This window comes from Tachyglossus aculeatus, chromosome 8, assembly GCF_015852505.1.
Source record: "Tachyglossus aculeatus isolate mTacAcu1 chromosome 8, mTacAcu1.pri, whole genome shotgun sequence".
NCBI classification, from domain to species: domain Eukaryota; kingdom Metazoa; phylum Chordata; class Mammalia; order Monotremata; family Tachyglossidae; genus Tachyglossus; species Tachyglossus aculeatus.
Window position 1 is genome coordinate 8,458,366 of NC_052073.1, and position 284,403 is coordinate 8,742,768.

Consider the following 284,403-nt stretch of genomic DNA (forward strand, 5'->3'; position numbering starts at 1 on the left):
CTTTCCATTAAGCCACGCTGCTTCAGTACTAATCCACGCTGTTTCAGTGACATGTAGAAAGAGCTTAACAAATGCAATAATGGTAATAATAATTATAATAAAAAACCTCTGAGTCAACTCACTTCTACTGGGTCCTTAGTATCATCAGTAATTCATAGTATAATCTGTTGTTGGTGGCGTATTCCTTCATGTTCCTGGAGGCAGGGGCCTGGCCCAAATGACCTTTTTAAGATCCTCCTCCACCAAACAGGTGATAAGTACGTGGAATTTGCTACCACCAGAAATTGTTCAGGCAGAAAATATCAATAGGTTCAAGAGGATTTGGGATGAATTCATGCACGGCAGGTTTATAGTGGGTCGAAGGTTCAGGAAGGGTTTAAATAAAGCCACGGATGAGAGGTCTATGATTTGTTTTTAGAAATGAGTAGTTGAGGATATTAGAAGATAATTCCTTAGCCATGATGAGGGATATTAAGTTGGCTTGTTCTTCAGTGGCTTTTCTGAATCTTCTGCACTGGGATGTGGCAAAGAGCACACGTCTGGGAGTCTATCTCAGCTCCCCCATTGGTCTCCGGGGCGACCTGGGCAAGTCACTTCATTTCTCTGTGCCTCAATTCCCTCATATGCAGAATTCCCTCATGTGCTCCCTCTTACTTAGAATGTGAGCCCCATGTGGGACCTGATTATCTTTTATCCACCCCAGCACTTAGTACTGTGCTTGGCACGTAGTAAGCACTTGACAAATACCACAATTCTTATTAGTAGCAGTATTAAGCCCGCTGTCGGCAGGGATTGTCTCTCTTTATTGCTGTATTGTACTTTCCAAGCTCTTAGTACAGTGCTCTGCGTACAGTAAGCGCTCAATAAATACAACTGAAGGAATGAATGATTATTGTGGTATTTGCTTTTTGTTGTTTGTTTTATTTTTGATGGTATTTGTTAAGCGCTTACTATGTGCAAAGCACTGTTCTAAGCACTGGGGGAATACAAGGTGCTCAGGTTGTCCCACATGGGGCTCACAGTCTTCATCCCCATTTTACAGATGAGGGAACTGAGGCACAGAGAAGCGAAGTGACTTACCCAAAGTCACACAGCTGACAATTGGCGGAGCCAGGATTTGAACCCCTGACCTCTGACTCCAAAGCCCGGGCTCTTTCCACTGAGCCATGCTTAAGCGCTTACTATGTGCCAAGCACTGTTCTAAGCACTGGGGTAGATACAAGGTAATGACTTTGTCCCACATGGAGCTCACAGTCTTAATCCCCATTTTACAGATGAGGTAACTGAAGCACAGAGAAGTTAAGTGGCTTGCCCAAGGTCACACAGCAGATAAGTGGAGGATCTGGATTAGAACTCACATCCTCTCACTCTCTTTCCACTAAGCCACACTGCTTTTCATATGAACGAATAGTAGGCTCAGACAATAGCGCATCCTGGCCTAAAACTAGAAGCAATTTGCTGAGGATAGCCCTCCCGGTGCATTGCCAGGAAGAAAGGAGTGGTTCTCTTCAAGCAGCGTGGCTCAATGGAAAGAGCCTGGGCTTTGGAGTCAGAGGTCATGGGTTCAAATCCCAGCTCTGCCAACTGTCAGCTGTGTGACTTTGGGCGAGTCACTTCACTTCTCTGGGCCTCAGGCACCTCATCTGTAAAATGGGGATTAAAACTGTGAGCCCCCCGTGGGACAACCTGAACACCTTGTAACCTCCCCAGTGCTTAGAACAGTGCTTTGCACATAGTAAGCGCTTAACAAATACCATTATTATTATTATTATTATTCAAGCAAAATCTTCTTTTAGAGTGAGAGACAAAAAGCCCAAACAGAAGACAGAGTCAGGCACTGCAAACATTAAACATAACGACACAACGGACAGTCTTTTTGGGTGCACGGTGTAACTGGGACTGTGCTTTCTACATTGGCCTTTCCAGCTACACACATCCTCAGAGAGGAACTTCATCCTCAGTGGTATCTTCTAATGTGAATACTATATATTGATAATAATAATAATAATGAGAATAATAATAGGATTTGCTAAGCTCTTACTTTGTGTCAAGTGCTGTCCTAAGCGCAAGGCTAGACAAAAGATAATCAGGTCTGACACAATCCCCGTCCCACACAAGGTTCACAGACTAAGTGGGAGGGAGAAAAGGTATTGAATCCCCATTTTGCAGATGAGGTAACTGAGGCCCAGAGAAGTTAGGCAACTTGCCCAAAAGGTGCCACAGCAGGCACATGGAGGAATCCAGATTAGAACCCAGGTCCTCTGACCTCCCATGCCTGTGCTCTTTCCACTAGGCTATGCTGCTATTCACCCCAACCCCACCGTGCTTATGTAAATATTCTTCTGTGCTGTTATTTCCTTTATTCTTTATTGATTTTAATAGCTTAATGGGAAGCAGCGTGGCTGCTTGAGAGTCAGAGGTCATGGGTTCTAATCCCGGCTCCGCCACTTACCAGCTGTGTGACTTTGGGCAAGTCACTTAACTTCTCTGTGCCTCAGTTCCCTCATCTGCAAAATGGGGATTAAGCCTGTGAGCCCCCACGTGGGACAACCTGATTACCTTGTATCTCCCCCAGCACTTAGAACAGTGCTTGGCACATAGTAAGTGCTTAATAAACACAATTATTATAAACATAATTGATTCACAGTATTAGTAGTAGTATTTACCAAAAACCTACTGAGTACACTGCGTTGTATTAGACACTTGGGATAGTTCAGGAGAAGCAAAACACACCTTTCCTGTCCACAAGGAGAGTACAGTCTAACGGGGGAGATACACAGGAGTATTTACAGAGAATCAGGAGGAAGAAGAAGGAATGATAGGTAATAGAGCAAATAAATCAGAACTAATAACAAGTAGATGATGGAAAAAAACATGTGGGCTGAGCTGGATATAAATACCAAAGTGGTGGGGTAGATGTAGGTGGCTAGAACTCGGGGTGCTGGGAATTTATTGGGAAAGACTGCCCGGAATCTTTATTTCTGAGTTTCCTCTCTCCGATTCTACAGAGGAACCTTCCCTCGCTCTTCTATTTCTTCAGAGACCCAGGTCCAAAAGGAATCAGATAAATGAGGCTATTTCTTGGCTGAGAGCTGGAGGAAAGCTACACTGATTAAGGACCCAGAGTGACAGAGGATCAGTCACTGCTTCTTTTGATTAAGTGTCGCACTAATCCAGGTCCCGGGATAATGACTACCTTGGGGAAGAGCGTCTGATTGCTGCTACCTCCTGATTTGCATTAGGCAAATCAGGACCAGCAAGAGACCTGTCAGTCCCATTAGGCTGCTGCAGCAGAATTCATCCATTCATTCAATCGTATTTATTGAGCGCTTACTGTGTGCAAGGCACTGGACTAAGCCCTTGGGAGAGTTCACGACAATAAACAGCTACATTTCCTGCCCACAATGGGTTTACAGCCTAGAGGGGGAGCTTACCCAGACACAAGGCAGTCCACCCTCCATGTGAAGCAGTGTGGCCTAATGGTTGGAGCATGGGCCTGGGATTCAGAAGGAACCGGTATCTAATCCTGGCTCTGACATGTCTGACTCTACCAGACAGTTCTTCCTTCTATCATCATCGTCATCATCATCAATCGTATTTATTGAGTGCTTACTGTGTGCAGAACACTGTACTAAGCGCTTGGGAAGTACAAGTTGGCAACATATAGAGACAGTCCCTACCCAACAGTGGGCTCACAGTCTAAAAGGGGGAGACAGAGAACAAAACCAAACATACTAACAAAATAAAATAAATAGAATAGATATGTACAAGTAAAATAAATAAATAAATAAATAGAGTAATAAATATGTACAAACATACATACACATATACAGGTGCTGTGGGGAAGGGAAGGAGGTAAGATGGGGGGATGGAGAGAGGGACGAGGGGGAGAGGAAGGAAGGGGCTCAGTCTGGGAAGGCATCCTGGAGGAGGTGAGCTCTCAGTAGGGCCTTGAAGGGAGGAAGGGAGCTAGCTATCTAACCTAAATAATAATTTTACTATTTGCTAAACTCTTGCTTCCTAAGCGCTATGTGTTAAAGTGCTAGGGTGCATGCAACGTAATCAGATTGGACAAATTATCTGTCCTCATGAGGGATACAGGTATTTTTTCCCATTTCACAAAGGAGGGAACAGACCCGGCAAAGTTAAGTGACCTGCCCAAGGCCAATCAGCAGGAAAGTGGTGGAGCTGGGATTAGAATCCACGTCCCCTGTGCTCATTCCATGATGCCACACAATCTTCCTCAAACCTCACAATCCCTCCTGATACTGTTGAAGTCCATTTCCCCTCATTCTCTCCCTCTTGAAGATGGAGGACAGAGAAGTTCGTGTGAAACTGAGCCTGGGGAATCTGGAGTGAAGGAAGCCAGCGTGGCAGCCGATCATTTAGTCTGATTTTTCTGTTCTCGAGAGCCCTTCCAACATGGCAAGGAAATGGAATTTTGTTGGGTTGTTCTTTTTTTTTTTTTTTGGTCTTGTCATATTTCACTTGATGAACAAGTAGATATCCAAAGCTCCACTGCTACCGAACGATAACTCATTGTTACAGAAATAATGGCAATAGCTTCTGTGAGTGGCACCCTGAATCCATTGTTTTGAAAACCTCTCTGGAGTGATGACTGGGACTTCAGGGGAAGGACCCGTGATTCAACATGGTGGCAACGAGTTGCTAACGCAGGCCCCCCGGGAGCTAGGATGCTGGGACAATCCGGACAACTTCCAGTAAAATGCGCCATTGCTCATCACCTGTGCTACATTGTTCAAACAAAATGGGTTCTTCCCCAGCTGCTTCTGTGTCTCCAGAGGGAAAGCAGGGCACACAATAACCTCAGATACAGACTATCTGTAATTTATTTCCATCTGTATTTTTTCTATCCATAATTTATTTATTTATATTAATGTTTGTCTCCCTCTCTAGACTGTAAGCTTGTTTATTGTTATGTTTTACTCTCCCAAGTTTAGTTCTGTGCTCTGCACACAGTAAGCGCTCAATCATCATCATCATCAATCGTATTTATTGAGTGCTTACTGTGTGCAGAGCACTGTACTAAGCGCTTGGGAAGTACAAATTGGCAACATATAGAGACGGTCCCTACCCAACAGTGGGCTCACAGTCTAAAAGGGGGCTCAATAAATATGATTGAATGAATGAATGAATGAACTAAACCAAGGGTTCTCTGGTTTGACTGGATTGGCTGGATCAGCCCCCCCACCCCCACCCCGTCCTAAATCGAGAAGCAGTGTGGCTCAGTGGAAAGAGCACGGGCTTGGGAATCAGAGGATGTGGGTTTTAATCCCAGCTCCGCCACTTGTCAGCTGTGTGACTTTGGGCAAGTCACAACTTCTCTGTGCCTCGATTACCTCATCTGGAAAATGGGGATTAAGACTGTGAGTCCCAAGTGGCACAATCTGATTGCCTTGTATCTACCCCAGTGTTTGGAACAACGCTTGGCACATAGTAAGTGCTTAACAAATGCCATAATTATTATTATTAATAATAATAAATCCCAAGTTTTGATTCTTGAAAACATCCTTCTAATAAATTTCTTTAAAATGTTTGGGGTTTTTTTTATTCCTACTGGCTCTTCATTGAGCCCTCTGCTTCTTTCTCACTCCTCTGCCAAAAAGACAAAGCCCCATAGAGCATGAGCCTTATGGTAAGACTGCAAGAAGAAAAGTTTGGCCCAGGATACCTTGGGTATACTGACTGAATGTAATAATAATAATAGCAATAATAATAATTGTGGTATTTGTCAAGTGCTTACTATGTGCCAGGCATTGTACTAAGCACTGGGGATGGATATAAGTAAATCAGGTTGGACACAGCCCCCGCCCCACTTGGAGTTCACAGTCTTAACCCCCATTTAATAACCCCTCTCCATCCCCCCCATCTTACCTCCTTCTCTTCCCCACAGCACCTGTATATATGTATATATGTTTGTACATATTTATTACTCTATTTATTCATTTTACTTGTACATATCTATTCTATTTATTTTATTTTGTTAGTATGTTTGGTTTTGTTCTCTGTCTCCCCCTTTTAGACTGTGAGCCCACTGTTGGGTAGGGACTGTCTCTATATGTTGCCAACTTGTACTTCCCAAGCGCTTAGTACAGTGCTCTGCACACAGTAAGCGCTCAATAAATACGATTGATTGATTGATTTCACAGGTGAGATAAATGAGGTACAGGGGAACTGAAATGACTTGCCCAAGGTCACACAGCAAACAATAATAATAATATTTCTATATGCCAAGCACTGCTCTAAGCGCTGGGGTAGATAGAGTGTAATCAGGTTATCCCATGAGGGGCTCACAGTTTTAATCCCCATTAACTGAGGCACAGAGAAGGTATGCGGCTTGCCCAAGATCACACAGCAGACAAGTGGCAGAGCCCGTATTGGAACCCAGGTCCTTCTGACTCCCAGATTTGTGCTTTCTCCATTAGGCCATGCTGCAGAGTCCTCCTCTAAGGCAGTGGGTCCAGACTTCCAAGACCCCAAGAATGCACTTTAGGAGCCCCCAGATACCCAGTGTCTGTGCCAGCACTGAAGCCGTGCCAAGGTGGGCACGGGGGCACAGGGACCGGCTGGACTGCGGTAAATCTTGCAAGGAGCCGGCAGGAGGGTGACGGGTTATTTTCATCCTGAAGTGGCAGCTGACTTCCCTCATCCTCTCACCCTCAGTCTCCACACTTGTCCCCAGGCCCAATTTAGAAAATTGGCACCCATAGCTGGCTTTCCTCTAAACACTTGCCTACTGTGTGACTTTGGGCAAGATGCTTAAACTTCTCTCAGCCTCAGTTTCCTCCTCTATAAAATAGGGGCAAAATACCTGTTCACCCTCCTTAAGACTGTGAGCCCCGTGTGAGCCAGGGATTGGGTTTGATCTGATTGTATTTTATCTACACAGCTCTTAGCACAATGCATGTGCATAATAAGCACTTAACAAATACTACTAGCAGCGTGGCTCAGTGGAAAGAGCACGGGCTTTGGAGTCAGAGGTTAGGGGTTCAAATCCCAGCTCTGCCAATTGTCAGCTGTGTGACTTTGGGCAAATCACTTAACTTCTCTGTGCCTCAGTTCCCTCATCTGTAAAAAAAAAATGGGGATTAAGACTGTGAGCCCCACATGGGGCAACCTGATCACCTTGTATCCCCCCAGTGCTTAGAACAGTGCTTTGCACATAGTAAGTGCTTAACAAATACCATAACCATTACTATTTTTAGTAGTCATCATCATTACTATTATATGACACAATCACTGCCTTGAAGGCCCCTGATTTGGGAATAATAATAATAATTGTGGCATTTGTTAAGCACTTACTCTGTGCCATACTCTGGGGTAGATAAAATATTATCGGGTCAGATACAGTCCCAGTCCTACAGTGGGCTTACAATCTAAGTAGGCGGTAGAACATATACTGAAACCCCATTTTGCAAATGAGGAAAAAGGCTCAGAGAAGTGAAACGACTTGCCCACGGTCACACAGCTGACAAGTGGAGGAACTGGGATTAGAATCCAGATCCTTCTGACTCCCAAGGCCATGCTCCATCCTCTAGGCCACACTGCTCCTCACGCTGCTGGCCACATAGTTAAGTGCTTTAAGGGCAGAGCACTGTACTAAGCGCCTGGGAGAGGACAATGCAATAAGAGTTGGTAGACGGGATCCCTGCCCATAAGGAGCCAGTCAGTCAATCGTATTTATTGAGTGCTTACTGGGTGCAAAGAAGTCTGCTAAGCGCTTGGGAGAGGACAAGGTAACAATAAAGGAGCTTGCAGTCTAGAGGGGCAGGCTGACATCAGGTGGCAGATGGGCTGCAGCCCTGAAGGCAGGCTTTGCTTCTTATAGCCCTCTAGACAGTAGGCCAGTAAACTCGCTGTGAGCAGGGAACGTGTCTGTTAAATTGTTCATTCATTCATTCATTCAATCGTATTTATTGAGCGCTTACCGTGTGCAGGGCACTGTACTAAGCGCTTGGGAAGTACAGATCAGCAACATCTAGAGACGGTCCCTCCCCAACAACGGGCTCACAGTCTCGAAGGGGGAGACAGACGACAACACAAAACACGTAGACAGGTGTCAAAACCGTCAGAATAAATAGAATTATAGCTACATACACATCATTAATAAAATTAATAGAGTAATAAACATGTACAACTATACACAAGTGCTGTGGGGAGGAGGAGCAGAGGAAAGGGGGGGTGGTCAGTGGATGTGCGGAGGGAGGGCATTCCAGGCCAGGGGAAGGATGTGGGCCAGGGGTGGACAGCGGGACAGGCGAGAAGGAGGCCCAGTGAGGTGGTGAGCAGAGGAGTGGAGGGTGTGGGCTGGGCTGGACAGGAGAGAAGGGCAGTGGTGATACTATACTCCCTCAAGGGCTTAGTAAGGTGCTGAGCACACAGTAAGCGCTCAGTAAATATAATTGACTAAGAACTGCACACTGCCCTCTCCTGTTTCCAGACAGGCAGCCGGAGCCCTCAATGCCCTCTCTCTCCGCTGGCACTGACCTCCTTTTTCCCCTTGGCACAGGGTGCGGGCAGAGAGTGGGAGCCCGGCAGAGCTGGCAAACTCACCAGTGCTTTCCGTCCCATAAAGCGGGAGCAAAGAGAGACTATTTATCTCTGGAGCGACCGGGCCAAATTAGCTCCATTGAGTTGGAAACACGGAGCACACAGAAGCTCTCAGAGAAGCTCTCTTCAGAGCTCCTGCTGGGATCTGGCTCTCTCTCCCCCACCCCTGGCTCCCTCTTACAACTCCCCCCATCCTCCTCTTCCGTCTTGCAGACTCAGTTCAGTGTGGGAGGGTGAGGGGGGTCTGTCCTGCTGGGCTGGGGGTCCCTCCTCCTCACTGCCCCCCTCAGGGCCATGAGGATGCTCAGAAGAAGAGTTCCTGAGCACCCTCTTGGTACCCAAGAGATGTCACACACAAGGTCAATCTCACACTACAACAAGATGGTGTCAGGGCTGCCATTACCAATTTTGTGGAGCCAATTCCAGGCTATCCTAGAGGGCCCCTCTCACTGAGTCTCTCCACCCCCAACTTGGAGAAGCAGCAAGGCCTAGTGGATAGAGCACACGCCTGGGAGTCAGAAGGTCATGGGTTTTAATACCGGGCTCCATGACTTGTCTGGTGTGTGACCTTGGGGAAGTCAGTTCACTTCTCTGGGCCTCGGTTACCTCATCTGTAAAATGGGGATTGAGACTGTGAGCCCCATCTGGGACAGGGACTGTGTCCAACCTGATTTTTTTGTATCCACCCCAGTGCTTAGCCCATAGTAAGCACTTAAAAAACCACAATTATTATTATTATTATATTGTATCTACCCCAGCACTTAGCACAGTGCCTGGCAGATAGTAAGTGTTAACAGAAACCATGAAAAGAAAAAAACCTCTGCACACAGTAAGTGTTCAATAAGTACCACTGATTGATTAAATAGTAGTAGCACTATGATAGTAGTAGCAGTTGTAGCAGAAGTAGTAGCAGCAGTTGTAACAGAAGCAATATAGCAGCAATAGTGCTAACAGTAGTAATAGAAATGATAGTAGTAGGTATTTATTGAGCACTCACTGAGCACTCACTGTAGTAAGCACTTGCAAAGGACAAGAAAAAACCATGATATGTTCCCTGCCCACAAGTAGCTCAGTGGGAGACAAGCATAGAAACATTTACAAACAAGCTCACTAATGATGTAAGCTCAGTATGAGAGAGATTTCAGTATTCAAATGTTCACCATTCAGAATCTGGAATTACCACACAATATCCAAATTACCACACAATATCCCCTTCTTCAGGAGATCAAGTGAAAGTTCTCAGTCTTCCCTGGTCTCTGTGCACACACCCCAGACATGGAATGCGCCCCATTCTAGCAGATGTAAAACTGAGGGGAACTAGGCGTGTGAACTTCAGGGGAATTAAAATGGAAAGAAATCGCTGTTGTGAATAGGTCCATTAATTTCAGGGGAACCACCAAGGTTCTAGAAGAGTGAGCCCTTCTTTGGAAACGGCCCCCGTGGTTTTTCACTGGAGTTGGAGGTCACATCTGCCTTTACTTTACCACGCTACAGACTATTGCTAAAGAAATTAATCATCCTGTCCTCTTTGTGGGGAGAAGGGGCAGGATGTGTTTGTGACACACGCTTTAAAGTCTAGTCCTCAACACCAGAGAGAAGAAGAATGGAGTTTGAAGAACTGCAAAATCAACTAAAGTGACTTGCAATTTCTAGACTGCAAGCTCGGTGTGGGCAGGGAATCTGTTTATTCACTCATTCATTCAATTGTATTTCTTGAGCTCTTACTGTGTGCAGAGCACAGTACTAAGCACTTGGAAAAATACAACAATAAACAGTGACAGTTCCTGCTCACAACGAGCTCACAGTTTAGAGTTGGGGAGACAGATATCAATACAAAAGCTACTATTGTACTCTCCCAAGCGCTTAGTACAGTGTTCCACACACAGTAAGTGCTCAATAAACATGAATGAAGGAATGAATCCCCACCCCGCTTAAGCGGCATCCCCGGCTAAGGGGGGCAGTTCTCCTCAGGGCTGGCTTCCTCACAAATGGCCATTGTGAAATTACGGGATTTTATAATAATAACAACTGTGGTGTTTGTATCAATGGAAAGAGCACGGACTTTGGAGTCAGAGGTCATGGGTTCAAATCCCGGCTTCGCCACTTGTCAGCTGTGTGACTTTGGGCAAGTCACTTCACTTCTCTGGGCCTCAGTTACCTCATCTGTAAAATGGGGATTAAGACTGTGAGCCCCCTTGGGACAACCTGATCACCTTGTAACCTCCCCAGTGCTTAGAACAGTGCCTTGCACAGAGTAAGAGCTTAATAAATGCCATGATTATTATTATTATTATTATTATTATTATTATTATTATTATTATTATAGCACTGAGGTGGATACAAGATAATCAGGTTGGACACAGTCCCTGTCCCAGTCTCAATCCCCAGTTTACAGATGAGGTAACTGAGGCACAGAGAATGGTGGTATTAAGTGCTTACTATGTGCCAAACACTGTTCTAACTGCTGGGGTAGATACACGGTAATGAGGTTGTCCCACATGGGGCTCACAGTCTTCATCCCCATTTTACAGATGAGGTAACTGAGGCACAGAGAAGTTAAGTGACCTGCCCAAAGTCACACAGCTGATAAGTGGCAGAGCCAGGATTAGAATCCACGACCTCTGACTCCCAAGCCCGTGTTCTTTCCACTAAGGCATGCTGCTTCACAACCGGAGAGGCCTGAACCCTCCAAATAATAATAATAAAAATAATGATAATAATAATAATAATGACATTTATTAAGTGCTTACTCTGTGCAAGGCACTGTTAGAAGCGCTGTGGAGGTTACAAGGTGATCAGGTGGTCCCATGTTAATCCCCATTTTCCAGATGAGGTAACTGAGGCCCAGAGAAGTTAAGTGACTTACCCAAAGTCACACAGCTGGCTAGTGGCGGAGCCGGAATTTGAACCTCTGATTTCAAAGCCCGTACTCTTTCAACTGAGCCACACCGCTTCTCACATGAACCCTGTCAGCCAAACAATTCCCTGCAAGGGTCTGAAGGGACTGCACACCACTCCGCCCCCACCCCATTCCATTTCCTCTTCCTACTTTGCGGGTTCCCCAGCAGGCCTGTTGTCAGTCATGCCATCCCCCCGGCCCCCCTCTAAATCCCCTCAGCTCCCCCAAGTTCCAAGAGCCTGGGATTCCTGGGGAGAAAATTGCCATTCTCTCCCCCACCTGGGCGATGAGCTCCACGGGCTTTTGATTGCATAAAGTAGTGCTTGGCACACAGTAAGCGCTTAACAAACACCATCATCATATACCCCTGAGTTTAGCAGAGTGTTTGCCATGTAGCACAAGCTTCGCAAATACCACTATCATTTGGAAGTAGCGTGGCCTCGTGGAAAGAGCACGGGCACAGGGGTCAGAAGACCTAGGTTCAAATCCCCGTTCTGCCCATTGCCTGCTGTGTGAGCTTGGGCAATTCACTTCATTTCTCAGCTTTCTCATCCGTAAAATGGGGATTCAATGCCTGTTCTCCTCTTTACATAGAGATAAGAGACAGGGACTGTGTCCAACTTGATAATAATAATAATGATGATGGCATTTATGAAGCGCTTACTATGTGCAAAGCACTGTTCTAAGCGCTGGGGGGTTACAAGGTGATCAGGTTGTCCCATGGGGGGCTCACAGTCAACCCCCATTTTACAGATGAGGGAACTGAGGCCCAAGGTCACACAGCTGACAATTGGCAGAGCTGGGATTTGAACCCACGACCACTGACTCCAAAGCCCGGGCTCTTTCCACTGAGCCACGCTGCTTCTCTCAAGAGATCATCTCTTGATGATCTCATATCTGCCCTTGCATTTAATTCAGTGCTTGGCATATAGTAAGCGCTTAACAGATACCATAAGCAGTCTTATTACTCCTCCCTGGAATCTCTCCCCGGAGCCCAAAAGGCAGGGCTCAGAGCCTAGGGAGTCTAGAAAATGAGCTGTTTCTTGGTGGTTTAGGATGGATGTTCTGGCCTCCCTTTCCCCGCCGCCCTCTGCCAGCCTCTCCGAAGGGCAGAGACGACCGTTCTGAGATCATCCGACTTCCAAGGCTCCGCGTGATTCTCCTCTGCGTAATGATGGAAGCGTCATCGGGGCCATGTGGGGCGGCACATCCTGGATGTGGGAGAACCTCTAATCAGAAACAGCAGCGGGGCGAGGGTACACACGTTTGGCCATAGACGCTGCACTAATCGCCTCAATATGGCAAGTGAGGGCACTGCCAGGAAAACGAGGAGACGTCTATTCTTAATAGTCAGTCGCAAATCCCGGACTTGATGGAACAGGGAGACCAGCTACTATGGCTCGTTGCGGGCAAGGAATGCTTGGATTGGAGCACAAAAAGAAATTCGGGTCTAGATTTCTCTCTGAAAAAGAAGTTCTAAGGCAACTGAGAGGCGGATCAACTAGCGACCAGAGTGGACACGTCCATCGCAGTACAAAATAAGTGCTCAATAAATTCTATTGATTGACTCTGGAGACAACGTTGGGGTGGGGTAAGGCCTTCCAATATGGATGATAAAAATAATAATAATGACAATAACAGTATTTGTGAAGTGCTTGCCAGGGGCCAAACATTGTACTAAGTACTAGGTTAGATGAGTTAGAAACATATCAGATACAGACCTTGCTCCACATGGGGCTCACAATCTAAGTGGAAAGGAGAAAAGGTATTTTTTAATGGTATTTGTTACACACTATGTGCCAGGTGCTGAACTAAGCACTAGGTAGATACAAGCTTAACAGTTTGGACACAGTCCATGCCCCACGTGGACCTCACAATCTTGATCCCCGTTTTACAGATTTGGAAACTGAGGCACTGAGAAGTGACGTGACTTGCCCAAGGTCTGCTCAGGCAAGTGGCAGAGCTGGAATTAGACCCCAAATCCCTCTAGACTGTCAGCTCTTTGTAAGTCTACAAACTCTGTTCTATTGTTACATTATATTCTCTCAAGTGCTTAGTACAGTGCTCTGCACGCAGCAGCATGGCGTAGTAGATAGAGCACAGATCTGACATCAGAAAGTCGTGGGTTCTAATCCCTTCTCCGCTACTTGTCTGATGTGTGGCCTTGGGCAAACCACTTCACTTCCCTGTGCCTCAGTTACCTCATCCATAAAATGGGAATTGAGACTTGTGAGCCCCATGTGGGACAGAGACTGTGTCCATCCTGATTATCTTATATCTACCCCAGCGCTTAGTGCTTAGCACATAGTAAGCGCTTAACAAATGCCACGATTATTATTATAGGAGAAATAAAAGGCTTAGTCTGGCAGAGATGATTTCCAGGAGGCCTTTCCTCTTATATTTAGAAGGTGGTGCTCATAACAATAATAATAATAATAATAATGGCATTTAAGTGCTTACTATGTGCAAAGCACTGTTCTAAGCGCTGAGGGGGGGATACAAGGTGATCAGGTTATCCCACGTGGGGCTCACAGTCTTAATCCCCATTTTACAGATGAGGTAACTGAGGCTCAGAGAAGTTAAGTGACTTGCCCATGGTCACAACAGACACGTGGTGGAGCTAGGATTAGAATAATAATAATAATGATGGTATTTGTTAAGTGCTTACTATATGCAAAGCACTGTTCTAAGCGCTGGGGGGCAGGGGTTACAAGGTGATCAGGTTGTCCCATGTGGGGCTCACAGTCTTAATCCCCATTTTCCAGATGAGGTCACTGAGGTCCAGGGAAGTGAAGTGACTTGCCCAAAGTAACACAGCTGACAATTGGCGGAGCTGAGATATGAATCAATCAATCAATCAATCAATCGTATTTATTGAGCACTTACTGTGTGCAGATCACTGTACTAAGCGCTTGGGAAGTACAAGTCGGCTTGACTTGTGAACCCAAGACCTTCTAATTCCCAGGCCTGTGCTCTATCTACTATGCTATGCTGCTGTCCCAAGCGCTTAGGACAGTGTTCTGCACACAGTAAGCGCTCAATAAATATGATTGACAGACTGAAGCAACAGCAAGAAGGGACCCAAAGCAGATGATGGACACCCTGGTTCTTGCACCCACAGCACCATCTAGGGTATCGGATTAGCTTATATCTCCTCCCCCTACTTAGTGGAATTTGTTAAGCACTTACTATGTGCCAGGCACTGTACTAAGCACTACTAGGGTAGATACAAGTTACTCAGGCTGGACACAGTCCATGTCTCCCATGGGGCTCACAGTCTTCATCCCCATTTTTCAGATGAAGCAGCGTGGCTCAGTGGAAAGAGCCCAGGCTTTGGAGTCAGAGGTCATGGGTTCAAATTCCAGCTCGGCCAATTGTCAGCTGTGTGACTTTGGGCAAGTCACTTCACTTCTCTGGGCCTCAGCTCCCTCATCTGTAAAATGGGGGTGAAGACTGTGAGCCCCCCGTGGGACAACCTGATCACCTTGTAACCTCCCCAGCGCTTAGAACAGTGCTTTGCACATGGTAAGCGCTTAATAAATGCTATCATTATTATTATTATGGGGTTACCGAAGCACAGCAAAGTGAAGTGACTTGCCCAAGGTCACCCAGGAAACAAGCAACAGACCTGGGATTAGAGAAGCAGCATGGCTTAGTGGGAAAAGCATGGGCCTGGGACTCAGAGGATCTGGGTTCTAATCCCGGCTCGGCCACTTCTCTGCTGGGTGACCTTGGGCAAGTCACTTCACTTCTCTGTGCTTCAGTTCCCTCATCTGTGAAGTGGGGGTTAAGACTGTGAGCCCCACGCGGGACAACCACATTACCTTGTATCTACTCCAGCACTTAGAACAGTGCTTGGCACACAGTAAGCGCTTAACCAATACCATACTTATTATAATCATTATTATTACTAGAACTCAGGTCCTTCTGACTCCCAGGGCCGTTCCCCATCCACTATCTTTGTAGTCTTTCCCAGTACTTAATATATAATTATACTTTTACTGCTATTCTTCATATTTAGCCTACTACTGTCATCACCAATCGTATTTATTGAGCGCTTACTGTGTGCAGAGCACTGTACTAAGCGCTTGGGAAGTACAAGTTGGCAACATATAGAGACAGTCCCTACCCAACAGTGGGCTCACAGTCTAAAAGGGGGAGACAGAGAACAAAACCAAACATACTAACAAAATAAAATAAATAAAATAGATATGTACAAGTAAAATAAATAGAGTAACAAATATGTACAAACAAATATACATATATACAGGTGCAGTGGGGAAGGGAAGGAGGTAAGATGGGGTGGATGGAGAGGGGGACGAGGGGGAGAGGAAGGAAGGGGCTCAGTCTGGGAAGGCCTCCTGGAGGAGGTGAGCTCTCAGTAGGGCCTTGAAGGGAGGAAGAGAGTTAGCTTGGCGGATGGGCAGAGGGAGGGCATTCCAGGCCCGGGGGAGGACATGGGCCGGGGGTCAATGGCGGGACGGGCGAGAACGAGGCCTAACGGTGAGGAGATTAGCGGCAGAGGAGCGGAGGGTGCGGGGTGGGCTGGAGAAGGAGAGAAGGGAGGTGAGGTAGAAGGGGATGAGGTGATGAAGAGCCTTGAAGCCCAGGGTGAGGAGTTTCTGCCTGATGCGCAGATTGATTGGTAGCCACTGGAGATTTGTCTTTCTCGAGACTCAAGATTTGAAGTTTCTCCTCAGTTTCTTCTTCTTTGTATCTCTGGAGGAGTCCCATAGAGGGACTCCCAGGGCCATTTCCTATCCACTATCTTTGTAGTCTTTACCAGTACCTAGTATATAATTATACTTTTACTGCTATTCTTCATATATAGCCTACTACTGTCGTTCTCGAGCCTCAAGATTTGAAGTTTCTCCTCAGTTTCTTCTTCTTTGGATTGCTGGAGGAGTACCATAGAGGGGACTGTAGGAAAGCGCTTAGTACAGTGCTCTGCACATAGTAAGCACTTAATACAATTGAATAATAATAATGGCATTTGTTAAGCGCTTACTATGTGCCAAGCACTGTTCTAAGTGCTGGGGGGTTACAAGGGAATCAGGTTGTCCCAGGTGGGACTCACAGCCTTAATCCTCATTTTCCAGATTAGGGAACTGAGGCTCAGAGAAGCTGTGTGGCACAGTGGAAAGAGCAAGGCTTGGGAGTCAGAGGTCATGGGTTCAAATCCCGCCTCTGCCACTTGTCAGCTGGGTGACTTTGGGCAAGTCACTTAACGTGTCTGTACCTTAGTTATCTCATCTGTCAAATGGGGATGAAGACTGTGAGCCCCACGTGGGACAACCTGATCACCTCGGATCCACCCCGGCACTTAGAACAGTGCTTTGCACATGATAAGTGCTTAACAAATGCCATTATTATCATTATTATTATTATTATTAATAATAACTATTGTTATTAATTATTAATTATTAATTATTAATTATTATTATTATTATTATTATTATTATTATTATTATTATGTGACTTGCCCAAAGTCACACAGCAGAGAAGTGGCAGAGCTGGAATTAGAACCCATGACCTCTGACTCCCAAGCCCGTGCTCTTTCCTCTGAGCCACGCTGAAAGGAGTGGATTTAAAAAGTAGCTCTAAACCCTCTAAAGGGATTGGATGCGGGAATTCTTGGGGCTTCACCAAACGGGAATATGAGCTATGGAAAGGGATGAGCGCCACCTTCTGAATAGAAGAGAAAAGGCCTCCTGGAAATCATCTTTGCCAATCAATCAATCAATCGTATTTATTGAGCGCTTACTGTGTGCAGAGCACTGTACTAAGCGCTTGGGAAGCACAAGTTGGCAACATATAGAGACAGTCCCTACCCAACAGTGCCCTTCATTTCTCTTATAATAGTATTTGTTGAGCACTTACTATGTGCCAAGCACTGTTCTAAGCGCTGGGGTGGATAGAGACTGTGAGCCCACTGTTGGGTAGGGACTGTCTCTATATGTTGCCAATTTGTACTTCCCAAGCACTTAGTACAGTGCTCTGCACATAGTAAGCGCTCAATAAATACGATTGATGATGATGATGATACAAGGCTGTCAAGTTGGACAAAGTCCCTGTCCGGCCTGGGGCTCACAGTCTTAATCCCCATTTTCCAGGTGAGGTAACTGAGGCCCGGAGAAGTGAAGTGACTTGCTCAAGGTCACAGAGCAGACAAGTGGCAGAGCCGGGATTAGAACCCAGATCCTTTTGACTCCCACATCTGTGCTCTATCCACTAGGCCATGCTGCTTCCCTTCCCCATAAATAATGAGCACTTCCAAGATGCCAGACAAGAAGTCAAATTTCTAATAAACAAATGATGCCCTGATAAACCACTCGGTCTCACAGCCTTCATTTTAACTTACCAAAACAGCCCCCTTGTGTGAACCGACAGCTGTGCCCACGTCCTGCCTCTGGCCTGGAAATCCTCCTTCCCCTTCACATAAGACAGACCATCACTCTCCCCTCCTTCAGAGTCTTATTAAAATCACATCTCCTCCAAGAGCCCTTCCTCGACTAAGCTCTCCATTCCCCTACTCCCTCTCTCTTCTGCAACACCCTGGCACTTGGATATGTACCCTTTATTTGGCACCCCGGCACTTATGTACATATTCGTTACTTATTTTATGTCTGTCTCCCTGTCTAGACTGTAAACTCCTGGTGGGCAGGGAAGTTGTCTACCAACTCTGTTCTATTGCACTCTCCCAAGCTTCTAAGTGCTCAATACACATGACTGATTAATTGATCCTGGGCACTTAGTACAGTGCCCTGCACCCATTATGCTATTCATTATATGAATTATATACCCATTATGCTATGCTATTATGCTATTCTATTTATTTTATTTTGTTATTATGTTTGGTTTTGTTCTCTGTCTCCCCCCTTCTAGACTGTGAGCCCACTGTTGGGTAGGGACTGTCTCTATATGTTGCCAACTTGTACTTCCCAAGCGCTTAGTACAGTGCTCTGCACACAGTAAGCGCTCAATAAATACGACTGATTGATTGATTATGCACTTATCAATACCACTGATTGACTGATTGATCCTTGCCACAAGGGATCTATAAATTGCAGCAACACCATCTCTATGACTCTTTAAGGTGTGCCCAGTTGGTCAGAAGAGTAAGTGAAAGAGCTGATACAGATCAAAGTTTGGGTCATATCTACCAACCGTATCGTACTCTCCCAATAATAACAGTAGCTGTGATAGCTTCTCAGTACTTGCTGTGTACCAAGCACTGTTCTAAGCACTGGGGTAGGCTCAATATAATCAGGTTGGACATGGTCCAAATGGGGATTGAGATTGTGAGCCCCACATAGGACGGTGACTGTGTCCAACATGATTTGCTTGTAACCACCCCATTCATTCATTCAATCGTATTTATTGAGCACTTACTGTGTGCAGAGCACTGTACTAAGCACTTGGGAAGTACAAGTCGGCAACATATAGAGACGGTCCCTAGTGCCCGGCACATAGTTAAGCACTTAACAAAAACCATAATTATTATTATTATTATATGACCCTCCCTGTTACTTCATCTCCCCCTGGGGCCACCGAAATCCATGAATAAGACTGGAAAGAGCTTGGGGAGAGCGAGCCCTGAAAGTAAGAGAGATACAATCACGTCCTCAGGCCTCGTCATATAAACCGACTTTTAATAAAAAAATCTATCGTGAACTGAATGAGAATAATCTGTACATGTACAGTGCCCAATGCGACCATCCTCCAATCAGGTTCTCCGCTTTTCCCACAGTCCAGGCGGGATTTCTTATTCTCAGTACAAATGCGTCTTCACGTCTCTTGGCTGCTTTAGCCACCTCTGACCCGGCGGCTTCCAAATTCTGCCAGGCTCTGACTGCAGGAGCAAGCCCGGGAGGCTCAGACGCTCCACAGGGATGGCTAGCTTTGCCTGTGATCGGAAAAATCAGAAAACGCGGCTTAAGATGCAAAACTGCCCGCAATGATAAAGTAGGACTTCAAAAAAATAATGCCTCTTCCAGCCATGGTGCTCACTGGGGCTTCTGAGTAAGATACCCCTCCCCGACCACCCCCAGGGAGGATTTGAAGGGGACACGGGGAGGAATGACAAATGAGAGGATGGTGAATCCACTGCCCGCTTTGGAACACGCCCTTGGTAGTGTGCTTGGAGGGGCAGAGGGCTAAGACAGAACTGGAGGTGGTTAATGCCCTGTTCACAACCTGAAAATAAATAGAAACAAAACCGTCGGCCTCCTCAACTCACTTTCCTCACGTTCACGTCGCGGGCTGGCAGGCTTAGAAGAGGCTAGAAAGTCACCTGTTGCTAAAGCTCGCAAACCAAGCACGATTCGATCCCAGTCCGGACTGGGATCACGGTTTCATCTAGCAACTTAAACTATTCGTTCTAATACTTAGGCCGAACTATTCGTTATAGACAAAACCCATATTAACCACTCAATTCTTTGACCCTCCGCATATCTACTGATGAGAAAAAAGAGCAGATAACCTTGGAATAATCAATAATTTAGGGGCTTTTAGTAAAAAACAGGAATAGCTGGGAATACGTTGGTCCCATGTTAAACAATATACCTTTTTAAATTTAAATCTCATATATATAATCCTGTGATCCAAAAACAGACATTTCACGCCACATAAATAAATTCGGCATAGTTCCTTCTGCCTTCACTGGGGAAAGCGGCAAAGCTCACGTAAATAACGATCGTGTCAACTCCTTCCCGCTAAACGTCTCTGTATTTCCAGAATACGTACAACGGCATTAGTTTTAAAAAAACTGTTAATCCCAAACGTGAAAGCTAAATCGAAAGAAAACAGTAATGACCAGTTACTGAGGAATGTATTCTTGGCTTGGCAGCATTTAGAGTGTTGGTTTCTGATACGGTTTCAGGGCTCCAGAATAAATACTCGTTCTCCTATTCGAAGGAAACCAGACATTTGTGCTATTCACGGTTCCAAAAGTGCAGGTCAACAGACTCAAAGAGTGGTGTTGGCGAAAGGAATCTGGCTCCTCCGAGCCACTGACGAAATGATCTGGACGGCTAAATGCAGACCAGGTGTGCGGCTGTCGGCAAAATCGTGCTTGGGCGCTTATGGCCTTCGTGGCTTCGCGGCCCAGGATCCAAAACAACAAGCCAGCGCGACAACCTGGCTGCTGTTCCTCGATGGGCAGTCGCTCCATCCGTTCCCTCCGGCCAGACGGGCGGTTGGATTCCAGTTTCAGAAGCCCTCCCAGCTAGCCGGCGCAGCCCCAGACGAGTCACGGCTTCTGGTGGCCGGGGTGATTCCGGGGATGCGGGCTGGGCTGGCTTCCACGCGGTTCCTTCCGGCTACCAGCCCCAGGGTTGGGCTTGGGCTCCGCCTAAGGAGTTAGTTCTCGGGGGATCTTGTTGGGACAGGGCGGGGCGGATTCTCTGCCGAACATGAGGCAAGGATCTCCCTGGGATATTTACAAGTCTCCGTCCACAGGTGGCTGGCACAGCTTATATATTCTGAGGAAGGGAACACAGAGAGGGAGGGGTCAGTGGGGAATCAACTGGGATTTGGGCTCCGTGCCCAAGGGTGGGAGCTGGATGAACAAAGTCTGGAAGCACCTGGGAACTCTGCCGCTCTGTTTCTCTCCGGGGTACAGTGGTAGGGGCTCTACGCAATAAACTTATAATAATAATGGCATTTATTAAGTGCAGAGCACTGTTCTAAGCGCTGGGGAATTTACAATCAATCAATCAATCGTATTTATTGAGCGCTTACTGTGTGCAGAGCACTGTACTAAGTGCTTGGGAAGTACAAGTACAAGGTGATCAGGTTGTCCCATGTGGGGCTCACAGTCTTCATCCCCATTTTACAGATGAGGTAACTGAGGCCCAGAGGAGTTAAGTGACTTGCCCAAAGTCACACGGCTGACGAGTGGTGGAGCCGGGATTTGAGCCCATGACCTCTGTCTCCAAAGCCCGGGCTCTTTCCACTGAGTCACGCTGCTTCTCTGTTAGCAACAGAAGTTGCTAACTTCTGTTAGCAATGGGAACGCTGAAGCATTACTTTGCCGATATTCATCATCATCAATCGTATTTATTGAGCGCTTACTATGTGCAGAGCACTGTACTAAGCGCTTGGGAAGTACAAATTGGCAACATCTAGAGACAGTCCCTACCCAACAGTGGGCTCACAGTCTAAAAGGGGAGAAAGAGAACAAAACCAAACATACTAACAAAATAAAATAAATAGAATAGATATGTACAAGTAAAATAACTAAATAACTAAATAGAGTAATAAATATGTACAAACATATATACATATATACAGGATATACATATATACAGGGATATTGGGGAGAGGGGGAGAGCGCTGGGTTTACTAAGGCAACTCCAGCTTTATTTCCACCGCTGCTGCCATCTCTTAATCCCACCCAACCTTGGGATGCCCTCTGATGCCCCAAGCCAACGAAAAACAGGAGCTGAGAGAGGAGATGGGCAGGGAGGGCAGTCGAACACCGGCAAATGGTTCTTCCCAAAGTTCCACCATCTTAAATGGGTCGAGAACACGTCTGCTATAATGTACTCTCCCAAGCTCTCAGTACAGTGCTCTGCACACAGTAAGAGCTCAATAAATACGATTGGCCGATTGATCAAATCTATCCTTTCCTTAAATGGGGATCCAGAATCCCAGCCCAACTTTCCCTCCCAATTCTCCCGGCCCTGAGTCCTCTTGGCATGTTCACAATCAGCTTGGGCAGCTCAAATAGGAAATTCAGGGAGAGGGTCTGGTCAAACTGCATGTTCCTGTTGTATTAGACTCTCCCAGGTGCTTAGTGTTCTGTACATAGTAAATGCTCAGTAAATAGCACTGACTGATTGATTGATGCACTCCTGGGGATCTAATTCTAGATCCCCTAAGAAAAGAGCGCAGGGAAGTTTCAGCTCTCTGGCGACCTGGGGAAAGATGCCAATATCCTCTCGGGTCCCAAAATGACAGAGCAGGGACTGTGAAAAATTGTTTTCCCAAACCGGGCTACAGCAGAGGAGAGGCGACTCACCGTGGGGCATTCTGAGGCATCTGATCCATGACTTTGAGATTTTTTGCCAAGATTTCCACTCTGGGCCCCTGGGGAGACAGAGAAGTCAGGGAGGGGAAAAGCCGGATTCGCCAAGGGAGGAGGGAAAGGGAAGCTCGGTCCAGGAATGGGAATCAACTCCCAGGCTTCATCACACCCCACGGCACGGGACACGGGGACTCACGCTCACCTGCTTCCTCATGATGTCAGTGGCCTGCATGATGCACTTGGGAAGTAGCCCGTGACTCCGGGACAAGATGGCAGCTTGCTCCAGAGACACGCTCAGGGTGCTCCTGGAGAAGGGACAGGGAGAACTAATAAACAGGAAGCTCTTTGCAGGACCAATCCTACCCACGGATCCAGATTGATACCTTTTATCTCCCTTTCCTATAGTAACACTGGTCACTGTCCTCCTGGCTTTGTGTGGTCACTTCTACTGCATCCAATTAATCAATCAATTGTATTTATTGAGTGCTTACTGTGTATAGAGCACTGTACTAAGAGCTTGGGAAGTCCAAGTTGGCAACATATAGAGACGGTCTCTACCCAACAGTGGGCTCACAGTCTAGAAGGGGGAGACAGTTGGCAAGGCACAGCCCAAAAGGGAGTAACAATAATAATAATAATGTTGGTATTTGTTAAGCGCTTACTATGTGCCAAGCACGGAGTACCCATCATGTTCGCCCCTCACCGCTCACTGGCTGGGATGCTGGCAGAATCCTAAGCCACCCGCCCAATCAGGACTTTCAGCTCATCTCATGGGGTTTAACCCAGGTTTTCCTCCCAAGTGGAGCAGTTTAGACTCAATTAATTCAATTAAACTTCCCAGGGAGGGACCTAGACATCTCAGGTCTCAAATTCCCAGCACCTAATTCCCTTCGACTTAGACTGTGAGTCCCATGTGGGACAGGGACTGTGCCCAACCTAATAAACTTGTATCTGCCCCCGTGCTTAGAATAGTGCTTGGCAGATAGTAAGCACTTAACGAATACCTTAAAAAAATCAACATCAAAGGTCCTTTTGTTCCCTCGATCTTCAAAAATACATTCTGCCACCAGAGACAGGGTCTCTGTCTTTGTCCCAATCACCGACAGAATCAAACACCTCCTAAGTCCTCACACCGGACGGGGGAGGCCACAAGCTAGTCAGTCAGTTAGTCAATCGTATTTATTGAGCTCTTACTGTGTGCAGAGTAATGTACTAAGCACTTGGGAGAGGACAATATAATAAACAGACATATTCCCTGCCCACAATGAGCTTACGGTCTACAGGGGGAGACAGACATTAATGTAAATAAATTACAGAGATAGACATAAGTGCTGTGGGGCTGGGAAGGCGGATGAATAAAGGGAGCAAATCAGGGTGACACTGAAGGGAGTGGGAGAAGAGAAAAGGAGGGCTTAGTCAGGAAGGCCTCTTGGAGGAGATGGGCCTTAAACAGGGCTTTGAAGGCAGGGAGAGTAATTGTCCAATATGAGGAGGGAGGGCATTCCAGTCCAGAGGCAGGATGTAGCTAGCAGCCATGAGCTAATGAGAAGCAGATTAGAGATTCCCCTGCTTAACTGTAAGCTTACTGTGGGCAGGAAATGTGACAACCAATTCTCCCTCTAGCCCTAAGCTCTCTCTATACTATCGGCTTATTGTGGGCAGGGAACGTGTCTACTAACTGTTTTATTGTGTTCTGCGCAGAGTAAAACACACAATATGGTTTATTGTTGCATTGTACAGTGCTAAGCTCTTAGTACAATGCTCTTCACACAGTATGCGCTCAATACATACCACCTCAATAAATACCATCGATACAAATGACTGATTATAAGTAGTAAATGATGCCCACGTCATCCCCTGGGCCTGGAATGCCCTCCCTCTGCCCATCCGCCAAGCTAGCTGTCTTCCTCCCTTCAAGGCCCTGATGAGAGCTCACCTCCTCCAGGAGGCCTTCCCAGACTGAGACCCTTCCTTCCTCTCCCCCTCGTCCCCCTCTCCATCCCCCCCGTCTTACCTCCTTCCCTTCCCCACAGCACCTGTATATATGTATATATGGTTCTACATATTTATTACTCTATTTATTTATTTATTTTACTTGTACATATCTATCCTATTTATTTTATTTTGTTAGTATGTTTGGTTTTGTTCTCTGTCTCCCCCTTTTAGACTGTGAGCCCACTGTTGGGTAGGGACTGTTTCTATATGTTGCCAATGTGTACTTCCCAAACGCTTAGTACAGTGCTCTGCACATAGTAAGCGCTCAATAAATACGATTGATGATGATGATGATAGTAAATACATCTCAACAGATATATCATCAATAAATTCCATCAATACAACTGATGGATTTTAAGTTCCGTGAGGGCAGGGAGTGCATCTGCTAACTCTAGCGAGCTACTCCGTGTGTTCGGTTTAGTGCTCTGCACAGAGTGGAAGCTAGTAGTCAGTCGACCCCCTAGCGTTTTTGTGGCTCTGAGCCCAGGGCCCAACAGAACTGACCGTGCGGGCCAGCGCGGGAGGACAGGCTGGGGAGGTTCTCACCTCTGCATGCCCGTGCCACACATGGTGAGCTGGCAGGCGCCCAGTCGGTAGCAGAGTTCCGAAGAAATGGGCAGCAGCCCCGCCCCGGGCCCGCTGGAGCCGCTGGAGCAGCTTGCCGCGCCGCTGGGCTTGCTGTGGATGAAGGACTTCATCAGCCGACATAGCTCGTCCAGGGCGTTGATGGGGCGGATCAGCTGTGGGGGTAAAAAGACAACAACACACACGCGTGTGCATACACACACACACTTTAGCTCTCCAGCCTTCTCCAAACCTTTATTAAGCAGGGCCAGACAACGTCTAGACTGTGAGCCCGCTGTTGGGTAGGGACCGTCTCTACATGTTGCCAACTTGTACTTACCAAGCGCTTAGTACGGTGCTCTGCACACAGTAAGTGCTCAATAAATATGATTGAATGAATGAATGATGATGGCAATTATTAAGCGCTTACTATGTGCAAAGCACTGTTCGAAGCGCTGGGGAGGATACAAGGTGATCAGGTTGTCCCACGTGGGGCTCACAGTCTTCATCCCCGTTTTCCAGATGAGGTAACTGAGGCCCAGAGAAGTTAAGTGACTTGCCCAAAGTCACCCAGCTGACAATTGGCAGGGCTGGGATTTGAACCCATGACCTCTGACTCCAAAGCCCGTGCTCTTTTCCACTGAGCCAAGCTGCTTCTCTAGGAATGAATGAACTCCTAGAGCAACAGACTGAGATATTGCTGACCTCTGATGCTGCCTGTCTTTAGAGAAGCATCACGGCGAGGAGAGAGAGCCCAGGCCTGGGATTCAGAGCACCTGGGTTCTAGTCCCAGCCCCGCCACTTGCTCGGCATGCAATAAGCACTCAGTAAATACTACGGATTGAATGACTGATCGATTGCCTGCTGCGTGATCTTGGACAAGTCATTTAATTTCTCTGGGCCTCCATTTCCTCTTCTGTAAAATGGGGATTAAACACATGATCTCTCTCCTATTTAGATTATGAGTCCCTTGTGTCTGTGTCGGAAGCAATAGGGCTCTAACACGGCCTGCACGGTGTCTTTATTGCACTTTCTGAGAAGAGCAGACGGGGAGCTGGTAATGAAGGGAAGGAGGAAAGGAGGGAAGAAGGGAAAAAAGGAGGGAGGGAGGAAGACGGGAAATTTTTCACTCTTTTCTGCAAGGACAGAGTAGCAGCACTGGACAATAATAATACTGATGGTATTTGTTAAGCATTTACTATGTGCCAGGCACTGTACTAAGCGCTGGGGTGGATACAAACAAATTGGGCACGGTCGCTGTCCCACAGTCTCAATCCCCATTTTACGGTTGAGGTAACTGAGGCCCAGAGAACAATAATAATAACAATAATAATGGCATTTATTACGTGCTTACTATGTGCAAAGCACTGTTCTGAGCACTGGGGAGGTTACAAGGTGATCAGGTTGTCCCACAGTCTTAACTCCCCATTTTACAGATGAGGTAACTGAGGCCCAGAGAAGTGACTTGCCCAAAGTCACACAACTGACAATTAGCGGAGCCGGGACTTGAACCCCTGACCCCTGACTCCAAAGCCTGCGCTCTTTCCTCTGAGCCACGCTGCTTCTCTTCACAGAGAAGTGAAGTGACTTGCCCAAGGTCACACAGCGGACAAGTGCTGGAGCTGGGAGTAGAACCCGCGACCTTACGGCTCCCAGGGCTGCGCTCTAGCCACTACGCCATGCTGCTTCTCACACTCTCCTTCCCACTCCGCGAGTGTCCCGCCTCCCTCTGACCTCCGGAAAGGAGGAGGGGGCCGTGCCTGACTTCCAGAAAGGAGACGGGGGCTGTACCTGGTCAATCTTCACGGCGGTCGTGTTGGAATCAGTGGACCTCTCCAGGTAGAACGTCCTGCAAAAGAGCCAGGGCAGTGTCCATTCCTGAGGGATGCAGCATTACCTCGACCCCCAGGCCCCGCTTAAGGTGGGTTTCCCCGCTGGAGGAGCGAGCTCGTGCCACAGGGTGAGCCGACCCCCAGCACCACTCGGCCCCAGTCTCCGGCTGGGCCTCAGAGCTTCCAGTCAGGGCTGGACAGGCCCAAAATGGTGGCTCCCTGAAGCCCGGCCCCTTCCTGACCCTCCCTCCTCAGCCACCAATCAATCAATCGTATTTATTGAGCGCTTACTGTGTGCAGAGCACTGGACTAAGCGCTTGGGAAGTACAAGTTGGCAACATATATAGTCCCTACCCAACAGTGGGCTCACAGTCTAAAAGGGGGAGAGAGAGAACAAAACCAAACATACTAACAAAATAAAATAAATAGAATAGATATGTACAAGTAAAATAAATAAATAGAGTAATAAATATGTACAAACATATATACATATATACAGGTGCTGTGGGGAAGGGAAGGAGGTAAGATGGGGGAATTCCACTAAGAGGAATGCCCCGTTTCCACCCTCCGAGGGGCCGCACGCTGCTGCCGGACATATTGGTGAAACCTCCGGACTATCTCTGAAAAACTTGCACTGGAGAACGTGGCCTGCCTAACTCTGTGAGAAAGGGTCCTCTGTGAAAAAGAGTCCTCTCCTCTCTCCTCAGTTCTCTCCCCCAGCCTCAAACGAGGGGCCGATCCGCGCGAGAAGCAGCTCGGCGTGGGCGGCTAGGGACGGAAGGTGGGCTCGGGGCGGGCAGGTGGGTGGAAGCTAGGGTGGTGGTGGGGCTCTCACCTGAGCTTGCGATAATACTGCTGCACCTTCTCCAGGGACTGGGCGTTGATTTCCTGCTGGAGTTCCTCCAAGGAAGAACCCCCCAAGTGCGGTTGGGCGTCCAGGTTTTCCAAGGCTGGGGAGAAATCGCCAACCGGCCCGTGAGCCACAGACCGCCAGTTTGGGTCTCCGATGCCGCGCAACACCCCCTCGGTCCGCCCGTACCTTTGGTGAACAACACCGAGTGCAGCTTCAAACTGCCCCCGTTTTCCAGCCGCAGGGGCAGCTTGGAGAAGTGGTAGCTATCCAGGTAAAAGATTATCTTCAGGGCCTGCCGGCTGCCTTCTATGTGATAGAAGATGTGAGTGTCTGGAGGGTAAGAGAGAGGAGGAAATGGAGAGCGGATTCTGGCCGGGCAGAGCCTGACGAGGGGCTCAGCTGAGAGACCTTCCAGTGGCAACCAGGTGGCTTCAGCTGCCCCGTGATCCTGGCATGGGTCACAGCAGTGGGTACTGAGGGTACTTTTTGCCTGGAGGAAAGGCACCGTTTGGGGTCCAGGAGCTCCATCCTCTAGGGTCTGTGCCCAGTCGGTGTTCAGTACCTAGTGACCCTCTGCCTGACCCCAGTTGAAACTGCCTTGTTACGATTGCTTCCCCAGTCCTGAATGCAGGTTAGACACCGGGGCCATCGTCACAGCTGTAAGACATCAGGCCAGACTCCTGAAGGAGTTTGGGCCTTCTTCTTTCCTGGAGATATTAAGAAGAGTACAGAGCCCCATTGACCTGGGTGGTCTCGGGTCAGCATCGCCTGGAGGCAAGGGAAAAGCTGGGCTGACCTTCCCTTACCCTGTGCCAACAAACCAACCCTCGCCAAGTCCCCACGGGTCTCCCTGCCGGCCAGACACAGATCCTCGAATAAGGAAAACGGCCGTTGGGGAAAACTTACTGGCTACAAAGTTCTCGTCCATCTGCTTAAAGTTGATGGTGACGTTGTCCAGGTCCGATAACGTGACCTGGATATCCTCCAGCCTCGTGAGCTCCTCTTTCTGCACATGGAGATGAAAAAGGGGGTGAGGTCTCGGGATGAGGTGGGATGAGCTGGGTAAGATTTCTTTAAATCCTCCACCTTAGACTCTCTCCAGTAAGCAGCGTGGCTCAGTGAAAAGAGCCCGGGCTTGGGAGTCAGAGGTCGTGGGTTCTAATCCCGCATCCACCACTTGTCTGCTGTGTGACTTTGGGCAAGTCACTGAACTTCACTGTGCCTCAGTTGCCTCATCTGTAAAATGGGGATTAAGACTGTGAGCCCCATGTGGGACCACCTGATTACCTTGTATCTACCCCAGCGCTTAGAACACTGCTTGACACATAGTAAGCGCTTAACAAATACCATTACTACTATTATTATTAAATACAATTAGATATTTATATCTAAATACTTCGCTCAGCCCAAGTCAGAGCAGTGACTGACCAGCAGAGGGCAGGGAAGGCCCATTTTAAGCCCCACCAAAGAAGCCTTTGCCAGTAACAGCTGCTCTCATCATCTTGATGATGATGATGATGGTATTTGTTAAGCACTTACTATGTGTAAAGCACTGTTCTAAGCGTTGGGGGATATGAGGTGATCAGGTTGTCCCACGTGGGGCTCACAATCTCAATCCCCATTTTACAGATGAGGTAACTGAGGCACAGAGAAGTGAAGTGACTTGCCCAAAGTCACACAGCCGACACCTCCTCCCATCTCCGGCATTTAAGTACATAGCCATATTTTTTAAAAAAAATATTAACGCATGTTTCAGCATGGTGTAGTGGATAGAGCACGGGTCTGGGAATCAGAAGGTCATGGGTTCTAATCCCAGCTCCGCCACCTGTCTGCGGTGTGACCACTTCACTTCTCTGGGCCTCAATTACCTCATCTGTAAAATGGGGATCAAGACTGTGAGCCCCATGTGGGACTGGGGACTGTGTTCAACCTGATTTGCCTGTATCCATCCCAGCGCTTAGTACAGTGCCTGGCACATAGTAAGCACTTAACAAAACTATTATTATTATTATTTTTATTCCCTTCTTGACTGTAAGCTCCTCGTGGGTAGGGCACGTGTCTACAACATACAGTATTCTCCCAAGTGCTTAGTGCAGTGATCTGCACATAGTGTGGGCTCAATAAATACCATAGATTGATTGATTAACTGATAGCTAGATGACACAATCTGGGCCCTAGCCTGGGCAGGCAGCACAAGGGAAGGAGAGGGGGCCGGTTTGAGGGAAGGAGGGAGGAAAGGATGGCCAGACAGAGGGACAGAAGGTCTAGCTGGTGAGTATCAACGGAGAAGCCTGTTGTTACTCCCTCCTACCTGCTCCTAAAATCCCCTCACTGAGTTCTCTTGGGATCTTGTTCTCTGTCCTCTTTTCTTCCAGGGGAGTGAAGGAAACTGCAATGGGCTCTCATTTGGCCTGAGGTTGCTCTTGGGGTTCCTATCTATCAATCACTCTATCAGCGGTACTTATTGAGCATTTACTGTGGGCAGAGCACATACTACACGCTTGGGAGAGTACAATACAACAATATCACAGACCCATTCCCTGCCCACTTTGAGCTTACAGTCTAGAGCTTACTCTCCTACCAGAACCCAGCCCGCAAGCTTCATTCCTTATTCCATTCCATTCCTTCATTCCAGCGCTTAGAACAGTGCTTTGCACATAGTAAGCGCTTAATAAATGTCATTATTATTATTATTATTATTATTATATTCCTCTAATGCTAACCTTCTCACTGTACCTCCATCTCGTCTACTTCACTGTTGACCTCTCACCCACATCCTACCTCTGGCCTGGAACACCCTCCCTCCTCAAATCAGACAGATAATTGCTCTCCTCCACTTTAAAGCCTTATTGAAGGTACATCTCCTCCAAGAAGCCTTCCCTGACTAAGGCTTCCTCTCCTCTCCTCCCACTTCCTTCAGTGCCGCTCTTACTTGCTCTTTCATTCATCCTCCTTCCCATCCCCACAGCGCATTTTTTTTTTTTATATTATGTCTGTCTCCCCCTCTAGAGTGTGAGTTCGCTGTGGGCAGGAATGTGTCTGTTTATTGTTACACTGTACTCTCCCAAGCGTTCAGTATAGTGCTCCGCGCACAGTAAGTGCTCAGTAAATACGACTGAATGAATGGAGGGGAGGACAGACATTAACAGAAATAAATTACCAGTAGGTACAACGGTGCTGTGGAAATCTCCCTCTTACTTGCTCAGAAATCTTACCTGCTACTAGATGCTCTTGGGCAGCCCTCCCCAGGGGTGGCTGGGATGGAGGGAAGGATGGGAACTCGGCAAGGCCCTGACCCTTGACCCCACCCCTTCATGGGATCAAGCTCTGTTCCTCCAATGAACCGGGCCTCCTCCCTCCCAGTTCCTCAGTCTTACCACCCCGGGGCACAGCAGCGACTGGAAGTGGAGCAGGACCCCGGTGGCGGCGATCTGTTCCAGCCACTTGCGGCTGGCATCCCTGCTGCTCTCCTCGTACTCGCCGTTGTTGTTGTAGCGGTAGTTGAGGGCGGCCAGCAGCTGCTCGGAGAGGGTGCAGATGGCCGCCACCAGGGACTGGCAGAAGATGGCATCCCGCCGCAGCTGCAGCTCCGTGTCTGCCCGGGGCGAGAGGGTCCGGGGGAAGCCGGGCTCAGGCCCAGTTCTCTCCGACCGGACTCGAGCCCCGGCTTCCCCGGGTGGCGGGGCCCGGACCCAGCCGTCAGGCCGGGCCCTCGGACAGGATGGACGGAGCGGGAGGCCTGCGTCTGTCCATGTGGAAAGAGGCTGGGGGCTGGGCTTTCAGACTGTGAGCCCACTGTTGGGTAGGGACTATATGTTGTCTCTATATGTTGCCAACTTGTACTTCCCAAGCGCTTAGTACAGTGCTCTGCACACAGTAAGCGCTCAATAAATACGATTGACTGATTGATTGGGCTGGGAGAGGCCTGCTCCAGGTTTTGGGGCAGAAAGATGCTCCTCGAGGCAGCTCTAGAAGGCTCCCCAAGAGAGCAGAATCCAGCCCCTTCCCAGCAATCTCCAACTCTTAAAAGCACCGCGCTGGGATTGAGAGAAGCCACATGTGTGGGGAAGCAGGGCTAAGGCCCTCACGACCACCGGAAATCCGGACCACAGCGGGAAAGCCATCAGCTGCAAGGGAGCTGGGAGAAGCAGGGGGGAGCAGGGAAGTTGAAGGAGGTGGGATTTCCGCATTCTCCAGTGCAAGGAAACTGAGGACAACAGCTTGACCTAGTGGGTAGAGAGCACAGTCCTGGGAATCAGAAGGACCTGGGTTCTAATCCCGGCTCCGCCACTTGTCTGCTGCGGGAACTTGGGCAAGTCACTTCACTTCTCAGTTCCTCAGCTCCCTCATCTGTTAAATGGGGATTAAGCCTGTGAGCTCTATGTGGTCTGCGTCCAACCTGATTAGCTTGTATCTACCCCAGCGCTTAGTACAGTGCCTGGCACTTAGGAAGTGTTTAACAGATGCCATAAAAAAAATACTGAGTCCATGAGGACTCTGCCCATTTCTTCTTCAGACAACGCCAGAGACAGGATGCTGCTCTCTACATCAGGCCTTCAACGGCAGAGAAAGATGGGCCACCTCCTAGGCACAGGATTTGAAACACACATGCTCTCAGGGGCAGGCTTTCATGTTCCAGGACTTCTGGGGGCATGTAAACATTTGGACACTAAGAGACCATTACACCAACACTCCTTACCTGTGCATCTCAGCAGAGCCAGAAGGAGCTGGTTCTTCCCATCTGGGAGAGAAGAAAAACAATAAGAACCACAGTGGTATGTGTTGAACACGTACAGTATGTCCTCCCTGCTACTAAGATTGTGAGCCCCACATAGGACAGGGACTGTGTCCAGTGTGATTAACCTGGATCTACCCTAGTATTTAGAACAAATGCTCCTGGAAAAAAAGGAGTAATAATAATTGTGGCATTTGTTAAGCACTTACTATGTGCCAGGCACTGTACTAAGCTCTGGGGTGGATACAAGGTAGTCGGGTTGGACACAATTCATGTCCCACCTAGAGCTTACAGTCTCAGTCCCCATTTTATAGATGAGGTAACTGAGGCACTGAGAAGTGTCAAGGTCACACAGCAGAGAAGTGGCGGAACCAGGATTAGAACCCATGACCTTCTGATTCCCGGGCCTGTGTTCTATCCACTACACCATACTGCTTCTCCCTAGGAAGCAAGATGGCCTTCATTACTCCTCCCACTGCCCTTGGTAGTCCAATCATGGTCTTGAAGCAGGAAACTTGGCAGATGCTTGCCAAGAAGACACTAGGCCGGGCCCTAGGAGAAATCTAAGATTGCAACGTGGATCCCATCCCTTCTGGCCCACATTGAACTCTCCACCCAGTTGTGCGATAGCAGGCGTCACTGACCGTCCACGTATTTCTGGATGCTTTCCACCAAGGTTTTGATGGTGTTGGGAAGGTTCCAGGGGTCCTCCTGGATTCTCATCTGAATCATGTGTCGGCAATGACTCGTCCACTCCTCCTTCTGCTTAAATTCTGCAAGAAAAGGTAGCGAGTGGGCCAGAGCGGTGGTCTGGATGAGAGAGGCTCCCTGGTGGTCTTGGGAGACAGAAGAGTGGCTAACCCTGCTCGAGGGGAGCCGCTCGGAAGAGGATGCCGTGGTCAGTCTCCGAGACCCCTCTCAGGACCACTGCGCTACACGGTAGCCTGAGTGTAGTTTCACAGAGGGCTGAACGGAGAGGGCAAAGGGGAGAGCTTTGCTTAAGATCAACCCTCCTCTTCATCTACTCTTCTAGTAGCAGGAACACACCCAACTCTGTGATCAGGGAAGCCCCCAAATGAAAAACAGGATCATTATCCAGTCAAGAGGAGGACTGCAAAGCACGGAGAGGAATCCCCCGCTGGCCACAGATTCTCCTTTGCCACTTGGGGACATCTGGAAACAAGATGCCCGCTGAGCAACAGCCTCTGGCTTCTCTTTCCTCATGAATGGAGAGTCCAAGTGAGGTTTCCCTGCGAAGGCCCCTCGAGCTAAAATGAAGCCACAAGAGGCCCCCAGAAGTGAGTCTGTTTGTGATATAACTCCCCAGACAGGCACAAAGCCGTAACACCCAATCCAACTGTGTTTGTGGATAAACAGGGAGAGCACAAGAGTCATCACGTGCACCGCGGAGTGTCCGCATTGGGGGAGGATGCGTGCATGTAGCCAGGAGTTCATATTTTCTGAGAATAAGTGAAGAGAGGGGTTTGGCAGTGTTGTACTTTCTCTGGAGTTCACGCATGCTCCCTGCTCAACGCCGTCACCACCTCCGCCTCTACCATCACCATCTCCAACACATCACCACCCCATCACAGTCACCAGCCTCTCCACCTCCTCCATCATCAACACCATCACCACCAGAACAACGCTCGGCACACAGTAAGCACTTAACAAATACCATCATTATCACCACCACGATCACTATAACCACCAGTCGCCCCCCGCATCTCCATAATCACCACCACCACAAATGCCAAAGCCTCCACCGTATCACAATCCACCACTTCCACAGTCCCATTTACCATCATAACCGTCACCCCCTCCACCTCCTCCGTCATCATCATAATCACCAACACCATCACCCACAACTCCATCCTATCACAATTACCACCTCCATCACAATCACCACCCCCTCCACCTCCTCCATTACCACCAGCACACTGTCACCTCTTTCCCTTCCACGGGCTCAGTCTTGGAATGTACAGGGGCAGGGCGTGAACTGGAAAGTTACACAAAGAGCGCCCAGGCCCAGACTTCTCCCACCGTGTGTGGACTGGTGTTGGAGTCATTACCTGAATCCAAACTAAAAGGCATGGATGTGTGAGGGCTGACTATGTCCCCATTTCTAAGCCTTTGATAAGAATTTGCCTTTTCCTTCATGGAGGACAATGGTGTAACAAATGAAATTCTTGGCTACAGACCCATTTCAAGGGAAAGAAAAAGATCAGTGTGTCCATGTGTGTATGAGCACGCGCCTCTTTCACACTTCCCCCGCTGGTTGTTCCTCTCTCTACAAACCCAGGCAGCGTTGCTGGTGTTTTTAGAACTTTCCAAGGAAAGACGTTTCAGCCCAGTTCCCCTCCACAGCCTGATGCCAGTCCCACGAGCCCTCTGGAGAAGGAAGAAAGACTCGTCTCATTTGGACTGTGTTTCATAACTGAGTAGGACAACCCGGGAGGGAGGAAGCGGCTGCCGAGAACCTCTGTCATGTGAGGAAAATCTGACTTTGGCAGCCGCCCATCTCCAGAAGGGATGATTTGTGCTAGGGGGATTCCTTCGGCAACCCGTCAGAGTGACCAGTAAGCTCAGTCCCCGTCCCAACTTCCCCCTGCAGAAACAGGATGTTCCTGCTCCGTGTTGCCCTTTGGAAAAGTCGTCCCCACCTCTAAGCCCCAGGGTTTCCCACTAGGATCTCTTGGCTCACGTTGAGGTGAAGGAATGTGTGTCTGTTTACCTTGCAAACTGTGGTCCATGGGAAAATGCTTGGTTTCCTCAAAGGCTTTGCTCATGACTGCACCCTTGAGAAGGGTATTGATGGCGTCCACCTAGACCGAAAGGGACGGTTGGTTAGAGAGGGCCCTTGGGGAACGTTAAGCTCGGGACTTCTCAGAAATCAGACGGTGGCCAAATAAGAATTCGAATCGAAATTTAAAATACAGCCCGGAACACTAGAACTAGACTTCCTCCAAGTTAGTAGTGCATCAGATGTAGCCCGCTAGACTGTAAGCTCTTTGAAGGCAGGGATCATGTCTACCCACCCTGTTGTCCTCGCCCCAGCTTTTAGCAGTGCTTCGCCCAGAGCGGGCGCTCAGTAACAATTAGCGATGATGATTCTGCCCTTGTCTCTTTCTCTAGACTGTAAGCCCATTGTGGGAAGGGAACATGTCTACCAACTCCGTTATATTCTACTCTGCATACAGCAGGCGCTCAATAAACGCCGTCAATTGATCGATTCAATTCCGCAGGGCGTTACAGGAAGTGAAGCAAGCCACGATACCTGGTTGAACAGATGTTCCAGACAGCCATGGAGCTTGTCTTGCTTGTCAGATGGGATTCGCATGTCACATGGTAGCTCATCACCTATCAGAGAGAGGATATTGAGCTCCTAGGGAAAAAGGGCCGACCCTTCCTTAAGGAACCACTGACGGCAATCAATCCTGCAGGAGGGAGGGAGGCAGTTGCTAAAGGGCAGAGAGATTAAGAGTAGCTGACTCCAGGTCAACAGAGGGTGAATACGAAGACTGACCCCAGAACTGAAGACCCCTAATGCCCACCCCTCCGCTTTTCAAATCGCCCTGTCTCGTTCCTGCAAACTAAGCAGTGGGAAGACATATTCCGACTATCTGGGAAGCAGCATGGCTTAATGCAAAGAGCACAGGCCTGGGAGTTGGAGAACCTGGATTCTAATCCCAGCTCTGCTACTTGTCTGCTTTGTGACCTAGGGCAATCCGCTTAACTTCTCTGTACCTCAGTTACCCCATATATAAAATGGAGATTAAATCTCCTTCCCTTCTACTTGGATCATGAGCACAGGGACAGGGACTGTGTTCAACCTGATTTCCTAGTTTCTCCCCCAGGGCTTAGATGGTGCTTGACACATAATAAGCACTTAACAAACACCATATTAATAATTAATAATAGCCATCCCTCCCACCAACCTCATAATGACCCCAAAAGCTTGTGGCCTTCCTGGAGTCCCTGTCAGCAGATGCACAAAAATCATCCAAAAAGGCCCATCCAAATCAGAGTTTCTCCATCTCCGTCAAGTTCAGTGTTTTCCCCAATTTCCCAGTCTGCCCTTCCCTCCCGGATCCCGTCTGTCCAGATCAAGGGGAGGACAGTCAGCATCCACTCACCGGACCCCATCTCATCGCTGCCCAGGTAGGAGCTGTTACTCCGCACGCTGGTATAGGACAGCACTGAGTCCCGGTTGCTGTTGCACTCACTGGAAAGGCAGAAAAAAAGGAGGCGGTGAGAGATACAAAGAGGTTGTCGTGTTTTGCTCCTCCATTGAAGCAGAAGACTCTGGGAAAGATGAAGATCGATGATGTACCTTTCAGCTGTTGGGTGCCTTTCAGGAGGTTCACAGGGGTTGGGCCAGAGGCAGGAGGATTAGTGGAAGGTGGGCTAAGGAAACGGCCATCGGAAGGAGCACGGTCTGGGAGCAGAAAGTGCTGGGTTCTGATCCTGGCTCCACCCACTTGTCTGCTGTGTGATCTTGGGCATATCACTTCACTTCTCTGTGCCTCAGGTTGCTCAACTGCAAAATGGGGATTCAATATCTGTTCTCCCTCCTGTTTAGACTGGGAGCCCCAAGGGGGCAGGGACTGTCACCCAGCAGTTAGAACCCAGATCCCCTGATTCCCAGGCCCAGGCTCTTTCCGCAGGACCACGCTGCATCTTGTCATTCATTCAATCGTATTTATTGAGCGCTTACTGTGTGCAGAGCACTGTACTCGTCAAGCTGGTTCAAATCACTGTGAAAAACTTGCAGTACTAATCCCAGTTGGGTACCTTGACAGTTCAGTTTCATTCATCCCCCAAAGCTTGCAAAGATCAAAACTAGCTGTGACCCCTGGAGTTCAGAGAACTAGCTGTCTATTGGCAGATCCTTGGCTACCAATTGAGAGAGAAGTAACACCACTTCATCTTACTGAAGTCAGCTTCTGAAACTCCTTTGTTCAGAAAGCCGGCGGTTCAAACATCGCTAGTCCTGGGAGCGGCAGAATGCTACCCTAAAAGTGTTAAGTCAATTCCGTCTCCCAAAACTTGATTTCTAGACACCTGAATAAATATTTGTCCTTTCAGAGACCCAGGGAGCACAGAAGGCCACAGTCCCCCTAAGCTCTAGGCTTCTGGGAAAATTGTTCCCAGGCTTCAGTGGAAAATCGCTCCCCCACGTTCTACAATAGCTGCTATTATGAGATCAAGAGAGATGGCTCTGTCTTGGTGTTTCCGCACACAGGACAGCGGAGGAGGCTTCACACGAATTTAGGCCACGGGATTCCCTCGAGGACGTCCCAGCTGGCGGTCTGCACACACACGGCTACTTCCAAGCCTGCCTCAGCTCTTGCCCACATTCTCATATCTCTATATTCCCCCATCATTGCCATCTTTCACCCAGCCAGCCTTAATAATAATAATAATAATAATAATATTATTATTATTTGTTAAGTGCTTATTATATGCCAAACACTGTACTAAGCACTGGGGTAGACAGAACATAAATCAGGTTGGGCACAATCCCTGTTCCCTATAAGGGTCATGGTCTTAATCCCCATTTTACAGATGAGGAAACTGAGACCCAGAGAAATTAAGTGACTTGCCCAAGTTCACACAGCAGACAAGTGGCAGACCTGGGATTAGACCCCAGGTCCTCAGTCTCCCAGGCCTTCAAGGACTTCTGCTGCCACCAATTCCTCTGGAAGCCTGACTTCTTCTGCCGCTTATCATCTCTAATAATAATAACAAGGGTATTTGTTCCATGCTTGCTCTGTGCCAAGCCCTGGGCTCAATGCTGGGGTTGTTAGAGTCAGTTTGGGTCACTGTCTCTGTCCCAGATGGGACTCCCAGCCGAAAGAGGAGGAGGAAAAGTTCTGGAATCCCCATTTTACAAATGAGGAGATTTGGAAAGGAAGCATACTTGTGCACATTAAGGATCTTTCAGCTGTAGCCCTTCCAGGAAACTCTTCCCTGCTCCTTACCTGGGAAAACGACAGCCATGGGAGAGAGCTACTACTGAAAGAATTAACGGGGAAGGGGCAGGGTTGATGAAAATGTTGTGGGCTGATTAAATTTGGGTGGTCTCTTCAGATAAAATTTATCTACAAGGTTTTATTAAAATATCTACTTGATTGGCAGGAAGGAGTCTGCTCCGGGCAGGACACTCAGGTGGGTGTGAAGGAACTGGGGACAGTTGAGCCGACCCCCTTTGTCTGCCACTTTGAAAATCTGAACCAAAGTCCCAGAATGAACCTACGATCCGGGAAACAGAAGGCTAGAAAAAGGAATGATAAAGCAACAGACGATAGACTGCAAGCTCTTTGTGGGCAGGGAACAGCAGGTAATATTTCTGTTTGCACTGTACTCTCCCAAGTGCTTAGAAGAGTGCTCTGCACACAGTAAGCAGTAATAAACACCATAGATAATAATAGTAATAATAATAATAATAATGATAGCATTTATTAAGCGCTATGTGCCAAGCACTGTTCTAAGCACTGGAGAAGTTACAAAGTGATCAGGTTGTCCCACGGGGGGCTCACAGTCTTAATCCCCATTTTACAGATGAGGTAACTGAGGCCCAGAGAAGTTAAGTGACTTGCCCAAAGTCACACAGCTGGCAATTGGCAGAGCTGGGATTTGAACCCATGACCTCTGACTCCAAAACCTGTGCTCTTTCCACTGAGCCATGCTGCTTCTGCTGATAGGCTTCTTTCCCCAATTTATTTCGATTTTCCTCACGCATTCGTTCATTCAAATGTACTTACTGAGCGCTTACTGGGTGCACAGCATTCTACTAAGCGCTTAGAAGAGTACAACAGAACAATAAACAGGTGCATTCCCTGCCCACAACGAGCTTACAGTCCAGAGGGGGCCTGCAGCAGCAAGGCAGAAAGCAGGCCCCAGTCTACCCGCACAACCAGTGCAGGGTTAGTAATACAGCGTGGCGGGGAGACTGACCTGTAGGAATCCCGGTAGCTCATCGTGTCATGACCCGAGTCTTCCTGATCCTCCTCGGACACTTTGAAGCACACTTTCTTGGTGCCGCCATGCTCCGCCTTGTCCATCTCGCTCTCCTCGCTTCCCAGGGCGGAGTGGGGTGCCTCCTCCACAGAGAGGGGCTCAGAGGCTCTGTTCCCAGTGGGCTCTGTGATCGTGGACAGCAGTCTGCAAAAGTGAAGACATGGCAACCTTAGAACCAAGGACCCCCCCCGAGGGGCCTGGACCACTCTCTGGGCCCAAACCGATGGCGGTATCTGACCCTTCGATCATTGGTGATGGACCCAGGGAATTGCCAGAATCAGCCCATAATCTCAATCTCTCTCTCCCACGCTCACACGCTCTCTCTCTCTCCTAGGACGCCACTGTCGTGTCCAGGGAGGTGTGAAAAGGAGAGAAGAAGCAGCGTGGCCTAGTGGGTACGGGGTCTGGGCCACTTGTAATAATAATGACGATGGTGGTATCTGTTAAGTGCTTACTATGTGCCAAGCACTGTTCTAAGTGCTGGGGTATCATCATCATCATCATCAATCATATTTATTGAGCGCTTACTGTGTGCAGAGCACTGTACTAAGCGCTTGGGAAGTACAAGTTGGCAACATATAGAGACAGTCCCTACCCAACAGTGGGCTCACAGTCTAAAAGGGGGAGACAGAGAACAAAACCAAACATCCTAACAAAACAGAATAGATATGTACAAGTAAAATAAATAAATAAATAAATAGAGTAATAAATATGTACAACCATATATACATATATACAGGTGCTGTGGGGAAGGGAAGGAGGTAAGATGGGGGGATGGAGAGGGGGACGAGGGGGAGAGGAAGGAAGGGGCTCAGTCTGGGAAGGCCTCTTGGAGGAGGTGAGCTCTCAGTAGGGTCTTGAAGGGGTAGATACAGGGTAATCAGGTTGTCCCATGCGGGGCTCACAGTCTTAATCCCCATTTTACAGATGAGGTCACTGAGGCACAAAGAAGTTAAATGACTTGCCCAAAGTCACCCAGCTGATAAGTAGAGGAGCCGGGATTAGAACCCACAACGTCTGACTCCCAAGATCTTGCTCTTTCCACCACGCCACGCTGCTAAGTCAGCTGTGTGTGACCTTGGGCAAATCACTTCACTTTTCTGTGCCTCAGTGACCTCATCTGTAAAATGGGGATTAAGAGTGTGAGCCCAGTGCGGGACAAAGACTGGGTCCAAACTGACAACCTCATATCTAACCCGGAGTTTAGTACAGTGCCTGGCACATAGTAAGCACTTAACAAATACCATCAAAAAAGGAGAAAAAAAAGAGAGACGAGATTAGGAGGAAGGGCTGGATGGGGCAGTCCTGGAGACTTTCCAAATCTACGATCCTCGGCTCCTCCCATCCTCACTTGTTTATCTGCGTGACATATTGCTTCATCTCCTTGACGGCCACGTCCAGCTTGTTGAACAACTGCAGGAAGGCGTCCTGGATCTCCCGGTCCTCCCGCTTCAGCAGGAAGCTGAGGCCCCGGTCCTCGGGGTTGGACCCCCCGTTCTGTTGGCCCAAGCTGCAGTCTGTCACGCTCCCCTGGGGCGGTTTCCCTCCATTCCCCTGTGGGAGGCACTTCCAGGACGGGGCCGCCATGGTGGTGATGCAGTGGTGGGCGTAGGACATTGGGTTTATGGCACCTATTGGACGAGGAAGACATTTGTTATCCGCTGAAGGCCACCTGGGCAGAGCTCCCCATGGGGAGGCCAGGTAAACCCCATGGGTGATGGGTCACCTCTCTCCCAAGCAGTGCTTAGTAAGTGCTCAATAAAAACAACTGATTGATCAATCAATCGTATTTATTGAGCGCTTACTGTGTGCAGAGCACTGTACTAAGCACTTGGGAAGCACAAGTTGGCAACATATAGAGACGGTCCCTACCCAACAGTGGGCTCACAGTCTAGAAGGGGATTGATGAAGATGATCATGAGTGAGTTGTGGGCAAGGAGCATATCTACCAACTCCATTGAGCGGTACTCTCCCAAGCGCTTAGTACATTCATTCACTCATTCAATCGTATTTATTGAGCACTTACTGTGTGCAAAGCACTGTACTAAGCGCTTGGGAAGTGTGTGCTCTGCACACAGTAAGCACACAATAAATATCCCTGATGATGCTGGTGGTGATGATGAACAGCTCTTTGTAGGCAAGGAATGTGTCTACCAACTCTACTGTACTGTACTCTCCTAAGTGCTTAGTACAGTGCACTGTACATAATAAGTGCTCAATCAATTCATTCATTCAATCGTATTTACTGAGTGTTTACCATATGCAGAGCACTGTATGAAGCACTTGGAGAGTACAATTCGGCAAGAAATCAAGACCATTGTTGACAATGATGATGACGTCACAGAATTTATCCAGTGGCTGCCATTTTTCGCTGGTAACATCCCATCCCCATAAAACCCCTCCCCCCTCCCTAAAAGCCTCAACCCTCTCCAAGGTCAACACAGGATCAACTCGGAACTGAGATCTCACCTTCGCTAAGGGCAGTCACATCTGGCCCTCGCCCCACCTTGCATTTCACCCACGAGACCCAAGCCTTCCCCTCCTCCAACCCCACAAAGGGCAGCATGGTGCAGTTGGTAGAAGGCAGGATGGGGAGTCAGAAGGTCATGGGTTTTAATCCCGGCTCCGCCACTTGTCTGCTGCGGGACCTCGGTCGAATCACTTCGCTGGGCCTCAGTTCCCTCATCCGCTAAATGGGGATTGAGACCGTGAGCCCCTTCTGGGACAGGGACTGGGTCCCACCCGATTTGCTCGTATCCACCCCAGCGCTTAGTTCAGTGCCTGGCACAGAGTAAGCGCTTAACGAACACCACAGTTATGCCGCCACAGACGCTGAATGCCGGAGGGCTGCTAGACACCTTGTTCCGGGTCGAGGCCGATCAGAGAGGGCTTCCGTCCAAACCGGATGCTGAAGGAGCGCCCGACCGACGCGGTGCTCTTGGGGTACGACACCTCCATGAGGTTGATGTAGCAGTTGGTGGGGTAGAAGTCCGTGCTGCTGAGGAGGTGAGGCTCCAGCGGCGTCTGCTTGAAGGGGGGACTCACCTTGGCCTTCAGTTGCTCTGCAAACTGGAAACGGACAAGGATTCCCGATTCCCTCCGCCACTGAGAAGCAAAGCGTGGCGGGACCCGGGTCCTGCACCGGGTTGGAAAGTCTCATCCCGTTCCCAGTTTGGGAAACTCCTCTCTCCCTGGAGAAGCGGAGGGCCTATCCAAACCGCTGACCACCGACAGGGAAAGCGTATGCTAATTTCTCTTGTTCTGTACTCTCCCAAGGGCTTAGAATAGTACTCTGCACATAATAGGTACTCAAAAAATACCACTGATTGATTCACTTGTACTTCTCAGGCACTTAAAACACTGCATGTACTCCTAAAGGCCCTCAAAAAATACAATCGCTACTACTATTTCATCGCTCATGAGCTCTTCTCACAGAAGCTGAAAATGATTAGCCAACTCAAACCAGCCAATTTCACTACTTCTGAGCAGTTCTGCCTGGAGGGCTGAGTTCGAATGCTGCTTTCGCCACTAACTGGCTGTCCTTGATTATTTCCGGGCCTCGGAGGTTCCACCTGCTTCCTCGCTGACCAGTCGGTTAGCCCGGTAACAGACTAATCTCCCTCTAGACTGTAAGATCGTTGTGGGCAAGGAACACGTCTGCTTATTGCTATTTTGTATTCTCCCAAGCACTTAATACAGTGCTTTGCACACAGTAAGCACTCAATAAATAAGACCGAATGACTGAACGTGTCTGTTTATCGTTATATTGTACTCTCCCAAGCGTTTAGTTTAGTGCTTTGCCCACAGTAGACGCTCAAAAAATATGACTGAATTGAAAATCGGGGCCTCCTGCCAGCTCTATTTGCTCTGCCCCAGACCCAACGCAAAGCCTTCTGCAAAGAACAGAGAGGGCCGGCCTGGGACTTGGGCATGTGCTGGGCACCAGTACCTTCTTATAGCTGCAAATTCTACGGTCGGTTCTCTCCAGCTTGGTATCGCAGATGTTCCAAAACTCAAACTGGGGCATCGTCACCACGGCGTTGCCCAGCGTCAGAAGCCGCTGGCAGTTCTCAACAAAGAGTCTGTCCTCCGCGGCGAAGGCCTCCAAAATCTGGAAGAAAACGGTGGCGTCACATTCATTCATTGATCCAATCGTATTTATTGAGCTCTTACTGCACGCAAAGCACTGTACTTAGCACTTGGGAGAGTCCAAAATAACAATAAATGGACACATTTCCTGCCCACAAGATTAAAGTTTAGAGTCAATTCAATTCAATCGTATTTATTGAGCTCTTCCTGTGGGCAAAGCACCATACTAAGAGCTTGGGAGAGTCCGATACAACAATGAACGGTCACATTTTCTGCCCACAGTGAACTTACAAGTCTAGAGTCTAGAGTCTGATTGAGTCCAAAGCTTAAGTGTTTTCCTGGGGCTCCCTCCCCAGGGGCCAGGACCTCCCCCCTGCTCTTCCTTCCCATTTCATAGATAGAGGCCACTAAAATGCTGAGAACATGATCTTCATAGCCTGTTTTCCCCCTTTGCAGGTGAAGAGGAGAAAAGGACTGAAAAGGAGGGTCCTCAAATCTGAATACCCAGCACGGCTCTCCCTTGGAAGAGCCAAAGGGTGTAACGCTAAGCAGTATGGCCTGCATGAGTCCTTGCAGTTTCCTGAAGTGTCTTCCCATTCTAGCATTCTAGGTATTTAAGTCCCTGGGCATGGAGCTCATTGCCATCTCCAGGCAGACCAGGAGAAATGGGAATGGGGTGGGGGGGACTTGGGAGGGAACATGGTTCAGCTGTCTGTTTTGTTTTATTTTTTAATGGTGCTTGCTAAGTGCTTGCTATGTGCCCAGCACTGTTCTAAGCACTAGGGAAGATATATGTTAATCAGGTTGGATGCAGTCACTGTCCCACATGGAGCTCACAGCCTAAGCAGGAGGGAGTAGGATTTAATCCCATTTTACAGAAGGGGCAACTGAAGCCCAGAGACTTGCCCCAAGTCACACAGCATGCACGTGGCAGAGCTGGAATTAGAACCCAGATCTTCTGACTCCCAGGCCCGGGCTCATAATAATAATAATGGCATTTATTAAGTGCTTACTACGTGCAAAGCACTGTTCTAAGTGCTGGGGAGGTTACAAGGTGATCAGGTTGTCCCACGTGGGGCTCACAGTCTTAATCCCCATTTTACAGATGAGGTAACAGGCACAGAGAAGTGAAGTGACTTGCCCAAAGTCACACAACTGACGATTGGTGGAGCCAGGATTTGAACCCATGACCTCTGACTCCAAAGCCCGGGCTCTTCCCACCAGGCCACGCTGCTTCCTCCGGAAAACCGAGGAAGGGGGCGAGAAACCGCGTGACCCTGTAGGCGTGATCGGCTCCACCTCCCACCGAACTCAAACCCCTTCCCCGGGGCGGGGGAGAACGGGTGTTTGAGGCATCTGCCAATTTGGTCAAGGATGAAGCACTCCAGAACCCCAGTGGGAAGACACTGTGGCACCTGCAGACATGGAATGGACAGAGAGGGGAGGAGCGCTGGGTCTCTCCCAGGACCTAAGCACTTAGTACAGTGCTTTGCACAGAGTAAGCACTCAATAAATACAACTGAATGGAAGGGCATGTCACTCCCAGGGCGAGCATGGCCTCACGGGAGACCTTGTACCTTGGCGGTCAGGCCAAAACAGCCTTTGGGCTCCACGATCTTCTCCAGCACGTAGCACCTGATCCCCGCGGTGCTCACGTATTCGTACACCACCCCGTGCTCCAGATGGATGTTGTCCACCGTCAGGCTGACCAGTTGGGTGTCCTCACCGATGGTCAGCTGGGACCCCGCGGACCGCGCGGGAAAGTCTGGATGGGAAGATAAAGCTATTACAACCACTGGGACCCAAAAAGCCCAAACGCACTATGCCCCGCAACTTCTCCCCGCTGTAATTACCCCTATTCAATGCATTTTCTCTTTCTTTCATCCTCTAATGACTATCACTGTGGTATTTCTTGAGTGCTTACTAGGTGCCAAGTGCTGGAGTTAGAGACAAGATCAGATCCCACAGGGGGCTCACAGTCTAAGTAGGAAGAGAACAGGTATTGAATCCCCATTTTGCAGATGAGGGAACTGAGGCACAGAGAAGTTAAATGATTTGCCCAAGGTCACACGTCTCAACCCCATTTCACGGGTGGAGCTGGAATTTTCAGGGACTTGGCCCAAGTCAAACACACCCACTAGAAGCCAAGTCCGAACACTTCCTCCTCCATTAGGCTTAGATGTAACCATTCGGTATGGGAGGCTGAAGCAGTGTGGCTTATGGGAAAGAGCACAGGCCTGGGGAGTCAAAGGACAATGGGTCTGCTGTGTGACCTTGGGCAAGCCACTTCACTTCTCTGTGCCTCAGTTACCTCATCTGTAAAATGGGGATTAAGACTGTGATCCCCATGTGGGGCAACTTGATTATCTTGTATCTACCCCAGCACTTAGAACATTCCTTGGCACATAGTAAGCACTTAACAAATACCATTATTATCATTATTGAGCGTGAGTCACCTGCAAGCTGAAGAAGCCATTTAGAAAATTGATTTCATTCACTTTGGGTGGACAAATTGGAATGACCAAAGAGAAGGAGTACAGGCCTGAAAGTCAGAGGATCTAGGCTCTAATCCAGGCTCTGCCACCAGCGTCGGACCCTTCGAGCCTCACCTCTCAAAAGGCCCCAGTTGTGCTCTTTCTGAGAAATAACCTTCCATCTCAGGGAAAGGGAGACTTCCCCACCCAAGGTGGGGAGAACTTTCTATTTTCCAGAATGCTCTGGGATCTGGTCCAGCCCTTGACAAGCAAAGGCCCACAGCAACCCTGAGCTGAGGGACAGGATAGAGAGGTCTGTGCCACACGAGGTGCTTGCTTGCTCAGCGTGTGGGTGGTCTACATTTGCTGCCCTATCCCACTTGGTAATGAATCGTTAGCTTGGAGAGAAAGACAAATTGCTGCCTGTTTGGGCAGTGGCACCGATATATGTCAAATGGGGTCCAGATGTTCTCACAGCAGACACATCACCCTGGCTCCGGCATCCCCTCATTTACACATCGCTTTGGCCCATCCTGTGATTTGGGGCCTCTGGTCACGGGTGGAGGCTCCCCGGGACAGTACGAGGTCTTAATTTCCAGTCCCGCAAGGACCCAGCTCACCTCTCTCATTGGAGAAGACAGGGGAGGGCACACAGGGCAAGGAAGTCAGAGAGAAGAGGAGACGGCTCTAAGCCAAGCGGTGGTTTCAGAAGGACGCCATTACCGACCAACAGGATGATTCCACTGGTCTGTGGTTCTAACCAGAGCCCCAAGTCCTTTGGGGGTGAATGGTTCCCACGGGGTTTGTCCACAAAACCCCCAAGTACCCCAACCTGGTTCTGACCCAGGACTGGAGAATCGATGAGTCACTGGTGGAAAGGAGCTGGAGTTAGCATGTTGGGAAAATAGGGGCGTCCTTTCAAGTCTCTCCACACCCTTCAGGTTTAAATGGGCCTTTGAACCCTGACCTCCTTCCGACACCTCCACAGTAGTGTTCCCTGTGAAGGCCCTTCTACTTTGGGAGGAGCAGTTCCAGAAGGACTGACACAGGGCTAAAGAATCCTCCTGCATTTCTCCCCTCTTCACATGGCAGGGTGCCCCCCAACTTCTCAGAAGTTGGCAGAGCCTCCGTCTCCAAGGCCCGGATCGGGTTTGGCCCGGTACGGGAACCATGAAGCAAGCCCTATCAACCAAATTCCCTCCCACCAACACCCTCTGCATCACCTGTGTCACACTGACCTTCCTCCATTGCTCCCAATCCAAGATGGTCACCTCCTGCAAACTCGTCACCGGTGGTCTCAGAGAGACTGCCATTGAGGCACATGTCAGGGCCCAAACGGCATGCCCCCTCCTCCTCCGCATCTTCTTGGGTGCTGTAGATCCACTGGTACAGGCCCTGGTGAGAGAATGAGGACCCACGCAGTTGGGAGATTCCCTAGGAGATCTCTTCCTACTACACTTGGTGGGGACTTCATAATACTAATAACTAAAAAAAATAAGTTTAGCCTTTGTTAAGCACTTACTATGTGTCAGGCACTGTACTAAGCTCTGAGAGTGGGTACAAGCAAACTGAATTGGACGCAGTTCCTGTTCCACATGGGGTTCACAGTTTTAATCCCCACTTACAGATGAGGTGACTGAGGCACAAAGAAATAACTTGCCCAAGGTCACACGGCAGACAAGTGGCAGAGCCGAGATTAGAACCTAGGTCCTTCTGAATCCCAGGCCCGTGCTCTATCCACTGGCCTTGCCGCTTCATGGAAGTACTGAGGTAAAAATCTCTCCTTGGCAGGTGTAGGTGTGGCCTGTTATTCTCTCTGTCAGAATCTTATAATTGCTCAGCCACAGCTGCTACCTTATGGACTGAACCCTACTGGCTGAAACTATCAACCTTGCTCAATATTATTCTGTACAGAGCACTTGAATAATAATACTAATAATTGTGGTATTTGTTTAGCACTTTCTATGTGCCAGGCACTGTACTAAGCACTGTGGTGGATACAAGCAAATCAGATTGGACATAGTCGTTGCCCCAAGTGGGGCTCATGAACAGAGATGAGACACAGGGGGACAAGGAGAACATTTATTGAGCAGCCACTTGGTGCAATGCACTATACTGTGCTCTTGGGAAGTACAAAATAATGGAATGCCACAGTCCCTGAAGGGCTTGGGAGTTGGAGGACATGGGTTCTAATCCCAGCTCCACCAATTTTTTTTAATGGCATTTATTAAGTGCTCACTATGTGCAAAGCACTGTTCTAAGCGCTAGGAGGTTACAAGGTGATCGGGTTGTCCCATGTGGGGCTCATAGTTTTAATCCCCATTTTACAGATGAGGTAACTGAGGTACAGAAAAGGTGGGTGACAAGAGTCAGCTGTGTGACCTTGGGCAAGTCACTTAACTTCTCTGTGCCCAGTTCCCTCATCTGTAAAATGGGGATTAAGACCGTGAGCCCCCTGTGGGACAACCTGATAACCTTGTGTCTACCCCCGTGCTTAGAACAGTGCTTGGTACATAGTAAGCGCTTAACAAATGCCATCATTATTATTATCATTATTATTAAGGAGCTTCCACTCTAAAGAATATTAGTCAGAACCTCACCAGTGCTTCTTGTTGCTTGCTCCGGAATGCCAGGAAGTTCTCCAGAACCTCCACGTAGCTGTCGTTCATCACGTTGTTGCCATTGACTTTCAGAATGCACTGACCGGACTGGAGCCCCGCTGCAGCCGCCTCAGAGCCTGTGGGGAGACAGAGACACAGATAGAAAGCGAGTCTGTGGCCAGGAAAGCCGTGCACCAGCTCAGGAGAACCACAAGGCAGGGGAAAAGGGGAAAGGGGAAGGGGTGGATCTTAATTAATCGACAAGGAAGAGACCCTTTAAAAGCAAAGACCTCTGGGAAGTTCTGCCCCACCTCATAAAATTATTTTAATTATATTTGTTAAGCGCTTATTATGTGCCCAGCTCTGTATTGAGCACTAAGGTAGAGGACTGGACAGAGTGTATGTCAATCAATCAATCAATCAATCAATCGTATTTATTGAGCGCTTACTGTGTGCAGAGCACTGTACTAAGCGCTTGGGAAGTACAAGTTAGCAACATATAGAGACAGTCCCTACCCAACAGTGGGCTCACAGGCTAAAAGATAATAATGGTATTTGTTAAGCGCTTACTATGTGCAAGGCACTGCTCTAAGCGCTGGGGTAGATACAGGGTGATCAGGTTGCCCCATGTGGGGCTCACAATCTTAACCCCCATTTTACAGATGAGGGAACTGAGGCCCAGAGAAGTGAAGTGACTTGCCCAAAGTCACACAGCTGACAAGTGGCGGAGGCGGAATTTGAACCCACAACCTCTGGCTCCAAAGCCTGGGCTCCTTCCACTGAGCCACGTCCAAAGCCTGTCCCACATGGAGCCCGTTTTACAGATGAGGGAGCTGAGGCCAAAGAATAATAATAATAATTGTGGTATTTGTTAAGCACTTCCTTCGTGCCAGGCACTGTAGTAAACAGTGCAGTGACACACCCAAGGTCACACAACAGACAAGTGGTGGAGCCGGGACTAGAACCGGTGGAGTGGTATCCACTAAGCCATTCTGCTTCTCGTTTTCCTTCACACTGCATTTTGCTGGAAAAAATTCCTCTCCGGAAACGTCTCTTCCGGGGTACGGATGAGTAGGGACTACTGCTCTCCCACTGTGCTCACCCCTCAGCACTCCAAAACTCAAGGGGCCGCCAGGAGCCCAGAGCTGTGATGATTGTGGTATTTGTTAAGCATTTAATATGGGCCAGACACTATACTAAGAGCCACAGTAGGTAGGAGGTAATGGGGTTGGACACAATCCCTGTTCCAAATGGGGGTCCCAGTCTTAATCCCTTGTCTGGCTCCTTGCTGCTTCTAGTCCCAGCTCACCTCTCCCCACGGCACGGACGTAGGGTGGTGCTTCTCCTCGGATCTGGAAGCAGAGCAGATTGGGCCGGTCTGGGACTTTAATAATCCTAGGAAAAGGACAGAGGGAGAAATTAACTCGAAGAGGAGCACTTCCCCATGCTTGAGAATGACACTCCTTAGAGGGACATGTTAACAGATGGTGCGCCTCCCCTTTGTAAACTGTCATAAAACCACAATCTCTCCTGGAAGCTCAATCGATAGTATTTACTGAGCAGCCGCTATCTGCATAACACTGTACTGATCACCTGGGAACACACAGTAGAGTTAGTAAGCATGATCCCTGCCCTCAAGAAGGTCACTAAATAGCAGGGATGACTTGAAAGCAAATTACAATCCATCAGTGGTATTATACAATGCAGAGCATTGTACGAAGCGCTCAGCACTGTACTACAGAGAGGAGGAGGAAGAAGGAAAAGAAGGTGGGATATGCACAGGGTTTGGTGTGTTTAAGCCTTCCAGTAGGTAAGGTGTGTGCAGAAGTGGTACAGGAGGTTGCGAGTACTTGAGTGATCATGCAACACAGAGATGAAGCGGCAGTTAGCGGGAATAGAAGGTGGGGGAAATGAGAGATTAATCAGGGAAGGCCTCTTGGAGAAGTGATTTCAAAAGGGCTTTGAAAATGGGGAGAGCTGTGTGATCTGTCTGATGTGAAAGGGGAAGGAGGTCCAGGTGGGGGGAGGATCATCATCATCAGTCGTATTTATTGAGCGCTTACTATGTGCAGAGCACTGTACTAAGCGCTTGGGAAGTACAAATTGGCAACATATAGAGACAGTCCCTACCCAACAGTGGGCTCACAGTCTAAAAGGGGGAGACAGAGAACAAAACCAAACATACTAACAAAATAAAATAAATAGAATAGATATGTACAAGTAGAATAAATAAACAAATAAATACAGTAATAAATATGTACAAACATATATACATATATACAGGTGCTGTGGGGAAGGGAAGGAGGTAAGATGGGGGGATGGAGAGGGGGACGAGGGGGAGAGGAAGGAAGGGGCTCAGTCTGGGAAGGCCTCCTGGAGGAGGTGAGCTCTCAGCAGGGCCTTGAAGGGAGGAAGAGAGCTAGCTTGGCGGATGGGCAGAGGGAGGGCATTCCAGGCCCGGGGGATGACGTGGGCCGGGGGTCGATGGCGGGACAGGCGAGAACGAGGTACGGTGAGGAGAACGAGGTAGGGTGAGGAGAACGAGGTACAGTGAGGAGAACGAGGTACGGTGAGCAAGAGGTCTGTGGAGGGAGATGAGAACGAGGCAAAGTGAACACGTTAGTTGGAGAAGAACAAAGAGGACGAGGTGGAGGGTGGTGGGAGAAGAGAGTGGCTGAGCATGAGGGAGAGAGCCGATCTAGTGCCTCAAAGCTGAAGGTTAGGACAACATCCAGGACAAGCAGAGTGAGTGGGGATGGACCCAAATCATTGCCATGTGTCATGGGCAACAGTTCCCAGAATCCAACAGGCCCCTTCCCAGCTATCCCTGGATACTTACTCTTTCGCTTTGGTGGCTACCAGGAGCCGGAGGGGCCTCCGCGAGCAGAAGGACTGATTCAAAAGGGTCTCCACCTCTGAGAAGGGGCGCAGGAACACCAGGTCCTCATTAATGGAGTAGATCTTCCTTCCCACCTGCAGGCCTGCCATCTGTAAACCACACACAGAATCCACCCGGGATGCATTACGGGGAAATAGCGGGGTAAGGGGGAAATAGCGGGGTAAGGATAGTTGTCCGAGAGGAAAAGTGGAGAGCGTTCGGCTCCTTCCAGACCAACCGGGTACGAGAGAAGAAACTATTCAGAAATCAGGGGAATCACTGTTTGCCTGGAAATAGTCTCCTCTGGTTTCTGGCCTTCCAGTGACCCTTAGGGCATGGAAACCAAGAGGCTTGTAGCTACCAGGTTGGTAGTTTCTAGTTGGGAGAGTTTTTATGAAGTACTTTCTGCATGCCAAGTACTGTGCTAAGCCCTGAGACAGATCCAAGGTAGACAGATTAGACCCAGTCCCCGTCTCACCAGTGGCTCATGACCGAAGAGGTAGGGAGAACAGGTGGCTTATTCCCATACTGCAGGTGAGGGAACTGAGGCCCAGCGAGGTTAAGTAACTTACCCATTATCGCACATTAGGTCAGTGACAGAGCTCCCGGGTCTCCGGCTTCCAATCCTGCTAGACTGTGCTACCATTACTCATCCATCAATTATACTTAATGAGTGCTTACTTTATGCAGAGCACTGTACTAAGCACTTGGGAAAGGACAACATAATAGAGTTGGTAGGCACAATCCCTGCCCACAAGGAGCTTATAGTCTAGAGGGGGAGACAGATATTAAAATTAATTACAGATAGGATAAGCAGCGAAGTATAAGGATAAGTGCTTATTACAGAGCTCTGCACATAGTAAGCGCTCAATAAACACAATCGAATGAATACTCACATAAGTGTCGACCAACTCTGTTGTATTGTACTCTCCCATGCACATGGCACAGTGTTTTTCACATAGTCACCACTCAATAAATATGACTGACTGGCAAGTGCTCCGGGGCTGGGGTAAGTGTCAAAGTGCTGAAGCATCCTTCTTCATACTCTGAGCTTCCACAGATCCCAGCCCTTTTGGATCCCCAAATAAGTTTTGGATCCCTTAAACGTTAAATATCCTTAACATATCCTTAAATATCCTTAACAGATGAGCTTTAAATAACTTTTGCAAAGCAAAACTAAGATCACAGTTTAGATAAAAGAAAGACTTAACCGTGGTCTCTGTAAATGCACCCCACGCCTGAGCTTCTCCCCAGATAATAACAATGATCATTACTATTATTATTATTATTTTAAGCGCTCACTACATGCCAAGCCCTGTACTGAGAACTCGGGTAGATACAAGATAATAGGGTTGGATCTAGTCCCTGTTCCATATGGGACTCACAGTCTAAGTAGGAGGGGAAACAGGTTTTACTGATGAGAAACCTCACTCAACTGTGTGACCTTAGGCAAGTCACTTCACTGGGCCTCAGTGACCTCATTTGTCAAGTGGGGATAGAGAATGTAAGCCCCACATGGGACAGGGACTATCCAACTCAATTTGCTTGTATCCACCCCAGCTCTTAGTACAGTGCCTGGCACATAGTAAGCTCTTAACAAATGCTTGTTAAGAGAAGCAGCGTGGCTCAGTGGAAAGAGCCTGGGCTTTGGAGTCAGAGGTCATGGGTTCAAATCCCGGCTCTGCCAATTGTCAGCTGTGTGACTTTGGGCAAGTCACTTCACTTCTCTGTGCCTCAGTTCCCTCATCTGTAAAATGGGGATTAAGACTGTGAGCCCCCTGAGGGACAACCTGATCACCTTGTAACTTCCCCAGTGCTTAGAACAGTGCTTTGCACATAGTAAGCGCTTAATAAATGCCATCAAAAAAAAATGCCATCATCATCATCCTCTTTATTCTCATCACTAGAAAGGGACAGAAAGGTAAATTTCAGAAGCCGCTTTCCTTGGCCTGGCTCCCAGACATCCAGAGGTTCTTATGCGAGAGGAATAACTCACCTCAGCGAGAGACCCTCTCTGGACAGACTTCACCACGATTGCCTTGTTTTTTTCTTCAATGTCGAAGCCATAGTCCTCTTCCTGAGGTGAAATCTGAAAACCAAACCAGAAGAAGTTACCCACCTCGGGCTCCCATTCACTTCTCTCCGCATGGGCTCTTCCCATAGTCTCTTTCTTCCCTCAGGTGGGGAAAAACTCAACAGCTGGTTGGTCGTGGAAGGAATTACGGACTCCTCTTGGCAAAGCGCTGGCTGGGAATTCTGGGAGGTGGAACGTTTTGATGGATTGGTAGATGTTGGGGACTTATCTCGACGGGACAGACCGATAGCTAACTCAATGAGGGTGGAAGAATTCTCAACCTCAACTTGAAAATGTTGCCTGCATCTTCCACCTGCCCAGGCCTGAAGTCTAAGGGAGGTTGAACTGGCAAGAGACCAGTAGGCCCCATGCAGGAGAGAGCTCAATTCCTAGTCCTTCCCAAAAGAGGACCAAAACAAGACCTCTTCCCCAGCCCAGATACCAAAGTAGGAATCTCCACTGCCAATTACCTCCCTGAGTCAATAATTACATCATTTGTCGAACGTTTGCGATGTTGTACTTCTACTGTATCACACTTTCCCAAATGCTCAGTACAGTGCTTGGGAAAGTTCAAAGCACTGGGGAAGCTATATGACTATCAGATTGGGCACAGTCCCTGTCCCACACAGGGCTCGCCTTCAAATTTATCTCCATCCTACAGGGGAGGGAAATGAGATCTAGAGAATTTAAGTGACTTACCTAAGGTCAAATAATAGTTCAGTGGGAGAGCTGGCACTAGGATCTGGATCAGTCTTTTTCTTGATCCCCTGCTCTTTCCACAGAACCGCACTGGCTCCCCAGTTCAACAAACTGAGAAACAGCATGGCGTAGTGGATGGAGCATAGAACTGGGAGTCAGAAGGACTTGGGTTCTAATCCTGACTCTGCCAACTTGTCCGCTGTGCAACCTTGGGCAAGTCACTTCTCTGTGCCTCAGTTACCTCATCTGTAAAATGGGGATTAAAACTGTAAACCCCATGTGGGACATGGATTGGGGCAGCTTGTATCTGCCCCATTGCTTAGTACAAGCCTGGCACATAGTAAGCACTTAACAGATACCATAAAAAAATAAATGCGGTAAAACACTCCCCTCCCCAAGATAGAATCCCAGGGATTAAGGTGTAGTGGCTTGGAATGACATCACAGTGAGAAGATTGTTAGGGTCTTAAGGAGGAATGTCAGGTGGGTAAGGGGGAAGGGAGAGGCAAGGAGGAAGAAGGGAGTTGGGGAGGGGTACACTGCTCCTACCAGCAGGCTCTTGGCTATGATGTTTTCAACCAGCTTGAAGTCATTGCGGAGTTGCTTGTTCCTCGAACTCGTCCCCTCCATCTCTTCATCAGCGTGGAAGCGGAAATATTGGGATTCATCTTTGAACTCACTCTTCTCCAGGACTGAAAAGCAGAGGAAACACAACACACAGGGAATCCGCATTTAGACACGGCCCGATCCCAGTCTGACATAAAGTGGGAAACATAAAGCTCGGGAGAAACGGAGAAGGAAGTTACTCAGCGATGAACCTCAGCTCTGAGGAGAATCAGAGATCAACGTCATTGGCCTGCTTGCTTTCCAGAGATACTCTTTTGGTCTGTGAGTCCCATGTGGGATGGGTTTGTGCCTAATCTTCTTATAGTTTATGTAGAACAGGGTCTGTGTCTAATTCATTCAATCATATTTATTGAGTGCTTACTGTGTACAGAGCACTGTCTAATCTAATTACAGTTTGCCTAACTCACTGTTTGGAACCGGGCTCTGACCAAATTATTAATTATGACTCTGTCTAGGAATACCTTATGTCTCTCCGGTGGTCAGTTTCCAGGGAATCACAAATGATCTCTGAGGGAGAAAAGCTGCCCTAATCTCCCTCCAGTGTCCCACACTGGCTCCCACCCCAAGACAATCATGAGAGAACACTTGAGAAAATGTGAGAACTCCAAGTAGTGGAGCTATCAAAAGCCTTGCTGGGACATAACCAAAAGTGCGAGATAATAATTCTGATGATGAGTCAGAGGTTGTGGGTTCTAATCCCGATTCCGCCACTTCATTAGTGCTAAGATAGATAATAGATAATCAGGTTGGACACAGCACCTGTCCCATATGGGGCTCACAGTCTAAGTCGAAAGGAGAACAGGGAATGAATCCCCATTTTGCAGATGAGGAAACTGAGGCACAGAGAAGTGGCTTCCCCAAGGCCACACAGCAGACAAGTGGCAAGATTGGGATTAAAATGATTCCCAGGCCCATGCTCTTTCCACTAGGCCACACTGTGTTTTATGTGAGGAAATTGAGGACCACAGAGGTTAAGAAATCTTTCCTGAAGTCTCACAACACACCGGTGACAGAGTTGGATTAGAACTTGTGCTTTACGATGCCTCAGTGAAGCTGCCCTTCCACTGAATCAGAGGCAGAGTTGGCTTTCCTAGATGACCCTCCTGTCCTTTAAAAGCTATGGTGCCCAAAAGGAAACACGATGGAACTCCTGACCCCTAAGTGATGTCAAACGGATAGTCCATTACCCTCTTGTCCTCCTGGTGATCCGGGTCTGCAGGACCCATTGCTCCCATTATTCCGGCACCATCTGGTTGGCAGGGGCACCACTTCAGAAGGACCTCTACCGCTGCCAACCCCAAGATTCAGTTAGGCCCTGGACATATTCCCAAGGCCTCCTGGCAGCCTCTCTCCTGTTTTACATCCTTTATAAAGAAGCGGCATGGCCCTGTGGATAAAGCATGGACCAGAAGGACCAGGGTTCTAAAACTAGCTCTGCCACTTGTCTGCTCTGTGACCTTGGGCAAATCACTTTTCTGTGCCACAGTTACCTTATCTGTAAAATGGGGATTAAGACTGGGAGCCCTATGTGGGATATGGGCTGTATCAAACTCCATTAGCTTGTGTCTACCCCAGTTCTTAATATCTTTTATCTTAATATCTCCTTTTAAAAAAGGAGAGAGAAGGGCTCGCTGGACTTTGTGAAGACCTCTCCCTTCTTCCTGCAGCCTGGGTTGCTGAGTCCTGACTAAAACAAATTTCCCAACAAGAATCTGGGTTGGGTATGGGTGTTTTTTACTCTCCCAAGCGCTTAGTACAATGCTCTGCATACAGTAAGTGTTCACTGATTTCTGCCGGAGGGCAGAAAATCCCTCAGAGAATCAGAGGCGGTATGAAGAAAAGGAAGAAACACAAACCCAAAAGTAGCTGGGGAAACGCCAGAGAGAAACAACTCAGCCCCAAATTGCGAATCCCTTGAGCAATCTTGCTTGAGTAGTCAGTGCTTCTCTTTCCTTCTGAGTATTATAAGCCCTTCCCCTTCCTCTCTCACAAGTGCACCCTGGGGACGCAACAAGATTACTGAGGTGAAAGAAAGCCCTTTGGAAATACTAAAGCACATTATAATTTCAAGGTACATTACTATTACTGTTCTTATGATCAAGGTACTGCGTTATTATCATCATGTTTTCTTCCACTCCTCCCCACGGCCAATAATATATCTTCTCCCCATGTTATTGTTGTCATTTGGTGGCAACGAGCTACAGCCCAGGAACCAAAAGATATGATGCAGGCCTGGTCTGGGATGCTCTCGACATGCTCATAGCACTGTCTGGGAGGAGACGGGATGCCCAGAGTGAAGAAATGACTTCTCCTCTAGATGCATCAGAGCCACCAGTATTGTTAGAGTATGTAGCAAATGCTTGCTCTGTGAGAAAGCACTGAGATGAGTAGGGAATGAGCCGTTCAATAAAAACCAACAGGAAATCAGTCACGTGATTTCAGCTTTTCTTCTGGGGGTCTGCAGAGCCCAGAAGCCCAGCATCTAAGATGGTAAAAGGGGTCCATGACACTCCAGGCTTACCCAGACTACCCATGGGACCTGACAATGATCTCATATCTATACTATGCTTTTCTTATGCCAACCTATCCACTGTGCCTCAATTTCATCTACCCAGTCACCACCCCTTCACCCACATCCTGCCTCTGGCCCGGAACACACTCCCTCTTCATATCCGACAGATTACATCTCCCCTCCCCACCTTCAAATTCTCATTAAAATCCCATCTCCTCCAAGAGGCCTTCCCCGACTAAGCCCTCGTTCTTCCTACTCCTTCTCCATTCTGCAAAGCCCTTGCACTTAGATTTGTTTGCTTTTTCACCCCACCCCCATAACACTTATGTCCAGATCTGTAATTTATTCATTTATATTAATGTCTGTCTCCCCCTCTAGACTGTAAGCTCGGTGTGGGCAGGGAATGTGTCTGCTTACTGTTATACTGTACTCTCTCAAGCACTTAGTACAGTGATCTGCACACAGTAAGCGCTCAATAAATATGACTGAATGAACGATTGAATTAATTAATTAATGTAAATCCTTCTGGACTGGGAATAAGTCTACTAACTCTATTATATTGTACTCTCCCAAGCTCTTAGTACAGTGTCAAAGCACACAGCAAGCACTCAAAGAATAACACTGATTAGCCCAGCACTTGGCGAAAACTCTTGGTTCATAGTAAGTGCTTAACAAATTCCATCATTGTTTTTATTGTATTTATTTCACTTCTCTGTGCCTCCCTTGTGTCATCTGTAAAATGGGGGTTGAGCCCCACATGGGACAGGGACTGTGTCCAATCTGTTTAGCTTGCATGTACCCTTAGTATTCATTCATTCATTCATTCAATGGTGTTTATTGAGCGCTTACTGTGTGCAGTGCACTGTACTAAGTGCTTGGGAAGTACAAGTTGGCAACATAAAGAGACGGTCCCTATCCAACAACGGGCTCACAGTCTAGAATGGGGAGACAGACAACAAAACAAAACATATTAACAAAATAAAATAAATAGAATAGAAAATATGTACATGTAAAATAGAGTAATAAATACGTACAAACATACATACAGGTGCTGTAGAGAGGAGAAGGAGGTAAGGCAGGGGAGGGGGAGGAGGGGGAGAGGAAGGAGGTATAATAATAGTAATGATATCCGTTAAGTGCTTACAATGTGCAAAGCACCGCTCCAAGCGCTGGGGAGGAAACAAGGTGACCAGATCGTCCCACGCAGGGCCCACAGCCCCCGTCCCCACCCCACAGATGAGGCAACCGAGGCCCAGAGAAGCGAAGTGACCTGCCCAAAGTCACACAGCTAACTGGCAGAGCCGGGATTTGAACCCATGACCTCCGACTCCCAAGCCCGTGATCTTTCCACTGAGCCACGCTGCGCCTCTAACGCTGCGCCTTATTATTACTAGGTGCCAAGCACTGTTCTAAGCGCTGGGGTAGATTCAAGCTAATCAGGTTATCTCACGTGGGTCTCACAGTACAGTGCCTGGCATATAGTAAGCCCTTAACAAATACCATTATTATCCCCTCCTCGAGACTTTAAGCTTGTGGTGGCAGGGACTGTGTCTGTTTATTGTTTTATTGTACCCTCCCAAGGGTTTAGTACAGTGTTCTGCACAAAGTAAATGCTCAATAAATATGACTGAATTAATTATTGGAAAGGGTGAGGGCTGCCCTGAAGCCAAGACTTCAGTCAACGGGCAAAGCGATGTTCTGTAATGTCATCTCAAGGCACTGTTCTGGGTGCAGAAATTCCTGGCCAGTAGGTCCCAGAATCATCCTCCCCTCTCAGCCATGATTCTAGTCGGCTATACCCACAATCCAGTCCCTCACGCCCAAGGTCAGCCCAGCTTTGCTTGTGAGGGAAGATAATTAGGATACCGCCCTGAACTGCTATTTCTGGGTTTCATTTCTGTGGAGTGAATTTCGGTGAGGTTTTCCCCCCTCAGGCCACATCCTGATTACACTGAAGCAGGGGGAGAAATTGCAGGACACGGACTCGTGCAAGGGCCTTGCCTCACTATGCTCTGGGTCCACGTTCACTGATACCACCGGCACCAAAACAGTCTAAAATGGGAAAGATGAATCAAAGAGCAGGGTCAACCACAAAACACAGGGTGGAACTGACCTCCCAGAAGCCTCCTCTGACAACGGGGCCGCTGGCGCTTGGCTCTTGGGCCTTGTAACGAGGTTTCTGGGGGAGGAGGGAGGCCTGGGGAAGGCTTGCCTCGGTCTTTGGGAAAAGTCCTGCTATAGGTGAGGATCTGGAACCAGTTAAGAGAAGTCGATTTCACATTCCACAGAGGGTAAGTACAGTAACATCTGGTCCTGAGGAGAAGGGAAACCGAGCAGGTAGCCCACGGCCCCGAGCTTGGGTTTGGGGAGGAAGGGGCCTGTTTTCTGTCCCTACGCCATATCCCCTTCCCAGAAGGCCCCATCCACCGACCTATATCATGACCTTCCCTTCCTTCACAACCCAAATGAAAAACAAAGCTTAATGCCCTGGTCACCACTTGTAAACAGCTAATAGATTTATACATATACATTTCACGAGGAGCAGTGTGGTCCCGTGGAGACGGCACAGGCCTGTGAGTCAGAGGACTTGGGTTCTAATCCCAGCTCTGCCAGTTGCCTGCTGTGTGACCTCGGCCAAGTCGCTTCACTTCTCTGGGCCTCAGTTTCCTCATTCGTGAAATGGGGATTCAATGCCTGTAATCCCCATGTGGGACAGTGCCCAACCTGATTAACTTGTACCTATTGCAGTGCTTAGAATGGTGCTCGGCACATAGTAAGTGCTTAATATGATAATAATAATAATATTGCCAATTTTTCTCTTCCCCTTCCCTTTCCAGTTCTTAGAATACTAGGCCCACAGGGGCAGGGTCCTCATTTCATATTAAATTACATTCATTCATTCAATCATATTTATTGAGTGCTCACTGTGTGCAGAGCACTGTACTAAGTGCTCGGGAAAGTACAATACAGCAATAGAGACAGTCTCTGCCCACTACATAATTCATTAAGAACTCACTCTGCCAAGCACTGTACTAAACTCTGAAATAAGTAAAAAATCATCAAATGAAACTCAGCCCCTGTTCCACATGGGACTCACAATCTATGAGGTGGGGAGAATATTATTATTATTTTTATCTTTATTATTACTATGATTATTGTATTTGTTAAGCACTTACTATGTGTCAAGCACCGTTCTAAGCACTGAGGAAGATACAAGTTAACCAGGTTGGACAAAGTCCCTGCCCGCCATGGGGCTCACAGTCTCAGAAAGAGGGAGGAGGACTGAATCCCCATTTTACAGATGAGGAAACTGAGGCACAGAGAAGTGAAGTCACTTGCCAAGGTCCCACAGCAGATGAGCCGGGATTAGAATCCAGGTCCTCTGACTTCCAGGCTTGTGCTCTTTCCACTAGGCCATGCTGATTCTCCATATGTATCTTATCCTCGATTTAATAGAAGAGGAAAGTGAGACCCAGAGAGGTTGAATGACCTAACACAAGCAGTCCAGGGGCAAAGCGGGGAATTAGATCTCCTGAGATAGAGCCCCAGGTCACGCACACTCTCTCTCTCTCTCTTGAGAAATTGCCGGCTTGCTCACTCAAAGTTATTAAGCAACTATTATTTCTATTACTGCTGTTGCTGGGCCTGAAGTCAAGAGTGTGGGGGTTTTATTGGTTTCCCACTCCATGACTACTCTGGGGAATAAAAGGGAACTGATACATTTAACTGCACTAATCTGGGAGAGGAATGAACAGCACAGACAGCAAGTCAGAAGTAGTATGGCGTAGTGGAAAGAGCCCTGGCCTGGGAATCAGGGAACTTGGATTCTAACCCCAGTTCTGCCCCGTCAGCTGTGTGTGACCTCGGGACAGCTATTTCCCCGTGCCTCAGTTCCCTTATCTGAAAAATGGGGATAGAATACCTGTTCTCCACCTGGTTAGACCTACAAGTCCCAAGTTGGACAAGGGCTGTGTCTGACCGGATTATTGTGTGGGTTCCCATTGTTCAATACAGTGCTTGGCACAGAGTAAGTGCATAACAATGCCACAGCCATTATTACGGCTATTAGGGAGCTATGTCAGATAGGACCAGCTGAACGGTAGGTACGCAGGTGTGAGTATCTGTGAGGGGGAGGTGAACCGACCTCCTGGGGCCAACAGAGGGATGGAATTACCGTGGTGCATGAAGCCATTGTTGCAGAGCCCGACGCCCAGCGCCACAGCCTCCTCTCGGGTCTGGCAGTCTCCCTGGCAACCAAAAGACAACGTTAGTCACCTCGGAAAACTACCCTCCCCTAAACAAAATCTCATCACCCCTCTCCATGGCTCCTCGGGCAGGGCTGGAAGTAGCAGGTGCTCTCTGGAGGACAATAGCAGCGAGGAAAGTGGGGTGCTCCTTCTCTCCAGCTCCCATTCAACTCTATATGAAGCGTCCAATTCCTCCCACCCTCCCGAGGGGCCAGGGAGACGAAAGGAGGCGGCTTAGGGAAGCCATGTGGCCTAGTGGAAAGACCACAGGCCTGGGGGTCAGAGAACCTTCAACTGTATTTATTGAGCACTTACTATGTGCAAAGCACTGTACTAAGCTCTTGGGAGAGTATGATGTAGCAATAAACAAACTCATTCCCTGCCCACAACGAGCTTCCAGTCTAATCCCAGCTCCGCCACTTCTCTGCTGTGTGACTTTGGGCAAGGCACTTCATTTCTCTGTGCCTCAGTTCCCTCATCCGCAAAATGGGGATTCAATGCCCGTTCGCTCTCCTACGTACCTGTGAACCTCTTGTGGGACCTGGTTATCTTGTATCTACCCCAGTGCTTGGCACATAGTAAGTGCTTAACAAATACCATACTTATTATCATTCAAAATAGCCAGGAACCACTTTGCAACACTCACACTCACATGTAGAAATGCCCATCTTTCTCCGCATCTAGGGCAAATGGATTCAATCCCTACTCTAGATGATTCTGGCACAATTCCCAGAACATCCTCCTATCTCTCTCTCTCTCAAAAATCAATCAGTCGTACTTAGTGAGCACTTACTGTGTGCAGAGACATGAAAAACATCATAGCCTGTCATTTCCAAAGGTCTAGTTAATTTAGTTTCTACACTGTGCTCTTGTTTTTCATAAGCACCAGAGATACCAACGGGGCCACTGATTCTTTTATTCTCTAAGGGGCCATCCATCTATAATCAATCACTATATTAAGCTCTCACTCTGTGCAGAGCTCTGTACTAAGCATTTAAGGGTTACAATAGTTTTAGTAGATACAATCCCTGCTCACAGGGAGCTTACAATCCAGTGGGTTCTTTACTGAGTGTGGTCTACACTGAGTGTCTACTGTACTAAGAGCCTGGGGAAACTACAACACAATTAGAACACATGATCCCTGCCCTCAAGGCGCATACAGATAAGTGGGGAAGACAGGCCCTAAAATTGTAGATGGGAGAAGAAGGGAAAGAGGACACGTATTTGAGTTAACGCTTAAGTAATAGGCTATATAAAATATGTCAAAAGTGAAAGCTCATTGTAGGCAAGGATTGTGTCCACCAGCTCTGCTATATTTTACTCTCCCAAGATCTTAGTAAGGTGCTCTGCATACAGTAAGTGCTCAATGAATACAACTGATTGATTGATGGACTGATTGATTGAAAGGCAAGGAGACCCAGGGAGATTTGAGATCTGGGAACCAATGGGTGACATGAGTATGATCCCTTCCAGCTCTAACGTTTAAAATTTTCACCCTGCCACACCACTGATGATTTCTTGACTTCGCCAAGCTGCTTACACCTGCCCACCCCCCACCTCAAAAAGTCCAGTTTGTCTCCCTCTCAGCCTGGCAGAAGATCTTGTGTGTCTTCATAATCAAGTCACTTCACTTCTCTGTGTCTCAATTCCCTCATCTGTAAAATGGGGATTATTAAGATTGAGAGCCTCATGTGGGACAGGGTCTGTGGGCAACCTGATTTGCTTATATCTTTGACAGCATGGCACATAGTAAGTTCTTAACAATTACTATTACTATCGTTATTATTATTATTATTATTAATAGCAGAGAAGCAGCATGGCTTAATGGAAAGAGAGTGGCTTGGCATGGCTTGGGAGTCAGAGGTCATCATCATCATCATCAATCGTATTTATTGAGCGCTTACTGTGAGCAGAGCACTGTACTAAGTGCTTGGGAAGTACAAATTGGCAACATATAGAGACAGTCCCTACCCAACAGTGGGCTCACAGTCTAAAAGAATAATAATAATTGGCATTTGTTAAGTGCTTACTATGTGCAAAGCACTGTTCTAAGTGCTGGGGAGGATACAGGGTGATCAGGTTGTCCCACGTGGGGCTCACAGCCTTAATCCCTATTTTACAGATGAGGGAATTGAGGCCCAGAGAAGTTAAGTGACTAGCCCAAGATCACACAGCAGACATGTGGCGGAGTCAGGATTCGAACCCATGACCTCTGACTCCAAAGCCCAGGGTCTTTCCACTGAGCCACGCTGCTTCTCTGGCTCCACCACTTGCATCCTGTGTGACCTTCGGCAAGTCACTTAACTTCTCTGTGCCTCAGTTCCCTCATCTGTAAAATGGGGATTAAGACTGTGAGCCCCATGTGGGACAACCCGATTATCCTGTATTTACCCCAGCACTTAGAACAGTGCTTGGCACATAGTAAGCATTTACAAATACCATTATTATTATCATTATTATTATTATTCGATAATGAGACGGGGTGAATGCTCACCATGGGAGGGTGGTAAAGTACTGACAGCAGAAGCAGTAGCAAAGTCACTGCAGGTGATGGAAAGAGGAGAAGGAGGAAAAGGAGGAGGACGAATTGAAGGAGGAAGAGGAGCAGAGTGGGACAGTGGAAGAGTCGAGGAGGCAAGAAGGGTCAGAGAGTCATTTCAGTGATTATTTCCTTTCCACAGAGAGGGAGGGTACCTGCAGAAGCCAGAATCTTCCTCCTGCTTATCTCTTACAGCCTCAAGCCCACGGATTTCCATGGTAACAGCTCCTCCGGAGAGCTCAAGGAGCAGCTCTCTAAGAGTCAAGTGACCCATAGTGGGAAATGCTTTCAAAGCTCTTGGAGGAAACTAGTTCTGGATGGCCGGCCCTCTCTCTGCTCAGGCAAAAGGAGGCTCAGCCCATCTGCTCTGTTGCTGGTGGGCTTGACAACCGCCAACCCCCACCCTCTCTCCACCTGCCCCTCTCCCAACACAACACACACACACATACACACACTTCAAATTTAGGAGCAGTTGTGCTGAGCTCATCCAGGGAAGGAAGAGTGGTGGTGGAGGATGATGAGGGGAGATGGGACAAGTGGAGAAGGCGTGGAAAGTGGGGGAAATCAATCGATGGTATTTATTGAAAGCTTACAGCGTGCAGTGCACTGTACTAAGCACTTGGGAGTGTACAATATAACGGAGTTCGTAGACACGTTCCCGGCCCAGGCGATGAAGGGAAGCAAATACTGAGAAGCAGCATGACCTAGTGGATAGAGCACGGGCCTGGAGTCAGAAGATCATGGGTTTTAATCCAAATCCACCACTTGGCTGTGTGTGACCTTGGGCAAGTCACTTTACTTCTCTGGGCCTCAGTACCCTCATCTGTAAAATGGGGATTGAGACTGTGAGCCTCACGTGGGAAAGGGATTGTGTCAAGCCCGATTTGTTCGTATCGACCCCAGCGCATAATACAGTGCCTGGCACATAGTAAGTGTTTTACAAATGCCATAATTATTATTATTATTATTACTGAAAGAGATATGGCAGGAACCCAGAAGACCACCAGTCCCGCAACTCATTAAAGTAATGGCTTATATGGGAAAATGAGAACAGGCCTTTAAAACTCCAATCGTCATACTGATGCGGCTACATACCTGGACAGCAGTCACACTCTGACAGACCCAGCCTACACCCAACCAGAGAGCATCATCGCCTAGCGGATAGAGACAGGCCTGCGATTCAGAAGGTTATGGGTTCCAATCCCTGCTCCCCCACTTGCCGGCTGCGTGACCTTGGCCAAGTCACTTCACTTCTCTGGGCCTCAGCTCCCCCATCTTTAAAATGTGAGGATTTTACATCTGTAAATGGAGGACTGTGAGCCCCGTGTGGGGCAGGGACTGTGTCCAACCTGATTATCTTGTATCTACCCCAATGCTTAGTACAGTGCCAGGAACATAGTAAGCACTTAAATACCAGGAACAATATAGGGTGCAGTTGCAGCTGGCTGAGATCCCCACCACAGCAGAGGGGAGATGGCCCAGGCAGCACTGCACCATGACACACGGACATAGCTCGAACAGCAAACGACAGCAGGACTAGAAAAGTCCCTCATGTGAACCTGACACATTCTTGTCCCTCCCCTGAGCCAAGAGTTTTTCTTAATCCTAACTGCCTACTCTGCAGAGAAAAGAATGTTTGCCTCGCCACAGCAGAGCTCAGACACTTGCCTGCTGTGACTTTAGCCAAGTCATTTAACTCCTCCATTACACTGTAAGCTTGCTAACTTGGTAGCTGCCTGAGGGCTTACCAACTCCGTGGTATCAAGCTCTCCCAAGTGCTGGTTCAGTGCTCTGCACACAGTTAAGCGTGCAGTGAATATCACTGACTGATTGATTCTCTGTGTTTCAATTTCCTCAGCGTGAAATGAGGATCCACTACGAACTTGTTCTTCTTTCACCTTTGTCTGTGAGCCCCATGTGGGACAGGGACTGTGTCCGGACTGATTATCCTCTATTTAGTAGTAATAACAATCAATCAATGGCATTTATTGAGCATTTCCTATGTACAGACCACTGTTCTAAGTGCTTGGGAGAGTACGATACAACAGAATTGGCAGACAAGTTCCCTGCCCATAATGAGCTTACAATCAATCAATCAATCGTATTTATTGAGCGCTTACTGTGTGCAGAGCACTGTACTAGGCGCTTGGGAAGTACAAGTTGGCAACATATAGAGACAGTCCCTAACCAACAGTGGGCTCACAGTCTAAAAGGGGGAGACAGAGAACAAAACCAAACATACTAACAAAATAAAACAGAATAGATACGTACAAGTAAAATAAATAGAGTAATAAATATGTACAAACATATATACATATATACAGATGCTGTGGAGAAGGGAAGGAGGTAAGATGGGAGGGATGGAGAGGGGGACGAGGGGGAGAGGAAGGAAGGGGCTCAGTCTGGGAAGGCCTCTTGGAGGAGGTGAGCTCTCAGTAGGGCCTTGAAGGGAGGAAGGGAGCTAGCTTGGCAGATGGGCAGAGGGAGGGCATTCCAGGCCCGGGGGATGACGTGGGCCTGGGGTCGACGGCGGGACAGGCGAGAACGAGGCACGGTCGGGGGCGGGGACAGATATTAATATGAATATGTAATGTATAATTAATTATTTAAATATATGTGGTAGTGGTATTACTGGTAGCAGAAGTATTACATAGATCCAGAAAGTTGTGAGCTGAGTTGTATCTGCAGCAACTCCTGCCCTGTTGGGGAAGCCCACGCCTAGGCGATGTTTAGAGTGACTGAGGAAATATTTTGGGTTTTTTTTTTTTCCTATTTCTTTGGCCTTGTCAGCTAAACAAATATTTCTGGAGAATCAACATGGGAGAAATGCCTTTTAATTAAACAAACTTACTGGAATGTTTGTAGGTTTTTCCGTCTTGGCTTTCCTGCTCCAAGACTGTTTTTACACAGAGATGACAAAACCCAACTGCTCCAACCTCTGAAAAGGCAGCAAAAGCATGAAGTCTGTTTGAGACTCACTCAGATGCTGCAGGCGGATAAATGCCCAGGGGGTACTCCAACACTCCCAACACTTCTCCCAACCTTCACCGCAACTGGCCTCCTCATTTCCAGCTGCCTGGAAAGTGGCCACTCAGTCAGTCAACTGTATTAATTGAACACTTCTTGTGTGCAGCGCACTATACTAAGCGCTTGGGAGAGTACAATCTAACAGACACATTCCCTGCACACAATGAACTTACAGTCTAGAGGGGAAGACAGACATTAATAGAAATAAATTACAGATATGAACATAAATTCTGTGGGGCTGGGAGGGGGAATGGATAAAGGGAGCAAGTCAGGGTGACACAGAATGGGGTGAGAGAAAAGGAAAGGAGGGCTTAGTCAGTAAGGCCTCTTGGAGCTGTGCCTTCAATAAGGCTTTGAACGTGGGGAGACATTGTCTGTCGGATATGAGGAGGGAAGGCCAGAGGCAGGCTGTGGGTGAGAGGTTGGTGGTGAGATAGAGGAGATCAAAACTCAGTCTGCTGGCTTGGCTCCAATTAAAAGCCGGAATCCCCTTGTCCAGGACCTATGGGAGCGGGGAAGACCCCAATTCAACTATCTCTCTTGCTAATTGGCACCTTGCCGCGAGGTAAGGGCATCTGGACTGTGTTCCGGCAATAAGCTGGCAACTCCGATTCAGCCAGGGCCCTTCCTGAAAGCTCAAGCCGCCCCTTTGGAACAACGGAGGCAAGAGCTGGGCTGGTGCATCAGCCGAAAGAGCTACTCAACAGAAGTCGAGGCTAGCACCTGACTTGTGAACACCTCTGAGGGACAGAGACCGTGAATTGTCTCCCAGTCCTTAGTACAGTGGCTGTAAACTGTAAGTGCCATGTCTAACTCCTCAAGAACCTCCAGTGGTTGCCCCTCCACCTCCGCATCAAACAAAAACTCCTTACCATTGGCTTTAAAGCCTCGAATCACCTTGCCTCCTCCTACCTCACCTCTCTAAACTCCTATTACAACCCAGCCTTCACACTTTGCTCCTCCAATGCTAACTTTCTCACTGTACCTCAGTCTTGTCTATCTCACTGCTGACCTCTCACCCATGTCCTGCCATCCCTCTTCGCATCCAACAATGACTCTCCCCAACTTCAAAGCCTTACTGAAGGCACAATTCCTCCAAGAGGCCTTCCACGACTAAACCCTCTTTTCCTCTTCTTCCACTCCCTTCTGCATCACCCTGATTTGCTCCCTTTACTCATCCCCCACTCCCAGCCCCACAGTACTTATGTACTATCTGTTATTTTATTTATTTCTATTAATGTCTGCCTCCCCCTCTTGACTGTAAGCTTATTATGGGCAGGGAATGTGTCTGTTATATTGTACTCTCTCAAGTGCTTAGAACTGTGCCCTGCACAGAATAAGTGCTCAAGAAATATGGTTGACTAATTTCCACCCATATATTCTCTCCCAGGGCTTAGTACAGTGGCTACACACAATAGGCACTTAATACTATTACTACTAGACACCAGCCCCTCAAATTTCCCATTTGCCAATGCTCATTTTTGAAGACAGATTTCTTCCCCCATGCCCTTTTCTCTTTCCAACAAGCCTCAGTTGCTGAAGACACATGGTGTTTAACTTGAGCAACACATGCTGCCTTTGATGAGCCCGGAGAGAAGCAGGTGTGCTTCGATTCAAGACCATCTGAAAGTGCACTCAAGTGAAGCAGCGGGTGGCTGGCAGTGGATGGGAGGTGAAATTGGTCGAAAATGTTCTTCTCTAAAAATAAATCACTCAAAAAAAAAAATGTGCCACAGCAGCTGTACCCTAGGATAGTGTTTGGAACTGACCGGATGGTGTTTGGATGGGATGTCACTATCACCGCTCACTAATAACAATAATAATTACGGTATTTGTTAAGTATTTAGGATGTACCAAGCCCCATTCTGAGTGCTGGAGTAGATACAAGGTTATCAGTTGGGACACAGTCTCTGTCCCGCATAGGGCTCGCAGTCTAGGTAAGAGAGAATAAGATTTAATCTTTATTTTTCAAATGAGGTAACTGAGGCACAGAGCAGTGAAGTGACTTGCTCACCCAAGGTCAAACAGCAGAGCCGAGGTCCTCTGACTCCGAGGCCCGTGCTCTTTTCACAAGTCACCCTGCTTCTCTACTACAGGGTTGGAATGTGAACCAGCGAGAAGACCCAGCCCTTGGATCAAACACTTCCAGAGTAGCGAGAAAAATCAGTCGTTTGTCAGGTCAGACCCACCTGAGCGATCAGCCAGTCGACCAGTTTGTTTCCAGGAATCACCGACTTGTATGTCTTCAAGTGGTAGTCTCGGTCTCTGTGTTAAGGAATGAATAAAAAAAATAAAAAGGATGTTGGCTGTAGCATGTGGGACAGGAAAAGCCAAAGAAGTACCATTAATGGCATTTATCCAGTGTCCACTAGTTGTGATGGACTGTAATAGGCACTTGGGAAGGACAGAATGAAGAAGACACGCTCCCTACCCACGTATGTCCATAACCCTCTAGACTGTAAGCTCACTGTGGGTAAGGAATGTGTCTATTGTTATAGTGTACTCTCCCAAGTGCTTAGTACAGTATTCTGCACCCAATAAGCGCTCAATAAATACAACTGACTGACCAATGCTTACTCTGGTTGGTTACATAGAGATAAACCACTAATCTCCACTACTACAGATGAGGTAACTGAGGTCCAGAGGAGTGAAGTGACTTCCCCAAGGTCACATAGAAGACAAGTGACAAAGCTGGGATTGGAACCCAGGTCCTACTGACCCCCCGGCCTGGCTCTATCCACTAAGCCATGCTGTTTCTCATGTCTTCTAGTTTTGTTGTGTCGTGCTCTCCCAAGCGCTTATTACGTGCCAGGCACTCTTCTAAGCGTTAGGGTAGATACTAGTTAATCCGGTTGGACACAGTCCCTGTCCCACACGGGGCTCCCAGTCTTAATCCCCATTTTACAGATGAGGGAACTGAGGCACAGGGAAGTGAAGTGACTTAGCCAAGGTCACACAGCAGACAAGTGGCAAAGCCCTGATTAGGACTCAGGTCCTTCTGACTCCCAGGCATATGCTCTATCCACTAGGCCACACTGCTTCTCATTCATTCAGATCTCATGAATAATAACAATAACCACTGTGGAATTTGTTGAGAGCTTACTATGTACCAAGCAGTGTACTAACCAATGGGGCCACAAGGAGCATATATCCTAGAGGGGGAAACGGACATTAAAATAAATTTGGATATATATAAATGCCGTGGAGCTGAGAGTGGGGTGAATAAAGGGTTCAACTCCAAGTGTAAGTGCAACCCAGAAGGGAGACAGAGTTGTACTTTACTCTCCCAAGCACGGAGAATGTTCTGCATGGAGTCATCACTTAATAAATAGCACTGAATGATTAAGTGACTTGTTCAAGGTCACCCAGCAGGCGTGGCTCAGGGGAAAGAGCATGGGCTTTGGAGTCAGAGGTCATGGGTTCAAATCCCGCCTCCACCACTTGTCAGCTGTGTGACTTTGGGCAAGTCATTTAACTTCTCTGGGACTTAGTTACCTCATCTGGAAAATGGGGATTAAGACTGTGAGCCCCCTTGGGACAACCTGATCACCTTGTAACCACCCCAGCGCTTAGAACAGTGCTTTGCACATAGTAGGCACTTAATAAATGCCATTATTATTATTATTATGGGTTCGACTCCCAATCAGCCATATGCCTGCTGTGTGACCTTGGGCAAGTCACTTAACTTCTCTCAGGCTCAGTTACCTCATCTGTAAAATGGGGATTAAGACTGTGAGCCCCACGTGGGACAATTTGATCACCTTGTAACCCCCCCCAGCGCTTAGAACAGTGCTTTGCACATAGTAAGTGCTTAACAAATGCCATCATCATCATTATTATTATTATTAAGTGGCAGAGTCAGGATTAAAACGCTGGTTCCCTGGCTCCCAGGCCCAGGGTTTTTCCTCTAGGCCAAGTTGCTTCCTACATTAAGCTCTTACAACATGTAAATCCTATTTTATAAATTAAGTTGCCATATCTCCTTAGGGGCTAAAGTTTCTGAGCAGGATCGCCAGGGGAAGAAGAGATGGAGACGGCTTTGCGAAGCCCCACCCCTGATGCTCCCCAGAGGCCGTTTTCTACTGCCCCCCGCCCAGATGTACAGGGATCCTCCCTGTACCCGCCTAGCTGAGTACGGACCTAACTCCGAGCTACACAAGGGCTTTGAACTCAGCTGCCCATGAAGCCCCCAGCTCAGCTGCAGGGGGGCTCCCCAGCTAGAAAACAGGTATCAGAACTAGAAAGATTTTTCTGTTTGCCCACAGGGAACTAGAGACCTTTCCACTCTCCCTCTGGGCCACTCATTCATCCAGGGCCTGTGTCTTTCCTGAAGCAGGGGTTTTCTCACCTGCGGCTTGGTCAAGGCAGGCTCTGCTGTCCTGGGGGTGGGGGTAGGGGAGAGAGAGAAAGAAAAAGCGAGGAGAGGAGAGAGAGGGAAAAGAGAAGAGAAGATTGGAGAGAGGAGAGACAAAAGAGAGAAGAGAGAGAGGAGAGGGAAAGAAAGAGAAGGGGGAAGGAGAGGGAGAGAGAGGAGAAGGGAGAGAGAGAGAGAAGAGAGGAGAGAGTCTGCAAGGGAGAGAAGAGAGAGAATTTGAGGTCCCGGGTGCTCAGAAAAGAAGGCAGAGGAGGAAGGGAGCTGAGCAGGGCTTGGCCGTTCTAGCTCTGCCACTGGGGAGGGGATTGGGGGTAGGAGCTTATGTTCTTCCTGACCCAAAACCTGGTCAGAATGCAGAATGCATTATTGCAGAGTCAGTGAGGGACCGGAGTCTTTATCATCTCCGCTGCTCAGAGGAATCCCGCTAGCCTCAGGTTGGGTCCTGCTCAACACACCTGACTGATTTCGTATTTAAAAATAGCACCTACATAGTGAATGAAATCTGGCCATTTGAAAAACCCAAACTAAAAGAGGGTGCAGGATATGGTTTTTTAAATCAAGATGCATCTCTTACATAACAGCATCTCAGATATACACAAATGGAATCCTGGTGTCCTAGTCCACCCACATTTGTGTTCCCTTTCCCGGTTGCTGTTGAGATATTTATCCCCAACCAGATGGCCACGACAAATGGGAGGGCAGCCCATCGGCTTTCCAAGCTCCTATGAGCAGTGGGTGGCAGGGGGGCAGTGAGATAGATACACAGCATTCGGGATCCCCAGGGCAGTGGGAACTGCTCTCAAAGTTGAGAGCAGAATTTCTGCCAAAGTCCTGACCCAAGTCCCTTGAGAAGCAGCATGACCTGGGTGGATACAGCACAGACCTGGAAGTCTAATCCCGGCTCTGCCACTTATCTGCTGTGTGACCTTGGGCAAGTCACTTCATTTCTCTGTGAGGTTACCTCATCTGTAAAACGGGGAATTAAGACTGTGAGTCCTGTGTGGGATATGGACTGTGTCCAATTTGATTAGCTTGCACCTACCCCAGGGCTTAACAGAGTACCTGACACATAGTAAACACTTAACAAATAGCATAAAAAGGTCTTATCTGTCTGTCTTCAAGCCTGTAGAGAGCAAAGGAACTAGTGATTGGTATTCTTTTCTGGGTAGGAGTCCCCAAATGAAATGATTTCAGCGCGGGAGATACAGTCAATTGTAGTTGAACATGGATTATTCGTTTAATCATTCATATTTATTGAGGGCTTACTGTGTGCAGAGCACTGTATTAAGCATTTGGGAGAGTATGATACAATAATAGACACATTGCCTGCCCACAGCAAGCTTCCAGTATAGACTAGACTTCAGGAATGACTTCCTGACTGTCACAAGTGGAGAAGTCACTGGAACACCTTGAGGAAGTCTGAGGAAGTCTCCTTTCCTGTTGTACATATATAACTGAGGCCCAGAGAAGTGACGTGATTTGCCCAAGGTCACACAGCAGACAAATGGCGGAGCTGGGATTTGAACCCAGGTCCTTCTGACTCCCAAGCCTGTGCCATTTTCACTAGGGAACACTGCTTTTGAATCCTATGGGGTGAGTTGATTCCCAGAACAACCTGAACTTAATCCTGTCACAGAAGGACACTAATAATAATAATAATGGCATTTTTTTAAGCCCTTACTATGTGTCAAGCACTGTTCTAAATGCTGAGGCCATACAGAAGACAAACTGCGGAGCCGGGATTAGAACCCAGGTCCTTCTGGCTCCCTGACTTGTCCTCTACCCACTAGACCACACTGCTTCTCAACCTTTACAGAGCATCCAAAGGTCCCTCATGCCCAAGGAGCTGGCCCTTGGACTCCAGACAGGGGAGGGATCCCCCAAAGGAGGATAAATTCAGCAGTACTAACCACACTGACCACATACATTTAAGGAGAAAAGAGCAGAGGTCAAGGAGAAGGGTACCCTCTCGGCCCAGAAAACCATCAGAGTCAAGCCCGACTTACTTGATGACTGGAGTGAAAAGGCTGTGCAGCCGGCAGTAAAGTCTCACACCCTAAGGAGAGAGAGAAACAAAAAGGGGCTTTGACAAAGCTGTGGCTATAGATCAACCAGTGATGCTTATTGAGTGCTTGCTGTGTGCAGAGCATTGTAGTAAATGCTTGGGAGAATACAACCGAGTTGGTAGACACAGTCCTTGCTCACTACAATCTAGAGAGTCGGTTGATCAATGGCATTTATTGAGCACTTAATGTGTGCAGAGCACTGTACTAAATGTTTGGGAGAGTACAATACAACAGAGTTGATAGACTCGACCCCTGCCTACAAGGAGCTTGCAATCTAATAGGGGAGACAGATATAAAAATAAATAACAGGTGGGGGAAGCCGCAGAATATAAGGACATGGACATAAGATTCATGGCCCTGAATCACCCATGGACCTGGATTCCAGCTGTCTGGAATTGTTCCGATGAACACTTTTTCCCCCATGGATAAATACTTTGGAATAAAATTTACAAAAGAAGTGAACCGGCACCATTCAGTTCATGCTCCCTTTATGGCTGAACAGTGCTCCCTGGACTGGAATGAACAGTGTTTTGTGAGTGACCTCTCAACTGAACATCTTAAACAGTCCCAGCTGTTTGGCCATTGGAGAAATGGAGATTGAGAAGTTAGAATCTGGACACTCTGTATGAGAGGTGATGATGCTGATGATGACTGTGGCATTCATTAAGTGCTTACTACATGCCAGGCACTGTACTAAGCGCTGGGGTGGATACAAGGTAACTGGGTTGGACACAGTCCCTGTCTCACATGGGACTCACAGCCTTAATCTTCATTTTCCAGATGAGGTAAATGAGGCCTGGAGAAATGAAGTGACTTTCCCAAGGTCACACAGCAGACAAGTGGCAGAGCCAGGATTAGAACCCAGGTCCTTCTGACTCCTGGGCCCGTGCTCTATCCACTAAGCCACGCTGCTTCTCAAGGAGTGGATAGCCCAGCCCAGTCAATGCTGCCACTCTGAAATCTGGCCAGCAACTATTCTATTTCTGCAGCCCCAGAGACTCATGAGCCATTGCCCGCCATGATCTGTTGGGTTTTTTTCCTTGTTTGTTGTTTTTTTTTTTAACAGTATTCACTAAGCACTTACTACATGCCAGATACCATACTAAGCACTGGGGTAAATACAAGCTAATCAGTTTGGACACCGCCCCTGTCCCACTTGGAATAATAACAATAATACTACTAATAATAATGTTATTTGTTAGTCGTTTATATGTGCCAAGCACTGTTCTAAGCACTGAGGTAGATAGAAGCTAATCAGAGTTACCCACGTGGGGCTCACAGTCTTAATCTCCATTTTAGAGATGAGATAACTGAGGCCCAGAAAAGTGAAGTGACTTGCCCAAAGTCACACAGCTGATAAGTATAAGAGCCGGGATTACAACCCACGACCTCTGACTCACAGCCTTAATGCCCATTTTACAAATGAGGCACAGAGAAGTTAAATGACTTGCCCAAGGTCTCACAGCAGACAGATGGGGGAGCCGGGAATAGATCCAGGTCTTTCCGACTCTAAGGCCCGGGCTCCATCCACTAGACACTCTGCTTCCTATGCGTTTCCACATGATCCTCTGAAAGAGCACTGCCAGAGACACCCCACAAACTGCTCGGGAACTGGGATCTCTGAGGAAAGACTCAAAACACGGACACCCAGAGACACCCCCACAAACTACCTGGGGATCGCCATGGATCTTGGTACTCTCCCAAGCTCTTGGTACAGTGCTCTGCACACAGTAAATGCTCAATAAATATGACTGAATGAATGAATGATCTCAGATAGGTCCAGTTAAGGAAACCTGCTGGGGAAAGTTTAATAGACAGAGCACTTCTGTTTTAACAGCAGAGCAATAAACAGTGTGTCCTGGACTGGGGCTGGTCACTCCAGGGGTAACTTAGAAGAAGCCACTTGGGATCATCTTGTGGAAGCATCCCCCAGCTCCCTATCAGCCCATCACAAAGGGAGGGGGTGGGAAAAGTCCGGTCAGTAGAGAAGATACGATACCTTGGACATGATGTCCTCCAGCTCACTGCGTGGTTTGTATGTCCCATCATCATATCGGAACCTGTACATCACTTGCTCGTTCTTAAACTGGTGTTTATCTGAAACTGGAACGCGGAGAACACAAATGATCAGAGAAGCAGTGTGGCTCAGTGGAAAGAGCCCGGGCTTTGGAGTCAGAGGTCATGGGTTCGAATCCCGGCTCCGCCACATGTCTGCTGTGTGACCTTGGGCAAGTCACTTCACTTCTCTGTGCCTCAGTTCCCTCATCTGTAAAATGGGGATTAAGACTGTGAGTCCCCCCCCGTGGGACAACCTGATCACCTTGTAACCTCCCCAGCGCTTAGAACAGTGCTTTGCACATAGTAAGCGCTTAATAAATGCCATTATTATTATTATTATTATTAAATGATTCCGAAACAGCATGAATACAGCCCGGGCCTGGGGCTCAGCAGAACCTGGGTTCTAATCCTGGCTCCACCACTTGTCTGCTGTGTGACCTTGGGGAAGTCACTTCACATCTTTGGGCCTCAGTTCCCTATGACTGGCTTTAAACAGCTGGCTTTAACATTGGCTTTAAAGCAGTCAATCATCTTGGCCCCTTCTACCTCACTACTCTCCTATATAACCCAGCCAACACATTTTGCTCCTCTAATGCTAACCTTTTCACAGTACCCAATCTCATCTATCTCGCCACCGAACTCTCGTCCACATCTGACCTCTAGCCTGGAATGCTCTGCCTCCTCATATCCAACAGACAATGACTCTCCCCGACTTCCAAGCCTTACTGAGGGCACATCTCCTGCAAGAGGCCTTCCCTGACTAGGCCCTCTTTTCCTCTTCTCCCACTCCCTTCTGCTTCACCATTCTTGCTCCCTTTATTCTTCCCCCCTCCCAGTCCCTGATTACTTCTGTCCATATCTGTAATTTATTTATTTATATTAATGTCTGTTTCCCCTTCTAGACTGTAAGGTTGTTGTGGGCAGGGAATGTGTCTGTTCTATTTTACTTTCCTAAGTGCTTAGTACAGTGCTCTGCACACAGTAAGTGCTCAATAAATACGACTGATTGACTAAAAAGGCACGGCACATGAAACCTCTCTGTGATGAGAAGGCCCAGTCCTTTTCCTGGAGGTTGGAAATACCTGAAAGGCTAGGGCCTGAGTCTTCAAGGGGCTAGTCACAGATATAATCCCACTAAGACGCTTTGGCCCTCAAATGCCCCAATCTTCCTCAACCATTTCTCTGCCTCCAGATCACTCTTCCTTCAAAACTGATAGGACAGTTACCAAAGTCAACGAAGTTCTTCATCAAGCCCTAATTTGACTTTGTCCCCCATCTCTGATTGGTCACTTAACTACTCAATGGCTGGACAAAGAAAATAACTCGAGATTCAGGGGACTGGGATCTGTGAGGAAAGACTCAAAACACTGACACCCAGATGACAATTCTCTTTAAGGCAAATTGATAGAAAAGGGGATTATAAACAGGGTGTTAACAAGCTACTCTCCCTCTCACCAAAGACAGAACATGTGACAGGCTTAAGGATTTAGTTAACTATAAGGGAACATCTTGACAGTAAAAAATGTTAAAGCAAAGAACAGGAGACAGGAGGTGGGGGGGGGGAGGGGGGAGAATCTCCCTCTCTGGAGATCATTAAAACCTGGGTTGACCCCATGGGCCTGGGATGATTTAAATGCAGCCCAGAATTGTCAGCTCTCTGAGGGCAGGGATCATGCCTATGAACTCTGATGTGCTCAATCAGCTAATGGTATTTATTGAGCACTAACTGTGCATACTCTCCCAAATGCTTAGTACAGCACATAATCTGCTGCAGGAGTTGAGAGAGAGAGAGAGAGAGAGAGAGAGAGAGAGAGAGAGAGAGTCTTTCTCTTTCTCTCTCTCTCTTCTCTCCTCCCCCCACCCCCACCCCCACCCACCCAACCCGACCCTTCTGCAGTCCCAACTTGACCTCATGGCTGATAACCAGAAGCCAAAGCTTCTTGGAAGAAAAAGAAATTCCACAGACAAGCACAAATCAAGAAATTTGGAAGCTTCCCGCCTCTGCATTCCATCTGACACCAATACGTTTCTGCATCCTACGGAGGCTGACATCAGACAAGTTAAGAAATCAGCACTTTTCTCCCCCTGCCAGTAACCTTATCCAAAGGCAAGCAAAGATAAGCTGAGTTGCCTCAAGTCAGTCTCCATTAAGGCTTTTTCTTTCTTGCCAGATAAGGATGCAGACATTCCTCTTCTTCCCTGAACAAAGAACTCGTTGGAAGATCCATCACCACTTCTTCAAAAGGGCTCTTCTCACCTAATACAACTGCTTCACACCATTTCAGTCCTCAATGTCTTCAGTCCCAAGTCCTACTGAAGTTCAGTCCCTCTCTGTCTACATCACCCAGGTATTTATTGAGCGCTTACTATGTGCAGACCACTGTACTAAGTGCTTGGGAGAGTACAATACAACAGAATGAGTACTTTTCCTACCCATGATGGGCTAATCCCTGTTGTCTGTCTGCTGACAGGTCACCCGAGAGTGTATATAACTGCTGCCACTCTTGGAGAAATCTGCCAATCAGTCAATCAATAGAGAAGCCAGCATGGCTTAATGGATAGAGCCCAGCTTGGGAGACAGAAGGACCTGGGTCCTAATCCTGGCTCTGCCCCTTGTCCGCTGTGTGACCTTCAACAAGTCACTTAAATTCTCTGTGCCTCAGTTACCTCCTCTGTAAAACAGGGATTAAGACTGTTAGCCCCACGGGGGACAGGGACTGTTTCCAACCTGATAAGCTTGTATCTAACCCAGCACTTAGAACCGTGCCTGGCACATAGCAAGTGCTTAACAAATACCATAAGTAAATTTTTAAAATCAAACAATTGAGCACTTTCTGTGTGCAGAGCACTTTACGAAGTGTGGGGAGAGTAATAATAATAATAATAATGGTATTTGTTAAGCGCTTACTATGTGCTAAGCACTGTTCTAAGCGCTGGGGGGATTCAAGGTGAGCAGGTTGTCCCATGTGGGGCTCACAGTCTTAATCACCATTTTACAGATGAGGGAACTGAGGCACAGAGAAGTTAAGTGACTTGCCAAAAGTCACACAGCAGACAATTGGCGGAGCCTGGATTTGAACCCATGACCTGACTCCAAAACCCATACTCTTTCTGCTGAGCCATGCTGCTTCTCTACAATACAGAGTACAATATAACAGAATTGGTAGGCGCGTTCCCTGCTCCCGCTGACTTTTTAATAAGCCCCAGAGGCAACATGAATGCACAGAAGAAAATACCCAGATGGAAGGCTGTGCACAAAGACAGGGCCAGCACGTGGATGCTCCTATGTGGAAACCTACATGTCCTGGGGTAAAGACGGAGGAAGTGCGTGACAGCGTGGGCCTGGGACAGATGAAAGCTTCTGGCAGAGTTTTGCTGCTGACATCCACACTCCACTCAGAAGGGTTATCCTGTGCTTTAATGAACACAAGATAAAGGGTTTCCATTTCCTAATGCTGTTATAATCATCTGGCAACAGCACTTGTAAGCCCTAACAGTGAAAGGCAGTGCTAATGTAATCAAATAACTCCCCCTTGAAATTGGATTCGTGGAGAGAGATTGCCGGGCGAGGCCGGCAAACCAGTGCCAGTTTAGATTCCGCTTAATGGACGGGGAACTTGGCCTGGTTTCTTTGTTGTCGGTTTCCAGTCACCACCACCTGGTGTCTAGGAAATGGGGCACCTGCTGGGGATACACCAGGAAACTTGGGAACTGGGTCTGCTTCCTCCCGGTGGGTAGACGTGGGCAAACGCAGGAGGAGGATAGGCCCTGGGTTAATCCCGGCCAGCTCAACTCCAGGCCCTACCCCCTGCTCGTATTATTCCAGGCGGGAGGCCTCTAGGAGAATCAAATGGAAAGCTGGAGCATGAGCACGTAGCTAAAGACAGACCCATCCCTTATTTAATTTCATTTTGGGGTATTTGTTAAGTGCTTACTGTGTGTCAAGCACTTTTCAAAGTGCTGGGGTAGATGCAAAGTAATCATGTTGAAAGTAATCAGGCTGAACACCATCCCTGTCCCATATGGGGCTCACAGTCTTAATCCCCATTTTACAGATGAGCTAACTGAGGCACAGAGTAGTGAGGTGACTTTTTTGAAGCAGACAAGTGGCAGAGCCGGGATTAGAACCCAGGTTCTTCTGAATCCCAGGCCTGTGCTCTAATAACTAGACTACGCAGCTTTTCATTACATACTATTATAAACCTCTAGGCCACACTGCTTCTCAAGATATAACATTACAGTCTCTTCTCTTCTAGATGGTGAGCCTGCTGTTGGGTAGGGACCGTCTCTATATGTTGCCAACTTGTACTTCCCAAGCGCTTAGTACAGTGCTCTGCACGCAGTAAGCGCTCAATAAATACGATTGAATGAATGAATGAATTAATGATATAATTATTAGAAACCACTAAGCCACACTGCTTCTCATTATATATTATTATTAGAAACCACAAGACCACACTGCTTCTCATGATATATTATTATTATTAGAAACCACTAAGCCCCGCTGTTTCTCATTATATATTATTATTAGAAACCACTAGGCCACACTGCTTCTCATACTATATTACTCTATTTATTTTACTTGTACATATTTAATATTCTGTTCATTTTGTTAATGATGTGCCTATAGCTTTAATTCTATTTGTTCTGACCATTTTGACATATTTTGTTTCATTGTCTGTCTCCCCCCTTCTAGACTGTGAGCCCGTTGTTGGGTAGGGACTGTCTCTATATGTTGCCGACTTGTACTTCCCAAGCGCTTAGTACAGTGCTCTGCACACAGTAAGTGCTCAATAAAGACGATTGAGTGACTATTATAATCAATGCGTGAGCAGAGCAATCCATAGCTGCCTCACTGGGACAAACACAGCAGCGACACAGGGCAGCTGGGGAATACCGCACAGTGACCGTGTGAGCCCACTGTTGGGTAGGGACCGTCTCTATATGTTGCCAACTTGTACTTCCCAAGCATTTAGTACAGTGCTCTGCACACAGTAAGCGCTCAATAAATTTGATTGAATGAATGGAGCGGCAGCCCAGATGGTGGAGGAGGAAGTCTGGTGCCAACAGTTGGCAGTGCTGGTCTCGAGTGCAGTCGCAATATGGCTTGTTGCCAGTGAAGAGGAAGTGGCTGAGCCAGTGGGGAGCTGGAGCGGCCGCAGCAGGGAAACCTGATCCTGACTGGAGCAGGAGGAGCAGGGGAGAGGAAGGGAGACTGGCAGACCCTAGGCTAAGACGGTCTGTGGATATGAGACCAGTCAGTCAGTCAATCGTGAGTGCTTACTGTGTGTGGAGCACTGTACTAAGCACTTGGGAAAGTACTGGACAGAGAGGCTCTGTCGGGCTGGGGGCCATTGCCCTCAATGGGGTGCTCAGAGATACCATTCTGAAAAAAAAAAACCCTCCAGAGATGCACGGGAAGTCACACATCACAGAGGTGTGAGGAGTGACATGATGCGGTCTTGCAGATTAATTTGGCGGAAGTCTGCCCTGTTCTCGTCAAATCCGCTCAGATCTGTGGTGGGCGACGTTCGGGTTACCCTGGCTCCCTACTTCCTCCACATCCACCGCATCCCAGATCCCTCTGACCACAAACCCTGCTGCCAAACCGTGGAACTCAGCAGTAAGAGTGGTGGCGACTGGGCACTTAAAATGAAAAGGCCAGCTCTAAAAATGCCAAATCCATACCAGACCTGGGACAGACCAGCTGAACCCCAGATGACTGGTCACCCTTATCGCTGGCTCTGCTGTTTCCTCTCTTTGTCCCCGGCTCCTGGGGGTGTGGGAAGGCAGATCAGTCAAACAATCAACTGAATTTATTGGGTGTTTACTGTGTTCAGAGAACTGTACTAAGTCCTTGGGAGAGTACAATAAGAACAGAGTTGATAGACATGTATCCTGCCCACAACAAGCTTAAAGTCTGGAGGGGCTCATAGATTTAAGGGTTCAGAGCGGGAAAATGAAAATTGACTCATAAGCGAGAACTCACCATGGTGGATGATCCCATTTTCCAGCAGGGCTTGTCCCAAGTTGACCCCTTCCTCTGTTTTGCTGATCTCCCCAATCTCTATGAGCCAGGCTACAAACTCACTGTGGGAGGGAATCGGAGAAACCAGGAATCAATCAATCAAACAATCAACCAATGGTACTTATTGAGCACTTGCTATGTGTGGAGCACCATCCTAAGCACCTCAAAGAGTGCAATATAATAGAGTTGGTAGACTTGATCCCTGCCTACGAGGAGCTTACAATTCAAGCCGCTTCCAAGGCAACAGACCAAAAGCACCTGCAACCTGTAAGAGGGTTCTGTCCCCACAGCATTTTTTCTGAGCACTGGTCCTGGTTAACTGACTAAAGAGCAACAACTTCCGCCTGGCAGCCATAACCATGAGAAGCAGCGTGGCTCAGTGGAAAGAGCCCGGGCTTGGGAGTCATAGGTCATGGGTTCGAATCCTGGCTCCATCACACGTCTGCTGCGTGACCTTGGGCAAGTCCCTTAACTTCTCTTAGCCTCAGTTACCTCATCTGTAAAATAGGGATTAAGACTGTGAGCCCCACGTGGGACAACGTGATCACCTTGTATCCCCCGGCGCTTAGAACAGTGCTTTGCACAAAGTAAGTGCTTAACAAATGCCATTATTATTATTATTATGTGTTAGGAATGCGCTATGAGGACTTGAGACCTTTGTTGAGAAAAGAATGTGACTGAGGTTTGGGTTTTTTGCTCCTTTCTGTCATTCCTCCTCCTCATCATCATTACCACAAATAACCTCAACAGTATTTATGAAACATCTACCACGTGAAGAACACTGAATTAGGCAGTTGGGAAGCAGCCTGGCCTAGTGGACAGAGCACAGGTCTGAGAATCAGAAGGACCTGGGTTCTAATCCCAACTCTGCCACCTATCTGCTGTGTGACTTTGGGGAAGTCACTTAACTTTTCTGTCTCTTACCTCCTCTGTAAAATGGGGATTGAGATGGTGAGGCCCACGTGGGACATGGAATGTGACCAACCTGTTTAGCTTGTATCTACCCCACAGCATAGTAAAGTGCCTGGCCCGTAGTAAGCATTTAACACCAGACAAAAAAAAAAGGGCAGCTAGGGGAAATCCATATAATCAAGTTAAAAGATGCAATACTCGCCCCTGCATCTTTACTGAAACACAGGGAATAAAAATTGATGATTCCCAGAAATGAGTTACATGCCCTCTGTCTGCTCTTTTTTTGCAGGGGACGTGTCACTTCGATTTTCCATACCTCTTAAGTACCTAGTACCGTGTACCCCAACAGGTGGACTCTCAGCTAATGCTACTGTAATAATAATAATAATAATAATAATAATGGCATTTATTAAGCGCTTACTATGTGCAAAGCACTGTTCTAAGCGCTGGGGAGGTTACAAGGTGATCAGGTTGTCCCACGGGGGCTCACAGTCTTAATCCCCATTTTACAGATGAGGGAACTGAGGCCCAGAGAAGTGAAGTGACTTGCCCAAAGTCACACAGCTGACAATTGGCAGAGGCGGGATTTGAGCCCATGACCTCTGACTCCAAAGCCTGTGCTCTTTCCATTGAGCCATGCTGCTTCTCTAATTACTCTCTGTACTGGGATTCGGTATGTGAAATAGGCTGTTGGTGGTCCTTAATTGAGCTCTTTGTGGGCGGGGATCATGTCTACCAGCTTCCTTATACTGTACTCACCCAAGTGCTTAGTACAGTGTTCTGCACCCCGTAAGCTTTCCATAAATATGAATGATTGACTGAAGGAGAAGGAAACTTAGAAATATGAATTTGGTGATCGCTTTCAGGATCTAGCACCGGTGCTCGGCTTAATTTAAAAGAAAGGCACTGCCTGAACGAAATCAGGGGATTGGCTGCCCCCTGAGCAGGCTGTTTTGGGGGAGGGGGCAGAAGCAATGCCTGCCGGGAAAAGAGCTTGGCATCGCCAAAACCCAGAAACGTGTTATTTTCAGATGATGGGGCAAAAATAAACACTTCAAAGCAGAACAATGTACAAGAAGTCTGGGTTCAATAAAAGCTGGCTGCCACTGCCAAATGACAAAGGGCTCTCTGCTTATCGAGACCAGAATTCCTGTCTCCAGTTCAGGCTTGGATAGTTATCTTCAGGCTTGTTGCGTTGAGCAGAGTCTGACTCATCTGAAGGCAGTGTTTGTGTTTTGGTTTGAACTGGACAGAAGGGGGGAAATAAAGACATTCAATTCCCGGGGAAGCTCCCAGACGCTGGACACGACAGGAAAACGTGAGAGAAATCACATCACCTCTCCATCCAGCTCCCCACCCAATCCCCCCAGCTTTTCCAAAGATCCATAAAGGCAGGGAGAGAGAGAGATTGAGCAGACAGTTATGTGGGAGACCAGATGGTCCACGCCCAATGACAGGAGACCTAATGTCCAGCTGCCCACATGTCGCACCGAAGTGTGCCAACGCCTGGAATCCATCAATCACCCTTGGTCCCAGGAGGGATCAATCACAAGCCGCCTTAAACGGGAATTCCATGTCGTGCTAACCCGCCGTTCGGCAACGCTGTGTCTGTCTGGCTCTGAGGGTGGCCCTCGTGACGAGTGCTTCCTCTCTGACGTGGTCCGTCTGGCTTCATTCAGAAAGAACAGGAAGTCCCTTTACGAGCCCGGTGAAATTGGGATCATCGCAAAGCAGGGAACTATTTCCACGTGGAGCGTATCGTCCCCCTGAGACGAGAAACACCCAGAGCTTCTTCGTGTTTTCAGGAACTGGACCCTGGCCAGGGAACCACCGATGAGTCAATGCCTGGGAACAGGCTTGAGGAGTTTCGAGGAAGGGCTGTCTTCACTTTGCGCAAGGAGGAGAGGCGATTCAGTGAATTCAGGCTCCTTCAGCAGAGGTAGCGGAGCCGAACGGAAAGAGCAGAGCAGGGGACTGGGAGGCGGGAGACGGGGGTTCTAGTCCCAGCTCCATCCACTGACCTGCTGCGTGACCCTGGGTGGGTCTCTGAACCCCTCTGGGCCCTGGTTTCCTCACCTAAACAATAGGGGTAGCCTGTCTGCATGCCCTACTTCTTCATTGTGAGCCCTGAGTGGAAAAAGGATGGAATCTAATCTGATTAAAATTCATCAACCACAGCACAGAGCTCTTAATAAAAGCTATAAAAACAAGGATGATGATGATTATGGACCTAGCTCCTTAACTGGGTCTATCTGAGATGCATGGGGTTTCTCCTGGGTAGTTTGTGGGGTGTCTCTAGTAATGTTCATTCATAAAGTCATGTGAAAAGAGAGAGGAAGGAGAATGGCCTAGGGGATAGAGCATAGGCTTGGGAGTCCAAAAGAGCCAGGTTCTAATCCCGGTTCCACCACTTGTCTGCCGTGTCACCTTAGGGTTGGTTTTTAACAACCCTCGGGGAGTCAATTTCTGCGTCACAACTTCTCCATCCAGAAACTACTGTCTCCAACTGTTTCATCCCACTGCTGGGGAGAAAGTAGCTGTGATAAACCTTAAACATATTTTCCCATGTAGAAAAGTTGCTGCTTTCGCTCTCAGTTCATCCACTGCCTCTCCACACTCTTCTCAAGAGCCTCGAGAGATGCCATCTCTTTGCCCTAAAAGACTCTAAGGTTAAGATTTCCCTCCTGGCCAATTAAGATGACACCCAGATGCAATGCAACCTGTTCAAAAATCAAACCGATGATCAGTCACCGATCAGTTTGAGCTATCGATTGTGTCGACATTATCGTTTGGCCACTGAAAAATCAATCATCCACCTGGACCTCGATTAGTTGTTCCTGAAGGATCCGGTCCGGAGCGGGATATTCCGTCTAGGCAGAGGAGGGCAGGGTTGGGTGGCACCATATCCACTGCAACAGAGTTGCCTGGTCCAGTTGGAAGTGGTCTGCTCATTTGGAACTTGTCCCTATCCAGGTGGAGTGAACTGATGTGGACAACCTACGCATCTCTCTAGACTGCAAGTTCACTGAGGGCAGGGAATGTGTCTGCTAATTCTGTGGTATTATCCTCTCCCAAGAGCTTAGTACAGTCCTCTGCACATTGTAGGCACTCAGTAAATACCACTGACTGATTGATCAATTGATCTGCATGGAGGCAGAATCCTGCCCAGTTTTGGAAGACTTGGGGGGCTCTTTTATTCTTCCACCTCTGACCCCCTGGGAGAAGAGGAGGGAGAGGCCATGCCCAGCTTGCTCTGGGCTGATTCCTGGCTCGTTCTGTCGATGATTGGTTTAGAGGCATTCCATCTGATAAGTTAAAAATGTATCAAATGGCTGGCTTCAGTGTCCTTTCTTGGTCATTAGTTGATCGTTAAATCCTACTCATGTGGGACAGGGACTATGTTCAACCTGACTGCCTTGCCTCAGTCCTTAGAACAGTCCTTGGCACATAGTAAGCACTTAACAAGCACCATAATATATTGATTGTCGGGTCAACAGTAATTTGTTCTAGAATGATTCTAGAGAAGCAGTGTGGCCTAATGGACAGAGCATGAGCCTGGGAATCAGAAGGCCCTGGGTTCTAATCCCAGTTCCACCACATGTGTGCTGTGTGACCTTGGGCAGTCACTTCATTTCTCTGTGCCTCAGTTACCTCATGTTTAAAATGGGAATTAAGATTGTGAGCCCCATGAGGGGCAAGTGATTAGTCTGTATCTACCCCAGTGCTTAATGCAGTGCCTGGCATGTAGTAAGTGCTTAACAAATAACCTAATGTATACATAAATAAATGTATATATATTATGTATATAGTCTTCTGCCAGATGTCTCTGGGGCACTGAATTAATCAATCAATGGTAATTATGAATGCTTACTGAGTGCAGAGCACTGTCCTAAGCGCTTGAGAGAGTACAATATAACAGAGGTGGCAGACATGTTCCCCGCCTACGGTGAGCTTACAGTCAAGAGTGGAAATGGAAGCAAATGATTAATTCCAACCCCTTACCAACCTACTGGCGGGGAAAGCCTTTTAATTAAGTTCATCAAACCAAAACTGATCCAGAACCACAGTGGACCTTATGACAAACCTTCCTCCACTCACTGACAGCAAGGAAGATTTCCAAAGAGTCCAAGCCACTTACTTGCCCAAAAAGCACTTGGGAACCGTGCTTAATTTCCTTCTCCTGTCTTTGATGAGGTTCACTTTCTTGCTCATCATCTTATGATAAAGTTTCTCCCCTTTCTCCGCAATCATGACGTAGGCATCCCTCTCCATCCCCAGCTTCAGACCTGAAAAACAAAGCCAAACACCCCGTAGGGTTAAGATCGGGATGGTGCATGCTCACAGCAGTCCAGTCTGCATCCCACAGAGCCGCTGCCAGAGGAGTGTCAATCAGCATTTATTGAGCACTTTTCATTATGCAGAGCACTGTGTCAAGCACTTGGGAGAGTACAATATTACGACGTAACAGACACATTCCCTGCCCGCAGGAAGAAGTCACCACCGGTCTCTAGGGAGGTTTCCTTTGGTCCCGTTTGAAATTCAGTCACTCAAGTGAAAAAACAGAAACTTCACCACTTTTAGGACTAAATCCTCTGAACTTGTGCCTCATCTTGCAAGACTGCCCAGGCTATTTATTTGGAGGAGTAGGAGGAAAAGAAGCTGGCATAGGGAAGAAGGGATATGGGTGATGGCAGTAGTATTTATTGAGCACTCAGTGGATGCAATGCACCATGCTAAGCACACAAAGAGCTGGTGGGCTCCAAGACCACAAGGCGCTGATGCCCTAAAGGGGATGCAGGCATACAAAGATTTACAAATAGAATAGTTAAGATAAATAACAATATACAATTTCAATGTCCATCTTTTTTTAATGGTATTTGTTAAACATCTATTATGTCCCTCTTTCAACCTTTAAAGCATTACTAAGGTCACATCACCTCCAAGATGCCTTCTCTGATGGAAGCCCTCTTTTCTCCGCTCACTCTCCCTCCTGCATCATCCATGCACTTCGATTTGTGACCTTTGGACATTTGATATTTGCCTCATCCTCAACCTCACAGCACTTACATACATATCTTTAAATTATATATTATAAATTACTTATTTATTCATATTAATGTCTGTCTCCCCCTCTTAGACTGTAAGCTCATTGTGGGCAAGGAACTTGTCTGCTAATTCTGTTGTATTGTGCTCTCCCGAGCAGTTACTACAGTGCTCTGCAGAGAGTAAGTGCTCAATAAATATGATTGATTAATTGATGCATCAAGCACTATTCTAAGCAGTGGGGTAGATACAAATGAATCAGGTTGGACACGGTCCCCATCACACATGGGGCTCACAGTCAAAGTAGGAGGGAGACCCGATACCAAATCCTCATTTTACGGTTGAGGAAACTTGAGGCACAGAGAAATTAAGTGATTTGCCCAAGGTCACCCAGCAGCCAAGTGGGGAAACCAGATTGGAACCCAGGTCCTTCAACTCCCAGGCTTGGGCTCTTTCCAGTAAGCCAAACAGCTTCCACGTGCGTGGAAACCTTTGGCATGAGGGGCAGATTTTGCCCAACAAGTCAAGGGAAGGGGTTCCTCTGAAAACATGACTGAAGTGGGGCCTCAGCGAAGGGAACAGGTCAGAACTGAAATCGCCTGAACCAGAAACCCGAAATCAATCGTATTTATTGGGCGCTTACTGTGTCCAAAGACTTGCAAAGAGTCACAATGCTGCTAGGAGGACCTGTGACAAAGAGGTGTGACAGAAAACCTCCAGGGCCTTGGAGGTAAAAGACGATCTTGCTTGAATTCCCTTCGCATCGACTTAACCACTTCACCTGCTCACACCTTGAAAGGCCACAAAAGGGCATTTTCTGGAGCTGGGACCCTGACAGAATTCGCTATACACTACATCCACGGTGGAGACGTACAAACGGAGCCCTGAAAGATGTAAAGATATTTTTTAAAAAAATCTACCAGGAAATTGCTCAACTATTCCCCGAGAAATATGAGACTCGAGTCAATCGATGAGAGGAGAAAGCCTGGAAGATCTGCTGAGATCAATGAGATAGCTGTATTTGAAGCAGCTGCCAGGCTAATGCTCTCCCATCCCCTGGCGGGGTTGGAGATGTCATTCCATATCATCTCATGTGCCTCTGAAAACCCTGGTTCAGACAGATTGCTTTCAGAAACCTCTCCCCGCTCCCTTTATCCACTTCCTACCTCTCACTACAAAGGCTCTGGACCTCTGAAGTTGACTAAATTGTGCTTCTACAAGAATAATGATTATAGTCCTGGTTAAATGCTTTGCCAAGCACTGGGGTAAATATAATAATAATAATTATGGTATTTGTTAAGCACTTACTGTGTGCCAGGCACTGTACTAAGTGCTGGGGGAGATACATGCAAAGCAGGCTGGACACAGTACCTACCCCACGTGGGGCTCACAGTCTCAATCCCCACTTTCCCGATGAGGTACCTGAGGCAGAGAGAAGTAAAGTGACTTGCCCAAGGTCACACAACAGGCACGTGGCCGAGCCGGGACTCTAACCCAGATAATGCAATCAGATCGGATGTAGTCCCTGTCCCACATGGGGCTCACCGTCTAATAGGGACGGAGAACCCTACTGAATCCCCATTTTCCAGATAAAGAAACTGAGACAGAAGTTAAGGGATTTGCCCAAGGACAAGTTCATAGGGGCAAAGATCGCGGTGTTGAGCTCCTTCTGGTCATGATTACCCTGGAAGTGGCCCAAAATGGCCCATGATCCCCGCCACTCCACCGTCCCAGACGTTTCCCTGCGGCTGCTGTAAATATTGTACCTGTTTATAAATATTTATGGAGCTGCGGGGCTGTTTGCCTCATCCACCCTATTACACTGTAAACTCTTGGGGAGCAGGGTGTCTTTCCCTGGCCTGCTCCCTCAGTACCTAAGGGAGTCAAACGAAGCACTAACACTTCCCCAAAGGTTGGTTCAGGTATTTGATCTTCTCTCTTGCCTCTCCTTGGAACATGAGTCTCTTCCCTTAGGTAGTTTTTCCTGCTATTTGTTAAGCGCTTACTAGACTGTGAGCTCGCGGTGGGCAGGAAATGTGTCTGTTATTGTATCGTAATAATAATAATAATAACAATGGTATTTTTAAAGCGCTTACCATGTCCCAAGTGCTGTTCATTCATTCAGTCGCATTTATTGAGCACTTACTGTGTGCAGAGCACTGTATTAAGGGCTTGGGAAGTACAAGTTGGAAACATATAGAGATGGTCCCTACCCAACAACGGGCTCACAGTCTAGAACAGTCCGCTGTTCTAAGCGCTGGAGTAGATACGAGGTAATCAGGATGTCACCCAGGGGGCTCACAGTCTTAATCCCCATTTTACAGATGAAGTAACTGAGGCACAGAGAAGTTAGGTGGCTTGCCCAAGGTCACAGAGCAGACAACCGACAGAGCTGAGATTAGAACCCACCTCCTCTGACTTCCAAGCCCGTGCCCTGGCCACTAATCCACGCCACTTTTCCAAGCACATAGTACAGTGCTTTGCATCCAGTAAGCTCTCGATAAGCAGTGTGGCTCAGTGGAAAGAGCCCGGGCTTTGGAGTCAGAGTTCATGGGTTCAAATCCCGGCTCTGCCAATTAGCTGTGTGACTTTGGGCAAGTCACTTCACTTCTCTGGGCCTCAATGACCTCATCTGTAAAATGGGGATTAAGACTGTGAGCCCCCCCGTGGGACAACCTCATCATCTTGTAACCTCCCCAGCGCTTAGAACAGTGCTTTGCACATAGTAAGCACTTAATAAATGCCATTATTATTATTATTATTAATACTGAATGAATGAATGAATGCCAGCACTGTACTAAGTGCTAGAATAGATAAAAGCCCCCAGATCTCTATTTACTCATAAAAGGTCCCAACGGAGACGGTCGAGTTTCCTTAAATATGAAGAAGAGTATCTATCCCATGCTTATATCAGTGGTATTTACTGAGCAAGCACCATACTAAGTGCTTAGGAGAGTACAATTCAACAGAGTTGGCTGACAGGATTTTGACTTCAAGGAGCTTACAGTGAAGTGGGGGAGACCAACGTTGAAATAAATTACAGAGGGAACAGCAGAACATGAGGTCATGCACGTAAGTGCTATGGGGCTGGGAGTGGGATGCATAGCAAAGTATCAACGTGCTTAAGGGGGCTTTGGGGCTGGGGGAGGGGGAAGAGAATCCACGAGTTTAAGGGGTACAGACCCAACCAAGACTGTGAGACTTCTAGACTGTGAGCCCGCCGTTGGGTAGGGACCGTCTCTATATGTTGCCAACTTGGACTTCCCAAGCGCTTAGTACAGTGCTCTGCACACAGTAAGTGCTCAATAAATACGATTGAATAATAATAATAATAATGTTGGCATTTGTTAAGCGCTTACTATGTGCAAAGCACTGTTCTAAGTGCAGGGGGGGATATAAAGTGATCAGGTTATCCCACGTGGGGCTCAGAGTCTTAATCCCCATTTTACAGATGAGGTAACTGAGGCTCAGAGAAGTTAAGTGACTTGCCCAAGGTCACACAGCAGACATGTGGCGTAAAGATTAGAACCCCTGAGCTCTGACTCCCAAGCCCGGGCTCTTTCCACTGAGCCACGCTGCTTCTCTAATGAATGATGAATGAATGAACCAAGTGCCTAGTTTACAAAGCAAGAACAGTGCTTGGCACACAGTAAGCACTTAAATACCATCATCATTATTATTATTATTAAAGCACTTTTACTCCACGCTTTCATATTACTCGAGACAGTGAGCCCCACGTGGGACAGGAACTGTGCCAACCTTGTTGTACTGTATCTGCGCCACAGTTTTGCACAGAACTTGTTACAAGGGTGTAGAGCCTTGAGGAAGAGTTTTTCAGCCACTTACTCTCCCTCTGCTCCCGCTCCTTGATGATCGCATCCAGCCACTTCTGTTTGTCCTCTGCCGTCTTTGCCATGCAGACGAACCATTTGTTTTTGGCCGTGTTGTGGATCTTCCAGCCGTTGGTCACCGTGTACCCGTTGCTATGGTAATCCGCTGCAAGGGGACCCCGAAGCAGGACACAGTCGATGAGCAGTGGAGAGGAAAGAAGAGTGGAGAACGTTGGACAAAAGGTGGGGAAAAGGAATGTGGACGACAGAAAAACTCTCAATTAGCCATTTTAATCAAGGGACAAGTGGTAATGAGCTCCTTGTGGGCAGCGAATGTCACTGTTTATTGTTGTACTGTACTTTCCCAAGCACTCAGTACAGTGCCCCGCACACAGTAAGCGCTTAATAAATACTAGATAAAATAAAATAAATAAATACACGAGAAGCAGCGTGGCTCAGTGGAAAGAGCCCGGGCTTGGGAGTCAGAGGTCATGGGTTCTAATCTCGGCTCCTCCACATGTCTGCTGTGTGACCTTGGGCAAGTCACTTAACTTCTCTGAGCCTCAGTTACCTCATCTGTAAAATGGGGATTAAGACTGTGAGCCCCACGTGGGACAACCCGATCACCTTGTATCCCCGCCCAGCGCTTAGAACAGTGCTTTGCACATAGTAAGCGCTTAACAAATGCCATCATTATTATTATTATTATTATTACTACTGAATGAATGAATGGTAGAATCATCCATAAATACAGAACAGGTACAAATTGGCGGTGGCCAGTTGGATTTGTTATGTTGTACTCTCCCAAGATCTTAGTACAGGGCTCTCCACACAGTAAGAGCTCAGTAAATACGATTGAATGATTTGTTCATTCAATCATATTTATTTGAGTGCTTACTGTGTGTAGAGCCCTGTACTAAGCACTTGGGAGAGTACAATTTAACAAAAAACAGTTCCCAGCCCACATCGAGCTTACAGTCTAGAAGGGTTGGATGGGTCAAGCAATCTATTAGTGGCATTTATTGATCACTTACTGTGTGAGGAGCACTGTACTAAGCTCTTGGGAGCATACAATATAACAAACAGACATTCCCTGCCCCCAACAAGCTTACAGTCTAAAGGGGGATAGATGGATTGGATGGGTCAAGAAATCAACCAATAGTACTTACTGAGCATTCACTGTGTGCAGAGTGTTGTACTAAGCGCTTGGGAGAGTATACTATAACAGAGTTGGAAGGCAAGTTCCCGTCCCACAGTGAGCTTACAGTCTAGAGGGGTCCTGATGGGGAGTGAGGTGAGGTGGTTCTGGGAACTAACTGGTTGCTGTGCGGTGGCAATGAGGGCAGGCCTGGTCATGCATGGGGCCATCAAATGGGAGAAGATGAAAAATAAACCAGGCCCTCTGTGGGTAAAAACTAAGCCGCTCTAATCCTGGCTCTCCCAGTTGTCTGCTTTGCGACCTTGGGCAAATCACTTCTCTGTGCCTCAGTTCCCTCATCTGTAAAATGGGGATGAAGAGGGTGAGCCTCATGTGGAACATGGACTGTGCCCAACCTGATTACCTGGTATCTACCCCAGCGTTTAGAACAGTGCCTGGCACACAGTAAGCACCTAACAAATACCATTAAAAAAAAAAGAGGGGATCCTCCAAAACACCCAATCCGCTCCCAGATATTCGAAAGGTGATCTCCTCAAGACTGCCAACAGAGCCCAAGCAACACACAAACCCCTATGGTGAGGTCTTCACCGAGCCTTCGGAGGAAGGCTGTATGTCTTGGTCCCTGAGCCTAGATACTTTGTTCTTTTCCAGGAGGAAGGCATTAAGAGAAATCAATTTTGCACCAGCATTCCTGGATTCCATTAAAGACAAGTCATCTCCTCCACCACTGTCCACCTGCTTTGTTTTGTTGTCTGTCTCCCCCTTCTAGACAGTGAGCCCGTTGTTGGGTAGGGACCGTCTCTATATGTTGCCAACTTGTACTTCCCAAGCGCTTAGTACAGTGCTCTGCACACAGTAAGCGCACAATAAATATGATTGAATGAATGAATGAATGAACACTCTGTTGTTTTAATTCTAAGGAAGCACGTGATGGGTGAAGGAGAAGGTGTCAGAGAAGTTATCGGGGGAGGTAGAGGGCAAGCAGCTGGCAGCAAGTCGGGGAAAACTGGCCACCCTGAGGAGATTACCTGTGCCATCTTCCACGTTCTCTACCTCCATGACTTCTGTGTTGATTCGGCCTCTGAAGATATAAAGGGATCCGTTGATGGATTTGGTCCGTTTGGTTGATTTTTTGCTCCCGGTGACTCTGAAATGGCCCAGACAAAGCACAGTCAGCATCTCTTCCTAAACCTGCATCTCTTACTGCCCTCCAATAAGAAAACAGGGGGCTGCTAATTGGTCATTAGAAATGTTTGGGAGCTATTTCATTTCTCACATGATTGGGCTCATTTGTCCCACAGTCAAGATGGAAAACCAACCATTCATTCAATTGCAATTTTTGAGTGCTTACTGTGTGGAAAGCACTTCGCTAAGCACTGGAAACCACCAATGACAACTGTCAACACACTACAGTGCAAGCAGTCCCACAAGGGGAGAAGGCAATAATAATGATGGTACCAAGGATAATAGTAATAATAATTAAAATAACAAGAATAACATTGGAACTTGGATCACTGTGTGCCCAGCACCATACTTTGTACTGGGGTAAATACGAGATAATCAGGTCGGACACAGTCCCTGTCCCTCATGGGCCCCACAATCTAGGTAATAATAATAATAATAATAATAATAATAATAATTATGGTACTTGTTAAGCACTTACTTTGGGCCAAGTACTGTCAATTTGGACACACCTTCTAGGTAAGAGGGAGAACAGATATTGATCTCCATTTCACAGATGAGGAAACTGAGGCACAGAGATGGCATGTGACTTGACCTAGGTCACACAGCAGGCATGTGATAGAGCCAGGATTAGAACCCAGGTCCTCTGACTCTCAGGCCTGTGTTCTCTTCCACTAGGCCTCCAGGTTTAAACCTGAAGAGCATTTCAGTGAGGTTTGAGGCCAAGCTAGCTTTAATGTTAGATGAGCTAATCCAGCTCCATGGGCCTGTGGAAATAATAATAATTACTTATGGTATTTGTTAAGTGCTTACTATGTGCCAGTCACTGTACTAAGAGCTGGGAAATAGCACAGGCCTAGGAGTCGGAGGACCTCGGTTCTGATCCCGGCTCTGCCACTTGTCTGCTTTGTGACTTTGGCCAAGATACTTTTCTACGCCTCATTTCCCTCATCTTCAAAACAGGGGTACAATACCTGTTTTCCCTCCTAATTAGACCGCTCACATGTGGGACCTGATTATCTTCTATCTACCCCAGAGCTTAGTACAGTGCTTGGCACAGAGTAAATGCTTAACGAATACCACAATTATCATCATTATAATTATCATAATTTTTATCATTATTAGTATTATTTCCTAGGAAAACTAAGAGCTGCAACTGCTGCGACTATTCTTTCACTGAACTTAACTCCATCATTAGTACGGTGCTTAGTACAATAGTTGGTTGAGTGGTTTGGTAGAGCCCCAGTGGCTACCACTGGGCAACCAGACACTCCAACCCACTACACCAATGGGCCAATCCCCCAACTAGTCTCCAGAATTCACCTCCAGCATCATCCTTGGCTGTGACTGACACCTTCGGCCTGTACATGGAGACAGGTTCCTGCCCCCAGAGTCAAAGGTCATTAGCTACCTGAAAAGTTGGCATGGATCCTGAGCCTGGTCTCCTGATAGTCTTATCCTGATCCCTTCATGGAAATGTTTGACCATCTCAAGGGCAGCTGTGACCAACTGGAAACCAAAAATAGGCACATCCATTGTTCCCCCTCAGCCGTGTTATCTCGATAGTCTACTAGATAGTCTGATAGTTTGTTGTGGACAGGGAATGTGTCTATTGATTGTTCTATCGTACCTCCCAAGCAGAGAGTACAGTGCTCTGCACCCACTAAACGCTCAATAAATATGACTGCATGAATGAAATATGATTGAATGAATGATAGCCAACAGTCAATGCCTCAGAAAGTAATCCCTTGAATATCTAGAGGACCTATCCCCCCCATCTTACCTCCTTCCCTTCCCCACAGCACCTGTATATATGGATATATGTTTGTACAGATTTATTACTCTATTATTTATTTATTTTATTTGTACATATCTATTCTATCTATTTTATTTTGTTAGTATGTTTGGTTTTGTTCTCTGTCCGCCCCTTTTAGACTGTGAGCCCACTGTTGGGTAGGGACTGTCTCTATGTGTTGCCAATTTGTACTTCCCAAGCGCTCAGTACAGTGCTCTGCACATAGTAAGCGCTCAATAAATACGATTGATGATGATGATGATGACCTTCCTTCAGGGAACTCAAAAAGATTCCCATATATTAGATCCTCCTCGCAAGCCCCCGATTTTCAATTGGTGAAACCGAGGCACAGAGAGGTTGAAATGTTTCCTCAGGGTCACCCAGCAGAGCCAAGTCTGGAACACCGGTTTCTGGAATCCCAGCCAAATCGCTCGGCCGCTAGCTGCCTCCAAGAACAGATTGATTCTGACACCAGGCCTGGACCCAACTAGCAGCCTGAGTTGGCCCGAAAGCAAACCAGAAACGCCCTGCAGTCTGTAGGAGGAGGTAGCTCCTTCTCCCAGGAACAAAGGTCATTAGTCTGGGGAGGGATTTGTCCCAAGAGTCCCTGATTCCATCAGCCTGGAACCAGCAAGACTCGAGCCAGAACAGCAGTAAGAGATCCAAGCACTGGCCAACTTCCCACGTACTTCCTGTCGGAACCAGCGGGTCCCAGAGAGGTCTGAATTATAAACTCAACACCAGAGGCCATTCTCCAATTCTCCCAGTGCCCCAGCCTCTCCCCACAGGACTCCTCCTGGGTTTCTATCCTAGGTCACTCAGTAGGTCAATTGCATTTGCTGAGCTCTTACTGCAGCACGGTACTAAGCACTCTAGCTCTCTTCCTCCCTTCAAGGCCCTACTGAGAGCTCACCTCCTCCAGGAGGCCTTCCCAGACTGAGCCCCTTCCTTCCTCTCCCCCTCATCCCCCTCGCCATCCCCCCATCTTACCTCCTTCCCTTCCCCACAGCACCTGTATATATGTATATATGTCTGTACATATTTATTGCTCTATTTATTTTACTTGTACATATCTATTCTATATATTTTATTTTGTTAGTATGTTTGGTTCTGTTCTCTGTCTCCCCCTTTTAGACTGTGAGCCCACTGTTGGGTAGGGACTGTCTCTATATGTTGCCAACTTGTACTTCCCAAGTGCTTAGTACAGTGCTCTGCACACAGTAAGTGCTCAATAAATACGATTGATTGATTGATTGAGAGTACAATATAACAATAAAATGACACAATCCCTGCCCACAGTAAGCTTTCACTCCACAGAATTCCAGGAGGCCGGCTTGCATGTCCACTATCCCAGCTCCACCACTTGTCTACTCTGTGACCTTGGGCAAGTCACTTCACTTCTCTGAGCCTCAGTTACTTCATCTGTAAAATGGGGATTAAGACTGGCAACCCCATGTGGGACAGGGATTGTGTCCAACCTGATGACCTTGTATCTACCCCCAGTGCTTAGAACTGTGCTTGGCACATAGTAAGCGCTTAACAAATACGATTATTATAATTATTATTATTATCACTGTCCGTCCCTGGGCCAGACTATCCAGACAAACAAACCGGGATGGATCACTTCAGCTAAAGCAGCCCTACAGATTGTCTCCACATCACACAACCCCCAGCAGACATCCTCTTAATTAAAAGCAGACTCTGCCGTCTCGGAGCATCTATTTGTGTGGCACTAATAGGAGAAGTTAAGCAACACGGAGGCTTTGGAGAACTAGTCTGATTCCCAGCCAAAACCAAGAGGAACTCGGGATTTATCTGCCCGGCACAAGCAGGGAGAGGTCCGACTGCAGGCTACGGAACATTCTGTTTTCTAAACTTCAGTCTTCTGGTAAAAGGCCCTGCTCCACAAGGGAGAAGGGGAGGGAGTACCAGCTGTGCCCTCCAATCAATCAATCGTATTTATTGAGCACTTACTGTGTGCAGAGCACTGTACTAAGCGCTTGGGAAGTACAAGTTGGCAACATATAGAGACAGTCCCTACCCAACAGTGGGCTCACAGTCTAAAAGGGGGAGACAGAGAACAAAACCAAACATACTAACAAAATAAATAGAATAGATATGTACAAGTAAAATAGAGTAATAAATATGTACAAACATATATACATATATACAGGTGCTGTGGGGAAGGGAAGGAGGTAAAATGGGGGGGATGAAGAGGGGGATGAGGGAGAGAGGAAGGAAGGGTCTCAGTCTGGGAAGGCCTCCTGGAGGAGGTGAGCTCTCAGTAGGGCCTCCAAACTGCCCAGAAGGCGGCACTGACTCTGGGGCAGAGAAAGGAAACAAGGATGGGGTGAAACAGAGGGTAGGGGAGCAGATGATCACCCCAACCCCGAAGAGAGGCGGGGCCTGAAATTGGGTCAAAGAGTGATTTGACCCAGGAAGGGACTCACATTAGGGAGAACTCCACCAACTGAAAGCAGCAGGGCACAGTAAGCAGGAATAGGGGGTAAGAATCAATTAGATGCGGGGCTGGGATTTTTTTGTTAAGCGCTTACTATGTGTCAAACATTGTTCTAAGCGCTGGGGTAGGTACAAGTTAAGTCAGACAGTCTCTAGCACACTTCCCCCCTTCAAAGCCCTACTTACTTAGTGCAGACTAAGCCCCCCTTTTCCTCTGCTCCCCCTCTCCATCGCCCCAACTCACTCTCTTTGCTCTATCTCCCTCCCTGCCCCACAACACTTGTGTATATATGTACATATTTATAATACTTCTATTTATTTTTATTAATGATGTGCATGTACGCAGAATTCTTTTTATTCATAATGATGCTACTGATGCCTGTTCACTTGTTTTGATGTCTGTCTCCCCCCCTTCTAGACTGTGAGCCCACTGTGGGCAGGGATTTTCTCTATGTGTTGCTGAACTGTACTTCTCAAGCACTTAGTACAGTGCTCTGCATACAGTAAGTGCTAAATAAATACAATTGAATAAATGAATGAATGACTGTAACTACTCTAACAGCACAGTGCTTGACATATGGTAAGCGCTTATTAAATACCACAATTATTAAACAGGAAAAGGAGCTAGACGGTTCAGTGAGTCTGGGCCCACATGAAGAGCCTACGCTAGAGTTCCTAAAGACCAAAAAAACCCCCAGAATCCAGGCGATTCGACTCCTGATGAAGGACGGCACACCAGGAGAGTCCACAACACTTGTGTATATATGTACATATTTATAATAATTCTATTTATTTTTATTAATGATGTGCATGTACGTATAATTCTTTTTATTCATAATGATGCTACTGATGCCTGTTCACTTGTTTTGATGTCTGTCTCCCCCCCTTCTAGACTATGAGCCCATTGTGGGCAGGGATTGTCTCTATTTGTTGCTGAATTGTACTTCCCACGCACTTAGTACAGTGCTCTGCATACAGTAAGCGCTAAATAAATGCAATTGAATAAATGAATGAATGACTGTAACTACTCTAGCACTTAGCACAGTGCTTGACATATGGCAAGTGCTTATTAAATACCACAATTATTAAACAGGAAAAGGAGCTAGAAGGTTCAGTGAGTCTGGGCCCACACGAAGAGCCTACGCTAGAGTTCCTAAAGACCAAAAAAACCCCCAGAATCCAGGCGATTCGACTCCTGATGAAGGACGGCACACCAGGAGAGTCCTGTACAGTGTCATTTCAACAGTCTCAAAGACCAAGATAAGGAACGGTGCGGTTTAGCAGATGGAGCACAGGCCTGGAAATCTGAAGGATCTGGGTCCTAATTCAGGCTGTGCCACACAACTACTGTGTGACCTTGGGCAAGTCGCTTCCCTTTTCCGGGCCTCAGTTACCTCATCTGGATGAGGATTAAGACCTTGAGCCCTATGTGGGACAGGAGCTGTGTCCAACCCGATTACCTTGTACCTACCCCAGTGCTTAGTACAGTGCCTGGCACATAGTAAGCAGTTAACAAATACCACAATTATTATTATGCAATGGGGAACGATGTCCAGAGAAGAACAAAGGAAGGGAGTGGGTTAGGTGGTCCACATCAGTCTCCCTCACCCATCACTACTCAGCATGCAACGTGGTATATCAGAGAGCGTCACTCCATCTCCCATGGTGCCCGGTGACCCGGGAGTGATTCCACCCTCACTCACCTGGATTTCCGCTTGCAGTACACCAGGAGGTTGTCGAACAGAAAGAAGGTCCTCTCCTGGATGTTTCCTGCCGAGATCTTCAGTAAGGTCCCTTGCAAGAGGAGCTGGGTGCAGATGTCTGTCAGGTTGGAGCCCTAGGTTGGAGAGGCAACGTGATATAATAATAATAATAATGATGGTATTTGTTAAGCACTATGTGCCAGGCACTAATCAGGTTGGATACAGTCCCTGTCCCACATAGAGCTTACAGTCTTAATCCCCATTTTATAGATGAGGGAACTGAGGCACAGAGAAGTTAAGGGACCCGCCCAAGGTCACAGAGAAGACAGGTGGCAGAGCAGGGATTAGAATCCGTGACCTTCCGGTTCCCAGGCCCGGGCTCTATCCACTAGGCCAAGCTGGCCTCTCATAATAATAATAATAATGGCATTTATTAAGCGCTTACTATGTGCAAAGCACTGTTCTAAGCACTGGGGAGGTTACAAGGTGATCAGGTTGTCCCACGGCTGGGGGGGTGGGGGCTCACAGTCTAAATCCCCATTTTACAGATGAGTTAACTGAGGCACAGAGAAGTTAAGTGATTTGCCCAAAGTCACACAGCTGACAGTTGGAGGAGCCAGGATTTGAACCCATAACCTCTGACTCCAAAGCCCATGCTCTTTCCACTGAGCCATGCTGCTTCTCACCATCAACACTCCACTATTCCATGGGATTCCCACATCAAAATGGCATCACTTCTGCAAAGACTGAGGACTGACTCCTTGGATAGTCTACTACGTTCCCCTCCAGGGGAAGACTCTACTAGGCCACGCTCTGTGAAAACTCAAACTCATCCTCTGACAGTCTGGAAATGAAGTTATTTCAGAGCATTCTCAGCTACAGTTCATTCATTCAGTCAGTCATATTTATTCAGTGCATACTGTGTGCAAAGCACTGTATTAAGTGCTTGGAAGAGTACAATATAACAGTGAATTGGCACGTTCTCGGCGCAAAACGAGTTTACAGTCTAGAGGGGGAGACAGACGTTAATATAAACAATTATATAAATTACAGTGACAAAATGGTACTGGGTAACTGAAGTTCAATGTGGGTCCTATCTCTGACTAATAATAATAATGTTGGTATTTGTTAAGCGCTTACTATGTGCCAAGCGCTGTTCTAAGTGCTGGGGTAGATACAGGATGATCAGGTTGTCCCATGTGGGGCTCACAGTCTTCATCCCCATTTTGCAGATGAGGGAATTGAGGCCCAGAGAAGTTAAGTGGCTTGCCCAAGGTCACACAGCTGACAAGTGGTGGAGCCAGAATTTGAACCCACGACCTCTGACTCCAAAGCCCGTGCTCTTTCCACTGAGCCACACTGCTTTCCTAATGACTAGTGCCTTCAACCTCTCTGGGGCTCCCCTTTCTCCTCAGCTCTCCCACCCCTCCCCTTCACCCTGACTCACTCCCTTTCCTCTATCCCCAATCCCACAGTACTTGTGTTAATATGTACATATCTATAACTCTATATTATTGCCTGTTTGCTTGTTTTGATGTGCATACGTCTATAATTCTATTTATTTATATTGATGCCTGTTTACTTGTTTTGATATCTGTTTCCCCTCTTCTAGACTGTAAGCCCAGTGTGGGCAGGGATTGTCTGATGCCAAAGCAGCATGGCTCAGTTGTAAGAGCCCGGGCTTGGGAGTCAGAGGTCGTGGGTTCAAATCCCGGCTCTGCCGCTCGTCTGCTGTGTGACTTTGGGCAAGTCACTTCACTTCTCTGTGCCTCAGTTTCCTCATCTGGAAAATGGGGATTAAGACTGTGAGCCCCACGTGGGACAACCTGATTGCCTTGTATCTACCCCCAGTGCTTAGAACAGTGCTTGGCATATAGTAAGCGCTTAACAAATGCCATTATTATTATTATTGAATTGTACTGTGCATCATCAATCGTATTTATTGAGCGTTTACTATGTGCAGAGCACTGTACTAAGTGCTTGGGAAGTACAAATTGGCAACATATAGAGACAGCCCCTACCCAACAGTGGGCTCACAGTCTAAAAGGGGGAGACAGAGAACAAAACCAAACATACTAACAAAATAAAATAAATAGAATAGAGATGTACAAGTAAAATAAATAAATAAATAGAGTAATAAATATGTACAAACATATATACATATATATAGGTGCTGTGGGGAAGGAAAGGAGGTAAGATGGGGGGATGGAGAGAGGGACGAGGGGGAGAGGAAGGAAGGGGCTCAGTCTGGGAAGGCCTCCTGGAGGAGGTGAGCTCTCAGTAGGGCCTTGAAGGGAGGAAGAGAGCTAGCTTGGCGGATGGGCAGATTGCCAATTTGCAAGCACTTAGTACAGTGCTCTGCACACAGTAAGTGCTTAATAAATACAACTGAATGAATGAATGGCCCCAGAAGCGCTGGTAGTAGTAGCAGTAGTAGCATTTATTGAGCATCGACTTAGCGTAGTGCACTTCACTGAGCTCTTGGGAAGTATAGAATAATCTAGGAACATGTTCCCCTGCCCATAAGGACCTTTCTCATTCTAATAGGAAAGAGACACAATGTCAAAAACAATAAATTGAGTGGTCCTTCAACCGTACTTACTAAGATATAAATAAATTCGTAAGTGGTCTTGTCCTATGCTGAGTCGTTTCCGACCCATAGCGACGCAAAAGACACATCTCTCCCAAAACGCCCTACTCTCCATCTGCAATCGTTCTGATAGAGGATCCAGAGAGTTTTCTTGGCAAAAATATGGAATAGTTTGTTGAATAGTAACGGTAGTCATTAAGCACTTATCATCATCAATCGTATTTATTTAGCGCTTACTGTGTGCAGAGCACTGTACTAAGCGCTTGGGAAGTACAAGTTGGCAACATATAGAGACAGTCCCTACCCAACAGTGGGCTCACAGTCTATTATGTGCCAAGTACGGTTCTAAGCACTGGGATAGATACAAGTTAATCGGTTCCTGTCCCACCTGCGGCTCACATTCTTATCCTCATTTTACAGATGAGGTAACTGAGGCCCAGAGAGTGAAGTGACTTCTCCAAGGCCACACGGCAACCAATTGGCTGAGCTGGAATCAGAACCAAGGTCCTCTGACTCCCGGGCTCATGCTCTGTCTGCTAGGCCACTCTACTAGTGGAGCACCAAATTACCAATGAGATAAAATGAGAAGCAGCGTGGCTCAGCGGAAAGGGCACGGGCTTTGAAGTCAAAGGTCATGGGTTCAAATCCCAGCTCTTCCAATTGTCAGCTGTGTGACTTTGGGCAAGTTACTTAACTTCTCTAGGCCTCAGTTCCCAAGTCTGTAAAACGGGGATTAAGACTGTGAGCCCACCTTGGGACAACCTGATCACCTTGTAACCTCCCCAGCGCTTAGAACAGTGCTTTGCACATAGTAAGCGCTTAATAAATGCTATCATTATTATTATTATTATTATAAAATCAAATCTCCATGGCCCAGTCAGAGCAGTGGGAGGCCTCAGGTCCCCTCTGTGAGCCCTGTCCCCTTTTCCCTGTGCAGCCCTCACTCTTCAGTATCGTTTTCACTGGCCGGTCACGGAGATGACCACGTCCCCTGAATCCGCCCAAGGCAACTACAGGCCCCACCCCGAGGGGCAAATAGCTCGGGGCCTCTTCCCCTTATCGCCGCTCGCTCGTTCCCCATTTACAAACCGAGCAGACGTGGGGAACGGAAAGAGGCAAAAGAGGGCCTCCGGCCACCTGACTGGCATTCCCGAAGCGGAAGTCCTCTCGGCGGGTTTGGCGAACCGTTGATTTGCATGTTCTTGAAAAAGAGAACTTACTTTGGATTGCAAGAAAAACTCCGACATTAGCTCTTCTCCCAGGGCCGCCTCTTCCAATAGCAACCTTTGCTGAACCTCTGGCATCACAAGAGTCTACCAACTCTGTTATATTGTACTCTCCCAGGCGCTTAGTGTTCTGCACACAGTAAACTCAATAGAAAACGCCGATTGTTTGTCTATCGTTACTGGTTGGGTTTTTTTTAAAGGAATAATAATAATAATAATAATGGCATTTGTTAAGTGCTTACCATGTGCAAAGCACTGTTCTAAGCGCTGGGGAGGATACAAGTTGATCAGGTTGTCCCACGTGGGTCTCACAGTATTAATCCCCATTTTACATATGAGGTAACTGAGGCACAGAGAAGTTAAGTGACTTGCCCAAAGTCACCCAGCTGACAAGCGGCTGAGTCGGCATTTGAACCCATGACCTCTGACTCCCAAGCCCATGTTCTTTCCACTGAGCCACGCTGCTGGTATATCATCATCAATCGTATTTATTGAGCGCTTACTATGTGCAGAGCACTGTACTAAGCGCTTGGGAAGTACAAATTGGCAACATATAGAGACAGTCCCTACCCAACAGAAAAAAAAGCTTACTATGCGCCATGCGCTGTACCATGTGCTGGGGTAGATCTTCCTCCCCTCTAGACTGTAAGCTCGTGGGCAGGGAATGTGTCATTCTATTCTTCTACTGTAATCTCCCGAGTGTTTTGTACAGTGCTCTGCACACAGAAAGCACTCATTAAATACGACTGACTTGACTCCCCATTATAAGATGAGGGAACCGAGGCCCAGAGAAGTTGGGTGTCTTACCAAGTGGCAGAAGCAGGATTTGAATCCAGATCCTCTGATTCCCAGCCCGTGCTCTTTCCAAAAGGCCACGCTACTTCTCCACCTACCAACTCTACATACCTACTAACTCTGTTGCAGTGTATTCTCCCAAGCATTTAGTACAGTGTTCTGCACACAGGAAACACTCAATAAGGTTAGGTTTTGCTTGGGATGTGGAAGAAAACAATCAATCAATGGTATTTACTGAGCGCTTACTATGTGCAGCGCACTGTACTAAACGCTTGAGAGAGCACAATACAACAGAATTAGCTCACAGGCTAAGGGGGAGAAGACAGCATGGCATAGACTGTAGCTCTAGACCATAGACTCTAGACTGTAAGCTCATTGTGGGCAGGGAACATGATTGTTTATTGTTATATGGTACACTCCCTGCTGCTTAGTACAGTGCTCTGCACACAGTAGGCGCTCAATAAATATGAATGAATGAATGAATAGTGGATAGAACATGGACTTGGAAGTCGGAAGGACCTAGGTTCTAATCCCGGCTCTGTCACTCGTCTGCTGTGAGACCTTGGGTAAAGCACTTCACTTCTCTGGACCTCAGTTACCTCATCTGTAAAATGGAAATTGAGTCTGAGAGCCCCACATGGGACAGGGACTGTGTCCAACTTGATTTGCTTGTGTCCACCCCAGCGCTTAGTACAGTGCCTGGCACATAGTAACTGCTTAGCAAGTACCATCATGATGATGATTATTATTATTACATGATCTAACCCCAGTGTAGAGAGGCTCCTAACCAAATGTGAAAAGTTCAAGACTCGCCTATTGCTAGTTGTACCTCCGCCGCCCCCAAATCCCCACCATCATTTCCTCCCATTTCTCACTTCCGACCCCAAAATGATTTTTGAAAACTGCTTCTGGGAGACTGGATGTCCTGAGCGCTCTCTGGGAGGGGAGGCAGGAGCTTCCTGGGTCCAAGAACCACACAGCTGGGGATCTGGGCCACTCCCTTGTCTCCAGCCACAGGCCAAAAACAGCTTTGAGGGAAAAAGAATGATCAACTGCCACGAAAATAAAACCGGGGATGGGGTCGGAGCCAACTCAGGCGCTCGGCCAGAGGTCAAAGCAAGAGGAAGTTGACGCGCCTGCCCCCGCCACCCCGGACGATGAGCAATGTCCTCCGCTGAGGGATTTGTTCAGCCGAAGGCGATCTGAGATGTCAACCCTGCCAGGCGCAAGGCCCCGGAAATGCCAGTTCGCACCACTAACTTCCTGCTGTCAATCAATCAATCAATCAGATTTATTGAGCGCTTACTGTGTGCAGAGCACTGTACTAAGCTAATGTGGTCCCCAAAGGACCCAAGCCCTCACTGGAGGGACCCAGCAGGATGTCTTGGCCAGTTGGAGAGGATGAATCAAACAATGTTGCCAGCTGGAGAGTATGAATCAATCAATCAATAGTACTCATTGAGCCGTTTACTATGTGCAGACCTGGGTTCTAATCCCAGATCCGCCAGTTGACTTCCGGGTGACCTTGGACGAGTCACTTCTCTTTGCCTCAGTTCCCTCATCTGTAAAATGGGGATTAATCCCTAAGCGCGCCGTGCTCTTTCCATTGGACTACTCTGCTCCTCAGTTATCTTTATTTCTTAGCTTTCTGAGTTATCTTTACTCTCTTTAAAGTCTGCACCATGCACCTCTACTCATTCATTCATTCAATCGTATTTATTGAGCGCTTTCTGTGTGCAGAGCGCTGTATTAAGCGCTTGGGAAGTACAAGTTGGCAACATATAGAGATGGTCCCTATCCAACAGTGGGCTCACAGTCTAGAAGTCTACTCCCCCTCTGCCTAATCGTAAACTCCTTGAGGGCATGGATCGGGTCTAGTTATTCTCCTGTTCTCTCCCAAGCATTCAGTACAGCGCTCTGCACACAGTAAGCACTCAATAAATACCACTGATTGATCGATTACCCTGGAGGATCTTGTCTATTAGCTCTATTGTACTCTCTGAAGTACTCAGAACAGTGCTCTGCATAGAGTAAGTGCTCCTAGTAAGCACTTACCAAGTATGATTTTTTAAAAAGTGCTCAATCAATACCACTGATTGATCAACTCTGCACACAAGCTCCTCAAGGGTCAGGTTCTTGACTACCAGCTATATTGTACTCTTCCAAGTGCTCAGTACAGTACTCGGCACACAGAAAGCATTCAATAAATACCAAGGGTGATTATGGAGGGCACCATGATGATGGATGGGTGATTCTGGGTGGATCGGGATTTTTTTAAATGATATTTGTTAAGCGCTCACTATATACCAGGCACTGTACTAAGCGCTGGGGAAGATACAAGCTAATCAAGCTGGACATAGTCCATGTCCCAAATGGGGCTCCCAGCCTTAATCCCTGTTGTACAGATGATGTAACTGAGGCTCGGGGAAGAGACCAGCCCAAGATCACCCATCAGACAAGTGGTGGGGCCAGGATTAGAACCCGGGTCCTTCTGAGTCCCAGATCTGTGTTCTTATCCCCCATTGATGATAATTGTCTTGGAAGGTGGGGTTCAGGGTGGACTGGAAGTCTGTTTGTTGTTGTAGTGTACTCTCCCCAGCGCTTAGTACAGTGCTCTGCATACAGTAAGCGCTCAATAAATGAATGAGAAGCAGCATGGCTCAGTGGAAAGAGCCCGAGCTTTGGAGTCAGAGGTCATGGGTTTAAACTCCGGCTCCGCCAATTGTCAGCTGTGTGACTTTGGGCAAGTCACTTAACTTCTCTCGGCCTCAGTTAACAAGTGGGGATGAAGACTGTGAGACCCCCGTGGGACAACCTGATCATCTTGTAACCTCCCCAGTGCGGAGAACAGTGTGTTGCACATAGTAAGCGCTTTAATAAATGCCATCATTATTAATAAACATGATTCAATGAATAAATGAATGATTGGAAGAAATCTACTTTAGTTTCAAAGTTCCGGGCCTCTCCACATCACTCTCTGGCCCCTTGTCCGTGCCCCCTACCCCTTTTATCTCCCCCAGGCCCTGTGTGCACAGGGGATTTGCGTCAACAGACTCAACCCCTACCTCCCAGCCTTCTATGTGGGACTGGAGCTGCTCCAACGCTTCCAGCTTCTCCATCTGTCGCTTGGTCTCATTAATGTTGCTGCAAACCGTCTTCATGGCCTGGAGAGCGTTCTGGACCGCTGGATGGTCAGGGTGTTTGCCAGGTGTCCTCTTGGCCAGTTCCTTCCAAGACAAAACGGCCAGAAGTTAACCTAGGAGAGATGTACCGATGACTCCCATCCCAACCGATTCCCTGATAATAACAATAATGATGATGGCATTTATTAAGGGCTAACTATGTGCAAAGCACTGTCCTTGGGGAGGATACAAGGTGATCAGGTTGTCCCACGAGGGGCTCACAGTCTTAATCCCCATTTTACAGATGAGGTGACTGAGGCCCAGAGAAGTGAAGTGACTTGCCCAAAGTCACACAGCTGACAATTGGCAGAGCCTGGATTTGAACCCATGACCTCTGACTCCAAAGCCCGGGCTCTTTCCATTGAGCCACGCTGTTTCTCCTATTTACAAGAAAAACCAAATGGCTGAGAGAGCAGGGAGCTATCTACGCTAACATCACTGTAAGCTACTTGTGGGCAGGGAATAATAATAATAATACTGGTATACTAGAATACAGGGTAAGCACTTACTATGTTCCAGGCACCGTTCTAAGCACTGGGGTAGATTCATTCATTCATTCATTCAATTGTATTTACTGAGCGCTTACTGTGTGCAGAGCACTCTACTAAGTGTTTGGGAAGTACAAGTTGGCAACATATAGAGACGGTCCCTAGCGAACAATGGGCTCACAGTCTAGAAGGGGGAGACAGACAACAAATCAAAACATGTGGACAGGTGTCAAGTCATCAGAATAAATAGAAATAAAGCTAGATGCACATCATTAACAAAATAAATAGAACAGTATATATGTACAAGTAAAATAGAGTAATAAACCTGTACAAACATATATACAGATGCTCTGGGGAGGGGAAGGCGGTAGGGTGGGGGGGATGGGGAGGAGGAGAGGACAAAGGGGGCTCAGTGTGGGAAGGCCTCCTGGAGGAGGTGAGCTCTCAGTAGGGCTTTGAAGGCAGGAAGAGAGCTAGCTTGGCGGATGTGCGGAGGGAGGCCATTCCAGGCCAGCAGGAGGACGTGGGCTGGGGGTCGATGGCAGGACAGGCGAGATTGACGTATAGTGAGTTATGGGTAGGATTGGGGTAGATAGAAAATAATTGGGTTGAACGCGGTCCCTGTCCCACATAGAGCTCATAGTCTTAATCCCCATTTTATAGATGAGGAAACTGAGGCACAGAGAAGTTAAAGGTCACACAGCTGGCAACTGGCAGAGCTGTGATTAGAACCCAGGTCCTCTGATTCCCAGGCCCGTACTTTTTCCACTAGGCCAAGCTGCTTTCTTTTCAGCCTAGATTCTCTTGTTCATTGCTCAGTGGATTTGGAAAGTAGCTACAGTCCGTCTCCTTACACTGACCGTTGAAAAACAAGTGACGTCACTAAGTTATGTAGAAGTGACTTGCTAGGTAAATATCCTCCAGAAGCCTTCCCTGACTAAGCCCTGATTTGCCCTACTCTCTCTTCCTTCTGCATCCATTCTGCACTTGGATCTGCACTCTTTAGGCACCTGATATTCACCCTACACACGGCACTTACGCTCGCCTCCTTAATTTATTTGAATGTCGGTCTCCCCACTTCAGACCGTAAGCTCTTCAAGGTGGGAACACGCCGACCGAGTCTGTTGTAGTGCATTCTCCCAAGAGCTTAATACAGTGCGCTGCACACACTAAGTGCCCAATAAATACCACTGATTGAATGATAGCTTAGTACAGTGCTCTGCAGCCAGTAAGTGCTTGTACATATTTATTACTCTATTTATTTATTTATTTTATTTGTACGTATCTATTCTATTTATTTTATTTTGTTAGTATGTTTGGTTTTGTTCTCTGTCTCCCCGTTTTAGACTGTAAGCCCACTGTTGGGTAGGGACTGTCTCTATATGTTGCCAACTTGGACTTCCCAAGCGCTTAGTACAGTGCTCTGCACACAGTAAGCGCTCAATAAATACGATTGATTATGATGAAGTGCTCTATAGATACCATCGATTGACCGAATGCTTAGTATAGTGCTCTGCACACAGAAAGCATTCAATAAATACTGTTGCTCAACACAGTGCTCTGCACATAGTAGGTGCTCAATAAATACCATTGATTGATTGCTTAGTACAGTGCTCTGCAAGCTCAATAAATTCCATTGATGGATTAGTAAAGCACTCTGCACACCAAGTAAGCCCTCAAAAAACACCGCTGACTGCTTAGTACAGTGCTCTAAATGCAGTACACAGTAAGTGCTCAATAAGAACCATTGATTGATTGCTTGAGTCACATAGATAAATCATTTCTGCTTAACCCACCCTTCTCTCTGGAGGTTTCTTTAACCTCGACTCTCTGCCTGACTCATTATCTGATGCCCTGTTCATTCTCAGCTAGGGCCAGACGACAACAAATAAACATCTCCACCAAATAAACACCTCCACCAAATAAACACTTCCACCCGGGAATGTCAGCCCAGAAAGAGAAAGATCCGGCTCCTACAACTGACAGCGCGCTCTTCAAAGACTGTTGCACATCCAGCTGCCAAGGATGACATATCTCTTGCCCCTAAGAAAAATGCACTGCAGTCTTGCCAACGAGACTTAAAAATGGATCAGTCCGGTCTCCTCTGTGGGAATACAGGGGGAGTAAAGTGTGAGTCATCTACGATATTTATTGAGCACTGATTCTGTGCAGAGCACTGCACTATGCACCTGGAAGAGTCGGAAAGAGTCAGCAGAGAGCTTACGGTCTGCCTGCCCTCGAGGAGCTTACGGTCTGGTGGCATTCTAGCCCATTAAACCAGCCAAGAGCTTAGAAAACAGGCTCTGGAGGGAACAAGAGACACCCTCAACTGGTGAGCAGAGCTTGGGGTGTCCAGTTAGTCAGTCAATCGTATTTATTGAGCACTTTCTGCATGCAAAGCACTGTATTAAGGTTTGAGAGAGTACAACAATCAACACACTCCCTGTCCACAATGAGCTTACAGGCTAGAGGGGGAGACGGACGTTAATATAAATAAATCAATAAATTACAGTTTCATTCATTCATTTATTTATTGAGCACATACTGTGTGCAGAACACTGTACTAAGTGCTTGGAAGAGTTCAGTTCAACAATAAATGGGCACATTCACTGCCCACAACGAGCTTACAGTCTTATGAGCACTGCACTAAGAGTTTGGGAGAGTACAATATGGTAATCAATCAATCAATCGTATTTATTGAGCGCTTACTGTGTGCAGAGCACTGTATTAAGCGCTTGGGAAGTACAAATTGGCAACATCTAGAGACAGTCCCTACCCAACAGTGGGCTCACGGTCTAAAAGGGGGAGACAGAGAACAAAACCAAACATACTAACAAAATGAAATAAATAGAATAGATATGTACAAGTAAAATAAATAGCACATTCCCTGCCAGCAACAAGATTACAGTCTAGAGGGGGAGAAAGACATTAATACAAATAAATCAATAAATTACAGATATGACCACTGTACTAAGCACTTGGGAGAGTGCGACAGAACAATATAATAGACACATTCCCTGCCCACAACGAACTTACAGTCAAGAGGGGAAGACAGAACACTGTACTAACTACTTGGGAGAGAGCAATGCAAGAGAATTGGTAGACCCGATCCCTGCCTTCAAGGAGTTTTGACCAAACTAGTCTTTCCTAAAAAATTGGCCCGGGATAATCCCCAGGTTGATAATTAAATCGGTAACTGAGAGTTTGCTGTGCTTTGCGGGCATCCAAGAAACATGCAGGAAGAATCAGACTTGGAGGGAGATGGGGAGGAAGAGGAGAAGCTTTTCTTAGAGCAGCGTGGCTCAGTGGAAAAGGCACGGGCTTGGGAGTCAGAGGTCATGGGTTCAAATCCCGGCTCCGCCAATTGTCAGCTGTGTGACTTTGGGCAAGTCACTTCTCTGTGCCTCAGTTACCTCATCTGTAAAATGGGGATTAAGACTGTGAGCCCCACGTGGGACAACCTGATCACCCTGTATCTCCCCGAGCGCTTAGATCAGTGCTTTGCACATAGTAAGCGCTTAACAAAGGCCATCATTTATTTGAAGCAGCGTGGCTCAGTGGAAAGAGCATGGGCTTGGGAGTCAGAGCTCGGCGTTCGAATCCCAGCTCCGCCACGTTCGCTGTGTGACCTTGGGCAAGTCACTTAACTTCGCTGAGCCTCAGTTACCTCATTTGTAAAATAGGGAATAAGACCGTGAGCCCCACATGAGACAACCTGATCACCTTGTATCCCCCTCATTACTTAGAACAATGCTTTGCACATAGTAAGCGCTTAACAAATGCCATTATTAAAAATTAGTAGTAGTATTATTGGAGTTACAGTTGCTGCTGAGGGATTTTGTTCAGTGAAGAGTCCATTCCCCAATACCACCCTCTCCAGGGAATCTCTGCAGGGAAAATGCTCAGGGAAGCAATTTGAACTTTACAAAATCATCACCGAAACCGAGGCTCAAGGGAGGGAGAACAGGGATTGCATCACCATTTTACAGATGAGGAAATTGAGGCACAGAGAAGTGCCTTGCCCAAGGCCACCCAACAGGCATCGGGCAGAATCAGGATTATAATCCAAGTCCCAATCAATCAATCGCATCCATTGAGCACTTACTGTGTGCAAAGCACCATACTAAGCGCTTGGGAGAATTTGATAGATCCGAGTTGGTTGGCTGACACGTTCCTTGTCCACAACGAGCTTACAGTCTTGACTCTCACACCCGTGCTCTTTCCAGAGGGCCACGTTGCTCCCCAGAATACTGCCCAGCCCCATGCCCGAGATCTGACCACCCAGAAGAGAATGAGTCTCAGCTCCACAGAGACAGTTTATTTATATCAACAGAGCCGGCCAAAAAGGGTTCCCTTGGGACTCCTCAGAGAGAAGCAGCTTTAAGGCCGCATCAGGGACTGTGGTGAACTCCTGTGGGCGGAGGAGGAGAGGCTGAGAGGGCCAAGATGCCCCTCGACTGCCCCAGTTGCCTAGTCGTGCTTGCAGAGACTGAGTCCTTGTGGTTTCAGAGCAAGAGGTAAAGGGTTTCCTGGAAGAAGGGAAGTGGCTGTGTCGTAAACAAAAACACACCAGCTTCCCTAGCCCCTCTAGACTGGAGGCTCATTGTGGGCAGCGAACATGTCTGTTATATTGTTACATTGTACTCTCCCAAGCGCTCAGTTCAGTGCCCAATAAATAAAACTGACTGACTGACAAGATGTCATAACACCCTCTTCTCCTCCGACAAATGTTTATTGTAGCGTGCCAGCCATGGCACATGGCACAGTGCCACCCACGAGCCTAGACACTCAAAGAAAATAGGCTGCCAGACTCATTGGGAAGCGCACAGGAGGGCATTGTCTCTAGAACAAAAACAAACAAAGGTTTTCTTGTTTGGCTCTTTCTTTTTTTCTTTCTCGGTCACCACCAAGAGGTAGAGGTGGGGTGGGAGGGGAGGGCTCAAACAAATGGCCAGGTTGGGGGAAGCTGGCAAGAGAGATGGAAGCAGCATGGCCTATGGACAGGATACAGGAAGGAACACAGAACCCAAAACCTGAGTTCTGATCATAGCTTTGCCCATTGCCTGCTGTGTGACCTTGGACAAATCTCTTAACTTTTGTCCTCAAAGGCAGAAATAGGAAAGATAAAAATCAAGATGAGAAAATTCTTAGGGAAGCAATTGTGCCATCCTGATTTAGGACCGCTCCAACATGGACTGCCTGGAATACAAAGACAGACACAAAACATGCCAAGTTCATTGACCAATGCATGCATGGCCCTCAGTTCCATCCTAAAGGTAGTGATCCACAGGAAATTTTCAGTGGTCACCTGTTTACAAAAAAACAAACACCCCTTTCTCCCCTCACTCCCCCCCCCCACCCAAAAAAAAAAACCAGAAAACGCATAATTTTTCCAAGCAGTCCCCATGGCTGGCTCCCTTCTTCCTTCTCTCTCTAACCTGGCTTCTAACTACAGTTCTTTTGGGAAAAAATAGCGCTTTAACAACAACAAAAAAGGCTATTTTTTTAAAAGGTATTTATTGAGGGCTTACTGTGTGTCAGGCACTGGTCTACTAATGGTGTAGAAACAAGGTAATTAGGTTGGCCACAGTCCATGTCCCACATGGGACTCACAGTCGAAACCCATTTTACAGATGAGGTAACTGAGGAACCGAGAAGTGAAGTGACTTGCTCAAGGTCACACAGCAGACAAGTGGCAGAGCCAGGACTAGAACCCAGGTCCTTCTGATTCCCAAGCCTGTGCTCTATCCACTAGGCCATGCTGTTCCTCAACCTGAGAGTTTCATGAGCAGGATGAGAATTCCTCCACTTTTCTTTATTTGTTAAGCACTTACTATGTGCCAGGAACTATAATAAGTACCGGGGTAGCTACAACCTAATCCTACATGAGGCTTCACAGTTTTAATCCCCATTTTACAGATGAGGGAACTGAGGCCCAGAGAAGTGAAGGGACTTGCCCAAGGTCACAAAGCAGACAAGCGGCAGAGCCGGGATTAGAACCCAGGCCCTTCTAACGCCCGGACCCGTGCTCTATCCATTAGGTAACCTGCTTGTCTACTGGGTCTCCCACCCTGCTTAAGCGATAGATACTCCAGTGCTGCTGCAGATTCTCCAACTCACCGGCCCCTCATCATCATCATCATCATCATCATCATCATCATCAATCATATTTATTGAGCGCTTACTATGTGCAGAGCACTGTACTAAGCGCTTGGGAAGTACAAATTGGCAACACATAGAGACAGTCCCTACCCAACAGTGGGCTCACAGTCTAAAAGGGGAAGACAGAGAACAAAACCAAACATACTAACAAAATAAAATAAATAGAATAGATATGTACAAATAAAATAAATAAATAAATAGAGTAAAAAATATGTACAAACATATATACATATATACAGGTAAGAGAGATGGAATCACCGGGGAATAGGGTGGAGAGAGACAGAGAGTCTTCTAGCTGAACTCTCAACTCCAGGGCCTCCAGCGAAATTCTGCACCCGTGAACACTCGATATACCCACCTGCTGAATAACTGACTAATCCTATTTGGGAGAATCGGCAAAATAGAAGCTTCACTCCAAAACACTGTGGGCGAAACTCAGAAATTCACCCGAGCTGTGGTTTAGGATGTGGAGACAGTGCCAAAGCCCAAGATTTCTAGGTCACAATGAGAGGAAATGCAATATCAGATTTCCAGTGACTCCTGATATCACTGATCTTCACCTGCAGAGTCGGGGAGTGGGGCTTGGGGGACGGAAAGGCTAGCAAACTGAGAATTTTGTGAATTGTGCCCATTCTTCAGGTTATTTGAAAAAACAAAATGGAGTCCAAGGATCTAACCCCACGTATACCCAGCGGCGATGGACACCCAAAGTCCTAGGAGCCCCGAGGAGAAAGCGGCATATTGATCAATAGGTGGGGGGGAACTTCCAGTGAGAAATCTTCATTTTTTAAATGGTATTTAAGTGCTTACGATGTGCCAGGCACTGTTCTAAGTGCTGGAATAGATACAGTAAGTGCTCAATAAATACGCTGAATGAATGAATACACAGTAAGCACTCAATAAATATGATTGAATGAACACAAATTAATCAGGTTAGACAAAGTCCCTGTCCCACATGGGGCTCACAGTCTTAATCCTCATTTTACAGATGAGGATAAATGTATTTATAAATGTGACTCCCAGGAATGTGCTCTCTATCCATTAGACCACACTGCTTCTCATTCATTCAGACCCCTTTAATAATAACAATAATGACTGTGATATCTGTTTAGAGTTTACTAAGCACTGTGCTAAGGAGTGGGGCCAATTCGATACCATCAGATCTAACACAGTCCCTATCCCACATAGGGCTCCGAGTCTAAGGGAGAAGGAAAACAAGTCTTTAATACACATTTTCTATGATACGTTTTAAGTACTTACTACTTGTCAATCACTTTTCTAGGCACTGGGGTAGTCAGACTGAATACAGTCTCTATCCCACATGGGGCTCAATCTAAGGAGGAGGGAGAATGGGTAGTGAATCCCCATTTTACTGATGAGCAAACTGAGGCACACAGAAGGTATGTGACTTGCCCGTTTTTCAGAAGAGGAAACGGACCCAGAGAAGTGCCGTGACTTGCTCAAGGACACGCAGCAGGCAAGGGGTGGAGCCAACACAGTTCTCTGTGTTCTGCTCTGCACTTCGTAAGCACTCAGTAAATATGATGGAGTCATTCAGTCAATTGTATTTATTAAGAATACAGCCACAACAATATACAGATGCATTCCCTGCCCACAGTGAGCTTACAGTCTAGAGGACTTCACTTCTCTGTGCCTCAGTTCCCTCATCTGTAAAATGGGGAGTAAGACTGTGAGCCCTATGCGGGACAGGGACTGTGTCCAACCCAATTACCTTGTATCTACTCTAGCACTTAGTACAGTGGCCGGCACAACAATAGACAGATGCATTCCCTGCCCACAACGAGCTTACAGTCTAGAGGACTTCACTTCCCTGTGCCTCAGTTCCCTCATCTGTAAAATGGGGAGTAAGACTGTGAGCCCTATGCGGGACAGGGACCGTGTCCAACCTGATTACCTTGTATCTACTCTAGCGCCTAGTACAGTGCCCAGCACATAGTAAGCACTAACAAATACCACAGATATCACTACCATTATTATCAAGACTGAGCCACAGCTCAGCTGACTCTCCAGTAAGCCACCCCAGAACGTAGCACCAGAGAAGCCATAACGGCCTGAACACCAGAAGCAAGACAAAGCTGCAATACAAACCACAAAATTAAGCACGGGGAACGAGCTAAACTGCAATGGCCACATTCATCTCCCACTCAAACAAAGGGTGTCACTGCAGAGGGGTCAACAAAAAAATCACCAAGGTCATCGAGCCCGAGACATCTTTGGCCCTGGAGGACCGACAGCCCCAGGGCCTCAAGAATGGCAGAAGAACATGAGATTGTAGCACCAGACTAGAAGCTCCTTGAGGTCAGGGGTCATGTCTATCAACTCTGATTAATCAATCATATTTATTGAGCACTTACTGAGCTCATAAATGCCCTGAGCTCATAAATCAATCAATGGATTTTGCTGAACACTTTCTGTTTACGGAGCACTGTGCTAAATTCTTGGGGATTACAATACCTAAACTCCAAGGAGAGTATAACACTCTAGAGTGTAAGCTCCTTTTTTTATGGTATTGGTTAAGTTCTTACTATGTGCCAGGCACCGCACTAAGCACTGGGATAGATACAAGATACAACCTAATTGGGATGGACACAGTTCATGTCCCACGTGGGGCTCACGGTCTTAATCCTGATTTTACAGATGAGGTAACCAAGGCACAGAGAAGTGAAGCGACTTCCCCATGGTCACACAGCTGAGAAAGGACAGAGCCAGGATTAAAACCCAAGTCCTTCTGACTCCCGAGCCTATGCTCTATCCACTACCACAATGATTTTCCTCGCAGGCAGGGATGGTGTCTACCAACTCGGTTACATTATAATAACAATAATAATAATAATAATAATAATGGCATTTATTAAGTGCTTCCTATGTGCAAAGCACTGTTCTAAGGACTGGGGAGGTTACAAGGTGATCAGGTTGGCCCGTGTTGGGCTCACAGTCTTAATCCCCATTTTACAGATGAGGCAACTGAGGCACAGAGCAGTTAAGTGACTTGCCCAAAGTCACACAGCTGACAAGTGGCAGAGCCTGGATTTGAACCCATGACCTCTGACTCCAAAGCCCGTGCTCTTTCCACTGAGCCACGCTGCTTCTCACCCAAGCGCTTAGGACAGTGCTCTGCACTCAGTAAGTGCTCAATAATTATGATCAATTGATTGAATAGAGTTGAGAGACATGATCCCTGACCTCAAGGAGCTTCTAGTCTAGTGCTACAATCTCATGTTCATCCGCCATTCTTGGCGCCCGGGCTGTCGGTTGTCCGGCGTTAAAGATGTCTCTGGCTCGATGACCTTATTGATTTTACCTTCTTGTGTTCACACAGCTTAGGCTGGGAAGCCAAGTCATGTGCTGAGAAGCAGGCCAATACATCTCAAATTCAGACACTGGGGGTCCAGTCCTGGGTAACATGAGAGGAGAAATAAGGGCAGAAATCTCTCTCTCTCGCTCTCTGCCTTTCTCTCTCTCCATTTTTAAGGGTATTTGTTAATTGCGTACTATGTGTCAGGTCCTGTACTAAGAGCTAAGGTAGATACAAGTTAATCAGATTGGACACAGTCCAGGTCCCACATGGGACGCGCAGTCTTGTTAATAATAATAATAATAATAATAGTACTTGTTACGCACTTACTATGTGCCAAGCACTGTTCTAAGCACTGGGGTAAATATGAGTTAATCAGGTTGGGCACAGTCCCTGTCCCTCACGGGGCCCACCGTCTTAATCCCCATTTTACAGATGAGGGAACTGAGGATCAGAGAAGTGAAGTGACTTGCCTAAGGTCACACGTCAGACAAGTGGCAGAACGAGGATTAGAACCCAGGTCCTTCTGATTTCCACCAATCCACTCTCTCAGACTTAGGACTGAGCTGATTCCAAGCAAAAGGTTAATCGGCAATTTATTTCCTTTCCACTGGGGCCCCTCCTCCCGAAGGCAGGTGAAGGAAATTGGGAAGAACAGAAACTCTAAACTCCCCCAATCCTCAATGTCCCCAAGCAGAATAAAGTAGGGGGTCTGAGAGTCGTCGGGTCCCTAGCACCCCCTCACTGGTCTTAATGTAATCAATCAATCAATCGAATTTACTGAACACTTACTGTGTGCTGAGCACTGTACTAAGTGCAATGTGATCCAACAAAACTTAGGTGTGCCCCACATTACACCACAAGGGAAATTTCCCCATCACGAGCCTTAGAGTTCATCCCAGCCATGTCTGTCTGAGAACCAGGACCCAGGTGAGGGGGAGAATCCGACAGAAACTAATAAAAGAAAATCATTAGAGAAATAGTTGAGATGCTGAGAGAGGGCTCACATCAATGAGCCGGAAAATTGAAAACAGGGCCTGCAATGATGGGTTTTTAAACGCCGGTGTGTGTGCTTTTTTATTATTAGTAGTAGCAGTAGTAATATTTGCAAATTCTTCTCCTATTTCCCCAACGCATGAGTTCGCAAACTGCTGGGGTTCACCCTGGAGTGGTGATGCACAAAGTACGGCTTGGGACTCTAGTTCATCTTGCAAAATCTGGAAAAATCTAGATGCCAAGGTCACTCCTTCAGTCAATTACTAGTATTTACCAGGCCGCTACTGCGTGCAGAGCACTGTACAAAGTCCAGTTAAGTGAGCAGACGTGGTCCTTACGGTGCTTACAGCCTAGCTGGGGAAACAGTCGCTTAAACCACGGATAGACAGAGAAATAGAATATACAAGAAAGGTACATAAATGTTACGGGGATGTAGCACTTTGGTGGCACGGAGTGGCTAATAGTAAATAGGATGAGAGGATGAGATGGGAATCAGGGAATGCCTCCTAGAAGAGAGGTGATCTCAGAGGGACTTTGAGGATGGGGAGAGAGTTCTGGCCTGAAGGGACAGCATGAACAAGAAGTTGGCGATGGGAGAGACAAGGAGACACAGTGAGTAGGTTGGGTTGGGAGGAACAAAAAGTGTGAGCTTGGCTGTAGTAGGAGAGTGGAAAAGAGAGAGAGAGTTGATTGACTGATGCTGTTTAATAGAGCCAGCCTATCCTCCGCCCCACAGCACTTCTGCCTGTATCGTTACTTATTTATTTAGATTAATGCCTGTCTCCCTTTCTGGGCTGAAAACTCCTCATGGGCAGGGAACGTGACTGCTAATTTGGTTGTATTATATTTGCCCAAGCACTTAGTACAGTGCTCTGTACACAGTAGGTGCTCAATAAATACCACTGATAAACTGATTGAATGCTTTAAAGCTAAGGGTCGGGAATTTCTGCTTGATGCCCAGAGGAATAAGCAACCACTGGAGGTTTCCGAGGAGTGGGGAGACTCGGGCAGTGTGATGTTTTAGAAAACCGATCCGGGCCGGACTCAAGTACACTCAGCATCAGGAGACAATAAAGCAGGAGTAGAAGAGCAGAAGCTGAACTGATACTGCAAACCTGGGCACCGGAATAGTTTCTGGGCAAAGAAAGGAAAGAGCGGAGTCTCGGGAAATAGCATGGTATAGTGGATAGAGCACGGGACTGGGAGTCACAAGATCACGAGTTCTAATCCTGCATCCGCCACTTTGTCTGCTGTGTGGCCTTGTGCAAGTCACTTAACTTCCCAGTGAGCCCCAAGAGGGACAGAGATTGTGTCCAACCCGATTTGCTTTTATCCACCCCAGCGCTTAGTACAATGTTTGGCACATAGTAAGCGCTTAACAAATACCACAACCATCATTATTATTATTATTATCAGTCAGTTGTTTCTAAATGTATCCCTCAACAGAAGACCCAGCACTTCCAACCAATCCAGTGGGCAGTGGGAAGCTGGGATCATTCCTCTGGAGTTCGGGGCAAAATTTTCCCAGCACATCCTAAACCTCCCCTGCCCAACTGGCTGCGCTGTCTGTGTCCAAATCAGATAAAAGGTATCTTCAGAGCAGCTAGAAAGCTCCCTCCAGTGAGAAAATGTCAAGGTCGGGCGAGATTGCTGACAGGCGGCTTCGAGCAGCTGACAGGCTACGCAATCTATTCTTGGGAAATCGTTGAATGAACATTTCTTTGCGGCTCCTCTCCTCAGACACTTCTCCGATCTCTCTGGCCAAGTTTTAAATAAATTTTAGAAAAAGGGAGAGGGAGTCGCACAGGTCTGGAGAAAGGTCGTGGGACGGGACGGGGGCGGAGGGGAGTTGGAGAGGCAACCTGAAACCTTTGCTGGGAAAGTAGCGGTCCTTGAGCCATGACTTTGAGAAGCAGCATGGCCTCGAGGACAGAATATGGTCCAGGGAGTCAGAAGGATCTGGGTTCTAATCCTGGCTCTGCCACTTGACTGCTGTATGATCTGAGGCAAGCCATTTCACTTCTCTGTGCCTCAGTTCCCTCCTCTGTAAATTGGGGATTAAGACTGTGAGCCCCAAGTGGGACAGGGACCGTGTCCAACCTGATTAGCTTGGATCTCCCCCAGCCCTTAGTACAGTGCCTGGCACATTCATTCATTCAATCGTATTTATTGAGCACTTACTGTGTGCAGAGCACTGTACTAAGCGCTTGGGTAGTACAAGTTGGCAACATATGGCGCATAGTATGTGGTTAACAAATACCATAAAAAAAAAACAGAGAACAGAGGAGCTGTGCTGTCTAGTGGAAAGAACACAGTTCTGGAAGCCAGATAACCAGGGTTCTAATCCTGCCATTTACCAATCGAGTGACCTTGGGCCAGTCAGTTACCCTCTTGTGCCTAGGTTTCTTCACCTTAAAATGGGGGTTGAAGTACCTATTCTCCCTACCTGTTAGACCAGGAGCCCCATGTGAGATAAGTACTCAGTCTGCCCTGATTACCTCGTAATCAACCCTAGCACTAAGTGCAATGCTTGTCCCATAGTTAGCACTTAAGGAATACCACAATTATCATTATTGTTATTCAGTCAATCGTATTTACTGAGTGCTTACTGTGTACAAAGCACTGTACTAAGCACTTGGGAGAGAAGCAGCATGGCTCAGTGGAAAGAGCACGGGCTTTGGAGTCAGAGGTTATGGGTTCAAATCCCGGCTCTGCCAATTGTCAGCTTTGTGACTTAGGGCAAGTCACTTAACTTCTCTGTGCCTCAGTTACCTCATCTGTAAAATGGGGGATTAAGACTGTGAGCCCCTTGTGGGACAACCTGATCACCTTGTAAACTCCCCAGCACTTAGAACAGTGCTTTGCACATAGTAAGCACTTAATAAATGCCATCATTATTATTATTACTACAATGTTGGCCTACCTCCCACTCTAAGTGGCCACATATTGCTCTGGAGTCGAGGAGTGGCCCAGAACTGGGAATTCTCTCAAGTCATCTGTAGTCCTCTAATAATAATAATTATTATTATGATATTTGTTAAGCACGCACTGAGGTGGATACACGCAAATCAGGTTGGACACGGTCCCTGTCACACAAAGGGCTCACAGTCTTAATCCCCATTTTACAGATCAGGTAACTGAGGCACAGAGAAGTGAAGTGACTTGCCCAATGCCAGACAGAGGAGAAGTGGCGGATTCAGGATTAGATCCTATGGCCTTCTGACTCTCAGTCCCGTGCTCTATTCGCTACACCTTGCCTCTAGATTGTAAGCGCATTATGGGCAGGGAACGTGTCTGCTAACTTTGTTGTATTATATTCTCCCAAGGGCTCCATACAGTGCTCTGTAGAGAGTAAGCCTGCAATAAATACCACTGACTTATTGACTGATTTTACACAGTAAGTGCTCAATAAATACCATCGATTGATTGATTGATCTGCCCTGGAAGGGCTATTTGAGGACTCTTCAAGAGTCCGAGTCAGATCTGACTTTCAATTTCCACCATCCGCATCTTTTCTCAAATCCGCTACAAACCCAGCTGGAGGCTGACAAATCAAGGAACCCACAGCAAAATGGGAACGGGGAAACATAAACACTGCGGAGACACTTTGTCAGGAATGCAAACCGCCTGCACTACCTTGGCTGCACTACTTAATCCCCATTTCCTGTGGTCTGTTTAGTCCATCAGCTGCTGGGAGGGAGTTCTCCCCCGTTCTGTTTTCTACTCCCAACTAAGCCCCCAGATCTATCTTCTCCTTTTGGTGAGAGTTGTCCCAAAATATCCTCACCCTACTCTTTCAGGCAGATAACACATTACCTCCCCCTCCCAAAGTCACTCAGTCAATTCATGACACTGATTGAGCACTTACTTTGTGCTCTAGGCCGAAAGCCGGTTTGGGGCAGGTAACATGTGCACCAAAGCATTCAATAAATGCCACTGATTGATTTCAGAGTGTTGTACTGAGCTCTTGGGAGATTACAATAGAGTCACTAGACATGATTCCTAGGGACAAGAAGGGTGTGGGGAAGGTGGTGTTATAACCTTATATCGGACAGTCAATTGCTCTCCCCTGCTTCAAAGCCTTATAGAAGGCACATCTCCTCCAAGAGGATTTCCCTAAGCCCTCCTTTCCTCTTCTCTCGCTCCTGTCACCCTGACTTTCTCCCTTTACTCATCCCCTCTTCCAGCCCCACAGCACTTACGTCCACATCTGTCATTTATTTATTTATATTAAAGTCTGTTTCCCTGTCTAGACTGAAAGCTTTGTTCTGGGCAAGGACTGTGTCTGTTTGAATATTGTACTCTCCCACATGCTCTGCACACAGTAAGTGCTCAATAAATACGATTGAATGAATGAACGCATATATTACCCACTTTTTTGTCCACAGCCTGATTTTAAGTCAGGTCTCATTTCTCTCAAGCTTTAGGTCCAATTGTGCTGATAATTTTCCCACATCAAGCTTCCCTCTCCAGCCACACTTGAAGCCTCCAGAGTCCCTTCCAGAGAGAAAGGAAGTCCTCAATATGTACTGAGCATCTAATTTGTGCAGAGCACTGGAGCAAGTGCCTGGGAGGACACAATAGAGGAACAGACATGGCTCAGCAGCCGGAGACACAAGTTATTTACAAACAGTTGGAGTTGCAGCTGCTGACAGCAGAGGGGTGAGAGGATAAATAAGGCCACATGGGTCCCCCTGCTCCAGCCCCTATTCCAAATAATGCCCATTGAGTTGGTGGAACTGGAAGACATTCTCCACCTGTCCAGCAAAGAGCAAAACTGATCCTGCCAGCTCAGATGGCATGGATGCACACAGCTGTCAAACCTCCCCTCCCAACCCCGCCAATCCCTACCCAACGGGACTAAAGAGATACCAGCAGGAAGGCTTGGGAGAAAACAGTAGAGAAGCAGCGTGGCCTAGTGGATAGACCATGGGCCTGAGAGTTGGAAGGAGCTGGGTTCTAATCCTGGGTCTGCCACCAGTCTGCTTTGGGACCTTGGACAAAGCACTTCATTTCTCCGTGTCTCAGTTACCTCATCAGTAAAATGGGGGTTCCCATCCATGTGGGATGGGAACAATCTCGCATCTATCCCAACAAGTGTTTGGCATGTAGTAAGCACTTGACAAATATCATTTAAAAAAAAAATCCTGAAAGCAAGACCCAGGCCGATCACCTTGGGTGAACTGGTTTCCTCACTGGGGTCACCTTCTGTACCCCCTTGGCCGAAGAGACCGAGAACTTGCGAAAACAGTTGGGGGAGGGGATGAGGGGAGACGAAAACAGCAGGGAGGAAAGGTTTCCGAAAGATACCTTGAGGAGGAGGGGATATTTGCAAATCCGCTGGATGGGAGTCAGTAGGTAACCCTCCAGGGGGATATCCGTTGTCTTTCTTCCTCCCAAAAGCATGCAGCTCTGAAAGCAAACCAAAAAAGTACATTAAGGCCAGGTTCTTGACATGGGATGCCTCCCCATGCCCAGGCAGATCGAAAACAGTTTGGGGAGGGGCTCTGAGGCCTTGACGACGGAGCTTCAGAAACATAGCTTGCATCAGGTACAAAGTGCAGCAGTGTACAGTAGTCCTACCACCTTAGCCCAGGCCTGGGCATCACCCGCCTGTGTGACCTTGGGCAAGTCACCTAACTTCTCTGTCCTCCCTCCCCCTTAGACTGGGAGCCCCATGAGGAACAGGGATTGCATCTGATCAGATTATCTTGTGTCAACCGCAGCACTTATCACAGTGCTTGGTGCATAGGAAGTAGTTAGATACCATAAATATCACTGTTATTATTATTATTATTATTATTGTCTTCTTGGGGAGTTCACAGCTATCCAAATCTCCAGCAACTTGACATGAGGCCTATATACATATGTACAGCATTTATGTACAACATGCGCATATTATCCGTAATTTATTTTATATAAATCAATCCATCATATTTATTGAGCACTTACTATGTGCAGAGCACTGTACTAAGCACTTGGGAGTGCTTCTGCTATTCAGCAGAATTAGCAGGCATGTTCTATGCCCATAATGAACTTACAGTCTAGAGGGGGAAACAGATATTAATGTCATTTATAATATAGAATTTAAAGATTTAAAAAAGATCTATTAATGTATGCCTCCCCCTCTACCCAAACAGACTTGCCCATGGTCACATAGCAGGCAAGTGGCAGAGCCAGAATTAGAACCCAGGGCCTTCTGGCTCCCAGGCCCATGATTGGCTGAAGTGGGAGAGGCATGGGAGAACTCGGGGGATGGGGGAGAAGTGAGTAAGAGAAGAGAGGGATGATGGACCCAGTCTTCTAGACTGTAAGGTCATTGTGGGCAGGGAATATGTCTGTTATACTCTCCCAAGTACTTAAGACAGTGCTCTGCACCCAGTAAGCACTCAATACATTTGACTGATGGACTGACTAATGGACTATCTTTTAAACCTATGAAAGATTTTCTCTAGAATTAGCAATCTCCATAAAATGTCCATTCAACATACATTGTCGGCCCTGGGGTTTTAGGGTGATTGTTTTGGGGGTTGTTTTCCCTTTAAAGCTCTCAGGTAATCTCTGAGTCAGAACTAATCTCAAAGTGAAGATGGGTTTATGATGGAGACCCAGCAGGGAAAATAATGTCATGGCCAGAACCTAGACCTGGTCCCGAGAGGGTCTGTACGGAGAGAGAAAGACACTCCCAAGGGAATCGCTCGACTGATGGAATTGTGAAATCGGTAGTAATGTAGAAACCAAGAGGGAGGACAGAAGTTCTGAGTCTTTGGCCCCAACCGAGGCAGAGAGAGCCAAAGTCTAGCCAGATTGCCTGCCAAAGCCAGGGGAAGAAGATTAAACCCAAGTGAAGGCTTACATCAGCACTGGACTGGCTGGGTGAATTTTTCTAGAATCCGAGGACTGCTGAAACTCTAGTCTGAATTGGAGCTTGGAGAAGGGACAGGTTTTGTTGGGTCACTGGATTCTGTTGGATGCTCTACTGTTCTCTGGCTAGTGGATCTCAGCATATGGTAGTTCTGGTGTAACAACCCCCTCCCCGTAATGCCCATCCCCACTCCAAATCTCTCCACCTCTCTTCCAAGCAAGCATGTACCTAGCAGGGTCTCACAAGGTTTCCAGTTGGGGCCATTTTGGTGCGAGAGTCCCTGTCCACTTGGGGTTCACCAGCCTATGTAGGAGGGAGAACTGGTACTGAATCCCCATTTTACAGTTGAGGAAACAGGCACAGAGAACTGGAGTAACTTGCCCAAGGTCATACAGCAAGCAGCTGTCAGAGCCGCTATTAGACATTAGGTCCTCTGACTCCCGAGCCCGTGCTCTTTCCACTAGACCACAATGCTTCTCCCAAATATCACGATTTTATTACTTGTCAGTTCAACCCTCCTTTAAAATGGGGGTCCCTGGAGTAAATAAAACCCTAGCTGGCCAAATCCTTTGACTGCCACATTGGACTTGCATTCCATCCCTTCCTCCTCTAGACCATCAACATTTTGTGGGCAGGGAACATGTCCACCAAACTCTGTTATCTCACACTCTCCCAAGCGCTTAGTACACTGCTCTGCACATGGTAAGCACTCAATAAATACAACTAATTGACTGATTGAGAGGGAGCAGAAGTCTCCAAGAGCAGCCAGAAACTGGGGAAGGCCAACCTTACTTACCAAGAGGAAAGCTCGCACTGTGGGAATCTTGTTCAGCTCCATCAGGAGCCTCAGGGCCTTCTCGTGGTTGCTGCAGTACTCTTCATACACACAGAACTTGTCCTTCTGCAAGAGAAAAACAAACGTTCTAGCCTGGGCAGCCCAAGGGAGGGACAGAAATAAGGAGAACGCCAAGAAACAGGACCAAGGAGCAGAGAAAGATGAAGGAGATCAGCTCCGGCTCAATAATAGCTGCTCTTTCCCATCTGGACTTAAAGTGTGTGGACCCTGAAGCTTCCGTGCTCTGACAGCAATTGCACACTCCTAGTTGTGGGCAAAAGGGGAGAAGGAAGGATAGGAATATGCACTCGGATAATGCACCAAAAGTTGAGCTTTACTTTCCTCTACTGAGAAGAGAAAAGCCAAGATCAGCCTGAGTGTTTTTATGGTATTTGTTCAATGTTTACTGTGTGCCAGGAGCTGAACTAAGCACTGGGGTAGACCCAACCTAATCAGGTTGGACCCAACCCATGTCCCACATGGCACTCATCACCTTAATGCCCATTTGACAGCTGAGGTAACTGAAGCACAGAAAAGTGAAGTCACTTGGCCAAGGTCACCCAGCAACTTGGCAGAGCAGGGGTAAAACCCAGTTCCTTTGGACTCCCAGGACTGTGCTCTATCCACTAGGCCATGCTGCTTCTCAAAAACCACTGACCAACTGAATAAATCAGGGAAGCTTAATGGCCTAATATTTGAGCTGGACACATTGTTCAGACCCAGCTCTCCTGAGACTCTTTGAGTTGATCTGGCTCAGTGTGTTTGACATCTGACATACAAGAGACCTGCTGTGTGACCTCAGACAAGTCACTTAACTTCTCTGTACCTCAATTCCCTCAGGTCAGTCAGTTAATCATACTTATTGAGCGCTTACTGTGTGCTCGGGAGAGTACTATTCTAAGCGCTTAGGAGATTACAATATAACAACATAAGACATATTCCCTGCCCACAATTAGCTTACAGTCTAGCGACTCCTCACAAGTCCCTGTGAGGGATAAGGACTGAGTCTAATCTGACAGGATCTACCCCAGCACTTAGCACAGCATATAATATGTGCTGAACAAATTGCACATTTATTACTAACATCATTCTTATTATTCTTTTGATGGACAAGGAGAAGTTGCCGATTGGGCCAACAATTCCCAGAGTGGTCTCGGCAGCGATCGGCGGTATTCGGACACTGGAATGGCTGGACCAGGGATCTCACTGCAAATTTCTATTTTAATCTAGTAAGGTACACACTGGTATTTACAGCTGTGTCCATGCCAGCAGGGTCAGTAATTCTGAGGAAAGAGATGAGTCTCACAACAGGACAATAAAACCACCTAGGAAGTGGGAGGTGAGAAACTGCAGGACTCCTCACACTGCATCTGGCTTTCCAGCTGCAGACTAGCACCAAGCCGCTTAGAGCCAGGAAGTTCTCCACATCAAACAGCAGGAAACCCTGCTTTCACTTGTGAAAGCTGTGATCAACCTGTGGCTAGATCACAAAGCACCCTGGGTGGACTATCAGAGGCTGTAGCAGGTGGGGTTTGCCCTTGGCTTTGAAAATTCAGGAAGCCCCGGGAGAGGAGACACCCCCTGTCAAAGTGGGGGGGGGGGGGGGGGTTCCCTTCTATCCCAAAATCTTCTCTACCTGATGGAGAGGCAGAGCAGTGATTTTGGCCACCAATGCTACTTCCCCTAGGGCAGCATCAGAGAGACTGTCAGTGATACAGCTGGAAGCAGCAGAATGGGTTGGAGACACACACAAAACCCACTCCAGTGGTAATAATAATATTAATAACTGTGGTATTCGTTAAGCGCTTCCTCTATGCCAGGCACTGTACTAAGCGCTGGGGTGGATACAAGCAAATGGGATTGGACACAGTCCCAGTCCCATGCGGGGCTCACAGTCTCAATCCCCATTTTCCAGATGAGGTAACTGAGGCCCAGAGAAGTAAAGTGACTTGCCCAAGGTCACACAGCACACAAGTGGTGGAGCCAGGATTAGAACACATGATCTCCTGATTCCTAGGCCCGTGCTCCATCCACTACTACACCATACTTCATGGGAGAACTCCAAGGTTACTTGAGCAACCTCAGGGCCAAGAGGCCTCCTTCCTCCTCCTCCCTCTGCAGCCACTTCTTAACCAAAGGATATGATGCCACTGGTACACATCTGCAAGGCTGTCACTGCCACTTCCTCTTCCTCCCTCTCCCAGGAGCTATGGGGGCATGTGATCCAATGAAATTGAACGGGGAGGGGGAAAAGGAGAATTTCTCCAAATAGCCGCCATTAAACACGGGGACATCCGCTCCCCTCCACACCCCAAACTGACTGGTAGCAAATTAAATGTCATCCCCCTAAGACCACTGTCGCTTTGTGCTTTGGAGACTCGAGGAAGTTATATTTAGCAGCTGACAACATCCTTCTGCAAACTGAACTCGACGCAATAATTATATGCACATTCCACTGCTCTTTCATCAACTGTCTCCAGCTGGTCTTTCAGGCACAAGGACCCCCACAAATATGAGAGCTATGCTTTAAATGGCTCAACGTCTGAAGTGTTTAATTTCCTCCCATAAAGGGGGGGGGGGGGCCAGGAGGTAATGAGCAGTTACATAATTACAGATGTTTGCTCCAGAGAAAGTCTGAGTCCTCCAGGTGCCCCCCCAACTGAAGGAAGAATGCCCAGAAGAGGGAGGGAACAGCAGGTGTTAATTGCCTGATCAATTAATCTAGTGAATATATTTTATTTTTAATAGATTTGCTATGCACAGACTATGTGCCAACCACTATACTAAGCGCTGGGGAAACAGAACGGCCTAGTAGAAAAGCCCATGCCTGGAAGTCAGAGGTCCTGAGTTCTAATTCCAGCTTCTCTGTTTGCCTGCTGTGTGACTTCAGATAAGTTGCTTCACTTCTCTGTGTCTCAGTTCCCCCATCTGGAAAATGGGGATTCGATACTTATTCTCCCTTCTACTTAGACTGTGAGCCCCAAGTGGGACAGGGACTTTATTTGGCCTAACTTGTACCTATCCACAGCACTTAGTACAGTGCTTGGCACATAGTAAAAGCGCAACAAAAACCACAATTATTATCATACCTGTTCACCCTCCGGGTGGACCATGAGTCCCATTTGGGACAGAAACCGTGGCAGATCTGATTGTCTTGTCTCTACACCAGTGCACAGCACAATGCTTGGCCCATAGTAATCACTTAGCAAATACCACAAAGATTATTGTTATCAGGAAGGCACTTTTGACCGAGGTTCTGAGTTCCTGACAGGGAACTAAGTTCCTGAACCCACACTCCCAGACTTCCTGCTCAAAACCGCATGGGGAAACTTCCTGTCAGCTGATAGTGCCTCTGTACTATCCAGCTGAGACCATTCTGGGCAATGGCCTGTCATCCCCTGGACAGAGCACAATTGGAAAGAATGGGGAGGTTAAAGGACCCTGGAGTCTCAGGCTGGACTCTGTATCCATTGACAGTGAGCTTACAGTCAGCATGAAACTGTCTCCCCAACTGAAAACTTGGGGAAAACAGTGGGAAGTAGGAAATGACTGAATGGAAAGCAGACAGAAAACACTCAAGAACTGCAGCTCCTCAGTGTAGAAACTGGACCCGAGAGGGTTTATCCCCAGCAGTAGAATGTTTTCCTTTGGCAGCGGCCATCAGGATCACAAGGATACGAGAGCCACATCTGGGTGGTGTCAGGAAGTGGAATTTGGAGCTGGGACCAGAGACGCTCCTGACATTAACCTCGGAAACAGGACAGAAGGAGGGAGGCATACCCTGTTTCCCCAGGCTTTAGCTAAAGGCCCTTTCCCCACTGTCGCTTGGGGAAAGCTTCTATCAGCCCAAATGTTGCAAACTATGGAGGGTGGCACAAAGTGAAAATAATAATAATAATAATAATAGCATTGGCTGAGCGCTCACATATTTTAACTCCCAAATACAGGCTCTTTCTACTACACAACACTGCTTCACTGACATGAGAAGCACCATGGCTTAGTGGAAAGAGCACAAGGTTCTAATAATGGTACTTGTTAACCGCTTACTATGTGCCAAGAACTATTCTAAGCTCTGGGGTAGGTACAAGTTAATCAGGTTGGACACAGTCCCTGTCCCACATGGGGCTCACACCCTTAATCCCCATTTTACAGATGAGGAATCTGAGGACAAGAGAAGTGAAGTGACTCATCCAAGGTCACACAGCAGACACATAGTGGAGCTGGAATAAGAGCCCAAGACCTTATGATTTCCAGGCCCATGCTCTATCCATTAAGCCACACTGCCTTTATATCCCAGCTCCACCACTTGTCTGCTGTGTGGCCTTGAGCAAGTCACTTAACGTCTCTGTGCCTCCTATTTACCCTGTGAGCCTCATCTGGGACTGGATTATCTCCTATCTACCCCAATGCTTAGTACAATGCTTTGCACATAAGTGTTTAACAAATATTATTATTATTGTCATGATGATGATTATTATTACTATTTCTCTATGGATTTTCCAACCAGGAAGAACAACCCACTAGTACCGTAAGCTCCTAGAGGTCAGGCCCCATGTCTACCAACTCGATTGTACTGTTCTCGACCAAGCACTTAGCACAGTGCTCTGCACACAGTAAGCACTCAATAAATAGCATCAACTGATTGACTGGATGGGCTCTTGCAAGATCCCCTTTAGAAGAGCTTGCGTTGCCATGCTCATCCCCTCCAGTGCCGCACAGAGTCACAAACACTTTTTTTTAATGGTACTCAATGCCCACTCAGGCCCAGAGAAACATTCCGTACCTGCTCGGAGATGGACGGTCTTCCAGAGCAGGAAGGAAGAGGTGCTTATTATGGGCTGTCTTTGGAGAGACAATTGGAAAGACAACTCCTAGAAGAGGCTGAGATCAATCTGCTTCCAAAATCTCACACAAAGAGTCTTATCAAGGGGCCGGAATTTCAAAATAATGCAATAGAGTAAGAGCTTCAGTTCTGGTTAACCAATTAACCTAGAATGATTAGTGAGACAAGCAGTTTGGGAAAGAATCCGGGGCACTAAAGAAATCCTTCGAGTGACTATTAGGGCTGATGAGTCACCTTGACTTTCCAAGCTTAGGGCCTCACACCTCAGTCTGAAGGAAGCAGGTGACACCCTACCCTGTTTAACCTCTCAACCCCCTCTCTTCTGTTTTGCCTCTGTATTTAAGTCTGTGCTCCCTAAGCCCTTGACTGCTCACCCAACCCACACGGCATTTAGGTACATCTCCTCATATTCCGCCCCTTCCCCTGTCTGTAATTTATTTTCATGTTCGATCAGTCGTATTCATTGAGTGCTTACTGTGTGCAGAGTACTGTACTAAGTGATTGGGAAATGACGATGCAACAATAAGTAGACATATTTCCTGCCCCCAATGAGCTTATCTGATTCTCCCACTAGACTGTAAGAACCTTGAGAGCAAGGATCGTGTCTACCTACTCTATTGTACTCTCCCACTCGTTTAGTACAGTGGTCTGCACGTAATCAGAGCTCAATTATTACAGTGACCGACTGATTGACTGTTCCCACTCTACTTAACTGAAGGATTGATGAGGACGGGGTAACACCTAATGTTCACTAAGCCGCCCACCGAGAGCACTTAATTCAGAGCAGAGATACCCTGCATAGGTTCGATCCGTGCTTAGACTGTGAGCTCAATGTTAGATTTTGTCCAACCTGATTAACTGGTATGTACTCCAGAGCTCAGAACAGTGTTTGACCCAGAGTAAGCGCTCACTAGTACCGTAAACAATTCATTAGTTGTTGAAAACCTGGTTAAAAGTCCAGTCTTTAATCTCTTTGGGGGAGTGACATGGAGCCTTTGGGCACATCAGGAAGTCAGTCTTCCCAGAGAACAAGAACAAGCTCTTTGCCCCGGAGGAAAGAAAGAGGAAGGGTTTCTAAAAATACAACTGTGTCTGGCTGGTTGTGACGAGCCGTTCATTGTTCCAGCCTATCCATAAAGGCCTTCCCACCCGGCACAATCCTTTTGGGCAGGACAGGGTTGTCCCAGCATGGTTACCGCGCCTCCGCGATAAGGGGAACCGGCCTCACGGCCAATGGACCAAGCCGGGGGAGGTGGGGGGCCCGACAAAGACACACGTGAGAGGAAACTGCCTTTGCCGATAGCAGGGGAGTCATTGTACTCACAAACTTTAAGAAAACATTTCCAAGTTCATGGTGAGACTGAGGTTCTGGTTGTAAACAACATTCCAGGGCAGCCAAGAACTCTTTGTGGACCTCCAGGATGTCTTCGATGTTGGAAAACAGAATCTGCAGTGAGAGGGGAAATGGAGAGTTGGTGTTACCGGTGGGAGCCGGGGGCTGGGGTGAGCGTGGTCAATCTGGATTTCAGAGTCAGGGTTGTTGGCCACCCAAACTGTCAGTGGAGCCCGATTCCCACGTATCTTCGGTCAGTTGGTAAATCAATTGAACGTATTGAGCGCTTACTGTGTGCAGAACACTTGGGAGAGTACAATATAACAATCAACAGACACATTCCATGTCCACAAGGAGCTTACAGTCTAGAGGGGGAGACAGACATTAATACAAATAAATAAATTACAGATATATACATAAGTGCTGTGGGGGACTGAATAAAGGGAACTCCTCCTCATTCTCATCATTATTATCTTCAATAATAATTGTGGTATTTGTCAGAAGCAGTGTGGCCTAGTGGAGAGGGAATGGGCCTGGGAGTTCCGCCTCTGCCCAGTGCTTACTGTGTGACCTTGGGCAAGTCACTTAACTTTTCTGGGCCTCAGTTTCCTCGACTGTAAAATGGGGATAGCCATTCTGCCTCCTACTTAGACTGTGAGTCCCATGCAGTAGAGGGACTATTTCGGACTTAATTAACTTGTATCTACCACAGCACTTAGAATAGTGTTTGACATATAGTAAGTGCTTCACAAATACCATAAAAAGGGGTTATTATATACTAAACACTGCACTAAGAGCTAACGTAGATACAAGACAATCAGGTCCCATATGGGGCTCACCATCTAAGTAGGAGGGAGAAGAGATGTTGAATCCCCATTTTACAGATGAGGGAACTGAGGTACAGAGAAGTTAAGTGACTTGCCCACATTCACACAGCAGATAAGTGGCACAGTGCTTTGCACATAATAAGCTCTCAATAAATATGATTGAATGAATGAATGGCAGAGCAGGATTAGAAACCAGTTCCTCTGACTTCCAGCCTGTGCTCTTCCCACTAGACCATGCTGCTCCGCATCTCAAGCATCTTCCCAACACTCCTATGAGGAAGGGGAATTTTTTCCCTATTGCACAGTTTGGGAAAACTGAGGCCTGAGGACTCAGGAACAAAACCCACACTCCCCAACCCCCCAGTCCAGTTCACCACCACAGGCCAGCAGCTTGCAACGTGGCGACACATTTCCACAGACTAGGGGAAGAAGAGACAGAACGGCTTTACTGCCCTGTTCTGGAGGGCGGTCGGTGGAGGTGGGGAGGGGGAGAAGGGAGGGAAATAAGGGGACAGTCCAGCTGGCAGAGCCGGAATCCCGGGCCCAGAGGAGGAGGAGGTGGTCCATCCGTCCAAGCCATTGATATCAGCGCTGGCAGGCTCAGAGAAGGAGGGAGGGCCAGGCAGGGAGGCTCTGCCTGAGCCTCCGCTGGGACACGTAGGTTACACAATGTTTTCCAGACGACCTCAGGCCCGGCCAAAGGGCTGGGCCAGGCCGGGAAAGGTATGTGGCAGAGCAGTGGTCCCAAGGACTGCCTGAACACACTCCCTCCCTCCCTCCCACCACTCTCCCTACCCACTCCCCAGCCCCCTCCACCACGGGACCAGGGGGATGTGTTCCTCCCTCACAAAGGAAAGATCCCAGAGGGCCTGGAGCTCCAGCTCTGAAGGGCTCATTGCGGTGGGAGGGAGAAGGGAGGGCTGCAAGGGGAATGGGGGGAGGGCAGGAGGATAAGGAGAAGGAGAGGGAAGCAGGTGGGAGGAGGGGGTGAAGGAAGGAGAGGGGGGGAAAGAGGAAGAGGGAAGGGGGAAGAGGGGGAGAGGGGGAGAAGCCATAAGCTTGGGGAATAGGGGTGGTGGGCCCTGCAGCCCCTCCCCGTGGGACCTGAGAGTCTCCAGCCCTGATTCTTGGGAAGAGCGGGCATGGCAGGAATCCGCGTTCAGGATTGTTTTTCTGCCACAGCGGCTGTGAAGTCAGACTGTGCAGCTGGAGTCCGGCAAACAAAGAGGGGTCCAGCCAGAGGGGCACAGCCTCCAGTGGCAGACCCTTCTCTCCAGCCTGGATGGGGGCGGGGAGGGGAAAGACACTGGCCCAAAGGTCCCTGCCTCAAGCACTGCACAGTTATTGATTCCTTCCAGAAAATCCCCGGCCAAGGACGTGGGACAAGGAACTGACAACACCAGGACGACCACACAGCTGTCCTTACCTCACCCCGGTGGGGGAGGGGGCTCATTCATTCATTCATTCATTTAATCGTATTTATCGAGTGCTTACTGTGTGCAGAGCACTGTACTAAGCGATTGGAAAGTACAGTTCAGCAATAGCGAGACAATCCCTGCCCACACCGGGTTTACAGTCTAGAAGGGGAGACAGATATCAAAACAAGTAAACAGGCACCAATATAAACAGAACTATAGATATATACACATCAAAACAAGTAAACGGGCAATAATATAAATAGATTTATAGATATGTGCATATATACACAAGTACTGTGGGGCACGGCGGGGGGGTACAGGAAAGGGAGGGAGTCAGGGCACTGGGGAGGGGGACCTGAGCCCCAGCGAGCCCCAGAGAGGTTGAAGGCATCAGCAGAGATAGGAAAGGGGTGGGGGCGGCAAAGGGAGGGGTCTTAATCAGGCCCCAGGCCCGGAAGGGGCAGCTTATAACCTTCCCACACCAACTTAGTGGCTTTTTCACATTTCACATTAGGATTCCTAATTCCTGTCTCCCTGCAGGGAGGAAGGAAGGGGAGGAGGAACATGGGGAGAAACTCGACATTTCCCATCTGCTGAGGTGTCAACCCTCTCAAAGCTTTCCTGACTAGAGGGAGGGAGACCACTTATGGGGGAGGCAGGAGGGGATTTGGGGTTTCATTCCCAGGCCGCTGAGATCATCAAACTGACTTCCAACTGAGCCTAACTGACAAGGATGCATGCTGATTGGCTGGTTGACCGAATGGGCTCTATTTTCTTCAGGGCCCAAGTGCCTTCTTGGTGAGCCCCAGTAAATTAGACACTCTCTTAAGCTACCAGGGTAGGTCAAACAGGCCACTGATGCAAATAAAGTTCTGAGTGGTCCCCCCCACAGCCTGGAGGAATTAACTTTCCTGCCTCCACATCTCACGTACTACCGCTAAGGGAGAAACTATAGTTTTCAAGGACTTTGGGACCATAATAGTAGCAGAATTCGGCAATAACATTTATTAAGCGGTTACTGTACTGAGCACTGGGAAAGATGGGACGCAGAACCTTGTCCCTTTGAGAAACAGAGCTTTTAAGACTTGGTCTTGCCCTAGGGAGTGTGACATGGTTAAAAAACAAAACACGTGTGTCCTCCTGGGGGTCAGATTTCCTCCCACTGTCAGTCAGTGGCATTTAATGAGCACCTATTGAGTACAAAGCACCATATTAAGTGCCTAGGACCGTACAAATGGAACAAAACACATGCTCCTCCCCTCAAGGACCTTGCAGTCTAATGGGGGAGGCGGGCAAAAATAATTTATAAATAGTAGCAGCAGGAGGTAGATCCAGTATAAAACAGGAAGGAATACAGCTATAGCAAGATGAAATGTTCAAACAAGTAAATCATGGAATGTACAAATAAATATATATGTGGTTTCAGTAACGTAGAGAGGAAGACATACCTAATTAATTAATTATGATATTTGTTAAACACTTACTATGTGTTTAACGGCTCCTACTCTGTCCTAATCCTCCTCGACCTCTCAGCTGCCTTTGACACTGTGGACCACCCCCTTCTTCTCAACACGCTATCTGACCTTGGCTTCACAGACTCCGTCCACTCCTGGTTCTCCTCTTACCTCTCCGGTCGTTCTTTCTCAGTCTCTTTTGCAGGCTCCTCCTCCCCCTCCCATTCTCTTACTGTGGGGGTTCCCCAAGGTTCAGTGCTTGGTCCCCTTCTGTTCTCGATCTACACGCACTCCCTTGGTGATCTCATTCGCTCCCACGGCTTCAACTATCATCTCTACGCTGATGACACCCAGATCTACATCTCTGCCCCTGCTCTCTCCCCCTCTCTCCAGGCTCGCATCTCCTCCTGCCTTCAGGACATCTCCATTTGGATGTCTGCCCGCCACCTAAAGCTCAACATGTCGAAGACTGAACTCCTTGTCTTCCCTCCCAAACCTTGCCCTCTCCCTGACTTTCCCATCTCTGTTGACGGCACTACCATCCTTCCCGTCTCACAAGCCCGCAACCTGGGTGTCATCCTCGACTCCGCTCTCTCATTCACCCCTCACATCCAAGCCGTCACCAAAACCTGCCGGTCTCAGCTCCACAACATTGCCAAGATCCGCCCTTTCCTCTCCATCCCAACCGCTACCCTGCTCATTCAAGCTCTCATCCTATCCCGTCTGGACTACTGCATCAGCCTTCTCTCTGATCTCCCATCCTCGTGTCTCTCTCCACTTCAATCCATACTTCATGCTGCTGCCCGGATTATCTTTGTCCAGAAACGCTCTGGGCATATTACTCCCCTCCTCAAAAATCTCCAGTGGCTACCAATCAATCTGCGCGTCAGGCAGAAACTCCTCACCCTGGGCTTCAAGGCTGTCCATCACGTCGCCCCCTCCTACCTCACCTCCCTTCTCTCCTTCTACAGCCCAGTCCGCACCCTCCGCTCCTCCACCACTGATCTCCTCACCGTACCTCGCTCTCGCCTGTCCCGCCATCGACCCCCGGCCCACGTCATCCCCCGGGCCTGGAATGCTCTCCCTCTGCCCATCCGCCAAGCTAGCTCTCTTCCTCCCTTCAAGGCCCTACTGAGAGCTCACCTCCTCCAGGAGGCCTTCCCAGACTGAGCCCCTTCCTTCCTCTCCCCCTCGCCCCCCTCTCCATCACCCCATCTTACCTCCCTCCCTTCCCCACAGCACCTGTATATATGTATATATGTTTGTACATATTTTTTGACTCTATTTATTTATTTATTTATTTATTTAATTTATTTGTACATATCTATTCTATTTATTTTATTTTGTTAGTATGTTTGGTCTCTGTCTCCCCCTTTTAGACTGTGAGCCCACTGTTGGGTAGGATCTGTCTCTATATGTTGTCAATTTGTACTTCCCAAGCGCTTAGTACAGTGCTCTGCACATAGTAAGCGCTCAATAAATACGACTGATGATGATGATGATGATGATGTGACAAGCACTGTTCCAAGAGTCAGGAAAGGTAACAGTTAATCAAGTTGGACGCAGTCCCCATCCCACATGGAGCTCACCATCCAGGCAAGATGAAGAACAGGTCCCCATTTTACAGATGAAGCAACGAAGGCACAGAGAAGTTAAGCGATTTGCTCAAGTTTACACAGCAGGCAATTGGCAGAGCCAGGAATAGAACCCAGGTCCTCTCAATGGCACGAGTTGGGTTGGAAAAATGTGTAGGTGGTGAATCACAGAAGGCTTCCCAGTGGGGGTTGGATTTTAGGAGGCCTTTGAAGATGGGGAGAGCCGTGGGGTAATGGGTTTGGAGAGGAAGAGGTTCCAGGCTGGGGGAGTGGCGTGAACGAGGAGTCGGAGGTGGGAGATGGAGCATGCAGGGTGCAGGGTTTGGTTTCCGGTCATACGACCTGGACGGAGGATCGGGGCACCGTCATCATCCTCGGTGACACAAAGCTCACCAATAAAGGGCAAAGATGTCACCTCTCAAAGAGGAGACTAAGTCACACTGCGGAGAGGTGGGAAGGGGAGGACACTCACACAGACTTAGGCCACCTGCTTCCCCAGAGCTCTGTCCATTTTCTCTGTCCCCTAGGATTGAGGGGCTGGTTAGGGCCCTGACTCCCCCATCACAGGTCCATTGACAAATTCACTCCCAGATAATAATAATAATAATGGTATTTGTTAAGCGCATTCTATATGCCAGGCACTGTTTTAAGTGCTGGGGTAGATACAAGATAATTAGGTTGGACACAATCCCTGTCCCACAGAGGAATCAAAGTCTTCACCCCCATTTTATAGATGAGGGAACTGAGACAGAGAGAAGTTAAGTGACTTGCTCAAGTTCATACAGCAGACAAGTGATGGAGCTGGGATAATCAATCAATCAATCGTATTTATTGAGCGCTTACTGTGTGCAGAGCACTGTACTAAGTGCTTGGGAAGCACAAGTTGGCAACATACAGAGACTGTACCTACCCAACAGTGGGCTCACAGTCTAGAAGGGGGAGAAGACCAAAGGGCCTCATATTCGGTTCAAACTGGGGGACTTGAGTCAATCATTCATTCGTCCGTTCAATCATATTCATTGAGAGCTTACTGTGTGCAGAGCACTTACTGTGTGGGAGAGTACAATATAAAAATAAACAGACACATTCCCTGCCCACACCAAGCTTACAATCCAGAGGAGAGTCCTGCTTCTGCTATCACTACAATGACTTCGACAACAAATACCACCTCTACTTAAATCACAGATTCTCTCTCTCTCCCTCCAAAGCCTATTTAATAATTGTGGTATTTATTGAGGGCTTATTATATGCCAAGCCCTGTATTGAGTTCTGGGGTAGAGGGAAGACCATCAGGTCCCAGCTGGGGCTCACAGTCTAAGTAGGAAGGAGAATAGGTATTGAATCCTCATTTTGCAGATGAAGGAACTGAGGCCCAGAGAAGTGAAGTGACTTGCCCATGATGACACAGGAGGTAAGTGGCAGAGCCAAGAATCCATGGCCTCTGACTCCTAAGCCCATGCTCTATTACATGCTGCTTCCCAAGAGGGAGGGAGGGAGGGGGAGAGAGAGAGAGAGAGAGAGACATACTGTATGAACTGCCCTGCAGATGGGTCATGAAAAGCATAAATGACGTCAGAGTGGACTAATGGAAAGAGTCCGGGGAACTGGGAGTCAGAAGGTCCTGGGCTCTAATCCCAGCTCTGCCACAAGTCTGCTGTGTGACCTTGGTCAAGTCACTTCACTTCTCTGGGCCTCAGTCACCTCATCTGTAAAATGGGGATTAAGACTGTGAGCCCCATGTGGGCCGGCGATTATATCCAACCTGATTACCTTATATCTACCCCAGCACTTAGAACAGTGCTTAACACATAGTAAGTGCTTAACAAAATGCCACAATTGTTGTTATTATTATTATCTGGGGGAGCCTGTCCCTCAGCACCCCAAGTCTTTATTAGAGGAGAATCAGAAAGATACCTTGACATTCTCCTCCGTGATGCATTTCTCAACTGAGTCCAGCACGTTCTGTCGGATCCGGTGCAGAAATGCCTGGTGAGAAAGGAGATGAGATGGGAATTAATCATCAAGTTATTATTTTATAGCAATTTAGTCCGCACCTTTTCTCCCAATCAGTTCCATTCCTTGCCCAGTCACGCTGGTTGTTGCCACTGTGACATTCTGGGCTTCTTTGCTTCCTTCAGGGACTCCGAAAGTCGGGCATTAATTATCTCCCACCTTAATGGAATGACACCTGGCATGAGCGTATCACTGACATGCCACATGGGAGACATTTTCTTAAACAGCATCTTTTTTTAATGGTATTTGTAAAGTGCTTACCATGTGTCAAGCACTGTTCTAAGCACTGGGATAGATACAGGATAATTGGGCTGGACACAGTCCCTGTCCCTCATAGGGATCACTATCTTAATCCCCCTTTTACAGCTGAGGTAACGGAGGTACGAAGAAGTTATCACTTACTCAAGGTTTTACCCACGGTAAGCACAGCATACCAGTGGCAGAACCGGGATTAGAATCTAGTTCCTCAGACTCCCAGTTCCGTGCTCCTCATTAATGAAGCATCTTGGTAATTAATTGGTAATCATCATCAATTGTATTTATTGAGCACTTACTGTGTGCAGAGCACTGTACTAAGCGCTTGGGAAGTACAAGTTGGCAACACATAGAGACAGTCCCTACCCAACAGTGGGCTCACAGTCTTAGTACAGTGCCAAGCGCTGAGTACAGTGCTCTGCACACAGTAAGCGCTCAATTAATACGATTGATTGATTGATCTTGGCCTAGGAGAAAGAGCGCAGGACCGGGAAACAGAAGACCCAGGTTCTAATTCCTTGCCTGCTGTGTGACCTTAGGCAAATTACTTCACTTTTCTGGATCTCACCTTCCTCATCTGTAAAATGGCAATAAAATATCTGCTCTCCCTTCTCAGACTGTGAGTCCCCATGAGGGGCAGGAACTGTGTCCTACCTGGCTGTCTTATATCGACAGTGCTTAGTACAATACTTGGCATGAGGTAAACATCTAATAGTAATAGAAGTAGTATTCCAAGGGAGAGCCAGGCCTCAAGATTGAAAGAATTTAAGGATTAGCTCTGACCCCTGAGTGGCTGAAGTAAAAGCCAAGAACCAAAGCTGAGCCTGAAGACTAAAGTCACCAGGTTTAGTTGTGGGAGGAAGGAGTAGAGGAACTGTTGGAGGATGTTTAGTACAGTGCCTGGCACATGGTAAGCGCCTAACAAATACCCTAAAAAAAAGGAATGGAAGGGGGATTGAAGGACAAGGTGGAGGATGAGGTGGTGGACAGAGTGGAAGGAGAAAGCTGGGTAAGGGTGGTCCTCACAGCTTCACTACCTCCCTCCCCCTGCCCCTCACTATGTTAGCTCAGTTGACATCTGGCCTGAAAACCCTACTCCAGTTCCCCACACCCTCCAAGCCATGAAGGAAATGAGTGACAATTTTCTTTCCCATGTTCACCCTGTCAACCAATCAATCAACTGCATTTATTCAGCTCCTACTGTGGGCAGAACACTGTGCTAAGCGCTTGGGAGAGTACAATACAACAGTATAACAGAGTTGGTAGACCCATTCCCTGCCCCGAGTAAGTTTAGGAATGAGTTTACTGTCCTCTTTCCCCAAGGAAAACACCCCAGGTTGGGCTTCCCCGGGCAAGGCACAGGTTCTCATGGGAAAAGCTTGGAACTGATCAGGGTTGGGGTTCCAGCTCGAACACTGGCCTGCTGGATGACCTTGGGTGAGTCACTCAACCTCTCTGGGCCTCAGTTCCTTCATCTGTAACATGGAATACAATAGATTGCAAGCCCCGTGCAAGACAGGGCCTTTTCCAGTGCCTAGAGCAGACAAAGCATTTAAATAAGTACCTTCCAAGCGCTTAGTACAGTGCTCTGCACACAATAAGCGCTCAATAAACACAACTGAATGAATGAATGAATAAGTAATAGAGAAGCAGCCGTGGCATAGTGGAAACACCATGAGCCTGGGAGTCAGATGGTTACGGCTTCTAATCCCAGCTACTCCACCTGTCTGCTGTGTGACCTTGCGTGAGTCATTTCACTTCTGCGTGCCTCAGTTACCTCATCTGTAAAATGGGGATTTAGACGATGAGCCCCACATGGGACAGGGACTGTGTCCGATCTGATTTGCTTGTACCCACCCTACCGTTTAGTACAGTGCCAGGCACCTAGCAAGCACTTAACAAATACCATCATTATTATTCTTGTAAGTATTCAACCTGGTTAGCTTGTGTCTACCCCCACGCTTAGAACACATAGTAAGTACTTAACAAATACTATTATTATTGTCACCATTAGACACGCTAATTTTCATTTGTTGTAGTAGTAGCAATGGTATTTATTAGGTTCTTCATTGTGCAGAGCACTGTTCTAAGTGCTGGGGAAGACACACATAATTGAAAATTAGACCCTCTGGGACTCCCAATCTGAGATTCCGGGAGGGGAGAGGTGATGGGTAATAAAAACCCATCTGCTTGGACAGACTGAAAGCTCGCTGTGGGCAAGAGAACGTATCTGTTATAATGTAATCTCCCAAGCGCTTAGTCCAGTACTCTGCATACAGTAAAATGCTCAATAAATACAATTGACTGACTGACAGCTGGCAGAGAGAGGTCAGGAAGTTCACTGGATGGCGTCCTTTCTAACCCGATGTTTCCACAATTTTAGCATTCCTGGTTGACAGAGGCCTCCATTGTACCACAGCCCGGAAAGAGGCCTCAGGCCCCTCGCCCTCCGAACTCTCTCGGGCCGAGTCCCCGACGGCGGCCAGGGGCTGACTGGTTCTTTCCCAGGAAGATCGCGTGGAATAGACTTCCTCCGGCTTCCGAACCGGGGTGTCCCCTTCTTTTGGCAACAATCACTTAAAGCCAATTGGATCATTAATTAATGTGTGCAATTAGAGGCTGTGGACAGTCTCAGTCACCGCGTCGTGTCAGGTCTAATAATAGAGAGAGGACGAGGAGCCAGAGGCACAAATCAAATTAGCTGGCACGGGCGATTCAATTTGGAAAGCGAGACTGAGTGTTAATTTAAAAACCAGCTTCTCTCCTGACGCCTGCCGGGGTAGATCACTGAGTTGAGAGACAAAGGGAGCAGGACACCAAAAGAGAGAGGCAGGGAGAGGGAAAAAGTGCAGAAAATGGGCCAGGAGGGGAGGAGGGGGATTGGCAAGGAAGAGAGAGAGAGAAAGAGTGAGACACCCTTCCAGACAGGTTTTCAAATCTGTTCCAAGCTTCCAATTGTCTTTTTGAATATCAACAACAGCTCCTAGAGGGCAGACGCCCAGAGGGGTTGCTAAGAGCCAGTTATTTTGCCCTGGAATCTGAAAGTTGATTTTCTAAAGCCAAGGGAATGACTTAAAGCCTCACATTTACCAGAAGCTGGATTTAGGTCGCTCTGGGAACCCAAACCTTGGACAATGCAATCGTTCCAAAAAGAAAAAAAAAAGAAGAAAGTAAGGGGAAGGCGCCCCAGCACCCAGGGTCCCTTACTGGGTGCACTATGACCCCAAAAGCTTCTTTGTCAACTTTTTTTCCCACCCTAATCACTCACCCAAGGCTTTGGACTCTAAACTGACAAACTACACCCTCTGGACTGTAAGCTCCTTGTGGGCAGGGAGCGTGTCTATCAATTCTGTTCTAGTGTACTGTCCCAAGCACTTAGTACACTGTTTAGCATACAGTAAGTGCTCAATAAATACCACTGATTGATTGATTGTTTGGATTTGAAACTCCAAGGCCCAGTTTTCTAATAGACTGAGGAAAAAGCCTGGGTAGCCAAACTTCGGTATAATGTGCCAACTTAGTCCAGAACTTAGGTGTCCCATACTAAAGCAACCACATAAATATCCTCCCAAGCAAGTTCTAACTTTTCCTTTCCAGAGTGCACAGCAAATAAAACCAGCACACTTAACTACTGATTTTCCATCTATCATCACTGGCGTTGGACATACAAGAATGTGGCTATCTGAAGGGCAGGACTAGGGTTCGGGGCTTGGAGTCCAGCCCAATGCCTGAGACCCAAGGAATCAATCTATCAATCGTTGGTATTTACTGAACACTTACTGTGTGCAGATTGCTGTACTAAGCGCTCTGGAGAGTGTGAGCCTAGTAGACATGCTCTCTGCCCATAATAAGCTTACAGTCTAGAAGAGAAAGGTAGGGAAGCCTGTTTGACTTGGTGTGAAATAATACCCCACAAACTCCTGTTGGGAACCAAAGTTTCCGTATCCCAAGTTGGACCTCTGATACACATAGGCTGTCGGGACAATCCTCTGCCCTTTCTTTGTTAGTGCATCAAACAGTCAATCAATCAATTGTATTTACTGAGCACTTACTGTGTGCAAAGCACTGTACTAAGCCCTTGGGAAGCATCATGGCCTAAGGGAAAGAGCACGAGCCTGGGAGTTCGAATCCCAGCTCCACCACTTGCCTGCTGTATGACTTGGCCAAGTCACTTCACTTCTCTGTGCCTCTGTTTCCTCATCTGTGAAATGGAGATTAAATCCTACTCCCCCCTATTTAGACTAGGAGCCCATGTGGACAGGGACTATGTCCAACCAGATTATCTTGCATCTATCTACCCCAGCACTTAATACAGTGCCTGGACCATAATAAACACTTAACAAATACTATTAAAAAATCATTATTGTTATTATCATCATCAATCGTATTTATTGAGCGCTTACTGTGTGCAGAGCACTGTACTAAGCGCTTGGGAAGTACAAGTTGGCAACATGTAGAGACAGTCCCTACCCAAAAGTGGGCTCACAGTCTAAAAGGGGGGGAGTAGGGGGGGAGTAGGATTTAATCTCCAATTCAATCTTCAATTCAATCTTCAATTCAATCTTACAATTCAAAGAAGTTGATGGACACAATCGCTAAGAGCTTGCAGAGTAGAGAAGCAGGGTGGCCTAGTGGATAGAGCATGGGACTAGAAGTCAGAAGGACATGGGTTCTAGCCCCAACTCTGCCACTTATCTGCTGGGTGACCTTGGGCGAGTCACTTTACTTCTCTGTGCCTCGGTTACTTCATCCGTAAAACGGGGAGTAAGACTGTGGGATCCATGTGGGGCATGGACTGTGTCCAATCTCATTAGCTTGTATCTATTATTAGCATTTAGTACAGTGCCTGGCACATAGTGAGCAGTGAACAATAATTAAAAAAAAAGCCTTTGAGAAGGCTTCATTCAAGGAAAGAACCCATCTCCCAGTTACTGCAGTCCAGCCTGGTCTGCCTGGCTCAGGTGCCAGCCATAAGGGCTGGGTAGCACTGGTCTTTACGTCACTTACTCTACCCTCCAACTCTACAGTCGTCCCCTTTCTATTCAGTGCACATCTCATCCCAAAGAACTCCCCCATGGGTCCACGGCCAACTCTGTGGCTCACTAGCAGTCACCGGCTTCCTGTGCCTTTTCTTCCCCCAGAGCCCTACTGAGGTGAGCGCCAGCCTGGATTGACCACATCTCACTCTGGGTGGTCCCCTGAGATGACCTTGGGTAAGGATCAAGGCAGACACAAGAGAGCCAGGACTCCATCCATCACGAACCCAGCCTCGCTCAAATTCTTTTTACTTCCCTCTGGAAGTAAAAGGATTTAATTAAAAGGATTTAATTCCTTTGAAATCACTCTGTTTCAGGACCGAGTATTTTAGAAGATTGGCCAACATGAAGACGATCTCCAATGTTCCCCCTCACTCCCTCTCTCTCTCTCAACTTGTTTTTTTTAACAGAATTTGTTAAGTGCCTACTATGTGCCAAGCTCTGTACTAAAAGCTGGGTTAAACACAAGATAATTGGGTTAGACAGTCCTGTCCCACATAAGGCTCATGGTCTTAATCCCCATTTTGCAGATGAGGGGACTGAGGCATACAGAAATTAAGCTACTTACCCAAGTTCACACAGCAGACAAGTGACAGAGCTAGGATCAGAACCCGAATAAGTGGCTCCCAAGCCTGTTCTCTTTCTGCTATTTTCATCACCAATCTAGCCCTGACCTTTTCACCTTCAGGGGGTAGCCTCCTGATTATGGTTATTCACTGTTGGCAAACCTCCTCACTGCAACTCAGTCTTTCATTCAGCTCCACAAAATAATCATTTGACAACATGGATACTAGGAGTGGGTCACCGCTTCCTGTCTCCAAATGAAACTTCCCCCTTTCTGGCTGAGACATTCTTCTTCAGTCACATTTATTGAGCGTTTATCATGTGCAGAGCACTTGGGAGAGTACAGTACAACAATAAACAGACACATTCACTGCCCTCAATGAGCTTACAGTCTAGAGATGAGCTTCCTGCCTAGGGGCTAGGGGAATATCAGGGCCTCCTTCCCATCATGGCCTCTGCCCACCTCAAAGAAGCAGTGTGGCCCAGTGGATAGAGCACGGGCCTGGGTTCTCATCCTGGCTCCGCCATTTGCTTGCTTCGTGACCTTGGGCAATTCACTTTACTTCTCTGTGCCTCAGTTACCTCATCTGTAAAATGGGGATTAAGACAGAGAGCTCCAGGCAGGACACGGACTGTGTCCAACATGACAAGCTTGTATCTACCCCAGAGCTTACTACAGTGCCTGGCACATAGTAAGCACTTAAATACCATTAAGAAAAAAGAAAAAGGGGCTCGGAGGAAGAGTGTACCAGGGGAGATTCTGGTGACAAGATAGTCACCCAGGTGTCTGGGCGGGTGTGAAGACCTCTGGAGGTGGAATTCACAGCTAATTTGCAAGACTGATGGGGGCAGAAAACATAGCTCCTCCATATACGCCAATCCTCCATTCTCGCCACCTTCAGAGCATTATTAAGTTCACATCTCCTCCAAAACGTCTTCCCCAATTAAGCCCTTTCATTCTCTGGCTCCCTTTCCCTTCTGTGTCACTTAGCACTTGAATCTGGGGCCTTTGGGCATTTGATATTTGCCCACCCTCAACTCCTCAGCATTTATGTACATATCTTTAAATTATATATTATAAATTAATAATAATGGCATTTATTAAGCGCTTACTATGTGCAAAGCACTGTTCTAACCTCTGGGGAGGTTACAAGATGATCAGGTTGTCCCACGTGGGCTCACAGTCTTCATCCCCATTTTCCAGATGAGGTAACTGAGGCCCAGAGAAGTGAAGTGACTTGCCCAAAGTCACAGAGCTGACAATTGGCAGAGCCGTGACCTCTGAACCCGTGACCTCTGACTCCAAAGCCCATGCTCTTTCCACTGAGCTACGCTGCCTCTCTAATATTAATGTCCGTCTCCACCTTTAGACCGTAAGCTCACAGTGGGCAGGGAAAGTGTCTGATAACTCTGTAGTGTTGTACTCTCCCAAATGCTTAGTACAATGCTCTGCATATAGTGAGCACTTAATAAATACCATTGATTGATTTATTTTTTTAAATAGTATTTGTTAAGTACTTACTGTGTGCCAGGAACTGTACTAAACACTGGGATAGATACAAGTGAGTCAGGTTGGACAAAAGCCATGTTCAACATGGGGCTCAAGTATTAATCCCTATTTTACAGATGAGGTAACTGAGGCACAAAGAAGTGACTTGCCCAAGGTCACACAGACAACAAGTGATGGGCCAGAATTAGAACCCAGGTCCTTCTGACTCTCAGGCCCGTGCCCTATCCACTAGGTCATGTTGCTTCTCAATTCATTCATTCATTCACTCATTCAATCATAGTTACTGAGCGTTTACTGTGTGCAGAGCACTGTACTAAGCGCTTGGAAAGTACAATTCGGCAACAGATAGAGACAATCCCTACCCATAAAGGGCTCACAGTCTAGAAGAGGGGAGACAGACAACAAAACAAAACAAGTAGACAGGGAGGGGTTACCCATCTTCTGATCCAGTTAACTCTGCCAGGGAGGTGATGTTCCAGAAATACAGACCCTTACCCCATCTGACCCACCAACATCAGGGGACTTAACTTTGGGCACAGGCTCTGCCCTGGATCTTGCTACTGGTCTTGATCACTAAGATACAGGTCAGATATTTTATTTGTCCATATTTATTCTAGTTATTTTATTTTGTTAATACATTTTGTTTTGTTCTCTATCTCCCCTTTCTAGACTGTGAGCCCACTGTTGCCTAGGGACCGTCTCTATATGTTGCCAGCTTGTACTTCCCAAGCGCTTAGTACAGTGCTTTGCACACAGTAAGCGCTCAATAAATACAATTGAATGAATGAATGAATGAACACCCCTGTGTCTCCTGTTCTGAATCAGTCAGAAGGTTTCTCAACACCAAGCAGCGACCAGGAGCAAGGTCTGGGGAACCAGGGTCTGTGGCCTTTACTGAATTGACAGCCTCAACTTAGAGTGCTTCGGGATGGAAGAAGATGTGGGCATGACGGATAATGGACATCAGAACTGGTTTGTGTGAGAAGTCAAGTTCCGCCCGAGGCCAGGCACAATGAAAACCCAGTGGTTGGTTCTTGAATCAGTACTGGATGACACTTCAATCAATGAAGCAATGGAATTTATTTGGCGCTTACTCTGTGCAGAGCACTGTACTGAGAGCTTAGGAAAGTACAATATAATAGAGTCAAGAGGTGTGATCCCTGCTTCTGAAGAGTTTGTCTACTTCAGCCAAGCAGTTCCAGAAGAAAAGCAAAACTGAGCCTGTTTGTGCTTTCTGACCCTGGAAAATTGGAGGCCCCCTCAGAGGGTCATCTACTCCAGGATGTCATCATTGATTAACCAAATCCATTTATCATCTTGTCAATGCCCTCAACTTACCCTCACTTTCTGTGAATACAGCAAACACTGCATTTGTGTCCTGTGGAGGTATCAGCAACCAAAATGGTGGCCCTGCCCAGGGAGAAAGGAGCGGGGGACACTGGAAATTCCCACTGGTCCTGCTGACTCCCCAGTGGCTGCAGACCCTCCAAAGACCCCCCTGTGCTGCTCTAACTGCCTCCCCAAAGCGGGAACAAGAAGGGAGAGAAGCAAGGTAGGTGATGTCAGTCCCCCAATCAATTATTCAAAAATGGTATTTATTTATCACATTGTGTGCACAGCACTGTACTTAGCACTTGGGAGAGTACAATAAAGCAATATAATGAAGGTGGCAGACACATTCCCTGCCCAGAATGAGATGACAGTCTAGAGGGGGAGACAAACATGAATATAAATTATGGGTATGTTTATAAGTGCTGTGGGGTTGAGGGGGTGAGGTGAGGGCTTAGGGAAGGCCTCTTGGAGGAGACTTGCCTTCAATAAGATTTTGAAGGTGGGGAGAGTAATTGTCTGTCAGATTGGCTGCTCCCATCTGGAAGGTGTGCCAAAGGCCCCAAAGGGGCACCCACACCACATTGTCCCCCAGCCCCCACACCCCTAAGAAATGGGCACTGATGCCCGGAGAGACAAAGGTGCCAGCCAGAACAACATGGCATGCAACCAACCCTCTGGTACGTTCACTTATTCAAATCCCGGCTCTGCCAATTGTCAGCTGTGTGACTTGGGGCAAGTCACTTAACTTCTCTGGGCCTCAGTTACCTCATCTGTAAAATGGGGATTAAGACTGTGAGCCCCCCGTGGGATAACCTGATCACTGTGTAATCTCCCCAGAGCTTAGAACAGTGCTTTGCACATAGTAAGTGCTTAATAAATGCCATCATTATTATTATTATTATTCGCTGGCGGCTGCCAACCCCAGTACTACCTAATTTGTATTTTGATTTATCACACATTTTATCCTGCTCTCTCCCTTCCTGAGGGCAGAATTCGTGTCTTGCTGAAACTGATTTTGCCCCCAGAGCCCAGGATGGTGCCACGAGCCATGAAGTTCCGGGGCCAGTGAGGATGATGATACTGGAGTCCCTGAGTTCCCTGCTGAGGGCTGACAGAACTCTTGAGAGGAGGCTCTTAGGACTTCTGCTTCGGGGAAGTCAACCCTCAAGCCACACCGAGAAACTGGAGGCTGAGCTGAGAGGGGGCAGGAAATTGTACAATGCTCTCCACTGCCCTAGATGCCAACTTCCTGTGCCTGTTTACCACATGAAGCTGAACGTCCGAGCTGCCACGCAACTTGCCGCAAACCCCGACTCCGGCCTGCCTCTGCAAAAGAGGAATGGAGCGGGGCGGGGGGGGTAGGGAGGGGTCGCCGTGAGACAATACTTAGCCCCGAACTCAAACTGTGCAATGTCCACCAACAGAGTCAGCTCTGTTCGGCTACAATGGCCCAGACAGGGCATAGAGCATTTTTCCTCCAAAGAGCAGAACCCAGGGTGCACATTGTTGCCTTGCTCTCTCTCTCTCCTTCCCAGCAGGGCAAGAAATTGATTTTTCTATACAGAGACTTCCACCGGGCCCCAGTCCCTGCTGTGCAAGTTAATGGGAAAAAACTGAGGCCGGCTCCCAGAAACCCACTGGGATGGGGAATAAGAGTTGATCCAGGGAACGGCATCACTCGGGGGCTTCTGGGGAGACCTGCCCTCGCCTCCACACCCCCCTGCGCAAGCTCGCCTGAAGCCGGGCCGGGAGGACACTGGGGGGACACCAGACCCCAGGCGGGTGGGACTTCGTATTTATTGAGCTTTTACTGTGTGCAAAGCACCGTACTAAGCGCTTGGTTGAGTACACTATAACAATAGACACATCACATTCCCTGCCCACAACAAGCTCACATTTCCCCAGGCAGACAGCAGAGCACAGGGAAAACACGTGGACCTCCAACACCAATACTCTGCTTGCCCCACAGCTCGTTGTGGGCAGGGAATCTGCCTGTTCAATTGTACTCTCCCAAACACTCAGTACAGTTTCTGCACACAGAAGTGCTCCATAAATACCACTGATTGATCAGTGATTGTTGTGCTTCTCCCCTCCCCATCGCCGCAACTCACTCCCTTTGCTCTACCCCATCCCCGCCCCACAGCACTTGCGTATGTATGTACACATTTATAATTATAATTCTATTTATTTTTTAATGATGCATATCTATAATTCTATTTGTTTATAATGATGCTACTGATGCCTGTTTTCTTGTTTTGATGTCTGTCTCCCCAGCCTTTCTAGACTGTGAGCCCATTTTGGGCGGGGATTGTCTCTGTTGCTGAATTGTACTTCCCAAGCGCTTAGTACAGTGCTCTGCACACAGTAAGCACTCAATAAATATGACTGAATAAATGAATATTATATTGTTATATTGTACTCTCCGGAGTGCTTAGTACAGTGCTCTACACAGATTAAGCACTCCACAAATGCCACTGATCAGAACTTGTTGTGTGCAGAGAAGGTGTCAGTTATATTGTTATATCGTACTCTCCCAAGCGCTTACTAAGGTGCTCTGCATGCAGTGAGCGCTCAATAAGTACAATTCCTCCCACAAACTTCTAAACCAGCCAACGCCTCTGAACCATGGGACTTGGTGACAGGAGCCGAAGAGGTGGAAGAAGCTAAAAATACTGGACATAAAGGCATCTGTAAGAGTAATGGTGGTATTTATAGAGTGCTCTCTGGCTGTAATGAATCAATCAATGATAGTTATGGAGCTCACACCGTGCGCAAAGTACCGTGCTAAGTTCTTGGAAGAGTAGTTAATCATATTTATTGAGCGCTTACTGTATGCAGATCACTCTACTAAGCTCTTGGGGGAGTGCAATATATCGATACACCAGACACATTCCCTGCCCACAATGATCTAACAGTCTGTCTCTATGTGTTGCCAATTTGTACTTCCCAAGCGCTTAGTACAGTGCTCTGCACATAGTAAGCGCTCAATAAATACGATTGATTGATTGATTGATTAGAGAGGTAGACAGATGTTAATATAAATAAATTATCGATATGGACATAAGCACTGTGGGTATACAACAGTGCTGTGGGAGAGTAAAATAATAATAATAATAATGATGGCATTTATTAAGCTCTTACTATGTGCAAAGCACTGTTCTAAGCGCTGAGCACTGTTCTAAGCGCTGGAGTACAATATAACAGAATTTGTAGACATGTTCCCCTGCCCACAGAGAGCTGTACTTAGCGCTTGGGAAAGCTTGAGTGTTGTAGCTGTACTGGACAGGGGAGAAGCCAGCCGAAAGCCAGACTGTCCTGCAGATCACCAGGCCAGAGGTCACCCTCAACTCTGCCCGTTATCTTGTCCCTGTGCATGTCGGTTCGAGTTCATCACGTGACTCGGAAAAATTCACATTTGAAAGCATCTTCGCTGGCTTTCTCCCTGGGAAGCTGCTCTGCCCAGACCACCTTCCGCCCCTTCATCAGTCCCTAGGCCTACAGCTCCATTTCTCACTCAAGGCAGCAGAATGAAAACTCTGCAAGAGCTTATGTGTGAGTGTGTGTGTGTGTGTGTGTGTGTGTGTGTGTTTGTGTGCATCCGTGTGTGGGGTGAGGGGTGCTCACCAGAAAAGGAAATAAAAAAAAAAAAGGAGACAAACCCTTTAGAACTGGGTGAGCTGTGTGAAACCAAAGCAGTTTCAAATAATAATAATAGTGTATTTGTGACGTGCTTACTATGTGTCACTCAATGGGCAAGGCACTGGGCTAGATACAAGGTACTGAGATTGGACACACTCCCTGACCCACATGAAGCTCATAGTCTAAGGGCGGGGGGAGGACAGAATTTAATCTTGGAAGTCAGAAGGTCATGAGCTCTAATCCCAGCTCTGCCACCTGTCTGCTGTGTGACTTCGGGCAAGTCATTTAACTTCTCTGGGCCTCAGTTCCCTCATCTATAAAACGGGGATGAAGACTACATGGGAAAGGGACTGTGTCCAACCTATCTTGTATCTACCCCAGCACTTAGAATAGTGCCTGGCACATAGTAAGAGCTTAACAAATACCATAATTATTATTATTATTATCATTAAACCCCATGTCCCAGATGAGGAAACTGAGGCACAGAAAAGTTAAGTGATTTGCCCGTCTCACAGACAGTAGTCACGCAGCAAAACCAGGATGAGAACCCAATCAAGTAATCAATGGTATTTACAACCTTTGATTAATAGTGAATTAACGGTGTACTCTAATCCTGGCTCTGGGTTCTAATTCCAGTTTCTGGCTAGATTGGAAGCTCCCTGAAGGCAGGAAGCATGTCTACTAACTCTATTGTGCTCTCCCAAGTGCTCAATGCTGTGTTCTGTACACAGTAAGCACTCAATAAATACCACAAAATACCAAGTGGGACAAGGATTTTGTCTGGACTGAGTGTTCAACACATATCAAGTACTAACATATACCAAAACCAACCAATTCCATATCCACAGAACAGACGAGGACAGAGATGTCCAGAGAGGGTCAGTGCAGTGTCTGATGTAGTAAGGAGTTACAGCAGCCCTCCTCTACTCTCTCAGGGTCTGGACTATAATTATTATTATTATTATTATATTTGCTAACTGATTACTATAAGCCAAGCACTGCTCTAAGTGCTGGGGTAGCTAGAAGTTAATTAGGTCAGCCGCAATCCCTGTCATGCATTGGGCTCACAGTTTAAATAGGAAGGAGAACAGTAATAATAATAATAATAACAATGGTGGTATTTGGTAAGGGCTTACTATGTGCCAAAAACTGTACTAAGCACTGGGGTAGATACAAGATAATCGGGTTGGAAACACTCCCTGTCCCACAGAGGGCTCACAGTCGTAATTCCCATTTTATTCCATTTATAGATGAGAATTATATATGCTCTGCACATAGTAAGCGCTCAATAAATACGATTGATGATAGATGAGGTAACTGAGGCCCAGGGAAGTGAAATGACTTGCCCAAGTTCACAAAGCAGACAAGAGGTGGAGCAGGGATTACAACCCAGGTCCTCTGACTCCCAGGTTCATATTCTTTCCAATAGGCCACATTATTTAATCCCCATTTTACAGTAGGGGAAGCCGAGGCACAGAGAAGTTAAGAGACTTTAATCAATCAATCAGTGGTATTTATTGAGCACTTGCAAAGTGCACAGCACTGTACTAAGCGATTGGGAGAGCATTATACAACAGAATTAGCAGACACATTCCCTGCCCCTAACAAGTTTATGGTTTAGAGGGGACTTGCCCAAGTTCACACAGCAAGGAATTAGCAGAACCGGGTTTAGAACCCAGGTCCTCTGACTCCCAAATCCGTGCCCTTTCCACTAGGCCACACTGCTTGTCTGCTTCGATGGAAGGGGCGGCCATGCCAGAAGAACCCTGTGTTTCAGAGGCTCAGGCAGCTGTCTCCGCTTGGGCAAGGAAAAAGGAAGTGAACTAGAAGGGGAAGGAAGAGCCCGTTTTCTCGCCAACTGACATCGGGCATATGATTGCATCGAAATCCCGGAAGGTCTCACCACCCAGACTGGACAGAAAAATCTGGGTTGTCCACATTCTTCGGCCAGCGCTGAGATCGGAGGCTCAAAGAACCTGCTGCCATCAGAGATGGGGTTGAGCTAAAGTTAAACGAGGACGTTCGGCTGAGTCAAACGACAGAGAACTGCTTGGTGAAACAGCACTGGTCAACTGGCTCACTCCAATTGACCTTGCAAACCATCAGCCCACAGGCTGGTTTTTCACCTCTCTGCTTCTCAAAAATCTCCGGTGGCTACCAATCAATCTGCGCATCAGGCAGAAACTCCTCACCCTGGGCTTCAAGGCTCTCCATCACCTCGCCCCCTCCTACCTCACCTCCCTTCTCTCCTTCTACAGCCCAGTCCGCACCCTCCGCTCCTCTGCCGCTCATCTCCTCACCGTACCTCGTTCTCGCCTGTCCCGCCATCGACCCCCGGCCCACGTCCTTCCCCGGGCCTGGAATGCCCTCCCTCTGCCCATCCGCCAAACTAGCTCTCTTCCTTCCTTCAAAGCCCTACTGAGAGCTCACCTCCTCCAGGAGGCCTTCCCAGACTGAGCCCCTTCTTTCCTCTCCCCCTCGTCCCCCTCTCCATCCCCCCATCTTACCTCCTTCCCTTCCCGACAGCACCTGTATATGTATATATGTTTGTACATATTTATTACTCCATTTATTTATTTATTTTACTTGTACATATCTATTCTATTTATTTTATTTTGTTAGTATGTTTGGTTTTGTTCTCTGTCTCCCCCTTTTAGACTGTGAGCCCACTGTTGGGTAGGGACTGTCTCCATATGTTGCCAACTTGTACTTCCCAAGCGCTTAGTACAGTGCTCTGCACACAGTAAGTGCTCAATAAATACGATTGATTGATTGATTGCCCTGTACAGAGAAACATTCCCTGTCTTTGTGGCAGGGATTGCTCCAGGCACCTGGGGATCTAGTCCTACTCTCTACCTGCGGGAGTCATTTGTCCTCTGTTACCCAGGATGATCCAAATTTCAGCTGCCTCCTCCTCTGTCCAGGACGGATACGTCTCCGAAGGCCTTTATATCTGGTATTATTAAGCAGCCACTATCTCAGCTCCTGACGCCCAATTCCGCGGCTTGAAAGTGGCACCCCTGTTCACAGAAACCCGAGAGGAAACCGCAGAGATTCCGGAGGAAGCAGTGTGGCCTAGTGGAAAGACCTTAGGCCTAGGAGTCACAGGACCTGGGCTCTTCTCCCTACTCTGCCAGTGACCTTGGACAAGTCACTTCGCTTCTCCAGGCCTCATCTGTAAATGGGGATTAAGACCATGAGCCCCATGTGGGACAGGGATTGTGTCCAACCTGATTAGCTTGTTTCTACCCCAGCACTTAATACAGGGCCTGGCCCAAAGTAAGCACTTAACAAAAGCCATTAAAAAGAAAATGGGGGCTGAGGAGGGTGAGGGGTGGGAAGGAGAATCAGAGGTTTCCCTGGAGAAACACTCCAGCTTCAGATAATAATAATAATAATAATGATAATAATAATAATGGCATTTATTAAGCGCTTACTATGTGCAAAGCACTGTTCTAAGCACTGGGGGGATACAAGGTGATCAGGTTGTCCCGTGGAGGGCTCAAGTCAATCCCCATTTTACAGATGAGGTAACTGAGGCACACAGAAGTTAAGTGACTTGCCCAAAGTTACACAGCTGACAATTGGTGGAGCCAGGATTTGAACTCATGACCACTGACTCCAAAGCCCGGGCTCTTTCCACTGAGCCATGCTGCTTCTTGGGCTTGGCTGATAGTGAAAAAGGGATCTCGACTTCTTCAGCTGCCTTAGCATCTTGTAAGGATGCACTGGATTGTGAAAGTTCTTGTTGCACCCTGCACTTGCGTTTGGGAGACACACAATAAAAACAGAAGGCACCGCCCCTGCCCCTGAGGCGCTTACAATCTAAAGGTCTTACAGTGGCTTTGGAATGGAAGCTGACAGTAGAGGAGAATCGGTGCACACACAGATTCAGTGATTCCAGAGGACTCTCCTTAAGGGGTAGTTTTTTCAAGGTCCAGAGATTTTAAAGGATGAATAATGCCTCTCTGCCTCAAGATCTCATATATATCAAGAGAGTTGCAGCGTCAGACAGCTAATTAGGTCAATATTCATCCTGATACTAAAGCAAAAAAACAAAAACAAAAAAACCACTAATAGTAATTCAAATGCTCTGGAAGCGTATTTAGAAATTGCAAGCTCTAAGCCCACTTTTTTTTAATGGTATTGGTTAAATGTTTGCTATGTGCCAGGCATTGTACTAAGCATGAGAATAGATAGATATAAGCTAATCAGGTTGGACACTGTCCATATCTCTTCTTCCCTTCTCACACCTCTCCCCTGAGTACCCCAATCTCAACTGTTTTCATCTGCTACAATAATTATTTGTGCACTGCAAAGTTCAAAGAAGAGGCGTCAGGAGCCTAGTTAGATTATTCCTAAAATGGACCAGACTATACGTGGTCAGGAAATGTATCTATCATCTCTGCTAGCACTGTCCCCTTCCAAATGCTTAGAATCCACCAAGCAGCGGAGAAGCAGCGTGGCTCAATGCAAAAAGCACGGGCTTTGGAGTCAGAGGTCATGGGTTCAAATCCCAGCTCCACCAATTGTCAGCTGTGTGACTTTGGGCAAGTCACTCACTTCTCTGGGCCTCAGTGACCTCATCTGTAAAATGGGGATACTGACTGTGAGCCCCCTGTGGGACAACCTGATCACCTTGTAACCTCCCCAGCGCTTAGAACAGTGCTTTGCACACAGTAAGTGCTTAATAAATGCCATTATTATTATTATTATTATTATTATTATTATCATTATTACTTAAATGCTTGGTGGCACTTAAATACTACAGGGAAGCAGCATAGCCTAGTCAACAGAGCACAGGCCTGGGAGTCAGAGGGCATGGGTTCTAATCCTGGCTCCGCCACATGCCTGCGATGTGACCCTGGGGAAGTCAATTAACTTCTCTGTGCCTCAGTTGTCTCATCTGTAAAATGGGGATTGAGACTGTGAGCCCCATGTGGGACAGGGTCTGTGTCCAACCTGATTTGCTTGTATCCACCCCAGCGCTTAGTACAGTCCCTGGCACCTAGTAAGTGCTTAACGATAACCTCCTTCCCCTCCTCTTCCTCCCCTTGTCCCCATTTGCTAGTATCTACCCCAGCGTTTAGTACAGTGCCCGGCACATAGTAATCACTTAACAAATACCATCATCATCACCATCAACAAATACCACAAGGATTATTATTAGTAGTAGTAATAAATGGCAAAAGACTTTACAGTAGGTTTCCTCTCAATAATAATAATAATAATGGCATTTATTAAGCGCTTACTATGTGCAAAGCACTATTTTAAGCACTGGGGGGATACAAAGTGATCAGGTTGTCCCACGAGGGGCTCCCAGTCTTAATCCCCATTTTACAGATGAGGTAACTGAGGCCCAGAGAAGTGAAGTGATTTGCCCAAAGTCACACAGCTGAGAATTGGCAGAGCCAAGATTTGAACCCATGACCTCTGACTCCAAAGCCCGGGCTCTTAATACTGAGCCAGCTGCTTCTCTCAACTGTAAGCTCCTTGTGGGCAGGGAACATGTCTACCAACTCTGTTACATTGTACTCTCCCAAGCATTAAGTACAGTGTTCTGCACACTGTAAGTGTTCAATAAATATGATTAATTGATTGATTACCAGAAGCTCTCTAAATATTCATATTAATGTCTAACTCCCCCTCTAGAGAAGCAGCTTGGCTCAGTGGAAAGAGCCCAGGCTTTGGAATCAGAGGTCATGGGTTCAAATACCGGCTCTGTCAACTGCCAGCTGTGTGACTTTGGGCAGGTCACTTCACTTCTCTGTGCCTCAGTTCCCTCATCTGTAAAACGGGGATTAAGACTGTGAGCCCCCTGTGGGACAACCTGATCACCTTGTAACCTCCCCAGCGCTTAGAACAGTGCTTTGCACGTAGGAAGCGCTTAATAAATGCCATTATTATTATCACTATTATTATTATTAGACTATAAGCTCCCTGTGGGCAGGGAACGTATTTACCAACTCTGTTAGTAAGTGCTTAGTAGAAAATTGCATGTTATGCTCAGAGCCCTGTACTAAGCACTTGGAAGAGCACAATACCCCTGAATTTGCAGACACTTACCCTGCCCATAACAAGTTTACAGTCTAGGGGCAAACAGCCTGCCCCAAACCAGGGAAGGAAGGAAATAAAGCAAGAATGTGCTGGTGGTTGAGGCGGTTCCAGAAGCCTATGGGTTTCGGACCTCTCCAGGCCTCCACCCGTGATGCACACACCCCAAGACATTGTGAGTCCTGACATGCAACCACCCAGCTCCTGTTCCCTTGGCCCTAGAACAACACAACCCTCTCCCCCTCCACTCCTAGCCCGGCACCCCACTGAGGGATAGGTAGGATAGCTCAATGCTGCAGAAGCAGAGGGAGAGCTCTGATGAAAAGCACAACTCAGACATCGTGACTCCTGTTTATTGTTCTACTAGGCTCTCTCAGGCACTTAGTACAGTGCTCTGCACACAGTAAGCTCTCAATCAATCAATCAATCGTATTTATTGAGCACTTACTGTGTGCAGAGCACTGTACAAAGCGCTCGGGAAGTACAAGTCGGCAACACATAGAGACAGTCCCTACCCAACAGCGGGCTCACAGTCTAGAAGGGGGAGACAGAGAACAAAACCAAACATACTAACAAAATAAAATAAATAGAATAGATATGTACAAGATAAATAGAGTAATAAATATGTACAAACATATATACATATATACAGGTGCTGTGGGGAAGGGAAGGAGGTAAGATGGGGGGATGGAAAGGGGGACGAGGGGGAGAGGAAGGAAGGAGCTCAGTCTGGGAAGGCCTCCTGGAGGAGGTGAGCTCTCAGTAGGGCCGTGAAGGGAGGAAGAGAGCTAGCTTGGCGGATGGGCAGAGGGAGGGCATTCCAGGCCCGGGGGATGACGTGGGCTGGGGGTCGATGGCGGGACAGGCGAGAGCGAGGTACGGTGAGGAGATTAGTGGTGGAGGAGCGGAGGGTGCGGGCTGGGCTGGAGAAGGAGAGAAGGGAGGTGAGGTAGGAGGGGGTGAGGTGATGGACAGCCTTGAAGCCCAGGGTGAGGAGTTTCTGCCTGATGGTTGACTGACTCCTCTTTCCTACTACCTCCTCACTAAGGAACAGATTACCAGGCTGAAACCAGCCTTCCTCTGTGCCCTCCTCCACTCTGAAAATGCTGCCTGTGGGGCAAAGGTAGAGGAAGTTTAAGGTTAACAATTGAATGGCAAGGGGAGAGAGGATCTGGATGATTTGTCCAAAGGATCCCTGTGACAGGAAAAATTGTCCATCCTTGCCATTTCCTATCTGGTCAGGTGACTTGCTCCAGATCACCCAGCAGGCCAGTGGCAAAGGTGGCACCAAAACTCAGGTTTCCTGACTCCAGTCAAACATATTTGAGCACTTACTGGGTGCAGAGCACTGTACTAAGCCCTTGGGGAATCCAATATAACAGAATTAAAAGACACATTCCCCGCTTGGCTCTGCCATGTGTCTGCTGTGTGACCTTGGGCAAGTCACTTAACTTCTCTGTGCCTCAGTTTCCTCATCTGTAAAATGGGGATTAAGGCTGTGAGCACCATATGGGACATGGACTGCATCCAACCTTGATTTACCTGTATTCATTCATTCATTCAATCGCATTTATTGAGTGCTTACTGTGTGCACAGCACTGTACTAAGCGCTCGGAAAGTACAGTTCAGCAACAGAGACAATCCCTGCCCACAACAGGCTCACAGCCTAGAAAGGGGGAGACAGACATCAAAACAAGTAAACAAGTATCAATAGCATCAATATAAATAAATAGAATTATAGATATAGACATATCAAAACAAGTAAACAGGCATTAATATAAATAGAATTATAGATATGTACATATCTAAACAAGTGCTGTGGGGCGGGGAGGGGGGTAGAGCAAAGGGAGTGAGTTGGGGTGGTGGGGAGGCAAGGGAAGGAGCCTGTATAATAATAATAATAATAATGCTGGTATTTGTTAAGCACTTACTATGTGCCAAGCACTGTTCTAAGCACTAGGGTAAATACAAGGTAATCAGGTTGTCCCATGTGGGGCTCACAGTATTAATCTCCATTTTACAGATGAAGGAACTGAGGCACAGAGAAGTGAAGTGACTTGCCCAAAGTCACACAGCTGACATGTGAGGGAGCTGGGATCTATCCTAGCGCTTAGCACAGTGCCTGGCATGTAGTAAGTACTTAAATACCATAAAAAGAACTGTGGTCTTTCCACTGGCCATTCTGCCTGTGCTCTCTCTCTCCCTTCAGAGTGTCTCTCTCTCTCTCTCTCTCTCTCTCTCTCTCTCTCTTTCTCTCTCATCATCATCATCATCAATCGTATTTATTGAGCGCTTACTATGTGCAGAGCACTTTACTAAGCGCTTCTCTCCCCACCCCAACCCCTACCCTTTATATGCCCTGGACCTTAAAGCCTTCCTCTGGGCCTGAACATGGGGAAGCAGCGTGGCTCAGTGGAAAGAGCATGGGCTTTGGAGTCACAGAGGTCAGGGGTTCAAATCCCGGCTCCGCCAATTGTCAGCTGTGTGACTTTGGGCAAGTCACAACTTCTCTGTGCCTCAGTTACCTCACCTGTAAAATGGGGATGAAGACTGAGCCCCCCATGGGACAACCTGATCACCTTGTAACCTCCCCAGCGCTTAGAACAGTGCATTGCACATAGTAAGCAGTTAACAAATACCATCATTATTATTATTATTTTACCGACCAGCACAAGAAACCTCAGAGGTGTTTCCCCACTCCTCCCCACCATTTTCCCTTGGACTCTCCCGGGTCCACTATTTTTGCCTTCTCTCAGGTCTGCACATTGTTTCCAACAAACCAGCCGACCCAGCTTGGGGAGAATTGCTCATTCTTCAGCAGAAGAAGCAATTGTTTAGGAAGCAAGAAAATCAAAACTTGGACTTTGGGAGAAAAAAACAACTTGAAAGGCATTGTATTTGGATGTCAAGTGTCAACATGCATTGTTCTCAACTCAAATTCCCCTTCTCTGTCCCACAGACTCTCAGGCCTGAAGGTCAAACAAGCCCTTTGAATAGATTTACTTGCCTCTCTGTCCAGAAGTCAAAGGAATGAACTTTCCCCCTCCTGGATATACCACCCATAATGTCTCTTTATGCCACCATCACCATCGTCATTTTCCAACTCTAGATTGTAAGCTTGTCCCTCTATACTGCATGCTCCTTGTGGTCAAGTAACATGGCTGTTATGATGTTGTTTGTACAGTCCCAAGTGCTTAGTACAGTGCCCTGCACATACAATCGATGATTGTTTGAGAGAGAATGTTTTGGGGCACAGCCTAACCAGACAAGTATATCTAGATCTGGTCAATCAATCACTGGTATTTACTGAGTGCTTACTGTATGCAGAGCACTATTAGCATTTGGGAGAATAAAATACAACAGAATTGGTAGACTTGTTGGCCTGCGCAGGAGGAGCTTACAATCTAGAGGGTGATTCAGATTTAAAATAAATAAATTACAGACATGTACCTAAGTGCTGTGGGGCTGAGGGTAGTTTGAATATCAAGGCCTTAAACGGTACAGATCCGAGTGCAAGGGTGATGCACAGGGGAGTTGCCAAGATTGCCGAACTGGACACAGATTTTGTCTCACATAGGGTTCACGATCCTCACTTTTGCAGTTGAGGAAACTGAAGTACAATGAGGTGATTATTATTATTATCATTATTATAATCTCATTGTGCCCCAGTTTCCTCAACTGTAAAAGTGGTAAGATAGTTAACGCATTGATTATAATAATTGTGGTATTTGTTTAGTGCTTGCTATATGAAATGAAGTGACTTGCCCGAGGTCACCCAGCAAGGGAGCAGAGCCGGAATTAGAACCAAGATCTTCTGGCTCCCAGGCCTGTGCTACTTCCACTAGGCCACTCTGCTTCCCAGACCAGCCTAGCAGAAAATGATTTGCCTACACTTCCCACGGGTGCAAGCCAAAGCTCCAGCACCATCTTTTTCCTGCAACAGCTCCACAGAGAGTTAGTCGATCACTAAACCAATGGTACTTGAGTGCTTACTGTGTACAGGGCACTGTACTGAGCACTTGGGAAAGTACAATGTAACAAAGATGGTAGATCTGGAAGGGAAATCATGGGGGAGCTTGGGGAGAGAGCACTTCCATTCTTTAAATTCTCCCCCTTTTTCCCCTGCTCCCCCCTATAAACTATCTACCCACCTCTGCGCCCCCCTTCCAGAGGGGGCATGGGAAGACCGTGATCAACTTGGCGTTGGTGTCAGCTGGGTTGGCGGCCCTGTTAATTCTATTTCCCTCTACACTAAGTTCATTGCGGGCAGGGAATGTGTCTGTTACATTGTTGCATTGTACAGTGCTCTGCACATAGTAAGTGCTCAAAAAATAAGATTGGCTGACTATTTAAAACAAATCAACAAAAGGGGTGAGCATGTGTTGGGCAGCTCCAGGATCTGATTTGCTACACCTGAGAAATCTTTCCCCACCCATGCCTTCAAATAGAGGGGCTGTGGATTAGGTCCTGGGTTTGGGGAATGTTCCTCACTCTGCCACTCCCTTCCTTGTTACAAGACGGAAAACTTGGGGCTGAGGTAGGAAAACCCTACACATCTGTCCAGGGAGGCAATCCTATTTATTTCATTTTTTAATGGCATTTGTTAAGCATTTACTATATGCCAGGCCCTGTTCTAAGTACTGGGGTAGATACAGGATAATCAGTGTGGACACAGTCCCTGTCCCATATAGAGCTCACAATCATTCATTCATTCGATCATATTGAGTGCTTATTGTGTGCAGAGCACTGTATTAAACGCTGGGAAAGTACAATTCAGCAATAAAGACAATCCCTGCCCATAACAGGTTTACAGCCTACAGTCTAAATCCCCATTTTACAGATGAGGTAACTGAAGCACAAAGAAGTGATTTGCCCAACATCACACAGGGAGCTGAGATTAGAACCCAGGTCCTCTGACTCCCAGGCTCAGATTCTTTCCACTAGGTAATGTTGCTTCTCGTCTATTCATTTATTACAAAAATGACCAACCCCTCGACTCAGCTGAGATGTCAGCGTGTGGATCACAATTGCGTTCTGATTACTTGTTAAATGCTCAGAAATGTCCCCCAGTTTTTGAGAACCTTCCTCCCAATCCCAGGTTGGGATGGACCCTGAACATCCTTTTTACTTGCCTTAAGGAACGAGTTGGACAGTACACGCCTTTCGGGGAGACAAGGTCTTTTATTTTTACCTCATTCCCCAACAGGCTCACTACAGGGCTTCACACTCAGTAGGCGCTCAATTAATACCATTGACAAAGATGCTGAGACAGGAGGAAAGGGGTGGGGGTTGGCGGGGAGTCGGTGGGGTGACAGAGGAAGGAGGAGGAGCAGACCGGGTGTAAATTTTCCCTCCTCTTCACATTCTGAGCTTCTGCCATCTATGTTGGTTGCTCCCAACAGGAACAAAGAGGTGAAACCAAGGGCATTCATTTATCCTGACTGGGCTCTCTTGTGCTTGTAGTAGTGCACTGACCCTATTTGAAGGAAGGATCATCTTACGAAAACATTATTCGGCACACATCTCTGCCTTCCTCACACACCTCCAATGACTATCTGTTTGCCCCTGTATCGACAGCTTGCTGGTCACTACTTCATTCCTTCATTTAATCATATTTATTGAGAATCTACTGGGTGCAAAGCACCGTATTAAGCACTTGGGAGAGTGAAATGTAACAATGAACAGACACATTTCCTGCCCACAACAAGCTTCATGGCTCTACAATAATTCCCTCCTTCATTCGGATCTGCTCTCTGCAACCACTTCAGCCCAGTTTGTGCTCTTTGCAGTTCCCGAGCTAATCTACTTCTGGTCCTTTGTTCCGACTTCTGCTGCCAGACCCATCCCTCAAGCCCTTTCCTGAACCTGGAATTCCCTCCCTCCTTCAAATCTGTCAGGCAGTAACTATTCCTACCTTCAAACTCTTTCTGAAATTTCACCTCCTCCTGGGGCCTTTCCCAGATTAATATCCTCTTCCCCACGTCACTTCCCTGCGCACAGTGAGCTCGTTTGCTTGTCTTTCCCATTTGATTGTAAAATCCTTGAGAGTTGTAAAATACTTGATGCACACTATCCCAAACCCTTAGGACAGTTTTTTTAATTATTATCATTGCTTTTGTTCATTGCTTTCTATATGCCAAGTTCTGTACTCAGCCATAGTGTAGACACAGGATGATTAGGCTGGACTCAACCCTATGAGGCATAGGGCTCACAGTCCAACAGGGAGGGAGAACAGATATTTAATCCCTATTTTACAGATGAGGAAACCTCTAAACCATAAACTCATTGCAGACCTGGTACATGCCTACCGACTCTGTTGCATTTTATTCCCCCAAGCCCTCAGTACAGTGCTCAGCACAGTACAGTTTAGCTTAGAAGCAGCATATTTTAGTGGAAAGAGCATAGGCTTGGGAGTCAGAGGTCATAGGTTCTAATCCTGCCTCCGCTACTTATCTACGTGACTTTGGGCAAGTCACTTCACTTCTCTGTGCCTCAGTTACTTCATCTGAAAAATGGGGATTAAGACTGTGAGCCCCACGGGGGACAACCTGATAACCCTGTATCTACCCCAGCGCTTAGAACAGTGCTTGACACATAGTAAGCGCTTAAATGCCATCATTATTATTATAATTATTATTACAGTGACTTGCCCAAGGTCACACAGCAGACCAGCACAATCGACCTTGGATAAATCACTGTAATAATAACAGTAATATTACTATTAGGCTGCTGCTCTATCACTAGGCCACACTGCTTCTCTAAACTTCTCCAGGCCATGTCAAATGAATGGGCTTTATAGCATTGTAATTCTCCATACAGGGTGGGTGTCCGGGGAAGACAGGGAGGAGAGAGGTAATTAAACACTGTCTCTGCACAATACCCACTCCTTCTCTGCAAAGGCTGCAGCATGCTAATACTCTGCTGCAGTCACAGCTCCCTCACCGCTTTGGAGGAGGGGGTCTCAAAGCCACAGTCAGGGAGCAGGAAAGACTTCAAATGCAGCTTAGGAGAGTCACTTTGTCCAGCAGGGCACTGGCAGGGCTCCTGTAACAGCTCCACAGAGAGTCAATTAATAAATAAATCAGTGGTATTTATTGAGACCTTTACTATGTGCAGGGCACCATACTAAGCACTTGGGAAAGTACAATACAATAAAGTAGGTAGATCTGGATGGGATAGATCTTTTTCCTCTCCTCCTCCCCCCCCCCCCCACCTCCTTCCCCTCCCCACAGCACCTCTATTTATTTTGTTAATGATGTGCATTTAGCTTTTATTCTATTTGTTCTGACGACTTGACACCTGTCTACATGTTTTGTTTTGTTGTCTGTCTCCCCCTTCTAGACTGTGAGCCCGTTGTTGGGTAGGGACTGTCTCTATATGTTGCCAACTTGTACTTCCCAAGTGCTTAGTACAGTGCTCTGCACACAGTAAGCTCTCAATAAATACGATTGAATGAATGAATGAATGAATGAATGGGAAACCATGGTGGAGGTGGGGGGTTGGGAGAGAGAGCACTTTCATTCTTTAAACTCTCCCCCTTTCCCCTCTGCTCCAAGACAAAGAGAGTTAGAGCATCTCCTGAGACTTCTGTGGCGACAGAGAAGCAGAGCACTTCCTTTCTTTGATCCCAATCTCATCTCTGTTAGAAACTCTCTTTGGCATTGGAGGCTAAGAGGCTGTAATTTCTTTCCTCTGCCCCCCACAGCTGCTGAGAAGCAGTGTGGCCTAGTGGAAAGAGCATAGGCCTGGCAGAGAGGGGGTCTGGGTTCTAATCCCAGCTCCCCACCGGCCTGCCGTGTCACCTTGGGCTTAAATTCTCTATGCCTCAGTTTCCTCATCTGTAAAATGAGGATTAAATACCTGTTTTTCCTCCCCCTTGGTCTGTGAGCCCTCAGTGGAACAGGGGCTGTGTCACACCTAATGATCTTCTATCTACCCCACCTATTAGTACAGTATTTGGCCTGATCATCCTGTGGGAAGCAGCATGGACTAGTGGAAAGAGTCTTGGCCTGAGAGTCAGAGGACCTGTGTTCATTCATTCATTCATTCAATCGTATTAATCGAGCGCTTACTGTGTGCAGAGCACTGTACTAAGCGCTTGGGAAGTACAAGTTGGCAACTTATAGAGATGGTCCCTGCCCAACAACGGGCTCACAGTCTAGAAGGGGGAGATCTTCGAATCCCTTCCCACCTCCGGTCCCGTCCCCCCCGCCGGCCAGGGACCCCAGGGCCCACCCAGCTCTTCCACTTGCCTGCTGTGTGACCTTGGGCAAGTCACTTCACTTTTCTGGACTTCAATTACCTCATCTGAAAAATGGGGATTAAGACTGTAAACCCTATGTGGGACAAAGACTTGCCCAGCATTATTAACTTGTATCTACCCCAGTGCTTAGTACAGTGCCTGGCACATACCCTTGAGAGCAGGGATCATGTCTACTAATTCTATCGTAACCTCCCAAGAGCTTAGTCCGGTGCTCTGCGCAGAGGAAGCGCTCAAATTCTATTGGTGAATTGATTGAGCCCAGTGGACATTAAGTGGTTAAGAACAGGGAGGTACTTGAGTTGTTTTTGCAGTAGTGGGGATGGTTTGGGCTGAGCCATCCCCACTTCCTTGCTTGGTCCCCGGATCCAATGGCACAGATCGCCAGATGGACAGTAAGCTCGTTGTGGGCAAGGAATGTGTCTCCTAACTCTGTTGTATTGTACTCTCCCAAGTGCTTAGTAGAGTGTGCTGCACATAGTAAGTGCTCGATAAATACCGCAGATTGATTGATTGATAGGGAGAAAGGCACAATCTGTGGTCACAGAATAACAATAATAATAATGATGGTATCTGTTAAGCGCTTACTATGTGCAAAGCATTGTTCTAAGCGCTGGGGAGGTTACAAGGTGATCAGGTTGTCCCACCGGGGGCTCACAGTTTTAATCCCCATTTTACAGATGAGGTAACTGATGCACAGAGAAGTGAAGTGACTTGCCCAAAGTCACACAGCTGACAGTTGGTGGAGCTGGGATATGAACCCATGACCTCTGACTCCAAAGCCCGGGCTCTTTCCACTGAGCCATGCTGACTTCTGAGACGTTAACAGCAGCAGACACCTCTGTTCCCTCGCCCGTGTGGTAAACCATCTTTAAGCATTCTGAAGGGCTTAGTAAGAAGCTTAGAAGCAGTGAAGCCTAGTGGATAGAGCACAGGCCTGACAGCCAGAAGGTTGTGGGTTCTAATCTTGTCTGCTGTGTGACCTTGGGCAAGTCACTTCACTTCTCTGGGCTTCAGTTACCTCATCTGTAAAATGGAGACTGAGACTGTGAGCCTTACGTGAGATGGGGACTGTGTCCAACCTGATTAGCATGTATCTACCCCAGTACCTAGTACATAGTAAGCGCTTAACAATTTAAAAAAAAAAGGTGGTGGGGCGGTCTTTTCCAGATTATCGCGAAAACCAAGGGAAAACAAAAACCAAAGCATCAGCAATAACAGACAAAGTTGCCTATGCTCAATTAGAATAGAACCTGAAACAGCAGAAGCAGCTATTCTTCGGAGACACCCCCAGGATCCCCCTCTACCAGACATGACTTCCAAGAAAAAGACAAATTTAAGAGAACCACTGGGTCAGATTGTGGAGAAAGGAAAAAATGACGGAAGGATGTCCCTGGAAATATGGACAGAGGAAAGTGTGTCGCCAGCTCTAGAAAGGTCATCTTACAAATCCCTGGAAGTATCAATCAGCTAATCGGTGATATTCATTGAGTGCTTAATCCCAGAGTTCTAATACCAGAACTCAGGTCCTCTCAATCCCAGGCCCAAGGTCTTTTCACTAGGCCAGCTGCATCCCTTTGATTGAGTGCTTACTGTGTGCATGGCACTGTATTTAGCAGTTGGGAAGTTTATTACAATAGAAGTGGTAGACGCAATCCCTGCCCTTGAAGAGTTTACAGTCCAAATGGGAGACAGACTTTAAAATAAATTACAGGTAGGGGAAATAGAAGCTGATAAGGAGATGTATACGAGTGCTGGGATTGGGAGAAAGGTCCATTTCCAAAGAACCTTGTATTTCAAGACCACTCAGGCCAGAACCACCAGCTAGGGGAGGGAACTGGGGCCAGGAGATTGAGAATTCATATGGATAAGGAGATGTATACGAGTGCTGGGATTGGGAGAAAGGTCCATTTCCAAAGAACCTGGTATTTCAAGACCACTCAGGCCAGAACCACCAGCTAGGGGAGGGAACTGGGGCCAGGAGATTGAGAATTCATATGGATAAGGAGATGTATACGAGTGCTGGGATTGGGAGAAAGGTCCATTTCCAAAGAACCTGGCATTTCAAGACCACCCGGCCAGAAGAACCAGCTAGGGGAGGGAACTGGGGCCAGGAGACTGAGAATTCATATGGATAAGGAGATGTATACGAGTGCTGGGATTGGGAGAAAGGTCCATTTCCAAAGAACCTGGTATTTCAAGACTAACCAGGTCAGAAGAACCAGCTAGAAGAAGGAACTGGGGCCAGGAGACTGAGAATTCTAATCCCACCTTTGCCATATGCTCACTGTGTTACGCTGAACAAGAAAGACAACTTACTGCAGCAATGGAGCCTGGATTTTCCACCTCTAAAACAGGAACTTATTCCAAGCAGCCTCCCTGCTCTACGGGGTGGAATGGCTAATGAAGAATTACAACTGACCACATTCCCACCTTTCCCTGGCTGATAACTCCTCAAAGGAGAAGACTACCTCTTCTTTCTCTTTTTTGAACCTAAAACGACATATGCACCGGCATAAACCTGTGTAGATGGACTCTTCACAGAGAACAGAAACAACGTGTGGTGGTTATGACCACCGGTTTTTCCGCCTTTTCTCCCAGATGACTTCAAGGTAGAAAAGCAGGATCACGCCTGCCTCCTGTGGGCCTCTCTGCTGTTCTCCCAATCACCTTCGGCCCTCGGCCTGCCTTTCTAGTGTACTCCACTCCACATTTCTTCCTCAGGATCCAATTTCTTCCCTTCCCTGGGAGCCAGAGAACTTTTAAGGTGTGTGTGTGGGGGGGGGGGGGGGTTGGCCTCCAGTGAGGGTCATGTTGCAGAAACCATATGATTAAAATGGGTGCAACTGATTTACTCAGGTGTCCAAAGAGGCACCCATGTCATCATGACGCCAGCCTAGCAACAACTGCGGAGATACCAGTACAACTCCATGGAAACCGGCCTTTTCCGTGCCCAGAGGAAGGGAAATGGAGAGAAAGGGGGTGGGAGGAAAGCTCCCAGTACGGTGAAGTGTTTTTTTTGCAGCAGCAGAGAGTGCGCAAGGGTCAGAATGGGGAGCGAGCGCATCTTTCTCTCCCTTCCCCTCCCCCTCCGCCGAAGCCTCACACTCATTAATATCCATGCAGAGATCGCATTAGCGGTGTGCGGCTGGGCTTTGTGCTGGGAGCTCCATTGAAATTCTCCGCGTCCCATCCCTCAAGATGATCGCTAAGGAGATCTTGTGCCCAGAGGGGCCCATGGTCAGAGTTACCACAGACTGCCAGAACCACCGGGCTGAACAATGCCATGGGGGCTCCTCGGGGGACTCTGTCTCATGGGGGTGTCTAGCCCTGGTTGGGGGGAATGCAGTCCTTCCATCATGGGCAGAGAAGCCTCGCCACCTGGGATCAGCCAAACTCATTAACGTCTACTGACCCAGAAGCAACAGTTTTTACATGATAGTAGCATGAAGAGGGCCTGGCCAGCACTCTGGGTGAGGAATACATTTGGAGTTTGTCCCCGGCAGCCTCGTTTGCTCACTCTATACATCCTCTCTTCCCAGCCCCCGTTACCAATCATAATAATGGCATTTATTTTGTGCTTACTTTGAATCAAGCACTGTTCTGAGTGCTGGGATAAATACAAGTTAATCAGGTTGGAAACAGTCCCTGTCCCAGTGGGATACACGGTTTAAATTGGAGGGAAGACAGGTAGTTAACCCCCATTTGGAGGAAACTGAGGCTCAAAGAAGTGAAGTGATTTGCCCAAAGTCACCCAGCAAGCAATTGGCGGTGCCGGGATTAAAACACAGGTCCGTGAGCAGCATGACCTAGTCGACAAAGCATGGGCCTGGGAATCAGAGGGACCGGGGCTTTAATCCCGGCTCTGCCGCTTGCCTGCTGTGCGACCTTGGGCAAGTCAATTCGCTTTTCTGGGCCTCAGTTCCCTCATCTGTAAAATGGGGATTAATACCGTGAGCCCCAAGTGGGACGGGGACTATGTCCAACCCAATTTGACTGTATCCACCCCAGCACTTCATACAGTACCTGGCACAGAATAAGTGCGTAACAAATGCCACAATTATTATTATTACCTCTGTTCTACTACAGACATATGCACTCCCGTAAACCCCCCTCTATAAAGCATCTTCCCAAAACTGCTCCCCCATATCCAACGCTTGAAGAAATGAGTCAGCCATCTGACCATAAACCTCCTCCCAACTTACCACTTCAATAGCCCCTGAAATACCACCTCTTCCGGAAAGGCTTTCCAGACAAGCGAAAGAATTCTCCCTGCCTTCATGTACCTACACAAACGATTGTCCTGTTTCCTGTTCAGTCACCATCACACAATATGCAGGAAGGCAATGGAAATAAATACTTCAAGTCTTTACCTAAGTGCGGCAGCCTCCCCTCCCTGGCTGCTGGAGAGGGGAACTCAAATGACTGCAGAAGTGAAGAGTGAACAGAAACTGAATCCAGTGGCTTGCTTTTCATTCATTCATTCAATCATATTTATTGAGTACTTACTGTGTGCAGAGCACTGTACTAAGCACTTGGGCGAGTACACTATAAAAATAAACAGACACATTCCCTGCCCACAACGAGCTTACAGTCTAGAAGGGGGGGGACGGTTCCTTCAAGACCACCACAAGGCACTTCCCGATGTCTGGGGCAGCCTCTTTCTCGGCACCTCAAAATGCCAGGAAGGTTAGGAAGGTGGTAGACCCTTTTTTATGGCATTTGTTAAGCACTTACTATCTACCAGGCATAATGTACCAAGTGCTGTGGCAGACACAAGCTCACCGAGTTGCACACAGTCCACGCCCCACGTGGGGCTCACTATCTTAATCCTAATTTTACAGATGAGGTAAACTGAGGCCCAGAGAAGTGAAGTGACTTGCCCAAGGTCACACAGCAGACAAATGGCAGGGATGGGATTAGAACCCAGGTCCTCCTGATACCCAGGCATGCTGCAGGACTGTAACCTCATCCTGTAGACTCTAAGCAAGTTGCGGGTGGGGAACGTGTCTACCAATTCTGTTATATTGTACTCTCGCAAGTGCTTAGTATAGTGCTCATTAAATACGACTGACTGATTGCCTGAAATGAGGAGGAGGCTGAGGAGTGACCCTTTGATTACTTTTTTTTTTTTTGGTTAACAGAATCCATTTTCAGTTGGAATTTTAAAATGTTCTCTTGCTGCTAATAATATCCTGCTTGCAATCTATTCTCATTTCCTATTCTCATTTCAATCGTGAGCCCCTTGGGGCAGGGTTTAGCTCTGATAAGCAAGATTTACCTAGCATTTGAAAGAGTATTTAGGGCTCTTATAGGCCCATCTACAGCCCCCCGTTGTGGCTTCTAGGGGCAGAGAACGTTCCACTTTCCTCCTCATTATGCTAGCACATTGCTATACATCCAAGGGTGCTTAATAAATGCTTTGAAAAATGATGAGAGCAAACAAATTCCAAATTAGCTGGATGCCTCCCAGCAAAGGCAGGGCCCTTTCAGCTTTCAAAAGGGAAAAACTTAAAGCACAGAAGAGCTCTGAAGAAAATGCAAGACATTAAAGAAAATTCACCCAGTGAGAAGCAGAGCAAAAGACACTGGCCACTTGTTCCCAGAGATAATCATAATAATGACCACAGTATTTATTAAGAGGGGACCAGGTCTCAAGCACTGTGCAAAGCCCTGGAGGAGGGGTACAAGATCATCAGCTTGGACTCCTGTCCCACATGGGTTGTGAGTCTAACCCACGGACTCATGGGAGGGAGCACAAGACATCTCATCTGACAAATGAGGAAACCGAGGCACAGAGAAATTGTGCGACTTGCCCAAGTTTCCACAGCAAGCAAATGGCAGCGTTGGGGACTAGAATCCAGATACCATCTCCCAGACCTGAGCCAGTTAAGGTGACTGCTTTAATGATGACGATGATGATGGTATTTGTGAAGCACTTACTATGTGTCAAGCACTGTTCTTAGCGCTGGGGTAGATACAAGCTGATCAGGTTGAACACAGTCCCTGCCCCATGTGGGGCTCACAGTCTTAATCCCCATTTTCACAGTTGAGGTAACTGAGGCACAGGGAAGAGAAGTGATTTACCCAAGGTCACACAGCAGACAAATGGTGAAGCCAGGATTAAATACCAACTTCCAAGAGTCCCTGAATCTCAATGGTGCTGGGCTTGGTGGAAATGACCACTGATTGGGCTAAATAATCCTCAGATGGTTTAAAAAAAATGTACTTTCTTCTAAAAGAAGACTTACTTTATAAAAGAAGTCCCTGCCCTACGAATGGCACTTGTGGTCTGCAGACAAGTTTAATTTACGACTGTGTTATCGATGCTGCTACTGAGTGGGAGTGCTAAAGCGGGCTGACCCGTAGCTCGCCCAGTTCCCAAGAGAGGATAAAAGGATTACACAATGAGGTTACCACAGGCCAGGTGGCGCCCTGAATTTGGCCGAAGCAGCGGAAAGCCCCCGCATCACAAGGCTCCTTTCCCCTGCAGCCTCCATCCACCCTAACACCAGAGCCAGAAAGCACAGGAAGCATATGTGGGAAGATCTGGCCAGAAAGGGGTTTTCTAGCTAATAATAATAATAATTGTGGCATTCGTTAAACCCTTACTATATGCCAAGTGCTATTCTAAGAGTTAATCAAGTTGGAAACAGTCCCTGTCCCACATGGGGCTCACAGTCCAAGCGGGAAGGAGAACAGGCATTGAGTCTCTATTTTACAGATGAAGGAAGTAACAACAGTATTTTGTTGGGCATTTACTTTGTGCCAGCGCTGGGTAGATACAAGCAAATCAGGTTGGACACAGTCCCTGTCCCACATCGTGGCTTAGTGGAAAGAGCATGGGCTTGGGAGTCGGAGGTCATGAGTTCTAATCCCATCTCCGCCACTTCTCTGCTGTGTACCCTTGGGCAAATCACTTAAGTTCTATGTGCCTCAGTTCCCTCATCTATAACATGGGGATTAAGACTGTGAGCCCAACATGTGACCACCTGATTACCTTGTATCTACCCCAGTGCTTAGAACAGTGCTTGCCACATAATAAGCACTTAACAAATACCATCATTATTATTATTATTATTATTATCATGGGGTTCACAGTCAATCTCCATTTTACAGATGAGGAAACTGAGGCACAGAGAAGTGACGTGCCCAAGTTCACAGAGCAGACAAGTGATGGAGCCAGGATTAGAACCCAGCCCCTTTGATTCCCAGGCACATGCTCTTTCCACTAGGCCACACCACAGAGCAGTTAAGTGAATTACCCCGGGTCACACAGCAGGAGAGGGCTGGAGCAGAGATTTGAACCCAGGTCCCCTGGACCAGGCTCTTTCCACTAGGCCATGCTGCTTCTCAAGGCCAGCTGGGACCAGTGTAATTCTTGGCTACCTATTCCCCATGATGAGATGATATTTGACCTGCGAGCCATAGCTTTGCCCTTTTTACACAAACAAACAATACTGCTGATAGAGCATTACTCTGTGCAGATCACTGCACTAAGCATTTAGGAGATTATAATAGAATTAGTAGAAATGATCCCTGCTCTCAAGGAGTTGTTGATCTAGCAGGGAAAACAGACACCAAAATAAATTACATCAAGTGGGAATTTAAAGATATGTACTTAAGTGTGGAGGGGAGTGTAAGGGGGTATATAAGTGACACATAGAGGTGTCCCGGGAACCAGAGGAGCTGAATCTAATCCCAGTTCCGCCACTTGCCTGCTGCGTGTGACCTTGGGCAAAATCACTTCACTTTGTCTCAGTTTGGACGACTGAAAAATGGGGATTCAATATCTGTTCTCCCTCCTACTTAGACTGGGAGGCTCATGTGGGACAGGGACTGTATCCAGCCTGATTAACTTTTATCTACCCCTGCACTCGGAACAGTATTCGACACATTGTGAGTGTTTAATACCATTAAAAAAAAATGGCAATAGGGAAGGAAACAGGTTGGTGAGATGAGCGATAAATCAGAGAAGGTCTCAAAACAAAACTCCTCTAAGTCGAGATAAGAAACTGACCCCAAAGTCACCGAGATCCAGGATTCAAAGGCGCTGCCTGAAACCAACCGCTTTTTGAGGAAAATAACTCGTCAACTGAACCACGCTCTGCCTTTTCCTTTCTCCAGAGAGGGTGTGCGAGGGGAGGAGGATGGAGGGGAGAGGGAGAACCGACCAGGCTTTCGGAAATCTGACCCTGACAACTGGAACTCTCAGCTGTCCTCAGGGGCAGGAAAATCACAGCCGCTGGCTGGACTGCTAGAGGCCAGGGTGTTTTGGTGAGATCACCCCTCACCCAGATGACAGATGGACCTAGGTGGGGGAGGGAGAATGGGGGGAAGAGGAGGGGGCTGTGGAGAGAAAGAGGCTCATCTTTTCCCTGTAGTTCTAAACCTCCAATAGGATATGAGCCGGCAGGCCCCAATGGACGAGGAAAATGCTGGCAGGAGAGCCGTGACCTAGTGAAAAAGCACGGACCTGCGTGTCAGAGGATCTGCGTTCTAATCCCAGATCTGCCACTTGACTGCTGTGGGACCTTTGGCAAATCACTGACTTCTCTGGGCCTCCATATCCTCATTTGTAAAAGGGGGTTAAATCCAACTCCCTCTTACTTTATCGTGAGCCCCTTGTAAGACAGGGACTGCACCCCAACCTGATTAACTTGAATCTACCCCAGTGATTAGAATTGTGCTTGGCAAGTAGTGAACACTTAACAAATGCAGCATGACCTAGTGGATAAAGCACAGGCTTGGGAGTCAGAAGCACCTAGGTTCAAATCCCAGCTCCTCCACTTGTCTGCTGGGTGACCTTGAACAAATCACTTCACTTCCTTTAGCTTCAGTTACCTCATCTGTAAAACGGGGATTAAGACTGTGAGCCCCATTTGGGAAGGGACTGTATCCAACCTCATTTGCTTGTACCCACCCCAGTGTTTAGTACAGCATCAGGCACATAGTAAACGCTTTAAAAATACCACAATTATTATTTTAGGAGAACGGGGTGCATTTGGTGAGACCCTACTGATTTCAGGGCAATTTTTAATAACAATAATAATAGTTAAGCATTTACTATATGCCAAGGACAGTCCTAAGTGCTGGGGTAGATATAAGATTATCAGTTAGGATGTAGTCCCTGACCCACATAGGGCTTACAATCTAGAAGGGAGGGAGTAGGATTTAATCCCCAATTTAAAGATGAGGAAACTGAGGCACAGAGAAATGATTTGCCCAAGGAAACACAGAAGACAAGTGGCGGAGCCAGGATTAAAACTCAGGTCCTCTGATTCCCAGGCCCGGTCTTTCCTTGGTACTTATTTAGGGCTTTCTGTTCTGCACTAAGTGCTGGGAAAGTATAACAGAAACCAAAGACACCTCCCCTGACTTCAGTCTAAAGGAGGTGACAGACAAAAACTATTTACAGTGGGAGCAGAAAGAAGAGTGAAGGGGGGTTGGGGAGAGGAGAGAGCAGGTGAGTGTGATAGGTAAAACTGGTGAAAAACCTTGAAACCTGTGGTGGGGAATTTCTCCTGGAGGCAGAAGAAGAGTTGGCCAGTCAGTCAATCGTATTTACTGAGCGCTTAATATACACAGAGCATTGTAATAAGCGCTTGGGAGAGTACAATATAAAAATAAACAGACATATCCACTGCCCATTAGGAGCTTACAGTCTAGAGGAAGATGAAATATGTATACCAACTGTGTTGCCTACTCTCCCAAATACTTAATATAGTGCTCGACAAACAGTAAGCACTCAATAAATGTCACTGATGATGATCAAGAGGCCCAGACATTTTCTAACAGCCCCAAGGATGGCAGGAGCCGGCAAAACACACAATAGTGGATCAGGCGAGTTGGCTGTCTTTACTTCAGATGGCTTTTCTTTCGCTGTGTAAAGAATCAAGGTGCCCGCAGGAGAAAAATTCCTCTCAGCCGCAGTTTGGGCAACGAACCCAAGCCAATCTCGGGACTGCCTCATAATGGCATTCTCCCACTCCACTTGAAAGGGCCCTGTCTGTCAGAACCTTGTTGACTTCACTGGTCACTATTTCCATTGCTCACCAGGCAGCTAGACAGTCTGCCTTCTCCATAATAATAATAATAATGATGATGATAATGGTGGTATTTGTTAAGTACTTAATATGTGTCAAGCACTGCTCTAAAGGCTGGGTTAGATACAATCTAATCAGGTTAAACAAGTCCCTGTCGCACATGGGGCTCCACAGTTAAAGGGAGAGGGAGAAAAGATATTTAACTCCCATTTTACAGAGGAGGAAACTGAGGCCCAGAGCAATTAAGTGATTCTGCAGGGAAGTGGCAGAGTCAGGATCAGAGCACCCATTTCCTGACTCTCAGGGTTATGCCCTTTCTATTAGCCCCCACTGCCTCCCTAGAGGAACCTTTCTTCTCACCACTCACTATACAGGTCTTCCTTTTACCAAAATTAATTTTTCACAGAATCTTTAAATCAGCCAATCAATCAATAGCATTTATTGAGGGTTTACTGTGGGCAGGGCACAATACTAAGTGCTTGGGAGAGTACAATATGAGTAGGTGTCTACTACCCTGCCCACACTTGGCCTAGTGGATACAGCACGGGCCTGGGAGTTGGAAGGTCCTGGATTCTAATCCCAGTTCTGCCCCTTGGCTGCTATGTGACCTTGGGCAAAGCACTTAACTTCTCTGTGCCTCATTTACATCAACTGTAAAATGGGGATTAAGACTTTAAGCCCCATAAAAATGACAGTTCTTACAGCCCAGAGGGGGAGACGGACATTAAATAAATCATGACTTATTTAAGACATGAAGTAATTATTCATCTCTGACCTCCAGAGATCACTGCTTCAACTTCTGCCTTCCAGCAGACCTCCCCCTAAGCCATCCCTACCAGGGAACAATCACCAGGTTATTAAAGATCTTCAGGGAATCAAATTGCCCAACTTCCCTTGAAAAACCAGACTGACTTTCAAAAAAATATATCCTGGTCTCTGCACCCAATCCTCTTGCTGTTGAAGTAGAACAAAATCCCATTTTTGCCTCCCCCTAGCACTTAGGAGCAGAGTCCTAAAGAAATCCCCAGCCTCCCTAAGACAACTCAGGAACCCATAGCAGGGTAAGTAATAATAATAATTGTTATTATTAATTAATAATAGTAATTATTATTATTATGGTATGTGTTAAGCACTTATTATGTCTCAAGCACTGTTCTAATAAGCATTGGGGTAGATACAAGTTAATCAGGTTGGACCCAGTCCCTGTCCCAGATGGGGCTCACAGTCTTAATCCCCATTTTACAGATGAGGTGAGGCCCAGAGAAGTTAAGTGACTTGCTCAAAATCACACAGTAGACAAGTGGAGGAGCTGGGATTTGAACCCAGATCCTTCTGATTCCCAGCCCTGTGCTCTGTCTATTAAGCCACACTGCTTCTCTATTGTCAGACTCGGCTCACTAAAGCCCCCATTTCCCAACTCTACCTCCAGCCCCCAGGAGCCCACCCTGCCACCCCAGAGGCTGTGTGGCCTCTGACCCAGTTACAATTTGGGGGTAGGAGCACCTGAAGGAGGGAGGAACGTTTTCCCCTCCGCCTCCTCATTCAGCCCTTGAATTCCATGATGTGGCATTAAATCGATGTGCAGGTGGGATCATGTCCATGTCTGGGATCTCTATAATAGCTATTCCACCTGGTGCAGCCTCTTCCAATTGCTTCCTAAAGACAGGCCCTGGATGAGGGAAGTTTGAGAAAGGTCTCTCCCAGCCCCCCAAAGCTCGCCAACGCCCAAGGAAGTGCCCCCTCACTCCAGCGAAAAAGCTAGAGCCTGAGGGTGGTCCACAGGAGTAACAGGGTGTGACGTGGCTCAGCCCACAGGGCCAGGCTGCCACCCCACTCAATGGCAAGCATCAGTGTGGGGCTTTAGTTGTAGCCATCTATTTCTGGGCCCTCCCCTCACCACCTCGCCCCCTTCCCAGCCCTGCCCCAGTTCAGTGAGTCTGTGGATTTATGTCTCTTCCAGAAAGCTGTAAGAAGTTGAGGCTGCCAGCACGGGAACCAGACCAGAAGGGACCCAGCTGTCAGTGGGGTCTGTCGGCCACAGTACAAACAGCTCCCTTGACTTGAGTTTTCCAGGAAAATCTCTCTGTGTCCTAGAGAAACACCCCCACTCCCACCCCTCCCCTTCCCAAGAGAACCAGAAGGAAATTGGGCTCTCGCCAGCTCTGCCCCAAAGACAAGCCTCCCAGATCCCACCATTCTCTTTGGGCTTGGTTATATGCTTTAGGAAAAAGCTTTCTGAGGTAAAAGGGAACATCGGGGTCCTTCCTGAGTCCCCCCCCCCCCCAAAAAAAAAGTGGAACAATCATCTCTCCCTGAGGGATAGTGGCTGCTCTTATTCCAGCCTCCAGCCTAGAGTAGTCCCAACAGACTACGGTTGAGTTTGTGGGTGTCTGAGTGATGCCATGCCAACAAACCTCCGCACTTACCAAAACAGATCAAAGCGGAGGAACACACGCTCCTTCTGGGGGGTAGCTGCCAGATGCCCATGAGATCTGGCTGTGCCCCTGTCCCAAGTCCATCCCACCGCCATTCCCGCTGGAATCGGGCTGTTCTGCTACGCCACAGGACTCCAGCACGGATGCACCTCCCACACGGCCTCCCCGACTCTCCCGGGGAGAAAACCAGCGAGCGCCATCTGAGCACAGCCAGGGCCTCCATCCGTCTTGCTCTCATTTTCCAGCGCTGCTGGGAGACCCCGAAACGAGGTGAGGTGGGGTGGAACATTAAAGACTCCATTCATAAAAAATGTATGGCCCACTAAAAGCCAGAGCTACTCTGGGCTCCCATCGGTGAATACGGCAGGGCTGGATGGGCAACAAATGCCCCAGGGAAACACCTGCAAACTGCTGGAGGAGAGAAATTGAACCCAGGCTCAGAGCCAACCAGGCACCCGATTACCCTGGGATCTTAATCACTGCATCCTTCTCTCCCTCTCTGTGGAGAGTCAAGGCCAGATTACCCATGGAACAACAGAGGAAGATGCTGAGAAGCAGCGTGACCTAGTGAGTACAGCATGACCCTGGGAGTCAGAAGGACCTGGGTTCTAATCCCACTCCGCCACTTGTCTGCTGTGTGACCTTGGGCAAGTCACCTCACTTCCCTGGGCCTCAGGTCCCTCATCAGTAAGATGGGAATTAAGACTGTGAGCCCTATGTGGGACAGAGATTTTGTCCAACCCAATTACCTTGTTTCTACCCCAGCGCTTAATACAGTGCCTGGCATATAGTAAGTGATTAATAAATACCACAATTATTATTGCCAATGAGTCAGGATTACCAGTCTTTTGGCATTAAGTACTTACTTTGTGATAAGCGATGGAGAAACAAAACACTCAGACTGGACACAATCTCTACCCAACATTGGACTCACAATCTTCTAGACTGTGAGCCCGCTGTTGGCTAGGGACCGTCTCTATATGTTGCCAGCTTGTACTTCCCAAGCGCTTAGTACAGTGCTCTGCACACAGTAAGCACTCAATAAATATGAATGAATGAATCTAACAGAGGGACACGGCTGGTATTTTATCATCTAGATTGTAAGCTCATTGTGGGCAGAGAACGTATCTACCAACTCTAATATACTGTCCTCTCTCAAGTGCTTAGTAAAGTGCTCCACACACATTCAATAAATAGGATTGATTGATCCCCATTTTAAGAATGCGGAGACTGAGACAAAGAGAGGTTAAGTGACATGCCTGCGGTCACACAGCAGACCAGTGGGACTAGAACCTAGGTTTCCTAGCTCCCCAGCCCAGGCTCTTTCTACTAGGCCACACCGCTTACTGTTGCAATTTCTTCTTGAAATAATGAAATATGTCTCACAGAGATTTCTATACAGGAACAATTGACATCAATTAGATCCACAATTTATTGAGTTTTATTAATGTCTGTCTCCCCCTCTAGGCTATAAACTCATTTTGAGCAGGGAACGTGTCTCCTGACTGTTGAATTGGACTCTCCCAAGTTCTTAGTAGAGTGCTCTACACACGGTAAGTTCTCAAGAAATACCATCCATTGCCATACATCAAGATACACACCTGAAACCTCAGACTATCCTGAATACCTACTAGATTGTGGAGGGCACAGGGAAACTTGCAGAATGGGGAAACCCAAAAGCCGGAGCCACTAGAAAATATCATTTCATTAACTCCCCTTAACCTCAAACTCAGAAAAGATGGTGAAAAAGGAAGAGTGTTACCTGACGCTAGGATTTTGGACTATACAACGTGTAAAATGAATTTCGGCACACAGTCACCTCCGACCTACCCAGACATCTTGATGAAAAATTCTACTGTTCCAGGGATTCCTATTTTTGTTTTATAAAATGATCATTCTAACGTTTATTCAAGATGTTCATTCATACAAATTTTACAGAAAAATGAGTCAACACTGGCCAGGCCTCATTCAAAATCACAGTTCTGCCAAACCACTTCCCTCCGTTACTTTCAGACTCTCTGAAAAAAATCACCTCTTCTAAGAAAGCTTCCCTGACTGGTCTTTGTTGTTTATTTCTTTACCATCTGCACCTCTTCCCTTAACCTTTCACTTACTGTACCTTCAACTATTTACATCCACTTTTCTCCCCCACTCCATTGCAAGTTCCTTGAGGGCGGGGACCAACTTTCTAGCTTCTGTAATATGGATCTCCAGGTATCCAGTGCAGTGTTCCACCCACAACAAGCTCTCAGTAGATGCTCAGCACCGGGTACTGGAATGAGTGAAGAAGTGCAGGGTCACTGAGGAATAAATCTGGCCCTGAAGAGGGTTGAGCCTTTGGAATTAACCTGGCTGTTCACATGAAACCAGAGTCACTTGCCTTAGCGCGGACCCACAAGCACGGAGGGAGAAAGGCGAAATCACAGAAATCAGTGATGGAAAGTCTTTTTCTGTCCCCTCCAAATCCAGGGCAAGGCTGAATCCCGGATTGACTCTCCAGTTACCATCTCAAATTCACTCCCTGACTTTCATTCTTTCATTCATATTTATTGAGCGCTTACGGTGTGCAGAGCACTGTACTAAGCGCTTGGGAAGTACAAGCTGGCAACATATAGAGACGGTCCCTACTCAACAACGAGCACACAGTCTAAAAGGGACTTCTACTCCCTCTCCCTTCTGGGTCATCCTTGCACTTGAATTTGTAGTGGAAAGAACCCGGTCTTGGAAGTCAGAGGGCGGGTTCAAATCCCGGCTCCGCCACTTGTCAGCTGTGTGACTCTGGGCAAGTCACTTAACTTCTCCGTGCCTCAGTTACCTAATCTGTAAAATGGGGATTAAGATTGTGAGCCTCACATGGGACAACCTGATCACCTTGTATCCTCCCCAGCGCTTAGAACAGTGCTTTGCACATACAAAGCGCTTAACAAATACCAAAATTATTATTACTATTACCTTCATTCACCACCACGCTCCAGCCACACAGCACTTATGTACGTATCGATATTTTAATATGCATCTCTCCCCTTCTGGCCTGTGAGCTCCTTGAGGGCAGGGAATGTGTTGACCAATTTTTATATTGTACTCTCCCAAGCACTTAGTACAATGCTCTGCACACAGTAAGTGCTCAATAAATATGACTGACTGATGGAAATCGAGGTTATCCATATTATTCATTTGTCTGTCACCCCAGGGACTGTGGCCCACATGGGCAGAGGGAACTCCCCATGAGGGCCAGGGACCGTGTCTAACTCCAACTGGGTTTTCTTTCCAAGTGCTCAGAACAGTGCCTTGTGCTTAATAAATACCATTATTACTTGTCTGCTGTGTGATCTTGGGCAAGTCACTTCACTTCTCTGTGCCTCAGTTACCTCATCTGTAAAATGGTGATTGAGACTGTGAGATCCATGTGGGACAGGGACTGTGTCCAACCCAATTTGCTAGTATCCACCCCAGTGCTTAGTACAGTGCTCGGCACACAATAACCACTTAACAAATAACACGATTATTATCATTACTACTACTCTTATTAATGGAATTATATCCATGCTCAATCATTCCCCTCTCCTCACGATACTTACTCTCGACCTCCTTAGAGTCACTGAACTCTGCCTCAGCCTCCGGAGTTTTTTTTTATCTTTCCCCATAAATCTGTCTCTAAAGCTCCATAATCACTCCTGTTGCTCTTCACTAAACCTCCCCCAGAGGAATAACAGGTTACAAAAGTAAATTAGTTGGATTGAGGGGAGGTTTACCTTTTATTTAAGGATAGCTCCCGGTCTGGGAAGATGGGGAACAACGAATTTATCTAAGGATTCATCATCACTTTCTATCTGTTTGGCAATTTCCCTCCTCACAGCTCAATTACAGACACAGATGGGGAAGTTACGGACATTCACAGACATACAGGCAGAGAGAGATGGAAAGACAGACCAATCAATCGTATTTATTGAGCACTTACTATGTGCAGAGCACTGTACCGAGAACTTGGGAGAGTACAATATAATAGAGTTGGCAGACATCTGCCTTGCCCACAAACAGTTTACAGCCTATAGTGGGGGATAGACAGGTGATCAGGCAGACAGACAGACAGACAGACAGTCCAACACAGGAAACAGAATGTGGGAAGCTCCCTATTCTCGGTTCTCCAGGCCGTCTCCCAACTTCACTCTGAAACACCAGGGTGACTACGGAGATGAGAGGGCAAGGGAAACACTGGGACAGTCCAGCATCCCTTGGGTGCCAGGCTTAGGCCTCACAGCTATCAGCGCTTAGAACAGTGCTTTGCACATAGTAAGCTCTTAATAAATGCCATCATTATAACTAAAGGAAATCACCTCTGAAGTGACCAGTCCCCCCCTGCACGTTATAGCGGCTGGCAGGGATCCCAAGAGACTCCACTGCCCTTCCAGCCAACACATCCCTATGGCAGGATGACTGCAATCAATCAATCGATTAATCAATCAGGAAGCAGCATGACCTAGTGGAAAAAGCACAAGCCTGGGAGGCAGAAGACTTGCGCTCTAATCCCAGCTCTAACACACTTACCCATTGCGTGACCTTACACAAGTCACCTAACTCCTCCGGGCCTTAGTTTCCTTATCTGCAAATGGGAATTAAATACCTGTTCTCCAACTCACTTAGACTACAGGCCCCATGTAGTGAAGGGTTGGTTTCCAACCTGATCATCTTGTACCTACCCCAGGGCTTGGTATATAGTAAACATTTAGCAAATGCTGCAACAAATCAATGGTATTTATTGGGCGCTTACTCTGAGCAGCACCCTGCACTAAACACTGGGGAGAGTCCAGTAGAGTTAGTAGAAAGGCTCTGCCTCCTGTCATCAGGCATCACGCTTCCACACTGACCCCTCACATACCCTCATCGGGGAGTTCGATCTCTAGATTGTAAGCTCGTTGCGGGCAGGGAACGTGTCTTACCAACTCTGTTGCATTGTACCCTCCCAAGCGATTAGCCCAGTGCTCTGCACACAGCAAGCGCTCAATAAATACAACTGATTGACAAGACCATCTTGGCCAGGCGATAGATTCTCGCTTACCACAGCAGAGAAAGGAGGAAGTCAAGGGGGCCTTCCATCCCTCCCCCTACCCGGGCCAGACTGTCCCAATTCACAGAAAAACCACAAGATGAACGCGGCCAGAATCTGAACAAAGGTTATCTCTCCACCTATCCCCCACCGATTTTTACTGAACCCAGTGGGCACGGAGCAAACAACCCACCCCCAAATCACCTAGATCTTTTCCCAGCTGCAGAGGTCAACACCGCAGCCCCAAAATCCTTCCAGGAGAAAAAGCTACCCCGTCTCCTTCATCGCCCACACTAGACTACTAGGGTCATGTGACTTGACTGGGGTCAAACCACCAATTAATTCACTTTCACACTTTTTTTTTTTCATTCTCCCTTCTGTCTGATGACAGTGAACTATAAATAGACAAACCTGTTGCAGAAGGAAACAGGGCAGGGCAGGCCCAACTACATGGACTTTCTGAGATGAAACAAGGGAAGGTGCAGAAACATTAATATAAAAACACCACCACCTGTGGTATTTGCTAAGCATCCACTATATGCCAACACCATGCTGAGCACGAGGGCATATGAGAGAGAATCAGGTTGGCCGCAATCTAAGGTACAAATATTGAATCTCCACTTTATAGATGAGAAAAACAAGGTGCAGAGAAGTTGTGACTCACCCACAGTCACACAGCAGGTAAAAAGTTGCCTCGCAAGTGAGGTTGGGGTTTTTGAAAGCTCGGGGTCATGGCTCCCCTCTCCCTGCTTGCCTGCTTCTAGAAGGCAGGGGAAACGGCACCATGGCCAGGAGCAGATAGCCAGCTCGGGGCCCTGGCTCCTGACAGAGGCTAGGGTTTGTGGGTGGCGAAGAAGAGGGAAGTGAAAGAGATGGGGGAGAAGGAGGAAAGAGCAGGGCAAAACCGTCTGGCTCGATAGGGTGGTCCTAAGGACAGCAAAAGGTCACCAGGGCTGCTCAGGAGTTTCTCCTGGTCACTTGACCCTCCTCCTATCCTGACCTCTCCAGAGCTCCGTCCAGCTGAGCACCAGCTTTCCGGAGTCCGTGACAATGCCGCCAAATGAACCCACTCTTGCTGATGCAGTCTATTTTCTGGCTTTTAGAAGTGCTACGCTCAGCTCTGTTGGCAGCAGGAGAAATCCACCACCAGGTGCCTAGGACTTTAAACACTTCCAAGAGAGAAGCTGCAAAAGCGGCGGGACGATGGATGGCGGGGTGATTCCTTCCCTCTCCCAGCGGAAAGAACAAAGGAACCTGGGACTTTAGCAGCAGCATTTGGACCACTGGAGAGTCGGGGGATGTTGGAGATGGAGGACTGGAACGGGACCCTTGTCGGCAAGCTCGCCCCACTCTGCCTGGCGACAGAAGCAGGGTGGCCTAATGGAAAGAGCACCAGCCCGGGAGCCAGAAGACCTGGGTTCTAATGCCGGCTCCGCCGCTTGCCTGCTGTGAGACCTTGGGCGGGTCACTTAGCTTCTATGCAGCTCTTACTTCTAGGTAAGAGAAGCCACATGGCCTAGGGGATAGTGCATGGGGCTGCGAGTCAGAAAGATCTGGATTCTAATTCTGACTCTGCCACTCATCTGCTGTGTGACCTTGAGCAAGTCACTTCACTTCTCTGTGCCTCAGTCACCTCATCTGGAAAATGGGGATTATTCATTCAATTCATTCAATCGTACTTATGGAGCACTTACCATGTACAGGGCACTATACTAAGCACTTATAATAATAATGATGATGCTACTTCTTAAGTGCTTACTATGTGCCAAGCACTGTTCTAAGCGCTGGGGTAGATACAAGGTAATCAGGTTATCCCACATGGGGGTCACATCTTAATCTCCATTTTACAGATGAGGTAACTAAGGCACAGAGAATTTAAGTGGCTTGCCCAAGGTCACACAGCAGACAAGTGGCAGAGCCGGGATTAGAACCCACGCCCTCTGACTCCCAAGCTCGAGCTCTTTCCACTAAGCCACGCTGCTTCTGTTGCCCCATGTGGGACAGAGACTGTGTCCAACTCGATTTGCATATATCCATCCTAGTGCTTAGTACAGTGCCTGGCACGTAGTCAGCACGTAAATATTACAATTATGTGCCTGTTTCCTTAACTGCAAAATGGTGATTTGATACCTGTTCTCTCTCTTACTTAATAATAATAATAATAATAATAATAATGGCATTTATTAAGTGCTTACTATGTGCAAAGCACTGTTCTAAGTGCTGGGGAGGTTACAAGGTGATCAGGTTGTCCCACATGGGGTTCACAGTCTTCATCCCCATTTTACAGATGAGGGAAGTTAAGTGATTAGCCCAAAGTCACACAGCTGACAATTGGCAGAGTCGGAATTTGAACCCGTGACCTGTGACTCCAAAGCCCGGGTTCTTTCCACTGAGCCACGCTGCTTCTCATAAGCAGCTTAAGCCTGTGAGCCCCATGTGGGACAGGAATTGTGTCCAACTTGACTAACTTGTGTATCTACCCCAGTGCTCAGAAATGTGCTTCACATAAAGTAAGTGCTTAACAAATAGTATTTAAAAAAAAGTCCTCCAGAAGCTGTTCATATATAGGCTTCCCCAGCCCATAGAGGATCTTGAGATCAGAAGGATGGTAGAAGAGGCAGAAAGAGAACAGAGAGAAGCAATTTGGAAGAGATTAAGGCTTAAGAAAAAGTGAGTAAAAAATAAGGTCATTATGATTGGTTAAGTGAACTTCAAGGGGAAAAAAAAAGCAGATTTAGAACTTTTGCTTTGCTCCAAAGAGCTAAAAGGACAATTCAGCTTTTCTTCTTGGTCTTCCCTAGTTAGATGCTCTTGCCTCATTCCTGTTTCCCTCCCAGAAGGGGAAAAAAGGGCAAAGAAGTTAAAAGATTTGTGACTCAGCACTGACCGTTTCACCCTCCTCCTACAAACACCCTACAGGGACCATTCAGAATTTCCACTCAGCTGAGCACCAGTGTTTTAGGTCAAGATTTGGTGATAAGCTCTATGTGTCCTGTTACATTCTTTTACTTCGATAATAATAACGATGGTGTTTATTACGTGCTTTGGGATTATTACGAAATAATCCGAACAAATAATAATAATGATGGCATTTGTGAAGCGCTTAACAGTTCAAGCACTGTTCTAAGCGCTGGGGGGATAACAAGGTGATGAGGTTGTCCCACGTGGGGCTCCCAGTCTTCATCCCCATTTTACAGGTGAGGGAATTGAGGCACAGAAAAGTGAAGTGACTTGCCCAAGGTCACACAGCTGATAAGTGTCCGTGCCGGGATTAGAACCTATGACCCCTGACTCCCAAGCCCGGGCTCTTTCCACTGAGCCACGCTGCTTCTCTAATGCAGACCCCGTCCCACACTGAGCAATCAATAGTATTTACTGAATAACTTCTGGGTGCGGAGCACCGTATTAAGCAGATGGGAGAGTACAGAGCACTTATGTGTCTTTATATTACATGTTATAAATTACCTATATTACTGTCTGTCTCCCCCTGTAAACTGTAAACTCATTATAGGCAGGGAACGTGTCTGCTAATTCTGTTGTAGCATACTCTCCCAAGTGCTTAATACAGTGCTCTGCACATGGTAAGCGTTCAATATATTCATTCATTCATTCAATCATATTTATTGAGCGCTTACTGTGTGCAGAGCACTGTACTAAGCACTTGGAAAGTACAAGTCAGCAACATATAGAGACGGTCCTTACCCAACAACGGGTTCACAGTCTTATCAACCGATTGATTGATGAGCCTTACCCTCAAGGAGCTGACATTTCAGTGTTCAGCTGCCCCAGGACTGTTTTTCCAAGGATTACCCATTGACCTACTTCGCTCTGTCCTGCTGAATAGTTTCTTTAGTGGATGGAGCTTTCTTAGAACAAAAAGAAAAGTAACCAAAATCCCTCCCGACTTTTACAGGGCAGAGCATCTGCCTTCAACCAGAAATAGTAATATTCTGCCCTGGTAACTATTAATTTCTACTTGTGTACTGCATATTTAAAGGACTCATGTTCTTCTGTGTCATGTGCTCAATATAGAAAGTGTTCTGTGGATGTACACAGAGAGACTGCACGCAAGAGAAAGGAGAAAGCATTAGCCGAAAAGAAAAAAGACGTAACGAAGCATTGGGGCTAGCAGAAAGAGCTTGGGCCTGGGAGTCGGTGGACTTGGATTCTCCGCTACTTGCCTGCTGCGTGACCCTGGGCAAGTTACCTAACTTCTCTGGACCTCAGTTTCCTCATCTGTAAAATGGAATCAAATCCCTGCTTCCCTCTCAGACTGCAAGCCCCAAGTCGGGCAGGGATTGTGTCAGGGCTGATTATCTTATATCTACTTCAGGGCCTGGCGCAGAGTGAACATTTAACAAATGCCGCAAGTATTATTACGTACCGAAACAAAAACACAAGAACTAAAGAGATAAGTGAACAAGAGAGAGCCTTACTCTTTAAGCCCCTTCTTCTCTTGAGGACCCTCCCTCTGCCCAGTTCATCCCAGCCATACAGTCAGCCAGTCTATCATATTTATTGAGTGCTTACTGTATACTAAGCACTTGGAAGAGTACAATACAACAACAGACACATTCCCTGACTATGAGCTTACAGTCTAGAGGGAGACCCAGACCGACCAGTCTGGGTAAAAAAGCTCCCAACCTCGAAGCTAGAGGGGAAAGAAAGTGGTCCTGGGAATATTTGGCTTCTGGTGATCGCCCAAGGTGCTTCTCCCCACCAGGCAGGAGGCCGGCTGAGCCTTCTCCCCCAAGAGGACAACCAGCACGGGAGGCCAGCCCAGCCAGCCGACCCAAACAACTGGGGAAGTGGACGAGGTGGACAACTGAGACGCTGAGCAGAGAAGGACTCTTCTGCTCAATCCCAGGTCGACGGAACATTGCCTAGGCTTGGGAAGAACCTTCTTCTAGACTGTGAGCCCACTGTTGGGTAGGGACTGTCTCTATATGTTGCCAACTTGTACTTCCCAAGCGCTTAGTACAGTGCTCTGCACACAGTAAGCGCTCAATAAATACGATTGATTGATTGAAGAACCTAGGGAATGTGTCTGTTTTTGTATAATAATAACAATAATAATAATAATAATGGCATTTGTTAAGCGCTTACTATGTGCAAAGCACTTTTCTAAGCACTGGGGAGGATATTCATTCATTCATTCAATCGTATTTATTGAGCGCTTACTGTGTGCAGAGCACTGTACTAAGCACTTGGGAAGTACAAGTTGTCAACATATAGAGATGGTCCCTACCCGACAACAGGTTGTCCCACGTGGGGCTCACAGTCTTAATCCCCATTTTACAGATGAGGTAACCGAGGCACAGAAAAGTTAAGTGACTTGCCCAAAATCACACAGCTGACAAGCGGCGGAGCCAGGACTAGAACCCATGACCTCTGACTCCCAAGCCTGGGCTCTTTCCACTGAGCCACACTGCTTCCCTCCCAAGCGCTCAGTACAGTGCTCTGCACACAGTAAACGCTCAATAAATTTGACAGTGAATGAACCTACTGCACAAAGGTTGGATTGCCCTAGGGTGGCCCGTTGCCCTGCTCCTTTTGTGCTTCCTGGGACCAGAAATGATCACAGCACCCAGTAATCTTGAGGGCCCTGGCAACACCACCTGAAATAATTGTGGGGTTTGTTAATTTCATCCCAGGAATCCTCCTCAATTTCTATATTGAACCCCGATGGGGTTTCCCTATTATTGCCTTATTCACCCTTGGCTTCCAGGAGACACCAGAGCCTATTCAATGGATTTATTCATTCAATTGCATTTACTGAGCACTGTACTAAACGCTTGGGAGAGTACAATGTGACAATAAACAGACACATTCCCTGCCCATAGTGAGCTTACTGTCTACAGGGGGGGACAGACATTAATATAAATAAATTACAGATACGGATATATGTGCTGTGGGGCTGGGCAGGGAGATAAATAACGGGAGCAAGTAAGGGCAACACAGAAGGGAGTGGGAGATTGATCAGTCAGTGGATCAATCTATCAATCAATAATTAGTAACTGTGCTATTAGCTAAGTGCACTGGGGTAGAGTCCATCAGTCAATCATATTTACTGAGCACTTACTGTCTGCTGTACTAAGTGCTCGGGAGAGTACAAGACAACATTATAACAAACATATTCCCTGCCTGCAACGAGATTCAGGATTCATGTAGTCCCTGTCCTACATGAAGCTCACAGCCTGAAGGTGGGGAGATCAGGTATTCCATCCCATTTTACAGATGAGGAAAATGAGGTGTAGGTAAGTAACTTGACCAAGGTCCCAAGCAGGCAAATGGTAAAGGCAGGACTGGAATGCCCTACTGAGAGCTCGCCTCCTCCAGGAAACCTTCCCAGACTGAGAACCCCCCCTTGTCCTCTTCTCCTCCTCCCCTCCCCATCACCCCCCGGCCCTACCCCCTTTTCCTCCCCACAGCACTTGTGTATATTTGTACATATTTATTACTCTATTGATTTAATTAATGATGTGCATATACCTAGAATTCTATTTATTCTGGTGGTACTGACACCTGTCTACTTGTTCTGTTTTGCTGTCTGTCTCCCCTTCTAGACTGTGAACCCATTAGAGAAGCATCATGGCTCAATGGATAGAGCCCTGTCTCGGGAGTCAGAGATCATAGGTCCTAATCCCGGCTCCGCCACGTGTCTGCTGTGTGACCTTGGGCAAGTCACTTAACTTCTCTGAGCCTCAGTTACCTCATCTGTAAAATGGGGATGAAGACTGCGGGCCCCACGTGAGGCAACCTGATCACCTAGTATCCCCCCCAGCATTTGGAACAGTGCTTTGCACATAGTAAGTGCTTAACAAATGTCATCATTATTATTATTATTGTTGTTGGGTAGGGACTGTATATGTTGCCGAATTGTACTTTCCAAGAGCTTAGAACAGTGTAAGCGCTCAATAAATACAACTGAATGAATGAATGAACAAACACTGGTCCTCTGAGTCCCCGGCCTGTCCTCATCCCATTAGGCCTCGCTCCTTCTCTGCACAACACGCATTCCACCTCACATTAGACCCTGTGCAGCAATTCAGGGAGAGAGAGCATCTGTCAGTGTACCAGTTTCCCCACACCAACCACCAGGGAAGGACTCAAAACGTCTGGGGTTCAGCCCATCCAGGGAAAGGACCCAGATTTTCAGCCCATCATCATCATCAACAATCGTATTTATTGAGCGCTTACTATGTGCAGAGCACTGTACTAAGCGCTTGGGAAGTACAAATTGGCAACACATAGAGACAGTCCCTACCCAACAGTGGGCTCACAGTCTAAAAGGGGGAGACAGAGAACAAAACCAAACATACCAACAAAATAAAATAAATAGGATAGATATGTACAAGTAAAATAAATAAATAAATAAATAGAGTAATAAATATATACAAGTAAAATAAATAAATAAATAAAGAAGCCCAGGCACTTCATACCAACAGAATCAATCTCCTGCTTTTTTGGTGGTGGTTTTCTTCTTTCATGGTATTTGTTAAGCGCTTACTACGTGCCAGGCACTCTAAGTACCGGGGTAGATACAAGCTCATCAGGCTGAACACGGTCCCCTGTCCCACACAGGGCTTGCAATTTTAATCCCCGTTTAAAGGGTAACTGAGGCACAGAAAAGTGAAGTGACTTGCCCAAGGCCAACCAGCAGCTGAGCGGAGGAGCTGGGATTAGAACTCAGGTCCTCCTGACACCTAGGCCCATACTCTAGCCACTAGGCCACACTACTTCTCTCAGTTCTCCCACCCCGAAAATCTCTGCCTCCGCAAACCTCCCTGAAGGCCGTCCGCTTCAGAAACCCACGAGGGCCTTGTTGGGGTGCCAGGGTCCAGCTCCAGTCCAAATGAGGTGTCAAGAGGCCAGCTCTGGTGTGTCCCTTCTGCCCTTTTCTCCCCTGTTCTCAGAAAGGGGGCTGCAATGGAATCAAGCCTGGCTTTGAAGGCAGATCCCGCAGAGAAGGGACAAAAGGGCTGAATGAGAAAGGCTTCGGCCCCTGCCTCCCCTCCCGGGCTCTGCCAGCAGAACAGCCCAGGAAACTGAGGGCCCATTCATGACTTGGGCTCTGTCCATTTTCCCCAGGGTTTCAGCCGGCCTCCTCTACACCCCAACCCCTAACAATATCCCCTTTTAGCTTCTCTCTTGTCTGCCATTTCCGCATTTAATTGCAAGTTCATGGGTATTAAGTGGCCTGTACAGCTGAACTAAGTAATCTCGGTTTGAAGGCCCCTTTTTCCCAAAAGGAAGGAAACAGATCTCCCTCTGTTCTCCCTCAATCTTCTCCTAGGAAAAAAGAAAGGGAAAAAAAAAAAAAACCTCTCCCTGTTGCTTTCCTTAAGCAATTTTGTTCTCACCCAGGGACTAAATCAAATGTGTCTCCCAACTAAGATGGCGTTGGCTGTGATGGGAGAGTCTTCAAACAGAGCCCGGGGGACCAAGGTTTTTAAACACCTATTATTTATTGGGCGCTTATTGGGAGAACAGCACTGTACTAAACGCTTGGGAGCGTACAATACAACTATTTTGGGAGACATTCCCTGCCCACAACGAGCTTACAGTCTGGATAATGGAGAAGTTACCTTCCCTCTCTCCCTTTTTCCCTCCGTCCCTCTCTATTTCCACCAAGGAATTTCAATAATAGCACCCAGCTTTCCAACTGAGAAGGGGCCCAATCTAATGTCACTTTTCGTGCCAGTACTGGAATCTATCAGTGGGAGACTGGAAGCCCAGAGTGGGCAGGGATTGTCTCTCTTTACTGCTGAATTCTACTTTCCAAGCACTTAGTGGAGTGCTCTGCACACAGTAAGCGCTCAATAAATATGACTGAATGACAGGGCACTTCATAACAGATAGGATAATAGACACTTCAATCAATCAACCATTTTGACTAAGCACTTACTGTGTGCAGAGCTCTATACTACGCATTTGGGAGAGTACAGTATAACAGATTGGTAGACACGGTCTCTGTACACACTGAGCTTACAGTCCATAGGAGAAGACAGGCTTCGATATAAATAAATTTTGGATATATACACAAGTGCTATGGGGCTGAGGAAAGGACAAATAAAGTGTGCAAATCCAAGTGCAAGGGAGATGCAGAAGGGCATGAGAGAAGAGGGGATAAGGGTCTATTCAGGGGCATGAGGGGCATTTTAACATGATGCTGCACTCACATCCTTAGGAGCCATTTATGAAAGCAAACCCATAATCTCTTCTTTTATGGGTGGGTTAGAAATGTGGCTGAAAAGAGAACCTTTTTAGACATAGGATTCTCCTTGCATCCTAAATTAAAGTCTTGTGGAAATTTGGTTGGGGGCGGGGGGGGAACCTGCTTCCATGTCATCATCATAATAATAATGGCATTAGTTTTACACTTACAATGGATTAAGCACCGTGATAAGGGATCAAGAAAAATATGTAGCCCAACAGACCAAGAGGTTCAGCCAAAATAATAATAATAATAATAGCAATTGTGGTATTTGATAAGCACTTACTTTGTGCCAGGCACTGTACTAAGCACTGGAGTGTATACAAGGTAATCAGGTTGGACACAATCCATATCCCACATGTGTCTTTCAATCCTCATTTTACAGATGAGGTAACTGAGGCACAGAGAAGTGAAGTGGCTTGCCCAAGATCATACAGCAGACAAATGGCAGAGTCAGGACTAGAACCCAAGTCCTTCTCTCAGGCCTGGGCTCTGTCCACTTGAACTCACTGCTATCATAATTTTGGTTCAGTCACTGCTTTGCTGGGTGAACTCAGAAAGTCATTTAGGCTCACTGAGCCTCTGTTCCTTTCTCTAAAAACAGGAGCTAAAGAGACTTGAGCGAAAAATGGCACATCCCTAATGATGATTTACCTACATCTGGCAAGCCCATTGTTGGGTAGGGACCGTCTCTATATGTTGCCAACTTGTACGTCCCAAGTGCTTAGTACAGTGCTCTGCACACAGTAAGCGCTCAACAAATACGACTGAATGAATGACTGAACTTGGTTAAGAATGTCCCCGGCAGCACCTGCTTCAAAAGGTAGAAAGAACATAAATTACTGAAAAGGAGAAAGCGTGGAAACCCCGTCCGAGGCAGAGCCCGGTTCTTCAGAGAGGCTAGGAAAAGTGGAAAATTCTCTCTAGGGATGGCAAGACTGTAAGCTCTCTGTGGGCAGGGAATGTGTCTACCAACTCTGCCATCAAGGCCCTACTGAGAGCTCAGCTCCTCCAGGAGGCCTTCCCAGACTGAGCCCCTTCCTTCCTCTCCCCCTCTCCATCCCCCCATCTTACCTCCTTCCCTTCCCCACAGCACCTGTATATATGTATATATGTTTGTACATATTTATTACTCTATTTATTTATTTATTTTACCTGTACATATCTATTCTATTTATTTTATTTTGTTAGTACGTTTGGTTTTGTTCTCTGTCTCCCCCTTTTAGACTGTGGGCCCACTGTTGGGTAGGGACTGTCTCTATATGTTGCCAACTTGTACTTCCCAAGCGCTTAGTACAGTGCTCTGCACACAGTAAGCGCGCAATAAATACGATTGATGGTGATGATGATGCCATATTGTACTCTCCCAAGCACTTGGTACAGTGCTCCGCACACAGTAAGTTCCCAATAAATAGCACTGATTAATTGAAGGATGGCTGGACGGATGGATGATGATGAAGTCTCTGTTTTGGAAGCCGCACATGGTCTGGAAAACAGATTTGGCCTCCGGGCTAAGGCAGACCCTCCAGAGCTTTGGGAAGGTGAGAGCCGCCCCCCCCCCCCCCCCCCCCCCCCCGACCTGCAGAGGGGGCTTAGCAGGCTCTGTGACAGACAGAACTGTCATCTCACAAGCTGTCTGCAGCAACAAAGCTGCCTTTTCTGTTTTAAAATTCACACCCAGACCTGCAGGCTGTCCAATTCGCCCACAGGCCAGAGAGGGAAGGACTGGAGACAATTCAGATGAGCGGAGGCTGATAATCTGAGACTCCAGTCTTTTCTTTTCTTACTTTTCTTACTTGAAAAGTAAGTCTTTTCTTACTTGAAAAGAAATATCTCCTGCAGCTAAAACCTCCAGTCACTAGAAAAAGAGATGCTTTTTGTTGCTTAGAGGTTGAGGATGATTCAGAGCTCTGGTTTTCACCTAAGGATTCTCCTTGACCACGGCAACCTCGCTTGGTGCCCCTCACTCCCATTGCTAATCATCATCATCATCATCAATCGTATTTATTGAGCGCTTACTGTGTGCAGAGCACTGTACTAAGCGCTTGGGAAGTACAAGTTGGCAACATATACAGACAGTCCCTACCCAACAGTGGGCTCACAGTCTAAAAGGGGGAGACAGAGAACAAAACCAAACATACTAACAAAATAAAATAAATAGAATAGATATGTACAAGTAAAATAAATCAATAAAATAAATAAATAAATTGCTAATAATAATAATCGCAGTAGTCAATCCATCAGTTATATTTGTAGAGCGCTTCCTTATGTGCCGAGTATTGTAGTAAGCGTTTGGGAGAGTATAATGTAATAGAGTTGGTAGAAACACTCCTTGCCCACAAAGAGCTGTCACTGATAGGATACAAAAATACTATATAATCAAGCACTGTCCCACATGGGGCTCACTGTCTAAGGGGGAGGGAGAACAGACATTGAATCCCATTTTACAGATGAGGAAACCGAGGCACAGAAAAGTAAAATGACTTGCCAAAGGACTTGGCGGCAGGTAAGTGGCACAGCGGGCTTGGAACCCAGGTTTCCTGATTCCCAGCCCTGAGCTCTTCCCACTAGGCCACACCACATGGCGCTTTGAGATCTCTCACTTTGGCTTTGGTCTGGCTTGGGGAGACCAACTACACATGCATGTGTTAGAGGCCCATTCCTCCTCCCTGACCCACCTTAGGGATCATTAGCACCAGACCAACCCCATTGCTGACCACATCAAAGCTCGGTTCTGCTCCACTGAGGCAAATGGTGACAACTGGAGAATAATCTGGCAATAAGAGCTTTATGGGGGGGTCCCACCCTAGGGACCCAATGGTCCTTCAGAGATCAAGGCAGCCCACAGGGAGGGTGGGGGTGAGGGCTATCGTGACAGGGATAGTAGTGTCAAAAGGGAAGTGTGAAGAGCTTGCCTGAGGAAAAAGGGGGCACTGAGCAGATAAAGGAAACAGCCCTGCACAGCTCTAAATACTCAACACGACAAACTCCAAGGCCGGGCCCAGGGTCAGGCTTCTGGCCAGACTTCTAAGACCAGCAGCAGCACCACAGCTAAAAGCCAGGGGAAAAGCCAGTGTGGGCTATTGTGAAAACACTGGCGGTTCATGAAAGCCAAAAAGCAGAAGGAGCACTCAAAGCCTTACTGATAGTGCATCTCCTCCAAGAGGTCCTCCCTGACAAAGCCCTCATTTCCTCTTACATAGCTGAACGTATATTTATGCCTGTCTCCCCTCTAGACCACAAGCTCAATGTGGGCAAGGAATGTGTCTGTTTACTGTTGTAGTGAACTCTCCCAAGTGCTTAGTACAGTGCTCTGCACACATGAAATAAATAAGACTGACCAACTCTTCTCCCACTCTCTTTTATGGTCACCCTGGCCTTTAGATTTGCTCCTTTTATTCTAGACTGTAAACTCACTGTGGGCAGGGAATGTATTGTATGAAGTGTACTCTCTCCCAAGCGCTTAGTACAGTGCTCTGCACACAGAAAGCACTCAGTAAATATGATTGATTCATTGATTCACCCCTTCCTCAGCCCCACAGCACTTATGCACATAACCCTAATTTTTCCATTTATATTACTGTCTATCTCCCTCTCTAATAATAACAATAACTGTGGTATTTGTCAAGCCCTTACTATGTGCCAGGCACTATACTAAGCGCTGGGGTAGATATGTGATAAATTAGGTTGGACACAGTCCCTGTTCCACATGCAGCTCACAGTTTTAATCCCCATTTTACAGATGAGGTAACAAATACAGAGAAGTGAAGTGACTTGCCTAAAGTTACGCAGCGTGAAAGAGCACAGGCTTGGGAGTCAGAGGTCATGGGTTCTAATCCCAGCTCCGCCACTTACCAATTGGGTGAATTTGGGCAAGTCACTTAACTTCTCTGTGCCTCAGTTACCTCATCTGGAAAATGGGGATTAAGACTGTAAACCCCATGTGGGACAACCTGATTACCTTGTATCATCATCATCAATCGTATTTATTGAGCGCTTACTATGCGCAGAGCACTGTACTAAGCGCTTGGGAAGTACAAATTGGCAACATATACAGACAGTCCCTACCCAACAGTTGTATCTCCCCCAGAGCTTAGAACAGTGCTTGGCACACAGTAAGTGCTTAACAAATACCCAAATTATTATCATTATTATTATTATTATTATTATTATTATTATTCAGAAGACAAATGGCAGAGCTGGGATTAGAACCCAGGTTCTTCTGACTCCCAAGCTCTATCCACTAGGCCATGCTGCTTCCCCTCTAGACTGTAAGCTTGTTGTGGGCAGGGAACATGTCTACCAACTCTATTCTAATGTACTCTCCCAAGCGCTTAATACAGCGTTCAGCACATAGTAAACCCTCAATAAATACAAATACCTAATTAATTGATCAATCCATCTTATCCTAAAATTCAGGACCCAAAACTGTAGGATTTCTGGATTTGCTGGTGGGGTTTTAAGCAGTTGCAGAATCACACGCTCCCACCAGCTCCACCATCAACAGCAAATAAGCACCGGGCAGATCTCGCAGAGGCTGGAGTTATCCCTCGGGCCTGAAATGGGACTCTGGGGAAGGATCTCTGCTGGCATATGCTGGCGGGGAAGGAAGGTTGTATCTCCACCCGGCAGATTTCCGAAACAGACACTCAGAAAGCGGCACCATCTGGAGCCAATTTGAAACTCCATCTATGAAGAATGGGAAGGCTGGCACATGGCACTGCTGCCACAAATGTATTTATAACGTGTGGGCAGACTGGGCATAGAAGGGAGGGAACTGGGCCTGGTGCTAGGGTGAAACCCACGGCTCCCTTGAAGAGGCAAGCGTGAGACACGGGAAAGTCCTTGGAAGAAGAAAACTTGACACTAACAAATGCCTCCCAGACTCTAGGCAAGGATTAGGCCATTATGGAGTCTGTTCTAGGACCTGCCCTCATCAACGTGTCGTGAATTAATTCCACGGCTGTGGATTTAAATAGCTCAAGTGCCCGTAGCTCCTGACCTGAGTACCAGCAATCAAATTAATCGATCAATCACATTTATCGAGCGCTTTCTGTGTGCAGAGCACCTGAACTAAGCGCTTGGGAGAGTAAAATACAACAATAAAGACACATTCTGTACCCCTCGACGAGCTTACAGTCTATAGAGATAGAATGGCACAGGACGCTGCATAGATGGAATGGCAAGGGTCACTGTGATTGTCTCGTATCTATCCCAGCGTTTAGTACAGTGCTTGACATATTTTATTACAAGAACTTAACAGACACTACCATCATTATTATTAGATGGAATGGCAAGGAATATTGTGTAGATTGAATACAAGGGACATTGTGTAGATGGAATGGCAAAGGACATTGTGATTAACTTGTATTTTGCCCAGTGCTTAGTTCAGTACTCAACATATAACAAGCGCTTAACAGACAGCACTATTATCAATATTATTGTTATAACATGGGAATGGTGAGGTAGAATGGCAAAGGACACTGGGGAGATGGAATGGAAAGGCTAACAAATAGCTAGATGGTGGTAGCTAAAGTCATGGCCAAGTGTTCACATCCCTCCCCACCCCCCACTACATAAATACAGGTCTCTGACATGTAGCGCTCAATAAATACAACTGACTGACCATTCCCATCTAACGATAATAATAATATTGGTGTTATCTATTAAGCACTGGTTATATGTCAAGTACCGAACCAAGCGCTGGGGTAGATACAAGGTAATTACAATGTCCCTTGTCCTTTCTAGATCAGGGCCAGAGCTGCTTTAAAGTTCTGCATGCCCACCTCAGCCATTCATTCAATCGTATTTATTGAGCACTTACTGTGTGCAGAGCACTGTGCTTCAAAAGTACAATACAGCAATAAGGACAGACAATCCCTGCACACCCTGGGCTTATAGTCTAGAAAGGGAGAGAGTAATCAAAACAAGTAAACAGACATAAGCCTCCACTCAGTCTAGCAACTATGTTATAATGTACTCTCTCATGCGCTCTGAACACAGTTAAGCCCTCAATAAATACCACTGATTAATTGATGGCAAAAGAAAAGGAGGGGCATGAGACTCTAGAATGATGATCCCTGCTCCCACCAAATTCCAGCAGGGATAGTAGCCCCTCCTACTATCTGATTGGCATAGTAATGGAAAAGTGGGAATGAAACACATACATCTCCAAAGAGCCTCAAGAGCTGGAAGTTTACTACCCAAAACTCAAAAAAGCTTAGAGGACAAAGCCAAAGAAGAAAGGGGAAGTGTCAGTTCTCTAACTACAACCGTCAACGCCTGTTTTCTGCATTAGGAAGGCAGCTGAGGTAGACCTAACTCCTGAGGGGTATCGAGTGGCCCCAGGATAGGAAACGGAATGCTTCTGCTCCGGCAGTGGCAGTCCTCAAAACACACCATTACTTACTGACCCTGACTTGGCTAACTGCCATGAGAGATGATGAATCCACCAGCAGTTATCCTCTAGACTGCAATCTCATCCTCTCAAATGTAAGCTCACTGTGGGCAGGGAACATTCATTCATTCATTCATTCATATTTATTGAGCGCTTACTGTGTGCAGAGCACTGTACTAAGCGCTTGGGAAGTCCAAGTTGGCAACATAGAGAGACGGTCCCTACCCAACAGCGGGCTCACAGTCTAGAAGGGGGAGACAGACAACAAAACCAAACATATTAACAAAATAAAATAAATAGAATAAATATGTACAAGTAAAATAAATAGAGTAATAAATACGTACAGACATATATACATATATACAGGTGCTGCGGTAGGGACCGTCTCTATCTGTTGCCGACCTGGACCTCCCAGGCGCTTAGTCCAGTGCTCTGCACACAGTAAGCGCTCAATAAATACAATTGAATGGAGAGTACTGTACCAACTCCGTTATATTGTACTCCCCCAGGTGCCCCACACAGAGTAAGTGCTCAATAAATATGATCGATGGATTGATTATTGGGCCAAACTCCTCATTCGTTCATTCAGTCATATTCATTGAGCACTTACTGTGTGCAAAGCACTGTACTAAGTGCTTGGGAGAGCACGATATAACAATAAACAGACACATTTCTTGCCCATGATAAGCTTACAGTCTAGAGACGAGCTTACAGTCTAGAGGGTCCTGGGACTGTCTAAACCCGGCTTGCCCAAGTCCAGGGTCTGTTGGGAACCTTAAGGCAAAAATCATGATGAGGTTTTCAGGGGTCACTACTCAGAAGTGGAACCTTTCACATGGCACCACAAAGGCCTTTGGGAGTTTGTCCCCCAGGAGGCATTATGTGGGGGCACCCATGAAGAGTCAAGGGCCTGAATAAAACACCCAACAACCCACAACCTGTGCAGATGGGCAGCTCAGCTGACTCACCAGGCAAAGTCAAAATACTCGGCCACCACTCCCCAACTTGCTGCCCTGGAGCCTCATTCCTGATTCACCCAGCGCCAGAGAGAAAGACTTGAGCAGAGGCAGCGTGTGTTCTCCGTTATAGAGCACTGGGAAAGTTGTGGCAGTGGCTGGGACTTGGACTCCGAGTCATAGGGGGCCTGAAACTCTGCTCCTCAATTCACAGTTCCATACTGCTTTGAACAAGAAGCATGATCTAGTCAGTCAATCGTATTTAGTGAGGGCTTGCTGTGTGCCGAGCACTGTACTAAGCACTTGGGAAAGTACAATACAACAGACACAGGCCCAAAACGTACCCACAAGGTGCCCACAATGAGTTTACGGTCTAGAGGACAGACTGGAAGCTAACCAGACCTAGTGGATACAGCACAGGCCTGGGAGTCGGAAGGAACTGGGTTCTAATCACAGTTCTGCCACTCATCTAGTGTTTGACCTTGGATAAGTCACTTCATTTTTTTTTTCATTCAATCACATTTACTGAGCACTTACTGTGTGCAGAGCACCTTTGTTACCTCATCTGTAAAATGAGGATAATCACTGTGAGCCCCATTTGGGACACGGACTGTGTCCAATCCGATTTGCTTGTTTCCACCCCAGCTCTTAGTGCAGTGCCTGGCACATAAAAAGCACTTAACAAATACCACAGTTGTAATTTTGTTGTATTGATCAATGCCCACCTTCTTCCCAAAACCCTTTATTCAGATTGTGAGCCAAGAATTCTCACGCATGTAATCTTTCCCAACACTTAGTGCAGTTCTTTACACATGGCAGGCACTCTGTAATCATTACTACAACAGATTTTAGATCTCACACTCATGCTTCATACATCCCATTTCCCCTTAAGTGTCCCATGCAAAAAGGAGGGAGGTAGGTAATCCACTGGTTTATAATCTGATTTTTTTTATGGTACTCTTAAGCATGTACTATGTGCCAGGCACTGTACTAAGCGATGGAGTAGATGCAAGCTAATCAGGTTGGACACAGTCCCTGTAGCACATGGGGCTCACAGTCTTAATCCCCATTTTACAGATGAGGTAACTGAGGCATAGAGAAGTGAAGCAATTTACCCAAGCTCACGCGGCAGACAAGTGGCACAGGCAGAATTAGAACCCAGGTCTTTCTGTCTCCTAGGCCCATGATCTTCCCACTAGGCCATGCTGCTTCTCCTTTGCTGACACTGCATCCAGGGCTATGGTAATATGCCATCCAAACAAGCAAAAATTGCCCCAAAATGGCTCAGGAGAAGTTGGCTTTAAACTGCAGCAAATAGGAAGATAATTGAATTTCCTCCATCCCCTCTTCAGGATGGGGCCCAGCTGCACTTAATAACTACCAGAAACGTTGATCTGCAGGGTCACCAATCCCCTTCAACAGGCCCCCCACAGGGCTACTAATTGTGAGGATTATTTTTGTCTTTTTTTTCCAATGGTATTTGTTAAGAGCTATGTACCAGGCATTGTACTAAGCATTGGGGTAGACACAAGTTCATCTGGTTGGACACAGACCCTGATCCACATAAGGCTCACAGTCTTAATCCTCATTTTACAGATGAGGTAACTGAGGTGAAGAGAAGTTAATTTATTTATGTATATTAATATCTGTCTCTCTCTCTCTCTAAACTGGGAGCTCAGTGCAGGCAGGGAATGTGTCTGTTTATTGTTATACTGTACTCTCCCAAGTGCTTAGTACAGTGCTTTGCACACAGTAAGTGCTCAATAAATACGACTGAGTGAATAAATGAATGAATGAAAAGTTACTTGCCCAAGTTCACACAGCAGACAAGTGGTGGAGCCAGGATTAGAACCCAGGTCCTTTCGACTATGCTCTATCCACTAGGCCATGCTGCTTCTCTTAAGAAGGCAGAATGGCCAATTATTCAAGAGGGAAAAGAGTAGGAGGGTAGGTACAAGAAAGCAATTAAGTACGTTAACATAATAACCAGATAAACACAGGAGACTTAAGGTAGTCGCTGGGGTCAGGAATCCAGGAAGGTTGCAGATTAGTCACAGTCACCGTAATTGGTGACTTTATTAACCTGCCCGATGAGTTAGTGAAGGCAGCTGTTTGCAGTCACATTCCTAATCTGTCACAACCGCTCACAACAGAACAAAAGTGATGTCCCCTCCAAGGCTCCCCGGTGGTTGCAGTGAGCTTGATGTTTTCGGGGAGGCCCAGGGAGACCGAACGAGGATCCCACCTCGATATGCATCCTCCTAGTTAGGAGTGAGTCACAGTCAGGCTGGAGAGGGGCTAGGAAAAGAGCTACGGAGTCCACCCACAAAGCACAGAGAAGCAGAGCTCTGTACTAAGCACTTGGGAGAGTACAATACAACAGAATTGGTTGATATGTTCCCTGCCCACAAGAGCTTAAAGTCTAGAGGAGAAACCTGGAAACAGGTCGAGAAAGAAATGAAGTGGATCACGTTACTTCACAAAAGATCCTTCTCCTCACTTTCTTCCCCTTCCCACCACCCAACAATAATAATAATAATAATTATGGCATTTATTAAGAGCATTTACTATGAAAGCATGTGGGCAGGATGCAGCAAAGGGAGGAATCATCACCAAGACTCTCCGAGTCTTCTACCTCTCTCCAAAAGGGTGGAAAGCTCATCCCCAAGGTTTGGAAGAGGCGTCCAACCCTGAAAATTCCCCAGCAATGGAGCCATAGAAATAGCATGGCCTAGTGGTTAGAGCCCGGGCCTGGGGGAAGAAACTGGGTTCTAATCCTGGCTCTGCCACTTGTCTGCTATGTGACCTTAAGTTTAAGCTCCCTATAGACTATAAGCTCCTTGTGAGCACGGAATGTCTGTTTATTGTTATACTGCACTCTCCCAAGCACTTAGTATAATGATCTCCACACAATAAGCGCTCAATAAATATGGTTGAATGAAAGAAGCCACTTCACCTCTCTATGCCTCAGTTCCTTCATCTAGAAAATGGGGATTATGACTGTGGGCCCCATGTGGGACATGGACCATGTCCAACCCAATTATCTTCTATCTACTTGAGCGCTTAGAATAGTACCTAGCACACAGTAAGCGTTTAATACGACTTTTACAAAAAGCTTCTCACTCCAGTCAATTCAGTCATATTTATTGAGCACTTAATGTTGCAGAGCGCTGTATTAAGCACTAGAGAGAGTACAATATAACAACAGGCAGATTCCCTGCCCACAACGACCTTACAGTCTAGAGTGGGAGATCAGTAGAAATAAATAAATTTCAGATATGGACATAAGTGCTGTGGGGATGGGGAAACAGTTGGGGAGGATCAATCAATCGTATTTATTGAGCACTTACTGTGTGCAGAGCACTGTACTAAGCACTTGGGAGAGTACAATACAACAATAAACAGACACATTCCCTGCCCACAGTGAGTTTACAGTTTTAGGAACTGGACCCTGCTGGGGAACTGGGGGACACAGACTCCCAGGACAATTTCCCCTCTAAAGGATCTTTTTTATTGGAATGTATTTAATGACTTTCAAGGTGGTCCCTATCTTGCCATCTATGGGTGTGAGTTCCTGGTAGGCAGGAATTGAGTCTTAATTGTACTCTCCCAAGAGTACAATGCTCTGCACACAGTAAGAGCTCTATAAATACCACTGAATTCATTCTAGCCTTTCACCCTACAGCAATAATAACTATAATAATAATAACTGGGAAACCTGTTAGGTGCTTATTAAGTACCAAGCATTGCGTAAGCTCTGGGTAAACACAAACCAGACAGTTCCTGTCCCACATGGGGCTCACAGTCTTAATTCCCATTTTACGGATGAGGAAATGGAGGCACAGAGAAGTTGTGACTTTCCCAAGGCCAATGCTGTGTGACCTCAGGCAAGTACTTAACTTCCCTGTGCCTCAGTTCCCTCAATCTGCAAAAAGGGGATTCAATAGCTGTACTTCCTCCTACTTGGAATGTGAGCCACATGTGGGACCTGATTATCTTGTATCTGCCCCAGTGCTTAGTACAGTGCTTGGCACACAGTAGTAAGTGCTTCAGAAATACCACAGTGATTATTATTACCAGAACAATTGCAGGTGGAGGTGGAGTGTTCTGGGAGAGCTATGTCCATGGAGTTGCTATGGGTCAGAAATGGCTCAACAGTAAAAGACAACACAACAGAGTTGGTAGACCCATTCCCTATCCACAGTGAGTTTACAGTCAAGAAGGGGAGACAGACATTTATACATAAGAGAAACAGTTTGGCTTAGTGGAAAGAGCACAGGCTTGGGAGTCAGTAATCCCGACTCTACCACTTGTCTGCTGTGTGATCTTGGACAAGTCACTTAACTTCTCTGTGCTTCAGTTACCTCATCTGTAAAATGAGCATTAGGACTGTAAGCCCCACTTGGGACAACCGGATTACCTTGTATCTACCCCAGCGCTTAGAACAGTGCTTGGCACATAGTAAGTGCTAAACAAATACCATCATTATATAAATAATTTATAATATATAATTTCTAGCTTTGTCATTAAGTGCTTTGGGGCTGAGGGTGGGGTGAATATCAAATCAGTCAATTAATGGTATTCATTGAGCACTGTACTAAGCACTTGGCAGAGTACAATACAATCGAACTGGTACACCTAAATTGAATTGGATCAGTCATGGCCAAAACACCCAAAGGTCACAGATCCAAGAACACAGATGAATCAGGGGCGGGGGACACTTGATGGGGAAGACGCCATCCAGAAGTCGAGCCTGGGCCACACCACCAAATTCTCCTTTGTTTGGTTTCCCCAGGGACCAAACTGCAAATCCAATTGCCTCCTCGTAAAAACTGGGAAGATTTCAGCTTTTCAAGCTGTTGCTCCCTCAACCACCTCCCTTCTCTGGGCTAATTAAAGAAATCTGCAAACAGTGCAAATTGGGTTTAAGATTTCCTTCCTTGTCGATGCTAGGGGGTCTTTGATCTGCAAACATTTACTAGTTTATAACTCATCTGGGCTTCTGGCTCCCGGAGAGCCCAAGCAGGGAATAAAGCAGGAGGGAACAAGAGAAAGGTGGAGGAGGGTTTTGTGTTACCCACAAGGGATTCATGACCGTGAGTGTATTGAGACCCTAGGAGAGACTCCAGAAGGAAGGGATGGAATATCCTTCCCTGGAGAGTTTTCTATAAATAGCTGGGTGTATCTTTGCTCGCACCCATCTGGAAGTAGAGGGAGAATTAGATCACCATGCTGAGCTGCCTCCTCTTCATCTCTGAAAATCCTTTGGGGAAAGACACAAAAGAATCCAAGAGGTCCTTCCTGGGGCCCTTCCAGAACCCCTCAGGCTAAACTCCATTAATCTCCAGAGTTACCCCACAAAAGGCCCTAAACAGAGCAACCTGGGTGGTAGGACAGAGGACAGAGAAGGCTGGACAGAGGGTGGAGGGTAACAACTGGGAGATAACAAGATTAAGGGACCTGTAAAGTGGATTAGGACATGATTCATGATTTGTTCCAGGGAGGAAAGAAAGTGCCAGACTGGCTTCTCCAACCTCCTGAGGATTTTACTGGGTCGTTCTGCTTAATCCTACAGAAGATTGGTTTTTTGTCACTTAAAGACCAAAGAACCTGGCCCTCTACAGCGCCTACCTTTCCATTTTGTTGGTACACGTTTCAAGCAAGAAACTATGGAATTTCCAAATCCACATTTAAAAAAAAAAATCTTCACTACGGCCAGCCTCGCATAGAGACAAAAACTTCAAGTGTAGGGAGAGTCGATTAATGAAGTCAAGATTTTCCACATAGAGCTGCGAACAGTATCTTGGCTTTAAGCACGGCTTCTGACAGATGAAGTGTCTTGGCGTAGGAATAAATAAATAATGGAGCGAGATGCATCTTACCCCTCCCCCCCAGAACCCGGACAGCTGGCTAAGCGGAGCAGACCTTGGACAAACCCATCAGCACTGTACCTCGCCACCAACCTCTCGCCCAACGCCCTCCCTCCTCATACTGGACAGACAATTCCTCTCCCCACCTTTAAAGCCTTACTGAAGGCACATCTCCTCCAAGAGGACTTCCCCGACTAGGCCCTCCTTTCCTCTTCTTCCGCTCCCTTCTGTATCACTCTGTCTTGCTCCCTTTATACATCCCCCTTCACAGCCCTACAGCACTTATGTAATAATGGTATTTGTTAAGTGCTTACTATGTGCCAAGCGCTGTTCTAGGCACTGGGGTAGATACAAGGTAATCAGGTTGCCCCACTCGGGGCTCACAGTCTTAATCCCCACTTCACAGATAAGGTAACTGAGGCCCCAAGAAGTTTAGTGACTTGCCCACAGTCACACAGCTAAGTGGCACAAAATTGTAATGTATTTATACTCATGTCTGTCTCCCTCTCCAGATTGTAAGCTTGTCGTGGGCAAGGAATGTGTCTGTCTATTGATATATTGAACTCTCCCAAGTGCTTATACAGTGCTCTGCATACAGGAAGAGCTCAATAAATACAACTAACTGATCAGCAGGATCTTAGGGGATGCTGGGGGCCACCTGCACTAATGTTGCCTGGATGGGACGGGGCAGCTTCTCTTCAGGAGAAGCAGTGTGGTCTAGTGAGAACCAGCATGGCTCAGTGGAAAGAGCATGGGCTTTGGAGTCAGAGGTCATGGGTTCAAATCCGCCACTTGTCAGCTGCGTGACTTTGGGCAAGTCACTTAACTTCTCTGTGCCTCAGTTCCCTCATCTGTAAAATGGGGACTAAGGCCGTGAGCCTCATTCAACCTGATCACCTTGTAACCTCCCCAGCACTTAGAACAGTGCTTTGCACATAGTAAGTGCTTAATAAATGCCATCATTATTATTATTAGTGGATAGAGCCCAGGTCTGGCAGTCAGAAGGACCTGGGTTCTAATCCTGTCTCTGCCATTTGTCTGCTGTGTGACCTCGGGCAAGTCATTTCACTTCTCTGTGCCTCAGTTACCTCATCCTTAGTGAGGATTAAGACTCTGAATCCGATGTGGGACACAGACTGTCTGACCTGATTAGCTTGTATCTTCCCTAGCGCTTAGTATAGTGCCTGGTACATAGTAAACACTCAAATACCATTTATTAAAAAAAAAAGCTAGTCCTGGCTCCTCTGGGGGGGGGGGGGGGGGGGAGAGAGAGAGAAAAAGAGAGAGAGAGAGGGAGTATAGGGAGGGAGAGAGGGTTGCAGAGGGTGTCAGCCTCTGGCAAGAAGTTGGGATGAGATACATAGGGAGGGAGAGAGGGTTGCAGAGGGTGTCAGCCTCTGGCAAGAAGTTGGGATGAGATACGTATCCCCCTCCTCTTTTCCCTTTCCATCCCCAAGACATGCCAAGCTCATTTCAGAAGTGAATTCCACCAGGCCTACCACACAGAGAAGCCTTTGTTGGTTCCCATCCCTGTGGCTTCTGTTGACTTAGATCTTTCATAAAATCTTTGAGCTGGAAGGGACTTCCAACAGTGATTTCATTCACTCCCCTGCCCCCATTCAGAATCACACCTAACCCCCGCTAAAGGGGTAAGTGTCTGTCCGCGGGACTCTGGGAAAGATACTGCAGATTTCCCATCATCTTTCAGGGCTCCCAACTAACCCGCTGGCAACTCCATGGGAAGTTGGGAGCAGCATGGTATAGTGGTTAGAGCATGGGTCTGGGAATCCAGAAGGACCCGGTTTCTAGTCCCAGCTTCACTGCTTGTCTGCTGTGGGACCTTGGGCAAGTCATTTCACTGCTTTGTGCCTCAGTTACCTCATCTGTAAAATGGGGATTAAGGCTGTGAGCCTCATTCAAGACAGGGACTGGGTCCAACCCGATTTGCTTGGATCCATCCCAGCCCTTAGTACAGTGTCTTGGACTTAAATAGCACAATTATTATTATTCTAGTGCTCTCATCACTTCCACACGCAGCTTCAAGCATCCTGAAAGTGCTGCTGCTGCAGTTTCATCAAGATTTTAGTTCCTCCTGGCACAGGGAAGTGAATCATGCGGAGTTCACATCATGGCTTTCTTCAATCAATTGTATTTATTGAATTCTTACGGGTGCAGAGCACTGTACTAAGCTCTTGGGAGAGAACAATATAACAGAGTTGGTAGACACGTTCCCTGCCCACATTGAGCTTACAGTCTAGAGGACGAAGACATTAATATAAATACATAATGAATACGTACATAAGTGCCATGAGGCTGAAGGAGGGGTGAATAAAGGGTACAAATCCAAGAGCAAGGGCAATGCACAAGGGAGTGGGCAAAGAGGGAATGAAGACTTAGTCGGGGAAGGCCTCTTGCTGAAGAAGTGATTTTAATAAGGTTTCGAAGGTGGGGAAGAGTGATCATCTCTCTGATATGAAGAGGGAGGGCGTTCCAGGCCAGAAGCAGGATGTGGGCAAGAGGTCAGAGGGGAGATAAATGAGACTGAATTATAAATGGCAGCATTTCCAAGGGTGAGAAGCAGTGTTGTCTAGTGGATCACTAGATTGCTATCGATACCTGTCTACTTGTTTTGTTTTGTGGTCTGTCTTCCCCTTCTGGACTGTGAGCCGGTTGTTGGGTAACGACTATCTCTATCTGTTGTCGAATTGCACTTTCCAAGCACTTAGTACAGTGCTCTGCACACAGTAAGTGCTCAATAAATATGATTGAAGAATAAATGAATGATTGAGCACTCCTCTGGGATTCAGAAAGACCTGGGTTCTAATCCCAGCTCCACCACCTGACTGCTGCGTGACCTTGGGCAAATCACTTAACTTCTCCAGACCTTGGTTAGCTCATCTGTAAAACAGCGATTAATCAGTCAGTCATATTTATTGAGCATTTACTGTGTGCAGAGCACTGTACTAAGCACTCTACCCCAGTGCTTAGTACAGTGCCTGACACTTAGTAAGCGCTTAACAAGAGCCTCATGAATGGAGACTAGGACTTGAGGGGACTTCTGAACTGCCAAAGGAGCGATGAATCCACCTCTTCCATTTAGAAGGGTGTCAACTCCAATTCTCTGCTTCCAGGGAAGCCTCCCAAACACATCAGGGTAGAGGTCCCTGCCTGGTGTAGTGGATAGAACACAGGCCTGGGGCTCAAAAAGTCTTGAGTTCTAATCCCAGTTCTGCCACTTGTCTGCTATGTGACCTTGGGTAAGTCACTTCGCTTTCTCTGGGCCTCATGAGACTGTGAGGATTGAGACTGTGAGCCCCATGTTCAACAGGGACTGAGTCCAACCTCATTACCTTGGATGCACCCCAGCGTTTAGTACAGTGCCTGGCACATAGTAAGCGCTTAACAAATACCACAATTATTATTTTGGAGAGGGAGGCCGTGAACGCCACCCTGTCAGAAACCATATCTCCGCTGCTATGAGGTATCAAATGTGGATCATCTCAGCTCTCGGTTATTCCAAGCCAGAGAAAGAAGAGCACAGGAGGGATCAGAGGAAATCTAACGTAAACAATAAATCTCAGTCTGGTGAATTTTATTTTGTTAGTATGTTTGGTTTCGTTCTCTGTCTCCCCCTTTTAGACTGTGAGCCCACTGTTGGGTAGGGACTGTCTCTACATGTTGCCAATTTGTACTTCCCAAGCGCTTAGTACAGTGCTCTGCACATAGTAAGCGCTCAAATACGATTGATGATGATGATGATGAATTATAACCACCTCCTCCCCACACCAAATAAATAAATAAATAAAGACCAAGGTAGCAAAAGTGAACCGGGTTTCATTATCTATCCTGACTACTTTCTGGTGGAGGTGCTGAAAGTAGCAGAATGTTTCAAAAATAATGATAGTTGCGGTATTTGTTAAGTGTTTGCTATGTGCCAGGCATTGGTGTTGATATAAAATATGGAGGGCTTGCAGTCTAAGAGGGAGAGGGAGCAAGTATTTAATCCCCATTTTACAGATGGGGTAATGAAGGCACAGGGAAGTCTTCTGTGCCTCAGTTCCCTCATCTGTAAAATGGGGATGAAGATTGGTGTGCCCCATGTTGGACAGGGATTGTGTCCAACCTGATTAACTTGAATCTACCTCCAGCACTTAGTACAGTCCCTGGCACACCGCAAAGATTTAACAAATACCATTAAAAAAACCCAGTAAAATGACTGCCCAAAATCATGCAGCAGACAAGTGGCAGAACCCAGGTCCTCTGATTCCCAGGCCTGGAAACTCTCCATTAAGTCACACTGCTTCTCTCACTCTAGAAGGACCTAAATTAATCAATCAATCAATCAATCAATGGTATTTATTGAGTGCTTAGTGCATGCAGAGCACTGTACTAAGCACTTGACAGAGTACAATGTAACTAAGTTGGCAGACACATTCGCTGCTCTCAACTATTCCCAAACCGGATGACTAGCTCCTGAATGAAAATTGACAGTAAGTGAATTACCTGGAAAACCCCTGCCTAGAGGGTTGTGGGGAGAAATTTTTGAGCCACCGTCCACACAAAAGCCTCTTGGGCTTTTTGGTTGTTGTTTTTTATGGTATTCGTTAAGTGCTTTCTATGTGTCAAGCACTGTTATAAGTGCTGGGGTAGAGATAAGTTAAATCAGGCAGAGTTCCTGTCTCACATGGGGCTCACAGTCTAACTAAGAAGGAGAACAGGTATTGAATTCCCCTTTGGAAGTTGAGGAAACTAAGACACAGAGAAGTTAAGTGTCTTGCCCAAGGTCACACAGCAGGCAAGTGATGAAGCCAGAATCAGGATTCAAGTCCTCTGGCCTTCAAGCCCATGCTTTATCCACTAGGCCACACTGCTTCCCTTCTCAGTCCAAACTTCCTGGAAAAAATTGGCCAACGGAGAACTGCAGACAGCAATGCAGCTCTGGAATATTTGGCAAATGACTGCCCCCCACCCCCGGCTTCCCCACTCCCATGTGGATTTCCTGGGGCCTCTCCAGCCCCAGGAGTGAGAGAGAAACCCATGGAAGATGGGCCTTTAATTTCAGATGAAAGTGAGGCTTCCCTTAGGTCTGACTGAACTTGTTGTCTGGGGAAGATCTTAGTCCCTTCTGGGGAAGAAGCTGAATTGTAGAAATATTACTATTATTATTATTATTATTATTATTATTATTATTATTATTATTAGAACAGCACGAACTGGTGACCCCCGAACAGGCAGCTCACGTCAGCCAACGCCAGGTAATCATTATTCCCCCAGCTCTCTGCAGGACATGGGCATTTGAGAGGTTAATAAGATTCGGGAAGTGATACGAGCAATAGAGGAACTTCCAGTTTTTGCAGAGATGTTGAAAAAGAGGGTTTCCCCAGAGCACCACTGGAAGTGGAACTGAAGGGAGAAAGTTTGGGGAGGAGGAAGCAGTTCTGCCCCCCTCAGTTGGAGGAAAGGGAACTAAAGGTTCGTGGGGGTGGTCCTTGCAATGACTCTCTCATGGCACGGCTAGGATCATTTTTTTTTATGGTATTCGTGAGGTTCTTACTATGTGCCAGGCACTGTTCTGAGCTCTGGGGTAGATACAAGCTAATCTCACTGTGGGCAGGGAATGTGTCTGTTCATTGTCGTACTGTACTCTCCCAATTAGTACAGTGCTCTGCCTACAGAAAGCACTCAATTAAATATGAATGAATGATCAGGTTGGACACAGTCCATGTCCCACATGGGGTTCACAATCTTAATCCCCACTTTACAGATGAGGTAACTGAAGCACAGAGAAATAAAATTATTTCCCCGACATCACCCAGCAGACAAGTGGCAAAGCCAAGATTAGAACTCAGGTCCTTCAGACTGCCAGGCCTGTGCTCTATCCACTAGGCCACCCTGGATCTCTGACCAGGCAACAGACTCTAATACAATTTATCAGCATTATTTATTGGGTAAGTATTGTGAGATCTGTAGTAAGCACTTGGCAGAGTATGATACAGTTGGTGAAATTGAGCTTTGGGTCCAACCCAATTAACTTGTATCTACCCCAGCACTTAACGAACAGTGCTTGGCACATATTAAGTGCTACACAAATACCATAATAATAATTATTATTATTATTACTACGGTATAGTGAGGAAGCGCATATATTACTGGGCACAAATTCTTCAAATCATCTGAGTTCACTACCCCTCCTTTCTGCATACAATCTTTCTGGGAACTTGATAGAAATAAAACTGATATATTATTGTAATTGTTAAATGCTTACTAGGTGCTAGGCACTAAGTGCTGGGGTGGATACAAGCAAATCGGGTTGGACAGAGTCCCTGTCCCACATGGGGCTCACAGTTTCAATCACCATTTTCCACATGAGGTAACAGGCACAGACAAGTGAAGTGACTTGTATTATTATTACTATAGTATAGTGAGGAAGCGCATATATTACTGGGCACAAATTCTTCAAATCATCTGAGTTCACTATCCCTCCTTTCTGCATACAATCTTTCTGGGAACTCGATAGAAATAAAACTGATATTATTATTATTACTGTAATTGTTGAATGCTTACTAGGTGCTAGGCACTAAGTGCTGGGGTGGATACAAGCAAATCAGGTTGGACAGAGTCCCTTGTCCCACATGGGGCTCACAGTCTCAATCACCATTTTCCAGATGAGGTAACAGGCACAGAGAAGTGAAGTGACTCCTGCAAGGTCACACAGCAGATAAATGGCGGAGATAGATGAATAGGTGGCTGAGGGCAAGGTCTATACTAAAGCACAAACAACTGAGTTAATCCACATCACATGGAAGTGATCTAAACCTCCTCCACTTTGCATACAGCTAAGCACTCAATAAATACAAGTGAATGAACAAGACAAACTGGCCTGCATTTTTCCCCCATCACTGGTAAATAACCTCCACTAGCTGTAGACACCACTGGGCTGATCGAAGGGCCTCGACACGCCAGAAGTGGGCTACTGATCTGGACCTAGACCTTGCCTTTGGACACTGGGTGCCGGGCAGAGTCTCTAAAGCCAATGCAGTGAGGTAGTTTATGGATGACAAAAGCACAGCTCTGTCCAAATCTCAATCCTCCTCGCTGCCCACACTGGAGGCTCTCAAGTGGTCAATCAAGAGGGCTCATAAGTGTAGGTGGTGGATTTGAAGGGTTTTTTTCTCCCCTTGAAAATTTCATTCATTTATTCATTCAATCGTATTTATTGAGCACTCACTGTGTACAGACGACTGTACTAAGCGCTTGGGAAGTACAAGTCAGCAACATCTAGAGACGGTCCCTACCCAACAACGAGCTCACAGTCTAGAAAGGGGAGACAGACAACAAAACAAAACATGTAGACAGGTGTCAAAACCCTTAGAATAAATAGAATTATAGCTATATGCACATCATTAATAAAATAGAGTAGTAAGTATGTACAAGTAAAATAAATAGAGTAATAAATCCCTCAGAGTAAGTGGAGGAAAGAGGACTGGGCCAAAAAGGTAAGTAGTATAGTGCCTCCAGGGCTCAGTACAATGCTTGGAACATAGTAAGCACTTAACTGCCATTAAAACAAAAACCCTGAGGTGAGGTGATGCAGACATCACCCTTTAACAGCTTCAACAGTGCTCATCACTTAGAACAGTGCTTCACACATAGTAAGCGCTTAACAAATACCATCATTATTATTATTATACTTACGGAGCGCTTACTGCGTGCAGAGCACTATAGTAAGTGCTTGGGAGCTTCCTTGCTGAGCTTTCCAGTTGTTTTTTTTTATGGTGTTTAAGCGACTATACTGGCCCAGATACAAGCTAATCAGGTTGGACATAGTCCATGATGGTCTTTAGCTCAATTTTACAGATGAAGGAACTGAGGCAGAGAGAAGTGAAGTGACTTGCCCACAGTCACACGGCAGACAAATGGCGGTGGTCACATTAGAACCCAGGTCCTTCTGACTGCCAAGCCCGAACGTTATCCACTAGGCTACATTCTCTGAGAGAGCTTAGTACAGTGCTCTGCACATAGTAAGCGCTCAATAAATATGATTGATGATGATTTCAAATCTTCAGGGGTCAAGAAGAGCAATAACTCTCAGCAGCTTTCTCTCTCTTTCTCTCTACTGTCACAACTGGAAGTTCTGCCTCAAACCAAACAGAAGTAGGATTTCATTCTCTTCCTTAGGGGATGGTGGAGAGAGTGAAGGTTTTCATTCATTCATTCAATGGTATTTATTGAGTGCTTACTGTGTGCAGAGCACTGTACTAAGCGCTTGGGAAGTCCAAGTTGGCAACATCTAGAGACGGTCCCTACCCAACAGTGGGCTCACAGTCTAGAACAGTGCTTGGCTCATGTGTGGGGGGATGGCGGGAGGGATGGGGGAATGTGCACGGCGGGGGGAAATGTGATGCTGGTCCAGGGAGCTCACTTCACCCCTTCTAGACTGTGAGCCAGTTGTGGGCAGGGATTGTCTCTATTTCTTCTAGACTGTGAGCCCACTGTTGGGTAGGGATCGTCTCTATATGTTGTCAACTTGTACTTCCCAAGCGCTTAGTACAGTGCTCTGCACACAGTAAGCGCTCAATAAATACGATTGAATGAATGAATGTTGCTGAATTGTACTTTCCAAGTGCTTAGTACAGTGCTCTGCACACAGTAAGTGCTCAGTAAATGACTGAATGAATGATCCTCACCCCACCCAGGATATTTTCATCTGCTCAGCCCACCTGACCCCATGAATAATAATAATAATAATAGTATTTTTTAAGTGCTTACTCTGTGCCAAGCACTGTATTGAGCGCTGAGGTGGATACAAGCAAATTGGATTGGACACAGTCCCTGTCCCACATGGGGATCACAGTCTCGATCCCCATTTTACAGATGAGGGAACTGAGGCCCAGGGAAGTGAAGTGATTTTCCCATGGACATACATCAGACAAGCGTCAGAGTCGGCATTAGAACCCAGGGCCTTCTGGCTCTCTCCACTAGGCCATAATGCTTCTTTAACGCTCCCTTCCCTAACCAACCCCATCAATGATGGATGGAGTCTCCTGTTGATCTCTCAATGCTATTCACTGAGCACCAACTGTGTGCACAGCACTAAGCTAAGCACTTGCTGTTTGCAGGGAACTATACTAAGAGCTTGTAATAAATTCCCCTCTGGGTAACTGAACACCTGTCTTCCCCCTTTAAGACTATAAATTCCTTGTGGGGCAGGGATACTATCAAAACTTTTGTACCTTCCAAACCCTTAGTACAGAGCTTTGCACACAGTAAGTACTCAATAAATATGATTGAATGAATGAATAAATAGGATTAAATGAATTGTTTTGTCTTTCCAAGTGCTCAATCCAGTGCTCTGCACACACGCTAAGCACTCAATAAATACTATTGTTTCCCCGACCCAGGTCTGTCCCCTTTAACCTAAGCATAAGGCGACTGGATTCTGGTAATAAATATAATGATGATGATGGGATTTGTTAACTGCTTTCTATGTGCCAGGCACTGTTCACAGCACTGGGGTAGATATAAAGTAATCAGGGTTGGACACAGTCCCTGTCCCACATGGAGCTCACAGTCTTAATCCCCATTTTACAGATGAGGCAACTGAGGCACAGAGAAGTGACTTGCCCACAGCAGGCATGTGGTGGAGCCAAAACTAGAACCCATGCCCTCTGATTCCCAGGCCTGTGCTCTTTCCACTAGGCCATGCTAATGTGGACAGTGAGTTCAGTTGCCTCAGTTACTGAGCTAACATCCCTTCAAAGCCCTACTGAGAGCTCACCTCCTCCAGGAGGCCTTCCCAGACTGAGCCCCCTTTTTCCTCTCCTCCTCCCCATCCCCCCACCCTACCTCCTTCTCCTCCCCACAGCACCTTTATATATATTTGTACAGATTTATTACTCTATTTATTACTTGTACATATTTACTATTTATTTTGTTAATGATGTGCGCCCACTGTTGGGTAGGGACTGTCTCTATATGTTGCCAACTTGTACTTCCCAAGCGCTTAGTACAGTGCTCTGCACACAGTGAGCGCTCGATAAATACAATTGATTGATTGATGTGCATATAGCTTTAATTCCATTTGTTCTGACGATTTTGACACCTGTCTACATGTTTCATTTTGTTGTCTGTCTCCCCCCTGCTAGACCGTGAGCCCGTTGTTGGGTAGGGACCGCCTCTATATGTTACCGACTTGGACTTCCCAAGCGCTTAGTACAGTGCTCTGTGCACAGTAAGAGCTCAGTAAATATGATTGAATGAATGAATCATTCGGGGTCCCAGGTGGGAGAATCCCCCAAGGGAAGGGAAGAAAGATAGCTGCCTCTTCAAAGGGAATAGAAAGGGATTCTCCATCCTTTTGTGACAACATTTGCAACAGAGAGGTGACAAACAGGTGTCAACAGAGGCAGTGAAGGAGATGGACTGGTGAGATCCCCTCATTAGCAATGCACACCCCCTAAGGGTCTTCAGAAATCTTCCCCTGGCACCTACTTGTCAGGGTGCCAGGTTTAATCATCAATCGTATTTATTGAGCGCTTACTATGTGCAGAGCACTGTACTGAGCGCTTGATCCCGGTGGAGACCATGATCCAAATCAGTTTACCTCACAGAGGTTTTCCACACAGACTGGTGTAGGATTCACTTCGGCTAAATAAATATCCAGGCTAAATGGGAGATGCTGGGTTGCAGCAGAAGTGGGGAGTTTGTAGGGGTGTGGTGTGTCCTATGTGTGCTTTGCGGGGGAAGAGAGAAAGAGAGAGATCACCAACCCAATCATACGTGTTCAGCGCTTGCTATGTGCAGAGCACTGTACTAAGCACCACACAACAATATCACAGACCCCTTCCCTGCCCACAAGTTTACAGTCTAGAGGCTGGATGGGCCAGTTGGCCCAGACAGTGGGAGAGCAGGAGGCTAGAAATTGTCATCCCAGCTGAACCACAATAATAATGATAGTAATTGTGGTACTTAAGGGCTTACTGTACTAAGCGCTGGGGTAGATACAAGATAATCGGGTCGGACACAGTCCCTGTCCCACCCGGGGCTCAGAATCTAAGTAACGGGGGAGGAGGAGGAAGAGTAGCATTTATTGAGCGCCCACTTGGTGTCCTTGCAGAAGGATCAGGGCTCGTGTTCCCTGCACAGGAGGGCATTCACTCTAGAGAGGACTTTCTCCCCCTTTCCCTGATGGGGAGCTGGAAATCCCTTCTAGACTGTGAGCCCACTGTTGGGTAGGGACCGTCTCTATATGTTGCCAACTTGTACTTCCCAAGCGCTTAGTACGGTGCTGTGCACACAGTAAGCGCTCAATAAATACGGTTGATTGATTGGGCAGGAGAGGATGAAAGACCCCAAACCACGTCATCTCGACTGTAAGCTCACTGTGGGCAGGAAACGTGTTCACCGACTCCGTTAACATGAAGAAGCAGTGTGGCTCAGTGGAAAGAGCCAGGGTTTTGGAGTCAGAGGTCATGGGTTCAAATCCCGGCTCTGCCAACTGTGGGCTGTGACTTCTCCGTGCCTCGGTTCCCTCCTCTGTAAAATGGGGATTAAAACCGTGAGCCCCCCGTGGGACAACCTGATCACCTTGCAGCGCTTAGAACAGTGCTTTGCACATAGTAAGCGCTTAACAAATACCATCATCATCATCATTAAGTAGGAGGGAAAACAGGTATTGAATCCCCATTTTTACAGATGAGGAAACTGAGGCCCAGAGATGTTAAGTGGCTTATCCAAGGTCACACATCAGGCAAGTGGCAAAACTGGGATTAGAATCCATGTCTTCTGAAGCCCTAATTAAATTATGAGCCCAGTATGGGACCTGAACATCCTGTATCTAGCCCAGCACTTAGTAAAGTGTTAGACGCATAGTAGGCACTTCACAAATAGTGCAATTATTATTATGATCATTTAGTTTCTCTAGTCTCAGTGATATGAGGACGACATTCCCTGCCCCTCCCTCCCTGAGATCCAGAAAGGACCACCCAGAAAAACCCTCTAGAAATCTGAAGGGTTTGGAGGAGGGCGGTTTGAGGTTAGTACACCCAAAAAGTATTTTCACCACACCAAGAAGATGACACTGCAATTATTACATCTCTATATCGCTTTTCTCACTTTCTTATATCAAGATGAACAAGCCAACACTTTCTAAAAAAGTATCTGTGTCTGTTACTCTAATCACAGCCTCTGAAGAATCAGTGGGCTCAACTCAGTGGTCCCCTTTGCTGAATTCCCCTCCCCTTCCTCTCTGCCTCAGTCCTGCTATCGGCCTATCACCACGACACACGCTTAACCTACCCAAAGCAATTAAGTTAACAGCAGGCAAAGAGTTTAGACCAGGCTGCTTCTTCCAGATAGAAAGATCAAATTTATTTTTCAAGTTCTGTTAAATATCCACTGTGCTGGGGGGGGGGGGAAAAAAGCTAAATCACTCTTGCTCAGTGAGCTGTTCCTGCAAGAAAGAAAGGGTCAGGACGTGAACTCCAAGTTGATTAAAGTATAGGGTCCCCAGGCCTAAGATCTCAGATGTGACTGATTCTGTAAATGAAATCAACAGAAGGGGCTGAGGCTGTGTTTCTCCAAGAGGTCAGCAAGCTGCCTCCTCCCAGTTTATTTCCACAGACCTTCACTTTCAATCATCAGCATAGTAATCATAATCAGCACCTCAGATTCACCCCCCTCTTATTCTCTCCCTTACTTTCCTCATTGTCAGTCTGCCACAGATTATCCACATCAACAAATATATCATATTTATTGAGCTTACTGTGTGCAGAGCCCTGTACTAAGCACTTGGGCGAATACAATATAACAAGAGTTGGGAGACACATTCCCTGCTCACAGCGAGCTTACACTCCAGCATGTGAAGAAAATTAAAGAAAAAAAAAACGGTTTAAGGCAGCAATGCCCAAGTGGAAAGGAGATTTGCCTGAAAAATCTATCAGGAGCTAAAAAGCTGAGTTATCGATCAGGGTTCTTGAGGACTACCTTCCCTCTGGATTGTGGTGAGGGACAATGTCTACCAACTCTGTTATAATGTAGTTATAATGATGATATTTGTTAAGCACTTACTATGTGTCAAGCACTGTTCTAAGCGCTGGGGTAGATACAAGATAATAAGGTTGGACACAGCCCCGTCTCACCTGGGGCTCACGGTCTTAATCGCCATTTTACAGATTTAATAACTGAGGCACAGAGAAGAATGACTTATCCAAGGTCACACAGCAAAGTGGCGGAGCTGGGATTAGAACCCAGGTTCTTCTGACTCCCAGCCCTGTGCTCTATCCACTAGGCCATGCTGCTTCCCCAGGTGCTTAGTACAGTCCTCTGCCCAAGGTAACAACACTATAAATATGATTGGATTTTTCACTTTGTACTTTCTACCTTGTAGTAACCTTATTGAGCACTCATTTGATGCAGTGCACTGAACTAGATACTTGGAAAGTATACAATAAAATGATGCACTCCTGCCCTCAAGGAGTTTACAGTCCAAAAAGAGATAATAAAAATATTTGCAGCTAGAATGGCCAAAATAAATAATCGAATAAACACATATACACAAGGGCTGAGGGTAAACTCTCAGGCAGGGAATGTGTCTACCAACTTTATTGTTTTGTACTGACCCAACTGTTTAGTACAGGACTCTTCACACAGTAAACTCTCATCATAGCTTAGTGGAAAGGGCACGGGCTTGAGAGTCTGAAGACATAGGTACTAATCCCGGCTCAGCAGCGTGGCTCAGCGGAAAGAGCCCGGGCTTTGAAGTCAGAGGTAATGTGTTCAAATCCTGGCTCCGCCAATTGTTAGCTCTGTGACTTTGGGCAAGTCACTTAACTTCTCTGTGCCTCAGTTACCTCATCTGTAAAATGAGGATTAAGACTGTGAGCCCCCCGTGGGACAACCTGATCACCTTGTAACCTCCCCAGCACTTAGAACAGTGCTTTGCACATAGTAAGCACTTAATAAATGCCATCATTATTATTCTCTGTGCCTCAGTTACCTCATCTGTAAAATGGGGATTAAGACTGTGAGCCCCAAGGGGGACAATCTGATTGCCTTGTATTTCCCCCAGCACTTAGAACAGTGGTTGGCACATAGTAAATGCTGAACAAATACCATAATTATTAATAAATACTATTGATGGTGATGATGATGAAGGGCATAATCAGCACCACAGATTCACCCCTTGTCCTATTCCCTTCCCTACTTTCCTCATTGTCAGTCTGCCACATTAGATTATCCAAATCCATTAATCGTTCATATTTACTGAACGATTCTTTTGCAAAGAACACTGTACTAAGTGCACTGGAGAGTAATGATGATGATGGTGGTTTTTGTTAAGCGCTTACTAGAGAGTACAATATAACCAAGTTGGTATACACTTTCCCTGACCAGGAAGAGCTTACAGCCTAGAGGGGGAGACAGACAAAGATATAAATAATTTACAAATACGTACATAAGTGCTGAGGGATCCAAAGTTTCAACCTCTCTACGGATAGCTAATAAATAATAATAATGTTGGTATTTGTAAAGCACTTACTATGTGCCAAGCACTGTTCTAAGCACTACGGGAGATACAAGGTAATCAGGTTGTCCCAAATGGGGCTCACAGTCTTAATCTCCATTTTCCAGGTGAGGGAACTGAGGGACAGAGAAGTTAAGTGACTTGTCCAAAGTCACACAGCTGACAATTGGCAGAGCCGGGATTAGAACCCATGACCGCTGACTCCCAAGCCCACGCTCTTTCCACTGAGCCATACTGCTTCTCTAGGTTGATAGATAAGAGACCAGGCTAGGACGACTAAGGTAAATCCTGACCCACAGCAGAAGGCGAGAGCAGCTGTGAGGACCCTGTTTCAAACCTCTTTTCTTTTTTTAAAAAAATGGTATTAGTTAAATGCTTATTATGTGCCAGGCACTGTACTAAGCACCAGGCTAGATGCAACCTAACCACATTGGACCCAATCCAGGTCCCACATGGGGCTCATAATCTTAATCCCAATTTTACCAATGAGGTAAACAGGCACATACAAGTGACTTGTCCAAGGTCACAAAGCAGATAAGTGGAGAAGCAGAGATTAGAACTCAAGTCCTTTCTGACCCATGGTCTTTCCACTGGGCCTTCCTTGAATTGGGTCACCTTTGACCCCCGAGAAAAACACCCAAGTCGAGTTTGATAAGCATCAAGTGACCAGAGAGAGGGAGAAGACCAGTACAGTCTTAGGAAGGGGAGATCTATTTATTTATTTATCTATTTATTTTACTTGTACATAGCTATTCTATTTATTTTATTTTGTTAGTATGTTTGGTTTTGTTCTCTGTCTCCCCCTTTTAGACTGTGAGCCCACTGTTGGATAGGGACTGTCTCTATACGTTGCCAATTTGTACTTCCCAAGTGCTTAGTACAGTGCTCTGCACATAGTAAGCGCTCAATAAATACGATTGATGATGATGATGATCTACTCCACCCTGCCCTCCTGGGAGGGCAAGAACAGCTAAAACCAGGAGATCACAGTGTCCACTGCTCTTGTGCTCCCTAATCCAGCTGGCCAGAAATAGCCTCACCTCCCCGACGCCACGAATCAAGGGATCATCTATCAATTCAATGCCCTGCACAGCAACTCTTCTGGGTAAACACGGATTAAGTGTCCCACCACAATGGGAAAGTGGGACCTGGAAGCAGAGTCGCCTAATCAAGTGCACATGCTGGCACAAATAGTCCCCCAGCACAGACATCAATAAACAAAACCAAAAACAGGGCTGAAAAACCCTCCGACCGGGCAAGGAAGGGTTATTAGTTGGAGCTACTCTTTAACGTTTTCCCTAATGGAAATTCTTGCCAGGGTTGAATTCGCAATTAGCAAGATTCAGCAGGGAAGGTTCTCAGTTTTAGAAATCATCTCTTGGCCATTTCCCTCATCCCTGTACTAGACAGCGAAGGCTGTAACTAAGCTTTCAACTCCTTGATTTACACTTTAAGGTCTTAAAATCAAAGAGACTTTAGCAGTGGGCCTCTGCGTCAGAGCTGGCTGTGCATTCATCTGTCAGGCCGGGTAAGAATCTTCCCTTTTAATCCCCTCTCCTTGATCTGGGAGAAACTAGAAGACTGCTGTTTGTTTTTATTTGCTGTCATTACAGTTACCCAAATCTATTTTTAAACAGGCATCCTTTTATTGTGCTTGTATTCCTAGGCATTTTACAGAAAGGATACAATTTTGAGAGTTGAAGGAAATACCATAGCAAACACACCCACAGTAATAATTAGTAATTGTGGTCTCTTGGTAAGTGCTCAGATCAGACACCATCTCATGTGGGACTCATTCCAGAGGGCAGAGGGTTTAGTACTGTACTCTACACGAAGTCAGCGCTTAATAAATATGATTGAATTGGATGAATCAACAGATTTTTAGTCCCCATTTTACAGATAAGGAAGATGAGGCACAGAGGAGTTAAGTGACTTGCCCAAGGTCATAAGGGAGGGAAGTGGCAGAGCAGGGATTAAAACTCAGGTCTTCTAACTCCCAGTCCCCAGCGTTTTCCACTAGGTCATGATGTTTCCTAGGATAACTAATCAACTCTGTTTCTGAAAAAGGTTTTATTATCCCAGGATGCCTCCGTAATTTGGGGGAGTTTGAGGACCTGGCAAAAGAATTCTAGTCCCAGGGAACTGCTCCTCATCAGGACTATGTTTCCTGAATCTCTAATCTTTTTCACCAAATATGACCTCAGTGGTATTTACTGAGTGCCTACAGGGTGGGAGGCACTGAAATAGTAATAATAATAATAATGATGGCATTTATTAAGCACTTACTATGTGCAAAGCACTGTTCTAAGCATTGGGGAGGTTACAAGGTGATCAGGTTGTCCCATGGAGGGCTCACAGTCATCATTCCCATTTTACATACGAGGTAACTGAGGCACAGAGAAGTTAAGTGACTTGCCCAAAGTCATACAGCTGACAAGTGGCGGAGCCAGGATTTGAACCCATGACCTCTGATTTTGAAGCCAGTGCTCTTTCCACTGATAGTAACCATGGTAAGTACTGTAGGCACAATACAATCAGATCAGAATCTAAGCAGGAGGGAGAACAAGGTACATAATCCCCATTTTACAGATGAAGAAACTGAGGCCCAGGGAAGTGAAGTGATTTACCCAAGGACACATGGCAGGTAAATGGGTTCATCTCTAAACTATAAGCTCGTTATGAACAGAGATTGTGTCTGCTAAGTCTGTAGCATTGTAATAATAATAATAATAATGGTACCTTTTAAGCACTTACTGTGTGCCAGGCGCTATTCTAAGAACTGGGATAGATACAAGGTAATCAGGTTTGCACAGTCTCTGTCCCACATTGGGCTCACTCACAGTCTTAATCCCATTTTACAAATGAGGTAACTGAGGCCCAGAGAAGTGAAATGACTTACCCAAGGTCACACAGCAGACAAGTGGCAGAGTCAGAATTAGAATCCATGACCTTCTGACTCCCGGGCCCGTGCTCTATCCATTATGCCATGCTGCTTGATGTTACCATAATCTCCCAAGCACTTAGTACAGTTATCTGCACATAATAAGCGCTCAATAAATACCTTTTATTGATTGATTAGAACCCAGGTCCTCTGGCTTCCACACTTGCACTTTGTCCAGGGGGCCCTGATGGTTTCCCATACTAAGCACTTGAGAGAATAGGAGCAAAAGAAAAGTCACTAACCTCCAGGAATTTACAACTATTTGCTTTATTTCATTCATGCAATCGTATTTATTGAGCACTTACTGTATTCAGAGCACTGTACTAAGCACTTGGAAAGTACAATTCAGTAACAAAGAGAGACAATCCCTGCCCACAACAGGCTCACCACCTGTAAGAGTTTACAGTCATCTGCAAACTTCCCTGAGGAATCCCTCTTCTGGATCATTTATGAAAATAATGAAACTAATAACATCATCAAAGCCTAGAGGACCCCAGGACTTCCCCATCCAGAAATATGGCCATTCATCCCTATTAATAATAATGATGGCATTTAAGTGCTTGCCAATGAGCTTACAGTCTGGGGGTGGGGGCAGGGGAGATGTTAATATAAAAGAATAAATTACAGATACAGACACAAGTGCTGTGGGGCTGGGAGCGGAGATGAATACTTGTACATATTGACTATTCTACTTATTTTGTTAATGATGTATATAGACAAGCAGCGTGGCTCAGAGGAAAGAGCACAGGCTTTGGAATCAGAGGTCATGGGTTCAAATCCCACTCCGCCACTTGTCAGCTGTGTGACTTTGGGCAAGTCACTTAACCTCTCTGTGCCTCAGTTCCCTCATCTGTAAAATGGGGATTAAGACTGTGAGCCCCACGTGGGACAACCTGATCACCTTGTATCCCCCCCCAGCGCTTGGAACAGTGCTTTGCACATAGTAAGTGCTTAACAAGTTCCATCATTATTATTATTATTATTTAGCTTTAATTCTATTTGTTCTGACGACTTGACACCTGTCCACATGTTTTGTTTTATTGTCTGTCTCCCCCTTCTAGACCGTGAGCCCGTTGTTGGGTAGGGACCATCTCTATATGTTGCCAACTTGTACTCTCCAAGCGCTTAGTACAGTGCTCTGCATACAGAAAGCGCTCAATAAATACGACTGAATGAATGAATGAATAAAGGGAGCAAGTCAGAGTGCCGCAGAAGGGAGCAGGAGAAGAGGAAAGGAGGTCAGATCAGATTGGGACCATCCCACCCATTGTCACAGCCATAAAATGAGGCAATCCTGCCCACAGACTCCCCCCAGCCACTGTCACAGCCAGGGTGAGAAAATCCCACCCACTGTCACCTCCAGCTATAGTCACCACCAGTCTGAGACAAGTATTTTTTAACAATCACAAAAGCATGACACACTGCATACTCTCGCATGGAGCGCAGCGCAAAAACTCATTAGTTGCAAAATAATCAAGTGAGCAGGGGTGGGATGTTCATTCATTCATTCAACCGTATTTATTCAATCAATCAATCAATCGTATTTATTGAGTGCTTACTGTGTGCAGAGCACTGTAGTAAGCACTTGGGAAGTACAAGTTGGAAACATATAGAGACAGTCCCTACCCAACAGTGGGCTCACAGTCTAGAAGGGGGAGACAGAGAACAAAACCGAACATATTAACAAAATAAAATAGATATGTACAAGTAAAATAAATAAATAAAATAATAAATATGTACAAACATATATACATATATACAGGGAGCTTACTGTGTGCAGAGCACTGTACTAAGCGCTTGGGAAGTACAAATCGTTTCTTTACCTAGGAGAAGTGGCACTGCCCCCAAGCAGATCACCTTTACGTGCTGGTACGAAGAAAAGAAAAGAAAAAAAAAGGAAATGCCACAGAGGGGGCTCTCCACCAAAGAAAAAGAACCTGCAGGAGGGCAAGCTGATGCTTCTTAAAGGAGCAATCTTCCATCCAAACAATCGATCATATTTATCGAGGGTCGTGTGAAGAGCACTTGAGAAGGTATAAATCAAAGTAGAAGCAACACCACAGGGTAACAGAGCTTAGGGACCCTACAGAAGGCTGAAACAGCTACAAAAAAAGGACAACTCAAAAACAGTTATTTTCATCATCCTCATTTCCAAAGCTTCATCTCTTATTCACAGGAAAATAACATTTCCCAATCTTTTACAGTACTTGTCAGGTGCTTACTCTGTGTCAAGCGCTGCTGTAATGGGCTGGGGTACTTACAAGATAATCAGGTTGGACACAGTCCCTGTCCCACATGGGACTCACGGCCTTAATCCCCATTCTACAGATGAGGGAACTGGGATACAGAAAGCGAAGTGACGTACCCAAGGTCATGCAGCAGTCAAGTGGCAGAGCCAGGATTAGAACCCAAGTCCTCTAACTCCCAGGCCCGTGCTCTATCCACTAGGCCAACACAGCTCCTCAATTAATAGTCTCTTTCCCCAGGCACACCGAAAGCGAAGGGCAGGAGGCAAGTGGGTAGTTGGACTGGTGCCACACAGGACCAAGAGCCACTGAAAGGGTTTTTGTTTTGGATGGCATTTATTAAGCTCTATGTGCAAAGCACTGTTCTAAGCACTGGGGAGGTTACAAAGTGATCAGGTTGTAACATGGGGGGGGGCTCAGTCTTAATCCCCATTTTACAGATGAGGTAACTGAGGCACAGAGAAGTTAAATGACTTGCCCAAAGTCACACTGCTGACAAGTGGCGGAGCCCGGATTTGAACCCATGACCTCTGACTCCAAAAACCATTCTCTTTCCACTGGGCCACGCTGCTTCTCGGGGTTTCCATAAAACCATTAGAAAGGCCATTCTACTTTGATGCCCAGCTGATGGGTCAATCGATACTAATCGTTGAGCACTGACTGGGTGTAGAGCTTACTCCCACCCACGTGCTCGAGAACGGCAAACCTTCAAGCACAAGAAACCAAATTCCCAATATCCAAACTTGCGGTACACCTGCCTCACTGACCCAAACCAAAGACAAAGTGCAAAACAAAAGTGATACAAAAAGCTACAACCTCCGCTTTCCATCAACCACCCAATTTTCTGAATGAGCCAAAGTGTGGGCGAAGACCACAGGATTGAGCTGGAAAATTTCATTGTGTCCCTCATATTGCTAAACACTTGCAGTTTTAAGGTCTCGCCTGTTTTGGCCGAGATGAGACTTTATCAACCTTGAGCCCTGCTGGCCACTCCCTCTTCCATATCAGGATTCTTTAGAAACAAACAAAAATAAGGTTAAAAATTCCCACCCATCTCAAACATCCCCCTGTGCCCTTGCGGGATCATCCCTTGAGGCTTCTGAGCTGTGGGAGTGAGGTCTGAGAGCCCTCCCTCCCATCACCAATTGGGAGAGAAAATATTTCAGCCCCCCTCCCACCCCACCCCCACACTCACAAAACACCTCCCCCTCTCCATCCAGGGAAGGAGACAAGAGGTCAGTCTTTCAACTGGGTTAAAACCTTGAGCAAAACTAACACTTTGCAGTCTTGGGCAGGCCTCAGACCTATTTTCAAACCAAACGACTTTTTCAGGATCCTTATTAAAGGCCTAATTTTTGAGAATTGTATTTTTCCTACAAATATCTGTGACTTCCCCATTTTAGATCGTGAGTTCCTTGAGGGAGGGACAAGACCACATCTCATTTTGACTTTCTTCCCCGGTGACTTGAGTTTTCTGGAGAAAACGTGGGCTTTCAGTACGTGATTTGGGTAGATAGTGTGAGGGAATAAGGGGGCGTTCTGACAACGTGCATCTATCTGGATCGATCGGGATACGATGTCAGAGGAAACAGCGAGTGTACATGGGCAGTGCCAGTTGGTCGTGGGAGACCAACTCTGACTTGTGTTTTCCTCAAGTGAGGTTCATCAGGCAGGCATTACCCTCACACTACAAGACAACTGATAGCATACTGCTCAGCAACTTGCAGAGCTGTGATAATAGCTCCAAACACTAGCATCTGGATATACAAAAAATTTTCATGCACCAAGCCTAGGTGCCTAAGTGCGCCAAGCCTTCTGCTTGGATGGTCAGTCAGCCAGTGTCAATCACACTGATTGAGCGCTTACTGTAATGCAGAGCACTGTACTGAGTGCTTGGGAAAATACAATATAACAAACACGTTCCCCACCCACAATGAGCTCATGGTTTATAGAAAAACCCAGTCACACCCCCTGTTTAAGGGGTCAAATGAGGAGGTTGAAAGGGCAAGGTACACAGACACCCCAGAGTCCTGGGGAATCTTGAAGCCGATGACCATTTGTTGGGAATATCTAATGACTGGGCATCTTCCATCCCTTCTCCTCTTCCCATGTAGGAGTCTACTATTTTGACAGGGAAAACCAAACACACACCCCCAACACTCCCCCCTCCCTGCTCCTTTCCCAAGTCCTAAAGTTCAGGTTTTAACAACCCCACAGACAGTGCGAACAGCCAGTATAATTCCATGAAGCCCAAGAGATTCTAGATGCCCGGACATTCACACGGTCTATCGCGTTATCCCGGTTCAGCTAAGGAACAGGATTTCCTTTCCTTCACAAATCTACACACCCAATAATTTTTATTGTTTCCAATTCTGAACCCTTTTCTCCCAGCAGCCGCACACAAGAAGGGACAACCTGCCTGAGGCAAATGAGTTTCTGGAAATCATTTTTCAGTAAAGCCCAAAGAAGGAATCCCAACCTAGCATTTTCCGGCCCCTACTGTGCCAATTAGGACAAAGAACAAGTTAACAAACCCTCTTTCATTAGGCTGTGAATCAGCCTCGAAATGAGGGGTTCGTTAAATTTTTTCCAACCTTTCACCAACATAATGATGGTATTTATTAAGCCTTACTATGGGCTAAAGCACTGCGTTAAGTGCTGAAACAGAAACAAGACAACCACATTAGATCCAGCCCGTCACAATCTAAGAGATAGAAAGAACAGGTATTTCGTCCCTGAGGAAGCCGAGGCATGGAGAAAATCAGTCACTTGCTCAAGATCACAAAGCCGACCAGTGGAAGAGTTGGAAGTCAATAAATCACAAAGCCTCCTTAGCTCCATTCAGCCACCTGCACCCCCAATCTGACCTGGATTACTGTTCTAGAAGGAAAGACGGCTGGGTTTCCGAAGTCCCGAGAGTTTTCCAGAAATTTAGGCATACGGGGGAATAATACTAACAATAATTGCGGTTTTTGTTAAGCACTTACTATGTACCAAGCACCGTACCAAGTGCTGGGGCAGAAGCCCGATAATCAGGTCAGAGATAGTCTCTTTTCCACAGGGGGCTCCCAGGCTAAGAGGGGAGGAAAATCCCCATTTTAGAGATGAGGAAATTGAGGCACAGAGTAGATGACTTGCCCAAGATCACACAGCAGACAAGTGGATGACCAGGAGTAGAACACAGGTCCGCTGTCTCCAGGACCTGAGCTCTTTTTCCTAGGCCACTGTTTCCCCTACTAAAAGAAGCCTTGAAATTTGCAAAACAGAAGGCAGAATTTAAATAAGTTCAAATGAGGGAAGTTTATCATGCTTTCCCCAATACAAAATCTAGGTAAGTTGAAAAACCAAAAATTAGCCTGAAAAGAGTTACTGCAAAGACAGGAGAACAGAGTTTCAGTAAAGGTGGTCTCTAGTCATATTGCTGGGTATCTTTAAAAAGATTTTAATTAACCATATTGACCTCAAACTTCCAAGTGACCAGAACCAAGACCTTCTGGTTCATTTGGGTATTTAGAAGAGTCATTTCCACTGGCTAACCATGATCCTGGAGACAGACAGAGGGAGAGATTTTTCTGGTACCAGCAGCTGACAGACTGGCAGGTTGAAGAGAAAAACTTTGATTCAGAACTGACAACAAAGGCTTCAAAAAAAAAGTAAAGATGACGGAACTTAAGAGAGAAAATTGAGAGAGACTGATTCCTTTAAACAATTTTAAATTCAAAACAACCCAACTTTAAATTGGGAGACGCTTCTGCTCATTTCTTTTTGTTTTCCTCTTTTTAAAGTGACAAGCACAGGCTTACATTTTATATATGTATATATGTTACACAGGGAGACTGTACGTAGGGACCAATACACATTTTTCTCATTGATCTTTAACAGGCTGTTTGGCACTCTGATGGAAGTTGTAGTTTAGTTTAGTAGAGGGAACCTAATATAAAATCTAAAGACACGGGGGTGCTGAAACTTTCCAAGCTTGTTAGCCATAACAATGGACTCAAAATTTTAGCCAAGAATCATCCAGTGGCAGCCCGGATTTCCCAACCAGTCACCACAGTGGATTTTTCTCTCTACTCAGAATCAATCGGAAGAAGGCAGGCCACCCTGGGGCCAACAAAGTGTCAATCAATCAATATTTAGTGAGCACTTACTGCATGCAGAGTGCTGGACTATGCGCTTTGGACAGTACAACAGAGTTGGTAGACACATCCCCTCCCCACAAGGAGCTTACAGTCTAGAGAGGGAGACAGACATGAAAATAAACTTGAGCTATATTTATAAGTGTGGTGAGGCTGAGTGGGGTGAATTAAGGATACAAATCCCAGTGCGAGGGTGACACAGAAAGGAGAGGGAGTAGGGGAGATGAGGATTTAGTCAACTTTCGTCCTCCAGGATGCTGCTCTGGCCTTGGAAGTAGTCCGGCTTAGTGGATAGAGCACGGGCCTGGGAGTCGGAAGGTCATGGGTTCTAATCCCTACTCCTCCACATGTCTGCAATGTGACCTTGGGCAAGTCACTTCATTTCTGTGTGCCTCAGTTCCCTCATCTGTAAAATGGGGATTGAGAGTGTGAGCCCCGTGTGGAACAAGGATGGTGTCCGACCGGATTAACTTGAATCTACCCCAGCGCTTGGCACATATAAGTGCTTAACAAGGACCACAATTATTATCACTGTTATTTGTCCCGACCAGGGTGATGACAAACATCCCTGCCCTTTGTTCCCTTCTGCAAAACCAACCAGCTACAGGTCCTTACTCTGGTTCTTGGGGGCAGGGGAGAAAGAGGGATGAAAGATGGGGGTGCGGGGGGAGAGCGAGGCCCATCCCACTGGAGCCCCATCATTAAAATCGGATAAGGCTCCCTGGGTGGCAGAGGGGAAAGAGAAAAACCGAGTGAAAGGGTCCCCCGCTGAGAGTTCAACAGATAGGGACAATGCAAACAGGGCCGGAAGAAGAAGTAGAGATTAAACCCTAATGAAAAACACCTTCCACTGGAGGCTGCTATTCATCTCCCACTCCCCAAGGAAAGGGTTTGTCCGGATCGTCCTTTTTTTCCAGTGTACACGATCCCTCGGGATTTGGCCCCAGCGTCCCTTCCTGGCAGCTGGAGTTTATTGTCCGAGTGACCACACAGCGCGGCAGTCCCGCCGGGTTCACAAAGCCCCCCACCCCAATAGGTGCGCCCCTTTTTTGAAACTTTAGCGGGATAGCTGGCTGGCAGGACTCTGTCCCGGGAAAAAGAAGGGGAAAACCCTCTGGGAAGGCCCGAGGGCCGGTCCTTCGGCCCCCCCAGCCATTTGTTTTGTTCTCTGTCTCCCCCCTTCTAGACTGTGAGCCCACTGTTGGGTAGGGACCGTCTCTATATGTTGCCAACTTGGACTTCCCAAGCGCTTAGTACAGTGCTCTGCACACAGTAATTGCTCAATAAATACGATTGAATGAATGAATGAATGAATGAACAAAACACGCCCCCTCCCCAACGGGAGCCCCTTGTTGGGCAGGGATTGTCTCTATTGCTGAATTGTACTTTCCAAGCGCTTAGTCCACACAGTAGGCGCTCAAATACGACTGAATGAATTGAATGCACCCCAGTTTCTCAAAAAAAAAAAAGGCAAGCTCTTGGCCAACCCTACTGAGAGCTCACCTCCTCCAGGAGGCCTTCCCAGACTGAGCCCCCTCCTTCCTCCCCCCTACTCCCCCTCCCCATCCCCCCCGCCTTACCTCCTTCCCCTTCCCACAGCACCTGTATATATGTATATATGTTTGTACCTATTTATTACTCTATTTTACTTGTACATATTCATTCTATTTATTTATTTGGTTAATATGTTTTGTTTTGTTGTCTGTCTCCCCCTTCCAGACTGTGAGCCCGCTGCTGGGTAGGGACCGTCTCTCTATGTTGCCAACTTGGACTACCCAAGCGCTTAGTACAGTGCTCCGCACACAGTAAACGCTCAATAAATACGATTGAATGAATGAACCCTGGGGCTTCCTTCTATCAGTCGAGCGTATTTATTCTCCCCCCTTCTACACTGTGAGCCCGCTGTTGGGTCGGGACCGTCTCTCTATGTTGCCAACTTGGACTTCCCAAGCGCTTAGTACAGTGCTCCACACACAGTAAGCGCTCAATAAATTCAGTATAGAAGAAGGAGGTAAGGCGTGGGGGAGGGGGCTCAATCTGGGAAGGCCTCCTGGAGGAGGTGCGTTCTCAGTAGGGCTTTGAAGAGACAGACAACAAAACATATTAACAAAATAAAATAAATAGAATAAATATGTACAAGTCAAATAAATAAATAAATAAATAGAGGAATAAATACGTACAAACATATATGCAGGTGCTGTGGGGAGGGGAAGGAGATAAGGCAGGGAGGGGAAGGAGATAAGCGGGGGATGGGGAGGGGAAGAGGAAGGAGGGGGCTCAGTCTGGGAAGGCCTCCTGGAGGGGGTGAGCTCTCGGTAGGGCTCTGAAGAGACAGACAACAAAACATATTAACAAAATAGAGTAAACAGAATAAATATGTACAAGTCAAATAAATAAATAGAGGAATAAATACGTATAGACATATATACATATATCCAGGTGCTGTGAGGAGGGGGAGAGGAATGAGCCTACTGTTGGGTAGGGACCGTCTCTATATGTTGCCAACTGTACTTCCCAAGCGCTTAGTCCAGTATTCTGCACACAGTAAGCGCTCAATAGATACGATTGAATGAATGAATATATGAATGAAGGAGGTATGTTGCCAACTTGTACTTCCCAAGCGCTTAGTCCAGTGCTCTGCACACAGTAAGTGCTCAATAAATACGATAATGAATGAATGAAGGAGGGGGCTCAGTCTGGGAAGGCCTCCTGGAGGAGGTGACCTCAGTTGGGCTTTGAAGAGACAGACAACAAAACATATTGACAAAATAAAATAAATATGTGCAAATAAAATAAAGAGTAATAAATATGTACAAACATATATACATCTATCCAGGTGCTGTGGGGAGGGGGGACAGGAAGGAGGGGGCTCAGTCTGGGAAGGCCTCCTGGAGGAGGTGAGCTCTCTGAAGAGACAGACAACAAAACAAAAGATAGTTACAAAATAAAACAAATATGTGCAAATAAAATAGAGTAATAAGTACGTACAAACATATATACATCCATCCAGGGGTTGTGTGGAGGGGGGGGGAGGAAGGAGGGGGGTCAGTCTGGGAAGGCCTCCTGGAGGAGGTGAGCTCTCTGAAGAGACAGACAACAAAAGATAGTAACAAAATAAAACAAATATGTGCAAATAAAGTAAATAGAGTAATAAATACGTACAAACATATATACATCCATCCAGGGGCTGTGGGGAGTGGGGGGAGGAAGGAGGGGGCTCAGTCTGGGAAGGCCTCCTGGAGGAGGTGAGCTCTCAGTAGGGCTTTGAAGAGACAGACAACAAAACAAAAGATATTAACAAAATAAAACAAATATGTGCAAATAAAATAAATAGAGTAATAACTATGTACAAGCATATATACATCCATCCAGGTGCTGTGGGGAGGGGAGAGAAGGAGGAGGGGGCTCAGTCTGGGATTGGGGCTTCCTGGAGGAGGTGAGCTCAACAAAACAAAAGATATTAACAAAATAAAACAACTATGTGCAAGCATATATCCATCAATCAATCAATCCATCGTATTGATTGAGCGCTTACTGTGTGCAGAGCACTGTACTAAGCGCTTGGGAAGTCCAAGTTGGCAACATCTAAAGCCAGTCCCTACCCTCCATCCATCCAGGAGCTGTGGGGAGGGGGGAGAGGAAGGAGGGGGCTCAGTCTGGGAAGGCCTCCTGGAGGAGGTGAGCTCTCAGTAGGGCTTTGAAGAGACAGACAACAAAAGACATTAACAAAATAAAACAAATATGTGCAAATAAAATAAATAGAGTAATAACTATGTACAAGCATATATACATCCATCCAGGTGCTGTGGGGAGGGGGGAGAGGAAGGAGGGGGCTCAGTCTGGGATTGGGGCTTCCTGGAGGAGGTGAGCTCAACAAAAGATATTAACAAAATAAAACAACTATGTGCAAGCATATATCCATCAATCAATCAATCCATCGTATTTATTGAGCGCTTACTGTGTGCAGAGCACTGTACTAAGCGCTTGGGAAGTCCAAGTCGGCAACATCTAGAGCCAGTCCCTACCCTCCATCCATCCAGGAGCTGCGGGGAGGGGGGAGAGGAAGGAGGGGGCTCAGCGTGGGATTGGGGCTCGCCAAGTAGCCGGGGGTCGGGGACGGTGGGTGCACTGTACTGAGCGCTGCGGCCCCGGACTCACGGACTGCAGGAAGCGCAAGGTGCCCACGTAGTGTCGCTCAGTGTCCAGCACCTCGTTGAGGACGCAGAGGCGCAGCCGGACCTGCCGGTCCGAGTCCCGGGGAGGGTGGGGAGGGGGGCCTCCTCCTCCTCCTGGGGGGCCTCCGGGGGGGCCTCCTCCTCCTCCTCCTCCGCGGGGGCCGGCAGGGGGGTCCTCCGCCGGGGGCTCCATGGGGAACTGGGACCGCACCACTCGGGACTCCCGGGGAAGGGACGGGAAAAGGGACGGGAAAAGGACGGGACAGGCAGAGACAGAGACAGAGAGAGAGGAGGGACGGAGAGGGAGGGGAGGGGAGGGGAGGGGAGAGGGCGGGGCCCGGCTCAGCCCCTCCGCCAGCACGTGGCGCACAGGGCCGCAGCCCCGGGAACACCGAGGGGGGGGGACCAGACAGGGAGGGAGGAGCGGGAGAGGGAGCAGGAGAGGGAGCAGGAGAGGGAGGACCATCACCATAATAATAACAATCCTATAGGCTATAGAAGTAGGATGTAATATAATAATATAATATGCTTATATTAGACTGTGAGCCCACTGTTGGGTAGGGACTGTCTCTCTATGTTGCCAATTTGTACTTCCCAAGCGCTTAGTACAGTGCTCTGCACATAGTAAGCGCTCAATAAATACGTCTGATGATGATGATATCAGTCCGGGAGGCCTTCCCAGACTGAGCCCCCTTCCTTCCTCTCCCCCTCGTCCCCCTCTCCATCCCCCCCATCTTACCTCCTTCCCTTCCCCACAGCACCTGGATATATATGGATATATGTTTGGACAGATTTATTAGTCTATTTATTTATTTGTACATATCTATTCTATTTTATTTTGGTAGTATGTTTGGTTTTGTTCTCTGCCTCCCCCTTTTAGACTGTGAGCCCGCTGTTGGGTAGGGACCGTCTCTAGATGTTGCCAACTTGGACTTCCCAAGCGCTTAATACGGTGCTCTGCACATACTAAGCGCTCAATCAATACGATTGATGATGACGAGAAGCAGAATGTAATAATATAATATGCTTACATTATATCAGTCCAGGAGGCCTTCCCAGACTGAGCCCCTTCCTTCCTCTCCCCTTCATCCCCCTCTCCATCCCCCCCATCTTACCTCCTTCCCTTCCCCACAGCACCTGGATATATATGGATATATGTTTGGACAGATTTATTACTCGATTTATTTATTTATTTATTTATGTGTACATATCTATTCTATTTTATTTTGGTAGTATGTTTGGTTTTGTTCTCTGCCTCCCCCTTTTAGACTGTGAGCCCACTGTTGGGTAGGGACCGTCTCTAGATGTTGCCAATTTGTACTTCCCAAGCGCTTAGTACAGTGCTCTGCACATACTAAGCGCTCAATCAATACGATTGATGATGATGAGAAGCAGGATGTAATATAATAATATAATATGCTTATGTTATATCAGTCCGGGAGGCCTTCCCAGACTGAGCCCCTTCCTTCCTCTCCCCCTCGTCCCCCTCTCTATCCCCCCCCATCTTACCTCCTTCCCTTCCTCACAGCACCTGGATATATGGATATATGTTTGGACAGATTTATTACTCGATTTATTTATTTTATTTGTACATATCTATTCTATTTTACTTTGGTAGTGTGTTTGGTTTTGTTCTCTGCCTCCCCCTTTTAGACTGTGAGCCCGCTGTTGGGTAGGGACTGTCTCTAGATGTTGCCAATTTGTACTTCCCAAGCGCTTAATACAGTGCTCTGCACACAGTAAGCGCTCAATAAATACGATTGATGATGATGAGAAGCAGGATGTAATATAATAATATAATATGCTTATATTATATCAGTCCGGGAGGCCTTCCCATACTGAGCCCCTTCCTTCCTCTCCCCCTCGTCCCCCTCTCCAGCCCCCCCCCCATCTTACCTCCTTCCCTTCCCCACAGCACCTGGATATATGTATATATGTTTGTACAGATTTGTTACTCTATTTATTTATTTATTTTATTTGTACATATCTATTCTATTTATTTTATTTTGTATGTTTGGTTTTGTTCTCTGTCTCCCCCTTTTAGACTGTGAGCCCACTGTTGGGTAGGGACTGTCTCTAGATGTTGCCAATTTGTACTTCCCAAGCGCTTAGTACGGTGCTCTGCACATAGTAAGCGCTCAATAAATACAATTGATGATGATGATGAATGTGCTGCAATATGTGACGTGAGGTCAGAGGATGTGACGGGATGTAACAGGATGGGACGGGATGTCATAATTTATCACTATTACTCTGTTGCTGTTACTCTATTACTCTATACTATTACTCAATGTGACGGGATGTAATAGGATGGGACATGATGTCATAATTTATCACTAGTACTCTATTGCTATTACTCTATTACTCTATTTTTACTATTACTCTATGTGATGGGATGTAATAGGCTGGGACGTGATGTCATAATTTATTGCTATTACTCTTTTTATTACTCTTATTCTGTACTATTACTCTATGTGATGTGATGTAATAGGATGTGACATGATGTCATAATTTATTACTATTACTGTATTGCTATTACTATGTTGCTCTATTTATACTATTGCTCTATGTGACGTGATGTAATAGGATGTGATGTGATGTCATTATTTATTACTGTTACTCTATTACTATTACTCTATTTATACTATTACTCTATGTGACGGGATGTAATAGGATGGAATGTGATGTCATAATTTATTGCTATTACTCTATTTATTACTATTACTCTATACTATTACTCTATGTGATGTGATGTAATAGGATGTGACGTGATGTCATAATTTATTACTCTTACTCTATTACTATTACTCTTACTCTATTGCTCTATTTATACTATTACTCTATGTGACGTGATTTAATAGGATGTGACGTGATGTCATAATGTATTACTATTACTCTATTTATTACTATTACTCTATACTATTACTATTACTCTATTTATACTATTACTCTATGTGCTGTGATGTAATAGGATGGGACGTGATGCCATAATTTATTACTATTACTCTATTACTGTTACTCTATACTATTACTCTGCGTGATGTGGTGTAATAGGATGTAATGTGATGTCATTTTTTTACTATTACTATTACTCTATTACTCTATTACTCTATACTATTACTCTGTTACGTGATGTAATAGGATGTAACATGATGTCATAATTTATCAGTATTACTCTATTACTATTATCCTATTACTCTATACTATTACTCTATGTGACGTGATGTAGTAGGATGTGATGTGATGTCATAATTTATTGCTATTACTCTATTACTATTACTCTATACTATTACTCTATGTGACGGGATATAATAGGATGTGACGTGATGTCATAATTTATTACTATTACTCTATTACTATTACTCTATTACTCTATTTATACTATTACTCTATGTGACGTGATGTAATAGGATGTGGCGTGATGTCATAATTTATTGCTATTACTCTACTTATTACTATTACTCTATTGCTCTATTTATGCTATTACTCCATCTTCTAGACTGTGAGCCCACTGTTGGGTAGGGACTGTCTCTATATGTTGCCAACTTGTACTTCCCAAGCACTTAGTACAGTGCTCTGCACACAGTAAGTGCTCAGTAAATACGATTGATTGATGATTGATTGATTGGTTCTGTTCTCTGTCTCCCCCTTCTAGACTGTGAGCCCACTGTTGGGTAGGGAACGTCTCTGTATGTTGCCAACTTGGACTTCCCAAGCGCTTAGTACAGTGCTCTGCACACAGTAAGCGCTCAATAAATGCGATTGATTGATGATTGATTGATTGGTTTTGTTCTCTGTCTCCCCCTTCTAGACTGTGAGCCCACTGTTGGGTAGGGAACGTCTCTGTATGTTGCCAACTTGGACTTCCCAAGCGCTTAGTACAGTGCTCTGCACACAGTAAGCACTCAATAAATCCTATTGATTGATTGATTGATTAATAGGATGTGACGTGATGTAATATAATAATAATGGCATTTGTTAAGCGCTTACTATGTGCAAAACACTGATAATAATAACAATAGTAACGATGGCATTTATTAAGCGCTTACTATGTGCAAAGCACTGTTCAAAGCACTGGGGAGGTTACAAGGTGACCAGGTTGTCCCACGGAGGGCTCACAGTCTTAATCCCCATTTCACAGATGAGGCAACCGAGGCACAGAGAAGTCAAGTGACTCTCCCAAAGTCACTCAGCTGACAATTGGCGGAGCTGGGATTTGAACCCACGACCCCTGACTCCAAAGCCCGGGCTCTTTCCACTGAGTCACACTGCTTCCCACGCTGCTTGATTATGTTGTGCCTAGGATTGGTAGGGTTAGAGAAACAGCGTGGTTTAGTGAGTCAGAGCACATGGGTTCCAATCCTGCCTTTTCCACTGGTCTGCTGTGTGACCCTGAGCAAACCACTAAACTTCTCTGTACCTCAGTTCCCCTATCTGCAAAATGGGGATTAGGACACTTAATGGGGATTAAGACGTCATGTTACATCAGTGACGTGATGTAACATGATGTGATGTAATATGATATGATGTAATATGATGTGATATGATGTGATGTGATAGGATGTGATATAATATATGATGTGCTATGATATGATGTGATATATGATATGATGTGATATGATGTGCTATATGATGATGTATCATGGGTCATGGGTCATAGGTATCATACGTCATGGGTTCAAATCCCTGCTCCGCCACTTATCAGCTGTGTGACTTTGGGCAAGTCACTTAACTTCTCTGTGCCTCAGTTCCCTCATCTGTAAAATGGGGATTGAGACTGTGAACCCCTCATGGGACAACCTGATCCCCTTGTAACCTCCCCAGCGCTTAGAACAGTGCTTTGCATATAGTAAGTGATTAATAAATGCCATTATTATTATTATATGATATATGATGATATGTGACAATATGATATGATGATATAATATGATGTGATAGAATACAATGTGATATGATATGATGTGATATGATACTATAATACTATACTATATATGCTATACTATGTATACTATACTATATGATACTATATAATAAATGCCATCATTATTATATACTGCAGGATTCACTCATTCAATCAATCATATATTACATATTTACTATTCTATTTATTTTATTTTGTTAATATGTTTTGTTTTGTTGTCTGTCCTCCCCTTCTAGACTGTGAGCCCGCTGTTGGGTAGGGACCGGCTCCATATGTTGCCAATTTGTACTTCCCAAGCGCTTAGTACAGTGCTCTGCACTCAGTAAGCGCTCAATAAATATGATTGAATGAATGAATGGATGTGATGTGATATGATATATGATATAGTGTAATGTGGCATAATATAATGTGATATAATGTAATCATATAATATATATTATAATATAATATTATTATGGTATGATATAATATCATGCAATGTAATGATATAATAATTAAATAATATATGTATAATATGATATGGTGTAATATAATATGGTATAATCTGATAATGGCATTTATTAAGCACTTACTATGTGCAAAGCTACTATGTGCAATATTATAATATAATATTATTATGGTATGATATAATAATATCATGTAATATAATGATATAATAATGAAGTAATATATGGTATAATATGATAATAATGGCATTTATTAAGCGCTTACTATGTGCAAAGCACTGTTCTAAGTGCTGGGGAGGTTACAAGGTACTGTCCCGCGTGGGGCTCACAGTCTTCATCCCCATTTTACAGACGAGGCCCAAAGAAGTGAAGCGACTTGCCCAAAGTCACACAGCTGACAAGAGGCCGCGGCGGGATTAGAACCCGTGACCTCCGACTCCCGGGCTCTTTTCTCAGAGCCACGCTGCTTCTTGTGATTTGAGATGATGTGATTTCCCAGGCGAGGAAAGAAGCCTGGCAGAAAGAGGCTATTTCGGGAGCACACTAAGCAAGAGTGCGTAGGCACCTCTCTCTTATTCACACTCCAACACACCCCCACGCCCAAAGTCAGCACACCGAGGCCGCTATCCATCCTTCGCAAATTGGTGTGGGCAAACTGGCATGTGCAAACCCAGCCCACTCGCCCCGAAATCTCGACCCCTCTTCCCGCAGCCCTGCCAGTTGATTGCTGTCGCTGCAGGAGGCTGAGTACGCACCCCACCCGGTTCTTACTGAGCCTACACAGAGAATAATAATACCAATAATGGCATTTCATCATCATCATCATCATCAATCGTATTTATTGAGCGCTTACTATGTGCAGAGCACTGTACTAAGCGCTTGGGAAGTACAAATTGGCAACATATAGAGGCAGTCCCTACCCAACAGTGGGCTCACAGTCTAAAAGGGGGAGACAGAGAACAAAACCAAACATACTAACAAAATAAAATAGGATAGATATGTAGAAATAAATTAAATAAATAGAGGAAAAAAATATGTACAAACATATATACATATATACAGGTGCTGTGGGGGAAGGGAGGGAGGTAAGATGGGGGGATGGAGAGGAAGGAAGGGGCTCAGTCTGGGAAGGCCTCCTGGAGGAGGTGAGCTCTCAGCAGGGCCTTGAAGGGAGGAAGAGAGCTAGCTTGGCGGAGGGGCAGAGGGATTGGGGGCATTCCAGGCCCGGGGGATGACGGGGGCCGGGGGGGCGATGTCGATGTTAGACTGTAAGCCCACTGCTGGGTAGGGACTGTCTCTATATGTTGCCAACTTGTACTTCCCAAGCGCTTAGTACAGTGCTCTGCACACAGTAAGCACTCAATAAATACGATTGATGATGATGATGATTTGTTCATTCATTCATTCATTCATTCAATCATATTTATTGAGCGCTTATTATGTGCAGAGCACTGAACTAAGCGCTTGGGAAGTACAAGTTGGCAACATATAGACAGTCCCTACCCAACAGCGGGCTCACAGTCTAGAAGGGGGAGACAGACAACAAAACAAAACATGGTAACAAAATGAAATGTGCGGAGGGAGGGCATTCCAGGCCAGGGGGAGGACATGAGACTTCCTGACTCCAAGTTCTGTGTCATCGGCTCTTCATTTTTCACCTTTGCGTTACTTGTAACCTGTTTCAACTGCTCAAATAGCTATTAGCAGCAATAAAGCAAGAATGTTTTCAATCCAGAAAATGAAGCAATCGGCCTCTGATGAAAGACCCATCAATGGATAGCCTGGGACTTGGATAACCTTCTTAGTTCATGTGGCGTCCTCAAAATTGTGTTGAAGCAGCACAGGAAAGTCTTCCTTTTCTCCATTCCCATCATCATGACTGTGGATCCATGGAGAAGTTGCTGTGGATTCCCCCCAGGCCATGTGGCCAGGGACTACACCGTCCATCGGGCAACGCGGCAGCTTACTATGTGCGAAGCACTGTTCTAAGCGCTGGGGAGGTTACAAGGTGATCAGGTTGTCTCATGGGGTGCTCACAGTCAATCCCATTTTACAGATGAGGTAACTGAGGCCCAGAAAAGTTAAGTGACTTGCCCAAAGTCACACAGCTGACAATGGAGGAACTGGGATTTGAACCCGTGACCTCTGACTCGAAAGCCCGTGCTCTTTCCACTGAGCCACGCTGCTTCTCTAAGAATTCCTCCCATCCTCCAGACCGACACTCAATTCATCATCCCAGACTGTGAGCCCACTGTTGGGTAGGGACCGTCTCTATATGTTGCCAACTTGGACTTCCCAAGCGCTTAGGATAGTGCTCTGCACACAGTAAGTGCTCAATAAATACGGTTGATTGATTGATTGATCAAGGATGCTTATTGAGCGCTTAGAGTGGCACTGTACTGAGCACTTGGAGGAATGCAGGAGGGTCAGTGTGCACAATCCCTGCCCAGAAGGAGTTTACGATATAGCGGGGGGGAGACAGACATACCCATTAATTAATGAGAAGCAGCGTGGCTTAGTGGAAAGAGCCCGGGCTTGGGAGTCAGAGGTCATGAGTTCTTATCCTGCCTCTGCCACTTGTCTGCTGTGTGACCTTGGGCAAGCCCCCTTCTAGACTGTGAGCCCGTTGTTGGGTAGGGGTTGTACTTTCCAAGTGCGTAGTAGAGTGCTCTGCACATAATAAGCTCTCAATAAAAACGATTGAATGAATGAAGCCACTTAATTTCTCCGTACTTTAGTTACCTCATCTGTAAAAGGGGAATCGAGCCCCACATGGGACAACCTGATTACCTTATATCTACCCCAGGTGTTTAGAACAGTGCTTGGCACATAGTAAGTGCTTAACAAATACCATCATTATTATTATTAGAGTTAGGGGGAGCACCAGAGAAAAAGGCTGCGTGCTTATAAAGAGAAGCAGCGTGGTTCAGTGGAAAGAGCACGGGCTTTGGAGTCAGAGGTCATGGGTTCAAATGCCCGATCTGCTAATTGTCAGCTGTGTGACTTTGGGCAAGTCACTTCACTTCTCTGTGTCTCAGTTACCTCATCTGTAAAATGGGGATCAAGACTGTGAGCCCTCCGTGGGACAACCTGATCACCTTGTAACCTCCCCAGCGCTTAGAAAAGTACTTTGCACAGAGTAAGTGCTTAATAAATGCCATCATTATTATTATTTAAATGCCGTAGAGCTGTAGGGTGGGTATCAAAATGCTTAGAAAAGCACTTAGAGAAACACTTAGAAAGACAGTAGGGCCCAGTGATCATGGCTTGGTCATGGCTTGGTCCCAGACTGAGCCCCTTCCTTCCTCTCCCCTTTGTCCCCCTCTCCATCCCCTCCATCTTACCTCCTTCCCTTCCCTGCAGCACCTGTATATATGTATATATGTCTGTACATATTTATTACTCTATTTATTTATTTATTTATTTTACTTGTACATATTCTATTTATTTTATTTTGTTAGTATGTTTGGTTTTGTTCTCTGTCTCCCCCTTTTAGACTGTGAGCCCACTGTTGGGTAGGGCCTGTCTCTATATGTTGCCAATTTGTACTTCCCAAGCGCTTAGTACAATGCTCTGCACATAGTAAGCGCTCAATAAATACGATTCATGATGATGATGATGATCAGAAGGACCCGGGCTCTAATCCCAGCTCTATCACTTGTCTGTTGTGTGACTTTGGGCAACTCACATCACTTGTCTAGGCCTCAGTTCCCTTATCTGTAAAAGGGAAATTAAGATTATGAGCCCCATGTGGGGCATGGACTGTGCCCAACCCGATTTGCTTGTATCTAACCCAACTCTTAGTACAGTGCCTGGCACATAGTAAGCATTTAACAAATACCACAATTATTACTATTAGGGGCTACAGACCTGAGTGCACAGGCAACCCAGAAGGGAGGGCAAATAGGGTAAAGAGGTGAGAGGTTAGTCAGGGAAGGCTTACTACAAGAGAGACAGTTTTATATTGGCTGTAGACAGGTGCCTGCCATCGGAGAAGCAGCGTGGCTCAGTGGAAAGAGCCCGGGCTTTGGAGTCAGAGGTCATGGGTTCAAATCCCAGCCCCGCAAATTGCCAGCTGTGTGACTTTGGGCAAGTCACTTCACTTCTCTGGGCCTCAGTTCCCTCATCTGTAAAATGGGGATTAAGACTGTGATCCCCATATGGGACAACTTGATCATCGTGTAACCTCCCCAGTGCTTAGAACAGTACATGGCACATAGTAAGGGCTTAATGAATGCCATCATTATTATTATTTCTAGACTGTGAGCCCACTGTAGGGTAGGGACCGTCTCTATATATTGCCAACTTGTACTTCCCAAATGGCTAGTACAGTGCTCTGCACACAGCAAGCGCTCAATAAATACGATTGAATGAATGAATAGTGAGTACATAAATACCGTGATTTATCATCATTTTTGGTGAAGTAAAGTCTGGTCTATTAGAAAGACCATGAGACTGGGAGTCAGAAGACTCAGGTTCTAGTCCCAGCTCTGCCTCGTGCCTCCTGGGTGTGTTATCTTGTGCAACTTACTTAATTTCTCTTTGCCTCAACTTCCTCCCCTGTAAACTACCTGCTCTCCCTCCTTCTTGGGATTTGAGCCCCATGTGCAATAGGGACTGTGTCCAGTCTGATTTGTCCTTTATCTACCCCAGCATTTAGTGCAGTGCTTGCCAAATAGTAAGCCTTTAATAAATACTATTATTATCACTGTTATTTCAGAAACAATCCCAATTCTTCCGTGGCAGCAAGAGGAGGATGATAACGGAGACCAGGAAGAGGAGCAGCAGGGAGTTAATGGAGTTAGCAGAAAGCAGCTGCTGAGAATGCGAAGTGGCTGACCATGAAATAGAATGTATCAAGTGTAATAGTATATGAGAACTTTGCTGTTCTTGAACTGGGGATGGAGGAGGGGAAGGAAAAGAGCTAGTTCTGATGATGATGGTAGGGGTTTTTTGTGTGTTTGTATGTGTCCCCTCGTGTCCTTTCCGAATTGTACTTGCTAAACCCCCAGTGTGGGCAGGGACTTTCTTCAAGGAATAGAAAAAAATGTTTTTTGATATATTCCCAAGTCTCCAGTACAGAGTTCCACACAAAATATTAATAATAATAAAGCAACCAAGAATCCATGCTAGCATGACTGCCCTTTTTCTCTCCCAATCACCACTCGGCTAGACAGTACCCTCTCTGGCATCAGTCTTTGTGTGCTAATACACTCTACTGGCTCTTTCCACCCAGGACTAAGTGCTTTTGGAAGTGGGTGTCAAGAGACAGCTGTAACTAGGGCCTGGTAACCAAGGGAGAAGGCAGAAGTATGATTAGCAAATGGAATATTTGTAGAACTGGTCCCTGGGCTCCATAGAGAGGGGCCTTGGGGCAAAGAAACGGCTGTGGAAAGCAGGGTAGGTGAGGGGAGAATGGTCTTGGGAGTCAGAGTACCTGGATTCTAATCCCGGCTCTGCCATTTGATAGTGCAAAACAGTAGAATAAATTGAACAATTTAAGAGTCAACAAGAGAAGAAAAAAATGTAACAGTTTATTACTGCTAGGCCCTCTGACTCTCCTAATAATTATGGTTTTTAAGTGCTTATTATGTGCCAGGCACTGTACTGGGCACTGGGGTGGATATAAGCAAATTGATTATTGGTCTAGTCAGGGCTTCCTCCTTCCTGGCACCTGAAAGTTTAAACATGGAGTTTCACTGGGGTGGATATAAGCAAATTGGTTATTGTTCTAGTCAGGGCTTCCTCCTTCCTGGCACCCTAAAGGTTAAACATGGAGTTTCTGCCTTGGGCAAGTCACTTCACTGCCCTGTGTCTCAGTTACCTCACCTGTAAAATGGGGGTTAAGACTGTGAGTCCTATATGGAGCAGGGACCGAGACTAAACTGAGTGGCTTATATCTACCCCAGCATTTAATACAGTGCCTGGCACATAGTAAACGCTTAACAAGTACAATTAAAAAAATAAAGATAGGGGAGGACTGTAGGCCAGATCCACTTCCAGGACACTATAGGAGACAAGCCCCCTCAGGAGCAGATGGACATGGGCAGAAACTCCATGTTCAGCCTTTAGGGTGCCAGGAAAGAGGAAGCCCTGACTAAAATAGTGACCAGTTTGCTTATATCCACCCCAGTGCCTAGTATAGTGCCTGACACATAATAAGCATTTAAAAACAAGAATTATTAGGAGAGTCAGAGGGCCTAGCAGTAATAAATTGTTACATTTTTGTTTCTTCTCTTGTTGACTCAAATTGTTCAATTTGATCTCCTATTTTGTACTAGAATAGTACAAAAGCAGCAGGATAGTACAAAAGCACACTTCAGAAGCAGCGTGGCTCAGTGGAAAGGGCACGGGCTTGGGAATCAGAGGTCGAGGGTTCTAATCCCGGCTCCGCCACTTGTTAGCTGTGTGACTTTGGGCAAGTCACTTAACTTCTCTGTGCCTCAGTTACCTCATCTGGAAAGTGGGGATTAAGACTGTGAGCCCCACGTGGGACAACCTAATCACCTTGTATCCCCCCAGTGCTTAGAACAGTGCTTTGCACAGAGTAAGTGCTTAACAAATACCATTATTATTATTATTATTATTACTATCACTTGTCCCCGTGATCCAGAAGAACCCCCACATTTCAGAAATTTCACATTCATGTCTTGACTAATACCCTACCCATGAACGCAACTGTTCCTTCTAACACCACATCAAATTCTATCAAGATAATCATTTTCATTGTCAGAAAAGCCTTTCCTAAGTCCCCAACAATGTTGAGAGAACAAACTGTAGTTAAAATTGAATTTTCCCCATGTCCCCCCTCCTCCACTTAGACTGTGAGGCCCCTGTGGGCCAGAGATGTGTCTTAAAGAATAGATATTAATTGTGCCCGATTATCAGTTCAGTGCTTTAGACATTTAAGTGTTTAATCATGACAGCACAGCCAAGGACAGTCTTTTTGTATGCACAATCTAGCTGGGTTGATTCTGTGCACAATCTGGCTGGGTCAGTGGGTCCTAAATTACCATTTCAGCCAAACACGCGCACTCATAGGTGAAGTTCACTGTTAGTGATGTCTTCTTCAAATACAAAAGACAGGTGTGTGTGTGTGCTTGTGTGTTACGTACATATAAGTGCCTAAAAATGTTATAACAATAGTAATGATTGGATTGTCTTTTTCCGTGGACGGGTCCAATACTGCCTTCCAAAACAGTTTGCTTTGAGGGCCTTTCCTAGAAGACTATTTGGGTCATAGATACCAAAAGACACCAAGTGAGAAGAGAGCAGTACTGATAATAAAAATTGGGATTTACGCTATGTCCCAAGTATTGTACTAAACAGTTGACTAGATAAAGGATAATCAAGTCAGATACAGTCCCTGTCCACATGGGGCTCACAATGTAAGCAGGATGGAGAACAGATAGTCAATTCTTATTTTACAGATGAGGAAACTCAGGAACAGAGAAGTTAAGTGAGTTGTCCAAGGTTACACAACAGGCAAATGGTGGAGCTGGGATTAGAATGCTCTGAATCTAGTCCTCTAATTCCCATGCCCATGCTTTTTCCACCAAGACACCCTGCTTCCCTAGCCCCTTGGATACTTAAACCATCTCTGCACAAGGAGGGCCTGTCTTTGTTCTCTTCATGGGATCAAATTCTGCACTTGGAGATTGAATACAGTCCCCTCTGTGGACGGTTACTAAAGATCTCATTTGTGAATTTTTTTCCCTCTCTTTACAAGTAATGGGGACAGTGGTCTAGGAAAGATGAAGTAATAGGGTGTAATTCTAGGAATTATCGGTGGTGACACTTCCCTGATGCGTATAATATAAAATATGTCTAAGCAATGTCCAAGATTGTTCCCTCTTTCCTGACCTTGACCTGACTTCTTCCCATTCCCTAGTCCACAGCTCAACTGGTCTTACTGCAAACCAATTAGAAGGTGTGCTTCAGTGAGAAGAGAGTCAGAGAACTGAAACATTCACTGTTAGGAAGCTTTTAGAGAAAAGGAGAAAAAAAAAGTCCTCATTTCAGAACAAATGGCAGGGAATTCTTCTTGAGCTGTTTTGAGATGCAGGGGCAGTTTTAAAGTTTCCATTTTACCAATAGTGGGAAATATCCCCTGCTATGTCATAGCATTATAGGAGGAGGGGGAGGGGGTAGTAGTTGATGATGATGATGATGATATTTGTTAAGTGCTTGCTGTGTGCCAAGCACTGTTCTAAGCACTCAGGTAAGTACAAGGTAAACAAGTTGTCCCGCATGGGGCTCACAGTCTCACAGAATAACAGATGAGGTAACTGAGATACAGAGAAGTTAAGTGGCTTGCCCAAGGTCACACAGCAGACAAGTGGGAGAGCCAAATTAGAACCCATGTCCTCTGACTCCCAAAGCCCGGGCTCTTTCCATTGAACCACGAGAGTGATGGTTAATGTACCAGGTGCCAGGGATGGACAGGGAAGACGTGCAGGATGATCCGTCAGTCAGTCAGTCAATCGTATTTACTGAGCGCTTACTGTGTGCAGAGCTCTGTACTGAGCATTTGGGAGAGTACAATAGAACAATGGAGAAGCAGCGTGGCTTAGTGGAAAGAGCACGGCCTTGGGAGTCAGCAATCATGGGTTCTAATCTCCAACAGCCACTTGGCAGCTGTTTGACTTTGGGAAAACCACTTAACTTCTCTGTGCCTCAGTTACCTCATCTGGAAAATGGGGATTAAGACTGTGAGCCCCACGTGGGACAACCTGATAAACCCCAGCACTTAGAACAATGCTTGGCACATAGTAAGCACTTAAATACCATTATTACTATTATAAAATAACAATAAATAGACACATTTCCTGCCCATAACAAGCTGTCAGTCTAGAGTCAAAGCAAGTTCCCTAAAATCTGCCCTCAACCTAAGAACAGAGCCCACCCAACAGAAGTTCTGCTATGAAACACTATTCAGGAGATGTGAAACTGAAAGAAGTGGAAAATGAAGGAGCAATTCCAGTATCTCTTAGTCCCACCAGTCTGCCATTATTTTTTAGCACTATGCAAACCCTTCCCAACCTTGAGAGGGACATTCTAAGTGGAAAATACCTCTCTCAGAACTTAATGATGGTCATAAATACCAAAGTCAAACAAACCTCCCTTTAATTTGACTCACCCACAGACTAAAGTTTAGCTTACCCCTTAGATCATATCACCTTCATCTGATTTTTTTTTAGAGGGCTGTTTTGGGAATCTCTTCCATCTGTGTCTGAGGAAAGAGTTCCCATCAATATGAATTAGAATCTGATTAGATTAGAATACCTATCCCATTCGGTATGCATTTCAGTTTGATCCAGATGAAGACGCTAGAAAGCGTCGATGACAAGATGCTCTTCAGCCTAATGTACGGAAAGTAATACAGTGCCTTTGCTTTGAAGCATTCAACTCAATGTCAATCCCAAATTTGAGTCTAGGATCTTAGAAGCTTCACAGCAGGGTCAGTGATAGGAATCCTTAGGACCACAAGAATGGAAACAGGAAGACCATCCACAACTGCCTACCTCCCATGGCACTTAATAAGGAATCAGTCACCACTCTCATGTCCCTCATTCCTCAAAATCCTCCACTGGCTTCCCATTTCCCTCTTCATCAAAGACTCCTCACAGTCAGCTTCAAGACTCTCCACCAACTCTTCAAATGTTCTTCATTCAATCAATAATATTTACAGAGGGCTTACTGTGTGCAGAGCACTGTACTAAGTGCTTGGAAGAGTCCAATATAACAGAGATGGTAGACACATTCCCTCCCCACAGTGAGTTTATGGCTCAGTGGAAAAAGCATGGGCTTTGGAGTCAGAGGTCATGGGCTCAAATCCCGATTCTGCCACATGTCTGCCGTGTGACCTTGGCCAAGTCACTTAACTTCTCTGAGCCTCAGTTACCTCATCTGTAAAATGGGGATTAAGACTGTGAGCCCCACGTGGGACAACTTGATCACCTTGTATCCCCCCAGCGCTTAGAACAGTGCTCTGCACATAGTAAGCGCTTAACAAATGCCATCATTATTATTATTAGGGGACCATTACTATATCAGTTGACCGCTGACTTATCAGTCAACTTTATCCATGACTGTCCATCTCAGTCTCTTTGTTCCTCCCTAGCCAACTTCCTAACTGTAGCTCACTCTCGACTCATCCACATTTGTATCATTCCTCTGACTTGGAACTCTTTTCCCATATGAATCAGAGCACAGATCCTCGAATTCACAGCCCACCTAAAATCCCACTTGCTCCACCAACACCAAGTTAAATCAACCGTCGACCCAGATCAATCTAATAGACACTCAAGCACTTGCATATTTATTTATATTCTTAAGTTCTTGTGGTCAGGAATCATGCCTACCAACTCTATTATATTATACTTTCCCAAGCACTTAGTACACCACAGTGGACAGTTGGTGCTCAATAAATATCACTGATGGATGGATTATACTCTTCTCAATTGCACTTGCATAGGCAAGCATAATCAATTTATTATAATTTCTCAATTTATAAATATTTCTATGTCTGGCTCTTCGATTAGAGTGTAAGCTTCTCTACTGTCAATCAATCATTACTCTCCCAAGCACTTAATTCAGTGCATTGTACCCAGTGGGTACTAAGTGCAATTGCTGCTACTACTACTGGCTAAGTTTCCACCCCATAAGATTTTCTGCTAGAAGTAAAGGCTTTAAATTGACAAAGCCTCTCCCGGCTTCACCATTTGTCTTCTGTATGACCTTGGGGAAGTCACTTTACTTCTCTGTGCCTCAGTTTCCTCATCTGTAAAATGGGAATAGAGACTATGAGCCCCACATGGGACAGGGACTGTGTCCAATCCAATTTTTCTTGTACCCACCCCAGCGCTTAGTATAGTGCCTGGCACAAAGTGCCATTTTTATATTAATAATGATCAATGATTAATATTAATACTATTATCATTATTATTATTACAATCATTCCAAGTGCCTGGAGCATTTTATCTAACAACCTTGAGGACCACCAAGAAGATTCAAAATGGTAAGAAAAGACTCAATCCTGCTGGAAAGGATGAGAAAAAAAAAATGGGATAAAGGGGAAAAAAATCAATCAATGGTGTACTCACTGAGTGAAGAGCAGGGTACAAAGAGTTTGGGAGAGCACAATACCACAGAACTGGTCTTTTCTGTAAAATAGAAATAGCCCTTTTTGTCCTCAAAATGCTTGAATTTACTTTGAAGGAAGAAGAGCTCTAATGTTAGCCTCTGCTGAGCATTGTTTCCCCATGTAATAATAATAATTGTGTTTTTTAAGCGCTTCCTGTGAGCCAAGCACTGTACAAAGCACTGGGGTAGATACAAGCAAATCAGGTAGGACACAGTCCCTTGTCCCATGTCGGGTTTACAGTCTCAATCCCCATTTTACAGATGAGGTAACTGAGGAACAGAGAAGTTAAGTGACTTGTCCAAGGTCACAAAGCAGACAAGTGGCAGAGCCGGGATCAGAACCCATGACTTTCTAACTCCCAGGCCTATCCACTACGCCCTGCTAGACTGTAAACTCGTTGTGGGCAGGGAACGTGTCTATCAACTCTGTTACTTTGTACTCTCTCAAGCGCTTAGGACATCCTCTGTACAAAATAACCGCTCAGTAAGTACCACTGATTGTTCTGCCACTACCACCAGCACCGTTTCTTCATTCATTCATTCAATTGTATTTATTGAACGCATACTGTGTACAGAGCACTGTACTAAGCACTTGGGGGAGTACACTATAACCATAAACGGACAGATTCCCTGCCCACAATGAGCTTACCCAAAGGGACCTGCCCAACTTCTGCCTGTATCCTTCACAGGCCAGTGTTAGGTAACTTCGAAGAGCTCGAGTTTCAAAATGTTAGAAGCATATCAGGATGAGCGAGCAACTTTTCAAAGAGAACAGATCAGGAATGACTAATCCTCTCTTCATTCTGGTATTTTTATTCATTTCTGTAGGAATTCATCTGAGTCATAGGCTGTTGTCTAAAAAAAATTTTTAATACATCATCATATTTTTAGCATGCAGACCTGTAAAGGTCTGGATGTTATTGGAAGATATTCAATTATAAAAATGTAAAAATAAAAAAAATTACATCCTGAATCCCAGTCAACCTCTACCAGCCTGAGACTCATACTTCTAGTTTCTTCATCCCAATCCCAACCAAAACAGTTCCAGGAAATCCTGTAATTCCAAATCTTGTGAGAATCTGCCAGTTTAAGGTCCAGCTATTAGGAAAGATGTTAACTAGAGATGAGAAGAGAGGCCCAAGTCTCAGTGGGAACCAGGTGGCCAACCAACAGTTTTTCCAGACTAGGCCAATCGGAGAAAAGAATTTACTATATGACCTTGAACAAGTCACTGTCACTTAACTTCTTTGTGCCTCAGACTCCTTTATCTGTAAAATGGTGATTCTTTCTCCCACCTACTTGTAACCAAGACTGTGCCCATCCTGGTTATCTTGTGTCTTAACACAGTGCTTCCTTATTACAGTGTTTGGCACAAAGTGTTTAACGGATACCATGATTATATAATAATAATAATAATAATAGCATTTATTAAGCGCTTACTATGTGCAAAGCACTGTTCTAAGCGCTGGAGAGGTTACAAGGTGATCAGGTTGTCCCACAGGGGGCTCACATTAATCCCCATTTTCCAAATGAGGTAACTGAGGCCCAGAGAAGTGAAGTGACTTGCCCAAAGTCACACAGCTGACAACTGGCGGAGGCGGGATTTGAACCCATGACCTCTGACTCCAAAGCCTGGGCTTTTTCCCACTGAATAATAGAGAAGCATCATAGCCTAATGGATAGAGCACGGGCCTGCGAATCAGAAGGACTGGGGTTCTAATCCCAGCTCTGCCACTTGTCTGCTGTGTGACCTTGGGCAAGTCACTTAACTCCTCTGTGCCTCACTTACCTCATCTGCAATATGGGGATTTAAGACTGTGAGCCCCTGTGGGATAAGGACTGTGTCCAACCTGATTACCTTGCATCTGCACCAGCACTCAATACGGTGTCTGGCACATAGCGCTTAAATACCATAAAGTGTATTTAGGGCCAAAATCCCCAAACCTGTAAAGTATCTGCAAAATAAAATGCAGATTATCCCTTGTTATTTTTGAGCCTACAGTTTAGGACTGCTCAGAACTCTATTTCTGGCTAAGCTACTGATGTTCAAGGCAAACCACTTAAAAAATAAGAAAAGAAAACACAAAACAAAAAGACATCAACAAACCCAACTCCCTTTTATATAGATTCACCTCTGTTGCTTTCCTGCTTCATCCCAAAGCGGTCTGGGAGAACTGGATGCCAACCAGAAGCAAAACACACCACAAAAGCAAAGGAGTATTTTAGAAAGATTCCGGAGAAGAAAAGTATGCTCTTTCCTGGCTCTTTTTTATCTCCCAGAAGATGAAGGCTTTGTAAATCACCCTCCAGTCCCCTTCCCCAACGGCTGGTTTAGGGAACAAGCACATGTACGCTTGGAGAAAATCAACAAACCCAAACCAAACTTTCCACTTGTTCTGGGATCATTTTTCTAGGGCCTAGCTAAGGTGGCTCATGAGAGCAACAGAGGGGACCGTTAACTACCACACATTTGAAATTTGCAGTCGTTCCCTAGGCTGAACTCCATTTTTGAGCCTCCTTTCTAAAGCTCATTGTTTTGCTTGTGAGACCGAGACAATGTGAGCGTGTGATGATTCTGGAAGCACACACTCTTGCAACTCAAGTTCTTTGGAAGTCAGAAATGGGAAGCTCGGGCCTATGCATTAGCCATCCCTCTGTGGAGTTAGTCTTCAAACTCGGATTTAGTGACTGCAGAATGGGGGTGAGGGACTTTTTTTTTTTAACACCTCAGAGAGAGTTTAATTTAACTCTTGTAAACCCAGTGGAGTGGAAAAGAGCAGGAGTGATAGAAAGGATTCTCAGATTCTTTTGATCTTTAGTAAAAGAAAATCATCACAGGTTTGCCTGGGACTCTGGGATTCCCCAGAATAATTTCCAACCTTCCCCCCCTCCCCTTCCCCACTGGAGGTTAACCTTTTGATTTGTTTTTAGCCTTTTAGACATTTAATTTCCTCACCTTCAAAACTTTACTGAAGGCACACCTCCTCCAAGAGGCTTTCCTTAAACCCTAATTTCCTTCCCCCCCCCCCCACTCTCTTCTGTATCGCTTTGACTTGCTCCTTTTATTCATCCCCTGTCCCAACCCCACAGCCCTGATGTCCAGATCTGTAATTTATTTGCTTATATTAATGTCTGTCTCCCCCTCTGACTGTAAATTCGTTGTTGGCAGGGGATGTGTCTGTCATGCTGTTGTGTTGTATTCTCCCAAGCGCTTGGTACGATGGGTGCTTTGCACACAGTAAGCACTCAGTAAATACAACTGATTGATTGATAGTCTACGGAGCAGATTTGGTAGAGGCAAAAAAGGGAAAGTCACTCATCGCCTCCACTCCTGCAAGGAGAAGGAAGACCTGCTCTGCCACTTGCCTGCTTGTGTGACCTTGGGCAAATCACTTTTCTGTGCCTCAGTTACCTCATCTGTAAAATGAGGATTAAGTTAGTGAGTCCTGTGTGGGATAGGGACTGCGTCCAACCCCATTATCTTTTAACTATTCCAGCGCTTAGTACAGTGCCTGGTGCATAGTATTTACTTAACAAATGCCATTAAAAAAAACAAAATAAAGACTGAATTTGTCCATTAGAAGGAGCAGCTGGGGAGGTCAATCCTCTAGGAGATTGGCTCTCCAGTTTGGGCTGTTTGGTTCACAGTTGTGCAAGTGTTAGTTGTGTAAGTGTGAATACAATAGAATTAGAAGACAATCTAATTGTCAATCAGTCTCGGCCCTCAAGGAGTTTCCAATCTAGGGAGTTACCCAAGGCTACAGGTCCAGTTAGGAAAGGTAGTTATTTAAGGGGCTCAGACCCCAAAACGTGTCTCACAGAGCACCTAAGGACGCCACTCTAGTTTCCTTTCCCAAGCAGTTTAGTACAGTGCTCTGCCCACAGTAAACCTCAATAAGTACAACTGATTGATGTTTTAAAAGCAGGTTCATCCACAAAATTACTTCCCTGCCATGAGGAAATGGAAGATTCACTGTTTAATTTTAACGAGCATTGTCTCATGCCTGCCATTTGGTTTCTTTTAAACTCCACCTGGTTTCTTTCATTCCCAATGGCCCTCTCTATTCCTGTCACCTCCACATGTCTCACAGAAAAAGGTGGAAAATCCATTTCATTCAGGGAGATATTAGAGCAGAAAGCTGGCAACCCAAAGGGATTGGGATCAAAGCAACTTCAGATCATCCAAAATTCAACCATGAACTGGTCTTGACTTTAGGTACTAAGTATTTGTTTGTTTAGCCAAATTTTTATTTTAACCTTAGAGAAGAAGTGTGCCCGAGGGGATAGAGCACAGGCCTAGGAGTTAAAAGGACCTGCATTCTAATCCCAGCTCCACCACTTGTCTGCTGTGTGACATTGGGCAACTCATGTCACTTTTCTAGGTCTCAGTTACCTCATCTGTAAAATGGGGATTAAGACTGGAAAGGCCCATGAGAGACAGGTACTGTGTCCAACCTGATTATCTAGTATCTACCTCAGAGTTTAGTACAGTGCCTGGCACAAAATAAGCATTTAACAAATACCATTTTAAAAACTCCCCAAAAACCTAGTTAGCCTAGGTTCTGATAACTGGCCAATTTAGACAACAGGTGTTTGGCTAATTGGCTTTCTAGTCCACCTAATGATGGCATTTACTAAGTGCTTACTATGTGCAAAGCACTGTTCTAAGCACTGGGGAGGTTACAAGGTGATCAGGTTGTCCCACGAGGGGCTCACTGTCTTCATCACCATTTTACAGATGAGGTAACTGAGGCCCAGAGAAGTGAAGTGACTTGTCCAAAGTCACACAGCTGACAACTGGCAGAGCCAGGATTTGAACCCATGACCTCTGACTCCAAAGCCCGTGCTCTTTCCACTGAGCCACGCTGCAGTGTTTAATTTGGACCATGACTTGCCAGGGTTTAGGCCCACAGCTTCCCATTTCATTCATTCATTCATTCAATCATATATTGAGAGCTTACTGTGTGCAGAGCAGAGCACCTGACTATGCAATTGGGAGAATACAATACAACAATAAACACATTCCCATTTGGCTATTCATAGCTCTAACACCAAATACCCCATTCTTTAAGAAACAAATGCTGGTTCAGAAAGCATGATAAATGCCTGCCTGATATAGAAAGTCCCCAAGGAAAGGGCAACTACTAAGCATCATGACAATCTTCCTAGGGTGGCTACTCTTTCCAACCCAGAAAATCCAGGAACCCCAGAGTCAGGCTGTTTTGAGTTTCATTTCTTGAAGAGGGTTTCTTGGTGTTTTATGCCAAGTGAAACTCACTGGGCAACACAAAACTCCCCACTGACAGCCTGTGGTTTTGTTTTATTTTTTTTTAAATGGTATTTGTTAAGCACTTACTATGTTCCAGGCACTGTACTAAGCACTGAGGTAGGAACAAGCTAATCAGGGGCTCACAAATCAATCCCCATTTTAAAGATGAGGTAACAGGCACAGAAAGAGAAGTGACTTGCCTGAGGTCACACAGCAGACGAGTGACAGAGCCACGATTAGAACCCCATTCCGTGCTCTATCCACTTGTCCATGCTGCTTCTTCGGTGTTCTAGGTCCCTGCTCCCTTGCTTCATCCAAGAGAAGAACAGGCTCTTTTTAGGTCTATTCTGTGTCTCCAGCGAGTCCTGCAATTTTCTGAACAGGACTAAAAAGGCCCCTAAATTGATCGTCAGATCCATTATCTCCTCTGAGTCAATGCTCTGCTCTCTAATCCCATCCCACTTGCCTCCACCAAAAGCCCCACCCTCTTCCTCCTCCCCACTTCTCCCCTGAAAAACGAAAAATTGGCACTTAAATTTATCCTAAACGTTTTGGCTTGCTTTCCCAGGTTGGTTTTCCTGCCAGACCTTTTAAGAGAGCAAGAGAGAAATGATAGGGAGTAGAAAAGAGATTCATCTCTGCGGAGATTGAAATCCATATGTGCTCCGAGTCCTCCTTGGAGAGAAAGAGTGATATAGTGGCATAGGGAAGGAGAACAGGGAGAGACCCCTTCTGATGCTATGATGCAGGGCTTCTAAAGCTAGGGTTAAGAAAGTCAGGGAGTCAAGAAGTTCAGGTTCCAGTCTGAGATCTGTGTGACCTTGGGCAAGTCATTTAACTTGTCCATATATTAGTTTTCTCATCTGTAGTTGTTCTTCCTAGCTTTTAGACTGGGAACTTCATGTTCTTGTACGTATTTACTATTCTGTTTGTTTTGTTAATGATGTGCATTTAGCTTTGTCTATTTATTCTGACGGCTTGACACCTGTCCACATGTGTTTTGTTTTGTTTGTCTCCCCCTTCTAGACTGTGAGCCTGTAGTTGGGTAGGGACAGTCTCTGTATGTTGTCAACTTGTACTTCCTAAGCATCAATCGTGTTTCATCAATCGTATTTATTGAGCGCTTACTGTGTGCAGAGCACTGTAGCACTTAGTACAGTGCTCTGCACACAGTAAGCGCTCAATAAATACTATTGATTGATTGATTAGTACAGTGCTCTGCACACAGTAAGCACTCAATAAATATGAATGAATGTTGGGACTGTATCATATCTGATTATCTTGCACTGAACCTCATTTCTTTTTCTCCCACTCCCTTCTGTGTTACACATACACTTGTATTTGCATCCTTTATTCACCCCTCCCTCAACCCCATGGGACTTATATGCACATCTGTAATTTATCTATTTATGTCTGTATCCCCCTCTAGACTGTAAACTCTCTGTGGGTAGGGAGTGTGTCTACCAACTCTTTTATATTATACTCTCCCAAGTGCTTAATACAGTGTTCTGCACAGAGTAAGCACTCAATAAATACGATCAATTGTTCAATTAACCCCAGTGCTTAGCACTTAAAAGTTTTTTGTGAGCCCACTGTTGGGTAGGGACTGTCTCTATACGTTGCCAATTTGTACTTCCCAAGCGCTTAGTACAGTGCTCTGCACACAGTAAGCACTCAAATACGATTGATGATGATGATGATGAAGCCACTTGATTTTTACCATCTGAAGGGCATACAGGATGTGTGATTTTTCTGTCCTCGGAGGAGTGCTACCAGATTGGAACCTTATATTACGTGAATCAGACATGTCAAAAACATCCCTAGCTCCCTTTATTTCTTTTTTAAAACAACAACCCTCCCTCTTCCACCGAGATACACAGGAAGGAAAATTAATAAATTCAGAATTGTTCTCTACACATCTGGCAGGAACTCTTACTGTCTACCGAGCGGCTCTTTGCAAAGCAAATCGAGAAATCCAAATCGAATTCCTGCGAGTTGAATTATTTAAACGGAGTGAATTATTAGGAATACAGGGGTCGTATCTGTGCACTCAATAGCTCCTTCTCCCTGGCTTTGAGTTTCCGAGTTAGTCCCTAAAAACTCACTCCGTATCAGGTTTTCCTTCAAACACCAGCACAGGAAGACCTTCAACTCATAGCCAGAGATCCCTAGCAGACTTTCACTAGCAGCTGAATTTGCATTCTCAATGAAGTTAGCAGGAGGGGGAGAAAAAGCTCTCAGGTGTCCGACTGCAAAGTGAATCTGAGCAACTGAACAGAGCCAAAACACAGAGTTCACCAAAGAAGGATCCAGAGAGAAAATCGTTCCCATCAGAGGCTGGTCAGTGCAGCTGGCCGCCGACACTTTGCACAGTTACCCTCTGCCCCCTCCTGGTTACTAAAAGGAAAGTGAAATTGCACTGGAAAATCTCCCATTTTTAAAAATTTAAATATTATTTCTTGGGCACTTACTACGTGCCAGGCACTGTACTAAGTGGCCCACGTCCTCCCCCTTGACCTCCCTCCGCACATCCACCAAGCTAGCTCTCTTCCTCCCTTCAAAGCCCTACTGAGAGCTCACCTCCTCCAGGAGGCCTTCCCAGACTGAGCCCCTTCCTTCGTTTCCCCCTCGTCCCCCTCTCCATCCCCCCATCTTACCTCCTTCCCTTCCCCACAGCACCTGTATATATGTATATATGTTTGTACATATTTATTACTCGATTTATTTATTTATTTTACTTGTACATATCTATTCTATTTATTTTATTAGTATGTTTGGTTTTGTCTCCCCCTTTTAGACTGTGAGCCCACTGTTGGGTAGGGACTGTCTCTATATGTTGCCAATTTGTACTTCCCAAGCACTTAGTACAGTGCTCTGCACACAGTAAGCGCTCAATAAATATGATTGATGATGATGATGATGATGACCTCCTTTTGCTCCCCACAGCACCTGTATTTGTGTTTGTACAGATATATTACTCTATTTTACTAGTACATATTTATTATTCTATTTTATTTTGTTAATATGTTTTGTTTTGTTGTCTGTCTCCCCCTTCTAGACTGTGAGCCCAGTGTTGGGTAGGGACCGTCTCTATATGTTGCCAACTTGTACTTCCCAAGCACTTAGTACAGTGCTCTGCACACAGGAAGCGCTCAATAAATACGATTGAATGAATGAATGAGTTAAAGCTAATCAGGTTGGACACAGTCCATGTCCCATATGAGGCTCAGAATCTTAATCTCCATTAAATAATAATAATGATAGCATATATTAAGCACTTACCATGTGCAAAACACTGTTCTAAGCGCTGGGGAGGTTACAAGGTGATGAGGTTGTCCCACGGGGGGCTCACAGCCTTAATCCCCATTTGACAGATGAGGGAACTGAGGCCCAGAGAAGTGAAGTGACTTGCCCAAAGTCACACAGCTGACAGGTGGTGGAGTGGGATTTGAACCCATGACCTCTGACTCCAAAACCTGAGCTCTTTCCACTGAGCCGCACTGCTTCTCTGATTTTGACAGATGAGGCTCAGAGAAGTTATGTGCCTCGCCGAAGGTCACACAGCAGATAAGTGGCAGAACCAGAATTAAAACATGGGTCCTCTGACTCCCAAGCTTGTGCTCTTTTCACTAGGTCACGCTACTTCTCCTGGACTAAGTGCCTTTGCAGTTGGGTAAAGGGTTAGAAAACTCTGGAAGGGTCAGAATTAGTCTAGAAAACGTTTGGCCCAGTGACCATCTTTATAATAATATAATGGCATTTCTTAAACACTTACTATGTGCCAAGGACTGGGGTAGATATAATACAACCAGATCAAACAGTCTAAGGTAAACCCATTTTATAGATGAGGAAACTGAGACAGAGTGTTTAAGTGATTTACCCAAGATCATCTAGCAGCCAAATGGCAGAACCAGGATGAGAATCCAGGGCTCCTGACACCCATCCCTGTGCTCTTTCTATTAGACCATATTATTTATTTATATTGTTTACTTATTAATGTCTGTAATACATTAATGACTGTAAGCTTGTTATGGGCAGGGAACGTGTCTCCTCTCCCAAACGCTTAGTACAGTGCCCTGCACATAGGAGGCGATCAAAAAATGCCATTGATTGATTTTACTTCTCACGCTGCATTGCATGGCTTTATCTGCTCTCCTTCCTCAGCCCCTCAACTTTAATATTTTCATTCATGCTTTATCAGCTCTCGTCAACCTTTCAACTTTAATATTTTCAATCAGGCTCCAGAGCTCGTTATTGCTTCTCTGTTGGCCTCAGTTTGCATTTTAAAAATTTGATAATGAGACAACAGCTACCGCCTACAAGTGAAGGGAGCACCGGAGGCAGAGCTCCTTTTTTCTACTTCAACCCATCCTACTCTCTCTTCTAATGATTCTGCCTTTGACTTTTTGAGACTATCAGTTAGCTGCAGCACAGAACATTTGCAGAGAGGTTGCTGAATATTAAACAAAACAAAAAAACTTCCTCCTAACACTATTTGCATTTTCACTTCTGGGTTTCTGTAGCAGTAACAGAAACGTAATTGTACTCCCTGGTCTTATTTTCTTTTTATACCTCAGGTTCTTGAGCCATCCTGGTGTCCTCCTCCTCCTTCTTACCTCTTGTTCACACTCTTTCTCCTGCTAAAAACTCCTTCCCTCTACACATCCTACAGATCACTGCCCTCCCCACCTTCAAAGTCCTTCTGAGCTTAGTACAGTGCTCTGCACACAGTAAGCGCTCAATAAATATGATTGATTGATTGATTCTGAGATCACATCTCCCACAGAATCTTCCAATTAATCTTTCATCTCCACACCCTATTTCCCCCCAACCTTCTGCCACTCCCATACTTCTTGTCACCTGAGCATTTAGAATTCTCCCCCCATTTCCCTCCCAACTCCCCTTGACAGCGGCAGCATTTATGTATGAACCTTTAAACACTGTCCCTTCCCCCTCCTGTAATTTATTTTAATGTCCATCTCCCCCTCTAGACTGTAAGCTCCTTGAGAGCAGGGTTCTTCTGACCCTCATTTCCTTTTCTCTCGCTCCCTTCTGCTTGCATGGCCTGATTTGCTTCCTTTATTCACCTCCTCCCTCACCTCAGCCTCACACCAGTTATGTATCTATACATAGTTTAATAATAATAATGATAGCATTTATTAAGTGCTTGCTATGTGCAAAGCACTGTTCTAAACTCTGGGGAGTTTACAAGGTGCTGAGGTTGTCCCACGGGGGGCTCACAGTCTTAATCCCCATTTTACAGATGAGGGAACTGAGGCCCAGAGAAGTTGTGATTTGCCCAAAGTCACACAGCTGCCAAGTGGCAAAGCCGGGATTTGAACCCATGACCTCTGACTCCAAAGCCTGTGCTCTTTCCACTGAGCCACGCTGCTTCTCTAATGTCTCTCTCACCTTCTATACTGTAATCTTATTATAGGCAGGGAAGGTGTCTGTTATACTCTCCCAAACACTTAGTACAGTGCTGTGCACACAGTAAGCGCTCAATATGATTGATTGGTTCACGTCTACTAAGTCTACTACCCCCTCCCAAGCATATGGTCTACACAGAGCAAGTGCTCAGTAAATAGTACTGATTGGTTGGCTTGAAAAGATGAATGTTTAAAGTCCCAGGTTAGGTAACTAAAGCAGGAGTAAAAACAAAAAATAAACAAAAAAACCCAAACCCAGTCATTCTGGAATGGGGGGAGTGGGACCAAGGGCTTTAGAGAAATGGTGTGCTTAGTAGATAGAGTATGGTCCTGGGAGTCAGAAGGATCTGGGTTCTAATCCTGCCTCCACCACTCGTTTGCTGGTTTGACTTTGGGCAAACCATTTAACTTCTCTGGGCTTCAGTTACCTGATCTGTAAAATTGGGATTAAGACTGTGAGCCCTAAGTGGAACAGGGACTGTGTCCAACTCAATTACCTTGTATCCACCCCAATGCTTAGCACAGTGCCTGGCATGTAGTAAACACCTAATGAATACCACAGTTATTATTATCATTATTATTATGAGAATAATAATAATAAAGTAGTCATCATCCCTGGTAGTAAACACTTAATGAATACCACATTTATTATTAATATTATTAGTAATAATAATAATAAGAGCACTTATTATAGGTAATAATAAGGTAGCAATCCACAAAATTTCACATCTGGTATCTTTAAACCTTGGAGGGGACTGCAATGGAACAGATATGAGAAAATGTACAAGTTCATTCATTCATTCAATCATATTTATTGAGCACTTACTGTATGCAGAGCACTATAGTAAGCGCTTGGAAAATGCAATTCAGCAGTACTGACAGGATAGAGAGAAACGTCTGATGTGTTTAAAAATGAAATCTCTGCTGGTTAATGCTGCTCATCTGAGGCTTGAGATCTGACAAGGCAGGGAATCAATTAATGGCATTTATTGAGCCCTAACGTGGATTCAGGTGACCAGGCAACAAGATCTAAGTGAGATGAATATACAATATCAGTTTCAGTTGGGGAGAAGAATCGGACCCCAACCTGTTCACTAAAGGGTTGGTTTCAAAATCAACAGATACAGATTGTAGGGTTTCAGAAGGGATGTTTCTTCTGGGAGTCTGGCTACCTTTTTTAAAATGGTATTTAAGCACTTTCTATCTTAAACACTGGTGTAGTTAAAGTTCATTTAGTCAGACACTGGCCCTGCCCCATTTGGGGTTCATAATCTAACCTTTCCTAGCTGCTCTGAGTTGCCCCTCCAGGAGTATTTAAGGAGGCAGACACATACACTCCAAAGTACACCCAATCAGGTCTCCCTGCTTTTAATATAGTGTTGCTAATGATGACTAAATTGATTCTAAGATCCTAACCCACCTTGAGTTTCAATAGCAGCAGTAGTGGTTTGAAGTGGCCAGTAGCTATCTTCCCACCACAAATTTTAGTTTGGATGAAGATACTGGACTTTCAGCCCCCACCACAATGAGTTTTTAAATATAGTCTGTTGGGTGTTGTTAACCCTGAAAATAAAACCTTTCATGCATCTGCCACTAAACCCCAAACATCATTTAGGTTCCCTCCCCTCCCCACTCCCGTGGTTACTTTTTCTTTTTATGGTATTCGTCAAGTGCTTACTATGTGCCAGGCATCATTCTAAGCACTGGGGTAGATACAAGATAATCAGATTGAGCCCAGTCCATGTGCCACGTGGGGCTCACAGTCTTAACTCCCATTTTACAGATGAGGTAACAGGCACAGAGAAGTTAAATGACTTGCTCAAAGTCACACAGCAGGTAAGTGGCAGTGCCAGGGCACAAACCCATTTCCTTCTGACTCTCAGACCTGTGTTTTAACAACTAGGCCATGCTGCCTCTCCTCCTTCCCATAATAATAATAATGAATGATGGTATTTGTCAAGCACTTACTATGTGCAAAGCACTGTTCTAAGCACTGGGGAGGTTACAAGGTGATCAGGTTGTCCCACAGGGGGCTCACAGTTTTAATCCCCATTTTAGAGATGAGGGAACTGGCACAGAGAAGTTAAGTGACTTGCCCAGAGTCACACAGCTGACAGTTGGCGGAGCCAGGATTTGAACCCATGACCTCTGACTCCAAAGCCCGTGCTCTGTCCACTGAGGCACATTGCTCCCCATCCCCCCTGCCTTACCTCCTTCCCCTCCCCACAGCACTTGTATATATTTGTACAGATTTATTACTCTATCTTACTTGTACATATTTACTATTCTATTTTGTTCATGATGTGCATCTAGCTGTAATTCTATTTGTTCTGATGATTTTGACACCTGTCTACATGTTTTGTTGTCTCTCTCCCCCCTCTAGACTGTGAGCCCATTGTTGGGTAGGGACCGTCTCTATATGTTCATTCATTCATTCAATCGTATTTATTGAGCGCTTACTGTGTGCAGAGCACTGTACTAAGTGCTTGGGAAGTACAAGTTGGGAACATATAGAGATGGTTCCTACCCAACAGTGGGCTCACAGTCTAGAAGGGGGAGACAGACAACAAAACAAAACATATTAACAAAATAAAATAAATAGAATATGTAAATATGTACAAGTAAAATAGAGTAATAAATCTGTACAAACATATATACAGGTGCTGTGGGGAGGGGAAGGAGGTAGGGCAAGGGGGATGGGGAGGGGGCTCAGTTTGCTGACTTGTGCTTCCCAAGCGCTTAGTACAGTGCTCTGCACACAGTAAGCACTCAATAAATACAATAGAATGAATGAATGAATAATAGGATTGTGGAACAGCTACAAGAAAGGAAAACTTATCCTGGATCTTCAGGTCTTTTGGGGACAGAAAAAAAAATAGTGGTTTTTCTTTACTGCTGGCAACCTCATATTTTAGGGTTTATAGGAGCGCTGGGAATTTACCTCCCCCAAATCACTTGTGTCATTATTTAATTCTTACTGATAAGTTTTGCTGATTTCCTCATGAGAAGGTGGGAGAGAGCACAAAGGCAAAAGTGAGAGGCATAGAGAGTAATAATAGCAATAATCAATCAATTGTATTTATTGAGCGCTTACTGTGTGCAGAGCACTGTACTAAGCGCTTGGGAAGTACAAGTCGGCAACACATAGAGACGGTCCCTACCCAACAGTGGGCTCACAGTCTAGAAGATAATGATAAGCATTAGCTAAGGGCAATGCACTCAAGTAGCTTGAGAAATACAGCAAAAATATAAGATAAATTCCCTCTCCCACAAAAGCTGACACTCCAATGCAATAAACAAAAATAGCAAATACGTAGCTATACTCAAGTACTGAGGAGGGGCATAAATAAATAACAAAAGTGTACCCCTGAGTAGGCTCAGGAACATTCTTAAGAGATGAGTTCTTAATAAGAATTGAGGTAACATTATTAAAGAGAGGTTTATCAGAGGAACTGGGATTGTACTTATTCAATCATTTATCATCATCATCAATCGTATTTACTGAGCGCTTATTATGTGCAGAGCACTGTACTAAGCGCTTGGGAAGTACAAATTGGCAACATATAGAGACAGTCCCTACCCAACAGTGGGCTCACAGTCTAAAAGTTTACTGAGTGTTGTGTTGCTTGGCACATAGTAAGCGCTTATCAAATGCCATCATTATTATTATAATCAGGTCCCACGTGGGGCTCACCAGTATTGAATCCCTGTTTTGTAGATGAGGGGACTGGGGCACAGAGAGGTGAAATGACTTGACCAAGATCACACAGCAAGAAGACAGCGGAGCCCAGATTAGAAACTAAGTCCTCTGACTCTCTGGCCTGTTCTTTTACGGCTAGACCATATTGCTTCCCAGTCGGATGTCGGGGAGTCTGGGGAGATTCAGGAACAGGTGGTGAGGAATGATGGAGCTTTCTGGGGGCCCCGGGGGGGGATATGGTTAGAAAGTTGTTGTGAAACCTTCCACCTATGGCTATTTTGGGAAGCGAGGGGACAACTTCGGAAAAGCCGGTAGAGCAGATGGCAGGGGCGAGCTGGGGAACAATAGCTTCTCGCTTCTCCCGGGTCAGGGGGTCCTGACTCACCATGCTCTCGGTCCAAATCGACATTCAGAATAATTTCAAATAACAACTTTTCACTTAAAGCTTCTGGCCTCAGATGGTCAGGAAAGGAGCCAGTGATAACACCGCCCAGAATGCTAGGTTTTTCCTCATCCCTGTAGAGAAAGCATCAAGAATAGGGAGGGCCGTGACGCGGAAGACGGAGATAGGTAACTTGTACATATTTATTCTATTTATTTTGTTAATATGTTTTGTTTTGTTGTCTGTCTCTCCCTTCTAGACTGTGAGCCCACTGTTGGGTAGGGACCGTCTCTAGATGTTGCCAACTTGTACTTCCCAAGTGCTTAGTACAGTGCTGTGCACACAGTAAGCGCTCAATAAATATGATTGAATGAATGCAAGTTGTTACCTTGACAAAGCAATTTCTTGCTGGGAAATTAAAAAAAAAATGTCCTTTCCTCTTTTGTTTCATGGTTTAATGAGCAGTTGGAATAGAAAGAAGATTATGGGGTAGATGCTCTTAATACCTTCGTTATTCAAATATTTTTATCAGTCCATCAATCGTATTTATTGAGCACTTGACTGTGTGCAGAGCACCGTACTAAGTGCTTTGGGAGAGCACAATTTGACAGAGTTGGTAGACATGTTCCCTGACCACGGTGAGCTTACAGTCAGAGAAGCAGCATGGGTCAGTGGAAAGGGCACGGGCTTGGGAGCCTGAGGTCATGGGTTCTAATCCCAGCTCTGCCACTTGTCAGCTGTGTGACTTTGGGCAAGTCACTTAACTTCTCTGTGCCTCAGCTACTTCATCTGTAAAATGGGGATTAAGATGGTGAGCCTTATGTGGGACAACCTGATTACCTTGTACTCCCCCCCCTACCCCAGCGCTTAGAACAGTGCTTGGCACATAGTAAGCGCTTAACAAATGCCATTATTATTATTGTTGTTATTATTATTAGAGAGAAAGGCAGACAATATAAATAAATTATGGAGCTATGCCTTGGAGCTGAGAGAGGGGTGCATTAAAGGTGCAAATCCAATTCCATACTCTCCAAGAATTTAGTACAGTTCTCTGCACACCATAAGCATTCAACAAAAATGACTGAATGATTGACCAAATAATGCTTTTACTTTTACAAAGCACTTCTACATTCATGATCCTATATTATCCCCAGAAGAACCAGGAATTCTTAATTCCATGTAACAGATGAGGAAACTGAGGCCCAGAGAGTTGAAGTTGTCATAGGTTCTAATCCCGGCTCCGCCACTTGTCAGCTGTGTGACTCTGGGCAAGTCACTTCGCTTCTCTGTGCCTCAGTTCCCTCATCTGTAAAAAGGGGATTAAGACTGTGAGCCCCACATGGGACAACCTGATCACCTTGTAACCACCCCAGTGCTTAGAACAGTGCTTTGCACACAGTAAGAGCTTAATAAATGCTGCTATTATCATTATTCTCTGTGCCTCAGTTACCTCATCTATAAAATGGGGATCAAGACTGTGAGTCCCAAGTGGGACAACCTAATAACCTTGTATCTATCCCAGCTCTTAGAACAGTGCTCGGCACATAGCGCTTAATAAATTCCAATATTATTATTATTATTATTATTATTATGTCTCCTTCTAGACCGTGAGCCCGTTGTTGGGTAGGGGTTGTCTCTATCTGTTGCCAAATTATACTTTCCAAATGCTTAGTACAGTGCCCTGCACACAGTAAGCGCTCAATAAATATGACTGAATGAATGTCCAAGGTCACAAAACAGGCCAGCAAAAGAGACTCAAACCCAGGGGTCCTAATGGGTGAGCCCATCTCCCATCTGACATAATACTTTGTAGATCCATGTAAGAGCGATCTATACATCCCCAGGGTGATGGGCAATTTGGGTTCCAATCCCATTAGATCAAGAGCTCTTCCAGGGTAACCATCAGGCCTTTTACCTCTTCTCGAAAATCTCCAACCACTTATTACCGTGCTTCACTCACAGTAGGGCTCGATTACACTGAATGATTGGGCTTCAACTTGAAGAGTATTTGTAATTTACTGGGCACGAGGTATTCTTCTAAGTCATTCAGATATTGCCTCGCTCTCTCCTCTCAAGAAGTTTTATCAGGACAGCCTGGTGAAAAGGGAGAGCCAAGCAGAGGCCTACCCATTCCACTTCTAGCTTGGCCAGTACCTAGCGAGTGGCAGGCAATCTGCTCCAAGTCAAAATTCACCTGTGTTGGGCAGCAACAGACAGGAGAGAGTCGAGGGCGGAGACTCAAGTTTACTGCGCCGAAGGAGGCAAAGGTAAATCACTTGTGTATTTTTACCGAGAGAACCCTATGGACACACTACCAGAACAATTGCAGATAGAGGTGGGGTGTGGTGGGAGAAATGCGTCCATGGCATCGCTATGGGTTGGAGACGACTCGACAGACTAAGACAAGGGATCATTGCTGCTGTCTGTATTGTAATGTCGCTCAGAAAACACTCAAAAATGCCACTGATGATGACTGATGATATGTGTGGCTCAGTGGAAGGAGCACGGGCTTTGGAGTCAGAGGTCATGAGTTCAAATACCGACTCCACCGTCAGCTGTGTGACTTTGGGCAAGTCACTTAACTTCTCTGTGCCTCAGTTACCTCATCTGTAAAAGGGGGATTAAAACTGTGAGCCCCCCATGGGACAACCTGATCACCTTGTAACCTCCCCAGCTCTTAGAACAGTGCTTTGCACATAGTAAGCGCTTAACAAATGCCATCATTATTATATTAGGTACCCAAACGTCCCCAAGATCCCATTGGTGAGGGAAGATGGGTGATGCACTGACACAATCCTCAAGCTCTTCTTCAACCAGAAAAACTTGCTGGAAGGGATTAAATTAGTTCCGGAGTTAAGACTGCAACAGCCCTTGCCCTCCTTGTCCTTGAGAAGCAGGCCTAAAGTGGGGAGGTAGTGTGTTAATGCTTTGCTTATTTCTGGAAAAGTATTGGTTCCCAGAAAAGGGACCTAACGTGAGATTTAGCAGGGGCTCTAACTACAACATGACCTCCCTCCTCAAATCCGACAGACAATTATTCTCCCCTGCTTCAAAGTCTTAACTGAAGGCACATCTCCTCCAAGCAGCCTTCCTTAAGCCCCTCTTTCCTCTTCTCCCACTCCCTTCTGCTCATAGCCCTGATTATCTCCCTTTATTCATCCCCCCTCCTAGCCCTACAGCACTTATGGTACAACTCTGTAATTTATTTTTGTATGTTAACGTCTGTCTCCCCCTCAGGACTTTAAGTTCATTGTGGGTAGGAAATATGTCCTTTTATTGTTTTATTGTACTCTCTCATGTGCTTAGTATAGTGCTCTCCACACAGTAAGCACTCAATAAATACAGTTTAATGAATGAATTGAAAGAACACACTAGCAGGGACTCTACATCCATCTGTTGCATGTCTGAGTTGCAGACAACAAGCAGCATGAAGTATCATATTGTTGGACTCGTTTGCCGTAAAGAAAAACTCAAGGACAGCCTGAAATGTGGGCCACCTCCTGGAGAGACACCGCTTTCCCTTCCTTCAATCTTATTAAAAGCACATCCCCTCCAAGAGGCCCTCCCTGACTAAGCCCTCATTTTCTCTTCTCCCACTCCTTAAGCGTCGCCCTTGCACTTGAATTTACTCCCTTTTTTCACACTTCCCTCATCCCCACAGCACTCACGTACAAATCTGTAATTTATTTATTTATATTAACATCTGACTCCCCCTCTAAATTGTAATTTTGTTGTGGACAGGGAACGTGTCTACCAATTCTGTTGTATTGTACTCTCCCAAGAGCTTAGTACGTGCTTTGCACACATTAAATGCTCAACAAGCAGCATGGCTCAGTTGGAAAGAGCATGGGCTTTGGAGTCAGAGGTCATGGGTTCAAATCCCAGCTCTGCCAATTACCAGCTGTGTGATTTTGGGCAAGTCATTTAACTTCTCTGGGCCTCAGTTACCTCATCTGTAAAATGGGGATTAAGACTGTGAGCCCCCTGTGGGACAACCTGATCACTTTGTAACTTCTCCAGCACTTAGAACAGTGCTTGCACATACTAAGCGCTTAATAAATGCCATTAAAAAAAAACCAATACGATTAATAGATTGACCAGTTCAGATCTCGTGAGCCATCTTTATGTGCAAAAATTGCTTTTTTTCTAACTCTCTACTTAAGAATAATAATAATAATGGTATTTGTTAAGCACTTACTATGTGCAAACACTGTTCTAAGTGCTGGAGGGATAAAAGGTGATCAGGTTGTCCCACGTGGGGCTCACAATCTTAATCCCCATTTTACAGATGAGGTAACTGAGGCACAGAGAAGTTAAGTGACTTGCCCAGAGTCACACAGCCGGTAATCAATCAATCAATCAATCGTATTTATTGAGCGCTTACTGTGTGCAGACCACTGTACTAAGCGCTTGGGAAGTACAAGTTGGCAACACATAGAGACAGTCCCTACCCAACAGTGGGCTCACAGTCTAAAAGAGTGGGCTCACACTCTAAAAGTGGTGGAGCTGGGCTTAGAACCCATGACCTCTGACTCCCAAGCCTGTGCTTTTCCCACTGAGCCACGCTGCTTCTGCTTAAGCATTTACTCATCCAAAGACCCATTGCTCACTAATTTTGGGAGGCCTGGTCACCTTAATCCTGGCATCTTCTTTTGTCTTATGCTGTCGAGCCGTCTCCGACCCATAGCGACATGATGGACACAGCTCTCCCAGAACGCCCCACCTCCAGCTGCCATCGTCCTGGTAGTGGATCCGTGTGCCAACCCCAGCACTTAGAACAGTGCTTCACACTCAAAAATCTCCAGTGGCTACCAATCAATCTGCGCGTCAGGCAGAAACTTCTCACCCTCGGCTTCAAGGCTGTCCATCCCCTTGCCCCCTCCTACCTCACCTCCCTTCTCTCCTTCTCCAGCCCACCCCTCACCCTCCGCTCCTCTGCTGCTAATCTCCTCACCGTACCTCGTTCTCGCCTGTCCCGCCATCGACCCCCGGCCCACGTCATCCCCCGGGCCTGGATTGCCCTCCCTCTGCCCATCCGCCAAGCTAGCTCTCTTCCTCCCTTCAAGGCCCTACTGAGAGTTCACCTCCTCCAGGAGGCCTTCCCACACTGAGCCCCTTCCTTCCTCTCCCCCTCGTCCCCCTCTCCATCCCCCCCATCTTACCTCCTTCCCTTCCCCGCAGCACCTGTATATATGTATATATGTTTGTACATATTTATTACTCTATTTATTTATTTTACTTGTACATATCTATTCTATTTATTTTATTTTGTTAGTATGTTTGGTTTTGTTCTCTGTCTCCCTCTTTTAGACTGTGAGCCCACTATTGGGTAGGGACTGTCTCTACATGTTGCCAACTTGGACTTCCCAAGCGCTTAGTACAGTGCTCTGCACACAGTAAGCACTCAATAAATACAATTGATGATGACGATGATGATGATGAAAGCGCTTAACAAATGCCATAAAAAGGTACCCTGCGTATTCTGACTCTCAGTCCTGTGCTCTTTCCATTAATCCACACTCCATGCCTATTCTGAGAGAACAAGTTCTCCCCACACCGAGGGGTTCTGATCTTCCCCTGACCCAACTCTGTGACCCGCATTTCCACTCAGTCATTCAATCGTACTTATTGAGAGCTGACTGTGTGCACAGCGCTGTACCAAGCGCTTGGGAGGGGACGATATAACAATAAACAGACACACTGCCTGCCCACAGCGAGCTTACTCAGACCACAGGGACGGGATATCCTGAAGCAAGCTGAGGGTGACAAATTTGGGGTTCGGCGCCACAACCCGAAAAGCTTCTGCAGGGGTGGGGAAGCTGTGGCGGTGGCCTAGCTGAGATCGCAAAAGCAGCCGAAGCGGTGAAGTGCAGCCTTTTCTTTCGCTTCTCATTTTCCTCAGCAGCAGCAGACCAAAGCAGCAACGACGAGGGGCACTTTTACTAAGCGTCAGGGCCTCTCCCCCCGTACTGTTTCCGTGAGGTTTCTGGCACAGCCGCAGAGTTAGGGTGGTGCCACCCCGAAAACTTTCAGCCCAGAGAAGCTGTGGGACCTCGTGGCTTTCTAGTCACAGGCTTGGGACTCAAAAGGACCTGGGTTCTAATCCCGGATCTGCCCCTTGTCTGCTGTGAGACTTTGGGCAAGTCACTTCACTTCTCTGGGCCTCAGTTCCCTCATCTGCAAAATGGGCATTAAGTGTGTGAGCCCCATGTGGGTCAGGGACTGTGTCTACCCCACGTGGGACAGCCTTGATTACCTTGTATCTACCCCAGTGCTTAGAACAGTGCTTGGCACATAGTAAGCGCTTAACAAATACAATCATTGTTATTGGAGAAGCAGCGTGGCTCAGTGGAAAGAGCCCGGGCTTTGGAGTAAGAGATCATGGGTTCAAATCCCGGCTCCGCCAATTGTCAGCTGTGTGACTTTGGGTAAGTCACTTAACTTCTCTGGGCCTCAGTGACGTCATCTGTAAAATGGGGATTAAGACTGTGAGCCCCCTGTGGTATAACCTGATCACCTTGTAACCTCCCTAATGCTTAGAAAGTGCTCTGCACATAGTGAGCACTTAATAAATGCCATTATTATTATTATTATTATTATTATTAATTGGCTTGCATCCACCCCACCGCTTAGTACAATGCCTGGCACATAGTAGGCACTTAACAAATATGACAATTATTAAAAGGAGGATTAAGACTGTGAGCCCTATGTGGGTCAGGGATTGAGTCTAAACCAATTTACTTGTATCCACCCCATTGCTTAGTAAAGTGCGTGGCACATAGTAAGTGCTTAACAAATACCATTATTATTAAAATTATTATCGGCAGTAAGGGCGGGGAGCAGTCCATCAACGGAAAAGCTGCATGGCCTAATGGATAGAGCAGAGGCCTGGGAGACAGAAGGACCTGGGTCTAATCCCGGCTCAGCCACTTGTCTGCTGTGTGACCTAGGGCAAGGCACTTCACTTCTCTGGGCCTCAGTTACCACATCTGTAAAATGGGGATCGACTGTTGAGCCCCAGGGAGGACATGGCCTGTGTCCAACCTGAGCCGCTTGAGCAGCAGTTGTCAGCTGTGTGACTTTGGGCAAGCCACTTCACTTCTCTGGGCCTCTGTTACCTCACCTGTAAAATGGGGATGAAGACTGTGAGCCCCCCGTGGGACAACCTGATCACCTTGTAACCTCCAGTGCTTTGCACATAGTAAGTGCTTAATAAATGCTATCATTATTATTATTATTATTATTATCTACCCCAGTTCAGTACCCGGCATGTAGTAAACACCAACAAATACCATTAAAAAATCAAATATCATAATAAATGGTATTTATTGAGCACCCGCTGAGTGCAGATCACTCACTGTACCAGTGTTTGGAAGACTAGACTTAATCTCTGCCTTCGTGGTGCTTACTGTTGAAAGGAAGTAATAAGTGGGTTTTATTCCAGTGGGTAATGAGACTTACTCCAGTTAAGATGACAGTTGAAGCAATTGTGACAATCTCCCTCCTATCTTATCTAGCTGATCTCTTACTACAACTCAGCATGTTTACTTCACCACCTCTAACACCCACCTACTCACTCTTGGCGATGTTGCTTCCGACCCCTAGCCCACATCCTGCCCCTGACTTTTAACTCCCTCCTCTTTCATGCCCAACAGATAATCACCCTCCCCACCTTCAGAGCGTCATTAAAATCACATCTCCTCCGAGAGGTCTTCACTAAATCCTAATTTCTCCTATTCCCTCTCCCTTCTGCCTCACTTTGGCACTTGGATTTGTACATTTGTACTCTTTATTCATCCCATCGTCAGCCAGCCCCACAGCACTTGGGCGTATATTTGTAATTTAATATCTGTCTCCCCCTCTAGACTGTAAGCTTCTTTTGTGCAGGAAATGTGACTACCAATTCAGTTAGATTGTACTCTCCCAAATGCTTAGTAATAATAATAACAGTACTAATGATGATGGTATTCATTCATTCATTCAATTCAATCGTATTTATTGAGCGCTTACTGTGTGCGGAGCACTGTACTAATCAATCAATCAATCAATCATATTTATTGAGCGCTTACTGTGTGCAGAGCACTGTACTAAGCGCTTGGAAAGTACAAGTCGGCAACATATAGAGACGGTCCCTACCCAACAGCGGGCTCACAGTCTAGAAGGGGGACTTACTAAGCACTTACTAAGTGCCAGGCACTGTACTAAACACTGGGTGCATACAAGCATATAGGTTTGGACACAGTCCCTGTCCCACATAGAGTGTACAGTCTTCATCCCCATTTTACAGATGACAGCAAAAATAATAATAATAATAATAATGGCATTTGTTAAGCACTTACTATGTGCGAAGCACTGTTCTAAGCACTGGGAGGATACAAGGTGATCAGGTTGTTCCACGAGGGGCTCACAGTCTTCATCCCCATTTTACAGATGAGGGAACTGAGGCCCAGAGAAGTTAAGTGACTTGCCCAAGGTCGCACAGCTGACAAGTGGCGGAGCCGGGATTAGAACCCATGACCTCTAGCTCCCAAGCCCGGGCTCTTTCCACTGAGCCACGCTGCTTCTCTAGCCACGCTGCTTCTCTGTGTGGCTAATAATAGTAATATTAATAATAATAATGCTATTTGTTAAGTGCTTATTATGTGCAAGGCACCATACTAAGTGCTGGGGTGAGTACAAGAAAATCGGGTAAATACCGTCCCTGTCTGGCATGACGCACATAGTCTCCACCCCCATTTTACAGATGAGGTAACGGAGGCCCAGAGAAGTGAAGTGACTTGCCCACGGTCACACAGCAGACAAGTGGTGGAGCCAGAATTAGAACCCAGATCTTTCTGAATCCCAGGTCTGTGCCCTGCGGTACACGGTAAGCACTCAATAAATAGATTGCTGGCAGAATTAGAACCCAGATCTTTCTGTGCCCTGCGGTACACGGTAAGCACTCAATAAATAGGTTGCTGGATTGCTTGATTAACAAACCAAGATCTTTCTTCCTGGAGCTCACCTCCTCCAGGAGGCCTTCCCAGACTGAGCCCCTTCCTTCCTCTCCCCCTCGCCCCCCTCTCCATCCCCCCATCTTACCTCCTTCCCTTCCCCACAGCACCTGTATATATGTATATATGGTTGTACATATTTATTACTCTATTTATTTATTTTACTTGTACTTAGCTATTCTATTTATTTTATTTTGTTAGTATGTTTGGTTTTGTTCTCTGTCTCCCCCTTTTAGACTGTGAGCCCACTGTTGGGTAGGGACTGTCTCTATATGTTGCCAACTTGGACTTCCCAAGCGCTTAGTACAGTGCTCTGCACACAGTAAGTGCTCAATAAATACGATTGATTGATTGATTGATTGGAGAGGAAAGTAGGACCATAATCATCTTTTCGTCAGCTTTAGTTTTTAGTTTGTTGGTGCTCTCTAGTGGCAATATCTACTTTTGCACAGAGAAAGAACATTAAAAGGAAACAGGTATTGTGAGCAATTTCTCCTGAGGTATTTATAGAGCGCTTACTGTGAGCAGAACACTGTACTAAGCGCTTGGGAAAAGCTCACTGTGGGCGGGGAACGTGCCTACAAATTCGGTTTTGTTACTATATAGGGAAGCAGCGTGGCTTAGTGGAAAGAGCCCCGGCTTGGGAGTCGGAGGTCATGGGTTCTAATCCCTGCTCCGCCACTTGTCTGCTGTGTGACCTTGGGCAAGTCACTTCACTTTTCTGAGCCTCAGTTCCCTCATCTGTAAAATGGGGATTAAGACTGTGAGCCCCACGTGGGACAACCTGATCACCTTTTGTTCTCTGTCTCCCCCTTCTAGACTGTGAGCCCACTGTTGGGTAGGGGCCATCTCTATATGTCGCCAACTTGTACTTCCCAAGCGCTTAGTACAGTGCTCTGCACACAGTAAGCGCTCAATAAATACGATTGATTGATTGATTGATCACCTTGTATCCCCCCCAGCGGTTAGAACAGTGCTTGGCACATAGTAAGTGCTTAACAAATGCCATCATTATTATTATTATGGGTTCTAATCCCTGCTCCGCCACTTGTCTGCTGTGTGACCTTGGGCAAGTTACTTCACTTTTCTGAGCCTCAGTTCCCTCATCTGTAAAATGGGGATTAAGACTGTGAGCCCCACATGGGACAACCTGATCACCTTGTATCCCCCCCCCCAGCGCTTAGAACAGTGCTTGGCACATAGTAAATGCTTAACAAATGCCATCCTTATTATTATTATGGGTCCTAATCCCTGCTCCGCCACTTGTCTGCTGTGTGACCTTGGGCAAATCACTTCACCTCTCCGTGCTTTAGTTCCCTCATCTGTAAAATGGGGATTAAGATTGTGAGCCCCACGTGGGACAACCTGATTACCTTGTATTCCCCCCAGTGCTTAGAACAGTGCTTGGCACATAGTAAGCGCCTAACAAATGCCATCATTATTAATATTATGGGTTCTAATCCCAACTCCGCCACTTGTCTGCTGTGTGACCTTGGGCAAATCACTTCACTTCTCGGTGCCTCATTTGCCTCATCTGTAAAACGGGGATGAAGACTGTGAGCCCCACGTGGGACAATCTGATTACCTTGTATCTACCCCAGTGCTTAGAACAGTGCTTGGCACATAGTAAACACTTAACAAATACCATCATTATTATTATTACTCTCCCAAGCACGTAATAGGGTGCTCTGCACACAGTAAGCACTCAATAAATACGATTGATTACAGTACAATAGACTCCATAAGCAGGATCACTGCCTAAAAGGAGCTTACAATCTACAGCAGCGTGGCTCAATGTGAAGAGCCGGGGCTTGGGAGTCAGAGGTCACGGGTTCAAATTCCATCTCCGTCAATTGCCAGCTATGCGACTTTGGGCAAGTCACTCAACTTCTCTGGGCCTCGGTTACCTCATCTGTAAAATGGGGATGAAGCCTGTGAGCCCCCAGTGGGACAATCTGATCACCTTGTATCCTCCCCAGCGCTTAGAACAGTGCTTTGCACATAGTAAACGCTTAACAAATGCCATTATTATTATTATTGTTATTACAGCATGTTCAGAGGAAGACTGTACCCTGACTAAATGCTACCAAAGACTCAGATAAAAATAATAATAATAATAATAATGGCATTTATTAAGCACTTACTACGTGCAAAGCACTGGGGAGGTTACAAGGTGATCAGGTTGTCCCACAGGGGGCTCACAGTCTCAATCCCCATTTTACAGATGAGGGAACTGAGGCCCAGAGAAGTGAAGTGACTTGCTCAAAGTCACACAGCTAATTGGCGGAGGCAGGATTGGAACCCATGACCTCTGACTCCAAAGCCCGGGCTCTTTCCACTGAGCCACGCTGCTTCTCTAGCCATGCTGCTTCTCAGATGAAGAGTTTAGAATGTAGAGAAGCAGCATGGCTCAGTGGAAAAGAGCATGGGCTTTGGAGTCAGAGGTCATGGGTTCAAATCCTGGCTCCACCAATTGTCAGCTGGGTGACTTTGGGCAAGTCACTTCATCATCATCATCATCATCAATCGTATTTATTGAGCGCTTACTGTGTGCAGAGCACTGTACTAAGCGCTTGGGAAGTACAAGTTGGCAACATATAGAGACAGTCCCTAAGTGGGCTCACAGTCTAAAAGGGGGAGACAGAGAGCAAAACCAAACATACCAAGAAAATAAAACAAACAAACAAACAAATAAATAAATAAATACATAAATAAAATAAAATAAAAGAAATAAAACCACTTCTCTGGGCCTCAGTTACCTCATCTGTACAATGGGGATGAAGACTGTGAGCCCCCATGGGGCAACCTGATCACCTTGTAACTTCCCCAGCGCTTAGAACACTGCTTTGCACATAGTAAACGCTTAGTAAATGCCATCACTAGAGTCCAAATGTCATGTGCCTAGCTAGCTCTCTTCCTCCCTTCAAGGCCCTGCTGAGAGCTCACCTCCTCCAGGAGGCCTTCCCAGACTGAGCCCCTTCCTTCCTCCCCCTCGTCCCCCTCTCCATCCCCCCCATCTTACCTCCTTCCCTTCCCCACAGCACCTGTATGTATGTATATATGTTTGTACATATTTTTTACTCTATTTATTTATTTATTTTATTTGTACATATCTATTCTATTTATTTTATTTTGTTAGCATGTTTGGTTTTGTTCTCTGTCTCCCCCTTTTAGACTGTGAGCCCACTGTTGGCTAGGGACTGTCTCTATACGTTGCCAATTTGTACTTCCCAAGCGCTTAGTACAGTGCTCTGCACATAGTAAGCGCTCAATCAATACGATTGATCATGATGATGATGTGCCTAGGTAAATTTTTCTGTACTCCCCATTCCTCCAAAACTTCAGTGGTGACCTACACCTCTCTACAGCAAGCAGAAACTCATCCTGGCCATTGACTTTAACAATCTCTATCAGATCTCTCCCCTCTTCTTATCAATCAGTCAATCAATCAATCATGTTTATTGAGCGCTTACTGTGTGCAGAGCACTGTACTAAGCGCTTGGGAAGTACAAGCTTATTCACTCTTCTCCCACTACACCCCAGCTCACACTCTTCACTCCTTTCAATTTACCTTAAGCACTGTGCCTCCGGCCCCTCGCTCATACCATCCCCCAGTCCTATACTTTATGCTCCTTTTATTCACTCATACTCTTTCCCCCACGTGCTAATAAGTGCCCGCAAATCAGCCCTTGCTGAGTGTCATGGATTGGGTGTGGGTCATCGCATTTTTTTATATGGCATTTGTTAAGCGCTTACTATATGCCAAGCATTCATTCATTCATTCATTCAATCATATTTATTGAGCGCTTACTGTGTACTGTGTACTAAGCGCTTGGGAAGTCCAAGTTGGCAACATATAGAGACGGTCCCTACCCAACAGTAGGCTCACAGTCTAGAAGGGGGAGAAAGAGAACAAAACGTATTAACAGAATACAATACGTACAAATAAGAGTAATAAATGTGTGCAAACATATATACAGGTGCTGTGGGGAGGGGAAGGAGGTAAGGAGGTTAGAGAAGCGGCGTGGCTCAGTGGAAAACAGCACGGGCTTTGGAGTCGGAGGTCATGGGTTCAAATCCCAGCTCGGCCGGCCGTCAGCTGTGTGACTTTGGGCAAGTCACTGAACTTCTCTGGGCCTCAGTGACCTCATCTGGCAGGTCACGGCCAAGGTGTGGCAGATTTGGGTCTTTCCAGTCCGAAACGCCCCGAAAATTTCCGTGATGGAGCCCGTCTCGATGCCCCCTTGAAGCAGCTTGTCCAGCTATTAGAAGCACTGTTTAAAGCCCTGAGGTAGATACAAGGTAATCAGTTTGAACACTGTCCGTGTCCCACATGGAGCTCCCCTTCTTAATCCGCATTTTACAGAGGAAGTAACTGAGGCACCGAAAAGTGAAATTCATGCGTATTTATTGAGCGCTTACTGTGTGCAGAGCACCGTACTAAGCGCTTGGGAAGTCCAAGTCGGCAACATCTAGAGACGGTCCCTACCCAACAGAGGGTTCACAGTCTAGAAGGGGGAGACAGACAACAAAACAAAACATACTAATCAAATCAAATAAATAGAATAAATATGTACAAATAAAATAAATAAACAGAGTAATAAATACGGACAAACATATATACAGGCGCTGTGGGGAGGGGAAGGAGGTAAGGCGGGGGAGAGGAAGGAGGGGCCTCCTGAGTTCATTCACGCGTATTTATTGAGCGCTTACTGTGTGCAGAGCACTGTACTAAGCGCTTGGGAAGTACAAGTCGGCAACATCTAGAGACGGTCCCTACCCAACAGCGGGCTCACAGTCTAGAAGGGGGAGACAGACAACAAAACCAAACATATTAACAAAATAAAATAAATAGAATAAATATGTACAAATAAAATAAATAGAGTAATAAATACGGACAAACATATATACAGGTGCTGTGGGGAGGGGAAGGAGGTAAGGCGGGGGGGAGTGAGAGGAGGGGCCTCCTGAGTTCATTCACGCGTATTTATTGAGCGCTTACTGTGTGCAGAGCACTGTACTAAGCGCTTGGGAAGTACAAGTCGGCAACATCTAGAGACGGTCCCTTTTTCATTCATTCATTCACGCGTATTTATTGAGCGCTTACTGTGTGCAGAGCACTGTACTAAGCGCTTGGGAAGTCCAAGTCGGCAACATCTAGAGACGGTCCCTACCCAACAGCGGGCTCACAGGCTAGAAGGGGGAGACAGACAACAAAACCAAACATATTAACAAAATAAAATAAATAGAATAAATATGTACAAATAAAATAAATAGAGTAATAAATACGGACAAACATATATACAGGTGCTGTGGGGAGGGGAAGGAGGTAAGGCGGGGGGGGGAGGGGGAGGAGGGGGAGAGGAAGGAGGGGCCTCCTGAATTCATGACTAACCCAAGGTCACACTGCAAACAAGCGGCAGAGCTGGGATTCGAACCCAGGTCCTTTGGACTTGCAGGCCCGAGCTCTATCCAGTTGGCCATGCTGGTTCCAATTTGGTACCGGCAGACCTTTTTTAAGAACCATGACATTCAATCAATCCAACAGTGGTATTTATTGAGCACTTACTGCACGCAGAGCACCATACTAAGCACTTGGGAGAGTGCAGTACAAGAAGTCGGGTAAGCACTCAGTGGAAAGAGCCCGGGCTTTGGAGTCAGAGGTCATGGGTTCAAATCCCAGCCCTGCCAATTGTCAGCTGTGTGGCTCTGGGCAAGTCACTTCACTTCCCTGGGCCTCAGTTACCTCATCTGTAAAATGGGGATGAAGACTGTGAGCCCCCGTGGGACAACCTGATCACCTTGTAACCTCCCCAGTGGTTAGAACGGTGCTTTGCACATAGTAAGCGCTTAATAAATGCTGTTATTACTATTATTATTATCTGGGCCTCAGTTACCTCATCTGGAAAATGGGCATGAAGACTGTGAGCCCCACGTGGAACAACCTGATCACCTTGTAACCTCCCCAGCGCTTAGAACAGTGCTTGGCATGTAGTAAGCGCTTAATAAATGCCATTATTATTATTATCATTATTCTCTGTGCCTCAGTTCCCTCATCTGGAAAATGGGGATGAAGACTGTGAGCCCCACGTGAGACAACCTGATCACCTTGTAACCTTCCCAGCGCTTAGAACAGTGCTTTGGACATAGTAAGCGCTTAATAAATGCCATCATTATTATTATTATTCTCTGTGCCTCAGTGACGTCGTCTGTAAAATGTAGATTAAGACTGTGAGCCCCACGTGGGACAACCTGATCACCTTGTAACCTTCCCAGTGCTTAGAACAGTGCTTGACATGTAGTAAGTGCTTAATAAATGTCATTATTATTATCATCATTATTCTCTGGGCCTCAGTTACCTCATCTGTAAAATGGGGATGAAGACTGTGAGCCCCCCATGGGACAACCTGATCACCTTGTAATAATAATAATAATACTAATACTAATAATAATAATAATAATAATAACAATAGTATTTGTCAAGCGCTTACTATGTGCAAAGCACTGTTCTAAGCGCTGGGGGGGCTACAAGGTGATCAGGTTGTCCCACTTGGGGCTCACAGACTTCATTCCCATTTTATAGATGAGGTAACTGAGGCACAGAGAATAATAATAATAATAATGGCATTTATTAAGCACTTACTATGTGCAAAGCACTGTTCTAAGCACTAGGGAGGTTACAAGGTGATCAGGTTGTCCCATGGGGGGCTCACAGTCTTCATCCCCATTTTACAGATGAGGTAACTGAGGCCCAGAGAAGTGAAGTGGCTTGCCCAAGGTCACACAGCCAAGTGGCCTCCCCAGCGCTTAGAACAGTGCTTTGCACATGGTAAGCGCTCGATAAATGCCATCATTATTATTATGATTATTCTCTGGGCCGCAGTGACCTCTTCTGGAAAATGGGGATGAAGACTGTGAGCCCCCCGTGGGACTGTAATAATAATAATAATAATGGTGGTATTTGTTAAGCGCTTACTATGTGCAAAGCACTGTTCTAAGCGCTGGTGGTGGTGGGGGGCTACAAGGTGATCAGGCTGTCCCACTTGGGACTCACAGTCTTCATCCCCATTATTACAGATGAGGGAACTGAGAAACAGAGAAGTGAAGTGGCTTGCCCAAGGTCATTCAGCTGCCAAGTGGCCTCCCCAGCGCTTAGAGCAGTGCTTTGCACATGGTAAGCGCTTGATACATGCCATTATTATTATTATTATTATTATTATTCTCTGGGCCTCAGTGACCTCATCTGGAAAATGGGGATGAAGACTGTGAGCCCCCCGTGGGACTGTAATAATAATAATAATAATAATAATAATGGTGGTATTTGTTAAGCGCTTCCTATATGCAAAGTGGAGAAGCAGCATGGCTCAGTGGAAAGAGCACCGGCTTGGGAGTCAGAGGTCATGGGTTCGAATCCTGACTCCGCAACTTGTCAGCTGAGTGACTTTGGGCAAGTCACTTCACTTCTCTGGACCCCAGTTCCCTCATCTGTAAAAGGGGGATTAAGACTGTGAGCCCCACGTGGGACAACCTTGATCACCTTGTATCCCCCCCAGTGCTTAGAACAGTGCTTTGCACATAGTAAGCGCTTAATAAATGCCGTTATTATTATTATCATTCTAAGCGCTGGTGGGGGTGCTACAAGGTGATCAGGTTGTCCCACTTGGGGCTCCCAGTCTTCGTCTCCATTTGACAGATGAGGGAACTGAGGCACGGAGAAGTGAAGTGGCTTGCCCAAGGTCACACAGCTGACAAGTGGCCTCCCCAGCGCTTAGAGCAGTGCTTTGCACATGGTAAGCGCTTGATAAATGCCATCATTATTATTATGATTATTCTCTGGGCCTCAGTGACCTCATCCGGAAAATGGGGATGAAGACTGTGCGCCCCCCGTGGGACCGTAATAATAATAATAATAATAATAATAATGGTTGTATTTGTTAAGCGCTTACTATGTGAAAAGCAGAGAAGCAGCATGGCTCAGTGGAAAGAGCACCGGCTTGGGAGTCAGAGGTCATGGGTTTGAATCCTGGCTCTGCCACTTGTCAGCTGTGTGACTTTGGGCAAGGCACTTCACTTCTCTGGACCCCAGTTCCCTCATCTGTAAAATGGGGATTAATACTGTGAGCCCTCCGTGGGTCAACCTTGATCACCTTGCATCCCCCCACCCAGTGCTTAGAACAGTGCTTTGCACATAGTAAGTGCTTAATAAATGCCGTTATTATTATTATTATTATTCTAAGCGCTGGTGGGGGGGCGCTACAAGGTGATCAGGCTGTCCCACTTGGGGCTCCCAGTCTTCGTCCCCATTTTACAGATGAGGGAACTGAGGCCCAGAGAATAATGATAATAATAATGGCATTTTTTAAGTGCTTACTACATGCCAAGCACTGTTCTAAGCACTGGGAAGGTTACAAGGTGATCAGGTTGCCCCACGGGGGGCTCACAGTCTTCATCCCCATTTTACAGATGAGGGAACTGAGGAACAGAGAAGTGAAGTGACTTGCCCAAGGTCACGCAGCTGACAAGTGGCCTCCCCAGCGCTTAGAGCAGTGTTTTGCACATGGTAAGCTCTTGATACATGCCATGATTATTATTATGATTATTCTCTGGGCCTCAGTGACCTCATCCGGAAAATGGGGATGAAGACTGTGAGCCCCCTGTGGGACAGCAATAATAATAATAATAATAATGGTGGTATTTGTTAAGCACTTGCTATGTGCAAAGCACTGTTCTAAGCGCTGGTGGGGGGGGGGGCTACAAGGTGATCAGGCTGTCCCACTTGGGACTCACAGTCTTCATCCCCATTTTCCAGATAATAATAATAATAATGTTGATATTTATTAAGCGCTTACTATGTGTCAAGCACTGTTCTAAGCGCTGGGGTGGAGACAAGGTGATCAGGTTGCCCCGCGTGGGGCTCCCAGTCTTTATCCCCATTTTCCAGATGAGGGAACTGAGGCCCAGAGAAGTGAAGTGACTTGCCCAAGGTCACACAGCTGACAAGTGGCCTCCCCGGTGCTTAGAGCAGTGCTTTGCACATGGTAAGTGCTTGATAAGTGCCATCATTATTATTATGATTATTCTCTGGGCCTCAGTGACCTCATCTGGAAAATGGGGATGAAGACTGTGAGCCCCCTGTGGGACTGTAATAATAATAATAATAATAATAATAATAATGGTGGTATTTGTTAAGCGCTTACTATGTGAAAAGCAGAGAAGCAGTGTGGCTCAGTGGAAGGAGCACCTTGTCAGCTGTGTGACTTTGGGCAAGTCACTTCTCTGGGCCCCAGTTCCCTCATCTGTAAAATGGGGATTAAGACTGTGAGCCCTCCGTGGGTCAACCTTGATCACCTTGCATCCCCCCCCCAGCGCTTAGAACAGTGCTTTGCACATAGTAAGCGCTTAATAAATGCCGTTATTATTATTATTATTATTATTATTCTAAGCGCTGGTGGGCTGGGGGGCGCTACAAGGTGATCAGGCTGTCCCACTTGGGGCTTCCAGTCTTCATCCCCATTTTACAGATGAGGTAACTGAGGCCCAGAGAATAATGATAATAATAATATTTATTAAGCGCTTACTACATGCCAAGCACTGTTCTAAGCGCTGGGAAGGTCACAAGGTGATCAGGTTGCCCCACGTGGGGCTCCCAGTCTTCATCCCCATTTTCCA

At 46.5% G+C, this 284,403-nt stretch overlaps 1 protein-coding gene across 1 annotated transcript; it reads right to left on the bottom strand.

Moving 5' to 3' along the window:
- Positions 1-19,097: 19,097 nt before the first annotated feature.
- On the bottom strand, positions 19,098-234,642 carry PREX1 (phosphatidylinositol-3,4,5-trisphosphate dependent Rac exchange factor 1). The gene is made up of 40 exons (XM_038750022.1): positions 234,433-234,642; positions 139,714-139,785; positions 132,497-132,619; positions 126,291-126,395; positions 123,940-124,041; positions 107,551-107,712; positions 99,875-100,008; positions 93,763-93,881; positions 91,592-91,741; positions 86,841-86,988; positions 81,752-81,852; positions 75,704-75,807; positions 73,645-73,694; positions 69,453-69,528; positions 61,625-61,697; positions 54,861-55,003; positions 53,536-53,628; positions 51,501-51,649; positions 49,971-50,056; positions 48,662-48,798; positions 47,300-47,456; positions 45,165-45,352; positions 43,448-43,609; positions 42,357-42,567; positions 40,850-41,129; positions 39,436-39,642; positions 36,612-36,700; positions 35,753-35,835; positions 35,210-35,300; positions 33,123-33,251; positions 32,443-32,484; positions 31,121-31,338; positions 28,650-28,749; positions 27,930-28,073; positions 27,726-27,840; positions 26,850-26,907; positions 25,041-25,234; positions 22,702-22,804; positions 22,494-22,561; positions 19,098-20,952 (listed from the first exon to the last, which is right to left on the bottom strand). Exons 1-40 carry the CDS (start codon positions 234,640-234,642, stop codon positions 20,910-20,912), a joined length of 5,019 nt encoding a protein of 1,672 aa, XP_038605950.1. The 3' UTR covers positions 19,098-20,909.
- Between the last annotated feature and the right edge of the window lie 49,761 nt (positions 234,643-284,403).

Bases quoted from the DNA above. Each gene is read 5' to 3' on its own strand.
- PREX1 (XM_038750022.1), bottom strand. From the start codon at position 234,642: ATGGAGCCCCCGGCGGAGGACCCCCCTGCCGGCCCCCGCGGAGGAGGA. The intron at 61,698-69,452 runs GTGGGTCTGACC...TTTGGTTGCCAG, and splicing joins TCGACTGGCTGATCGCTCAG to GGAGACTGCCAGACCCGAGA. The intron at 51,650-53,535 runs GTGAGTTATTCC...TGTGGTTTACAG, and splicing joins AGAGAGGGTCTCTCGCTGAG to ATGGCAGGCCTGCAGGTGGG.